Below are 288358 nucleotides of genomic sequence, written 5' to 3' on the forward strand. Positions count from 1 at the left end.
GTGGGGTTTTGGTAAGTTTTAAAATGAGCCAAATCTTGGTTTAAATAAAGTAATGAATTGAAATAATGCACTTGGGGTGCCTTCACACCTGTAAATCGATTCAGTTGTTCCGAAACAGGGATTAAAAATGTTACATTGTTGCATTTGTTCTTGGTGAGGTTCGCTTTCACACTGCAAAGTTTCTAATCGGACCAAAAGAGCTAAAACAAGTCACATGTGAGTAAACTCTCCTAACATTGGTCAGAGTGTCAGGGTTTATTTTGTTTATTTCCCGCTCAGCTGTTAGGAGAGGTGGTGGTTTGGTGGTGTTTGACAAGGTGTGCCCGACGTGTCTGAAGAGTGAGGAGAGATGCGGTGGGGAGGGGTGAGAAGGGTACACGACGTAGCCTATTTGAGGACCGGGAGGGATATGCTAGATTACCGGGAAATTATCTTCCATAAAACACTGAGTGACCGCGCTCAGATCGTATCACTTTCTCACGGCAATCAAACCGCTCCAGAGTTTGTTTCATTCGAGCCGAGACCACCTCATTCAAGCGATCTCGGAGCGATTGATTTGGTGCAGATCTGAGAGCGATTGGTCATTTCCCATATGCCAAATGAACCGCGCTTACTGGGCAAACGAGACAGGCTCCGAAACAAAAGTGTAGGTGTGAAAGCACCCTTAGTCCTGGTTCACTTAGCATTTGTGCTGTTTTTCCTCAAAGAGCAAACCTAAAGGTACAAAAATCTTACATGATGAATATTTTGCAACTGAACTCATCAAACATCTGAAACAATTCTGTGTGCTGAAGTTAATGTGTGCATCGTATGTGTGTACATATCAGTGGAGAACTCGTGAATAGTTTACAAAATGTGTAAAAGACTAGTGACATGAAGAACCAGGTATGTTTGGTCATGGCCATTTTTATGTTCGATATTGGTATGATCTTTTGATATTGTGTGTTATTTTTGCTTTGTTTGGTTTACAAACCAACATTTTTGGGTTGGAGCAAAAATGTGCAGGGCAACAGCCCTCCAGGAATCGAGTCTGAGACGAATGATTCAGAACTTCAGATTTAGTTGCCTATGGGAGATGTGCCTAGGAATAATAAACGGCAGAAAACGGTCAAACTACTTCCTCTACAAACATGTTCATGACTATACACAAAAAGTAGAATAATGTACAAAGAAAATGTCAGTTTGCAACATGAAGCAGCATAACAAGCTGTTTTAAACATCTGAAAATCAATGGAAGTGAGTGAGACTGGACGTTTTGAGCCAAAACGATTCCAATGGCTGCGTTGACCTTATTCTTTGTACATGAAGACAAATAAACCTTTCCAAAGCAAATCAAATAGCTTTTATTGTCCTATCACCAGCAGGACATGTGCTATGATGAGTAAAGAGCTTAGGTGGAGGCTCCAGACAAAATATAATGACATAATAGACTTGGGTGGTGTCGTGTCATAGCTGGGGGCATGGCCTGGAAGAGGGGGGGCAGGTAAACGGTTCTTTCAATTTTAGATATGAATAGTGGTAACCCTTGTCACCCTCTAGTTTGGATGTTCTAGGTATGTGTTCAACCGAAACAGAGTTTAAATGGTGCACACCAAGGTTCTGGATAGCCCCATTCAAATAAACAACAGAGCAATTGGACCAGAAATCTACTCAAGACTGCCAAGTGAACACACCCTGGGATAAATGGCCTCATTTAGCAGGTAATCCAGGTAATGAACATACCTGACAAACTGGCTGAAGGCTTTATAGTTGGTCAGAGTCCTATAATCTTCCTCGGTGAAAATATGGTCGATGTCCTCCATTCCCCAGGTATCCAAAAGCTGAGAGGAACTTTTTGGTTCCTAAAAAAATCAATTCAGAATTCACTAACAGATCTTGAAGGATGTTTCCATTCAACAATTGTAGTTAGTGCTGTACTCTTGAGTTTTTTTACTTAATAAATTGATCTGTTAGGTTGCCAATACAGGAAGTACTAATCTTCAATCTTACAAATACTCTTGTATTGACATTTTATTTTACATTCGTAAGGAATGTTTTGGTCTCAAAGCCTTCCTCAGTAAATTTGTGTCTGTTTCCTGACGAATAAAAGTTCAAAACAAGACTATTCGTAGGAGTGCAGATTACTACTTCCTGTATTTGTGTCAATAATTTAATTAAAATCTCATATGAACTCACAGAATCGTCATCATCCTCGTCTTCCTCTTCCTCCGGTTCCCTCCGTTTGGAGGCAGCAGAGTTTCTCTCTGCGGCAGAACTGTTTCGCTTCTTATCCTTCGCTGTGCTGGCTCTCTTCTTCTTTTTTCTGCCTGGTGTGTAGTCACTACCTTCACTTTCCGAGCGGTCCTCCTCACCATCGTCCAGATCTGGGCCTTCACCTGGTTCTGGAGAACTGATGCCAATTTCCTGAAGACACATGGGAGACATTCCTGATAAGTTTTGGATGTTAGTGATAAAGAAATGAACCTATCAATACACCGTGCATAAGATTTCAAGTCAACATTTATATATACCTCTTTGTCCACCATTTAAAGTTTTTCAGGTTTTTCATGTTTTATATGGCAGGGGGCGCCATTACAGAGTACAGCATCTCATTATCCAAAAACGAGATGATGATCTGTTTTATTCATGACTTATCTATGCACATGTAAGCTAACTTGATCAAACATTTAACAGCAGCATGTACCGCCTAGCATTACCAAATGAAATGTCAAATCCACGAAGAGCCATGAAAGCGCTGTGATCCAAAATATTGGCACTTTTTTCTTTTAATATCATTTTTATATTACTTAATACACCATGCTGCCAACCTCAACTTTCGGTATTGACCCGTTTATATGCTTGATTTGTAAAATAAATGCACATCATATGGTGTTTGTTGCACAATATGCGGGTTATAGTGAGGTTTATTTTTATTTTTTTTTATTTTTGTATTGTTTTTTTCTATTTGTTCTGTTATTTTTTCTTTTACTTTTGTTTATAAATCAAAAATCTGATAAATAAATCTTATAAAAAAATACATTATATTTAAAAACAATTACATCAAATAACATTATGTCAGAACTAGTAAATAATTTCTATTTTATATATTTTTTTAAATTGTAAAATTTGGCACTGGCTGAAAATTCTTTGAAATAACGCTGGCAGAAAAAAAATGCTGGGCGGTTTGTTTTTAAAGCATTAAAATGACGCAATAGTGCTAGTAAAAACATTTATAATGTTACACATAATTGTGTGAACCTTACATTTACAACTATTATTGAAAGAAAAGGCCAGCTTCAAACAAATATGTTAAACAGAATTGTTTTTAAAAGGTAAATGTTTAAGCAACCTGATTTCTGTAGGATCATGTGACAATAAGGGTGCTTTCACACCTGCCTTATTTAGTTCGGTTGAATTGCATTAGAGTTTGTTTTCCCTCTTGGTGCGGTTCGTTTGGGCAGGTGTGAAAGCAGCAATCATACTTGAGTGCACACTAAAAGCAGACCAAACAAGCGTACCGAGACCTGCTTGAAGAGGTGGTCTCGGTATGCTTTCAAACGAACCCTGGAGCGTTTCGTTTTTGGTGACAATATGATCCGTACTAAAACAGACCCAACCGCAAAAAGTACTGAGCCTTTTGGACTAATCCAGCTGCCGTAGGCCGATGCGCTGTGCATTATGGGATATGGAGGAAAAATATTTGTTGACAGCACTTTACCAACAGAGAGAGCGAGGGGAAAACATTACCTGATGGATCATTAGTAATATTTCCACAAGATGACCATGTTGCAGTTTAGCTAAATGAATTCACACCTCCTCCTGAAGTGACGTGCGATGCATTAAAACATTGTTTTCCAGTCACGGCCGCGCTTCATTCTCGAAATGGATAGTTTGTCTAAAGTGATGTATGCTAACTATATAGTAGACTATGAGCAGAGATTTAATCTGTCAGCGCAGTCGTCCCTCTATAGTAAAAAGCAACATTTTGTGTCTGCCGGTTTGTTTACTTGCGGGAGTTCATTGGCATTTTCCCGCAGGTAAATTCTGACCAATCGATAAGCAGTTTAGGAACTATGTTCAACAACATCTGGCCAATGAGTGATGTGGACTGTGATGATGAGTGCATTTTGGTTCTTTTCAACTGGTTGTGTGAAAACGTGTGGTGTGAAAACGACCCAAAGATGGCAGAAAAAGCAGCAACGTATCATTTACTGCCCTTGGTTCGGACTAAATTAAGCGAACTACAGATTTGAAAGCACCCTAAGGGTGTACTCATAGTAGGATATCTGAACCATGCCCAAGCACGCTTGGTTGTTTGACAAGTGTGAGTGTGGTTCAGTTCGCTGGCCCTGGCCTGGTTGGATGAGGTGTGCTAGAGCGTGGTCTGCTGGTAGTGTGAGTGCAAAGAGCGCCTAAAGCCGAACGCGTATGTTCAGATGCAGCTTTTCCATGGTCACAGACTCCTCACCATGGCTAACGCGCCCCTCTCAAAAAAATTTAACTACTCACGCAATGACAGGAAGCACAAGCTCTGGTTGGCTTGGTAAAGCTGCGGAGTGTGGGAAGAGGTGAGAGCCACATGAGCCAGATGGAGCGAGTGCTTACAAGTGTCGAGGCTCTGGAAGGAGCTCTAGATGGAAAGTTTAGTTTTGTGTTTACCTTATGATTACAGTTGTTGCACGTCCGCTGATTTCTGCCTCAAAATGAGCAAGTTTGAGCCACTTGTATATTAAGGTAGCGTTAAGAAAAAACAAAACACCAGCGAAGAAACTCGACACAAAGGAACATAAACACACAGAAGTATAAATGCACAGCTACGCACATTGCAGGTGCCGTGGGTCAAGCCGATCACTTCTGCTTCAAGCGCACGTATATGATCCCATATCCCTCGGCGTGGCTGACGCGCACATCAAAACATGCAATTACACGTCGCAATGACTTGTAGCGCAAGCTCTGTGATTGGTCATCTTGGTAGTGCTAACGAGTGTGGACAGGGGTGAGAGCCGCGTGGACCTGTTGGAGCAGGTGTATACAAGTGTCGAATCCCGTGAAACTTTTGTTTTGCGGTTAACCCTTTACGTTCACCGGTTCCTGCCTCTGAATAAGCGAGTTTGAGCCACTTGTACATTAAGGAAGCATTCAGAAAAAAAAAAAAAAAGAAAAAAAAATCGACACAGAAGAACATAAAAACCTACTGCCAGCTAGAGTATCAGAACTGTTATCGCAGAGCAGCACAAACAGTGCGCAGAAGTGTAAAAGCCCAGCAAAACACAAGGCACGCACCATGAATCACGCCAATCACTCAGTGCATAAGTATAAATCAGCTTTGAGTGCTTTTATATGGACTTATGAATCATTTTTACTTTTCAATGAACGCAAACTGTCACAGTTTATTAAATATGCAAGCCTCTCGCTGCACGTCAGCTGCCACCTTCAGCAAACTTCCTAACGCATGATGACTTTATGAAAGTTTATGAGCAACAAAAGTGGTGGATCTGTCCAGCAAAAGATTTGACTGTGTCACCGCACTACAAACAACTTAAAATAATACCACTAAAGCAATCTCCACTGTACTGAGCGAAAGCGCTTCTCTTCCTAACCGTCCCATCAATGATTTAAGTGTGCTCAGGCTCGAAGGGTAAAATGCAATGTGAGTGCTGGCCGTCAGGGGAGAGGGGACAATCATGTACCGGCACAGTTCAATGCAACTGTGCCTAGTGTGAGTACACCCTAAAAGACTGGCAAAATCATGATAAAAATTCAGCTTTCAAAACGCAGAAATAAATTATATTTTGACATTAAATAATGATAATAATTCGATAATAGAAATAAATCAGAGAATATTGAATAATAAATTACCATTTATAAAGAATGATGCACTGTTGGATTGTAGGACTCCAAAGCTACAGCAGAGACCTAGCATTATTAAATGTACAGTTTTTATATGACATAATAGTCATGTTATTCAACTTATCATGTATGAATAGTGAACGCTTGCTTCCTGTATATCAGGGGTGCCTAAACTAGGTCCTGGAGGGCCGGTGTCCTGCAGAGTTTAGTTCCAACTCTTTCTAGGCGTACTAGAAACTTCCAAGAAGGTGTGTTGAAGAAAGTTGGAGGTAATTTATGCAGGACACCAACCCTCCATAACCGAGTTTGGGCCCCACGGCTGTATATCATTAATTACTGTTGACATTTTCCATGGCCAGTATGGAAAATTAGGTGGTTTTCGGCTTTCTGGCATGAAAGCATCATATTGGAAATCAAATGAAAGTGAAAGTAAAATGTGCTACGGTAAATACCCCTTAAAGTCAACATAAACGTTACTCATGACAGCACATTTAGCATGTAATTTTGGTTCATTTAAGTTGAGATAAACATTTATAACTATGCCTACAATGTACATAGTTGAAAAGCAGCAATACAGAAATTATAATGGCTAATGATACTCAAACATTGAGCAATTTTAGGGCAGGATACCAATATATAAAAAACAAATACTTATAGTTTTACTGTATTAATTATTTAGTGAAACGAGAGGCTTTTTAGTGAACAATTCTATTTAGGGCAGTGCAATTTGGGCAAAAATTTTAATTGTGATTTTTTTTTACATGTTACGATTTCGATTTGCGAATTAATCTTTAATTTAATTTTAATTTCACAGCCCTAATTCTATGTGATGAATATTTGCAATTTCTCGCACACAAGTTATTTTTTTAGTACATTTATAAAGCAATCAACTTTATACTTAATTAATTTCACAATAATTATTGTTCCAATGCAGCTTTACAAAAGATTTTATAACAGCATAATCAAAATAATTCAACAATCTTTAGTCTTCACTGTTTACTACTGAGCATGTCCTTTAATATAGCCAAATACAAAACAATCAACTTTCCATTAACATCAAGCCATAAATGCATGATTATTATAAGAATTAACGCAATTCATTACTATAAAGTTTTCAAATAAGAACACAATGCCACACTGTACACACTACACAATCAATATTATCAAAATATTAAACTATCCCAACATTGGAATAAATCTGCTCTGTTTTGCAGCTTTTAAGCTAAAAGTCAAGGTCAAAGCAGTATAAAGTTATCTGATCTACTGAGCCTAGCAACGGCTGAGCGCTTCCAGCAATATTCTACTAATAACTGTTATTGCCCATTGTGACTGTCTATGACAGCTTCCCAGTTCTCAAGCAAACAAGCTTTTAACATTACAAAAACTGCTACAATAAAATTATGAGCTACAAATAGACCAGTCACGATGTCTATTTTTTGTAGTATGATATATTGCACCAAAATATACTGCGAGAAACCATATTATTTTCATTTTTAAGACCATATTATGCAAGATTGACAATATAATAGCATCATAACGCAAGTGCACTCTTCCAAAGAACATATAATATTTCATTCTTAAGAATATTTCATTTAATTAAGGCCATTTAAAAATATATATAATTAGGCATTGGAATCAGTATGAGAAAAGGCATATCCTAAATAAATAATAATAAATGTTAACAAAAAAGTCGGGGTAAAAAGTAACAGAGGCTGCGATATCTGCCGCCAGATCTATTTTAAGTTGTCAGGCACCCACATGAAAATATGATATAGTCATTTATAGTAAATACTATAGAGTTTTTTTACCATACTGACACCTCCAATAGAGTTCGAGAGGTTGTGCAATCAGCTAAAATAGTTTTTAATGTATGAGTGATATATATATATATATATATATATATATATATATATATATATATATATATATATATATATATATATATATATATATATATATGCATCACCAAAAATGATTGAGGTCATGTCCAGGTGTTGTGCGATAAGTTGATATTGCTTATTGTGGCAGGCCTAGATATAAACACAATTAAAATCACACATCAGTTTTAGTATTTTAAACAAAAACAAGCATCCAATTTATTTTAGCGATTTATATGATAGACTTCATGGCTGTGTTTCAACAAAAGCACTCAGTATTTTGAACAGGACGGCTGTAGATATCATTAATGAAGCAATCGGGTGAAAAAAAAATACTGAAATGATGTACCTTTTGATATTAACAGCCATTAGGACACGTTATCCCATTTGAAACACCAGCTAAATTGCTCTGTTTCTCATTAAGACACTGTGGGGGAGGTTTCTAATCCATAACATAAGGACAACAAATACTGCATTCTCCAAGGATATTATTGCGCACAAACAATATCCACACACACACTCGCAGAAAAGGCCATTACCTCTCTGCGGGAGCGATTTCTCTTGCTGCCTTTGCTCTCGCGGCTACTTTTTTTGGCTTTCTTCTTCTTTTTCACCTTTGGGGCATCATTCTCTGACAACTCCTCTTCGAGGTCGTCCTCTTCTGTGGATCAAACACACAACAAATCAATTTTCCATTATCAATGAGTGAATGATTTTCCATTTGCTTTTTACGGACATCTGCACAAGTACGATTGGATGAGTACTGATAAAAATATTTGAAAAGATTTTGTACTGAGTAAGATCTAGGCATGGACTGGTATATGATTCAGATGGTATGATAACCTCGTATAAAAATAACACGGTATTGTGATTACTACTCTAAAATATATTCTTTTTTAAATGTCTGGGTAAATAACAAAACTGTTTTCCCCTTGAACACAATTTATTTTATTTTGAGAAACATTTAAAATATTTTGGAATAGTAAACGTCAGGCTAAATAATTTTAATACATCATTAGCGATGTTTCCATCAACCTATTTTAATGCGCAATTTGCATATGTGCAGAAAAGATCGGGTGATGGAAACGCCATAATGTGCATATATTTAAAAAAACGTATGTGTATAACCGAGTACGATAAACTTTTTATTCGATAAGAAAAATGCAACTACAATGGAAACACTTTTACCGAACCACATTGTAAAACAGCTGAAAAGTTGTTTTGGTTATTCTAAAAAGCCAAAACTATTTCAGTATTAGTGTTATGATATTATTAATTGACGTTACCACATGTTTACTGCGTCATGGCATTTGTCTTCTGAGGCGCAAGTCATTTATTAAATGAAGAAAAGATTTATGCAGCTTCTTCTGCTGAAAATTTTGTTTTTACTCTTGATATCTGGCACCAGTTAATCAGGAAGTGACGATTTTGTTCTCTTAGACTCATTGGATGGAAATGCTGCTTAATTTGTAAGTCTTTTTGTGATATTCCAGTTTTACCCATAAATTTAATTTGCATCTTTGGATGGAAATGAAGCCAGTAGGGTTGCATGGTTTACTAGTACTTCAGTAGCACCGTATGGCTCCAAAATACTGCCAGTGCCACTGTAGTCTGTAAACGGTAGTATCGTCATTAATGATATCGTCAGTTAATGTTGCGTGTGAAAAAAAAAGTCACTAAAATGCTTACATATCTATGCCGGCAAATAATCAATAGACCATTTTACTTTAAATTGAACTGTCTGCATACAGGTCGTAGTTTGCTGCAGTCATGACAGATCATATGGCGTAAACAAAGATTTATTTATTTTAATATTACTATAGCAATAACAACAGAAGAGTCACAGTTTATGCAAATAAAACAAAGTTGTGAAATTAAGACATTTTCAATAATAAAGAAATTATTAATTAAATGTAAGTATTATGAAATATAGTACTTCTAACAATTTGCTGTATTTCATAAATTTGAGTTATGAATTAGTACAACATTGCTATACTACTTGATATCGTTATACTTCAACTGGTATAGTATTGTGGCCTGAATTTATGGCATCGTGACAACCCTAATAGCTAGTAACTTCTGCTGTCTTCATTAATTTCAAAAACAGATTTCTTTACAATTTAAAACAGCGTCTTTGGATGTCTGCTGGAGATACTGTTGTCATAAAAAACTAAAAAAAAACGTAATAAATAAAAAAAATCTTACATATACAGTAGGAACGCACGCAGACAATTTAGGCAGCTTTGAAACCTTGACTTTTCCAAACCGCGGTATCCCTTGAAAACAGTTATCATTCCATGCCTAGAAAGATCGATTTAATATTTCAGACTAATGTTTAGTTGAATATTTAGTCTGTATGAGCCCTACAAAAACTCAAATTTAAAAACTTTTATTGATTTTCATTATTTTGACGAGGAATTTAACATTAAATTCTGTAATTAGGCAAAGAGCTGCTCGGATTAATCCAATAAATCATTAAATGCTCTTCGTTGGCCTTTACGTTTAATCTAATAAAAGCACAGCGATAGATTAACCATCTACAAATCTATTACAATCATTGATCAGGACTGGGTAAAAATAATCTGAGGCTCTATATTTTCATACAAGCTGTCAAAATTAATTGAATGACAGATGTATTGAATGACTGAGGGGGGAGAGAGAGAGAAAATAACAGGCATTCACTATAACATAACATTTTAATCAGATAATAAATATTATTTTTGATAACAGGACTGCAAATACTGAATTTAATAATAGAAAATAGAAGTCATTATGGACTTGATTTTACCATCTCTGTTTAGGGAAGTCTCAAAGCACTGTTGTCATTATCGTGCATTATTATCCTGTCAATCCTTGACTAGGTTTTCCCATGGATGACAGTAATCGGATAAGATCTTAATGGACTTGCCTCATATTTCATTATGAAAAACAATATACTGGGTTTTCTCCAGGTATATAGAAGTAAAAGAAATATAGAAGTCACTTTGAGTTGACTAACTGCATTAAATATACTATGAACTTGCACACAATACATTTGTGTTATAAATATCCTTCCTGTAGCTGTTAAATTTAACCTTTCTTCCATTTTTAAATGAACAAGAACGAGTATTTTGGCTTCATTCTGTAAACTGAAAACCGGGCAAAGCCCCCCTTTAACCATTTCCCTCAAAAACTGGCGTCACATCCGATTCCTGCACACACTGATGTGCAAAATCAAAATATTAAGCTTAAAAGTCGGCATTTATAGACATATACTAGGTAAATTTGCGCATATTTTGCGTCAACTGTACAGGCCGACAGCGCGCGAACAGTCAGACACTGAAAATCCTCACGCGTCAAACTAGCAGCACGCGACTGTTACCGGTAGGCCGCGAAGCCGGTACAACAACAATACATCAAATATTATTATAAAACCATTCCTACTGCTCAACAATCACACCAAGACGCTCAAATTATACTACTGTGTCGTATCTGACAAATATGAGAGGATATTATTTGACTGTGAAGGTAAAAATAACAGGTAAGTCGACGGCTAGCCGCGCAGAAAAAAACCCGGCAACACAAAGCGCTGACTTAAAAACGTCAAGAGGGTGATAAAATTATATGATATCCAAAAATATAAGGTGACTTCTTCATTAAAATGACAATTCTAGTTCAATACGTGTGATATAAAATGAAATATCTAGAATCAACCCCAGTTGTTGTTTAGTTAGCCGACTAGCCATCGAATAAATGAAGTTTCACGTCAATAAACTCCAAACGACAACATAAAATGCGTCACAACTAATCGGTTTATGTCATATTTCATCCATAAACTCAATAAATGACAGCAAAACGGACCATCCGAGTGAAGTTGACCCACATACGTAAATGTAAATATTTTACCTTGCATCACAGACCGATGTTCAAAATCGTCTCTATCGTCCTCACTGCCGGACATATTGTTGATTACACCAGCCAGAGGGGATCGTGAACACTTGTATGCCGATTTTCACCTCCTCTGGTGCCTTCCTGAAGCCGGGGGAGGCAGAAAATAAAAGAACAATACAAACGGAAGTTAATAGTCACGGTAGCATGCTGATCATAGTGGTCACTCCATGCCAAAAATAAATTCGAAAAGCATGCGAATGTATATAATACTGCTGGATAAACTTCATTTTGGTTTAATGCAAATGAAAAACCATCATAAAACTTTTAAAATACGCGGTTAAAAGAAGTTATGGCCATTGAATTGGCAATTGGGGCATGCTGTGAGTGAGGCATTAGCTAAGCAGGCTAGGGACGCTAACCTGCAAAGTCTCTATAACTTTTAAGGTGTTTTAATTTTAACACGCATTAAAATGTCACAAATAGTACGAATCATAAAACAACATTAGCATAATTGACGTAGTACAGTGTAAGAAAGTGTACTCACACAACTTGACCTGTTCCTTTTTTCAAAAAATATAAAAAATAATGCAATAAAATATGTCCCCACGTTGCTTTGGCTCCTTCTCATCAACACTTAAATGCAAAGTGTGATCTTCCTGTTTCTAATGAGTAAGTAGTGAAAGTATATCCAGATATTTTTTTTTCCTCAGCTGTAGGATGCACACAACGTCGCAGTTTCTCCTTCTGCCACTTACACCCTTTGCATAGACACAAAGAGATCAGGGGCCAGACATCCCATAATAATCTCCCTCCCCATATTCACACATACACATACATACAGACATTCACCCCTCCCCCCACCGCATAGTTACCTTGCAACATACAGACCATAATAACCCCCTAACAACCGAAGGCAGACCCTCTCTTCCCCATTCCACCGTGCCCTTAGCAACAGTTGCCATGGCGACAGCCACCCCCCCTCCCACCCCTGCGAACATCCCATAATAATAAACATAGTCACTGACATCCCACAATAACCATAACTCCGAAAAAAGAATGAACGGGAACTGAGCCGGAAGAGAGAGAGAGGGAAAAAAAAAAGTCGATTAGCAACTCCTCGCCAGCCCGCTTCCTTATTACAGCACATGTACAGTAGACATTTTTGAGCGTATAAAATGGCACCTATAATCAAAACCTAAAGTTAGTGCACTTTACACCAATGGTAGTTTACCGCACAACTATTCTGTACAACAAGCACAACTTCGGTTTGGCCCTCAAAAAATGGGCCTGAATGGCAGGAAATGGGTCTGGTTCAAGGTTCAAGACCTCTCAAGTTCAAATGTCACATTGATAATGCAGCTCTAAAAGGCCTCAAAATAAAATGGCCACCTGTCTTCAACTGATAGGACAATGTTTTGCTTGGCATTTTCTAATTTCTCCTCATCTTGGGTTAAGAAAGCCATAGGCCTTTCCCATTGTCATCCTGTATCACCTGGATTTCTCTGAAAGTAAATTGACGCACATATCGAGTCCATCACATATGCATGAACACATGTACATGTGTAGAAAAAAAAAATGTAATTTGTTGGGGGGGGGGGGGGGGGGGGGGATGGGGAGTGGTAGGCACCATATAGCATAATTACATATCAAAGAAATATAGAGATGGTCGTCATGACAACCCACTCAGGCGCACCCCTCCTCCACACTCTAAAGCACCAAATATTCAGTAATAATGTCTCAGCCAAAAGAAAACACAGACCATAATATTCTTCCTGTGCTGGCAGTTGTCATGGCGATATGCAAGAAAGAGGTGTTTCTGTGTGTGTCTTTTGGGGTGGGGTGGGGTGGAGGGGGGTGTTGGTGTAAGGGAGGGGTTTCAGATTACCATGCATGCTAAAATGAATACCATAATACTCGTTTTAGGCTTTCTGCTAGTTCCCTCCTCCCCCCGCAGCATCACCCCACCAAACGTGACTCCATAACTGGACGAAAAAGCCACATATGGACACCATCAGAGATGTCTACTGATAAAAAAAACTCATAAGGATGTTGGATATGGTCAAAAAACCAACAGGCCGCATATTCAGCGGCTGAGCTGGATTGTTCCTCAAATCACCAACTTGGCTTGTGCAACTATAGTCTTTTAATACACTGATAAATTGTTGCTTAGTAGTATTTCAAGGGGTTCCTGTTCATTATTAGGCTACACTAAATTAAGAATGTTCATTAATATGCACAAATCATCTGAAAACAATGGAATCTTCCTGTTTCGTGAGGTAGAAATGAAAACATCAGTCTCTCACAGGTGAATCTTCAATCACATGCAGCAAAATAAAACCTCCCAAAGACAGAAATTAACAATCGTGAGTGTGAAATTCATTCTCTTTCCTCCCCCCTTCAACCCCGGCCCCCACCCCTCCCCCTCCCTAATGGCCCAGACATCCCATAATATGCCTGACGACTACCCCCCCCTCCCTTTTTTTTTAATCTCTGACTGAACCCCACACTAAATCATGCAAAACTGCTCATATAGAGATTTTTGCTCTCTTGTGTTAGCCACTGAAGCTTTGCAGGTTCAGATTTGTTATGCCGACTAAATGTCCTTCATTTGCCTTTTGTTTTGTGTACAGTGTACATCTACGCACAATGTCCTTTGTAAATATGCAGAAAAGGGAAATAATCGGTTCTATAAGGCATACATTGTGGACATTATGAATATGACACATTTACCAAGTCATGATTGTGCTTTTTTCCCTTTTTTTTCTTCTTATTTTTCTTCTTTTTCTCCCCCCCCCCCCTTCATATTATGCAGCATTGCGATAAATACATTTTAACACATCAACCTATTGTACCTCAGTGCGCAAACAATGGATGCAAATCATAATGCATTAGTTTGAAGGCCCCTATTGTTGTGCACCAAATGAACTGAGATGCACATTTTACTTTATGTAGGTGTGAAAGTAAATAAAAAACGGTTCATCCTGATTTCAAAATAAATAAATAAATCAGTGATTATGCATAAGTAAGTGCAAGAGATAATGTTATTTTCCCCCTACTGTAAACATGTGAAATCAGGTCAAGTGTAGATATAATGTTTATAGGTGCACTGGGTTTGCATTTTCCTCATAGATCAAATGAAAACAAAGATAGACACTCAATTCAGGTCAAGGAAATTTGACCACATCTCCCCAAGTTTATCTTCCTTGCACTGCCTGCCTGTTAAGTTCTGTGCGGATTATGAAACATTACTCCTTACCTATAATGCTTTAAATAATCTAGCTCCTATTTATCCAACTAACCTTCTGTCTTGCAACAATCCAACCTGCTCTTTAGGATCTCCAAACTCAGGGCTTCTGGTCCACTAAAGGAGGCAGAGCCTTCTCATATATGGCTCCTAAAGTCTGGAATAGCCTTCCTGATAATGTCTGAGGCTCAGACACACTCTCAGTTGAAGACTAGAATTAAGTTAACATAATTCCTTTATGTTTCCCAGAGATGGGTTGCAGCTGGAAGGGCATCCGCTGCTGAAAACTTGCTGGATATGTTGGCGGTTTATTCCGCTGTGGCGACCTCGGATTAATAAAGGGACTAAGCTGACACGAAAATGAATGAATTCCTTTATGTTGACCCAGCACAAATCAACCCAGCAGTTTTTACAGTGTAGTTCCCACTGGATCAAATTGTGTTAATAAGGGTTAAATTTTACCCTATCGCCACCATTTTATCCTCCTTACACTGGCTGCCTGTGAAGTTTCATATTGATTGTAAAATATTGCTTCTTACATATAAAGCTTTAATTAATCGAGCTCCTGTTTATAACCAACCTTCTGTCTCGCAACAATCCAACCCGCTCTTTAGGATCTCAAAACTCAGTGTTTCTGGTAGTACCAAGAAAAGCAAAATCCACTAAAGGAGGTCGAGCCTTCTCATATATGGCTCCTAAAGTCTGGAATAGCCTTCCTGATAATATCCGAGGCTCAGACACACTCTCAGTTCTAAACTAGAACTAAGAACTAGAGTTAACTTAGTTCTTTTATATTGACCCAACACAAATCGATTGTATGAATCCAGCAGTTTTTACAGTGTAGTTTCCACTGGATCAAATTGTGTTAATAAGGGTTAAATTGACCACATCACCCCAATATAATCTTCCTTACACTGATTGCCTGTTAAGTTCCATATTGTTTATGAAATATTGCTTCTTACCTATAAAGCTTTAAATAATCTAGCTTCTGTTTATTTAACCAACCTTCCGTCTTGCTACAATCCAACCTGCTGTTTAAGATTTCAAAACTCAGAGCTTCTGCTAGTACACAGAATAGAAAAGTCCACTAAAAGAGGGCGAGGCTTCTCGTACATGGTTCCTAAACTCTGGCATGGCCTTCCTGATAAAGTGCGAGGCTCAAACACACTTCAAAACAAGATTAAAGACCTATATTTTTAGTTTAGCATGACACTGAATTGACATTGACATGACACTGAATTGATATTGTAAATATAGGTAATTAATTAGAAGATTAAAATATTTTTTCCACAGAATATGCACAACTGCTTTTGTGTTTGGAGTCAGAAGCATCCCAGTAACCTTTACTCATAAATTTTACTCACTTCGTACAACAACAATGACTAAACGCACTTGACTTGTCTATTCTTAATGCTTTTAAACTTAAAACATCATTTAAGTAACTTTAAAGGATCTCCTCTTTTACAGATTTTATGCTTTATGAATTACACTCTTTGGTCACTTATTTAGATACAAATATTCAGACACGGTTTAGTACAATTTATTGTAATCAGACAATTAATTAGAGGCAATTCAACACATTTATGTATTTAGATGTGTTCAAGTAAATATGGTGATGGTAAAGTTCAAACCCCACTGAAATAGGGAAGAAAAGTGATTTTGAAGGAATAGTTCACCCAAAAATTTCCTCACTATTTACTCACACTCATGTGGTTCTAATTTTGTATAATTTATTTTTTCTGCTGTACACATAGCAAGATATTGTGAAGAATGTTGGAAAAAAACATCCATAGTAGGAACAAAATAAAATATGATAATTTAAAATAATAATAATAAAAATAAAAAAAAAATCCCAAAATCTTTTAATATATCTAATATAAAAGAAGAAAGAATCTCTGATGGGTTTGGACGATGAGTAAATGATGACAGAATAATTTTTTTTTGGTGTACTGTGCCTTTAAGTGACTTTAAATGTGTCCTGTTTTTTGGTGCAATTCACTCTGTTCTGTATATTTCAGAAACTGCTAATCTACTGGTGTTATCTTATCATAAAATAGAGGATCTTCTGTGGATGAAATTGTCTTGTTGATGCCAACCAGATTGGTTCAAGATGGCAAAAAAAAAAAAAAGGCAACAGAAACTCATCCTTCATCCAACCAAGGTCTGGGATAGAGCATCTCTAAACACAAATCAAACCTTGAAGCAGATGAGCTACAGCAGCAGAAGAAGAGCAAACACTTCTCACAGATGAGAACAGCAAACTGAAGTGACATGTCAGTGGACAATGGAAAAGGGTTGTCTGGTGTAATGGGTCTTGATTTCTGCTGCAACGTTGAGACGGTAGGGTCAGAATTTGGTGTAAACAACAAAACAACTGCCAAAAAAACTGTTATGCTCTCACGTCAATCTCTGAGGAATGTTTGAATCACCCTGTTGAATAAATGCCACAATGTGATGTAGTAATGAAGGCAAAGGGGTATAAAGCACAATACTAGCATCAATCGTAAAGTAGACAGCAAAGTAATAAATGTCAGATGAGTGTTGTAGGGGTTATTTTAAACAAAAGTGTAGCTTCTTCTAACATGCAAGTCTAAAGATTAGTTAGGACACATGTAGGGTGTATATTTAAGTAGAAACACAATCCATAATTTATCTAGATAAAAGCAGACAGCAGTAAAAATATCACAATTTCCTTGTATGTAAACTGAAAAACTGCTCAAAAGCAGGAAGTCTATGAGAAGACTGCAGAATTGTGTATTCATTTGAGTGGCTAGAGTTTTTGTGGTGATGAATGTAGTCTCGGTAATGAGAGAATCAATAATGTGCTGATATTGACCTCTAGTGGTTGACTCTGGAAGTCTGGCAAAAGAATATGGCGCCTACTAGTGGCTAGAAGTGAAATTAACATCCATCAGATACAAACCAATCTGAAATGTATGTCTAAAAATGGTAGAATTATTTATTTATTTAATTTGTGGAAAACGACAGTTGATATTTGTTTACAATATAGATTAAGAATTACATTGTCAATGAAAAAGATACAAGAGAGAAGAAAAACATTAATAAAGAACATGATATAAACTTGATAGTAAGGCATTTAAGAATATATAACAGTGCATTAATTAAAGTCTTTACAAAATTAAATAGTTCTGGTTTCTTATTTTTAGATAATGACATGTATATAATGACTAAATTCTTGCAAAAAAAAAACAGGAAAATATGGTTTGGTATTAGTAAATTTGCAATTGTGGATTTGGAATTTACAAAGAAAATAAATTTAATTTATAACAAAAAAAGCATTTCTGTTAGTAAAGGCAGATTCATAATAACAAAAAAGTAATTTCTTTAAAAGTTACAGAAACATCTTGTTGTATATCATCATTAATAAATGAGCCAATATGTTTCCAAAATTGTTTAAAATGGTAGAATTACACATGTTCTATATACACTGTACAACATATATGTCAATTAACCTTTTTTTATTTGTCTTGTGTTTACATTCACTAAGTTTGCCAGTTGTTTACTCCTTTGGCATTGTGTTATGTGACCTTTATGTTTATGTTAAAAATGGAACTCTGCAGCTCAACAAAGTAATTTTTATTGCCATTACACCAATATGTTTTATAAGAAGAATAAAGTACAGGCAATTTATATGACCAACCCAGAAAATAGACTATATTGTTTCTAACTATACTAACAATATTAACAAAAAACTTTAAACATCTAATACTGCGATTGAAAAGCATAAATCAACAGAAAACACTCCTTAATCACAAACGACATTTTTACAGAACGTTTACATTTCATGTGGAAAATTTTGGGGGCACTTTATAATTTTGAAACTAATGATTACTTTTGTCGATCAAACGTGCCATTAAAGATATTTATAACTAAACAGTGAATTTCTAATTCGTATAATTGTTGTTTTCAAGTTCACATGAATACAACAGAAGGTAATGTGGACTTGAATGAATTACACTAACTGGCCACTTTATTAGGTACACACGTCCAACTGCTCTTTAACACAAATTTCTAATCAGCCAATCACGTGGCAGCAACTCAATGCAACCATGTTATTTAAGTAAAAGGTGATTAAAGTGACTTTGAACGTGGCATGTTTGTTGGCGCCAGACGGGCTGGTCGGAGTATTTCAGAAATTGCTGATCAGTAACTCAAATAACCACTCGTTACAACCGAGGTATGCAGAAGAGCATCTCTGAAAACACAACACGTCCAACCTTGAGGCAGATGGGCTACAGCAGCAGAAGATCACACCGGGTGCCACTCCTGTCACACCTGAGGCTACAAGTGACGCTCACCAAAATTGGACAATAGGAAAAACATTGCCTGCTCTGATGAGTCTCCATTTTTCTGCTGCAACATTCGTATGGTAGGGTCAGAATTTGGCATCAACAACATGAAAGCATGGATCCATCCTGCCTTGTATCAATGATTCAGGCTGAAGATGGTGGTGTAATGGTGTGGGGGATATTTTCTTGTGACACTTTGGGCCCATTAGTATCAACTGAGCATCATGTAAATGCCACAGCCTACCTGAGTATTGTCGCTGACCATGTCCATCTCTTTAAGACCACAGTGTACCCATCTCCTGATGGCTACTTCCAGCAGGATATCGTACCATGTCATAAAGCGTGAAACATCTCAGACTGGTTTCTTAAACATGACAATGAGGTCACTGTACTCAAATGGCCTCCACAGTCACCAGGCCTCAATCCAATAGAGCACCTTTGGAATGTGGTGGAATGGGAGATTTGCATCATGGATGTGCATCCAACAAATCTGCAGCAACTGTGTGATGCCATCATGTCAATATGACCAAAATCTCTGAGGAATATTTCCAGTTCAATCCATGCCACGAAGGATTAAGGCAGCTCTAAAGGCATAAGCGGGTCCTAACCTGGTACTAGTAAGGTGTACCTAATAAAGTGGCTAGTGTGTGTAAGTTACTCAAAAATATTAGTTTTAAAACATAAAAGCAGTCTGTATTCAAAATAGTTACCTCAGCTCTTCGGTTTTACAGTGTTTACTGACAGAATCAAGCAGCTTTACATGAGTGACAGGGGTGTTTCTCTGAACTGCACACTGCTGTGTTTTTTTGAAGTACGACTGCAAAAGAAATGTGACAGTCTGTGACTCTACAGTGACCCGTCTGCTAAAGTGAATTTGACACATGCTGAAAAAAAAGCCATGACTAGAACGGACCACACATTTGTTTATTCAGCTCGGCTCTGATGTCAACAATGAAATATCTTTCCTTTAAGAAAGCCATTTCAAAAGAGACGTAAAGACATTGTTGCTCTTATTCGTTTTGAATACTGTTGGCAGGTTATACACTGGCTAAGTTAATATAAAAATGTTAGATTGTAATTGTAATTTATATTTAATAATAATAATAATAATAATACATTTTATTTATAGGCGCCTTTCTAGCATCTCAAGGACACCGTACAATCAACAAGAGCCTAAAACATCAAGAGAAATAATAAAATATACACAACAATAGTGCAGATAAAATGAAGTATTAAAAGCCATCTTAAATAAGTGGGTTTTGAGTTTTGATTTGAATAGTGTGAGGGAGTCAATGTTTCTGATGGCAGGTGGTAATGAGTTCCAAAGCCGCGGAGCAGAGCGGCTAAATGCTCTGTTGCCCATAGTTGAAAGACGAGAAGAGGGAACAGACAAGTGGAGGGAGGAAGAAGATCGCAGAGTGCGAGAAGGAACAGAGATGTGGATGAGGGCAGACAAATATGGAGGGGCGAGATTGCGGATGGCTTTGAATGTTAACATCAAGATTTTAAAGTCAATTCGAAAATGAACAGGTCATTTAAATTGGTATACGTTACACTGTAAAAAAAAAAAAAGCCACACAATTCAGGTCATCACAACACAACTCAATTAGTTAACAAATTTAAGTGGATTGAACATAAAACAACCCCAACAAAAAAATCTCAAGAATCGTGTTGATTCAGCTCTTTTAAAAAATAGTTTGAACAAGCTGCAAAAATCTTTTATTTTGTGTAAAGCAATTACTATCAGAATTACAAAAAATCATTCGGGCAATAAATTGACTCAGGTTTCTTTCCAATGAAAGATGTGTACTCTCAATAACTCCTCTCAAAACACTCTTTCTTTCACTTTTCTTTCACAAACAACGGAGCAGGGGAGAAATAGCGAATATATCTAAACATATCAACACGTGTAAACTGTACATAAATTTGTGCGTTATTAATAAATTATATTAAATAAAATTTGAGCTCTTTCGATATCTTTAGTTTCAAGCTTAAACATGTCCTAGATAAAACCTACTGATTTGAAGGGTAGCGTATAAAGATTTAAAAAGACAATAAATTATTTAGCACTTTCATCCTTAAATAGGGTCTTTTAATACGTCGTCAAATGAATTATAGAATTTTTTTTTTGGTGTTTAAATGAATGTTACACTGAGTGACATTTTAGAGGCATCATGGTAAAATTGCATGATAGTCATTTTTTTTATTACTGATTAAAAATAAAATACAAGTACTATTAATAATATAAAAAAACTACTAATAACTAAAAAATAATATATGAATAAAATTAACTGAGCACATTCGAAGGAACAAAATATGTTTTTTAAATGATAATATTGATATTATTTAAATATTAATATTGTTTTGATGCTTAAAACCCATTTTCATGGGTTTTCATGGGTCCGTTTTACTTTATTTTAAGCATTTTTAACAAGAACAAACATTGGCTCATACTTTACACGAACAAAAGACAATATAAAAGAAAACAACAAAGAAAAGTGACAAAAAACACACACACACACACACACACACACACATCATAGTCACAAAACATGCAATTAAAACTAGAGAGGGTGTATAGTTTAAACCTCAGAGGGGTCAGTGGATTGCTCTTGAGATATAGATTTGTCAAATAAATCAAGAAATTGTCCTCAAATAGCCAAAATTTTTCTCGTGGAGCTAGTCCTTAAAATTCTGAGTCTCTCTATCTGAATGACAGACATCATATCAGAAATCCAGTTCTGGAATGAGGGGGGGGGGGGGGGGGGGGTAACAGTGATTTCCAATTATTAAGCAATAATCTTTTAACCACCACCAGGCCTTGCATTAAATAGTCTTGCACTGTTTGAGGGAAAATCCAAAGATAGCAAGTTTGGCATCTGGCAGAAAAAGTGTACTATAAGCCTTGGAGTACCAGTCAAATATGTTGGTCCAGAATCTGCTCAGTAGGGGACAGAGCCAAAAGGCATGAGCAACCGTGTCCTCTGCTATTTTGCATCTATCGCACATTGGTGAGACAGAAGGAAAGATTTTATGGAGCTTGGCTTTAGTATAGTGTACACGATGTATGACCTTGAATTAAACCAGTTGGTGTCTGCTGTTGACTGAGCATGACTGTATTGAAGTCAAACAATTGTCCCATGTGTCTGCAGAGAGTTCGATTCCCAAATTTTTTTCCCCAGGCAACTTTAAGTGAAGTTTTTAAACTAATTTCGAGAGGAGCAAGTGATATAATTGACTGCGGCTGGCCACCTATCTACACTCATTAGTTAACCAATCAGATCTATCCTAACTCACTATAAGTAGCCTAGCTAGATTTACTCCCTTATCTTCGTTTTCCGAAGAAACCCCCCATCCACCCCCTTTCTCCTCCTTTTCTCCTTTACAAAAAAAAGGGAGCTCTTGAGAACCACCTGATCTCGTACTCCCCTCACTTGTTCTATGGACCTGGCGGGAGCCCTGGGCTCAACTATCTCCGAGCTCAGGGTTCTCTCCCGGGACAGCATGCCAAACCTGCTTACAGTTGTCAAGCAATATCTAAGTGTGAACTCTTGAAATCTCATGGAGGATATTGTGACACAACTTTCAAATAAACACAGAAATTTATAAATAAGATGTCTGGAATCGGGGGGGGGGGGGGGGGGGGGGGGGTGGGGGGGGGGGTGTTGTAAAGATATCGTAAAACACGTGATTTTTTGGACAGAGTTCGAAATTGGGAATTTTGGACTTCACAAAATGCCTTGGTTTACAATCATTTAATACCATTTATATTGTTTATAATATATTAATAATATAATAGTAATATATCATTAAACACGCTTAAAAAAACTTCTGCAATTTGTCTTGAAGGTTTTTCATTCTTCTCTTCTGAACTCATCAACCAACAAGATAACATAAGTGAAATCAAGTTACAGCTGGTTCTTTAGATCATTCTCATTTTAAAGATGTGACATTATTCCAATAGTATCTGGATGCAGCCTTTATGATGCAAGCTGAGATTGCATCACTCAGCGATGCAATGTCAGGCACAATGCACTCAAATGGAACATGTGACGTCACTGTGATGGGTGGGGTTCGGTGAGCCCATTAAAAAGCATTGGATGCAGCTCAGACTGCATCTGCACCAGGTCTGCATCCAGACCCATCTCTGTTATTCTGCAGTCTTAGTTATCTATAGTGGTTAGCAACAGTTACTTCACAGCAAGAAGATTGCTGGTTCAAGCCCTGGCTGGGTTATTTACGTGTTTCTGTGTGGAGTTTGCATGTTCTCCTTGTGTTGGTGTGGGTTTCCTCCGGTTTCCATCACAGCCCGAAGACATGCGCTATTGGGGAATTAAATAAACTAAAATGGCTGTAGTGTTTGTGTGTAAATGCGAGAGTGTATAGGTGTTTCCCAGAACTGGATTGCAGCTGGAAGGGCATCCAGTGCATAAAACATATGCTGGAATAGTTGGCGGTTCATTCCGCTGTAGTGACCGCTGATAAACAAAGGGACTAAGCCGAAGAAAAACTATTGGATGAACGTGATACATGTAAAAGAGTGAAGTTGGTGTAATTGTATCTGGCTAAGATGTTTGTAGTCTGTTGTCCTCATAACCACCTTCTGTATCTCAGTCTGAACGTATGTAGTGTCAAGATCAGCGTGACCCAATTCTCAGAAAAAATAATCTTATTAAAATAAACAGCGTAATCACAGATTATCTTTCGCTCACCTTTCTGCATCAGTCTCGTAAACACAGTCTAACGTTTCGTATTCACTTTAACAATATACATATTTCCGCACAAAATCAGCAATTCAGCATTTTTACTTTTCAAATGCGTACATTTCAAACATATATTATTACAGTTTACTTCTTAGTAGAATATGGTAGATTGAAAATCCAATAGTTTAATTAAGTCAACAACAATGTGTTTTGTCTTTTGTAATGATCTTGGTTTGTGTGTAAAAAAATGTAATTTGAATGTGACTATCCACAAGGAATTTACAACATTGTAAAAAGAAATTGCTACATTTATTAACCGAAAAATATTTATGAATAATTTTCCACAATGTTGACATCAGCAGAGAATGAAATGCTGTTTTCGAGACACAGCCACTAGAAAATCAACGGATGTTTACCAAAACAAAAATGTCTTATAGTTTGAAAAAATAAAAAGCATATGAAGTATTAAGAAAAGTGAACAGTCAATTTTGATTTTACCGTTTTTTTAAACACTCAAGTAAAATGTTTTTATTTCAAATAATTTTTATAATAAAAACTAAATATTTATAAAGTTTCACAAAGTAATTTATTCATTCATTTTCCTTCGGCTTAGTCCCTTTATTAATCCGGGGTCGCCACAGCGGAATGATCCGCCAACCCATCTCTGGGAAACATCAACACACACACACACACACACACTACGGACAATTTAGCCTCGGCTCAGTTGGCGTTTCTGTGTGGAGTTTGCATGTTCTCCCTGCCTTCGCGTGGGTTTCCCCCTGGTGCTCCGGTTTCCCCCACAGTCCAAAGACATGCGGTGCAGGTGAATTGGGTAGGCTAAATTGTCCGTAGAGTATGAGCGTGTGTGTGAATGTGTGTGTGGATGTTTCCCAGTGATGGGTTGCGGCTGGAAGGGCATCCGTTGTGTAAAAACTTGCTGGATAAGTTGGCGGTTCATTCCGCTGTGGCGACCCCGGATTAATAAAGGGACTAAGCCGACAAGAAAATGAATGAATGAATGAATGAATATCTGATTTTGTCATTCAGACCATTTTTCAACCAAACCTTTATTTGTCCCACAACTACTCATGTTTAAGAAACAATTTGATATTTTAGAAATTTATGACAGCATATAGTGACATTATACAGTATATAGTTAAAGTTTAAATTATTAGCCCTTTGTGAATTTTTCTATATTTTTGAAAATATTTTTCACATTTTTTTTCACAGTATTTCCAATAATATTTTTTTTTCTTCAGGAGAAAGTCTTATTTGTTTTATTTCAGCTAGAATAAAAGCAGTTTATATATAAAGCATTTTAAGGTCAATTCTATTTATTTTGGATTGTCTACAGGACAAACTATTGTTATACAATGACTTGCCTTATTAATCTAAGTTAGGCCATTAAATTGCACTTTAAGCTGAATACTAGTATCTTGAAAAATATCTAGTCAAATATTATGTCCTGTCATCATGGCAAAAATAAAAGAAATAAGTTATTAAAACCAACACAGGCTCATTCTGAAAACATAGCCCTACTGTATATACATTTCTGGAGATTGCGAATTATGTAGCCAGAAGTAAGTATGGCTATATTTCGTCTTTAAAATGAACACTAGGGGGCGATATGATGCCGTTCCTTTTCTCGCTTACCAGCTGACCACTTACCTCAGTATAGACGGCTTTCCCGCTGTTACCAGTTTGTCCAATAGCTCGCGCATACATCGCAGTCTTGAAACACAGAGAAGGGTTGACTGCGCCGACGGGGTTCAAGTCCAGTGAAGAACGCTTCCAGAAAGCAGGTAAGACATAAACAAAAGCCAAAAATAAAATAAACAAGTAAATAACATTTTGATAATGTAAGTAAAAGCTGAAAACATTGTAAAAATCAGGCGAGGGCTTTTCTTTTTCTGGATTGCTTTTCAAAACACTGTCGGTTGGGCTTAGGAAAGTGGGTCGGCAAGTCAATTTGAGATCTCAAAAGGCGTACACAGCGGCCTCTGGTGGATTCGCATAAACAAAAAACTGCAAAAAAACATATCTCCTGGGATGTTTTGGTGCTCTCCAGAAATGTATATAGGGGTACGTTTTCAGAATGAGCCTGGGTTGATTCAAACTATAATGTTTAGAAATGTATAAAAATGAAAATTTAACTGGAGGGCTAATAATTCTGAACTGTATGTATACATTTTTTTTATTGCAAAAAAACATCCTGTAAAATAACACATTTTAAAAATACACCAAAAACACAAAGTTCTGCAACCTAAAATCCTCATTCCACCAACAATATGTTTCAACATTTTCAGCATTCGCCACTAATGCAGGCACATTCAGCATCTTTTAAACCCAGTTCCTCCATGCATCTATTTTTACCAGCCGTCATGCACAGAGGAGCATTGCAGCACCCTGTGTTTGTTGTCTCCCCTCCTCTTCCCGGGTCCCTTGTTCCCGCTTATTAATCAGTCGCCTTGACCTACTCATCCTCCTGTTTCTCTCCCCTCTAATTCTCAGCATCTTCCTCTGACTCATCTTTTCATCCCCTCCCCCTTCTGTTTCTCCTCTCATCTCGCTCTCATTCTGCTTTCCTCCCACCCTCGCTCTGTTTTCCTCTCTCTTCCGCAGTTTCACACTTCCAGGCTTGCCTCTCGCAAGGCTACACGCACTGACGGCAGGTAAGAAGCCTTTTTATTTGACATCTATTTAGGCAGCTCATTTCCATCATCTGCCATGGGGTCATTGAGGTCATTATGCTAATTATTCTGTATACGGACTTGATTTGTGAATGTTCCAGTTAGAAAAGGAAGACATCGACTCGTGCGTGAGGTGTCACTTCTTATGTTGGGATGCTGGATTTGATTTTGGGTGGCGTTTTTTTTTTTTTTTTGGTGTCCGCTGGTAGGCTAAGGGGTCGGGCAGATGGATATCGCACTATGTGTTTGCAACACTCTTTCTGTATTGCCTCTCAGAGTGTGTGTGTGTGTGTGTGTTGTCAGTGTGTGTCCAATCTGTTCTAATTCGTGATGTAAGAGTGGGTCAATTTACAGAATTGCTCATGATACATACAGTTTTGACTAATTTAACCAAAGTTTAATCGAAATATTACATTTTTTACCCCTAAATGAACACAAATATGATTAAAAATGCAACTATTTATACAGGAAAAGATAAGAAACAAGGAAAAAATCGCGAGTCGTACGGAGTTATTTGTATATTAGTCACGTGACGCGCGCGAAAAAAAACACAGAAACGAATCGCTCGTGAACAACCCACTACATACTACTCGCTTCGATGCTCCATTTCAGAAAGCTCTTCTTTTCGCCAAAGGCATGTTAAAATATTTATCTTGTTCTTGCCCCATCACGCCACTTTCTGCGCTATATGCACCCCACCCGTCCGCCCCCTCCTCCCCTTATATCTGCTGCAGTACCACACACACTCTCTCTCACACACACACATTGGCAAATTAGCCTCATCCGGATTTAGATGCTCGATCATAACCTGAGCACCTGCGGGCAAACATTCCACTGTGTCATCCCGAATAAGGGCCCTCCTCCTCGGCCGCTTTCGGTGCTGGTGGTCGCCCGTTGCATTAACAAGGTGACACGTGCGCGCGCCCATGTCGGTTGTAGCATATTTAGGATGCATTTCGCATGTTCTGCTTTTCCATTGGCTGCCAGCTCAGGCATCTCCATGTCGATGCTTGAGCAGTTTCTCCCACTGCTCTACAAAAGACGGGACTGAATGTTCCAGAAAAACACAGCCGTTTTAAAAAGGCACCATCAGATTGATTGACATCTCCTGACGCGTTTGCAGAGATGCTGAAGTCCAAAAAAAGATGGCGGTCACTTCGTGTATGTTTGTGGGGTTATTTTGTAGAATTAAAGTGCATATTTTAAATATTATATAATATTCACAGTCTAGCCATTTTCCCCATACTATTTTTCCAGTCACACGCAATTCTTTATAAACCGTTTGCTATGACTTTGCCTCAATAAACTGCTAATTTGCTGCTTATTAATAGCTAGTAGTTGGTTTTAAGTACTAGGTAGGATTAGGGATATGTAAAAAAGATCAACACAGAACAGAATATGTGCTTTATAAGTACTAATAAACAATTATTAAACCACTAATAGTGAGAATTGGTGCTTAAACTACTTATTTTTTATTGAATAGCAAATGGTAATAATAATTCCTGTGAATTGTCTAGTCAAGCTGTCAAAATCCCGAAGCCTAAGGGTGTGTTCACACTGCAAGTTTGGTTTAATTAAAGTTTGGTACACACCAAGGTGATGGTCACCTGTAGTCATTGTCCTAATGACTACGTTACATGGACATCAGTCATTGATAGGGCTGGGTGATTTTAAAACGAAAATCTTGATTAATTGAACGTCTTAAATCGATTACAATTAATGAACGATTATTTTATTTATTTCCTAATTGTATTTTTTGTCTTCATAGTTTTATATGCCATCTTAAAGAATCTCTGGCGCAGCTTCCAATCATCGTCAGTGTAGTGCAAAGTCAAGAATGAGTCCATCGTCCTACTGGTCCAGAGATCAGATGTGGCTGCAAAGTGGCTGCAGAAATCAGCCACAGCCTTTAACAGAGTGGGGTCACGTGACACATTAAGTTATATTGTTATATTGAAAAGTTATATTGATTATAGGTTCTGAATGTTGACTTCGATTTCTTTTCGATTAATCGCCCAGTGATCAAATGATTTGCCTTAATCGAAAAAAATATAATGATGATGTTTACATGAGTTGCTTTTTGAATGTTCCTTTTATACATGTTATATATCATTATACAGCAATTAATGTCATTGCCTCAGCCCGCTATCCATGTTTCCTCTGGAGTTTCATGTAATTTCGGGTGTTTTGTTTTTAATTTGTTGACTTTAACTGCACTTTGGCACTTTCACTTTCATCTGGAACATTTCATGTATGTCCGCCCTGACAAACAAGATATTAGATGTGTGGAACTGCTGGAAGAGTGTAGTTTTTTTTTTTTTTTTGAAACCTTTATTGTATAATAAGACAGTAGAGAGTATTGACAGGAAAGCATGGGGAGCAGAGAGAGGGGAAGGCCGTGAGGCAGGATTCAAACTCAGGTCGCCGTGAGCACCGGTGTGTCGACCCACTAACTAACCACTGCACCACTGGCGCCGACGAAAAGTGTAGTTTTAAAGGAATTTGATACCATATGCCGAATAGGGAAACAACCTCTGCATTTCATGATGTGTGTGTCTGTGTTCCTTAACTGCCTCGGTAGGTGCAGAGAAGTGTCAAACAGTTGTCTGTGTATAGACAAAATGCGGTGATAGTTTGATTGTGTTGTTTACATGTTTGTACTGCACTTCAATAACGACAGCGAGAGCATCTAAGTTCACTATGGCGCACCTGACAACAACGATCTGGCCCTGAGAGCACCAAAATTTGCGACATTACTCATATTTAAAGGGGCCGTTGCAGCATATCAGCAAATCACCAACATTCCCGCATACAAATGTGCTTTCTCGTGTGAAAATGTTGCGCGCCTTTTGTCAAATTCATTTAATACAGAAGATCCAGTTGTTTGCATGTGCTGTGGCTTTGCTCTTATCCAATATGTTAATATGTCTGAAATATTCTGAAGCAGCAATATTGTTTTGTACTCTCATTAGTTAGCATAAGATTCCCGTTTAAAAACAAACATATATAACATTTAATGCACATCAGAAACTCGCCAGTAAATTTTTTTTATTTAAGACCCTGTCAGAAAACATTGTGAACAATTAAAAATCCGGCAACAGCAATATTAAAAACCCTTGGGAACAACAGTGGTCAGAACCAAAGTTCACAGGGCTGTGTTCAGTGGACTTCTCTCAAGTGGTGGACCTTTACAATCTGCCATACTATGGCTACAACAGGCACACTGATATTACAGACGTTTCATTTTTCGTCCATCACAATGTATCAGCAGAAGAGTCAAGCTTCAAATAATACAAACTCTTTCGCCATTTTTGAGTGACATGCTAATGGTCTAATCGGATTCAATGATGTATGCTAAGCTAAGCTAAAAGTGCTCCCGCCAAACCTGTTAAATGTCTGAATGGATTAAAAAATTATAAAACTGAACTGTTTAACTTTAGGGGAGCTGTAAAGGAACTTATTTTTTAAAAAGTGGAGTGTTACTTTAAAATAAATGCCATAAACAGTGTCTAAACAACACACTGACATTGAGAAAAGTAGAGGTTTAGCTTATCGTTTGTCTGTTTTTGCTCTTGTCTTTAAGGATGTCTGTTGTAAGCATCATTGCCAGGGAAATCCTGGACTCTCGGGGAAACCCTACAGTGGAGGTGGACCTGAGAACCGATAAAGGTGAATCAATAAAGTCTCTCTACTCAGCAGAATAGCATAAGCCGACATGCTAATCCATGCAAAACAATATGTGGAATATACAGTTGAAGTCAAAATGATTAGCCCTCCTGTGATTTTTGTTTTCTTTTTCAAATATCTCCCAAATAATGTTTAACAGAACAGGGATTTTTTTTACAGTATGACTAATAATATTTATTATTCTGGAGAAAATCTTTTAAAATTTATTTCGGCTAGAATAAAAGCAGTTTTTTAATGCTAATAAATCAGACTATAGGAGTCATCTAAAAATGAATTCCTCCACAAATGTCCATTAAATATAACAAGTTCTTCTTAAAAGCATAATGGAAAAAAGGTAAATAATAATTAATTCATTTATATTTGGTAATAATAAATGTTTAATGTGTTTTCAGGTCTGTTCAGGGCTGCGGTGCCCAGCGGAGCATCCACAGGCATCTACGAGGCTCTAGAACTCCGAGACGGAGACAAGAGCCGCTATAATGGCAAAGGTCAGCATTCAAAGACTACTCAGGGATTGGATAAAACTAAAAAAGATCTCTTTTTTTTGACACCTTGTACTATTAGTATTTAATTTGATCCGTCTTGACCCATGTTTTAAGGTGTACTGAAGGCTGTCGGACACATTAATGACACTCTCGGGCCAGCCATCATTGCATCTGTAAGTGAAATAAAGCACATTTTAGTATAAATAATCAAACAATCAGAACTCAGCCAGCACCAGAAGGATTATAAACTGCGATCTGCTCTTTTTTGCTTAATTCTGGAAAAGATTACCTGAGCTAAACAGATTAATTTCTATGAAATTAAAATAAAAAAGGAACAAATAATCCACAGGTTTCATAGGCACTTGAAGACAAAATTAGTTTTAAAATATTTCCCAAGTGCTGTTTAATGTAGAATCGGTGAAGTCGTGACGTATGTAATACATGCGGTACAGGTGAATTGGTTAGGCGAAATTGTCCGTAGTGTATGAGTGTGAATGGGTGTGTATGGATGTTTCCCCAGAGATGGGTTGCAACTGGAAGGGCATCCGCTGCGTGAAACATATGCTGGATAAGTTGGCGGTTCATTCCGCTGTGGTGATCCCGGATTAATAAAGGGACGAAGTCGAAAAGAAAATAAATGAATGGATGATGACAGTAAATAATGTTTTACTATTTATTTTTCAAGATACTAGTATTAAAGTGACATTTAAAGGCGTTCATATGCTAATTAGGTTAACTATGCAAGTAATTAGACAACAATTTATTCTGTAGCCAATCAAAAAAAAAAAAAGATTAGGGCGGCTTACAATATTGAGCCAAAAAATGAAAAAGGTTGCTCTGTTAAACATCACTTGGGAAATATTTGAAAAAAATAGAATTAAAAATTTTATCTAAACTTCAAGATAATATATATATATATATATATATATATATATATGTGTGTGTGTATATATATGTATATGTATATATATATGTATATGTATATATATATATATATATATATATATATATATATATGTATATGTATATATATATATATATATATATATATATATATATATATATATGTATATATATATATATATATATATGTATATATATATATATATATATATATATATATATATATATATATATATATATATATATATATATATGTATATATATATATATATATGTATATATATATATATATATATATATATATATATATATATATATATATATATATATATATATATATATATATATATATATATAAATGATAATTGTAACATTATTAAAGGTGCAGTATGTAAGTTTGACACCCAGTGGTTGAACTAGCACATGGTCCAAAACACGTTCACTCGGCTCCTCCTCTGACTGACGGCTTGACGCAAGCGCAGGTTGCCAGATTGACGACAACAAGAGCCTGACTATCAAGACTGATTTAAATCGGGTTCAAACTAAAAGCAACATCATGCGATAGAAGGAATATTCTCCATATTACAAAGAGTTTTTACTCTTACCAACACCTGAAATTTATATTTTAAAAATGGCTTCTAATTATTGCAGCTGAGCAACAGAAAACTGACAGTGATCACCTCAGGTACACCTCATGTGCTTTATTCAGTGTTAAATGCTAATAATATGAGTTTGAATGCCATTTCACATGGCATTTATTGCCATACCACTGAAAGCAGCAGCAGATAGTTCACCTCAGATCTTGAAAATAAGATAAACTGTTTGACATTAAACTTTAGAACTGTGACTGAGTGTAAACCAACACAAATCAGTGATTCAGGATCTACATTTAATAATTTTAATAAGGTTTAATATGTAATAATTCGATTATAAACATTAGCATTTTGCTGGAGTGCAGTGAATGCACTATTCTGTGCTTCTGAATGGCTGTATTTACATTTCTGCCGTGTTTCGTTTGGTGCAAACAGCCGAATTGCTTATCACTGCAATTCTCGTCAATGTAGTATGTTGTTAGGACACGGGTTACAGTGTAACCTGCTCACCTAATATTTACGTTCGCATTTCGGTCGCGGATGCACACTATCAGAGCCTTTACGACTAAGTGAATGAATCACGCTGTTTTCCACCAAAGCAACCCGAGGTACTGAAATATAATTTGCTAAACTGGCAGTGGGAGGGTTAAATGACCCAATCAAAGGCGAACGTTCTGGCACGGAAAACACATTTTCAAAGAAGAATATGGTATTTTGATGCTTTTGAATAGTCATAAACTTACATACAGCACATTTAAGGTTTAATTACGTTTATTTACGTCAGCAGACTGTGAAATAAAGGAAACTGTATAGGAAACAGACTTGTATTTACATCCGCAATATTTAGTTAAAATGGACTTATCTATAGCTACATTTGTTATTTAATTCATTTTCATTATGATTTATATTATTTTACAGCCTCTTGTGTTTTTCTCATCCCATGCAGTTTCTTCCTCCAGATGTTTTCCCCGCTTCTTTCCCAATAATTTTCAATCTGATTTTTATTTCACAGTTTAAATCTAAATAATTGTTAATCGAATTATTTGTTATTTGTTTGTTTGTTTGTTTTACAGATCAGATTCCGATCAGACGGGATCAGAATCAGATCCCACCCCTGCACTTTTTAAACCATGTTTTCTTTTCATATTTAAACCCCGTTTACTTATAACAGGAGCTTTTAGAACAGCTGCTTCAAATCTACCAATGGCAGAGACACAAAATCTCCTATTATCCAGGTCTCGATTTTCATTATGATTATACACATTTCATTCTTTCGTTCTTATCATGTCCTTTTTGATTTCCTAATCTTCACTCTACAATGCGAAAGCTAAAGAGCCTAAACATACTTCAATAGTCTTTGAATAATTGATGATTGTTTTTTTCTGATTGACAAAACTCATTTGACAGCAGCAGGGTTAATGAATTCATATTTTAACATGCATCAATCAAGCGCTGTATTATTATTATTACTAACCTGGAGAGTTTTATATCTTCATGATGTGAACTTTAGGAGATAAGTGTGGTGGATCAGGAGAAACTGGACAACATGATGATCGAAATGGACGGCACAGAGAACAAATGTGAGTCCAATATAAAAAATAAATAATATTTTTAAGGTTTACAGTAGTTTAAAGGCTGTGTGAAATCTAAATTTACTGTAAATCAATTACAGAAAAATACCGTATTTACATTTACAGCACCATTTATTTTGCTGTATTTACAGAACGCTATGCATATCTTTACTGTAAAATATACAGCAATAGAACACAATAGGTATACTTTATAGAAACAGAGAACATTAAATGGGTTCCCATCATTTTCTGTTTCGATACCTATTGTGTTCACCTGTGCCTTGTTTAATTCATCTGTTTAAAGTTAATCTGCTGAAAATAATAGTTTGTTCTGGTAATCTTTAATCAAAGTCTGACCAATCGCATTTGGATTTCCACAAAATGCTAATTATAAAATGATATTTCCAAATCAGTGATTTACGTATGTGCTTATTCATCTGCATGCTTAGCGCTGTACTTCAGTAAATTATTAAAATATTCGATGACCTAGAATGACAAAAAAAATAAAAAAAATATGCCCATATAAATAATTTGTCATATCAGCCATACAGGCCATAATAACACACTAAAAAGTAACTTTTTGACTGAAAATGATACCCTGCATTCAAATATGCCACCTTTCACATTCCTTATTATACACTCACATTCATTACTATACAAAGAAACTCAGGGGATTAAGTGCTATAGGTTTTTTTTTATAGAGAGAGGAGTGTTTCTACAGGTGGTTTGCTTCACAGTGGTGAGTGGGGTTGACAAACCACCTGTAAAAACAATGCCAACCTGATTTCAACCGGTAGGACATGTTTCTGGATTGACATCTATGTTGATCCTGGAACAACATTCCAATCAGCCAATCAGAATTAAGGGATACGTTTACAGTTAATGTTAAGTTTAGGCTTACAGTTAGGTTTATGCGCTTCCACATGATTATTATCCAACTATTATTCCCCTCTAATTAGTGCGCTGTATTTAAAGTCCATGTAATCATAACGATCCTCCGGCTGTATGTGTGTGTGCAGTCTGCGAAATCCAGAACAGGTGCGTGTGAGGGTTGCATGACTGGATCTGTAGTCCATATAATGGCAGATTTTTTGTTCTACCTCAATCTGGGTGTTTACCAGCCTTTTATAAGGACTTGATTGCTGATGTGACACACGGGGAGAACATGCAAACTCAGAAATGCCTACTGGCCCAGCCGGGACTCGAACCAGTGACCTTCTTGCCGTGAGGCGACAGTGCTAACCACTGAGCCACCTTGTCGCCCCTTAGTTTCATTTAAAAACAAAAATAACCCAACAATGGGTTTTATACATATAAATGAGTTGATAAAATTTAAAAATACATATTAATTTATTTTTATTCAATGCTACATCCTCTTTTTTTTTTTTAATTGTTTGTGAAAATGACTTGCAATTTCTAAACGAACATTGTTTTTGTACACTATTTTAGAAGGGTTTGTTCACCCAAAAATGTAAATACTGCTATTAATTACTCACCCTCATGTCATATCCATATATAACTACTGTATAATTTCTCTCCATCCATAATGTCTGCAGCCCAGTTTGGTGCTAACGCCATCCTTGGAGTGTCTCTTGCCATCTGCAAGGCCGGTGCGGCAGAAAAAGGCGCCCCCCTGTACCGTCATATTGCTGATCTGGCAGGAAACACAGAACTAGTGCTGCCAGTTCCTGTAAGAAAACTCATTACTCTGTTCCATGACTTCAGTGCACGAGACAATAATTCAGCACTGTTGGTATTTTCTCTTGATGATTTGTGGAAATGAACTGACTAAGCACATCCTCCCTGTCATCTGTCAGGCGTTTAATGTGATCAACGGAGGCTCACACGCTGGAAACAAACTGGCCATGCAGGAGTTCATGGTTCTTCCTGTGGGTGCGGAGTCTTTTCGTGATGCGCTGCGGGTCGGAGCTGAACTTTACCAGACCTTGAAAGGTGTCATCAAGGAGAAATATGGCCAGGATGCCACCAATGTCGGGGATGAGGGAGGTTTCGCGCCAAATATCCTGGAGAACAGTGAAGGTGGGGTGTGAAATGATTTATGCTGCTGTTGTAGTTGTTAAATAAGGAATATGTTTTACAAGAAAATATGCTTTCAGTCATACATGGTTAACAAGTTCTTGTAAAATCTACCTGACAAAAGTCTTGTCGTCAATCCCAGTTGTAAGAGCAACAAATAATAGCTTGACTTCTAGTTGATCATTTGGAAAAGTGGCGGAGGTCGATTTTTCTGAGGAATCATCTGTTGAACTGCATCCCAATCATCACTAAAACTGCAGAAGACCTACTGGAATCCACATGGACCCAAGAGTCTTACAGAAATCAGTCAAGTTTGTTAAGGGAGAAATCATGGTTTGGGGTTTCATTCAGTAGGGAGGCGTGCGAGAGATCTGCAGATTGGATGGCAACATCAACAGCCTGAGGTATCAAGACATTTGTGCTGCCCATTACATTACAAACTACAGGAGAGGGCAAGTTATTCAGCAGGATAGCACCTCTCATACTTCAGCCTCCACATCAAAGCTCCTGAAAGCAAAGAAAGTCAAGGTGCTCCAGGATTGGCCAGCCCAGTCAAAAGAAATAAACATTATTGAACAAGTCTGGGGTAAGATGAAGGAGGAAGCATTGAAGATGAATCCAAAGAATCTTGATAAACTCTGGGAGTTCTGCAGGAGCACTTTCTTTTGCCATTCCTTTATTAATAAGTTGTTTGAGTCATTGCAGAGATGTATGGATGCAGTCCTCCAAGCTCATGGGAGTCAGACACAATATTATCTCTGTTTCCACTGTGGCATGACTTTATACTCTACACTGTACATTATTTCTGTTCAGTGACAAGACTTTTGTCTAAGCAAAGTCAGACCTTACTGTCCTAATTAAATAATTAGCAATCAAGGCATGATCACATTTTATTTTGGTAAAATAAGTGTAATCTAGAGGCCTTTGCCTTTCATATAAACCACTTCTGATACCAAATGATCAACTAGAAGTCAAGTTGTTATTTGTTGTTCCTAAAACTTGGATAGGCGACAAGACATTTTTATCAGGTAGTGTACAGCAACTTACTGGCAGAAGTTTGTTAGTAACTTAAAGATACTGTATATACAATTAAAGCACCATTTATTTAGCTTTATATGTTTCTACAGGGCACTATCTTTACTGTAAAATATACAGTAATAGGACACAATGGGTATACTTTATAGAAACAGAGAACATTAGCTGGGTTTCCATCAGTCTGTTTCAATACCTATTGTGTTGACCTGTGCCTTGTATAATTCCTCATGTATTCTGTGTACTTGTGGCTCTCTGCTTGAGTCCTCTTTTGATATTGTTTCAGCTTCATCATTTCAGTTTTACCTGTCTCATGTACTTTTCTGTATATAAAAATTACACAGAAATAATTAAAATATACAGTAATTCTCACGATGCAACTTTACAATGCACTAACATACTGTCCTACAGTAAAACACAGATAATATTACAGTTAAATACCATGTAATTTCCAAAAATAGTTAGCAGTGTAATTCAATGCTACATGCTCTTTTCTTGTAACGGTAAAGACCTGCAATTTTTAGATGAACATTGTTTTAAAAGGGTTAGTTCACCCCAAAATGTAAATTCTGTTATTAATTACTTACCCTCATTTAATTTTAATTTCCCATAAACTTTTCATATATCTTTGAAACACAAGTTAAACTATTTTTAGATGAAATCCTGGAGCTCTCTCATCCTCCATAGACGGCAATATGAACATATGAAGTCCAGAAAAGCAACCAAAACAATCTATTTGTCTTCAGTTGTTCAACTGTAATCTTATGAAGTTCCACAAACGCTTTAATTCATTTTCGTTCGACTTAGTCCAGGGGTCACCAATCTCGGTCCCGGAGGGTTTAGCTCTAACTTGCCTCAACACACCTGCCTGGATGTTTCAAGTATACCTAGTTAGACCTTGATTAGCTTGTGCAGGTGTGTTTGATTAGAGTTGGAGCTATAATCTGCAGGACACCGGCCCTCCAGGAACAAGTTTGGTGATCCCTGACTTAGTCCCTTATTTAGGGGTCACCACAGCAGAATGAACCGCCAACTATTCCAGCATGTTTTACGCAGGAGATGCCCTTCCATGCAAAAAAAAAAAAAAAACCCAGATAGGGTTTTGCTATTTTGGTGAAACCTTTTGCATGGAATTGCTCTATCACAATGACATCGTGTGAGTGTACTCAAAGAGGCCATGATGTTTCATAAAGCTGACATACAGTATGTTCGCAGTTTGTGACATCACCAACTACTGACCTAACATGCAGAGTACAGTGATCTTAGATATTTTCACTGTAAACAGGGATCATTTTTACAACGCTATTTTGTTCTGTTGTCTCCTCACAGCGCTCGAGTTGATAAAGACAGCCATAGACAAGGCCGGATTCACAGATAAAGTTGTGATCGGGATGGATGTAGCAGCGTCTGAGTTTTACCGTGAAGGGAAGTACGACCTTGACTTCAAGTCGCCTCCAAATGCAGACAGACACATCAGCAGCGACGAGCTTCTAGAGATCTACCAGACGTTCATCAACGACTTTCCGGGTAAATTGTAAACGCAGTAAAACGTATAGACTTTGACATTCAAGTATTTACGTTATTACGGTCGTGAATTGCATTATGGGATGGTGATCTCTTTCATGGTGAAAATTCGACTCTAACTTTTAACAAAGTGACTTTTATTGACCTTTTAGTAAGAAATAATAAATATAAATAGAGAAATAAGTCTGTAAAGGAACAGAAAATGTACTGGCAGTTTTCGTAGCGTAATAAACAACACCAACACAGAAAATATATGACTTTAAACTATAAAAAATGTTCATAAAAGTCACTTTTTCAAACTTTTCAAGATTAAAAGTTGTCGGAAGAAAGATCGAAGTACCATAATGCAGTTCAAAAGCGTAATTAAAACGATGTTTGATTTGTGGCAGAACTTGTTTCAGTAAAGTACAGTAAATAATATTACTGTCCAATGTTTGACAATCAAAATGCCAGATAATAAAAATAGTTCACTGCATGTATTTGTTTATCATTCATTAATGGATAAGTCTGAAGCGCACCGTCAATTTAATCTGTCAATTTATACAGGGCTAGTAGTCATTTAGTCAACAGATACACATTCGGGTATCAGTTCAATACTTGATATCGGCTGATAACCTGAGCTCAGTTATCGGAATCGGTATCGGGAAGGGTCAACAGATATTGGAACCAGTGCTGAGGGTAATGCATTACAAGTAACACGAGTTGTGTAATACCAAAGTCCCTTTGAGGCAAGTCATTTCACATGGCGGCCATCTTCGAAACGCGAAGTATCTCGGTCAGTATGTTCAGACATTCTATTTAAAATGGAAACATCAATTTCTCCAAAAACTGCTTGCCAAACTTACGATTACATTACATATAAGTAATCACCAATAAAATTAAACAACAACTGTCTCTTTAGTTTCATTTCTAAACATCCAAATCACAATATATCTGCAAAAACTCACGTCTGGTCCGAGCCCCTCCCCCAAAGTATCATCAGTCTATTGCAAAGACAGGCTTTATTCACCATATAGCGATCGCTGATTGGCTCATGTACTAGTAGTAGTAGGCGGGGCTTTATTCACCATATTGACAGTTACACTTTTCCCTATACAAATAGATACGAGTGACGCATGTCTTGTGTATTCTATAGTCTTTATTAATACTATGACTTTTCTCAGTAATTCTGCAGTCACACTCACAATAGAGTTAGAGCGTGCGAAATTCTGTTTTATGGTGCTGCGAAAAGGGGCGGGATTAAACAAGATGTTTAGACTTAAAAAAGCGAGCGATTGCTCCATATTTTAAATTTCTGTCTAGAGAGGTCATGTTTTGATCCTCGATTGGTCTCACGCTGTCAAGTGATGCGATTTCGCAGGTCAGAGTTCACCAAGCTTGAACTTTGCAATGCAGCGAACTGCGAAACTTGCCGCAGGAGCTTGCGTTTCGGTCTGACGCATTCGCGTGCGTTTGAATGGAAGACTATGGGAAGAATAGTTCAGTGTGACCGCAGCTTAACGAGTGACGTAGCGCATTGCTCAGTATGTTACTTTTTAGTTTATTAATTAGCTTTAAAAAAGTGATTGCTGAATTAAAAAGAGCGTCATCACAATAAATCCCGCACTCGTTTTTTTCGAAAGTTCTCAATCTGAACACATGGACTGTGAGTTGTTCATGGACACATCACTAATTAAAACAAAAAGTACACATTGCTTTAAACTTTCATTAATCTGTATATATAGCTATAGCTCTGGGCTCAGGAAGTTTTCAGAAAAAAGTTATTTAAAAGTAAGCAAACACATTACTTACTATAAAAAGTAACTAAGTAATCCAACTAGTTACTTTTTTGGGAGTAACTCAATATTGTAATGCATTACTATCATAAGTAACTTTCCCTAACACCGATCGGAACATCCCTACTGTACATACCAGCAATTTTGACCAAGTTTGGTTTTGTCAAAATTGACAGTGGTGTCCATCGAGGACCCGTTTGATCAGGATGACTGGCCCGCTTGGACTAACATGACAGGCTCGGTGGGGATCCAGATCGTTGGCGACGACCTGACTGTCACAAACCCAAAGAGGATAGAGAAGGCAGCAGAGGACCGTGCGTGCAACTGCCTGCTGCTGAAGGTCAACCAAATCGGCTCTGTCACAGAGGCCATCCAAGCGTGAGTGGCTGAAAACTACAACCAGGCAATCACAGTTTAGTATCAGCATTATCTCACTTTTTAATGGTGTTTCCTTCAGATGTAAGCTGGCTCAGGCTAACGGATGGGGTGTGATGGTCAGCCACCGCTCCGGAGAAACAGAAGACACTTTTATCGCTGATCTAGTGGTGGGACTCTGCACTGGACAGGTACACATTTCACCATTTATACTGTTAGGAGATATTGCTTGCTTTATTAAAGGTCCCATGAAGTGCTTTGAAATGTGCAAAAAGGGTGTGACAGTGTAGCTCCTCCCCTTTTTTAAAAGCTACCAATAGCGATTTGTTTTATTACAGCTCTGCCAGTGAGAGTGGTTGAGTGGGCGGGGCATGTCAGATACTAGAACGAATTTGATGGTTCAATATTTGATGAGAAACTGAAGTATGAGGTGATGTGAAGTGACATACTGCAAGCTTTACATGTTTAAATCGGTTTTATATCTCCTAAATGCAAATTTTGGAGCACACCAACATATAGATGTCCTTAAAACAAACTAAATCTAACATCTATTTTTACATTTTTTTTTTTCCATGGGACCCTTAATTGCGTGTTTGTTTCATCGAAATGTGCAAAGGAAATGATTTGGTTTGAGTTGCAGTACAACTGTGAACTTTTTCACTCTTTATCTTTCAGATAAAGACAGGAGCTCCATGTAGATCTGAGCGTCTCGCCAAATACAACCAACTAATGAGGTAAGAGAGCTTTCAAGGATGCTAACATTGTTAGCAATACAAAGGAAATATTTAGCAGGAATTTTAATGTTGGGTGACACGGTGGTGCAGTGGTTATCGCCTTAGAGCAAGAAGGTTGCTGGTTCGAGCCTCGGCTGGGTCAGTTGGCATTTCTGTGTGGAGTTTGCGTGTTCTCCCCATGTTGGCATGGGTTTCCTCCGGGTGCTCCAGTTTCCCTCACAGTCCAAAGACATGCACTATAGGTGAATTGGGTAGGCTAAATTGTCTGTAGTGTGTGAGTGAGTGTGTGTGGATGTTTCCCGGTGATGTGTTGCGGTTGGAATGGCAACCGCTGCCCAAACATATGTTGGATAAGCTGGCAGTTCATTCCGCTGCGGCGACCCCTGATTAATAAAAGGAATGAGCTGGAAATGAAAATGAATGAATGAATGAAATTTAATGTACAATGAAGATAGAAAAAATAAAATGAAAAGTTGCTAAATTCTGTCTTACGGCTCTGCGAAAAGGGGCGGGATTAAACAAGATGATCAGACATTTAAAAAGCGAGCGATTGCTCCATATTTTAAATTCCTGTCCAGAGAGGTCATGTTTTGATCCTCGATTGGCCTCAAGCAGTCAAGTGATGCAATTTTGCAGGTCAGAGTTCACCAAGCTTGAACTTTGCACCGCGGCAACCTGTGAAACTTGACGCATGACCCTGCGTTTCCGGTCTGACGCATTCGCGTGTGTATGAATGGAAGTCTATGGGAGAAAAAGCCCAGTGTGACCGCAGCTTTATAGCAACCTTACAGACTCCTCCTGCTCCTCACAATTTCTGTTTGTTATCATAACACTGTCAAAGCTGACTGCTGTAGGGGCGTCGTTAAGTATGTTATCCACGCCAAATACCTAAATCTAATCTGAGGTTGTAACTGAAAACAAACAGGATGTACATTTTCAGATTTTAATTTTAGATTACAAGGACAAACAACTTTTTTTTTTTTTTTTTTTTTAAAAAGTCATTTGATTTTGTTATTTGTTATCAGCAGTTTCAGAATTAGTGTAAGTTATAGTGTTTATTACCTCCAGAACTGTCAAGAGCGTCTGTGCTCGGCGTCTCATGCCTTCAAATGCCACTGCGCATTCACTGCACTTCGGCATTTGTCTTCTGAGGCACAAGTAATTTATCAAATAAAGAAAAGCTTCACGCAGCTTCTCCTACCACAGCAAATTCCATTTTCATTGTTGATAGTTGGTGCTAGTTAATCAGGAAGTGACGATTTTGACTCATTAAACGGAAACGCTGCTTTATTCGCATGTCTTTAATGCGATATTCCACTTTTGCGCTTAAATTTAATTTGCATCTTTAGATGAAAACATAGCTATTGTCTTTTATTGATTGTTTTGCTATTTCAAAAATCACACCTTTCACTGTACCATAGATATATAAACTAGATATCGCATACAGACTTTGAGCATGCGTTATACCGCCGCCATATTGGTACAGTGCTCCTAGGACAAAAGTCCTTCACCAGCAATGAGTCAAGACTAAAATCAATGTGAAGATGATGGACTTTTGCACTGCGAACAGGTGTAGTGACGAGCAAACAAAGCATAAACATAGACATTTCATCTGTATGATTTCGTTTTGTATGTTATGAACTTTTGTGTTCAACTAGTAACGTTATTGATGATGATGATAATACTAAAATTATGTAACTGAAAACAAACAGGAAGTACATTTTCAGATTTTAATTTTAGATTACAAGGGCAAACTACTTTCCCCCCCCCCCCCCCCCCCTAATGACCTGCACAGATGAATTGTTCACCACAGAACTAGCAATGTGAGTTAAGAAAACCAATATGGTTAGTTTTGATTTCATGTGTACTTAAAATGTAAAAGCCTTTGGTTTTAATGGCGCGTCAGTCTTTTAACAGAACATGACTCGCACAATGACTGTTGCACTTAGACCATCTGTAAAACAGCAGCGTCCGTAAAAAGAAGCAATAATTACATTGATGAGCGCTGTTGATTAGAGACTTCCAGCTCTTTCTCTGTCACGTCCCATATAATTAATCCACGTCCATCTCCGTCTGTTTTCTCTGCCTTCCAGGATTGAAGAGGAACTGGCCGATCAGGCTCGATTCGCCGGGCACAACTTCAGAAACCCCAGCGCTCTGTGATATCGACATCAACACACTGAAAAAAAAAAAATCACACAACTGACAAACAGAGTATGTACTGCACTGAAGCGACCGACTACCCTTGACCATCCCTTAAATCATTCAAAAACGCATCAAAACAGCACTATTTGCACTGATATACAAAACAGCGACACTTGAAATACGTATTTAAACAGAACTGGACTGCGGACAGGCTTGGATAGACCAAATATTATGCACAGGGGGATCCTGGACAGACCAAACATGATTATGCACAAGAGAAAGACCTGACAAGGAAAATAAGGGTGGACATGCATGCGTACGATTTAGAAAACAGACCTTGAGATTAACTAGATGGATTTGAATTTAGACGGAATAAAGGTTTATTTTAATCAGGTGCAATCTATCAATTTAAGCTTAAGATTTAGATGTGGAAAATATATGTACAGTAAGAATATTGCAACATAATTATGAGATGAATCCAATGTAATTTTTATGGTTCATTGCATGAGAACTAGGCAAAAAAATTCATCGATTTTTGAAAAAAAGAGAGGATTTAAAATGAAGTAGTTAGAGGAATGTTTATGAGGTGCAGGATTCTGCCACATGGAATAGATTTTGAGGTGTTCAGATTTGTGGTTGAGATTGTTAAACATGTAAGGCTTTACTCTAAAGAAGAGTTTACGGAGTTCGCCCAGGGCATTAGATGCTTTTTAATCAAACTTTCTCTTTCTTATGCTGTTATTTGTGTTCATCTTTGACCCAAAAGCATGCTGAGGAAAAACTGTTATTCCAACAAAATAAAATAAAATAAAATAAAACAAAATAAAATAAAATAAAATAAAAAAGAAATATTTATTAAAAAAATAAAATATGCAAATAAAATAAAAATTGACTTAAATATAAAGTGTTTTACTCATTTCAGTACAATAAAAAGTTAAATAATGTGTAGAATGTTTATTTCCATAAAAATTGCTTCATTATTTAATACATCAAAAAGTCTTTATATATTTTTCTCACAGAGTCAAAAACATGTCATAATAAATGATGTTATTGTTGTCTGAAGCATCATAGATCAAGACAGCCCCCAAAAAATAAATAAATAATAATAATATAAATATAATAATAAAATAAAGATATATAGAATAAAAAAAAGAGAATGAAGCAAAATGTAAGCTCACACATCACTTCTAATACTTGTGTGTATATATAACATATAACATATAAATTTTCATACATCTGCCTGATTTTCTCATGCAATGACTCTTAAAATGTACTTTGACCTTTTCTTTTACCCTGGATCTTCATTTCAAAGGGGAAGTGGATCATTTTTCGCCACTTTATATTAAAACAATTGAGCCATTATTAGGTATGATTGTAAGCAAGCTCATAAGCATATCTAGAACTTTGAGGGTATTTATTTTGAATACATTTATTATTGTTATCCTTATTATTATTATTATTAGCTTGCTCAACCAATGGTGTGTTTGGGGGCGTGTCTACCTGTCCGGGTAGATGCAAAAATGATGCACTTCTCCTGCAAAATGACTGATCTGAGTCCAGTTCTTTAGGAAGAAAGACATAACGACCACAATGACAGATCTGATTCAACAACTCGCACACAAACACACTCACTCACATTTGTGTAGCAACGTTCCACCAACGCACACGACTCTGTGTTTCTTCCTTTTCTCGTTGTTTGATTCGTCTCTTTCCCTTTGTGTGGTTATGACTCGGCTTGTTCCCCCTTTCCTGAACTCCTTTTCCTCCCTGATGACTTCTCTTTTCATCATTTTGTGGGATTATTGTGGCGAAAGAAAGATGGAGGGTGAAAAAAACATGACGAATCTGTCAAAGAATAGTGTTAAGGAATATTAAATCTGTCATTACTTTCGTCAGCATCCGGTCTCCATGTGTCTTTTCTTCTCTTCTTTAAAAGTAAAGGACGGATATATTGGTTCTCAACATCAAGACTGGGCTGAGAAACGCGATCGTATCGCATCAAATTTAAGTCAATAACAATGATAAGCTCTGGACTTTTTTACTCTATAATGATCTAAGAGCCAGTCATACAGCAGAAATGTGCAACAATGAAAATCTAAAAGTGTTTTGGTATTAGAGATGCACCGAAATTATCGGCCACTGATAATAAATTATGCTATTTAATGGACTCTCTCATTTGTCATTATTGGGATACTCCTTTAAATCTGGAAGCGATAATATCTGATATCGATGTGCACATTGAGAAACAGGGAAATCGATGGTTCACAGGAATCGTTCATAACGAAGATTCATTCACAAACGAATCGCTCTCGCTGGTAAAATTAGAAGTGAAATCGGGAGAGGGGATGTGTTTAGGACATGGAGTAGATCAAATTGAACGATATTAACGATAAACGATATCAAATTGCAATAATTTTATGTCAACAACAATGATAAGCTCTGCAATTTTTTTACTCTATAATGATCTAAGAGCCAGTCATACAGCAGAAATGTGCAACAATGAAAATCTAGAAGTGTTTTGGTATTAGAGATGCACCGAAATTATCGGCCACTGATAATAGATTATGCTATTTAATGGACTCTCTCATTTGTCATTATTGGGGTACTCTTTTTAAATCTGGAAGTGTTAATATCTGATATCGATGTGCACATTGAGATGCAGGGATATCGATGGTTCACAGGAATCGTTCATAACGAAGATTCATTCACAAACGAATCGCTCTCTCTGTTAGAATTAGAAGTGAAAGCGGGAGAGGGGATGTGTTTCAGGACATGGAGTAGATCAAATTGAACGATATTAACGATAAACGATATCATATCCAATTGCAACAAATTAATGTCAACAACAATGATAACCCTGCTAAAAAATCCAGCTTAAACCAGCCTAGGCTGGTTGGCTATTTTTAGCTGGTCTTAGCTGGTCAGGCTGGAAAATGACCAGCTAAAACCAGCTTGACCAGGCTGGTTTAAGCTGGACATAGCTGGTTTTGGCTGGGCTCCCAGCCTGCTAGGCTGGTCAAGCTGGTTTTAGCTGGTCATCTCCCAGGCTGTCCAGCTAAGACCAGGCTGGAAATGGCTGGAAACCAGCCTGGAAGCGGCCAAAACCCCTCTAAAACCAGCCTGGTTGACCAGCTAAAACCAGCCAACCAGCCTAGGCTGGTTTAAGCTGGATTTTTCAGCAGGGAAGCTCTGCAATTTTTTACTGTATGGTGATCTAAGAGCCAGTCATACAGCAGAAATGTGCAACAATGAAAATCTAGAAGTGTTTTGGTATTAGAGATGCACTGATTTATCGGCCACTGATAATAGATTATGATATTTAATGAACTCTCTCATTTGTCAGTATTGGGGTACTCTTTTTAAATCTGAAAGCGTTAATATCTGATATCGATGTGCACATTAAGACGCAGGGATATCGATGGTTCACAGGAATCGTTCATAACGAAGATTCATTCACAAACGAATCGCTTTTGCTAGTAAAATTAGAAGTGAAAGCGGGAGAGGGGATGTGTTTCAGGACATGGAGTAGATCAAATTGAACGATATTAACGATAAACGATATCATATCCAATCACGATAACATTTTTGTCGATAACAATAAGCTCTGGACTTTATTACTTTATAATGATCTAAGAGCCAATCACACAGCAGAAATGTACACCAATGAGAATCGAAGTGTTTTGATATTAGAGATGCACCGAATTATCGGCCACTGAAAATAGATTATGATTTTTAATGGACCTTTTCATTTTTGTGGCTTCAGTCATTGTTGGGATACTCTATTAAATCTGGAAGCATTAACAACTGATATGAAAATGTATATCGTTATTGTTTTATATGGAAAATAATTAATTGAGATTGCATTTTTGCCATATTGCCCAGCCCCAATTAAACCTTTGAGAGTTTCTTTATTCTGTTGAACACTAATGAATGAAATTTCGAAAAAAGATTAAAACCTGTAACCATTGACTATTTGCACGTTAATAGACGCATGAACATTGAGTTTACTCACTTCATTCGCGCGTCAAATTCTCTTCACAATAGACGCGGATTGATGTCATGGCCAGGGTTTCTGTCTGCCCGCTGACTCTAGCTGCATTGCTAAATGGCTAAAATGGGTTTTATTAAGAGAGTAGCTGTGCTTTAGGAAGGCTGAAAAACAGTGTAGATTGGTTCGGGGCCATGCCCAGTTTGATGAACTGTTGTCCAGTTTCTGCAGGGGGATTTCCTCTCGGGACACCAACAACAGGCGCTATGTCATAATCACTCCCCTACAAGAGAAAGCATTGTTCACCACAAAACTAGCAATGCGAGCTAACAAAATCAATATGGCTAGTTTTGATTTCATGTGTACTTTAAAGTGCATCAGTGTAAATGACACCAAAGTCTCTGAAAAAAAAAATCAGAAAAGCAATCTTCACACACCGACATGACAGGACAAAGAGGTTTTTAATCATCTACTGAGGTAGTCATCTCTACAGAGGATAAAGTGCTTTTTGAAAGTCACTACAAATTCAGTTAAGCGTTCACTTTGTAAGGTAATCAGTGTAAAGCGTGTTAGATTTCAAGTAAGTGTGCTCTGTAAGTGCATAGACCCCACACAGCGGTGCAGCAGCGAGGAAATAACAAGCATGCCCAAGCTCTCTTGTAACACATTCGAAGTAGGGAGTTAATTTTCCAGTCCGATAATCCAGCTTGAGCATTTAACAAGCAAACAGTAACAAGAGCACAAACAAACATTCAGACCTGCTGGAATGACAACATGAAGCTGGTTTATACTGGTTGGGCAGTGCAGTGGTTTCAGAGCGTCTGGTTGAGCATCTCTACGAGCGGGCATTGATGATGTCGACAAACTCTGGTTTAAGGGAAGCCCCTCCAACCAGGAAGCCATCAACGTCAGCCTGGGCCGCCAGCTCTTTGCAGTTTCCCCCAGTAACAGAGCCTGGGAAACGAGAAGAGATGAACATGATTGGTGAGTGAGCGGCAACGCAACATGACATCAATTTTATGGCCACACTTTACAGTAAGGTTTCATTAGTTAAGATTCACTAACATAAACAATACTTGTACAGCATTTCTTTATCATAGTTCAACGTTTACTATTGCTTTATTAACATCCAACAACATTAATGCATCGTGTGTTAACATGAACTAACAACGTATAACTGTATTTTCACTAACATGAACTGTAATAAATGTATTGTTCATTGTTTGATGATTGAAATGCATCAACAAACATTAATTAACACAACCCATATTGTAAAGCATCACCAGTTTTATCGTGTAGTAATAATAATGAAATCTCCATATTGAAGTATTTTACATTTTAAAAATGTCCTAATTTTGTTTTAGAGTATCTTAAAGGAGGTTTATACTCAGCCGAGATCAAAAAACACTTGCACAAAGCAGTTTTTTTTTTTTTTTTTACGTTTTAATAAATTCAGATTTTTCAGGCTCAAGGAGGTTGGTTGGTTTTAATTGGTTGGGTGGGGGGGTGGGGGAGGTTCTAAGGGCCCATGCATTTTGGGGGCCCCCAGAGATGTTATTACCGCTCCCTCCTCTTCATTAACTTACGCCCACCCCACCATCGAATGCTAAAACCAGGGGTCACCAATCTCGGTCCTGGAGGGCCGGTGTCCCTGCAGGTGTTAGCTAAAACTTACCTCAACACACCTGCCTGGATGTTTCAAGTATACCTAGTAAGAGCTTGATTAGCATGTCCAGGTGTGTTTGATTAGGGTTGGAGCTAAAATCTGCAGGACACCGGCCCTCCAGGAACACCTCCCTCCTGACCCCTGGCTAAAACAATCCACCCCCACTCTTTACTTGCGTTCGTGACCCCTTCCAGTGGCGGCCAGCGGCACCCCTAGCTATGGCAACTTGGCTAACCTGCTCCAGAGCTGGTTTGATTCTGGGCTAGAGATTGCAAACCCAAACTTGACCAATCAGCTGTGTGTATTACTGTATATACACTCAGTGGCCACTTTGGATGTTTGGATTGAGATCTGGTGACTGTGGAGGCCATTTGTGTACGGTGAACTCATTGTCATGTTCAAGAAACCAGTCTGAGATGATTCACGCTTTATGACATGGTGAGTTATCCTACTGGAAGTAGTCATCAGAAGATGGGTACACTGTGGTCATAAGGGGTTGGACATGGTCAGCAACAATACTCAGGTAGGCTGTGTTGTTGACGCGATGCTCAAATGGTAGATCGTGTAGACCGGGTCTTCATGCCTAATTGCATTGAGTTGCAATTATTTTCAGGCTAATAATTCTGACTTCAACTATACATTTAGCTTGTTTTGACACATTTCTAAAAAAAAATGTGGCAGGGAAATAATTAGTTTGATGTGGCTTGAGAAGAAAAATGGGAAATCCTTAGTGTTGATCGCTAAAAAGTCATGCAAAATAAAAATAAAAATATTTAAAAAGTTAAGGAGTCATGTGGACAAACTACATAATTTAAATTAAGTAATTTTAGCGTGCCAAAGTCAAATTTGGCATATAAAATATATTTTCCCAACAACAAAACTGTGGCTAGTGAAAATGGTGAGTGGCTAGTAATAGCCACAGTGGCTGGTGATCAAAAAAGATAATGTCAAGCCCTGCCATCTTCTTGACATGACAAAAAGCAAACTCTTCCAGAAGTCATGCTAGAGTGTTTGAGGGCGAATGTAGGAGTTGTACACAGCACAGACTGGCATTATGCACATTTGTCACACATTAGTTTGTGCAGGATGATTGAAATTACTGATGACTCATCTCAGGCAGCTCCGAATGGCGTCTATATATGGTCAAATAATTGCTCCATTTACCTTGCACTTTGATCATGAAATCTTTGCAGACTTTTTAGATTTAACAGCAGCTATATTTCATGCATTACATGAAAACTGATATCTGAAAAATCTTAACCTTTTAAGGCCCAAGGTGTTTTTTTACATGCATTTTTTTATTTCTCTTTGCTATTTGGGCTTATTGGAACCTAATGAGAATAAACACCTAAGTATCATCTTTTGATATGATGTACTTTTAGAAAAAAAATGATGTCCATATATGTGGACTCGTGGTCCGAATTTACACAAAACATGTTTTCCTGAATGTTTATTAATACATATTTAACATAGACATTTTGTGTTAACTTGCTTCGACTATCAGAGAGTAAAACAATTTTTTTCCCCATCTTGGACAGATAAAAATAGGATTTGGGAAATTTCATATGCTGCAAAACAGTTGCAGGATGACACTATGTCTGTAACAAAATATAAAACATTCAAAGTATTTTAAACAGCCACTTAAGAGCTAAAATGTACGGTGCACGTGGCCACTAAGCCCTAGGGGGTTAATACATCATTTACGGACATCATCATAGACGTTCTGCAAAATGATGATGCAGGATGAGTAATTTATTTTTTTGATCGAACAGACGGGGGATGACGTGAACACTGCAGACTCACCTCCGTAGATGATGCGCACAGAGTCAGCAACTGCATCCGACACGTTCGCTCTCAGCCATCCTCTCAGCTTCTCGTGCACCTCCTGCGCCTGCAGCACACAAACCACAAACCTTCAAGACTGCCACTGAAGTCATTGGTTACTTGCATGCTGCTATTTTGGTGCAAGATTACCAAATAGAATACACAATTGTTAATGGTATGACAAATAAAGCCCTCGAACTTTGAAAGGTGTATCTATAAAATGTAAAAGTTTATTAGAAAATGGTTAGTTCACCAAAATAATTCTGCCATTGTTTATTAACTCATGTGTATCCAAACCTTTAAAGCAGTGTTTCCCAACCCTGTTCCTGAAAGAACACCAAAAGTACATGTTTTAGGCCTCTTCCTAATCAAACACACCAGAATCAACACAGCAAAGCATTAGAAGAGACTCCAAAACCTCAAATGAATGAGTCAGATTAGGGATACATCCAAAATATGTAGTGTTGTTGTGCCTTAAGGAACAGGGTTGGGAAACACTGCTATAAAGTATGTGTGTGAGGCATGAGAAACCAGTGAGGTTTGCTGTTTTGCATAACCATATGATTATTTGATGTATTGGTATTGTAAAACGTATTATAGTACGAGTGTGTTTGTGTGTGGTTATCTGGACCTTCGATGGAGTCAGAAACCACTTTGATTTAATTAAAAAGATTTTAATTTGTTTTCCAAACTGCATGTCCATGAATGAAGAGGTGTAAGAAAGTATTACAAGCTATCAACAATGTATTTGGAGGTAACTACAATGAAACACAATGTAAATTGGTGTATAAATGCACCCCCTGAAAAAGATGTATGATGGCAGTAATCTTTATTTTGTGTTATTTATTTATTTTATATAATATTATACATTTTTATTGCCTCATCTGTCAGGAGTTAAATAGTTGGGGAAGGGGTTGTTCTGCAAAATAAAATAAAAAATCATAAATTACAATTAAAAAAAAAAAAAAAAAAAAAAACATGATTGACAAAACAAGGTTGAGTAAATGTTGTTTTAGTGGAGAACTATCCATTAAGTTGTATAATTTCTCTTGCTTTGCTGCATACAAATTTAAAACTTATAAAATTACAGCAATATAATGTCATAACAGCGAATCAATAACGTGATTATGATTCATCAAACAAACATTCACCTGTTCAGGAGAGGCAGTTTTGCCAGTGCCAATAGCCCATACTGGTTCATACGCCAAGACCACACGAGTCCAGTCCTTCACATTGTCTATAAAATCCACAAATTCATCATGAGATTTAGGATTTATGGGTGTCATGCATATCATCCCGAACAGGGTTTTAGAACTAATATGCTTTTCTTAACTGATCAGTTTACACAGAGCATTGAAAGTCACCTTTGCATATTTGTGAACAAATTCAACATTTTAAAGCAATAGTCCCCCCCCCCACCCCAAAAAAAAAAAAACTGTCATCATTTACTTGTATTTGAGTTTCTTTATTTTGTTGAACACAAAAGAAGACATTTTGAAAAATGTTGCAAAACATTAACTATTGACTTCAGTGGTGTTTGTTTTTGGAAATCAATGGTTCCCAGTTTCTGACATTTTTCAAAATATTTTCTTTTGTGTTCAACAGAATAAATTATCTCAAAGGTCTGGAACCACTTTAGGGTGAACAAATGTTATTTTTGGTTGAACTATCCCTGTAAAACAATATGATATAATATAATATAATATAATATAATATAATATAATATAATATAATATAATATAATATAATATAATATAATATAATATTTTATTTTATGGTTTACACACAGATTTGTACACCACCTTTGGATATTTGCAGACAAGTAAGGCATTTTAAAGGGTTAGTTCACCCAAAAATGACAATTCTGTCATTAATTACTTGTTCAAAACCTGTTTGAGTATGTTTTTTTCTGTAGAACACAAAAGACGATATTTTGAAAAACATTTCCATTGAACATTAACATAAACCACAGTAACCATTAACCATTGACTTCAATAGTGTTTGTTTTAGGAAATTAATGGTTACCAGTTTCTGACATTCTTCAAAATATCTTCTTTTGTTTTCAACAGAATAGAGAAACAAAGGTTTGGGCTCACTTTAGGGTGAATAAATGTTTATGTTTGGTTGAACAACCCCTTTAAAACAATATAATATAATATAATATAATATAATATAATATAATATAATATAATATAACTTAATATAATATAATATAATATAATATAATATAATATAATATAATATAATATAATATAATATAATAAAATATAATATAATATGATATAATATAACTTAATATAATATAATACAATATAATATAATATAACTTAATATAATATAATATAACTTAATATAATATAATATAATATAATATAATATAATATAATATAATATAATATAATATAACTTAATATAATATAATATAATATAATATAATATAATATAATATAATATAATATAATATAATAAAATATAATATAATATAATATAATAAAATATAATATAATATAATATAATAAAATATAATATAATATGATATAATATAACTTAATATAATATAATACAATATAATATAATATAACTTAATATAATATAATATAACTTAATATAATATAATATAATATAATATAATATAATATAATATAATATAATATAATATAATACAATATAATACAAGCAATGGCACTGGTATATTAAACCACGTTTAGTAGTTTCAACATCTCTCGATCACAATATTTCTGATGAAACAGGACTACTAAAATAGGAGTATTTTTATGCCTAAAATAAATAAATAAATAAATAAATAAAGACAATCAATCCGCAATGTTAAATCACAATAAATCAGCGTATACTAAAAAACCTGCGATGACTTTGGTCTGCTCAAACACCACGTCCTCGGTGGTTCCAGCCTCTCTCTCCTCCAGTTTCTCCCCAATGCAGGCGATCACGCCCAAATCGCTCTCCAGGCAATGGGCCACCTTCTGACCAATCAGCTACAAAGGACACAACAGCCAATCAGAGTGAGCCAAGGCTGAATGCAGAGCAGCACAGATCTGCATAAACGTGATGCCTGAACTCCAATATATACAGAAAAGCAAAGACAAAAGGTTCTAGATAATATAAAAACCTCATCGCTCTCCCCAAAAACATGACGCCTCTCAGAATGGCCCAAAATCACCCAGTCGATGCCGCAGTCTTTAATCATCGCTGGGCTGGAGTGCAAAACAAAAGGAGAGAATGAGAAATATGAGCATTGGCAGTGATGAACGATTGCTCATAAAAGCTATCATTGAGCACATATATACCTGATCTCCCCGGTGAAGGCTCCTTTGGGCACCTTATAGCAGTTTTGAGCAGCCACACCAATCCTCTGGTCCAGTTTAGACCTGGCGTAATCCAGATAGATGGACGGTGCTCCACAAACTACATCTAAAAATGAAGATAAAGCCAGTGTTTTGTTGATGTACGATTGTTAAATGGCTTGTTTAAAGGAGAAATGAAACATCTGTCTTCATTTACTCTGTGTTTATGTGAAATATGTGTGTATATTTTTGTTTTAGTGCATTGGATCAGATATTCCTCCTAAAGATGAATGAGATATTTAATGCACAACTTTATCTTTAAGCATATGCAACAGATGTGGGGTATATATATATATATATATATATATATATATATATATATATATATATATATATATATATATATATATATATATATATATATATATATATATATATATATATATATATATGTGTGTGTGTGTGTGTGTGTGTGTGTGTGTGTGTGTGTGTATATATATATATATATATATATATATATATATATGAGAGAGGACATGTTGTATATATAATGTGTGTATAGAGCAAATATCATTTGGCTAACCCAATGCTAACTAATAAAGTGTATTTAATAGGGATTTTATGCATTAAGGAACAAATATGGATTTTTCTATGAAAAATATTACATGCCTTTGATTAAATGAAATAATATAGACCATTTCAATGTGGTTATGTCATTGGCCCATGAACATTATCTGCTTATCAAACAATTTCATTACCAAGAGGCAATTCAATCCTAACTTAATGCTAAAACAGATCTCATAACATTATCAATATACGACCCTTTTGGATTCTCGAAGCTATAGAAATGAAGGATGTAAAATAGCAAATACACTGTTTTTGTTTACATTCCCCAAAATGGTCAAAAAGATACATCTAGTTTATATGTAAATACTGTTTATCGACCATTTTTGTGTTTTATTTTATATTATATCCACAGGTAAAACTGGAATAAATAGTTAGCATTTTTTTGTATTTTTTAATGCATTTCTGAGACAAATAATGGATAATGCAAGTTTAATTATTTAGCTACAGCTGTGTGTGGCTAAAAATGTGTGTACTTTTTACATTTTACAGACAAGACAAATATGGATGGGACTGAAAAATATGGAATCAGAGAGAGAGAAAAAGAAACTAACTAACTAACTAACTAACTAACTAACTAACTAACTAACTAAATGAATAATAAAAAAAATTATATTAATATATATATATATATATATATATATATATATATATATATATATATATATATATATATATATATTAATATAATTTTTTTTTTATTGTTGAATCCCTCTTCTAAATGCCTAAAATCTATATTACTTTTACGGCATGTTAGACAGATACATAACATATATCAATATTGACTATTTATGTCATTAAAACAAAATCAAATACGACAAACAATAACAAAAATAAATGACAAAAGTGTTGTCATAATATATATGAGCAATTCCAGCATTATGGATGTGACATCTGCAGTAAAATCTCAAAACATAAATTCGCATATATCGCAAATATCAATCTGTAAACATGTTTTGTACTTTAAATCTGGAAAATAATCATGCGTCATGGATGTGGCAAAAAGTCCTGGTTTACAGTAGACAATATACTTTGCAGAAATTCTGTGAATTGAACTGCACAACCTAAAATAAACATTGATTATCAAAATGATGAGAGTCGGCTCTCTGTAAAACAAAAATGATTGGTTTAATTTTATTTAATATTTTCACATTTATGAGGAAAAAGTGTCGTTACGGATGTGAAATTGCCACTTGTCTGACTTAAATCAAATAGAATAGTTTGAAAACATTGACAGATTCATTTTTGAGTATTTCTAGAGTACTGTAAAATACTTGCTTACACACAAAAAACCCCAGAAACGGTTTCCGTATTTTGGTGAAAACTGACATTTCATATATATATATATATATATAATGAATCCTTCTGGAAGCCTAATATCCATATACTTATGTAAAACATAAATGTGAAAAAATGTATTAATATAAGACAAATACACAATGTATATCAATATAGACTATTTTTTGTCATTTACATTGTTAATATTTACCTTCTCTAATTTCTAATCACTTGGCAAACAACAGTTTATGCACATAGATCAAATATAAGAGGAAAAACATTATTTAGATAATTATTTAATTAGTTATTGGCATATATATGTACAAGGTGGGAATTAAATAAAGGCAGCACACCGAAATTAAAAATCAATTACGTTTACGTTATGCCAGAATGTGACATTGATAGCATGAACTAAGAACATTAATAGGTATATAAAAAGAGCAGACAAGTTTTTTATACAAGTTTTAAGTCTAAGTCATTCAAGTCTACGTGAGTCTCCATCCATTTAAAGTGTCACGTGACCCCATTAAACAAAGTGGCGTCCAAACTATTCAAAACGCAACGGAATAATCGTGGTAATTGAACAAAATAATGTACTTTTTGCTATATATGCTCTGAGGTAAACAACACAGCATCAAACAAACGCCATGGACCTGTTTCATCGTTGAGACTGGCCGTGTTCAAGGTCATTATGAGCTCGCCCAGAGACTCTTTATCGCCGTTCATTTTCCAGTTTCCTCCGACGAAGAATTTCCTTGAGGACATTTTTGCAGGACAAACCAAACGGACCAAACACACTACTGAATGCGATAATATCACTCCCGTGACCGTGAGGAGACTTAACAAATCCTACTACGGAGTAGGCTTTATCTTGAATATTCAGGAGGCGGCCATTTGACATTGGAAGGCTGCATGACACGTCAGGAGAATCAAATTAATATTCATGAGGTAGGTATGGCCACACTTTGAAAGCGCCGTCAACGTCATCTAATTAACATTCAACTTATTCGAGGATAAATTATCTCCTTAGTGTTTAGTTGATGATAATAATAGTATTAATACGTATAGCTGCAAGTAAAGGGCAAAGTTCATAAATGTAGCAATTAATAAAGATTTTTCAAGATGATTGTAGTCAAAATGGCAGAAAATTCATGGGAAGATGCAATGGTTTTTATTTGTTGACCGTCAGGTGGCGCTGTTACCAAATTGATGTGGTGTGGGCAGTGTGAAGTGGCAATGACACGTCAAGTTAGGTGTGTATTAAAGCTTTGCAAATATACAGACTTGAGGCATTCATATTTGGTGAATGTATTACCTGAGTATCGTTGCTGACCATGTCCATCCCTTTATGACCACAGTGTACCCATCTTCTGAAGGCTCCAGCAGGATAATGCACCATGTTATAAAGCGTGAATCATCTCAGAATGGTTTCTTAAATGTGACGAGTTCACTATACTCAAATAGCCTCCCCAGTCACCAGATCTCAATCCAATAGAGCACCTTTGGGGTGTGTTGGAATGAGAGATGTGCAGCCGACAAATCTGCAGCAACTGCGTGATGCTATCATGTCAATATGGACCAAAATTACTGAGGAATTTTCCAGTACCTTGTTGAATCTGTGACACGAGGTTTAAGGCAGTTCTGATTACAAAAGAGGGCCCAACCCGATACAAATAAGGTGTACCTAATAAAGTGGCCGGTGAGTGTACTATGTGACTGATAGCATATTATTTATTTCAGCCCAATGGAGTTTATTTTGTAATGCAATATTTGTGTTTTGCACCAGTTTATAAATGTCATGAATTATTTTACAGGCAATGAAAGGCCGTACACCACAGGCTTCATCAAGAGGATCTGCAGACACTTATTGGTCATCTTGTCTTCGGGTTCCAGCTGACGTTTCTTTGGCAAAAGCTCTATTGAAGTGGATTAAGAGTAAGTCTCATGTCTTCCTTCTTAAGTGAAAGAAAAAACAACTGCCTGATCTACTTTCCCAAGGTGACTGAGATTGCAGTCGGTGGTAATATACTTAAAGGAATTAGGTTTCACCGCAGAACTAAAAGCGTCCGACTTGAGACTCGGATTGTAAATTGACATGAGCGCAAATTCTGACCTGGATAACTAAACCGTCTTAGTCACTTCGTCTGGGCTGATTTTTATTGGTGATTTTATTATGCTATTTAACTTACATTTCACACATTAGATTTTCTTTTCAATAATATGAATCCATGCCACGAAGGATTAAGGTAGTTCTAAAAGCAAAAGAGGGTCCAAGCCAGTACTAATAAGGTGTACCTTATAAAAAGGCCGGTAAGTGTTCTATGGGACTAACATCATATTATTTATCAAGTGAAAGTGAGTTTTTGTCTTGTTTCTTGTCCAAATATCTAAAAATACTTAAATCAAGAAGCATTTTCTAGACAAGTAAAGACATATTGTCTTGTTTTCAGAAATAATAAGCCAAAGTTAGGTGAGTTTTTCCTTAAAACAAGCTTAATAATCTGCTAATAGAGTAAATAAAATAGTCTTGTTGGAAATAAGATTATTTTGCTTGCCCCATTTGCATATTATTCAGCTTTTTAAGGTAAAACTCACAGAATTTTGACTTATTATTTCTAAAAACAAGAGAACATGTCTTTACTTGTCTAGAAAATGCTTCTTTTTAAGTATATTTAGATATTTGGACTACAAGACAAAAACTAAGTAAGAAATCATTTTTACAGTGTTCACACTGTCCTAGATTCTGACAGTGCCTGATGCAAGTTTGTCTGCATGAAATTTGCATAATAAAATGATTGATTCAACCGATAAATATAGATGCATACTGTAAACCAACATTGTTATAAATGATGCCGATAGTAGGGCTGCACAATAGTTATCGCAATGTGTCTGTTCAAGATATACAATGTTAAGTTGGGACTACAGTTGACCAGAAACCACAGGTTAAAACTGCAGAACTGAACCATAATATATTGAAAGTTTTTCATTTGTAGGCTTTTTTATTAATTCCTGTAACTGTGTGAGGATTTTAAGATAGTTTAAAGTGTTCAGGCACAAAAAATTATACGGTTTATAACTAATAAAGATTTTCCCAGAGATGGGTTGCGGCTGGAAGGGCATCCACTGCGTAAAAACATGCTGGATAAGTTGGCAGTTCATTCCGCTGTGGCGACCCCGGATAAATAAAGGGACTTATCAAATAATTATATCAAAAATATTCACTGTTATGTTACATTTAATTATTAAATTAATGTACCTAAATACTGTTAGACTCCCCAGAGAGCACAAATTATATCACTTGATTTTTGCTCCACTGTATTTTATTAATGACTGTGGTTTGTTTATTATATGTACAGTTGAAATTAATAATTTTGACCTTAAAATGGTTCTTAAAAAATTAAAAACTGCTTTTATTCTAGCTAAAATAAAACAAATAAGACTTTCTCCAGAAGAAAAAATATTATCAGACAGACTGTGAAAATGTCCTTGCTCTGTTAAACATCGTTTGGAAAATATTTAAAAAACAAAACAAAAAAAAAAAAATTCAAAGAGGGCTAATAATTCAACTGTGTATAATAAACAATATAAAATATAAAATAATATATAGACTTGCACGTTTCACTCCCCTTCAACATCATCCAGATCAATCTAAATGAATGACTTTCCATATAGATAAATTGTATTCATATTGCAATATAGATCACAGAGAAAAAAAAACATCAATATTGTGCAGCCCTAGCTGACAGTCGTCATAAAATGGCTTAAAAACACCCATTTTCACAGCTCAGAGCTTTACAGACACACACTGCACACACACTAAAGTATTGTTTAATGCAGAACACTATGTTTATTAGAAAGGTATTCAAGTAACCACTGCAATATTTAAGAGGAACTGTCTGGCATGTAAAAGTCCTACAATAGGAGGAAAGAAGTAAATACATTTTAAAATTTGCTCTTTTATCATATCGTGCCATTTTGAAGGGGGAAAGATTGTTAGAAATGAAAACAAAATATAGCCACCAACATCAGATCTCAGACAGTCAGTGTGGTTTGTTGGAAAAAAAGTAACTGTACAATTTCTTCTGCATTCTAGCATCGCGTCTAATAAATAAAAATATGCAAACTTTCACCTAAAAAAATATTGTATGCTATTTTGTTCATTCTTAAATGATCAATTAGTTATTTAGTTATTTTTTTAAGCTGTCAGAAACACTATAAATTCAAGTCACCGTATTGTTGTCACAAGAGTGTCGCGTTTTTTTGATAACATTAATGCAAACTTCCTGTTAGTTGCAACTTACATGTTTACAATTAAATAATCCATTTATATATTCTAATAACAGCCAGTCTTCCGGAGATCCCCACACATTCAGCTGGACCTTTGTGTGCTTCTTTGTTGCTTAGACCGTTTTTTCTTCCTCTTTCTCGACCTTCTCCTTATCCTTTCTTTCTTGTTCTTGTCTTATGACAGGATCCGGCTCAGTTCCAGATCTTCAAGAAGCTGTCCCATGAGCCAGTGCACACACACATGCCATCTCCTGGTACACCGGTGCAGCTCACCCTGTTGTCATGGCCAGAAAGCACACCTAGAGAGAGAGAGGAAAAACAGTATGTAAGAAGATCCTAGTTCCTAATGCGCATGTATTTGAGTTTTAATGAAACCGAAGTAGCTACAGATCTTTACATTAGATCGGTGTTTCTCAACCACGTTCCTGGAGGACCACCAGCACTGCTTGTTTTGTCTGGCACACCCGTTACTGGTCTTTCAGTCTCTGCTAATGAGCTGATGATCTGAATATGGTGTGTTTGGTTAAGGGGACATGGAAATGTGCAGAGCTGGTGGTCCTCCAGGAACGTGGTTGAGAAACCCTAGATTACGTACCGTGAAAATACTAATTTATTTATTTATTGCACGATAGATTGTTTCTCAGTAATGCAACGTTGAGAGAAAAATACATAGCAAGACTTTTGAGATGTGGGGAAAGTAGAGGCAAATTTTTGTCAACCAATGAAATTAGTCAAAAATCAGCTACTGTCTAAGTGGGTGTATTTGCATGCAGCGATCTGATTGGCTGACGCTTCGTCTGCGCTTGAAAAGTTGAGAAATTTCTAACTTCTGTAGCAAAACACCACTGAAGAGGTGCCGACGGATCCACAATGCAGTTCGGCAATGCCTGACAACGCCCATTCACCCCCCCCCTGGGTGACGACCTACTGCAATCACAGGCCTGTGTAGGTCTACAGCACAGAGAATACAACCACCCTCTGAGCGAGCTGAGAGAGGATCACGTGAGCTCTACTGGTGCTCTTATTGGCTGTCGCTCAACAAAGTCACTCTTCATTTGCATAAAGTTAAAGGATTCCCAAGCTCGACACGACTCGCTGCTCGCCAACGCTTGCTGTCGCTCATTTTTACGGGGTTCGCCGGAAGTCGCTCACCCTCCGCTGAAATAACCGGGTGCTTGTCGCTTTGCCGCTGCGAGTCGCTCGTAGTGTGAATAAAGCAGGTCGCACACCAGAAGCGCCGCTCGGTGGTGCGCCGCGCAGCACCACACAGCGCCATGTATTTTAGAATTCTAAACATAGGTTTCTATCAGGATACACACAAAGGCGCCGCAAGTCGGCGGCTGTCGGCGGCGCCCGGCCACGGCTCAGGACGCAATTCATTTTTCAGCCGCGCCACAGAGCGCCATCTGATTAGTTTCATGTTAAATATCATTCGAATGTGCGCGTCTGGTGTGTGATACTTTAAACTGTCATGTTTGCGCTGTGTCGCGGCGCCGAGCAGCGCTTCTAGTGTGGGACCTGCTATACTTTAAACTGTCATGTACGCGCCGTGTTGCGCGGCGCTTCTGGTGTACGACCTGCTTAAGACTTTAAACAGAAGTCTTTTCTTCATTATTGTGTTATATAGCTGAGTAAAGCCACCATCACACTAGTGTTTGAGCATGCGAAAGTCTGTCGTACGGAGCTGCAAAAAGGGGCGGGATTAAGCAAGATGATTAGACATCAAAAAAGCAAACGTTTGCTCCATATTTGAAATCTCTGTCCAGAGAGGTCATGTTTTGATCTTCGATTGGTTGCACACAGTCATGTTATGCAATTTCGCAGGTCAGAGTTCACCAAGCTTGAACTTTGCAATGCAGTGAACTGTGAAACTTGTCGCACAAGCTTGTGTTTCTGGTTTGGCGCATTCGCTTGTGTATGAACGGAAGTCTATGGGGCAAAAAATGCAGCGTGATCGTGGCTTAAAGCTGCTTTTTAAAAAATATTTACTTTTTATATTAATAATAATAATAATAATAATAATAATAATAATAATAATAATAATAATAATTCCTTACATTTATATAGCGCTTTTCTGGACACTCAAAATGCTTTACACATTGGGGGGAATTTCCTCATCCACCACCATTGTGCAGCATCCACCTGGATGACACAACGGCAGCCATATTGTGCCAGACAGCACACCACACACCAGCTGATTGATATATGGTATAGGGGTGGTTAGGAGGCCACTGGACAAATTTGGCCAGAATGCCAGGGTTTAACCCCTACTCTTTTTCAAAGGGCATCCTGAGATTTTTAACAAAGACAGAGAGTCAGGACCTCAGTTTAACATCATAAGAAGTATAGAGTCCCTATCAATATCCTGGGGCGTTAGGACCCACACAGACTGCAGGTTGAGCGCCCCCTGTGGGTCTCACTAACACAACTTCCGGCAGCAACCTAGCTTTCCCATGTGGTCTCCCATCCAGGTACTGACCGGGCACAGTGGGCGACCATGTGACAGTTGCCGAGAGCTAGCTGCCGGCAATGCTAATATTAAGGCAGGGTTTGATTGGTGGTTTGTTACTGGTGGATCTCATGCGAGTGACATGTTAATCCCGCCCCCCTTGAAGTAGTAAACCTCAATCAAAGGAAAGATACTGTTAAAAAGGGAGGGGATGTTGTTTGAATTAAATGTTTAATTGTATAATACAATAAACACATCAATAGTCCAGTTAAAAATCAATAAGAATTGTACATATTGATTTTATTTATCTAATTGATTGATTGATTAAGCTGTGGAACAGAAGGTTAAAACATTCTGATTTAATATTATGAAGTCAAAAAGGATATAAAAACCCTTTGTGGATTAATTGGTGTCAGTAATATCTATAATATGCCTTTGAAAATAAATAGAGGCCTGATTAGAAGCCTGTTTCTGACACAGAATTAAAATTGAGACATTATCTTTTATTTGACTTATTTCTTTGTACAGTTCTAGTTTTTTTTCTTCTCAATTTATAAAAAACATTTACAATTTCAGTATTTAAATGAATAATTGGAAGAAAAGCATCTACATCTCTACATTTCTAAGGTGACAATTTTTGGATGATTAAAAATATCTGCCATTAAATATAAGTCTCATGCTCAGACTTCATGGCCATGGACCATGGGTCCGAAATGTCAGATGGATACAATTTTGGAAACACCAAAGTTTTAAAGTCATCATCTCATTGGTTGAATTCTATAGGGTTTCCAAGACAAGTGTGTGCATGATGCATGATGGCAAACCTCTTTGAATGTATTAAGAAATCCATCATGTTTACAGCTGTGACAATCATCATAATACATTGTGGGTTCTTGAAAGTATGTGTAGTGCATCATTGTTAGATTTCAAGACACCAGTACTGCTATTCAACAAAATTAACTTGATTGGTTGCTTTACATGTCAGTCATAAAGCATCTGGGTGGTTTCATATAGCCATCATTGACATGAAACTATCTTGATGACGCCAAGTGATTTGATTTCCTTCGAAAGGGTCTTTATTAAACTTTCAACTCACCAACTTTCTCGCCCTTTAGTGAGTCCCAAATATTGCAGTTGAAGTCATCATAACCAGCAAAGATGAGGCGTCCAGACACGGAGAGAGCCACTGATGTAACTCCACTGTTCAGGGCTGAATCCTGGTAGCAGATCACTTCTTGATCGGCGCGAATATCGTACATCTTGCATGTGCAGTCATCCGAGCCAGTGATGAACGCAGTGGCAGAGGGTAAGAACTGCAGAAAGAGGAAGATTTAGACTTGTAAGCTTTGCTGGGCACACAGACTTTTAATTTTCAGTCAGCTAGCACAATTGCTTACGCTTCAGTTACAAAATTTCTTTAAAAATCAATGATCTTCACCCCCTGATTGTTATACATATAAAGGGGGTCTCAGACCGGACAAGAAGCACTGCATTAAATTCCACTTTTGACACAGTCATCAAAATTTGGTCATTTATTTTACTCCAGTGTTTTCAATGGAGTGATGGTGCTAGCGTTTACACGTCTTTCATCTTGTTTCACGGTTGAACAGCTAAATGAATGCTTATTAAATGAAAAGAACCTTATTAAATTAAAAATAGTCACAGAAACTTTTCATTGGAAGTTCATCGCTGGCTGAAAAACACTAGCTGTGCATAGAGCCCATTGTAAAAACTCAAATCTTGGAAACTGTTGGAAAGTTAATGTCATCATTATCGTTACTAGATTTACATCCACCCTTTTTAATGCAAATTTTGAAATATCAACATTAAAAAATGCTTAATGGAGATGTCAAGATGTGCATGCATTTTAAAAATGCACGTAAAATAGGATACACTTTCAGGATAAACTTTTTATTTGATAATGATAATAAGAAATGCGCATAAACCAGGACGGAAACACTCATTAACTGAATAAAGTCCAGCATGCGTATCGAAATTTGTTTTTACAGATCATGTGATAACAAAATGGCCACCACGAGACAGCATCTGTGGCGCGATTACATTGTAAGACATCTTAAAGGTTGTTTTGGTCATTCTAAAATACCTCAGCCAAAGTCTGTCATCAAAGTGGTTCAGTATTATCACCTCCAAAAAGAAAATCTCCAAAAGCCACACACATTCATTGCGTTCTATCATTGTAAGTCATTTCAAGAGTTCGCGCTTAGATATTACTTGGTAATATTAGTAGGTTTGGCATGCTGTCCCAGGAGAAAACCTTGAGATCTGAGATAATTAAGCATGTCAGGGGATATGAAATCAGGTAGTTCTTGATAGCTCTCCCTAGTAAAGAAGGATGGATGGGGGACAGGGGTGCTTTCAAGAAGTGGCCAGGCCACCCCTGTGAAAACTCTGGCCACAGTATGATTTTGCTGTTGACATTATTAATTCAAATGTACTTGCGTAAATTCACAATATTTCAATAAATAAATAGCAGCCACTAAAATATTGTGGATTGATTGGTGCCACTGATGTAGCTGATTCACCCCTACCTCCCCCCATCATCGTTGACAGCACGCACACACCTTCAATAGAAAGCAATGGCAATTTGTTATTTACCTTAAGGTACATCAATAGAAGAAGCTGTATCAATAATAATAATGATGTGGCTCAAAAATAAATATGAATTAATTATATTATTAGAGTCTGTATAGTCAGTGTGTGTGTATATAGTAATGCCTTTTCTTCATTTGTTTGTTTTATTAATTCATTTATTATTCTTCATTAATTATAGACATGACATACTCTATGCTGTACAATAAAAGTATGCGAAATTAACTGATTATTTATTTATATATATATATATATATATATATATATATATATATATATATATATATATATATATATATATATATATATATATATATATATGTGTGTGTGTGTGTGTGTGTATGTATATGACAGGTGTTTTAAACTAAAATAGATTTTTTTATTTATTGAATTTAAATTTATTGATTTTTTTAAAAGATTAATAGAGTTTTTAAAGAGTAATAAATTAAATGAATTAAGACCACATTATTTTATTTACCCGAAACAAAAATATAACATCACACTGAATTATTTTTGTGTGTGTGTGTGTGTGTGTGTGTGTGTGTGTGTGTGTGTGTGTGTGTGTGTGTGTGTGTGTGTGTGTGTGTGTGTGCGCCACTGCAAGACTTGGTGCGGCCTCTTCTTGCCACCCCTAAACATTTTCTGGGGGCACCACTGTGGGGGGACTCTTCAAAACGAAGATAAGGGAGTAATACTAGTTGGGAGATTTATTGTGAGTCGGGAATGATCCGATTGGAATGCTAATGATTACATATGGGAGACCAGCCGTGATCATATCACATGCTCCTCTCGAAACTTCACTTATTATAAAGGAAAAAAAGGCCCACAGTGGCTTCTCCTACCTAAGCAAATTTTATTTAATGTTTTGATATTTGGTGCCAGTTAATCAGGAAGTGAAAATTTAGTTCTCTTTGACTCATTGGATGGAAACAGTGCTTTATTCGTAAATGTTTTATGTGATATTTTGATTTTGCGTCAAAATTTTAATCGGTATCTTTGGATGGAAACATAGAAAGGAACCAGAAACCAGAAAAGAAACCAAAAATGTATTTAAAAAAATCATATGAAGCTCCGAAAACCCTTTTTTGCTCTAGAAAACTTGTAAAAAAAGACTTTTTTTTGCCAATGCCAAGCATATGCATCATATCACTATGGGTAATACACCACATGGTCATTAGTGCAGCACGCAAATATTGTATAGCTGGTAGTAAATGAAACATGCAAGAAAGGACATGGATGGACAAAATCCTTTTTACTGATTATTTGGTGCACAAATTGTTCTTGGAGCTTCATTTGATTACAGTTGAACCACTGAAGAAAACACTTAAAATTTGACAATGTTTTTGATTCCTTTTCTGGACTTTTCTGAACCATTACTGTATATGTAGAAGGAGAAAGCTCTCGGATTTCATCTAAAATACGTTCATTTGTGTTCCTTAATGACAACACATGGCCATTAGTGCTACAAAATTGCTCTTGGAGCTCCATATAACTACTAATGAACCACTGAAGACCCATACTGTGCTGCAACCCTTCAGCGTTTTCTGAAATATTTGGCGTTAAACTTACTGAGATGGCATTGATGTCACTTGTGTGACCCTGGAAGGTCTGCTTGCACTGGCCATCTCTGATGTCCCACAGCTTGGCCAGAGAGTCGCAAGCTCCAGAAATGAACATGTTGTTGTCGGGGGACAGAGACAGACACATGCAGTCGCCAATGTGGTTCAGGAAAACCGTCTTTTGCTTTCCAGTCTCCAAATCCCACAGTGCACTGGAAAACAAATGTGAAGAAATTGAAGGAATTAGAGCACAAGGCATGTTTTCTGATTGGTTGCCAAGCTATGACGTTTTGGTCCATTGACATCCTTATTTACAGCATTATTAACTTTAATCCACACTTTTCGTTAGGAGCCACAGGCATTCATTTTGTTTTGCATGTATTTGTTTTTTTCACTCTTTATAAATTCATTTTCCTTCGGCTTAGCCTCTATTTCAGAGGTCGCCAAATGTTTTACGTCCTTCCAGTCGCAACCAATTACTGGGGAAAAACTCCTTCACCACTTTTAGTTTATCCAATTCACTTGTAGCGCATGTCTTTGGACTGTGGGGGAAACTGGAGCACCCGGAGGAAACCCACTCCAACACAGGGAGAAAATGCAAACTCCATACAGAAATTCCAACTGGCCCAGCCAAGACTTAAACCAGCGACCTTCTTGTTGTGAGGCGACAGTGCTAACCACTGAGCCACCGTGCCCCCCTAACTCCTTAGTGATATTAAGCAAAAGTCAAAATGCTTGCCATACTAAACAATAATTGGCTAAGAAAGACTTTTTACTTCAGTAATTAAAATAAAATGGCTGATTTTTCATTGATTTTAGGTTTCATTTTATTAGAAAATCCTGTCATTTGGAGGGAAAGTTCAATCAAAAAATTAAAATATTGTCATCATTTACTTAAAATTGCATCTTCCGTGCAATCCAAGTGAATGGGACTGAAATATTCAAGCTTTAAAATAGATTTTGTTATAGCATAATAGCTTTCTGTACACGTCAAACGAAAATAAAAAAAATTGTTGGTTAAGATCATTAAGTGTTAGGTCCCTATCATACACCTGGCGCAGTGTGGCGCAAGGCGTGACGCAGTAGTCTTTTGGTAGTTTCAGCTTGGCGCCAGAGTCGTTTTGAGGCGTTGTGCTACGCTGTTTAAATAGCAAATGCATTAGTGCTCATTTGTGCGCCCATAGGCATTCTGGTCTAAAAAGGAAGGCGTTCTGAGGCGCACTGCTGGCGCGTTGCTATTTTAAGAAACTATGATAGATTTTTCATTAGACCAAAACTAACCCGGTCTAAACTCCGGCTCAGAGTTGCGCCTCGCTTACACACTGCTTAATACGCACAAGAGAGCAATAGGCAAATATCTTTACATATGAAAAAATGTAAATATTAAGGATATATATATATAGGATATAATAAGAATAGATATAGGATATAAATATAAAGGATTAAAATATTACAAAACATATTATTTTCTAGCCTACATAAATATGAAAAATCACTGCTTTTATGTCTTCTTCATCTCGGGAGGCTTTTTCAGTTCATTCATAACAATTTGCTTTTGTATACTGTTATTATTATTAGCAGTATTATTTATTATATCCATATTTATATTTGTTTTATTAAAAACAAGCTTAGATTTGCCCACCTGTCAGGTTTTAGACCATATGGGGCACAGCATGTGTTTTAGGATATAACTCAGGTTTTTGAGCACATTTTGCTATTATTATTCATTTATTCGTTTGCTGGAAATTAGAACTGAATTTAGAAATAGTTTTGAAACGAATATTTGTGCTTAACAAACAAAATTAATTATATATAAGCTAATTGATGTCTGTGCGTAAAGGTTTCCCTATCCAAGAGCGAAAGTGAAAGTAGATCCATTATCTCTCATTCTCACGCGGTAGATGCTCTGTTTAACAGTTTTCTGTTAAAAAACTGTCAACTGTTAACTGTTTGCTAGTGAAATGCTCATTTTTTCCACTTAGACTTACTTTGCGTCCTGTAAATAGTGAATGCGCTCTGGTGGCGCGACGCAGCTGACTCTTAAAGGGAATGGGAGATGAGACTCTAATTGGTTTATTCTTAAAACACACCTATAACTCATTAAGAAAATGAACTCAACCCTTTTAGACCATGCGCCGAAGCGCAAGGCAGATTTCCCGTCCTTAAATTAGCAAAAACGCGTCCTGACATGCCCTGAAAGCATTTGCGCCCTGCGTTTTGCACTTTGCGCATGGACTGTCAAAATAGAGCCCTTAGTCATTAAGCATCATCCAGGAACAGAAGTACTTTAGATCCAACATATTTTTTAGATAAAATCCACAAGCTCTCTTAAGGCTGATTTATACTTCTGCATATGTTCTGGCGCAGCCTGGTTGCATAGCCCTTGCTGTGGCTATTGCAGACGCTGACGCACCTCTTCGAAATTGTAACTACCTGTCGCAATGACGTGTATCGCAAGCTCTGTAATTAGTCAGCTTAATAGCGCTGATGAGTGTGGGTGGGACCTAAAGCTGCACGAAACCGTTGGAGCGAGTGTTTCCCGCCTCAAAATGAGTAAGTTTAAGCCACTTCTACACTAAGGTAGCGTTCAGAAAAACACAATACACCAGCGTAGAAACTCGACACAGAGGAACATAAAAACCTCACTGCCAGCTAGCGGTTTGGAAGTGTTCCTGCAGAGCAACTCAAACAGTGCACAGAAGTATAAATGCATGGCATTGCCGTGGGTCAGGCCCGGATTGGCTAATCGGGAGGACCGGGAGAATTCCCGGTGGGCCGGTCCGTTTTTTGGCCGCGAGGGCCGGTGTCCCTAGTTCCAGAATCTATTGCTCTCAGCAGTCACACTTTTTAAAAATAATTTATTTATTTACTTGACCACAGCCTTCTTATTTATTATTTTACCGCAGCTCTGCTCTTTTTATCTATTTTCTCGTAGCCTCGTGAGCAGGATGCAGCCTGCAGGTTAATGATGATATAACTAGATAAGTCACCATTCATCATACAGTTGTTGTGGTACAGTGGTTAGTACGCTAATTTATGACGCGGCCAACCTGGGTTCGGTCCTTGTCTAAGTAACATTTTTTTTTTTTCATTTTTATTGTCAAGACATAATACTGTAAGGGTTGTTGCACATTTGAAGTTCTAAAAGAGCTTTTTTCTCAAAAAAGACGTGATAGTGTAATTAGAAACTGAATTGGAAATAACCTTTTTTAATATAGTCAGTGGTGAACTGAGGTGGGCCGGTCTGAGGCTTGAAACTCCAGGGCTGAAAAAGAGTCCCCCTCCGGCCCTGCCGTGGGTCACGCCAATCACTTGACGCAGAAATATAAATCAGGCTTTATTCTCCATTTGGAGCAATGGTCCAGAAAATAAATCAAAAACATTATCTATGTGTCTTCAGTGTTTCAAATGGAATCATAGAAAGCTCCAACAACAATTTTGTGCACCAAAAATTCAGTAAAAACGACTTTATCTATGTCCTGTCTTGAATGTTTCGTTTCCTACAGGCAATACAATGTTTGCATGTTGTGCTAATGGCCAAATGTTGTATTACCCACAGTTATATGATGCATATGCCTGTGCACACAAGGAAGAGAAAACATTGGCGAAAAAAGTTTTTGGCGCACAAAAGTGTTTTTGGAGCTTCGTATGATTACATTTGAAGACATTTTTGGTTTATTTTCTGGACTTTGAATGTCTCTATACCATTGCTGTCAATGGAGAGCTCTTGGATTCCATCTAAAATATGTTAATTTCTGCTCCGAAGATGAAGTGATGAAGTGGTTGCGAACTATTTATATGGACTGGATTTAAACAAATAAATTAAGTTGAGCATTACTAAATTTAATTTGTTTGTTTAAATTCAGCCCATATCCCTGCATAAAAATCCAGCTTAAACCAGCCTAGGCTGGTTGGGTGGTTTTAGCTGGTTTCCAGCCATTTCCAGCCTGGTCTTAGCTGGTCAGGCTGGGAGATGACCAGCTAAAACCAGCTTGATCAGCCTAGCCAGGCTAGGAGTCCAGCCAAAACCAGCTATGTCCAGCTTTGACCAGGCTGGTCAAGCTGGCTTTAGCTGGATTTAGCTGGTCATTTTCCAGCCTGACCATCTAAGACCAGACTTGAAATGACTGGAAACCAGCCTGGAAATGGCTGGAAAACCAGCCTAGGCTGGTTTAAGCTGGATTTTTCAGCAGGGATAACTTGTGTGCAACCCCTTACCTTTAAAAATGTGAGTAAAATCCAATGGATCATGTCTTTCAGCGTTCTCTATTTTAGCAGATTGTAACAAAACCATTGATTTAAACGTAAAAGATAGTCACAAACCATGTGGTGTCACCGGAAGAGGTGACGATCTCAGTGTCACTTATGAAACGGCAACAGGACAAGTAACCTACGAATAATAGAGAGACACAACATGGCAGATACTTGCAGACAAGTATGCGAGAAAGTAAAGTCTCTTGTTTGATCTTCAGGTGTGTTCTGTACCTGTGTGAGCATCCAGCTCTTTCACAGTCTTGATTACGGGTGTCTTCAAGTTGTAGACGGTACACATGTTATCCAGTCCGCCGCTGGCCACGAGATTTCCAGAAGGAGCGTATGAACAGGTCATCACCCATGAGGACTTCAGGGGAACAGCATTGACCTGATGAAAGAAGCAAAAAAAAAATGGTGAATTTTATTGAACTTTTTCATTTGTGCATCATCAAATGTAATCGCAAAACTAATTAAAACTGGTAATAATATCATGCAGCATTCCAGTTACGCTCTTATTGACTCTACATACTATATAACTGCAGGCTAACTATGTTTATATATAATTATATTTAATTATTAATTATTTATTATTTGCTAAAAATATTTATTTATATGTATTTATATTTATTGTTAATAATTGATTATTATTTGCTAGTTAATAGTTAATATTATTAGGAACTAATAAAGTTATGGTAACTAATAACCTTGACTTTTCTAGTTTTGAATACAATGCAATAATGTGTGCTTTTTGTAAAGCTGCTTTGAAACAATAATTATTGTGAAAAGCGCTATATAAATAAACTTGAATTGAATTGAAGAGACAGAAATAAGTATTTTCACAACTGATTATATTCTGTAAAAAGCTATTTCTTTACTTTAAAAAAGTGAGTAAATCCATTGCTTTTAAAGCGATTAGAGCACGTCATGATTTTGTAAAGTATAATGCGATCAACATCTGTGTTGATCCTGGAGCATTTTGTTGGAAAATGTGATCCATAGCTATTCCCTACCGCTAAACCCAACCATAACTGCAAATTATTCCACAAATCAGATCAATAGTTGGAAAACAATCATGTAGAAGTGCATAAACCAAACCATAAGCCTGAACGTAACATAAACAGTAAACATTTCCCTTAATTCTCAATGGAATGTTGTTTCGGGATCAACATAGATGTCAATCCAGGAACATGTCCTACTTGGTGAAGTCAAGTTGGCTGCAATTAGTTGCCTTAAAAATATTATATGAATAAACTACACTCCAAAAATTATGTTTGTTGTTTGTTCAAACTACTTATTTAAAATGAGCTAAACAGCAGGGTTCTTTGAGACAACTTAATTGTTTTGTGTTCAATCCACTTACATTTCTAAAAACTAATAGGTTAACTTGATTCCATCGTGTTGTCCCAAAACAAATCGATGAACCCAACATTTTTCACAGCGTATGTTGATAACGCTAAATATTAAGTTAGGCTGACCTAATTGTAAGAGATTTATAATAGATATACTCACATTAAAAAAAAAAAATTAAGGCAACGATTTTATTCACTTTTTAAAAGTAAGTTATCACGTTTTAGTGTTCAAACCTCTCCTTTAAAATAAAAATATTTATACAGTATATTTAGTTAATAATTTCTTTAATACCTAATTTCACACAGGACATTACACTAAAAAGTGATCGGCTTAAAATGTGAGTAAACTCATTGCCTTCAAATGACTAAGTACACTCAAAAAACTCTTTGCTGCTTGTTTAAACTTCTTATTTAAAATGTGTTAAATCAATACAATTCTTGAGTGTTTTGAGAAGACAACTTAATTGTTTTATGTTCAATCTACTTACATTTGTAAAAACTATTAAGTTAACTTAATTCCATCGTGTTGTCCCAACACAAATCGATTGTGTGGAACCCAGCATTTTTTTACAGTGCATGTTGATAATTCTAAATATTAAGTTAGGTTAACTTAATTGTAACAGAAATATAATAGATTTACTCACATTTTTAAAAAATTAAGTTGACTTGTCCTTTTTAAGGCAAGGATTTTATTCACTTTTTTAAAGTAAGTTATCACGTTTTAGTGTTCAAACCTCTGCTTTAAAATAAAAATATATGTATTTAGATGATAATTTCTTTAATACCTAATTTTATACAGGACATTACACTGTAAAAAGTGATCGGCTTAAAACGTGAGTAAACTCATTGCCATTAAATGACTAAGTACACTCAAAAAAATCTTTGCTGCCTGTTTAAACTTTTTATTTAAAATGTGCTAAATCAATACAATTGTTGAGTGTTTTGGGAGGACAACTCAATTGTTTTTTGTTCAATCCACTTACATTTGTAAAAACAATTAAGTTAACTTAATTCCATCATGTTGTCCCAACACAAATCGATGAAGCCAGCATTTTTTACAGTGCATGTTGATAATTCTAAATATTAAGTTAGGTTAACTTAATTGTAACAGATTAATAATAGATTTACCCACATTTAAAAAAATTAAGTCTACGTGTCCTTTTTAAGGCAAAAAATTTATTCACTTTTTTAAAGTAAGTTATCACGTTTTAGTGTTCAAACCTCTGCTTTAAAAATAAAAATATATGTATTTAGATGATAATTTCTTTAATACCTAATTTTATACAGGACATTACACTGTAAAAAGTGATCGGCTTAAAACGTGAGTAAACTCATTGCCTTCAAATGACTAAGTAGACTCAAAAAATCTTTGATGCTTGTTTAAACTTCTTTTTTAAAATGCGTTAAATCAATACAATTCTTGAGTGTTTGGGGAGGAAAACTCAATTGTTTTATGTTCAATCCACTTACATTTGTAAAAACAATTAAGTTAACTTAATTTGTGTTGGGACAACATAAAGGAATTGAGTGGAACCCAGCATTTTTTACAGTGTAAATGAACAACATGCATTACTGCAACATGCTTACTTATAAAAACTAAGTTAGTTAAGTCAACCTAACAGTTCTCAATTACAACAGAAATACTTAAATGTTTTTAAGTAAAATCAACATTTTCAAGGCAATGGGTTTACTCACTTTTTATGCTGTATATGATATAATGCAAAAATATATGTCCTGCAAGAGCTACAGCTGACTTAGCTTGTTACAGTTTGATGTACATTGTAAAAAATGCTGGGTTCAGCACAATTCCCAACACAAATCAATTAGGTTATCATAAATGTTTTTACAAATACAAGTGGACTGAACATAAAACATTTAAGTTGTCCCCAAAAACCTCAGTAATTGTATTTTTTTAGCTTATTTTAAATAAGTGGTTTGAACAAGCAGCAAAAAATAATAATTTTTTTGAGCGTAGACTGTAAAAAACTGCTGTTTACAACATGAAGGAATTAAGGTTTTTTTAAGGGGATTTTTACCAATTTAAGTTAATTGAACATAAAGCATTTAAGCTGTCCCCCCAAAAAACTCAGTACTTGTGTTGTTTTAGCTTATCTTAAATAAGTCGTTGAACAAGCAGCAAAAAAAAAATAAACTAGAGTAGACTGTAAAAAATGCTGTTTACAACATGAAGAAATTAAGTTTTCTTATTAGATTTTTACACATTTAGGTTAATTGAACATAAGGCATTTAAGTTGTCCCTCAAAAAACTCAGTAATTGTGTTGTTTTAGTTTATTTTAAATAAGTCAATTGAACAAGCAGCAATAAAGCAATTGTTTGTGCACAGCCCACGATATTTATAGACAGCTAATCTATATAATATACAATAACTTAAAATGATTGCTAATCTTTTCTTAATGGATATTTCAAAAGTTCGGCCTTAGCTGATGATTGAATATGGAGCTTGTTTGGCATACTGTCCCGGGAGAAAGCCCTGAACTCGTGAGATCCTCGAGCACGGGGTTCCCTCCCATTGCAGGGTGAGAGGGGAGTCCGAGTTCAGGTAGGTCATGAGAACTCCCCCTGCTTGATAATGATGGAAGTAGATTAATGCTATGAAGTGTCTATGCTGTCAATTTAGATTTGTCAATTTACTTATGTTACATGTTTTTTTTTGTTGTTTTTTTTACCGGAGAGCCCGGTGAAAACCCATGCAAACACAAGGAGAATATGCAAATTCCGCACAGAAATGCCGACCTGGCCAGGAAGTGTCCGAGCTGGTGACATTCTTGCTGTGCGGCCGTGGTGCTAACCACTAGGCCTCCGTGCTGCCCTGACTAGGAAATGGGAGGAGTAGGGGTGGAAGGGAGGATTCTTCAAGACGAAGATGGCTGAAGTAAGATACTCTGGTTATTTATAGTGGTTAAGGAGTCGTCTGATTGGTGAATCAGTGTTAGCTAATGTGCACCAGGTGCTATCATTCATAAGCACGTGCTCCTCTCGAAATTTCACAAAACTTCACTTAAATCACCTTATTTCCAGAGTGAGCATCCCAGATGAGAAGTTTGCCATCCTGTGATGCACTGACCATTAGTCTAAAAAAAATAGGGAAGAAAGAGTGGTAAAGACAACAAGAAAATATATTATTCTGAACACCGGACATAAGATTTTTGTATCAAATTGCTTATTTTTCTACAATGCTTTTAATCTTTCTGTGTCCCAGACACGTTGAGTACAGCTTCTTGAACACAGCAAGGCTTAAAGCCTGTTTCAGGCCTCTGACCCTGATAATTGATCTAACTAAGAATTAGCTAATTCAAGGTGACCACAAGGTTTAGCTGATTTCTGTGTGAGAGCTATTAACCTGGTTGAGCAGATCACGTGACAACAAAGGGCAACATATATTTAACTTTCTGACATGTTTATCTATTTTTTTTACCAAGCCCTCAATACAGTATGAAAATCATCATACCTTGTGAAAATCAATACCTTTACTCACTTTTAGTCAAAGTAGTAGGTTAGGGGAAGGCTGCATAACATTTCAAAGACTGAAATGTGATTTGATTTCAGGCTGTATGTCAAATAAAGTCATTATTTCAAAGGGGTATGATGACTTTCTATAGTCTATAGTTTAGCATGTCTCGAATGTAACTGGATTTGGTTCGGAATGATGCTTTCACCTGTTGTCTGTACACCAATGCATGGCGTAGATTTTGGCCAGGTGACCTTTGAGGGTCTTTCTGGTCTTGAGTTGGACCCGAGGGGCTGGAGCCACTCCAGCAGCGGCTGCCGCCATGTCTGTGTCATGGGCTGCTTTGCGAGCCGCCTAGAAATGGAAGCCAATAGTTTGTTACATTAGCAAATCGTTCACATTTAATGATTTATTTTTAATCTGTGTTCCTGTGTCAAATTTAAGTGTGGAAAGAGCCAGATTTACTAAAGAGTGCTAAAAAGCACTGATGTAGGTGCAAGTGATCTACAGACAAAGCACACACTTATAAAGAAAAACAGCTCATTAGGGTATCAGTTAGGTTGCAAGCAAGCCGGACCAACGGTTAAAACATGGTGTTAAATAATAGAGCAGATACTAGTAAAATGACCTCAGTAGATCATGTTGTTTGACTTCAAATACGTTCAGAACAATTTTGTGTCTGAAAGTGAAACTCCTACAAATTCATATGCAATAAGGTCAACTGCAGAAATCCTAAGTTATTAGTGGTTTTTAATCATTCGCTGCATGCATTTCATCAATCCTGACAGTAGATATAAATACAAGACTAAACACCAATCTCACCTCAATCTGTGTCTTCAGGCCTTCAGCCTCCTTTTTCATCTGTTCCATTTCACCCATGGCTGCTGTTGATCGGGGTGTTTAATAGCACAAGCTAAAAGCAAAAAAACAAAACAAAAAAAAAACGAAAATTAATACGAGTAATATAGTCATATCCTAGTTGAAAATGGCTATATATGCAATAAAATAAATCTGAACTAGGCCTTGAGGCTATTACATCACCTGTATTGATCTAATAATAATACGTATAAAACTTAATAGAGATCAAGTATTGATGACTATATTGAAATCTGACTTTGTTTCAATGTTAAAAAAACTCACTGTACAGTAATTAAGCTGAGTGTAAAATCTCACTAAGCAAGACAGAAATAGTGGAATGATATGTGTCATTTAAAAACTGTAGAGATTAATCTGATTTGGAAGAGTTTGCTAATATTTTATAGGAAATGCTAAGCAGAAAATGCTTTACAGCTCAGGCGTTAATTAGATGTACTATTCAAACATTGACATCTGCACCAAGCAGCTTAAAAGGCATCAAGGAAAACTCCCAAATGAGTCCTTCAAAACTGAACCAGTCCCGTTGAAGCCTCCTGTTCACATTAAAATACTGAATACATATGCAATTTCAAATAAAAAAGCTAAATTGTATTTGCATCAGACTAATGGTAATTTAAAATCCTCAATATGGAAGCAATCAAGCCTTCCCGTTAACAGTAATGTGCAAAAAAGCAGGCAGATCTGCAACAATGCAATCTGCATCTAATGCAATGGTAATCAACTTAACCTGAGATCTGCTTAAATATCAAAGGTTTAAAAAGTTATATGGAGATACTCGACCGCCGTATGAATTTACCTCGAGAAAACTACGAGAAATTGTCAAGCTGGAAATCCTAATTAACTTAAATGACTGTTAAATAGAGACTAGTCTTCTGTAGAAACCATGATCTTGCATTGTGTAGCTGACGATCGATTGATCATATGATATAATAGCTACAAGATCATGATGAGTTCAGCTCTTGATGAGAGCACAGTTGTTTTATTGATGCCGAGGAGGGCTAGAAGAAAGGTCTAAGCCCCTGCAGGAGCTCCCAGGGGGGTGGTTTATCAAATCTCCTGTCATCCGATTACCGACTGCTCTTTGCGACGAGATCAGTTGGTACCCGGGGTTCGGAGATCAAAGACAAAACGCAATGAAAAGAGGAAGAAATGACCTTTTTTGAGTGTATACCTTCTGCGATGTTTGATTTATGTGATCGATTTTACAAGAATGTTCGTCTGGATGCTATGAATCTCATGACTTTTAAGCTTAAGAGCAGCTGTAGCATTAGTTTAATCCTACAAATTGGTCAAGTTTACAAGTTGCGACCTCATGATCTGTTTAGAACCAAACATCCAGAGGAATGCATTAGTATAAAAGCCAAAATATTATTGACATATATTTAAGTGCAAAGTAGTATTACTTACTACATGTTTAAGGTCAATGAGGATTAAGTTTAGGGCTAGTTGAATGCAATTATATGCATAGTTAATTGCGATTACTGTAGTAAATGTGTATCAAGGACCAAATTTGATTCTGAAAATCTTCAGTGCATTCTCGAAATACCAATTGAAATCAATAAAAATAAACAAAATTCCAAATTACCATTACTTGATAGGTTGTTTCAGGTAATTCTCCAAAGATTAAACTAGGATCACTACAAGTTATATTCTTAAAATGCTTTTTTTTTTTTTATTTAACACATTTTACTAAGCATTTTGCATCTGTTTGTCACATTCTAAGAGTTTTTGTGCATTATACTTTCATACAAAGTTACTAAAAAGGCATGGAAATGTCTTAAAGAGATAGTACACCCAATGGTTTTAAGCCTTCATGGGTTTTTTTCTTTCATTGAACACAAAACTAGACATTATGTAGAATGCTGGTATGCATTGACTTCCGTAATAGGAAACATAAAAGACTCTAGAAGTCAATGGCTAGCAGCATTCCTCCAAATACCTCAACAGAAGAAAAAAACAAAGTCTAATTGGTTCCGACCAATCAGAAAAGTGAGAAGGAATTTTCACTTTTGGGTAAACTATCCTCTTTAAGCCCAAGTTTTATAGATTTGTTCGCCAGTTCAGATCACTGCACGACCTAATAAAAGACGACGAACAAACTCACCTCACTACCAACAAAGGCTTCTTGTCTTCTCTATTACTCCAAGTCTCTCTCTCTTTCTCTCAGTCTCTTTTCTGCTTAGTCCACAAAACAGCTCTTCAATCGTATCTCTCTGTGCCTCCCACAGGTTCCCCAACAGACAGGATGCAACTTACCTGTGGAAAAACTCTCTCGTCTCTTCCCCCGTCTCTGCAAGAGGAACAGATGAGGATTGGAGGGGATGAAGGAGATCAGGGATGAAAGGATAAGCCAAAAGATGGGCAGAGAAAGGGTAAGAGAGAGAAAGAGAGAGGGGAAAGGGGGAGGGCAGGGAACAGGTAAACCGATTGCGATGGAAAATCAGGTTATGGAGTCGAAAGACGAAGCAAAAGTGAGCGCAGAAAGTGATGAATCCGGGATTATGCATGAGAGAAGTTGGATCATTGGTTAAAAACGCAACAAACTTGATTGAGCTACACCAATGGAAACCCAAGCAAAAGGCTTTAAAATAGTGACTGTGTTTTTAACTGTGTAAAATATTGGGTTTCACACAATTGCTTCATGTTCTTCCAACACAAATCCATTAAGTTAACTTAATTGTTTTAAGTGGATTCAACATAAAACAATCAGGTTGTCCCAAAAAAGCCTCAAGAATTGTATTAATTTGGCTCATTTTTAATAAGTTGTATGAAAAAAGTATAAAAAATCTGTGATTTTCAATGAATTTATACCACTTTTATCATGTAGGCGCTTTAGGCAAGCATTAAGGATAGTTTACCAATTATATTTCCAACCCAATGTTGCAGAATTTTAAATGGAAACCATTTAATTTTATTCATTTGATTTAGTTTAACCGTGTATCTGTTGGAAGTAAAGCAAGTAAGGTAAATTGGGTAAACACGAATACGTCAGATTCACAAACATCTTAGGAGTGTCGTAAAGTTCTCCGTATTGATTCTACAATCATTTTGCATCCTGTTTAAAGCATAATAGACTAGTTGTTATCTCATTAGAGCAGTTTAATAACCGATCTGCCATTTGTGTAAGGGTCATTGGTGTAGGTTTGGTAAAGGCTCAATAGGAGGGGGCTTGTTCTTTGGCTTTGAATTGGTTTGTCAGAGCTAATGAGTTGAGCTCGCCTAATCAGTTTCTAAGTGGATATCCGGGAATCTGCAATCCTGTTAAGGAATTAGAGCAGGTGAATCCGTGGAGCAGACGTCACGGGGGACACAAAGAGCAACAGAGGAAGAAAGTGAGGAAAGTTATTATTATGATAACTCCTCCTGATGGCTTACACTTCCGATCAGAATAGAGAGGAGTAATGATGGTGATCATTTGTTTGTGGTTTATTCACTGTATGCTCTCTAAAAGTGAAAGTGTGTTTTTACAGCAGTGTTTTAGAAGAAATGAGTTGCCAAAAAGAAAGTCCCCTAAAATGGTTCCTATGTAGGTTCCTAGCTGCAAACTCAAACCATTATACACATTTCCACTGCAGAAAATGAGGTTCTGGCTTGAAGAAACGCTATAATCCTATTGGGCAATGTAATCATGCAAATGTGTCAAACTGTGCATTTAATCTAATTTTAAAGGGGCAGTCCACCCAAAAATCTTAGTTCTGTCAACATCTACTAATCCTCAACTTGTTCCGAACCTTTTTGAGTTGCTTTCTTTCTTTTTAACACAAAGGAAGATACACCACCTGACAAAAGTCTTGTTGCCAATTCACATTTTAGGAAAAACAAATAATAAGTTGACTTCTAGTTGATCATTTGGTATCAGAAGTGGTTAATATGAAAGGCAAAGGCCTCTAGATTATGCTTATTTTACCAAAATAAAATATGATCATGCCTTGATTGTTAATTAGTTCATTAGGACAATAAGGTCTGACTTTGCTGAGACAAAGGTCTTGTCACAGAAATAATGTACAGTATAGAATATAAAGTCATGGTGCAGTGGAAACAGAGATAATAATTGTGTCTGACTCCCATGAGCTTGGAGGACTGCATCCATACATCTCTGCAATGACTCAAATCGCTTATTAATAAAGTCATCTGGAATGGCAAAGAAAGCGTCCCTGCAGGACTCCCAGAGTTCATCAAGATTCTTTGGATTCATCTTCAATGCCTCCTCCTTCATTTTACCCCAGGCATGCTCAATAATGTTCATTTCTGGCGTCTGGGCTGGCCAATTCTTGAGCAGCTTGACCTTCTTTGCTTTCAGGAGCTTTGATGTGGAGGCCTAAGTATGAGAAGGAGCGCTATCCTGCTGGAGAATTCACCCTCTCCTGTGGTTTGTAATGTAATGGGCAGCACAAATGTCTTGATACCTCAGGCTGTTGATGTTGCCATCCACTCTGCAGATCTCTCGCACACCCTCATACTGAATGTAACCCCAAACCATCATTGTTCCTGCACCAAATATGACTGATTTCTGTGAGAATCTTGAGTCCATGTGGATTCCAGTAGGTCTTCTGCAGTATTAGTGATGATTGGGATGCAGTTCAACAGATGATTCCTCAGACAAATCTACCTTCTGCCACGTTTCCAAATGATCAACTAGAAGTCAAGTTATTATTTGTTGCTCTTACAACTGGGATCGACAACAAGACTTTTGTCAGGTAGTGTACACTAAAGAATGTAAAAAAGACATCCACTGACTTTCATATTATTTATTGTCCCTATGTAGATGTTTTCCTCTCAACATTCTTCAGAATATCTTGTTTAGTGTTCAAACGAGGAAACAATTAGGATGAGCAAATGTTGAGGAAAATATCCTTTTTGGGTGAGCTATCCCTTTAAGACCCATTGGTATATCATACAGGAACAGATTTACTAAAAAGAGCAAGCGTAGAGACGCAGAAAAGTTAGATGTGGAAACTTCTGCATGTACACTCAACGGCCACTTTATTAGGTACACCTTACTAGTACCAGGTTGGACAACATTTTGCCTTCAGAACTGCCTTAATCCTTCGTGGCATAGATTCAACAAGGTACTGGAAATATTCTTCAGAGATTTCGGTCCATATTGACATTATAGCATCACGCAGTTGCTGCAGATTTGTTGATATCCCAAGGGTGCTTTATTGGATTGAGATCTGGTGACTGTGGAGGCCATTTGAGTACAGTAAACTCATTGTCTGAGATGGTTTGTGCTTGACATGGCGCGTTATCCTGCTGGAAGTAGCCATCAGAGGATGGGTACACTGTGATCATAAAGAGATGGAGAAGGTCAGCAACGATACTTAGGTCGGCTGTGGCGTTGACACAATGCTCAAGTGGAACTAAGGAGCCCAAAGTATACCAAGAAATTATCCCCCACACCATTACACCACCACCACCAGCCTGAACTGTTGCTGCAAGGCAGGATGGATTCATACTTTCACGTTGTTGACGCCAAATTCTGACCCGACCATCCAGTTGGACAAGTGTACCTAATAAAGTGGCCAGTGAGTGTATAATAAAGGACGCCACTCCTTTTCATTTACATAGTGTAAACAAAATGGGCTTTATAATATGCTTTTTAGGCAAACAGTGAACTGAATTCACAGAATCACCTTATGTGATTCATTTAAATAATCTCCTCCCATATAATTTGCAATTTGCATATCCCACAAATGCATGTGCAGCTGCTAAAGTCATTGTGCAAATCTTTTCACTTTCTTTTCATTAAATCTGCTCTATGTTTTATTTATTTTAGGAATTTAAGCATGCATGTCCTGAATAGTCCTGACAGTGTCTTAAAGGTATTTTCGATAAACTGACCTAACAACAACAGATATTGTAGCATTCTCTGAAGAGTTAATGGATCTAATGTGCAAGGTAAACATGCCAAGAAGAGCTTATTGTCTGAAGGCGTGTTGTAGGTAACTGCCAGTCTGCACAGGGCCATCTTCCTTTAAAATCCTCCTAACAGGTTGGCTCAAGTTCATCTGAGGGAGTGTTAAAACATACCATATACACTTTTATTGTATTTCTACGTTAATTTACTGGAAGCACTGTTGCCAGCAAGTTACCGCTACCGTCTCTTTACAGTAACTTACCTGTGAATATGTTTTACAATAGCAGGGTTGTACCGCATTTTCATTTAACAGAAAAATAAGCTTACCGCAACTTTTTTTATGGAAAAATTACTTTTACAGCATATTAACTTTACAGTTTGACAGTTTCACAGTACTTTTACTGTCATGTATTTACATTTTACTCTACAGTTTATTTACAGAGCAAAACCTTTATTTTTAGTATTTACTTTTGGATTTACTAACTTCATTTTTGTCTTCAACTACAGTAGCAGAACTTGATTACTTTGATAACAGTAGAATACCTCAAATTCCTAATATGCAGTAAGCTACTGTAAAAGTTTTAAAATTACCCACAATGCAGTGCATATTACAGTTATGAACTGTACAGAATGGATGTGGCAATTTACTGGCTGTTTTTGCAGTTACTAACTGTAAAATTGCAACAAAGTCTAGCAGTGAACTACAATAATAATGGGTTACAGATGTGAACAAATTTCAAATAAACCGGACCTAAATTGTCCTGCAATGGACAGTGATTAATACCTCATATCATGCAGCTTAGAGGAGAACAATAAATAAATAAAGAGATTCATATTCTCAAATGAGTTTAATTTTAGGTTAGCTAAAAATCTTAATTAAAAATACACTTTCATGGTGATAGATAGATAGATAGATAGATAGATAGATAGATAGATAGATAGATAGATAGATAGATAGATAGATAGAGAGATGGATGGATGGATGGATGGATGGATGGATGGATGGATGGATGGATGGATGGATGGATGGATGGATGGATGGATGGATGGATGGATGGATGGATGGATGGATAGATGGATGGATGGATAGATGGATAGATAGAAATGGACGGACGGACAGATATTATATTAAATTCATGACTGCAAAATAATAAACAAATAGAATCTGAGGATGTGAAAAATGTGTTTCAAGTCTGTTTGTTGAATTCAATAAATTATTTTCTATTTAAAAATGTCCAGTTCAGTTCATTACAATTTTTGAGTCAACATTTCTCCTCACCATTTCTTTTTTCAGTGTAGTCATGGATGACCCCTGTAAATGCAATGATGTAAACTGTAAGGCCTCGTAACTGTAACTGCAGCCTGATTGAGGCCACTTGAGAGATTTACCAGCTTTAATTAGTGGCCTTCCTGTGCTTCCTGATCACACGCTAATTTGCTGAAAGGCATGAACTCAAGACGCTCACAGAAACTGTGTCAGGGATGCTGAAGATTGGCACAAGTGTGCACCTCAGGGAATTGCAGTATCTATATACTGGACATTAATTATACACATTTTTTGGCCCTGAAATAATTGACAGTACATTTAGTGCAGTTAGGAGACCTGATGTTATCATGAAACCCCATGCTAACCATCAAATTTCTGAATCTCTGACTACTCGGTCACACAACCAATAAAGGCCTCTACTGCTTTTTCACTGTCAGAAATTAAAGGTGAGTCAGAAAACAAACCTTTACTATTAGTATTCGCGTAGTTTGTTGTCAATTCAAAAGCTTGACCATTGCTGATTTATCAAAAACATTATTTTATACACCTAAATACAAACTCAGTGGCAACCAGCATCACACACAAAGACATACGCGTGTTCTTGCATATGTTTGTTGGATTTGATAATGTGTTATTACTCAAGAAACTGGCGTCGACGAGCTGAAGGCGTGGATGTAATGGACAGAGAGACCTCTAGTGGAGAGTCGAGGAATTGACGCTACCGCCTTTGTTGACATTTTGTGCATTTTTATTTGCATTTGGGGCTTGTACAGTATTTTCTTCGAACTGGCTATACATACAGTGTTGATTCGGTTGATTAATTGATGTTGTTTGTTGCAAAAAAAAAGTTTCTCGTCCTTAAAGTGAAGGACTTCCTGATTTTGACATTATTATTTTTATTGACACGTCAATATGCGTTAGGCCTAATGACATGTAACGTGTCTGAGGTGAAACCAAACTGTGAAAACATGACATGTTAAATCCCCCTGAAATCAATTTGTTTAGTGTTAATGTCTATGTTTTAGTCTTAAGGTCATCTATAGGCTGTAGTGTAGCAACATCAGTGGTGGCCAACCCTGTTCCTGGAGATCTACCTTCCTGCAGATTTCAGTTGCTACCCATATCAAACACACCTGAACCAATTAATTAATACCTGAACACCACGTGATAATTACAGGCAGGTGTGTTTGATATGGATTGCAACTGAAATCTGCAGGAAGGTGGCTCTCCAGGAACAGGGTTGGCCACCACTGAGCTACATAATAAATGTGCCATTGAAAGATATGTTAAACTTGCAGTTTACCTCTGCTGATAATAAAACAGGTTTGTTGGAAATATGTGCTTCTTCAGCTTTAATTTTTGTCAAACTGAAAAATGTTAAACCATAGACTGTAAAAAATTAAACATACTTGACAACACTTTCTAGGTAAAATGAACACTGCAGGGCAGTATAGCACCAACAACTCGTGTTCCTTTTCACACTAATGATATTCAAAGGGATTTTTTATCGACACATAAGGATTATTTTAGTGCCGTTTCACAAAACAACTATGTTTAAGATTTACATTAGCTATCTATCAGCGACACTGTGGCTCAGTGGTTAGCACTGTCACCTCAGCAAGAAGGTTGCTGGTTCATGTGCTATAGGTGAATTGAATAAACTAAACTGGCCGTAGTGTATGTGTGTGAATGAGTGTGTATGGATGTTTCCCATTACTGGGTTACAGTCTGAAGGGCATCCGCTATGTAAAACATATGCTGGATAAGTTGGCGGTTCATTCTGCTGTGGTAACCCCTAATAAAAAAAGGGACTAAGCTGACGGGAAATGAACGAATGATCTATCATCTCCATATTGAGAATTTTTTGTAAGCACAATACCAAACAGATGCCACAAAACAACCTAACCATGTTTATAATTTAAATGAGCTTTCTATCTCCAAATGGACAACTTCTCTGATGTGGTCAATTTTGCCAACATGAATCAACAACGTTTTACGACAAACTTCAGCTTCTCGTGAGATTTTCTGACCAATCAAATGTTCTTTATTATCTCAATATTGCTTAGTAGTAAGGTAGTAAAACATGGGTAGTAAAAATACCAAGCACAGCATAGACGATCACTAGTATTGATAAGAAAAGGCATTATCGTTCGAAGGAAAATACACCTGATCATACATTATACTGATAAAAATCTCAATACAGAAAACACATCAGTCTGTTGAATAGTCATTCGTCTTATCTGCATGTCTTACAGTGAGTCAGAACCATTTGAATATGGAGTAAATGTCAACTGCTGCCATAAAGTCTCATTAGACTCCATAAAACACTGCTAAAACCAAATCAATGGACAGGCCTTTATTTTAAACACAGCTTTATTTATTCTTCTGAGCAGTTTTAATTTAAAATGAAACAATATTACAGATTTGTTTTTCTACATGGCTCAGTGGTTAGCACTGTCGCCTCGCAACAACAATGTTACTCGTTCGAGCCCAGGCTGAGTCAGTTGGCGTTTCTTGGTGGAGTTTGAATGTTATTGTTGGTGTGAGTTTCCTCCGGGTGCTCTGGTTTACCCCACAGTCCAAAGACATGTGGTACAGATGAATAGGCTAAATTGGCCCTAGCACCAGCCCTCCAGGACCGAGGACCGAGTTTGGACACCCCTGACTTAGTCCCTGCTTTTTTATCAGATTTTGCCACAGAGGAATGCACCATCAATTACTTTAGGCATATGTTTTACTGGTATATGTTTTAGTGCATGAACTCCCAGTGCTGGGAAACACCCACACGCTCTCATTCATACACACACACAGAACAGCTGGGGCTCGAACCAGTGACCACCTTACTGTAAGGAGACTGTACCACCCTGATTTAAAAATTCAGTTTACCAAAATCTTGTCAGGTATATTTAGAATATCAATCATGTGATTACATAATTAAAAACACTATTTAAAGTATGTTTGAAATCAGAATTTACAAGGTTTATTTAGCTTGCACTCATTGTTTGTATTAAATTGGACAGTTATCCACAATTAAAAAATGATTTGTTCTAATAATCTTTAATCAAAACCTGAATATTTCGCACACTGGAATAGCAGTCCTTCTGTGAAGATGTCATTTTGATGACTATAGATGATATGTTGCCACATATATGCTCCAACCATTAGTTTGCTGTAAGTGAAAGATGAGAGGAGTGCAGAAATATAACCCCGCCCCTATCTAATATTCACTTACATTTGGAAGTGCATCATAACATTCATTCGTTTTCCTTCAGCTTAGTCTCTACTTCAGAGGCCGTCACAGCGGAATGAACCGACAACTATTCCAGCATTTGTTTTACGCAGTGGATGCCCTCCCAGCGGGGCGAGGCAGTCCAAACACATGAATTTAATAAACTAAATTGGCCGTAGTGTATGTGTGCGTGTGAATGCAAGAGTGAATAGGTGTTTCCCAGTGCTGGGTTGTGACTGGAAGGGCATCCGCTGCGTAAAACACATGCTCGATAAGTTGGCAGTTCATTCCCCTGTGGCGACACCTGACTAATAAAGGGACTAAGCTGAAAAGAAAATGACTGATGACTGATTCTGGAAAATAATGTTTAATTCCTTACACAATTGTTTTGCTTTATAAAACATGGATGTGTTGTCAAGAGCCACATTTATTCATTTAGTTTGGACTGTGTATGTTTATTATTCACCCTCAGAGTGCTGGCAGCTATTGATCTGCATTGTATTACTGAGGAGATAGCAAGAAATCTTCCTCAATGTTCTACTGAAGAATAAAAAAATTGAACAGCACAAGGGTGTTAAGACTAACTGCAAATTTGGGGGAAGTAATCTGACACGAATGCTGAATATTTGATCTATAGGTAGGCAGGCCTGTAGGCAGGGGGGGTTCGGGTGGTTTGCAAGACCCCAGCCTTACTGAAAAAGGTCCAGAATTTGTCCCATATATCAGCTCATTCATCCTATTTTGACTGCTGTTCCATAATAAATTGTGAGAACCCATCGAAAAATGCTTTAAGATCAAGCAGAATCCTGTGTTGGCTGTCCGTTCCCTTTCTGAAGTCACACCATGCCAAATTCGGCATCCCAAATTCTGATTGAGGAAAGTTTTGTATACATAATTCTTTATTCTGAATCTTTAGTAAATGCTTTTTTGGTATATTAAAAAGTATGGTTACGATGACCATCCGACAAGATAATCTAGTAAAAAATAGTACATTAAAATTCAGTATTTAAACCTTATAACTTAATAGAAAATGGGGCGATTGCAGAAAGTCACACTTTTTAAGAAAAGAAGAACAACCCCTTTCACCAGAATGGCCTGGCTGGCGTTATATGACAGATTACAATATTGAAACTACAAAGGTTTAGCATCTTAAAATATAACTTTAAATCAAATGTAGTCAGGTAATAATAATTTTCATCCAATTTAGATAGTTTAAAGGTGTACAGGTAAAAAATAGCATAAGCTTGGCGTTAACCTAAACATTTACGGTTGATATTGATGAGACAACTAATCCAATGTCTTCTATACAAGCCTATAACTTTACTCCAATGCATTTTAAATAATAGCAATGCTGCATGGTCAAAAATGTGATAACGTCACGTTTTGCTTTGCTTTGTTTCATTTTAGAAAGAAGAACAAGAAAGTTCAAGTGCATAAAACTAGCTGTATGATTTTAATCAAAAATCGGGTCCACTGAGCAATGTTTACTTCCAACGCAAACACACGGAGAAGAGCGCATAGTGACGCGGTAAAGCACGTCCGCAGCTCTCCATCCCCGTTCAGCCCGCAGCAGGAAGTGTGCTGAATACACCGAGAAAAAGACGGTGGAGCCGCCCGCTGAAGAGAAAAAGAGTTCAAAAATAACAATGGCGAGCGACTGAACATACCATTTTCTCCTGCGCAATCTAAAAGAGCATAACCCCCCATTCCTGATCATTGTGCACGTCTGTAAGTCGGGTAAGTGGTTGCAGCTTGAAGGTGTTTGTTTAATTGCACACAATGGCCACATTCATTGAATCAGAGCTCGCGAGCCTCCGGATCTTTGTGTCGCTAGGCAAGCTAGCCGACTAGCATTGACCTTACCGCTAAATAGAAACCGTTTTACAGTTTATACCTGACATTTGTCGATTTAATCGCGTTTATATCGGTGTATTTTAATCCAAAGGACATTTATTCCAAATGTAGGTCACCAAAACTGTTTGTTTTCTTCGAGATGGTCGTGTTTTGCGCTCGCTAGTATCGTGAGGGGAGGCTAGCGCGTTAGCTGCGGGGGGGTTTGTCGCTGTCAGACAGACCGACACGTTAAAATAATCGATGCCATCGCCTACGAGAGCTGGATGTTTTTCATGCTTTCAAACCAACACACGAGGGTGACCAAAAATTAGCGGGACTTTTCATCCTAAAGCGTTTGGAGCGTCGAAAATAATCGTTTTTTTCTTCGTTTTCTCGCGCTCGGTCTGGCTGCAATAGCCCACCAGCTAATATTTGCACACAGCGACTCGCATCCTGTGAAAACATACGGGTCTGGATGTACATTTCGCTCTTTCTTGCAACAGCACACACATGCATTTTGACTAGAATTGCACGTACATAGAGCCCGAATGGATGTACAATATATTTTTGGTCCTGTTTCGGTGTTTTCGACGCCTAATATGGTGAGTCTATGGAGGGAAAATGACACGGAATGTCGGGTCTCTGCATCTGCTTTTGTCCGGATAAAAAGCGGGTGTGGAGCTTTAGGCCAAGGTCATAGCGAAGCGTTAATTGTTTACATTTGATAGAAAACCAGGTTTGCATATAGATTATGAAGATTATTACGTTGTTATTGGGGTGCCACGGACATGTTAGGCCCATCATGTAACTTAACGTTATCATTTCTTTGTCAGCTGCGCCATTGAGCAAATACAATGTAATGCCAAATTTATAATTTAGCAGAAGAAACAAATAACCAAGCTGATTATTTGTGTTTTTAATATGCTTACAGGTTTTTTATGTATATATTCGAGTGTTTAAGTTGCACTAATACTTATTAAAAATGATCAAAGTTAAGAGCTAATTAATGATTCGTTGATCTGAGTTTTAGTTTTCTTAAAACCCGTCATGTCTACACAATTCCCATTGTGATTATTTAAAATTGTGATTTCCACTAATGTAGAAGTCGTGGACATTATTATAAACATAAACTTCACGGATGTGGTGAATATACAAGTTATTAGACAACTAATTGCTCTTCACTTCAGTGTATTTCATCTTAAACAATTTTTAATAATGTTTAATGGACTGGTTTGACATTAATTCAAGGTAAAAACAGTAAACATGCTGTAATGAGCAGTGTTTACACTCACACACTTGCTTACCTTCTCACATGGCCTCCATATAGTCTTTCTGTTTGATTTTTTTTTTTAAGTGTGCCGAATTATTTCAGACATCTGCAGAATTTTTTTGCTATTTCTGCTTAGAATTTTGTAAAATAAACTGCAGATTTATGTGGAATGATTTTTTTGGAGTTTCATTGCTAAAAACTTAATAAATTAAATTAAAAGAAGAATAGCTTTTTATTACCTTATTTAGTGTTTCCAATGTTTATACCTTATTTAATGTTTCCAATGCAAATCCAATTAAATCCACTTATTTGGTAAACAAAGCCTCTCATAAAAAGTCTCTCATATATCTACTGAAATACAGAAAATATTACTTTTACAAACTGTATTGTAAATAAATCATTTGAACATTTTCATATCAGTTAGTAATATTACTGAAATAAATTTCAAACCTGAATAAATATAAATGTACACACATTTACAGAAGTAAATTAATAGACTCAATGGTGGGCTAAAAATCTCGGATTACATGCAGACTTCGTGTGGTAAGGTAAAGACGTGAACATCTGTATAGTAATATATACCTAATAATGATTTATTATCATCACTAAAGTCTATAGTATAATAAGTAAACTGACTTCAAGTTAGATGGTTATTTGACTTTCAAAATAACACCTTTTAATATATACGTTTATAGTTTTAAATATTTTTTGTTGGTGTTATAATGACACAATTTTCATAGAAAATATGCAAGTGAATGTTACCATCTGATACCATCACTGCACAGTGTTATTTCCAGTGTTCCAGCTGGACCAGTTAGCATTTCTGTGTGGAGTTTGAATATTCCCCCGTTGTTCGCGTGGGTTTCCTCCACAGTCTGTATAACACCCCATTCACATGGTGTATCAGCGTCGATGCCCTAAATGGGTGACGTCAGACATTGCTGAACTGCATTGTGGATACGTCTGCGCTGCTTCAGTAGCATTGCTTGCTGCAGAAGTTGGGACTTTCTCAACTTTTGAGAACAAGTGTCAGCCAGTCAGATTGCTGTATGCAATTACACTAGCTCAGACAGTATCTGATTGCTGACTAATTTCATTGGCTGACGCTGCTATGACGATCGTGTCAGCCCAACTTCAGACACGCCCTCTGTCAAGCGTTGACGCTGAATCCTCGTGTGAATCAGGCATAAGTTAATTTTATGAACTACATTGGCTGTAGCGTACAAGTGTGTGTGAATGCGAGTGGATGAGTGTTTCCCAATACTGGGTTGCGGCTTGAAGGGCACCCACTGCGTAAAACATACTGGAAGAGTTGGCGGTTTATTCCACTGTGGCAACCCCTAATAAAAAAAGAGACTAAGGCAAATATGCAAGTGACCGCTACCATCTGATACCATCACTTTTTGCGTTCTTTTCTGTGACGGGTCCTAGTACTGATTTTATTGACCTTAAAATGAGCAAACTTAGTGGAGGTAGTGTGTTTTGCAAATGATTTTATTCCCTAAAAAGTGGGACCCATCTGGCACTTTGCAGTGTGGATCTTGAAGTGTTGATGGAGCTAAAGCATCCAGATGGTCTTGAGTCAGAGACCACTGGTCAGGTTATATACCCTGAGGGTATGCGACGCTAACTCGGATCACAGATGCTGTGAGATGTATGCCTAGATTCGTTCCACAAACAGCAGACCTCACTGCGCATGAATGATGATCACATCATGAACACTTCATATGATCTGTCTTGCAACTTGTAGCTCAAAATGCACTATGGATTAAAACTGGTCATTTTGGTCACTGGTGTTCTGGTTTTTGAATAAACTAAAGTGGACGTAGAGCATGAGCAAGTGTGTTAATGAGTGTGAATGGGTGTTTCCCAGTATTGGGTTGCAGCTGGAAAGGCATCTGCTGCATTAAACATGTCAGAATAGTTGGTGGTTCATTTCACTGTGGCGTCCCCTGATAAATAAGGGACCAAGCATAAGTAAAATAAATGAATGCACCATCCATGCACATAAATCCACTGGAAAAACTGGTACAACTTTCATTTGGTAATCTTTAATCAAAATCTGAATGCTTGATTTCGCTCAGGAATTGCAGTCCTTCTCTGATGACATCAGTTTGACTGCTAGTGGAAGAAGAGGAGCTGTACAAGAATAAAAACCCACCACTCATTATGGAAATACATCATCATACAGAAATAAAGACCTGCAGAAATGTTCAGTTTACACTGACTTTAAAGAAGATATGGTGGAGGATATGGTGCACATGGAAAAAAGATTACGTTATATGCAAATGATGTCAAGATTATGGAAACTTTAGTTTAAATGGCAAAAACTTGTATGTTATTTTCATCTCATCACTTTTTAAATAAAAAATATTTCAAGTGATGTTAAATCAGTAATTAGAGTAAAGAAATTCTTGATTACATACTGCTGATAATCAGGAATTAAATTTTCATCCAATTATATTATAATTATTGATTTGAAATAACGAGATATTTAAAGCTGTTTCACACCACCTATTTTAATGGAGATTTTTGAAGTATTGGTTTAGGTTCCCAAGATGTGGTTCCGATTTTGTGGCTCGTGTGCGCCTAGTTGGGCCTGATAAGAAAGCGTTGGTTAATAAAGATTGAAATACAGTTATTACCAATTAACTACCAACCAATCAGTACTGTAGTATTAAAAACATTTATTTCACACTAACATTTGGGCATTGTTGAGCAATATGTATTATAAGCATCAGGTTGAGAGTATAAACACAATGGCCAATCAGTGGTGTTTCTAAACCTCAACAACGCTAAAATGTTTGTGAGAAATTGACAGCTGTAAAATTCCCTATTAAAGGGTTGATTCGCAAAATATAAGCGTTATTACCCTCATATCATTTCAAACCTCTGAGATCTCCATTCATTTTCAGAATTCAAAAGATATTTTAGGTGATATCTGAGAGCCATGTCTTCTATAAACGGCAATGGTCCTGACCAGGCATGGCATGGTATAAGATTCTGATGGTTTCCTAACCTTAGATAAAATATCACGGTATTGTGATTACTGCTTTAAGATAAACAGTTTTTAAATCTCTGGCGGTAAAAATATAAACATTTTTTCCTTTTAAACACAATATTTATTATTTTAAGAAACATTTAAAATATTTTGGAACAGTAAACATGTCAGGCTAAATCATTCAAATGAATAATTGACTTCTGCTGTCTTTTATTTAATTTAAAACCTCATCTTTGGATACGTTTTCTGCTGGAGATACTGTTGCTCTTAAAAAAAAAAAATCGTACACATAAATAAGGAACAGTATTGCAGAAAATTTTGGCGGTTTTAAAACCATGACTTTTTTTCAAACCGCGGTATACCTTGAAAGGGTTATCGTCCCATGCCTAGTTCTGACTCATTTAATCTCTAGAAAAATGCCAAAAAACATCTTGAAAACATGCTTCAGGTTTTCATTCAGAATATTATGAAGCTATAAGAATGCTTTTTTGTACGCATAAAACAAAAATAACATTCTTTTCGAACCAGTGAAGGCATGAATTCCTCAATGCATATCATATAACTCAGATGACATTACTGGACAAACCTGCAGATCACTCATCACAAAACATCTTACATGTTTTTATTTTTATTTTGTTTTTTTAATCTGAAATACCTAAACCAAAGTCTATCATCAAATGAGTTGCATATATTATCTTCTAATTACAGTCTAAATACATCAGAATACGAAATAGGAAAACCCCAAGGTGCAAAAAATATAGACCTATATACTAAAAAGACCAGCAGAAGCTTATCTTAGTGCTGCAGCTACCATTTTCCCCACTGATATAGGTGGAAGTTTTATTTTTCTCTTCAGCTCATTGGATTGAAACGATGCTTCATTAGCAAATGCTTTATGCGATATACTGAATTTGCGCATTGATTAAATCCACAGCTTTGAATGGAAACATGGCTTATGTAAGACACATACAAGGATGTTGTATTTTGTTGGACAGTGTATTCTGTAGTTGCAATAAAATATATGTGACTCAAAGTACTATGTTAAAAACATAAACAAGACAGGTCTGAACCTTCTTTTAATGCCAGATCGCTTCACTGACATCAGTCACACATTGTCTGAATATTGGGTTATTTTTGAGCTGCCTCTATTGAAGTTTCTGTACTGAAAGTAAAATAATGCCGTTCAGCAGGCTTGAGAGAAGCCAAAAAATAAACCAGTTGAGCTCTCTAGTGTTTCAGTTGTCTGATGGCCATTGTGTGTGGTCAAGGAGCACTGTTTCTTTCATTGCAGTTGTGTGGTGGTAAGATGAATTTCTCCCTAGTGGGCACTAATAGATGTGAACTTGTGGTCATGCATTTTATTTGGTTTTCTTCAGCAAATTCAGCTTCAATAATCCAGTGTGATTTTTTTTTATTTTTTTTATTTTGTGTTGCCAAATTTCATAAACCGTTTTATTGAGCTTCAAGCTACAAATGTAGTTGTGGATCTAGTTGGTTTTTGTATTTAGATAGGAACTGAAGCTGCCAATGTAACCAAATTTCACTCACTTTAGTGATGCCAATGGCAGTGGGTTAACTTGAAGTGATTTTATATGCAGTACTGGCACTTGGTGACCCTTAAAAAGCAACAGAAAATAAGAATCTTGCTCATGCTTTGTAAAAACCATTTGATTGTGTTAGCAATCAAAAAGCTTGATTTTTTTTAAAAATGCTTTTAAGAGGTATTGATTGTCAGAGTTATAATCGAGTTCAGTGGTTCGCACAAATATTAAATGTGCAATTGAAAGGAAAACAAATCTTGGTCTGTTGTAGTGCCAAAATCCCAATGTGTGGTTTTAAATGAAAAAGCTCCTTAAGCCACTGCAGGATTGTTCAAATAAATGTGGTGCATATTAATAGTTTCTTGCATTTTCAGATGAAAGAGTTAACAAAATTGGCTTAGTTATATAGAGTTTATATATATTTAGTTGTATAAACAGCAATGCACTGTTGCACATTTGATTAATTTATGTATACTAAATGTTGTATTGCGATACTTGGTTTTGTTAAGCAGGTTTCATGAAAAATGCATGATATTTGGTTGTGGTGTTGTTGCAAATTACTGTCTGTTCAATAGCCAAAGAAGCATTTTTAATGATGCTCAATAAAAATTGTCAGGGGTTGCAATGGCAAAGTGATCAAACAGCGATTAGTGAATATCTGTAAATCAAATATACCTGGAGATATTTTGATCCAAATATCTTGTTTACAAAAATGCTTTGGCTGATAGATGGTTTTAGTCGTGTGTAAACGTTCATCAACTTTGAGATGACCTGACTATCCTAAAACAGAGATTATTTATTCTGCAGCTGTTTAGCTACTTCAGAATGTGTTTACTGGGTTTCAGTGTTTGTTTTTAATGACTGCGTTTCTGAAATTTTAGGGCAGGGGTCACCAATCTCAGTCCTGGAAGGCCTGTGTCCCTGCAGGGTTTAGCTCCAACTTGCTTCAACACACCTGCCTGGATGTTTCTAGTATACCTAGTAAGACCTTGATTAGCTTGTTCAGGTGTGTTTGATTAGAGTTGGAGATGAACTCTGTTGGGCACCGGCTCTCCAGGAACAAGTTTGGTGACCCGTGTTTTAGGGGGCTGCAAGTTCTACCTGAGAAAATCAGGAAGTAGCCAACTCCTGCACAATTTACTTGATATGCTTTGTTAAAAAAACATCTCATTGTATTATTGATAGTTAGACTGATAATTAGACTTAACTTAGCTTGCGATGCGTACTGACAACTTGAATTGTAAAACTGACCTTTTTATTTTCCTGAATTATGTTCACTCTTTTATAGCATGCACTGTACTTGTAATTTGCTTGTCCTTGGTAAAACATTACTTATGCTGATGTTGTGGCAGTGTAAACAGACTGCAGAGTTATCAGCATACCCGTTTACATTTGACGTCAAATGATTGATGTGCAGGTACAAAAAGCTGGCTTATTTTCAGCTACTTTGGACCTGTGCGTCTTCTGTGGGACCTAAATGTGAGATTAGACATGCCAAAGCTACTTCTCTTAATGTCGTCCTATCACAGTGAATGTTTATTTATTATTACCCTTAATGAACGTTAAAACAAACTGTTTTGCTTGTTAAGCTGTTACTATCATTTATGCTTTCGTTAAACTCATGGTCCACTAGATGGCATGTTTAGTAAGATGGTGGATATGTATTTGTTAAATAAAATTAACGTTGGTCTTTTATTGTATCTTTTCAGCTGTCCTCTGATGCCCCACATCTGTCCAGACCCTCTCTGAACTGCTGTGATCGAGTGGAATTGAAAGGCTGATTGGAGAGAATATCTGTCACCCAGGTAAAATGGCTGATACTACAGAAGCAGAGAGCTGAACATCACACATTGCCCCCTTTTCTTCTTTGTTCGAGGATCATTTTATGTGGACATTTCTCCCTTCCATTTCAATTTTCTCACCATGGCTATGCATGATATGAATCGAGCCAAGGGTTTTCCTTGCAAAGAATGCGACATCATTTGCCCAAGTACACCTAGTCTACTGGAGCACATGAAAGCACACTATCATCAAGAAGAGAATGGCAGATTTGAATGCGAGCAGTGTGGACGTATTTTTAAGCATGCCAGTAGCTTGGCTTCTCACAAAAAAACTCATGAAATGGGTTCTTTCCAGTGTCCGGTCTGCACCCGAACTTTGCCCAATGCTGTGGCGCTGAAAAACCACCTCCGCATCCACACCCTGTCTCCAAGTGCCCAAGCTGAAGAGGAGAATGAGGACAATGTTGATGAAGACAGGGATTATAATCTAGCACAAGATCTGTCTGACGCAGCTTTCAGGAGTCACATAAACAACAGTGGAATGATGCCTGGTCATGACCATGACAAACTGAAACCTCCAGGATCTGAAGATGCCTGGGACAGACCTTTTAAATGCGACCAGTGTGACAGAACATATCGTCATCATGGCAGCTTGGTTAACCATAAGAAGTCTCATCAAGAGGGTACATATAAGTGCAGTGTCTGTTACAAGCAGTTCAGTAATCTTGCCGCTCTTAATGCTCATGAACGCACTCATTCTAAATTTAAGCCCCCTGGAATGTCCATGGGGGTCCTTGTGAATGAAGCACCATCTGACCCTCGCCCCCTTGGTTCCCATAATGATGACATGGCACCCAGCTATTGCCATCTTTGCCAATTGGCTTTGCCTAATAAGAATGACTTTCAAGAGCACCTTTTGTTACACAATGCTGCATCGTCTTCATTGGGACTAACACGTAGTTTCCCAGGCATAGTGCCTCATAATCTAAGTTCTGTTCGATCCCCAGCAGTGAATCCTTATACACCTGCTCTTGGTGACTCCCTTCCATTGCCCCCATTACCTGATAAGCGTTATGACCCAATGCTAGGCCCTGCAATCAATAATGCCATATATACCTGTGCATATTGTGGAACGGGACAACCTGACTTGGATAGTCTCAAAATTCATTACCTTACGCATGACCCTCACACGACAGCACATGCCCACGATACCCCTTCTATTATAAATTCTGTTGGACTAGCTTCAAACTCTCAACCGTCAATATCTACATCAAATGGTGAGACAAGGTCTCAGGGGCAGTCTTCATCTCTTGATGATGCTGATCGCAGATTTAAGTGCAACGAATGTGGGAAAACCTACCGACATGCCGGGAGTCTAGTTAATCATAAACGCTCGCATCAAACTGGCAATTATCAGTGCACAGTTTGCTGTAAGCAGTATTCACACTTAGCAGCCCTACATAGCCACCTTCGCAGTCACAAAACCCGGCCAAATTCGCAGTCGATGGGTACAGAGGGAGATTGGCTTTCCTCTGAGCCACTGACAGGGCTAGACTCTCAACAGGGCTTTGTACATTCTCAGAGTCAGGAGAGTGGTGCAACAACCCCAATTTCAATGCCCGGTAATCTTGGTGACGCAGCACACTTTGTCCCAGATGGTTCCCATAACAGTGGCCTGGATTCACTGGAATTCCATGACCGATTTGACGGTTCCCTTGCTCAAAGCAGTTCTGGTCATTCCCCTCTTCCCCAAAACCACCGTCAAACAAATAACGTCAACCAAGGGAGTATGACCAATGGTTACATGGGTAACATGAGCTTCCATAGTCCTGGTGGTGCTTCTCTGCCACCTGGTAGCGCTAACCTCAAAGAAAGTTCTCGTCACAGACGTGGTCATGACCAGATGTCATTTGCAGGTGCACAAAACAACTCGCAGGGCAACAATAAGAGAATGAATAACAAAAATGATGATGATGATGATGGAGAGGTTTATCAGTGCACGGTCTGCGGAAATCATTATGCCAGTCTAAGGGCACTTCGTAGCCACCTACGAAGCCATGGGGTTAACCAGGGGGCAGGGCCCTCCTCTGCCCTCCCTTCAGTTGGTGACCAAGACTGGAGGAGGCGACAAGAGGGTAGTACAGCCAGTCTTTCGATCTGTAGCACCTGTGGCCAGAGCTTCAGCAGAAAGCAGGACTTGCTGAATCACCAGCTAGTCCATGGACCTGCTCGGCCAGATGGATCTACACAGGGCTTGGGTGGCAGTAGCTCTAATTCTAATGGCAAAATGGATGGAAGGAACCACATTTGCGTTGACTGTGGCATGTTCTTTGCAGATCGCCATCACCTGATCACTCACCTGTGTCCAGGCAAGGCGAGATCGGGGGCATTGAACAAGGGTATGAATGGAGCTAAAGGGATGACGGGTGGTGCTGGTACCAGTGGCAGCGGAGGCCCTGTAAACCCTCAGCAGATGTCAGGCTCTGTTGATCGGCCCCACAGGTGCGACCAGTGTGGAAGGAGTTACAGACACCCCTGCTCCCTGCTCAACCATAAGAAATCTCACAAGACTGGGGTCTTCCGCTGCCTTGTCTGCCAAAAACGCTACTACAACCTACTGGCTCTCAAGAACCACCAGAGGACTCATTTTGACTTAAAGAGGTTAGCCAGCATTGCATGTGCCCTATTATACTCTAACTGTTTAGATCTCTTTGCATACTTTGAATGCTTATGTATTATCATGAGTTCCCCACTCATGTGATTACTCAGGTCATCACTGAATGAATAGATTTTAATGAAATGTTGAGTGTCCAGGCAGTGTGCAATGGTGATTTTTTTTTTTTTCTTTTCATTAGAGATGACGAGGGCAACAAACATAACTCATACTGATATGCACACATACACACAGTCGAGTCTGAAATTCATAATGTCTGTACCCCATATGAGCATTGTGTAGTCATCTTTGTATATGTAAGGGGATCGTCCCTCTTTCTGTTTCTTTCTTTTTATGGAAGTGTGTTTAAGCTTTCTTATCTGTTTGTTTTTGTGTGTTTTATCTGTTCACAGACACAAGTGTGAGGAGTGTGGGAAGGCCTTCAAGATTCAGAAGCAGTTAATAAATCATCTACGCCTGCACGAAGAGCACAGAGCAAAGACTGGAGAGCGAGACCAAAGAGTTCAAAGCATGTCTCATCCCAATGGAGCCCACTATGAAGGAGGCCCTTCGCAGCTACAAGCTATGAGGATGGGTGAACCCAAAATGCAGAATCCTCCCATGAACCCCAATTATGGTCAACCTCAAGATTTCAAAAAACCATACGCGGGGGCGAGGGCACAGCAGATTGATGATGGCAGCGGTCGCCGCCCCTTTGCTTGCGATCAGTGTGGACGTACTTACCGTCATGCTGGCAGTCTGGCCAATCATAAGAACCTTCATAAGATCGGCGAATACCACTGCAATGTGTGCAATTCCACTTATCCAAATCGACTGGCAATGAAGAATCACCTTCGAATGCATTTCGCTCTCAAGAAATTTACCTGCACTGAATGTGGAAGGGGCTTCAGGAACCAGAGGCAGCTTGAAACGCACACCAGCAACCAGCTCTGCAAAGATATTCCTGTTCCTCTTCCTGGTACTAGCATTCAGACTGCTCCTCCTCCCCCAGAATATGAATGCGATGGGTGCTCTCAAGTCTTTCACGCAACCACAGATCTGGCCTCGCATAACTGCAGTGCCCAGCTTCCTTCATCTTCTGCCTCTCTCAACAGCTCTAATATGAGCATGGATGCAGGTGACCTGGGATCTCCAGAGCGTGAAGAACGTCCCTTTGCCTGTGACCTTTGCGGCTGCTCATACAAGCATGCTAGCAGTCTGCTCAACCACAAAAATACACACAAAATTGGCAACTTCAACTGCTCCTATTGTGACAAGCCGTACACCAACTACATGGCCCTCCGCAACCACATGCGTATCCACACGCAGAAGAAGCGGCATATCTGCACAACCTGTGGAAAGGCTTTCCGACTGGCCCGCTTCCTTCGGAACCACCAGAGAGTCCACGAGGAGGGACACACCCGATTTGGCTGCCCCACCTGTGGGAAGAGCTTCCAGGGGCGTTCTGGGCTGGCCAGGCACCGCTGCGGTGACAACCAGGTAGGCAAGGAGGGCATGAGGAAGGACACTTCAAGCACAAGAGAGGGAGAGGATTACCGGTTCACGTGAGTTTACGTCTGTTGTTCGTGATTTTTGAAGTGAACTAGTAAAGATCACAGGTTTCTACATGTCTATTACAGGTATATGATCTCCAATCCGGCTTCCTCGGGACCATACGCGTGCCGGAATTTGGATTTTTCTGAAGTTTGGACAGTATGATTAGTGGAGACCAGATAAGTTACCCCCCTTTGCTTTCAGTTAGCAATTTGCACTAGATTGTTCGGATGTCTTGGTAAAATAGGTCAATTTTGATGTACTTACTAGGTAGATGTGTGTATTGTACTAAAGATAGACAAACAATTGATTGCTCCTTAATTGATTTGATTGAAAACATATTGGAATGTATGGTGAAATTTACTGTTGTTACCATTTGAACATTCAGTTGCCATTAATACTCTAGTTTTATATCAGCTGTAGTGCTTCCAGGAACACATACTTATCTGGACTCAACAGCACTCAACCACTGGACTTTAATCAGTTTGTTTAATGCATGTTCTGTGCCATTTTATTTACCATCATCAAAATATGCTTAATTTGCTATCAAGACAATAAATATCAAAGAAGGAATATTTAAAGGAATGTTACGACTTCCTACTAACACACAACTTCCATACTAACAAACTACTTGATTGGAACAAAAGTTCCTAGTGAGGTTCACAAAAACATACTGCTTTTGTTCATACTGCTTGGTGTTTTGGAAATAAGTTCACAACACTTCTATAATGCTGTTTTCCAACCAGAATTCAGGTCAAATCCAAAAACCGTATTTTCTGCACAATTATGCAAGCATTTTGAAAGGCTTTGTGTACTTTACCTATACTTAATAACATTTTATTTACCATTTTGACGAGCTGAATCTTTAAATACCTTGAGACTGAAAACAAATCATGATTTGTAGTCCACTGACAAGGTTTCTCCTGTAGACTGTTGCACATTGTTTATATTATGATTCTATAAATTATATAATTCATTGTACCACTGCCTTAATTTTACACAATTAGTTGAAACTTCAAGTTATAATTCATGGTCACTTTATTACAGGCAATGCTATCCAAGTTATCCTGTCCAAGATTATATTTTTTAGTTTGGCAGCTGGATTCAAGATCATATACCTGTATTTGTGTATCCATCAATGTAATTACCATAGAAGTCAGCTATACATTGTTAGCTTGCTTTCAGACTAATCTAGGTTACTAACTATTGAGGGGTTGAGAAGACAATGAGCAGGTGAGATTTACTTTGTCTCTCTTTCTGTTTTCACAGATGTGACCAGTGTGGTCGTTCTTATCGGCATGCTAGCTCACTTCTTAATCACAAAAACACCCACACCGTCGGCATCTACCACTGCGCTGTGTGCCTCAAGACCTACTCCAATCTGCTCGCACTCAAGAATCACCGTCGCATTCATTCTGAAACTCGGCGGCACCGCTGCCCAGAGTGCGGCAAAGCTTTCCGCGTCTCTTCCCAATTACAAAATCACCGCCGTATCCACCTAAAGGAGCGGGAGATTGGCTGCACTCTGTGCCAGCGGACATTTCTTAGCAAGGCTAGTTTCCGACTCCACCTGGAAATGCAACATGGCCGCGCCCCAAAAACATCGCAGCAGCCTGGGGTTTCGTCCAGTGGCTCTGATTTGAGTTGGGGCTCTGGGCTTGACCTTACGCTGATGCAAGCACAGGGACTTGATCCTAACGGCCTCCGAAAGCTTAACCATGGTCCCAGTGGCAGCAGCTCATCTGGACTTCATCATCAGCTGGCGTCACAGCAGAGACGCAGTGAGCTGGGGTGCAAGTCGCATGTCTGTGATCAGTGCGGCCGCGGTTACCGTCATGCCAGCTCACTTCTGAATCACAAGAACAGCCACAAGATGGGCACCTATTTCTGCAACTCCTGCCAGAAAGAATTCTCCAATCTGATGGCACTCAAAAATCACAGACGTATCCACACAGAGCCCAAGCGTTACCAGTGCCCGGACTGTGGCAAGGCATTCCGTGTCTCCACTCAACTTATCTGCCACCGCCGCATCCACACCAAGGAGAAGCCTTTCTCGTGTCAGCACTGTGATAAGCGCTTCTCCAGCAGATCCAACTTAAGACACCATCAGAAGGTCCACTGGAACAGTTCAACACCTTCCTCTAGTCTCAATGTGGGCACCACCAATTACTTGGGCATGCCCTCGGGGCCCTTTTTATAGTGCCGGAGAATTGCTAAAGCAGAACTTGTGGTTTGTAATGGAGATTCATGCCAAGGCTTTTGGAGGTGCCAAAACCCCCATTCCTTTCACTCATCTTCGTCTCTAGTGCTTGAGGTGTGGCTGTGAGGCTTTTGTCGAACAGATTGTTGTTTAGGTTAAGAGAACTGTCCCTGCATGTACCGTGAAACATTGGACTTGTTACATCACATGATGACTGTTAGTTTTAGGTCACATTTTCCCCACCCTTACCCTCGTCCTAAACACCACAGGTGACCTTACTTGCATTTTCACAGTTCCCTTTTGGGGTTGGGGACACCGAGGGCCACTGCCTTCAATTCTGATACCAGCCTTTGGAAGAAGTTCAAACTAGCTGGCATCTTGTTTTAATTCTTGAAAACGAATTGCTTTCGGGGTGAGGCATTTCCACGTATGTGTATAAAACAGCACATTTCCCACTATGGTACTGTTAGATCAGTATTGTTTTTGTGAGGTTACATAAAAAGCGACTTTGGGTCGAAGATGGACACGCAACTTCCCGTTCTGGGTTATTGCTAAATGCAAAACAAAGAATTTAAAAAGCATACATTTCATCCCATGCCTAGCTACCCTTTTGATGACAACCTTGAAAGCATTCACAACTTTCAATCCTAGACAATACAAAGAAAATATGTTGACTGTCCGATGAGTTCCGAGACGCGTCCAGCAACTTGTATGTTTAACAAGTAGAAGTAACTATGTTTAACAGTGTATAGAGCGTAATTGAGACGTCTTCAGTTATTGGAGGCAACACTTTTCTGTGTTGTGTAGGACTTTCAAAGTTTTTTTTTCTTTTGTTTTGTATTCCTCCCCTGTTCTTTTCATGTTCTAACTTTTCTAACTTGTGTGTACCATGCAGCACGAAGATGAGCTTCACAACATTATTATTCAGCAGCAGATGACAGCATTGCGCTTACTGGGTTCATTTCTTAGTGGCATCATTCGTTCGTTCTCCCTTTAATTTGATGATGTTGCTCAGAACCCATATTTTAAAAACTGCAACTAACTTGCTAGTGTATAGAAATGGTAGGTTGTGCTATGAAAAAAAAAATGGGAGAAAAACGAAAGGGGGAAAAATGTATATTGATAGGCTTGTAATGGCATTTGGTTTTACCTTGTATTGTATTGTACCTCTGACTGTATTATTTACAGGAAAACTTTTATAAAAGATCACTGTAGTATGCATTTTATTTATATTAACACTTGTAACTGAAAACGCTAGTTTTAGAGCTCCCAGTTTTAGGATTTCTTGTTTCGACCCCTCCATTCTCCAGAGGCTGTCGGACACAGAGTCAGGAATGGCAGGACTCCTAAAAAAAAAACACTTGTTATAGTGACTGTAATCTCCTCTTTCGTTGCCATTATTTGTTATGCTTTTAAACGAACGTTCTGTCCCTTGTGCAATAAACAGGGAACTGTAATAATGTGTGTTTTTAATTGCAGTATAATGAGTGTAAACATATCACTGTATTATTATTGCCTTTCTCACGTGATGTTGTGACTGTCCCCCAAACCTCCCCATACTCATGTCAAGATTGGATGTGCCTATTTCACTTTTTAAGAATGATTTTGTGATCATTACAATCAGCAAGGCAATCTTATTTTAACCTCCTCGGTTACACCATGTTAACTCTTGTATTTATTTATTTTGGCTTTCTTTTTTTTTAATTGCATTGGTCTTTTTTTTTGAGCTTGTTGATAATACATGGGAGCACTGGTGCTAAGTCAATGTATTTTGAAATGGTATCTGCGAAGATCAGAGCATGGGAAGATTATATATTTATGTACCTGTGCCCTTGCAAATATTACGCAATTGGATAATTCAAAAAATGAAATTCTTCCCATGCTACTTTGACAAAGATTCCAAATATAAATTATAAAATAATTAAACTTTAGATTTTTCCCCCCCTTCTTGTTTATATATAAATAAGCTGTATGTATATAAACATACATATATATTGTTTATATATATATCTGCACATGCACACATACATATATAAATATATGTGACTGTATACTTTTTTTAAACGACATTTTGATAATTCATTTCCTAACAGAACATGTTTGAATTATAACCTCGTTGCTCTCAAACAATAAAAATAAATAGCTGGAACAATAATGTAACATTCACTTCAAATTCATGTGTGATTTTAAAGTTTGCCACTCATGGTTGGTGTTCTCGAAGAGTCTGCATCCACCAATTTCAATGCCATGGTGTTGTTTGTTGAAGTTTGATTATTATGAACGTTTCTATTCATGGATTGTAGGTTGTTTAATGCAGGAGTTCTTAAACTTTTCAGGACACCACCCCCAAAATAACAACGCCAGTGACTCACGGCTATCCTTTATAAACCTTACAAACGCAAAAACACCTCACACACACCAATAGGCCCAAGTCAAGTTCTTTGTTTAGTTTTAGAGAATGCCACTTGGAGGGCTGGGTGATTTGACCTAAAATCAAAACCGTGATTAATTGAACGTTTTAACTTGATTTCGATTAACGAACGATTGTTTTATGTTTATTTATTTTGTCCTCATACTTAACTGACAAGTTTTGTACAGTAAATATGCAGTTTTCTTTGGCACAAGCTGCTCTTGTTGTATCTCAGTATTGAAGTTGTCCATGCTCAACATGTCAGCAGAATAACGTAATGTAATGGAGCGGGATCACGTGACTCCACACACGGTAGGAAAGGTAATTTGAAAAAATCGACCCAACAAAATTACATCGATTATAGGTTTTGAGTGTCGATTTCGATTACTTTTTGATTAATCGCCCAGCCCAACTCTGCATATTTAATTTCGATGTATGTGAGTGCTATAAAAGTGGCAGCAAGTTTACCCTGGTGCCATGAAATCAACCTGCTGCATCGGACCCCTTGCTGTGTCTTTAATGTAATGAGATCCCGGAGGTCGCAATCCACTGGAAAAAATGTGTTGTTTATTACTATTAACTTCTATTTTTATCTGCTCAATCCAACTGTTTCATAAACATAAACTACCCCCCCCCCCCCATTATCCAGCGAACCCCACTTTGGAAACTACTGGTTCAATGCACCTGACAAAAGGTAGCAGGTTAAGTTAACTCTGACCAGCAAGTTTTCAAACAAAGCTAAAACATATTCGCTAATGTTAATGGATGGAACTACCATCATCTTTTCTCAAATTATAAAACCTGCTTTTTGTTCAAAGTTTAAACCATTATTAAGTCCAGTTTTTATACACTAATGTATAGTAAAATATTTTTAAACTACAATATTAAGTGCACATCTAGTACTTATGTTATTGATAAATCTTTTTTTCTTTGCTCGGTGGTTTTCTTTTTACGTTTGGAGAAATTTATTGTTTGGACTACATTATACGGCTAGTTCACCCGCCTGAAAATTTACTTTTACTCACTCTCAAGTGGTTCCAGACATTTTGGAGGCTTTTTCTTCTGCTAGACAAAGATTATAATTTAAAGAATGCTGGAAAATGGTAGCCATTGGTAGCGATAGTATGAAAGCAAAATCGTTTCAAAATGTATTATTTTCTGTTCAACTGAAGAAAGAAAAAACATTGAACTTCTGTAACCACTTGAGGGTAAGAAAAGTGCAAGTACATTTTCTAATCACTTTAAGTCCTGGTTCAATGTGGTACTTGAATCATTTTGAGCCACCATGGCACTATAATATGAGGCTGGATTAGCTGGGTGTTCCAGTGTAGTTTGCAACAATCTTTGATTTTTGGCAACATGAAGGCAGTTTGATTTAAATCACTCTTTGTTGCCATGTATTATGGAGCAGCTGAGCTACCTTCATGGTACCTAAAACCAATTATCAGTGCAGATTAAACCGAAACTCAACTAGCTAGCCAGCTAATCTGGCTTCACTGTACAGGCCCTAGCTCTTATGTCCTTGTGGATAGCAGATGTTTTATATAAACGTGCAAAAACGAAAGCAAAATGAATTATTTTATTATCTGAGAACATCAAAATCAGCAATGTTCTTTTCCCTTTAAAAAACTAAATATAGCAGATGTATGTAGCAGATAATTGAGTATAATTAAATGCAGAAATAAACTGATATGACTATGTATGGGAATCCGTGACGAATCGTGCAGCGACCACTACAGGCTGACCAAGGAATTGCTGCTTGTTTCCGTGACGTCAGCTTGAACAAAGCGCGCCATTCTGTACCTCAGCACAGCAGACGCATAGGCCTACCTGCCTCTACCTGGTAACGTTTATGTTTATACAAAAGTCATGTGTTAGTTTGCTATTTTAAATGTGAAAATGCAAGTATAACATTAACCTACATCGAAAATTTCATTGTTAAATGATAAGTGAAACTTGTTATACTCACCTTCATGTCCTTTCAAACGAACAATTTTTGAGGCATCAATATTCAGCATCATTTGGAGATAACGTCTTTCAAACTTATCAAATGACACAAAACATCATAGTTATATATTTGACAATACAATTTGAGCATTGTATTCAAGATATAGTCTTAAGTTTAGTGACTAAAATAATGTCGTTATTCACTTTCAAGAGTTGTTTGTCCGGAAATGACGCGTTAACGTCACTGACGCCAGATAGTAAAAATGCAAATGCCTTATTGCAGGGTTGTTAAAACTCAATTCCTGGAGGGCCGAAGCCCTGCACAGTTTAGTTCCAACCCTGCTCCAACACACTTACCTGTAGGTTTCAAACAAGCCTGAAGCACTCAATTAGTTTGATCAGGTGTGTTTAATTAGGGTTGGAACTAAACTGTGCAGAGCTGCGGCCCTTTTGGAACTAAGTTTGACACTTGTGCCTTATTGTGAACAAAATCAGAGAAGTTTCCTTTAAATTAATCCGCAGATTCTACCCAGTAAGTTGCTATTTAAAAAGATTTAAACCGGATATTGACATAATGTGCGCTTTCTGTAATTTACAAACTGAAACAACTACATTTATTTTGGTACTGAACCTACACAAAAATATTTTGGGGTTTTGCATATTTGTGATTGAGTTTATATAATCCAATTTTTCTTTGTTTTGGTAAAATTAGTTATTTGGTTTTATTGATACAGACAATAATACCAAGAAAGCATTCTACTTCATATATCTTTTACCTGCTAAATATCACATCCATAAAGGCAAATTCTCCAATAATAACCCGCTTTTTTAGGTATTCGTAAAAAATTGAAATAATACTTTGAAAGACTTTCCTGTTCGGGCAACACTAAGGCTAGGAAAACATTATCTTGTCATTCCCTATTTAAAATTCCCCTGTATCATCAGTACTTCATTTTGAATTACTTACACTCTTAACATTTTATTTTTATTTTAAGCTTTACTTTATATGTATTTCTTATTTAACTTATTGAATTATTTTTCTTTACCGTTTTATCCCCCTGGCATCCTCTATGTTCCCTCTCTAGTTCACAATTTTTCATTATACTGTAATAATTGCTGACCATTTACTGTAAAAAAAAAAAAAAACAACTTGAGGTAAAAATGATTGTTTATTAATAGTATAAAATATTTTTTTCTATTTATATAGACGACATTTGAAATACACAGTCAGGGTGTTTATTTGTGGATCTTTTGAAGCACCTTCATAGTAAGGCCTAAAAGGTAGTAAGCTAGGCACTTTTAATAACAAATATTCATATTTTTCTTCAGCATTTTCTTTTCCAGTACAAATATCTGAACATTATTATATCATTATATGTTTAGTGAGGTATAAAAACTCGTTTAAACTAAGATGAAGATCTATTGAAAGATTTGAGCTTGTTTTAATCATAACCTTGCTATATTGAATAGATTCAAGGAAAACAAGAATTATTGTCTGTTGCATCTTGATTGAAGAATATTAAGATATTTACAAACAAAATCACTGAGAAAGAATGTAACATTTATTTTGCTTGGTTATCTTAACGCGGTGGCGCAGTAGGTAGTGCTGTCTTCTCACAGCAAGAAGGTCGCTGGTTCAAGCCTCGGCTCAGTTGGCGTTTCTGAGTGGCGTTTGCATGTTCTCCCTGCGTTCGCGTGGGTTTCCTCCGGGTGCTCCAGTCTCCTCCACAGTCTAAAGACATGCGGTGCTTGGGTAGGCTAAATTGTCCATAGTGTATGTGTGAGTGAATGAGTGTGTATGGATGTTTCCCAGAGATGGGTTGCAGCTGGAAGGGCATCCGCTGTTTAAAACGTGTTGGATAAGTTGGCGGATCATTCCGCTGTGGCGACCCCGGATTAATAAAGGGACTAAGCCGAAAAAAAAAAATGAATGAATGAATCTTAATAGGTTAAAAAACTGAACAGTCGTCAGTAGTTTGGGATTCAAGTTTGCATTTACTTAAAAATGGATCTCAAGCCTCTTAAATTTACTTACATAAAATCTGCAGAAATTCCTGGTTTAAACGTGTCTGATTCTTAGGTGCTGGGTGCAGAACTGTCTGAATGGATGAAAGATTGACTGGAGGTCTTGAAGCGTCCACTAGATGGTGAAAGATCCTTTAGGTAAGACTGAATTTTGCAGTCTACACATATTTTATTCCTTTAGTTTAAAAGCCGTATTGGTCCCACTTTATATTAAGTGTCCTTAACTACTATGTACTTACATCAAAAAAATAAATACAATGTATTTACTGTGTTTATAATGTATTTGAGAACACTTGTGGTACTTTTAAGTTGGGATAGAGGTTGGGTTGTGGACAGGTTTGGTGGCGTGGGTAGGTTTAAGGGTGGGTTAAGGTGTAAGGGATGGTCAACAGTGTATTTACAAATGTAATTACAAAAGTTAATTACAGATGTAATTACATACATGTATTTAATCAAGCATAAGTACACAGTAAATACATGTATTTACACAATAAGTACATTGTAGCAAACTATTAGTTTCTGTGTAAGTACATATTAGTTAAGGCCACTTAATATAAAGTGGGACCGCAGTATTTACTGTGAGAGACTAGTTTCAGTGCATACAGTTTTGTGGTTTGGTGCCGTAGAACTAAATGTACACTAGTATGCACTAGTGTATGAATTTCATAAGCTTATTATGTCATTCGTAATCATGCCTGAAAACCTTGCTCCCATCCACTACACATGGATGCTGCAACAGTTGAGTGCACCAACATTCAATTTCCAGTTAAATACGTGCATCATCTGGGCATTTAAAGTGTACCCTTTCATTCTGGAATGGCGTCTCTATTGAAAGCATTTCAAAGAGTGTGAAGATGAAATTGCATGCATCACTCACGGTGTTTCTACACCTATGGAAGCTATGCATAATTCATGTTTGGACCGAATTGAGAGCGATACCTCCAAACCCCAGCATAAAAGATTAACATACAAAGCATGTAGCTCAAACAGCGCACAGTGGCTGAATTATTTTTAAATGAAACTTTACAGCCTGTTGCTTAGCAACTGGAAAACCAGCCCTTCATACCTGCCAAGTTTGGCAAGTTTTCACTGAAAGGACTAAATTAATTAATTTAGAGTAATGTTAAGCACTTGTTGGTCTTGCACAACTCCCAGGGCATCTTCTGGCGCAATCAATAACAGCGTAATTGAGCAAAACCCCATTATCTTTCTAAATAACTTTATCTACTTTGCACACAGGGGTCTGGGGTGAACGTGGCTGACTTAATAGTTAATTGAAAGCGTGTCCAATGCTTTACAGTGGATGAAACATCTTTAGCACTGTTCGGATGGATTTAGTTTACTAAATGACAGCTGATTATTTAGCATTTTCACTAAACCAATGGATCTTGTTGTTCTAAATGTGCACAATTCACAATTTAGTTTGTGTAAAATGTAGAAAAGAGGATTAAACATGATGCTGCTAGCACGACTGACCAATTTTCAGGATCAAAATCTATTGATTTAATTGAGGGTTTATGTTGGATGCCAACAGGCAGTACACTACCTGTCAAAAGTCTTGTCGCCTATCCAAGTTTTAGGAACAACAAATAATAACTTGACTTCTAGTTGATCATTTGGAATCAGAAGGGGTTTAAAAGAAAGGCAAAGGCCTCTAGATTACGCTTATTTTACCAAAATAAAAAAAATGATCATGCCTTGATTTTTTGTTATTTCATTAGGACAGTAAGGTCTGACTTTGCTGAGACAAAAGTCTTGTCACCTAACAGAAATAATGTCCAGTATAGAGTATAAAGTCATGCCACAGTGGAAACAGAGTTAATATTGTGTCTGACTCCCATGAGCTTGGAGGACAGCATCCATACATCTCTGCAATGACTCAAATCACTTATTAATAAAGTCATCTGGAATGGCAAAGAAAGCGTTCCTGCAGGACTCCCAGAGTTCATCAAGATTCTTTGGATTTATTTTCAATGCCTCCACCTTCATCTTACCCCAGACATGCTCAATAATGTTCATGTCTGGTGACTGGGCTGGCCAATCCTGGAGCACCTTGACCTTCTTTGATTGACATACTTTGATGTGGAGGCCTAAGTATGAGAAGGAGCGCTATCCTGCTAAAGAATTCGCCCTCTCCTGTGGTTTGTAATGTAATGGGTAGCACAAATGTCTTGATACCTCAGCCTGTTGATGTTGCCATCCACTCTGCAGATCCCTTGCACTCCCCCATTCTGAATGTAACCCCAAACCATGATATTTCCTTCACTAAACTTGACTGATTTCTGTGAGAATCTTGGGTCTTTGCAGGTTCCAGTAGGTCTTTTGCAGTATTTGTGATGATTGGGATGCACTTCAACAGATGATTCATCAGAAAAATCTACTTTCTGACACTTTCCCAAATGATCAACTAGAAGTCAAGCTATTATTTGTTGCTCTTAAAACTTGGATCAACAAGATTTTGTCATATACTTGAAACACCAGCTGCTTTTATTTCTCCCAAAAAGTTGGCAGTAACATCTAAATCCATGATGACGCTGCACCGGGCAATGCGGTGTGAAAACTAGCTCAGTGCATTTGCTTGGTGAAAGGAGTAAAAGTAGGGAAGACAACTACAGCCGTTGTACACTGGACAATCGTTTTTCTTTATTTTTTGTTTCAGTTCATAATATCTGTTTGTTGGGGTTTTTCTTTTTTCATTTTTCATTTCAACTTAAAATTTTGACACACTTATAAAAGACAGCATCTGCATAGAGTTCTCATCTTAAAGATCCATGGAGAAAAGAGGGAGAGAGAAAGAGAGAGAGAGAGAGAGAGAGAGAGAGATTGTGAGAGAAGGGAGGAAGATAGCAAAGGGTTTAGGGGAGGAGAGGGATACTGGTACGCCACACTAACCAAACAGAACAGCAAACAGTATTACAAGAGAGAAAGTGGGGGGAGAGAGGGACAGTTAGGTTGTTTGTTTGTATCTTTTTCCTTTTTTTACAATACAGTACACACATACACACACAGAAAATAAAAGACAGAAGTTGCAATTCCAGTCAAAGTTGCAGAAATCGATTTGATTTCTTCCTTCGCATCCTCGGTGCCCTTCTCATTGCGGTTTCTGCCCTGAATGCACTTTATATAGCGGGCGAGAAGACGTGTGGCGACACATAAAGCGGCGGCTGTTCTCGAGTCCCACAATAACATTGAAGTCGGCGTTCTTCAGTGCTTTCAAATGCATGTGTGAGAAAGCCCTTTTCTTTGTATTGCACAGATGAGTGTTTGCGTTGAGCGTTATTATTTATTTTTTTACTGTACTTTGAAAGAAACTTCCACTCTTCAAATAGAGCTCATCCTTAGAGCTTTCTGTTTCAGCCCTGCTACAGTCTAGGATTTCCGATTGTGAATATAACACGAAATGCACAAAAAATGCTGCTAATTGTACTAAATTTGGCATTGCCAATGAGGTGGAGCTTTGCAGGAGAAGCGGTGCCTGGAAGCTACAGATAGTGTGCATTTGACCTGTAGACCTATTGATGGTGTACATGGAGGGAAGCACTTTTTTTTTCCCCCAGAGTTAACCCGCTGATGGCTCTCTGAGGTAACACGACGTATTATATTGAATCTGATGGAAAAGCATTGTTCCACTTTTCTTGGTTCTAGAGCACCCTTGACATCACTGAAAGCGTAAGATGCTGCTTTTAGGACAAGCGGGCAAAGAACGAGAAAATCAATCAACCTCCCAACTTTGACCGGAACTATTTTAGTAGTTTTATACATGGACATGCAAGTCATTTTTTTTCCTCTCTTTGAAATATTTACAATAATTACAAGACAAAGATTCAGTTCAGATTGACAAAATCGCGAGCATTCATAAGTACTACTAATATAACACAACTTCTCGGGATTCTTTAAAATCATCGTAGTTATATAATTCATCACATTTGATAATGGTATAATTCAATTATGTCATCCTCATCCAGTCGTCTTCCCGTTCTAATTAGAGTAGTGTTTTCATCACATCATTACTCGGCGAATGATGGTCATTTTGCTGAAATCACAGTTTGAGCACCATCTCCGCAAACCGTTTTCCTCGTTCTAAATCTAACACTGAAACAAGAATACTGGTATAAATTTTAATGGGAATATACATCAAAGGAATGACACAAAAGGGGATGAAATTAAGGAGGATCATGGCTGGGGCTGTTGAGAAACATCACCATCGCAGGTCTTGGGTGCCCATTAGTCGAGAAGTCGTATCCGTTAACCTAAAAGTCTTTGAGAGCTGTTCGTCAGACAGCTAAAGCGTAGCGAGCTTTGCGATCTACCAACATAATCTCATGGCAATTTGTACGTTTTTGATTTAGTGGGTAATTCGGATAATCTCATTATCTGCCAATGAAAGTTGGGTTTAGGGGCGGAGTCAGGTACCACGCCTCCTTTTTAAAATTGTACGTTTTCGTACAACTGAACTCGAATTTGTACGAATTAGCCACTAAACTGACAAAACGTAAAATACGCATGTTTCCTCGTGAGATTAGGTTGGATCTACAAAGCAGGCTACGCAGTTGCAGACGGCTTCGAAGAACGTGTTGCGTGTCCAAACGGATTGGGTCTTTTTCTTCACCTGCAGTGACGGGGCACTCAACAACCCCAACCAAAAAGACTATTATGCAGTTAAGCTCTAAAAGGTACATAGTTTTTTTTTCTTCATATATAAGTAGTTTGTAATTTTCACTCATTTACAAAATGCCTTCTCAATGTGCTGTGTTATGCCAGTGCTGTCTGGTCATATCAGTGTCTGTGTGACGAACATCCAAAAACAGTGTTGACAAAATAAAATAAGACAACTGAGAAAACTTTCATCCAGATCTGTGCCCGTGTTAGTATACAGGTTTTTTTTTTCTTCTTTTTATTATTATTGTTTCATTTTCTTTTAACCAGAGCTGATCTAATGTCTACGTCTAATGTATTGCCAGCACAGAGGAAGCAATGCAAGTGAGTTGAACAAGGGCCATAAACATAAACAGCATCATCGAGGGTACAAAGATCGAAAGAAAACCAACATACAGTACACACAACATTTGTTGGGGATATTTTGTACGTAGCTGTTTTTGGAGAAAGTGCTTTAAAACGAACAAGCTCGTGTAGTACACATTATACATATTGTTCAGAAGGAATATAAATAAATAAATAAATAAACCTTTATATCAAGAACCTTGTCGCTGAAAGCAGTGGAAATGAAAACATAGTAAATGCATACACAAGATAGTTCACGAGATTTACGGCCGGGGAGGACTACACAATACAGTCGACTGTAACATTGTGCTCTGTACTCGCATAATGCTTTGGCTTTTTAGTCTTATTACTTTTCTTAACATTTGAATGAAGTCGGCACAAAACTGGAGCGCATATCATAGACCTGCAGACCAGAGAAGCCCCGGTTGGCGTTGCGGATGCGACCGAGGGCTCCGACAGCAGACGAGCACACACACACTCACAACCACACACACACACACACACGCGCACACACAAATGCTCATGCTCACATATACAGCAACGTGTACGTAAAAAAGGAAAAAATGCAGAAGGGACAGGGCACGCATACATGGCCTTTTGAGTTGCACAATTCGACACAATTCGCAGCACACGACTCACAATAAAGAATAGTCTTACGAAAGAATTCACGTATCATCACCAGTTAAGCACAACAATCAAGTTCGGGAAACATCGGGGGGAAGGGCGAAATGAACAAGATGCGCAAAAATGATTCCGGAGGGTGAGGAGGGCAGGGGGGAAGGGGGATATACATCGTTTTACACTATGACCGTGTTTTGGGAACAAAATACCCGACAACAAACTGTGCACATCCACAGGGAACACACTCATGGGGACCACGGTAAAACTCCAGCATCGTCAGGGTCATGATGAACTATTAAATGAAGTCATTCCCCCCCCATCCAACCCTTAAAGAGTCACCATAAATGAACCAACAAACGAGTCAACGTAGTAACAAAACGGAAAACGGTACAACTCAAAAAGATGCGGTGGCATAAGACGTCGTTTTCTTTGATTGTAAAGTGCACACATGATCGAGAGCCATGCAAACTAACAAAGCGAAAGTTGCATGCGTTAACAAATAAGGGCCTTCCAGCTATATCGTCTACTAAAAACAACACCGACATACATATTTACCTCATTTTTACCATACATGTAAGTGATTCGACACTAAATACACAGAAGTTTCAAAGAAAACATGCTGGACGTTACTGGAATGATTAAAGCAAAATAGTCCCGGCCCTCTGCCTCAGGCTTTGTAAAAAGTGTACAGTATTTATCCCCAAAATCATTCCTGTTCCCTACTGCTTCGCTTTGGGTAGGTATAGGGGTATAGCGGGACGGAGTCGAGGGGGGGCTCCTGTTATCTATTCCGTGGAAAAATGAAGTCCTTATTGAGAAAAGGAGTGCACTTATGGAGTTGGTACATGTTCTGTAACGTCATGAACATGAGGGTAAGGTCTTTCTAAGAGTGTGACGAATCGGAATCAAGCCAAGAGGGATTCTGTATCAACAAAAGCCAAAATAATAAAATAAACAGAGCTAAAGTTTGGTTTTAATTTTAGCCCTTGAATTTAAAACAAGCTGACCAAGCTGGCACTTTCTATCCGCGAAAGAAAATGAACTATTTAATTTGCTTTTCCAAAAATAAACTAAAAAGTAAATCAATCTTTGGACGAAATCGAAGCGTTTTACTTTAAGCTAGCATCAACTTGACAAAATGCCGTCACTCAGGGTGTTTAGAGAAGTACGTCTAATCTTCACTGCATATTAAGTGTCCTGACCAACCGTACGAGGTGCATCTACAAGTAAATGTTTAGTCAACATCTGCGTTGACCACTACCGTTTCAGATATGTATAATCTAACAATAAGGGTCTTAGTGTTTCTCACGTTCCAGTATTTCCTTTTATTGGTCTCTCTACGTTAACTAGCACCAAGGTGAAAAACGTCACGCAAACTCGCAGATCAATCCTTCGAAACCAAAACGGCCCTGTTCAAGCTGTTCATGTTTAATAGTTAAAATATAAAACAAGGCAAATAAACAAAAAGCGCAAAACTAAATGAAAAAAAACAGAACAAGGAAACTCCTTTCAGCAGACCTAACCACCTTCCAATAAAAATAATATTTAGGCTAGGCGTTGCTTCAAGTATTGATCAAAATGTTCCCGTGAAATCTTCGCCATAGACAAATACAATTTGTCTCTTGATCAATCCCTAGATTTCCGTAAATAAATTCAAAAAGCAGGGGCGAATCACTATCAAAACTGCATAGTTCAACAGTTTGCGCAATGCCACTCTATCGATCCCAGCGTAGCTTTCTAAACGTGTTGAAATGAAATGTTCGTTCCTTTCTACAGTACATCAAAAGAAAATCACTGTCAAGTACAAACTTGCCGAAACATGTCCTCTCAGAATTCGCAATGATGTGTGCTTCTTTTTTTCTTCTTCGTCGTTTACGTTTGCCCACAGTAAAACTACTACGACAGAAATTCGGCTATGAGGTTGACGGTGCTTTTAAACTACAGCACTCCATCGGCAATGAGCTAATAATGCAATAATGAGAGGTTTTCGTCTGAATGCAAGCAACCACTCGGAACTTTAGGCCATTGAAATCGGACTAGCACTAGTATCTAAAACATCTATGCAGTCAGTTGGTTAGTATTCATAATGCTAGTATGGTTTGCCAAACACCATGTTCTGCCGAAACGTAAAAACAATTTAGCAGTTGCTGGCACTGTCCTGGAGGCCCCCCCAAAAACGAAAGCAACGCTAAAAGAAAAAGAAAATAAATAAAAACAAAATTGATTTTTATTCCTTTACAGGTAGTAGTAACCCATGTGCCGCTTGTATGTTCAATACATTTACATGTACAGTTTGTAAATATTATGTTTATTTGAACCCACTTTTTGTATATATATATATATTTAAATCATCTAGTACGTAACATCTCCTTTATTTATTGATTTATTTATTTTCTCGATTGGTTGATTTTTGAATTTTTAACCCTACCCAACCCCCGTTTTTATGACAGTTTCCTTATCTCGTGTTTAAGTGGATAAAACACTCAGCTTTCCAAGTGTTTGACTCTCTTCATGTCGTTTAGAAGCCCAGGGTTCCTCCGATACTGGACGCCAAAACCACTCCCAAAATTACACAGCAGATGATGATCATGATCTTCTTCTGCAGAGGGCGAAAAGAGAAAAGGGAGATGTGTAAATAAACAGATCAACAATCATTTGTTTAGTTCATTCAGCTTCTCTATTACTTGAACGACACAGTCGGCTAATTTAAGTAGCATCACCTCATCTTAACCACATTTTGAATCATTAAATGAAACCATTAACAATTAAACCTTTACCAAAGTAAATCATTAAATTAATTAAAAGTTAATTAAATTATTGATGAAAGGAGCCACTCTGGGACGCTGGCCCTTTGAATGCTGAATATGTTAAAGCACCGACTGCATTTGAGAAGAAGGTGATTAGGTATTGCATAACTGTAAAGGCTAAATACAGTACTAACATCTTAGTAAACTGGAATATGTGAAAGAAATGATGTGTGTATATGGGTCATAAATTAACAATATTAAATGGAAATATTTGCCAGCTATCTTAATTCTTTTTAATTTTTTACCTACTTTTTTATCAACAAACAAAATATAAATTATACAATTAGAAAACAGGTTTTTATTACATGATAGTGCTTCGATATTATAGATTATTGCTTCTGATACTGTAGTAACGATTATTATTAATGTTGATCAGCATAATGCATATAAAAATGTTTCTGTTTGGGGAAACAGAAAGCCATTTGGTACATATTGACTTTATTCTGCAATGCAGAAGTATGTTCGTTTTCGCGATTGTTTTAGAACTTCCGATTCAGTCGCCTTTGGGAGAAATGACCAGGAATAATAAATGGCAGAAAACAGTCAAATTACTTGCTCTACAAACAAATGTGTTCATGACTACACATACAAAGGAGTATAATAAAATAAAAAAAAAGATCAGTTTGCTACATCAAGCAGCAAAACAAGCTGTTTTTAAAGTCTAAAAATGGAGGTCAATGTAACTCATGTTCATTCATATAGTGCTTTTACAATGTAGATTGTGTCAAAGTAGCTTAACATAGAAGTTCCTATAATATAGAAGTTAAGTAACATAGAAGTTCTAGTAATGATTAAAGTCAGACGTCTCGAGCCAAAATAGCTGCGTCATTTCGTACATCAAGAATAAGGTACAGAGTGAGAAAATGCAAGTGTAATTTTCACCACTAGAGGGCGCATATTCACAACAAACAAAGTCATAGTTTGAGGACTCAATGACTGAGGGTCGAGTCATGGGAGTTGTGGTCTTTATACATCCTGTAAGACTCATGTTCAAATCATGTTCGTTGATGAATTAATCATTTTTAAAATGGTAGAATAAAGCAGAGTAAGACTGAAAGCCATCAAAGTGTAACTAGGGTTGCCACAGTACTGGAATTCGGTACCAATCAATATTGAAATTTTAAATACGTCCATTTCCTGTGAACATTTGAGTGCTGTTGAGCATTTGCAAGGTCACGTCGATCAGCTGGTTTGTCTATAAGCTGACATTCGAGCGATCCACTGATGAATCGTGACTTTGAAACACCCAAGTTTCCCTGTCTCTGTGGTTACCCTCAGTAAACAGAGGTGAGTCTGGCGAACTGATGACCTTCACGGCCAATCACAGTAATTTCTGTTGAGCATGTGAACAGTGGCAAATCAGTGATGTTTAAAAATGCACTCACCAGCACTTAAATGTTAGCAGGAAATGGATGTTTTTAAAATTACAGTATCGATTCGTACCGATATTTTTTTTTTAATTTGCTGCAAATAACTGCAGATCTATCAATCGTTCCAAAGTCTAATCCTGATTTTCTAATTTTAATGAAAAGATCTTACATATTTTGTCTTTAATTTCGACAACTAAAGCTAGTGCTTGAGCTTGGGACATTAGAATTTGAGCTTGCGAAATTCTGTTGTACATCAGTGCGAAAAAGGGGTGGGATAAAACAAGATGAATATACTTTTATAAAGCGTGTGATTGGTCCATACTTTAATTTTCTGAACAGAAAGGCCACATTTTGATCTTCTATTGGTCTCACGCAATCACATGATGACATTTCGCAGGACAGAGTTCACCAAGCTTGAAACATGCAAAACCTTTTGTTTGAACTTGGTTTTTATGGTCTGCTGTATTCCCACGTTCACGAATGGGAATCAATAGGGTAGAAAGTGTTGCGTGACATAATTTTGCTGATGATTTGCAACCCATTGGCTGCGTCCGAAACCGCCTACTACTCAGTAGGTACTGCATTTGAATTTAAACGTACTACTCGGCCGCTAGAAAAGTACATTCTATACAGTATGAACGTGAAAAGTATGAATGGAATTCGGGCGTACTACATCTGCCATTTTGACAGTCACGTCACGTACTTGCGTCATTTCCGTCGCTTTACTTCCATTCATGAATTCGCTCGCGGGGCATCATGGGATAGCGCAGCATGCATGGGATGCGCACTTCAGAATCTCGCCGGAAGTAGTAAATCATCCGGGTGCTTCTCGCATGCTGTTTTTCGAATTCTATGAATTCGGACATGCTACTCGGCTCGCATACTGATTTAAACATACAGTATAGTATGGAAGTATGTGGTTTCGGACGCAGCCATTGTGTTCTTATTTGTACTTAAATCATCACCAAATCCTGTCATAAATTATTTTATCTTCTTAAATTACTATCCCTAATTGATTTTTATTATTTACTGCAAATTACTGCAGATCTATCAATCATTCCCAGGTCAAATCCTGATTTTTTGAAACTCGTGTAAATCTGTGAATGCAAAGATTTACCAAGCATTTCGCTAGTAGAGAACTATTGCAGACATCAACTATGCAGACATCAGCTTCATTTTTGCAGATGATTTGCAACCCCTTGTGTTTAAAGTTGCACTTACATGATCACTGAAGGCTGCCATAAATGATTTAATCTTCGTAAACTACTATTATCATTTGATTCGATTATTAGTCACAAAAAAATGCAGAACTATCAATCATTTCCAAGTCTAATCCTAGTTTTCGGAAGCTCTTGTGTATCTGTAAATGTAAAGGTTTCACCCAGCAATTTCGCTATTCGAAAACGATTATGCGGTTCGTATAGGGCGACTGCTTCAGATCTGCAGTTTGACTCATCAGAAAGCAATGGAGTAGGTGGAGTCTGCGGTCTTTCGACCACCACTGCAATGGCCGACAGCCAGCTAAACTGCAGCACTAACGTCTGGGAGTGAACAGCATCTGCTTGAATGTAGTTTTTCACTCAATGGTTTAAGAGTAATTTCTGAATGCATTGTGCGTGACAGCCGAGCCTGTGTTCTCCAGCAAGGTGCAGAGAGCATGAATCATTGTGCATAAAGGGCAAGATGTTGAAAGACTTCAGGTGGAACAGCTGATGATGTTTTTTACCTTGCGTGCCTGACTCTGGTATTTGACAGCCTTCTTGGTGTCAGAAACCGCTCTCTCTACATAGTCCACAGAGTGTTCCACGTTATACTCAATTCTGTCAATCATCTCTCCCTGTGAATGACAAAAAAAGGCACATCAAACAATCGTCGTGTTTGCAAACACTTGCATTTGCAATCACTGTATATGCAACGCGTGAAATACAGGATTCTGTTAGTTTGATAGTGCTTAAATGTTTGTTTTTTTGTGTTGCCTGAAGTCAAACCCCACAAACAATGATGCTCAAGTGCAGTGTTTTCCCAGCACTGTTCCTGAAGGCACACCAACAGTACACATTTTCAACCTCTTTCTAATCAAACACACCAGACTCAGCAGAACATTAGAAAAGACTCCCAAAGCTGGCTCATTATAGTTGTTAAACGTTATCCTTAGACCTCCCAAGTCTCCCGGAAGTTCCTGGAGTCTCCCACAAATGCATAGAGACTCCCGGATGCCCGCAAACAAGTGATAGTCTTCGGGAAATCTTGCGACTCCCTCCCGGTACTCAAATAAGTTGCGCACCCTTCTCACCCCTCACCACCGGAACCCCTCCTTGCTCTTCAGACATGTTGCACACACACCCCCACCCCCCCGCGCACTTTTCACATACATTTTTTTCCCCCGATGATGCAATCGTCCATCGCGATGTTTCACATTAGACATCGTATGATGTCAAATTGGTCGACAAACGACAATCGACAGACCGGAAGTCATTCATTTCCTATGGAGAGTAGTCCGGGAGCTGCTTGGAGTTCTGATTATCTCCGTATGTGGAAAATTCGAATCTGAATTGAGCTGCGGATCCGTTTAAATATTTGAACTCCTGCGACTAGACTGTATGCGACCGGCCGACCGGATGTGATGTATTCCAGTGTTGTCCAAGCAGGTCCGTGTGCGCGAGATGAGAAATAGTAGTTTATTTGGTTATCTTTTGAATCAGAAAATGTCTATATTAAAAAAAAAAACATTTCTGTTCATAAATGTAAGTAATAAAGTAATAAAAATATTATGTTATGTTGTCTCCACATTCCCTCCAATATTTTTAGTGGTCTACGAGTTTCTAGCATTCATTTATTCATTCAACCATGGTGAACGTACTGAGAATAAATTCTCTTGCCTTTGCACTTCTTTATTTCGGACACTGCGACAACAGCTTCTCTCCCATGGTGCACGTCAGAACTGAAAATTCTGTGCGACTGCCCCAAGGGGGCGTAATCCGACAGTCGTGTCCAAATGTCGTGTGCAGTGGAAAGGCGGCTTCATAAGGGAGACATTCAAAATATGTACAGTCGGTGTGCCTCCAGGAACAGGTTGGGAAACACTGCTTTAGTGCATCTCCTTTTACCCTTGAGCAAAGGCTCTTAACCCCAGGTTGATCCGTGGGGCCTGTCCTTGTATTTTAACACGATGGCATTCTATAGCAATGTCATGTAAACCATTTCCGCTGTCCTTGGCTGTGTGGCAATAAATAAATGGCTCTCCTTGAGTTACATTTTAGAGTGTGCATCATGTTTGGGCACAAAGAATTTGACACGCTGTTAAATGTTTAAATGTTCTCAATTTCTGTTTAACGAAGAGAAGATTTTCTTTAACACATTTCTAATCATAATAGTTTTAATAACTCATCTCCAATAACTGATTTCTTTTATCTTTGCTATGATGACAGTAAATAATATTTGACTAGATATTTTTCAAGATACTTGTATTCAGCTTAAAATGACATTTAAAAGTTTAACTAGGTTAATAAGGCAGGTTAGGGTATTTAGGCAAGTAATTGAATAACAATGTTTGTTCTTTAGGCAATCAAAAAAAAACAAAAAAACATTGCTTAAGGGGGCTAATAATATTGACCTTAAAATGTTTAAAAAAATAATTAAATCTGCTTTTATTCTAGCCGAAATAAAACAAATTAGACTTTCTCCAGAAGAAAAAATATTATAGGAAATACTTTTAAAATTTTCTTGATCTATTAAACATAATTTGGTAAATATTTGAAAAAGAAAAAACAATTCACAGTAGGGCGAATAATTCTGACATCAGCTGTGTAAAGTTTATTTGGCCTTTTTGCTGGAATGGAATTGAAATGTTGCATTTGAAATGAATCAGAAATAATAATTAACTACTAATTATTGTAGTTTTAAAATCCTTTACTATGTTAATATCTTTCAAACTACTGGGTTTTGCCCATTTTTCAGCCAGACGCCTTTAAAATATTACAAAATTTTGTATTTTCATTCATTCATTCATTCATGCTTTCGGCTTTGTCTCTTTATTCATCAGGGGTCGCCACAGTGGAATGACCCATCATCTTATCCAGCATATGTTTTACACCTGCCCTTCCAGCTGCAACCCAGTACTGGGAAACATCACACTCATTCACACACATACGCTACAGCCAATTTAGTTTATTCAATTCACCTATAGCGCATGTCTTTGGACTAACCACTGAGCCACTTTGTCACCCTAAATGTTGTATGTTCATTTATTATTTGATATATAATTAATGCATTAAGGATCAGAATTAGAATTGTGTTTTATTTTTATGTAAATATGTTTTGCTGAATGATAATAAAATATAATCATACCAATATTTTCACATTTAATTTTCACCACAGTTACAAACCAGTTTGTATATAAAATCTATACAATTTTTTTATGTGAACAACAACATAGATAAAAAAATATATATGTTTGACCTATAATAAAACTATAATAACATAACAAAAAAATCGGAATGTTTAATCAAACTTAAAATGAAATCATCACTAATTCATACTATTTAAATACTGTAATAGTATACATTCATTCATTCATTCCTTTTCCTTAGGCGTAGTCTCTAATTAATCAGGGATCATCAAAATGGAATCAACCGCCAACTTATCCAGCATATGTTTTACACAGCGGATGCTCTTCCAGCTGCAACCCAGCACTGGGAAACACACTCATTCACACACATACACTATGGCCAATTTAGTCATTCAATTCACCTCTAGCGCATGTGTTTGGACTATGGGGGAAACCGGAGCACCGGAAGGAAACCCACGCCAACACGGGGAGAACATCCAAACTCCATACAGAAATGTCAACTGACCCAGTTGGGACTAGAACCAGTGACCTTGTTACTGTGAGGTGATAGTGTACTACCCACTGAGCCACCCCTAAATTTTGTACGTTTGTTTATTATTTTATATATTTTAATACATTAAGGGTCAGGGTGTTATATTTACATAGATATGTTGCAGAGTGACAATAAAATGTAATCGCACCAATATTTTCACATTTAATTTTCACCACAGTTACAAACCAGTTTGTATATAAAATCACTTTGTAATATAATGTGATATTACCAACAATTACCTTCCGAATATATATATATATATATATATATATATATATATATATATATATATATATATATATATATATATATATATATATATATATATATATAAATTGACCTATAAAATTTAATTATCATCACATAACAAAAAAAATAATCGTAAATTTTAATAAAAACTATTCTTATTTATTCATTCATTTTTACTTTGGCTAGTCTCTATATCAGAGGTTGCCACAGTGAAATGAACCACCAACTATTCCAGCATATGTTTTACGCAGCAGATGCCCTTCCAGCTACAACCCAGTATTGGAAAACACCCATAAACACTCATTTACACTCATATCCTACAAACATTTTAGTTTATTCTATTCACTTTATTCTTATTTAAAATTAAATAATTCCTAATTCCAAACTATTTCAATACTGAAGTAATATAAAAAATAAAATAACATAGTTTACTACTAGTAGTACACATCTGTCTTTTTACCCCTACGCAAAAAACCCAATTAGTGCCTTAGCACACATTAAAGTAGTATTTTCTTCCTGGGTGTCTGCCAGACTTGATCAAATGAACATGTAATTTTCTGTGTCGTATTTTCAGATGTACCTGACTCTCCACCAGCATGGCCATGTCCACAAACATATCGTGCAGCTCACGGATGCTGTTCTCCAACTTAATGATCTCAGTGTGTCGGGTCTCAATCTCATTTAGTGCCTGCTTGGTCATCTGGGAGTCCATTTTGATCTGTCGCACAGAGAAAATGTTTTAGTATTTTGAAAACAGTGAAATAAAATGACTAAACTTTTATGAAAGCAAACAGTTTTCAAGTGTATTATGAGCTCAGTCTATATTCATGCACAAGTAATTGACAAAAACATCAACAAAACGGCATATGTGTTCACAGTGTGTCTTTACAAAGTGACATCGCCAACTACTGGCCTGGCACGCAAAATACAGCATTTTTAGTTGATTTCACAGACCGAGGTTGTTTTCACAGTGTTCTTGTCTGTATGTGTGACTTTTCGAAAATTATTTATTAGCACGATCATTGTGGTTAAAGTACCCTTAGTTTGGACAAGTTTGGCATTGGTCAAACTTACATCATCAGTGAAGATTGCAAGCTTCCCACTCTCCAACATGTCTTCCAGCTCCTCATTGGTAGTTGTTCTGCCAGCTAATTAAAGATATTAGGAGAACAGGGTGTCAACATCAGGCATACACTGGGTTACTTTGAATAGCTTTGTGTTTCTGTAGTAGATCAACGGGTTTAATATGGTGCACTGGTATTTTTTAAAGTCCTTACCAGTAAAATGTGCACTGTTTTCTCAGTTTAGTCACCCTCAAGTTTCTCCAATCTCATTCATTCATTCATTCATTTTCCCTAAGCCTAGTCCCTTTGTTATTAGGGGTCACCACAGCGGAATGAACCGCCAACTTTTCCAATTTAGGTGAATATCCAATTCACCTATGCGCATGTCTGTGGACTTTGGGGGAAACCGGAGCACCCGGAGAAATCCCACACCAACACGGGGAGAAAATGCAAACTCCACACAGAAATGTCAACTGGCCCAGCCAGGACTCGAACCAGCAACCTTTTTGCTGTGGGGCGACAGTGCTAACCACCGAGCCACCATGCCACCCAACACAACAGAATGCTGTTAAACCAAACAGTTGATGCTAGCCATTGACTTCCATAGTATTTTTTTCATCCCCAACAAAACCTTTATAATCGTGACATTAGACATGAATGCGAAGGAGATTTTATGCATGCTTATAGCAACTGTCATAACAACTTAGCTATGTGGTTATAAATGTAAAGATGACATTGTTTCTTATGACAACTTGACATAAATACATCACAACCTGTTATTTTTGTCGTGACAACTTCTGCTCAGTGAGAGGCTAATGGCCGATCTGAATCTCCAAACTTATAAATATTTAAAATAGGCAATATCAAACAAACAAACTGCATTGATGCAATCTAAATAACTACATTTTTTCCTAAAAAAAGCCTTAAAAGCACCTTATGTTGCCAAACTGTTGAAATATATTTGTCAAACTGTAGTGAGTTTATTGATCTGCTGTCACTCTATGTGGGCGGAGTAACACACAAGGGTGAAGAGGCTGCATGACTGCTGTTATTGCAGAATATCATACGGCTCTCAGCCAATCAGACTCGAGAACCAGACAGAACTGTTGTATAAAAACAAATACATCACAAGCAGACCTTACAATTGTCATGACAACTTGACAATTATACCAAGACTAGAAAACTTGTCATAAATCTGTCATAAACATGACCGTCATGAAGCATTATAAATATGCAATGAATTTTATAACAGCGTTATTAATATTTTTCGACGTCAACTACAGTGATACAAGCTGAATTTGTCATTAAATTGTCACTAAATATTAATGACGCTCTTAAAAATTATTTGACAGCATAATTTGCACTTTTAATGACTGAAAAAGTGATCGGAAAAATACTCATGACCCTCATGTTTATAACAAATTGATGACGAGTTATGTTGACTTGGTATAATTGTCAAGTTGTCATGACAATTGTAAGGACTGCTTGAGATGTATTTGTTTTTATACAACAGTTCTGTCTGGTTCTCGAGTCTGATTGGCTGATAGCCGTGTGATGTTCTGCAATAACAGCAGTCCTGCAGCCTCTTCACCCTTGTTTGTTACTCCGCTCACATAGAGTGACAGCAGATCAATAAACTCACTACAGTTTGACAAATATATTGCAGCTGTTGGGCTACATAATGTACTTTTGAGGCTTTTTTTAGGTGAAAATGTAGTTATTTAGATTGCATCTATGCAGTTTGTTTATAAGGATAGTGCCTATTTTAAATATTTATAACTTTGGAGATTCAGATCGTCGGCGGTTGACGTTTCACTACAAGATGGCGACAGAGACCTCATAATAAGTTTTTAGGGAAGAAAAACTCAGCGTACATTTCAAATTACAGCTTATCAAATCATTATAGGGCAGGTAAGGGACTTTCTAAGTCGATCTCTCTCTTTTGCATGTTGCAGTGCTGTATCTATACCATAGTAATCTGCTAGTTTTTGCTTTGCTTTGGATTTTTTGGTATTAATTATTGTGATATCTCGATTACAACAGAGAAATACTGGAAAATCTCTGTAGACTGATGGCATTTCATGCTGTTCAGCCTTTTAATCTTAAAATGTGAGCAAAATCACCTGTTTTTGTAATCATACTCGATATTACGCTAGAGAATCATTCAAATACTAGCTCTAAAGTGATGTTAGTAAAGTAGCTACGGTTTTTGCTGTTCTGACATCAGATGCAGATGTGAAAGAACGCCGGAAGACAGTAGTTCCTCGTACAAAAGGATCTCGGATCTGTTTGATTTTCTTTTGTATATACACGATTATGTTGTCGAACTGTTGTATAAACGCAATATTTCGCGAGTACTCAAGGCACTCAAGCCAACGCAAGCCAACGCACACCTCCCACAAATGCTGATATACAGCCATTTCGCAATGCTACTCATGTGATATTGCTCATATATCATAACAAACAATGACATATTTGCATTTAAAATGTCATAACTGAGCCAATGTCACTTAATAAGTTGTCACATGCATGCATAAAATCTCACTCACATTCATGTCATGGTTATAAAGGTTTAATGACAGTCACTCCTTCAAGTTAAGTGTTATGGTCAATGGCTACCATCAACTTATTAACATTCTTCAAAATATCTTTTGTGTTCAACAACAAAAAAGAAAGATAAAATTCAGTTGGATCTCCTTGAGGAGAGTAAATAGTGAGTAAATGTTTATTTCTATTTTCGGACATTTGTAATTGGCATGTAAAATGCACGTTCCAGAAATGTGGAGGAAGATTTTCTCTCTTCTTTTCTTTTTTTTTGCGTGTGGGTGTGTATGTGCAAGCAGAACTCACTAATTTCCAGTTGTCTCTGAATACGGTCCTTGCAGCGGTCCCTGTATTTGGACTGCGTGGTGTTGTACTCTGTCATCACCTCCACAAACTTGCGTGACAGCGTGGAATGCTGTGGGATAAAAGGTGGAGTTGTGGAGGCATCAGAGACGTGAAAATGTAGGATGTGAATAGACATGCTGAAAGTAGGCTGTTATAGAGTCGAAGTCAGAATTATTATCCCTCATGAATAGTCAGCCCCCTGTATATATATTCCCGAAAAACTGAAAGATTTTTTCAACACATTTTCAAACATAATAGTTTTAATAACTCATTTCTAATAACTGATTTATTTTATCTTTGCCATGATGACAGTACATAATATTTGACTAGATATTCTTCAAGATACTAGTATTCAGCTTAAAGTGACATTTAAAGGCATAACTCCTTCAGTCATTATGTTCTAAGTTTTTGAAAAATGTAATGTTTTCACAGCTCTTGATAAATGAGACCAAATTATAATAATACATATTCATCACCCTTGAAGTAGATATTTTGAAGTAGATAGCCTTCAATCTTAATCTTTAGCTATTATAAAAAGGGGAGTTGTCGAGATCTACCTGAGCTCGAGGCTCCCCTCTCTACCTCCAAACGGGAGGGAGCCCAGGGCTCAAAAACCTTCGAGCTCAGGGCTCTATCCCGGGACAGCATGCCAAACTTGCTTATAATCAATCATCAGCTAAGTGTGAACTCTTGAAATGGACATGAGGTCAGAACAGTTGTATTATACCAACATAAAATACAAAATAAGCATAGATGATTGCTGGTTTAATCTTCAAAATTATTTATTTTTAATTCCAAACATTAACATTGTAACATTTTTACTTTAATTTTGAGGTTTTTGTTGTATATACTGCATAACAAACTTTATCTTCATCTTCCTCGTCATGCCACATAAGGACATATTTTCATCTGCTATACATACTTCAAGATCTGTATATTCTGCATATGAAATGGTTTCAGCAGTGAATTAGGTCATCGATACAGTTTTTTTAAATTTAAAAAAGTTCAGTCAGCATTACTGGAGATTTCAGTTTAGTAACAGATTTCTGAAAAAATCCTGATCTAAAGCTTGCAATCATACAAAAGATTTTAAACTTTAATTAGAAAGTGCAATCTGTATTTTTTTTAACATACGATCTATGAAATATTGTCAAACGTATCAATAAATCTGAGTAAAAACTTTGTAAATGTGGCCTGGAGTGAAGTGATGCCATGCTACTTTTCAGTGTAGTGGATTTTTTTTTCAAATTGCAATATGCAGAGCCTCACTGCCATTTGATTAAATGACAATCGTCCACTTTCATGGACTGCAGGCTTGATGAAATGCTCAGGAACCACAAAAAATATGGGGTGACATCATGTGATGTCCATTGTAATGGACACAGGGTCTGAAGGGATTAAGGGGGCTAATAATATTGACCTTAAAATGCTTTTAAAAATATTAAGAACTGTTTTTATTCTAGCCGAAATAAAACAAAAAAGACTTTCTCCAGAAAAAAAAAAATATTATTGGAAATACTGTGAAAATTTCCTTGATCTCTTTAACATCATTTGGAAAACTTTTGAAAAGGAAAACAAAAATCACAGAAGGATGAATAATTTTGACTTTAACTCTATATAATATATATGTTATGGTCCATGACTGATCTTTGTGAAATCGGGCTCTGCTTTTGCTGCAATTATGTGAGAGATAATGACACTTATTCTGTTTCTGGACAGCAGATGGCACTAAGGAGGGTGTTTGACCGAGATGCTCAGTGGGAGGGCAGAGGTCACAGGAAGTGTGTCTGTCTCTGAACACACTGGACAGCCTGAAGGTCAGATTTGTCACTGTTTTGCTGAATATCGCTTCCATTTTAGAGAAGCTAAACATGAAAACATAAGAGCTTGAACATCCCACTGAACACTTCTCAAGTAAAAGATTCATAGCCCTCTTATTATTATTATGTTCTTATTATCTTGTATTATTTTGTACGTGCTAGTTATCTAGTAGTTTTTTTTGTATGTTAGAGTCAGTTTGAGTAGGTTTTATTTTTAGACTGTTTAGTTTTAGTGTTTTGTGATTTTTAATTGGTTTTTAATGTCTGAATAGATTTATTAAATGTACATTTGAGTTTCAAGTTGAACTAAATACAAGTATTTGTCTATTGTTTTATGTTTTTACTTTCATGTTTTATACACGTGATCTAATGAATTATTTTTCATTAAATGTTTAGGTAATATGATTATTATACAGAAATTATTACAAATTATATATATATATATATATATATATATATATATATATATTTATATATATATTTATATATATATATATATATATATATATATATATATATATATATATATATATATATATATATATAATTGCTTTACTAATGCCCAGGGATGCAACGATTAACCAAATTCGTCAAGATTAATTAATTGTAAAGGCTTCTCAACACCGCGTTTCTGCATGAAACAAAACTGCTGCAATTAAACAAAGTTATGCCAACTGTGCGCTGATTAAAAGTTCTCACCTTGTACACTGAGGCTTATATGCACGCATGCTGGATTAACTATAGCTGAGGCTATTAACTAAGGGGCTGTTTACGTATCATGTCTTTTGGGCGCTCAAGTATGTTATTTTCAATAACATAGAGGCACGTGGCTTGCACGTGTATATTAGGAGTGGTGCACGTGCTTTCCAGGCACACCTAGTTGAAAACATCTCAACTTTAGTTTGTTTAATCCAACGCACATTGGATTCACTATAGCAGCGGGCCATACACACATCGCATCATTTACGCCCGCGAGTTGATTATTTCCAATGTAATAAATGCCAATATGCGTTGCGCTTTTGCCTTAAAGACGCACCGAGTAGAAAACATCTCACGCTGTAGCGGTAAGAGTTGTCCGTGACTTTCAGTGCAAGGTATGTTAGACAAATTTTTACAAATGATTAAAATGATTATGTATTTATGAACGCAGATGATAACAACAGTTCATTTAAATGCTAAGCTAATATAAAGCTTAAATTAACATTAGATGAGATAACCGTGAAACCGTTATTATTCTTCAGACTATATAATCGTACAACCAAAATCTATAATAGTTGCATCTATAATTGTTACGCAGTTCAAAACTCAACATGTGAATGGGTTTAAATGTAGAAGAAGTCTACTTAAGCAATGCACTGCTTTTGTTGTGCTTTGAAATACAACATTTGAATGTTTGTAAAAAAAAAAAAAAAAAGCCACATTGTACAATGCACTGATGTTATGTAGTTTCAAAATACAACATATTAACATTTTAATGCAGAAAAATACTACATGGGTCTCTTAAGGAGCAAAAATACAACATATGGGCTCTTATATGCTGTTGTGTCATCAGTGACATTGCAAGTCAAATCTCTCCGGCCCCTCATTTAGAATGCTTTTCATGAACTGCCCCCCATGACAAACTAATTGAATAGCCCTGCATTAGACCAATACTATTTTTTAATTTATTCTTATTTTGATGTATTTATTCATTCATTCATTGTTTTGTCATTTATTTTTAATGAAAATTTTATTATTTTTATAAGTTTATTTATTTATAAGTTTAATTATCAAAAGTTGGACTATTGGACTATTGTTTGTTTCTTTTATTATTATTATTTTGTGCAGTATAATTTGGTTACTGCACAGCAATAAACAACACTTTAAAATATAAGGTGTTTTCATGTGGTTTTCTAAACTAGTAGTGTTTTGAAATGAATGAATAGGTAATAATCAAGATAACCAAGAAACCGTGATTATTCCTCATACTATAATCGTACAACCAAATTCTGTAATCATTGCATCCCTACAAATGCCAAATAAAATATGCTATAATTTGATTATTTTGACTGTTCGTAAGTTGTTGGAATAAATTTAATTATTTAACTATTTATAACAAATTAATATGTTTGACATTAAAATAAAAACAGCTTATAACCCACATACACAATGTGAAATTGATTTAAAAAGTGATTATTATTGGGATGTAGAATAAACTAATGTGGAAAAAAGATTAAGTAATGAAAGCAAAACTAAGCTGATGATACTAAATTGTTGAATTTTCGACTATTTATTAAGTTCATTATTCACATTACTATTTGACTGAACCGACTTAGTAGCAATCTTTATCACTAGGAGAATAGAGATCATCAAATTTAGCTTAATTTCTCGTGGTTTCTTTTCATACCTGTGTCTTGCGGATCCGCAAATCTGCAGATGATCTGTTCAACCCTTCCTCTTGCTCGATACTTTGTTCGATAGCTGCGCAACACAGAAACAAATTGCATTTCATTCATTGTTCTAGTAAAAAAGGTCTGTGGTAAGTCTATACACTGTCTTCCTTTAACACACACAAAGATTGACATTTCACAGCTGTCCAAACCTGGTTACCAGGTTACAACAGTTACTGAGGTGCCACAGCATCTACAACACCATCAAATGCGTCGATGACACTGACGTAATTGGCAGACTGAGCTGTTACAATGAAAGTGCATGCACTAGGTGTCAGACAAAAGTGCTCCCAGAGTAATAACAAGTCCCTTAATCTCTGAAGGACAATAGATCTCACTGTCCACTTCAGCAGACAATGGGATTCAGTTCTGATGGAGCCGAGCGCACCATGTGTTGCTGATGAAGTTGCCATCAGAAGGACCATCACTGTGGCTTATTTTAATGGAGTTTTAAAGAACAACGCAATAAATGGGTAGTACTTTTAGAATAATTGTCCATGTTGTAAAGCAAAATGTTGTAAAGCATTTATTAATCATAGTTCAACATTTACTAATGCATTATTAACATCCTATGTTGTGCTTGTTAACATTAGCTAATGCACCGTGGGTTAACATGAACTAACATAACTTAAATAAGGTTAAAGGCGCAGTAGGTGATCTTCCACAATGCTAAAAGCTTAGCATAAACCTCTGAATCACAGTCCCTCCCCTGCCGTCGAGAGCCACGCCTCCTGAAACACGAGCACAGCCAAAGAACCCTCTCTCATGTGTTAAAAGCGACTATCCGCTTGTTAAGTGTGACGTCACGCGAAGCGGCTTCCGGGTCCAAACGCTCTATTCAACTGAATGGGGAGACTCATGAAATGGTAATAATAACGTTTACAAAGCGATTTAATGCTTTCAAAAATCACGATCGCAATATATATGTCCATGCCTAATATCCGATGGCCAGAAAGTGATAAATTTTTTTAGAAATTGTTAAATTTTTGGTATTTGTTATGCAGCAAGCCCAGAGATTGTTGTGTACACTATGATTTTATATAAAATTAACTTTAATGTGTGGTAGGAATAAAACGTGATCATAAACGAACGATTTCTCCACTCAAATGAATGCCGGCTTGGACCCGGAAACAGTATTACATACGTCACAAACACATCACCACTTAACAAGCGGATAGTGCTTGTCTGAGGGCGTGTAAGCCAAACTGACATCATATTTCAGATCGAATATTTAGAGCTGCATGGTAAACTATAAAGGGAGAGACAAGGCGAAATAGCTGTGTTTTGTTGTGCAACTAATAAAAAAAACTACATTATTGATGCTGTAAAAGGTCCCTTATAAAACTGAAAATAGTCTTATCAATCTTTCATCTGAAGATTTTAGTGGCTGAACAACACTTCTGTGAAGATATAACCCATTTGTAACAACAACATCTAACGTTACATCAGCTTTGCGTGAAGCTAGACAGTGTTAAAACAGAACATTACCTGTCTAAGAGAAACCCTTCAGACATTGTGTCATCCTTTCCTCCAGCGTGCAAAGGTAACTCCAATATCGATTCAGGTTTTTAAAAAGTTTTGAATTAGCAGGTTTTTATCGATTGCACGTGTGCTCTCTCTCCCTCTCTCGTGAACGCGTGGCGGTCGTTGGAGCTGCGTACAAACGTCTGCGCAGTTGTTCAAATCTGCATTTGCTGACAAACAGTTTGGCCTGCTTATCGGAATTATGAGAGATGTGGGCCCGACTATTTTATTGGATGAACATTTTTTAGTTTTATGCCTTACTCAAAATATAAAAATACATATGAATACATTTCGATCGTTTAATTTAATCATTACTATTGGAATGTGAAGAGACTCAACCAGCACAACACAAAATGCTTCTGAAGACAATCACCTGCTGCACATTTAACTATCAATAACAAAGATGAATAAATACCATAGTAAATGTATTACTAATTGTTTGTACATTACCTAACATTAAGTAATGGACGATTATTTTAAACTGTTGCCAAAAATGTTTTAAGGTTTCGATATTTTATTTTGATTCAATCAATTTTATCTGATTAAGTGCATTTTAAAAACATAAAGAAATTGCTCAAAAAAGGAAACTCTTGGTCGCTGTTTAATTAAACAATTTAAGGCATTAATATTTTTTTACAGCATATGTTCAATCATACAATGATTGATAATCTCAGTATATTATGATAAAATAATTTCTTTGGTATGTTTCGTGTAACCCAACCCAGTCTGAGCTGGGATCAAACTGGCAATTCTTTGCATGGGAGTAGTTGCTCTATCAAGGAGGCTAAAGACCATGGCCTCTAGCATCTATCACTAGAGCACCTTTAGAGGTCAGAGAAGTGACGTTTGCCAGCATAGCACTTCGCTTGCTGGGCTTCATTACGCTCACCACCCAAACTTTACTTCCATCCCACACGAGCCCCCACATGTAACCCACTGCTCCTATTGCACCCAGCCCGGTCTGAGCTGGGATCGAACCGACAATTCTTTGCATGGGAGTTGGTTGCTCTATCAAGGAGGCTAAACACCATGGCCTCTAGGGTCTGTTGGTAGAGCTTTTGTAGAAGTCAGAGGAGGGAGGTTTACCTGCGATTGTATCCAATTTAAATAATATGTATTTCCAATCAATTGTGTAGTGATTGTAAGAGATTATTCACATAACATTTATGGTTCAGGTGGTAAAATCATTTAAAGTAAATTATGATTATTTGAGTCATATTATACGAGTTGTCATGTGGATCAAAATCATTTTACGTTAAGATGTTGTAAATTTGCTGCCATAAATATACCAAAACTTAATTTCTGAATAGTAATGTGCATCGCACTTCATTTAGGCAGATTTAAAGGTCCCGTGAGGGCTCTTTATTCGATGTTTGACCTAATTTCAACTGAAACAAGAGGGCAGGACATTAAGTAGCCCCTCCCCTTATTCAAAAACAGCCAATAGCATTTTGTTTTTATCACATCTCTGCCAGTGAGAGTGGTTGAGCTCAAGCACGTCAAATGAAATGCAAATTAGAAGTTTCTTGAGAAGGGGGCAGGGCATGTCAGACACTAGAGAGCAGGTGATTGGACAGAAGATTTGATGAGAAACTGAATTACGAGGTGACGTATGAGGTGAAAAAAATTATTGATCCATTTGGAAGTGACAAACTACCAGACATTTATATCAGCTCATGTCTTCTAAATGCAAATGTTGTCACGGTTCTGGAGCAAACTAATTTCACAGGACCCTGAAAGGTGATTTAATGTGCTCATTGTTTTAGTTACTGAAAAATATTTATCTCGTTTTTCCAGCTTTGTCTTTCTCTGAGTGAGTTGATATGGTGAACACTTCATACGAGATTAGTCAAACCCCCGACTTGTTCATAATTTTCTATTGCTCAACTCCCTTCACCTCGGGTGGCTGCCATTTGAATCAAAGATTGCATCTAAATGAGCTGTGCCTACGTGATGATGAGGGTTTCGGGAGCTTTTATAGATCTCGACTTCATGTGTACTTGCAAATAGACCTCAACTTTTCTCATTTTCCCCACACTAAACATAGAATCAAAGAAATATAAGAAAATATTCTAAGAATTCTAATATATAATGCTTAATGCCAGTGGATGCCATCAAAGCAAGATGAATGGGGGTCATACCTTAAATAACGAGAAATAGTTTTCTCTGATCTGTATCTTAAATAATAATATTAATAATTAAAATAATAGATGGTATAAATATACATTTGACCACCTGCATATCTGTTCAAACCATTATCGGGGTTCATGCATAATCAAGACAATCAGTCAGGGCAAGAATTATTCAACAGTCTGACACTGGCAGATCTAGAGCACTCATTGTAAGTGTTCGCAAGACATTTTTCTTGTAAAACAGCTGTTTGTATTTACATATAGCCTTAAAGTACAGTCAAATTTGATGCAACTTGTAGAATTTGACCAAGAGTAAGCTCTAAAATAGCTAATCAGAGGTTACTGTATTTCAGAATACACTAAATATCCCTCAAAACATTCAACTTAAATACATTTTATTAGTAAACTAGGCATAATTTAAATAAATACATATATTTGATTCACTGAAGCATGTATTATACAAACTAACATTACCAAAATTACCAATTTACCAATGAATAAATCTCACCCTGTTCTTAATGCTTTACATAAATTTGTGTAAGTCAAAATGAACATAAAGATCCACTAGTGGTTTTTCAAAACAATTATAAAGAATTTGAAAAGTGCTGGTAAAATAAGGATTTCCTTGTATACCTTTTAATTTAGAGCGCACTTTATTGGCTGTCTTCTTAATGTCAGCTGTGAGGTCCTCCAACTCCTGCTTAGTCTCTGCAGAACAAAACACAAGCAAATACAAATGAGAAAAAGCTTAAATGCATAACATTTTCAGTGTTATTGAATGGTTGTGAATTATATAGGGTAAAAAGTAGAGATGCTCCAATCAGATTTTTATCAGTACAGAGTACTGATACCTTGTCATGGTGATAGGTCGATACCGAGTACTGATTCTGATGCTTCAAGCTTTATATACTGTAAGTGTACTATTGCATAAAGCACCTTTTGCACCTAAGTTTAAAACTGAGGTGGAGCTTCTCCTAACCAATGAGAACATAAATTAAGGATGTTGCATATAGTCCCTTAAACATGTCTCTTATAGCCATTTAGTGTGGACACGTCATCATGATCAGAAGCATCATTACAAAAAATAATACACAAAACAGATCAAATCATTTTGTTAGATGAAAAATGCACACCTATAAATCCATTACTTCCTTACTAAAACGTAATAGGTCTATTCTGTTTATTGCAATAAGTGTATTACAAGAAGTGTTTCAAGAAATTTTTAACTTGCAACAGGGTGAAAAACATAAAAAATGTCCTCTTAAGCAATCGGTTCATGAGATCGGCCAGATCAGCGAGTACCGATTGAGTCATGAAGTGTGATTATCGGCAGATACCGATCTTCAGCTGATTGATTGGAGCATCACTAGTAAAAATTCATAGATTGATAGATAAATATATAGATAGATGGATGTATAAATAATAGTTATAATGATAGATAGATAGATAGATAGATAGATAGATAGATAGATAGATAGATAGATAGATAGATAGATAGATAGATAGATAGATAGATAGATAGATAGATAGATAGATAGATAGATAGATAGATAGATAGATAGATAGATGGACGGACGGACGGACGGACGGACGGACGGACGGACGGACGGACAGACAGATAGATAGATAGATAATTGGATGGATGGATGGATGGATGGATTGATAAATGGATGGTTGCATGGATGGATGGATGGATTGATTGATTGATAAATGGATGGTTGGATGAATGGATGGATGGATGGTTGGGTGGGTCAATGGATGGATGGATGGGTGAATGGATAGATAGATAGATAGATAGATAGATAGATAGATAGATAGATAGATAGATAGATAGATAGATAGATAGATAGATAGATAGATAGATAGATAGATAGATAGATAGATAGATAGATAGATAGATAGATAGATAGATAATTGGATGGATGGATGGATGGATGGATGGATGGATGGATGGATGGATGGATAGATAGATGGATGGATGGATGGATGGATGGATGGATAAATGGATGGTTGCATGGATGCTTGGATGGATGGGTGGATGGATGGTTGGGTGGGTCAATGGATGGATGGATTGATAAATGGATGGTTGATGGATGGATGGATGGATGGATGGATGGATGGATTGATGGTTGGGTGGGTCAATGGATGGTTGGATGGATGGATGGATGGATGGATGGTTGGGTGGGTTAATGGATGGATGAATGGATGGATAGATAGATAGATAGATAGATAGATAGATAGATAGATAGATAGATAGATAGATAGATAGATAGATAGATAGATAGATAGATAGATAGATAGATAGATGGATGGATGGATGGATGGATGGATGGATGGATGGATGGTTGGGTTGGTCAATGGATGGATGAATGGATGGATTGATTGATAAATGGGTGGTTGGATGGATGGTTGGGTGGGTTAATGGATGGATGGATGGATGGATGGATGGATGGATGGATAGATAGATAGATAGATAGATAGATAGATAGATAGATAGATAGATAGATAGATAGATAGATAGATAGATAGATAGATGGATGGATGGATGGATGGATGGATGGATGGATTTATGGATGGATGGATGGATGGATGGATGGATGGATGGATGGATGGATGGATAAATGGATGGTTGCATGGATGCTTGGATGGATGGGTGGATGGATGGTTGGGTGGGTCAATGGATGGATGGATTGATAAATGGATGGTTGATGGATGGATGGATGGATTGATGGTTGGGTGGGTCAATGGATGGTTGGATGGATGGATGGATGGATGGATGGTTGGGTGGGTCAATGGATGGATGGGTAAATAGATAGATAGATAGATAGATAGATAGATATATAGATAGATAGATAGATAGATAGATAGATAGATAGATAGATAGATAGATGGATGGATGGATGGATGGATGGATGGATGGATGGATGGATGGATGGATGGATGGTTGGGTTGGTCAATGGATAGATGAATGGATGGATTGATTGATAAATGGGTGGTTGGATGGATGGATGGTTGGGTGGGTTAATGGATGGATGGATGGATGGATGGATGGATGGATGGATGGATGGATAGATAGATAGATAGATAGATAGATAGATAGATAGATAGATAGATAGATAGATAGATAGATGGATGGATGGATGGATGGATGGATGGATGGATGGATGGATGGATGGATGGATGGATGGATGGATAGAGATAAATTATAGATGGATAGATAGATAAATGATAGCTAGATGAACAGATAAATAATAGATGGCTGGATGTATAAATGATGGATGGGTGGATTTTAAATTAGTATTATTAACAAAAACAAAACCTCTCCATCTCCAAAGTTAAAAAATGCAGCTTATTTCTTATAAAGAGTTTTATATGATATATTCATGCATTTCACTTGATGTAAAATGTCATAAAATGTGTTATTTTAAAAACTGCAGCTAGTCTATATTACAGACACCATGAATAGATGCAGAAATAAATGTGCTTCAAGTCTTCTTTTGCCACAAGATCTTCTCAACTAAACTTTTTCACATGAAAGTTCACAAAAATATAGATCCAGATCCAGATTTTTTTGCAGTGCACTGTAATTGAGTTTTCAAGACTTTATCCTTTAGAAATATCGCAGGCCACATAACGTTCTGCTTCTTTAAAAGAGAAAGACGAGCCTGTGTCTGGGTAAACGCTGGATGTGTATAGAGACTGCAGGCTGCAGTCATATGTTGATTGATAGTTACTGCAGTGCCATTCACTCCCTGGACACCACCTCAGCCTTTTCAACTCCCACCTACACACTCTCTCCTCTCCTCTGACTAATCCAATCCCTCGCTGCTCTCTCTTCTCTCCAGCCACTGAGTTTGATGACCATGACATTTCTTCCTCTGCCACTATTAATGCCAATATCACTTCATCACCAGGGACTATTTGTGCTTTTCATAAAGGGAGTAATGCATTTACAAATGTATGCAGATATTCCTTATAATATGCTTATATAAAATGAGATTTATATGACTTACATACAATTAAGCCTGAAATTATTCACACCCCTGGCAAATTTTACTTCTTCAATATTACTTCTATTCAACTAGAATATTTTTTGTTTTGTTTTTTTTGACCGAAAATGACACATCACTTTAAAATATTTAGTTTCTCTGGATTTACAGGTATGTGTTACATTTTTTTTTTACTTTTTATTCTATAAATATCTGAGGAAGTTTTTTCCAAATTTGTTATTAAAATTGTTGATAAAAAGTTGTTATTCTATTGTAAACTAAACTAAATTATTCAAAACTATTTTGTTACATAGATATTTCAATGTTTTTATGTAACATTTATCACATACACACACTCACCGGCCACTTTATTAGGTACAGCTGTCCAATTGCTCGTTAACGCAAATTTCTAATCAGCCAATCACATGGCAGCAACTCAATGCATTTAGGCATGTAGACATGGTCAAGACGATCTGCTGCAGTTCAAACTGAGCATCAGATAGGGTAAAAAAGGAATTTAAGTGACTTTAAACAGGGCATGGTTCTTGGTGCTAGAAGGGCTGGTCTGAGTATTTCAGAAACTGCTGACCTACTGGGATTTTCATGCACAACCATCTCTAGGGTTTACAGAGAATGGGCCAAAAAAGAAAAAAATATCCAGGGAGCGGCAGTTCTGTGGGCGCAAATGCTTTGTTGTTGCCAGAGGTCAGAGGAGAATGGCCAGACTGGTTCCAGCTGATAGAAAGGCAACAGTAGATATGCAGAAGGGCATCTCTGAACGCACAACATGTCCAACCTTGAGGCGGATAGGCTACAACAGCAGAAGACCACACCGGGTGCCACTCCTGTCAGCTAAGAACAGGAAACTGACAATTGAGGCTCACCAAAATTAGACTATAGAAGATTGGAAAAACCTGCTGGTCTTGCCTGGTCTGATGAGTCTTGATTTCTGCTGCGACAATCGGATGGTCGGGTCAGAATTTGGCATCAACAACATGTAAGCATGGATCCATCCTACCTTGTATCAACAGTTCAGGTTGGAGGTGTTGGTGTAATGGTATGGGGGATATTTTTTGGGACACTTTGGGACCATTAGTACCAATTGAGCATCGTGTCAACAACACAGCCTACCTGAGTATTGTTGCTGACCATGTCCATCCCTTTATAACCACAGTGTACCCATCTTCTGATGGCTACTTCTAGCAAGATAACGCACCATGTCATAAGGTGCAAATCATCTCAGACTGGTTTCTTGAACATAACAATGAGTTCACTGTACTCAAAAGGCCTCCACAGTCACCAGATCTCAATCCAATAGCGCACCTTTATGATGTGGTGGATCGGGAGACTCGCATCATGGATGTGCAGCTGACAAATCTGCAGCAACTGCATGGACCAAAATCATTTCCACTACCTTGTTGAATCTATGCCATGAAGGATTCAGGCAGTTCTGAAGGCAGAAGGGGGTGTAACCTGGTACTACTAGTACCTAATAAAGTGGCCAGCAAATGCAAAAATTATAGGGATATTGATTGGAGTTGACTTAAACTTTAATTGGCTAAATCTTTGAAACCTAATTCAGTTAATAAATTAAATTAACATAAAACATTTGTTGTCATGACTTTTTGTCACACATTTTTTTTACAGTGTAGTTTTTGTTTTTACTTCTATGGAAGTCAATTGTTATAGATTTTCAGCTTTCTTCAAAATATTTTCTAACAGAAGAAAGAAACTCATCAAGGTTTGGAACCACTTGAGCGACAGTAAACTGTTTAATGTGAACTATCCCTTTAAAAAGCAGCGCTGTCCTGTGAAATAAAATGCTGTGTTTAGCCGCTTGTGTCTGTTAAAGTGCTGTCGTCAGGGTGTGGCCAGTTCTCCTGTCCATCGATTGAACAAAAGTGTAATGTATCTCCTGTCACTGACTTTGCATCATAATATTTGCACACCGCTACACCATTGTTGTCCTTACAGACGGCTAAATGCTCTTTCCTGCTCTATGAAAACAAGCCATCATCTCATGTCAGCCTTTTTTTTTTCCTTTTGTGCTAATGTGGTCAAGAGATCGATTTGACCGAGGGGGGATGTTTCTTGTCACACCCACTGTTTAACATGACAACCAACACTTTAATAGCTCTTGAACGTGATTTTATTTGCATTGGTTAGCGGTCGCCGCATATTTGCTAGCAGCAGATTGTTGCAAAAACACGAGGTTTAGGATTTCTGCAAAATTGCATTGGACTGTCATTTACACAAGCCTAGTAAATCTAATAATCTAGCATGATAGCCCATTATAGATTTCGTGTTAATAATTTACTTACGTTTTTTTTGCTTCAGAAATTATGCAAAAGCTGACCTTTTTTATCAGCTAATGTATCATTTAAATCCAATATGAATCAATTGAAGATTGATGATGGATAAACGAACTGCATGAACCTGAAATTCCTGTAGCATATGGTGTTTGTTGATGTCTTCTTTAAGATTATGTAATTTCTGCATGGCTTGTTTGTTATTTTTGGTAACATATCACCGCCTACTGAAAAATGCAGTTAGCTAAGCATTCAGACTAATACATTTCACACTTACAGCAATGCTTTCATGTTGGTTTCAGAAAACTTAACATGCAAAACAAACCATCCAGACAGCAAAAAACACTTGATGGCCACAGAAATTAAGACAATAATCCCAAAATCGTCTTCAGTTCACATCCAGGAGCATTTGTAACTCATATAAGGGCACATATACTTCATCTCTAACTATCAAATGTAAACATATTTCTTGTAAATTATTGTATTTATTCAGTTAGAGTAGTAAGACTCTAAGGTTAAAACCAATCAAATTAAATCAATTAACAAAATCTTTTTTAATGCCTAATTTAATTATTATTTTACTAGAGTCATGCAAAATCACTGAATCATTCAGAAACTAAAAGTTAAGTGAGTTTAAACTGCATTTTAATATGAAACTAAAATCCCTAGGTGTTTTATATTGCTAGATTTAGTCTAAAACTACCCTTACAATAATATTCAGTAATAGAAATTCAATTGTAGTACATCCGCCATGTTGTTGCTTTTATACCATGTCCTACCTATTTGGCCTATATGACCTAAAGTTATTGTTATCATGTTAAAACGAGTTTGTGTCCTAACCATCTGCGACAACGAGGCACAAAATTTCGATTTTAGAAACTGCTTGTAATTCCGAGACATCGCTACACAAAACAACATCATAACCTACTATGACAATTATCTCCTCAGGTATTGATTATGTGCTTTATTCGGTGTTAAATGCTACCAATGTTAGTTTGACCACCATTTTTAATACGAAACTGAAATCCCCAGTAGGTGTTTTATATTGCTAGTACTAGATTTGGTCTGAAACTTACCTTTACAGTAATTTTTAAAAAGTGTTTTTCTATTATGAGAAATATAAATACGATTAAAATATAGTATATCTGCCGTGTTGTCACTGTTATAACATGTCTTAACTACATGCGATGTGGCGCTGTGACGTGATAAAAGGTAATGTTTCCATGTTAAACAAGTTTTAACGTGCAAAATTTCTATTTTAGAAACTGCTTCTATTTCCGAGACATCACAACAAAACAACACTATAAACTACTATGACACTTATACCTCAGGTACTGATTATGGGCTTTATTCAGTCTTAAATGCTGAGTTTGAACACCATTTTACATATTAGAAGGAGATTTGGTAATAAAGCTAAATAACTAGCTAACAGTTTGAAAAGTCAGCGACTACGTGCAAACCAACAACATCAGCCACTGAGCTCATGCACTTTTAATAATGTTAAATAAGTTAAATCTGTATTAATTAGGTTATAACCCTTACTATTTTCAAATCCAAGGGTTTTGTTTGATATTAAAGTATCTGTCAAATCGTCACCTTAGAATTGTAAGATTCTATCTGACATTTTTGACAAAATTGAGTTATTGACATATTCATATTAAATGACAACTTATTTACATTATGGGATGTTTTTATATGAGTTGTTTACATTTTAAGATTTGTTAATAAAAAAAACAAATGTTACACACATACTGTTTGCTGTCGAATGCAAAAACTTTGAAGCTCAATATCTCAACATCATTCAGAACGCAGATAAAACCTTATGAATCCAAGGTGACCAAATGGTAGCAGATCATGCAGGTGCTCATTTTATGAAAGATTCAGATATACTCTGCTCATGTTTGGGTATTTTTTTATTTAGATTTTTTTATTTATTTTTTGGCTAACAATGTAGGCGTACTAAGATAAAAGGATGGTCTTAATGAGCGAGTCATTGATTCACTCATTCAACCAATTAAACTGAAACAGCTGATTCATTCAGGAGCCTATTTGGCTGACTGGAATCACTGACTCACCCAGTTCGTTCATTATTGCTGAATCATTTAGGGTTAAAATGCTGCTGTTATTCAGATACACAGTAGTTAATGAAAAGGAGACAAATAGTCCACATTTTTACAATATAGTGTCACTTCATATGACCATGAAGTCTATAATTCCAATCAAACAAAAACAATAAACAAGGAGTCAAACAAAAACTATCTCTTTGCGAATGCCTAATTTAATTATGGTTTTATTAGATTCATTCAAAACCGCTGAATCATTCAGAAACTAAAAAATGAAATTGAACTTTTATAATGAAACTGAAATCTCTGGTATGTTGTAAACTCACTTTGCTGCATCTGAAATTGTATAATGCTTAGTAAGAACTAGATTTGGTCTAAAACCACCATTTGGAACCATCATTTAATATGATTAATATTAAAATATTGTCATATTTTAACAAACCACACATCAATGTAAAACTTATTTATTCAGCTTTCAGATGCTGTATACAGTAAATCTCTTTTTGTTCCTAAATTGCCACATATGACGTTAATATTAGGTTAGATTTAGGTCATGACATCAGGTGAACAAAATTCAATGGCTAGCCAGCATCTAAAGATGTTATTTTGATGTCTAATAACAACGTCAAATGACGTTGATATTTGGTTAATTTTAGTTGTTGTAAAGTGACCAAAATCCAACGTCGATCCAGCATCTTAAACCAACGTCATATTGACATCAAATACTGGCATTTATTCATCAGGTATGGCAACTAAAATTCAACGTCATAATGTCCACAAAATGTCAAGCTGTAACATCATTATATTTTATTTGATTTTAGGTTGTGTTAGAAAGTGACCAAAATCCAACGTCATGCCAACGTCTTAAACCAACATAATATTGACGTCAAATACTGACATTTATTCGTTGGGTACGGCAACCACAATCTGACGTCTGATAGACATCATAGTTGTAACGTCCATACAACTTTTAAAGCTATAACATCATTAGATGTTGATATTTGGTTAGACGTTGGACATTTACGTCAATCTAATAATGAGTTCTGGCTTCAACCCAATTTTCATTTCCAAACAAAATGGAACGTCTCCACGACATTGAGGTGCAACGTCAATATGACGTCATGTTGATGTCCTGTGCATGCTTGGGACATTGTTGAACATAAGATTTGTCGGTGTATAAATATAATAGCCATTCAACAAAGTATAAAATAGAGATTAAAAGTAAGTTTGGTTTAAGTAGATGGACTTTTTAACTTAAAACTAGAACAAATGGTCACCCTTTCTTAAACTCTGAGGATTGGTTGGATAGAAATACTTTCTGTCAAATTCATCACCTCTCAGCTAAAGTGAACTACACACAGCTCATTTTTACTTTCTAACGTCACTCACCTGCAGGGCAACATAAAGAACTTATAAGGCCAGGAGTTCAGTCGGCGCTGTATTTCTGATGGCTAATTTAGTCATTTAATTTGATTGGGTGAAATGCATTAATGAACCAGGGCAGAGCGGTAACAATTAGTCACCCGTAGAGCTGTAGAGAGGTTACAATTTCTGCTCAAGGTCACATCTGACTGCAAAAGAAAGAGATTTGCTCGTCTTTGGATTTTTTTTCCACAAATGTAACACCAGAAAGCAGCCCAGGAACTAGAATATACAGTGCTCAGCATAGTGCTGTCAAGTCTGTCATTCAAATGAATGTTTTCTACTCTATTAAAATAGTTGGGTTAAAAATAATCCAACATATAACCCAACTATAGGTTATTATAGCATCTTTCCAACTATGGGTTATTTTATCCCAATGCATTGGGTTGTAGAATTTAACCCAATGCTTTGAATTATTTTGATTAAATGTTATTTTGTCCATTCTGGTATTACTATTGCTACTATTACTTGCTTTTTTCCATTACATTTTAGTTCCAGACACTTTTGTTAAGATAAATCAAGAATCACAAACAATAAAGAAACAAAGAACAAAGTGCAGACAGTTATAAACTGTGCAAGCAGAAAATCCTGTGTCGATTGCGCTCAATATGAAGCTCTGTGTGCTGTAGAGACTGTCCAGCAGCTGCCGCAGTGTCCACAATGTACAATACATTTTAACCACATTCAAACGCTTTTAAAAAGTGGTCTTGGATGGTAAATTGTATATAAAACATAACACAGAGAGGTAATTTGATAAAAAATAACAACAATATTATTGCGTTATAGCTTAAATAAAATTTATAACGCAAAAACAACATTAAGCAAAAATAATAATACAGCTGTTTTGTGTCAGTTAAATCAGTTGACTGTTGAAATTAATTTTTTTAACCCAACTGGTTGAGTTATTAAATAAATAACCAAATAAAGGTTAAAAATAACCCAACAAAACACCAAATATTTACCTCAACTAGTTGAGTTATTATAAATAATCTAATAAAGGTTAAAAATAACCCAACAAAACACCAAATATTTACCTCAACTAGTTGAGTTATTATAAATAATCTAATAAAGGTTTAAAATAACCCAACAAAGCATCAAATATTTACCTTAACTAGTCGAGTTATTATAAATAATCTAATAAATGTTAAAAATAACCCAACAAAGCATCAAATATTTACCTTAACTAGTCGAGTTATTATAAATAACCTAATAAATGTTAAAAATAACCCAACAAAACACCAAATATTTACCTCAACTAGTTAAGTTATTATAAATAATCTAATAAAGGTTTAAAATAACCCAACAAAGCACTAAATATTTACCTCAACTAGTTAAGTTATTAATAAATAATCTAATAAATGTTAAAAATAACCCAACGAAGCACTAAATATTTACCTCAACTAGTTAAGTTATTAATAAATAATCTAATAAATGTTAAAAATAACCCAACAAAACACCAAATATTTACCTCAACTAGTTGAGTTATTATAAATAATCTAATAAAGGTTAAAAATAACCCAACAAAACACCAAATATTTACCTCAACTAGTCGAGTTATTATAAATAATCTAATAAAGGTTAAAAATAACCCACAAAGCACCAAATTTGTTTAACTCAACCACTGGGTTAAATAAATAACTCAACGTTTTTTAGAGTGTATAGGAAGCTTTACAATATTATATTCATGCATATACATTAGATTAGTCAGTACTGAAGCCAAATCTTAATCTAACAAAATAACTTATGATAACAGTCCAAAATGAGTACACCCAAGCTTATATGTTAAGGGAAAATATTAAATACAACATTTTTAAAAAGCAAAACTAAAAATTTTTTTTAACAATTTTGTTGTTTGTAATTTTTGCCCAATATTTTGCATGAATTTAAATGTCAAATATTTCTATTTCTAAAGATGTTCGGTGACTAAAATGTTATTTTTTATAACTATATCCATTTAATTAATCTCTTTTGTTCAAATGCACCAACATATACGACCTATATTCACTGAGAAATGGATACAAATATTAATTTTCAAAATGGGGCGTACTCAATTCTGCTGAGCACTAGTCAAAATGACAGTATAAAATTGATGAAATGCTTTGGTTTTAGGGTGGAAGTCTTCAAATGGGGGACTAGCATAGAAGTTGCGCATTAGCATCTAGATGCGCTGACCCAGAAATGTTAGCGAGATCACAATAACGCTGTATCACTTGAGGGCGAGGGGGATGGTAACACGGTTCTGGTGAAGGATCTAAGCAGCGAACACCATAGTTAGCTTGATCCCGAGTTGACGTGACCCATGAACTTGACAGTGACTGAGATCATATTCCCGTCAGTGTGTTCTGAGTAATATATTTCAGATAAAAGCCATTTGCTAAACAGAAAATGACAGCGCTGTGCCTGTGTTTTTCTTTTGGTACATGTGCTCCTGTATTCAAGGTCTGTCTTCAGAAAGAAAAACGAGCTCAGTGTAAACCTTACATTCTTCAATCCATTATATACAGTAGAAATGTGCAAGCTCAATAAATAACAAACACACACACACACACACACACACACACACACACACACACACGACACACTCCTACTGATGTAGAATGATACAAGGAGAACAACTGAGGTTAGACATTTAAAGATGTAAATGAAAATGATATCAGTTCTTATACTCGCTCTCATGTCATTCAGTCCTGTATGATTCTACTATTATAGTTAGCAATAAGGTGAGTAAAATATTAGGACAAAAACTATAGTCTTTACTTGAAACAAAATGTTCACTAAGAAGTCATATTTTAGTCTTTTTATCTTGAGAGTCATCTATTTTTCTATCCATCCATCCAGATATATAGATGGATATGCAGATACTGTATGTAGATATAGATGGATATCCAGATATATAGATATACAGAGATATAGATATCCAGGTATATAAATATACATACTGTAGATACCCAGATATATAGATATAGATAGATACCCAGATATATAAATATACATAGATACCCAGATATATAGATATCCAGATATAGATATAGATAGATTTCCAGATGTATAGATATTGATATCCTGATATACAGATATAGATATCCAGAGATATAGATAGATATCCAGATATATAAATATATAGATACCTAGATATATAGATTTAGTTATATATATATATAGTTATAATTATAGTTATATAAATAAATGGATTTAGATTTTCAAAAATATAGATATAGATAGATTTCCAAATAGATATCAAGAGAATCATCATAGATAAAGATACTGTAGATATCCAGATTTATAAATATACATAGATACCAGATTTATAGATATAGATAGATATCCAGAGATATACATAATTAGAATCCAGATATACTGCAAAAATATACATAGTTAACCAGATATATATATATATATATATAGATGGCTATCCAGATATATACAGTATATATAGATAGATATCCAGCTATATAGCTATAGCTAGTGATCCAAATATATCAAAATATCCAGATTCATTAATATAGATAGATATTCAAATTTATAGATACAGTAGATATCCAGATATATAGATAGATATGCAGATATAGATATATATTGAGATATATAGTTATAGATAGATATTAAGATATATAAATATTGATAGATATTGAGATATATATCCAGTTCTATCTATATAGATATCCAGATATATAATTATGAATAGATATTCAGATATGTAAATAAAGATGTATGTATATATATATATATATATATATATATATATATATATATATATATATATATATATATATATATATATATATATACATACATACATACATACATACATATATATATAGATATATAGATATATATACATATATATATATATATATATATATATATATATATATATATATAGATAGATAGATAGATAGATAGATAGATAGATAGATAGATAGATAGATAGATAGATAGATAGATAGATAGAAATAGATATAGATATCCAGATATATAGAAATAGATATTCAGATATGTAGAATATAGATAGATATCCAGATATAGACCGATATCTAGATGTGTAGATATATAATGTAAATGTAAAATAAAAGTACAAACTTACTCAAATTATAAAAACTTCCCATTTGACAAGAAATAACACTGAAGCTGAATGTCTACATCACTTTGCAAAAAATAAATAGATGGTGATTTATACAACCAAAAAGGACAGCGACTATCATAAAGTATAACAACAGTAGTGCATATATGACCACTGAAATTATTCTTTATGGTCAATTTTGGAATATAAGAGCATAAATCACTTCCTGTTGTTTGAAATAGTCTTGCTAACATGACATGAGAGTTGAGTAAATAATGACAATATTTTCATTTCGGGTGTACTATTTCCGTAAGAGATACTTTATTAAATCTGTTCTCCAGCCTTCTCGGGTTTCTGCTTCACACTGACACAGACATCGAGACAGACACTCAACTTCCACAGGTTCCCTTCATCCTTCATGCAGCGTGGTGAAAAACAAAGACAGAGGGGGGAAAGCAAAAGAAAAGAGAACAGAAAAAAAAGCAGAAAATAATGTTCATGCATGCAACAACAGAAACAGAAACCATGCATTGAAACCAAAGTGAATCACATGCAGCCTAAGAGCAGAAGAAGCTAAACCAAAGCTGTCAGACACAATGAGACGTCATCTATTATTAAAGATTCGTCTATGGCTGCTGAGTCATTCGTAGGCTGTGGATTTCTTGAACTGAGCTGGCCAGAATTCGGCATGTATACAGTTTGATGGAGATGGAGTTCGGGGTAAAAATGATTCGTATTCAGAATGAGAATGAATGAATAGCCACTATAACAATAACTATGCTTAAGCTACAATTTAACACTAGAATTAATGTTAAATTTTTTACAATATTAAAGCACAGTTATTGTCATCAAATTGTATTCTAGCTATCACAATTTAAAATCTAGGGCTAGTTGTGGTAAAATTTGACATATTTAGTGAAAAATGGGATATTTAAGTTGACTGAACCGAAATTTTAAGGCAGCATAAACACTTAAAATCCAGTATAGTGGTTCAGTGGTGCTTTTCTGGTGTTTCTGCAGGTAAAATGCCGCATTTTGCTACCAATTTTTTTTTGTTAGTACATATTTTGGACCAAAATTCCTGAGGAATATTTCCAGTACCTTGTTGAATCTATGCTAAGAATGATTGAGGCGGTTCTGTATGGGGTCCAACCCGGTACTAGTAAGGTGTACCTAATAAAGTGGCCAGTAATTGTAAATAGATGTTCAGATATAGATATCAAGATGTAGGTACATATCCAGATATATAGATATAGACAGATATCCAGATATATAGATATAGATAGATATGCAGATACATAGATATAGATAGATATCGAGATATATAGATTAATAGATATCCACATATATAGATATAGATGGATATATCCAGATATATAAATATAGATAGATATATAGATATAGATATCCACATATATAGATGCATATATCCAGATATATAAATATAGATAGATATCCACATATATAGATATAGACGGATATATAGATAGATGTCCAGATAATGCGATAAAGATGGATATCCATATATATAGATACAGACTAATATTCAGATATATAGATATAGATAGATATCTACATATATAGATATAGACGGATGTATAGATAGACGTCCAGATATATAGATATAGACGGATGTATAGATAGACGTCCAGATATATAAATATAGACGGATGTATAGATAGACGTCCAGATATATAGATATAGCTGGATATCCACATATATAGATATAGACGGATATCCAGATATATAGAAATAGATAGATGCCCACATATATAGATATAGACGGATATATACAGTAGATAGATGTCCAGATATATAGACATAGCTAGATATCCACATATATAGATATAGACGGACATATCCAGTAGATAAATGTCCAGATATATAGACATAGCTAGATATCCACATATATAGATCTAGACGGATATATCCAGTAGATAAATGTCCAGATATATAGACATAGCTAGATATCCACATATATAGATCTAGACGGATATATCCAGTAGATAAATGTCCAGATATATAGACATAGCTAGATATCCACATATATAGATATAGACGGATATATCCAGATGTATAAATATAGATAGATATATAGATACAGATAGATATCCACATATATAGACGCATACATCCAGATATATAGATATAGACTGATATATAGATAGATATCCACATTTATAGATACAGACGGATGTATAGATAGATGTCCAGATATATAGATATAGCTAGAGATCCACGTATATAGATATAGACGGATATATGCAGATACATAAATATAGATAGATATCCAGATAGATGTCCAGATATATAGATATAGCTAGAGATCCACATATGTCCAGATATGTCCAAATATCCAGATATATATAGACATATGTAGATATAGACGAATATCTAGATATATAGACATAAATAGATATCCAGATGTGTAGATGTAGATAGATGTCCATACATATAGACGACTATTCAGATATGTAGATATGAACAGATATATAGATAGATATTCATATATATAGATGGATATCCAGATATATAGCTATAGATAGATGCCTATATATATATATATATATATATATATATATATATATATATATATATATATATATATATATATATATATATATATAGATATGGACAAATATACACACATATATATATCAATATATAGCTACATATCTAGAAACAGATAAAAGTCCATATATATATATATATATATATATATATATATATATATATATATATATATATATATATATATATATATATATATATAGTATCTATAGTATCTAGTATCATATATATATAGTATCTAGTGCAGCTAAATTTGATGAAACTCAAATCCACTGTGGAATGTGCATTTCTAAGAGACAGAACTTGTAATATTATTAATAGTACATGTTCAGCACTTCTAAAAGAAAACTGAAACGTTAGTCTGAAGCTCTTTGATTATATTAGACTAGTAGGTGGTGACATATGAGTCACACTGTAGCCATGTTTACACCGTCAGGCCAACAGTGAGCGTGCCAGGGTCCAGGACTTCATCAGACCTCGTCTGGGCTTCCTTGAGGCCAGTAGACAGGGTTATTCGTCCTGCTAGCTTGTTACATAGTGAACCAGCTGGGGCTTGAGGAGTGGTCACGAACAAGGGTGTCATTTGCCTCGGTCATAAAAGGGCTTTCATGTTTTTATTATAGGATATCAGCTAACATTAGCATTTAAAAAAATGTTAAAGGCGCAGCATGTATGATTTTCCTTTATAAAATATCCTAAAATCACTAGAACAGTGTTATATATTTGGCTGACTTGGCATTATCTCAAATTATTTAAAAAGTAGTCAGAGATATAAGCAGTCTTAACTTGTGAGATGTGTTCATGATGTTACACTCTCTGTGGGCAAATCTGCGGAATTCTGCGGAAAATCTGCGGAATTCTGCGTGCGCAGATTCCGTGTGGGCCTACTGATAAGGGAAGTTTATTCATAAACTAATTTCAAGAGGATCATGTGACTATGATTGAACACGGCTGGTTCTGGATTAGCATGCATGATCCACCAATCAGGCCATTCCTAACCAACTATAAAGAGCCAGGGTTTTTCACTACAGTCATCTTCAATTTTGAAGAATCCCCCTTACACCCCTACCTCTTCACCTTTCCCTCCATAGGGCGGCACGTTGGCCCAGTGGTTAGCACTGTTGCCAGGTTTTACAGGCTGGTGGTCGTTTCTGAGCGTAGTTTGCATGTTCTACCCATGCTCGCGTGGGTTATCGGGTCCTCCGGTTTCCTCCCACATTCCAAAAACATGCATGAAAAGTGAATTGATTAATCTAAATTTTGCACTACAGTCAATCTCTCACCCTGCAGCATATCTTTTCATAGCATTCAATTTTTAGTCACCAGTTTATATCAAGGGGGAGTTGTCGAGATCTACCTGAGCTCAAGGGTCCCCTCTCGCCCTGCAAACGGGAGGGAACCCAGGGCTCAAGGACCTTTTGGGCTCAGGGCTCTTTCCCGGGACAGCATGCCAAACTTGCTTATAATCAATCATCAGCTAAGTGTGAACTCTTGAAAACAGTGTTGCTTCTTCTCCAATTGATCCTGAGTGGAGGAACCAGAAGCGGTGGACTGTGTCATAATAAAAGCTCTGCTGCTTTTGTTTTGCTTTGTGTTTTTGTTGTTTGCCGGGTTTCATCATTATGGGATGTTTACACCGACATGCTTTGTGTGAGTAAATCACATATACTCACACTTGAACCTTTTAAGCTCACTTGCTTCATTCAAATTACTCAAGTTTCCTTGCAAAATGGCTGACATGGATTTTGTTGAAAGGGTAGCTTTGCTTTATGTAATATGGACGGCGGAAACTGTCATATGGACTTGTTTGGCGCTGTGTTGAGGTCCATCAGATCCTTCAGAGGCGCACAGTAGCTTGGTAAGTTTCAAAACTCCTCCAGGAGTTGAGCCTGGATGACGGCCGCTACTAGAGCAAACTCCTGATTGGATCACGTGGCAGGAATTTTCGCAAGAGTTCAGATTTTAAAAACTCCAGTGCACAGAACAGCATTATAAAAAAACCTGCAAATATATTTATACTGATAAAACAGTGTTGCTCAGGAGTGGAAGAACCAGAAGCGGTGGACTGTATCATAGTAAAAGCTCTGCTGCTTTCGTTTTGCTTGCCGGCTTTCATCCTTATGGGGCATTTACACCGGATGCACCTTTTGCGAGTAAATCACGATATTCCTGAATATTTTAAGTTTACCAGCTTCATTTGCGCAAGAAGTTCGCTTCATATATCAAGTACATCAAGTTTTGTTGCAGAAAAATTGCCATAAGATCTTTCAGAGGCGCACCTAGCTTGATGAGTTTCACCAACTCCTCCAGGAGCTGCGCCTGGATGACGGGCGCTAATAGAGCAAGCTCCTGATTGGATCACGAGGCAGGAATTTTCGCAAAAGTTCAGATTTTTAAACTCAAAAGCACAGAGCAGCATTATAAAAAAAACTTGTAAAAAAATGTATTTAGTCAGATAAAACGGTGTTGCTTCTTCTCCACTTGATCGAAAGCTGTGTTTTTCTCTGAATTTGCTGGGAGTCATTTTTGAACAGGAGTAACAGGGAAAGTAACCGGCGATATTGAGTTTGAAATTCAAGTAACGTAAATTAACCTCTTGAACTGTTACAAAACCAAATACGTCGATTTGAAGTGCTAACAAATAAAATTGGTAGTATTGTGGCACTTTTGGTCACTTTATTATTATAAGGTACAATTCTCGCTATTAATAAATCAATTACATTTGACATTTGCTTTAATAAACTCCTAATAAGCTGCTTATAATTAGTCATTATGTTAGTAGTTAGGTTTAGTTGTGATTTACTCAAGTAAATAAACTGAATTAATGAATAAAAATCTTCGATATTCCTTGTGGGCCTACTAATAACTTGAACTAAACTCTGTTTGCTGCACATGTACGTTTACTAAAGAGCTGACAGACGATACTGGACCGGCTCATAGACATTTGTTGAAGATTGTTGCTGGGGAAAGATGAGGTGAGCAGGATTTTTAGCAACATTTGTGAAGAAACGGCCTCTGCGATGTGGGCCGGTTGCTCTATGAGGTGTGTGGGTTTGGTCTAACTAACTCTTGGAGCGCGGTGCTGGTGGCAGTGCCTGTTTTGTGGAGTGGGTGGCGCAAGTGCAGGGTATTGGAGAAAGGCTTGAATAGGCTCACCAATGAGCTCATATATCTTACCACACAGCTGCAGCCGAGTCATGGGGCTGGTTCGATAAATCCCTGATTGAACTGGCACCTCTCACTATACCCTTTCCGCATTGTGCCTGAATATGTACGCATAACAGCCTTGGTTTGTAGGGATTTGTGCATGTGCTAAAGGGGCAGTTCACGCAAACATTCACACTATTTTTACACGGATGCTATGTTGATTAGGGCTGAACAATATATGGTTTGAGCATCTAGATTGCAATGTGTGTATCAGCAATAGTCCCATCCACAACCAGAGACCTTCTTGCTGTTAGGCGACAATGCTAAGCACTGAGCCACCATGCTGCCATGTGCAAAATAATAAAATATACAATGATCAATTATAATTTGCAAAAGGGAATTGTGGGTGAACTGTTCCTTTAAGGCCGAACAGTACAGCAGACAATGCAAATATATCCAGTGCATTGCTTTTAATGTGGAAACCGTGGGTGGAGGTGAGTGCTAATGCAAAAATTTGTCATCTTGCCCTGATATAGATATGCATTTCACAAGCGTGTGTCTGCATGGTGTTTATTTATGTGCGTGAATGGATGAATCCTAGAGGAAGACATGGGGGAGGTAAAACATGTCAAATTCGCACTTCTTTTTTTATTATTACATGCCTGAACGTCTCACTGATGAGGTCTCACATACAGTACATTACCGCTCTGCAAAAGGCATCATATACAGTTGATGTTAAAATAATTAGCCCTCCTTTTTTCCAATTATTTCACAAATGACATTTAACAAAGCAGGGAATTTTTTGCAGAAATTACCTATAATATATTTTAACCTAGTTAATTTTGACCTAGTTAAGCCTTTAAATGTCACTTTAAAGTGAAAGTGAAGCACTTAGTCAAGTTTACATTATTTTGTACATTGATTTCCACTTTAATAAATTTATATAACAAACGAAAGGTATTTAAAAAAAATAGAAAAGTATAAATATTTTATATTGGACACAATTTTGATGCTTGTATTTGCACCAGTTCCAAATAACTATAACAAACTCGATTTATGTAACCATGTGGAAGAAACCGGCATGTTTTACTATAGCTTTTAGCGCAAGGGCAAACTATTAAAAAAAAATCTTTATTTTATGTATTTTTTTCAACTGATGGGGTGGTGGAAAAAAAGATAAAATAACAGCCGTAAATTATAGACATTTACTGTAAAATAACGGATGGTGAATTACAGAATAATTTTACCAGAAATTTTTATTTAAGGAAATGTATGTATCTTAACCTCTGTTATTTTACAGTAAATTTCTATAATTTTTAACGTCCATTATTTTACGATAAATTTCTATAACTTATCGTCCTTTATTTTACGGTACATTTCTGTAATTTAACGTTGGTTATTTTACAGTAAATTTCTGTAATTTAATGTCCATTATTTTACCGTAATTTTTTGTAATTTAGCGTCTGATATTTTCCAAATGTTTCTGTAATTTAGCATCTGTTATTTTATAGTAAATTTCTGTAATTTAACGTCCGTTATTTTACCATAAATTTCTGTAATTTAACATATGTTATTTTACTGTAAAGTTCTGTAATTTAACGTCCGTTATTTTACGGTAAATTTCTATAACTTACCGACCATTATTTTACGATAAATTTCTATAACTTAACGTCCATTATTTTACGTTAAATTTCTATAACTTACCATCCATTATTTTACGATAAATTTCTATAACTTAACGTACATTATTTTAAGATAAATTTCTATAACTTAATGTCCATTATTTTCTGATAAATTTCTATAACTTATTTTCCATTATTTTACGGTAAATTTCTGTCATTTAATGTCTGGTATTTTACAGTAAATATCTATAGTTTAATGGCCGTTATATAATAACATTTTTTTTTTCGGTGCTTTGCCATCCTGGAATGATGCTGTGTCTGATGTCACGGGGTTGGTTCCATTCCCTCAGCTGAACAGATACAATGGATGTAAAGGAATGAACACGGAGACTGAAAAGCATAATTTAACCCAATGTTGTGAGCGTGGAACTGGTGCAAATACAAGCATCAAAGTTGTGTCTAATATAAAATATTTATACTTTTCTATTTTTTTTTTTAAATGCCTTTCGTTTGTTATAGAAATTTATTTAAGTGGAAACCAATTTACAAAATAATGTAACTTGACTGAGTGCTTCACTTCCGCTTTAAGCTGAATACTAGTATTTTGATATATCTAGTAAAATATCTATTAAAATATTGTTTTGTCATCATGGCAAATCTAAAAAAACAGTTATTAGAAATGAGTTACTATGTTTAAAATTCTTCTCTCCGTTAAACAGAAATTGGGGGCAAAAATTTAGAGGGGGGCTAATAATTCTGACTTAGCTGTATATTAAGCAGAATTGTTGTTATGAAGCAGACTGATATGAATGTGAATAAGTGTAACTCACTTTCATCAGGGTTTGGTGCTGCTAGGATGGCACTGTGCTGCTTCTTCACCTGTTCCACATCCTCTGACAGCTTTTCAATACAGCCGCGGATCTCCTCCACCTGTCAGCAAAACAACACGTGTTAATAATGGCCAGCATCAATACTGTGACATTTGCAGATCAGATCTAAGAGGGGACTATAATATGGAGCATTTGTGTTTTTAATATTGTAATGCATTATTATGATGAAAGTGTATAATAATCTTTTTTTAATGACAATAAAATGTTTGAAATGTTTATTATAAAACACATTATGGTGCTCTGTGTAATTAAAACAATTTATTAAATGACTACAATAACTATTTAATTATAGTAATGGATCTTTATGGAAATGTCTTTTTTTAATTAATGAAATGTATTTTTATTTTATAAAACACATTAATGTGCTTGACAATAACAACTATTTTATTATAATTATAAATAATAAAGACACGTTATTGTGTTCTGTGTAGGAATGGCATGATAACCAGTTTTGGAAAAGTCAAGGTATTAAAACCGCCAAAGTGTTTTGTTATACCATTGTATAAGTATATGTCCTATAACAATATATATATATATATATATATATATATATATATATATATATATATATATATATATATATATATATATATATATATATATATATATATATATAATATAATATATAGCACTAAAAATTTACAACATCAACAAAAAACATAATCCATATTTCCTTTGGCAAATTGACTGAACTTTTGAAAACCTCAGCTGCACTGACCTAAAATTCTATTTCAGTGATACAAAACACATTTAAGTCACAGTTGAGTTAACATAACATTACTTATCAGTTTTCTGGAGAACTACTCTGTAACAAAACCCTGTAAGTTGTGTCAACTGAAAAACTTTGTCTGCAGAACCGAACTGCTTGAAGTTGAGTGAACAAAAAAACAACCCTTATTTTCTTTTTTTTTATGTACTTATCATTTTTTTCACCTTTAATTGATATTACAGTAGCGAGTATAGATAGGAAAGTGGCAAGAGGAGAGAGAGGAATGATTGTTATAGAACCTTGAGGCGGGAAACAAACTCAGGTCACTAAGAGATCACGTGGAAAAGCTATTTTCATTTGAGTTTTTGGATTTATTATTAATTTATGTGAGTAAAATCTTATTATTAATTGTAAACTTATATTTACATTATGGAAAAATTAGAACATCACTCAGAAATGCTATTTTTCAATTGATTTACTGTATTTATTATGGATTTATATTACTAAAACCTCAGTATTAATTGTTAACTATATTTACAGCAATGGAAAACATAAAGAGATTACTTAAAAATTATATTTTTAAACTGATTTACAGGATTTATTGTGGATTTATGTGATTCAAATATTTATTAATTGTAAATTTCTATTTAAAGCTATGAAAAAAATTAAGAGATCACTTGGAAATGCTATTTTTCAATTGATTTACTGGATTTATTATGGATTTATATTGCTGAAATCAGGGCGACGCAGTGGCGCAGTAGGTAGTGCTGTCACTTCACAGCAAGAAGGTCGCTGGTTCAAGCCCTGGACGGGTCAGTTGGCATTTCGGTGTGGAGTTTGCATGTTCTCCTCGTGTTGGTGTGGGTTTCCTCCGAGTGCTCCGGTTTCCCCCACAGTCCAAAGACATGCGCTATTGGTAAATTGGGTAAGCTAAATTGCCTATAGTGTATGTGTGTGAAAAAGTGTGTATGGTGGTTTCCCAGTGTGGGGTTGCGACTGGAAGGGCATCTGCTGCGTAAAACCTATGCTGGATAAGTTGGCAGTTCATTCCGCTGTGGCGACCACTGATAAATAAAAGGACTAAGGCGAAGGAAAATGAATGAATTAATAAAAACACATGTAAATATTTCATAACAATAGTTTTTTTGTTCATTATTATTATTTTTAATGGAATGCACTGCTCACTTTGTTCAGTTTTTGGCCTGATATTCAGATGAGTCAGTTATTTCACAGACAATCATTTGGTATTTTAGACCAAATAGCGTCTATTTTAGTTTCAATGTCTGATTCCATCCTGTTGAAGAATATCAAGCATTTGATATTTTGTTGTTTATCATGTTTGGAATGACTTGACTGTCCAGTATTTTAATGCTTAGTCATTTACGATTTGATGCCCAGTTTTTTTCTATAACCGTTTGCTAAGTTAGAAAGACTTTGATAGCTCTAGGCTTTTAAAACCTGTGTATATAATGAAATAAACTGAAAAATAGACTTGATTTTTAATGACCACGTTTAGATGGACATCAGTAATTAAATTATTTGCCTTAATCTTAATAGGTGTTTACATGAGTTGCTTTTTAAATGTTCCTTTATAAGCCTGTTATCGCACATAATTCGATTAACGCCATTGTGTCACCACGCTATCGGCATATCCTTCGGAGTTTCATGTCATTTCAGGTGTTTCATTTTTAATTTGTCGACTTTAACTGCAGTTTGGCACTTTCACTTTCATTCAGGAACATTTCACGCATGCCCCTATCAAAAACTAATTTGATACCGCACGCCGTATGGGAAAAAAAAAAACTGGTTTGTTGTCCTTTACTGACTCTGTGGGTGCAGATAATAGTGTCAAACAGTTGTGTGTGTGTGGACTATCCTGTTACAAAACATGTGTTTCCATCACGCGTCTAAAATTGCCGTACTCCACATGTCCTGATTCCATTTCTGTTTATTTCAATTATTTCGGCCACGATTTTATCATCTGAGACAAATTTGGGAAATCCTAAAAGATTCCTGAAATCCTAGGCTAAAATCTTTGGGATCAAGTTTTCCTTCCAATAAAGTTCTGGCAGAGTCAGAAGATTTCACACACTTTCCTGCAGTGCGACAACAGCTGGGATGAGCATCAATCCAAGAACCAATAGGAGCGCCGAATTTAATGACGCAATCCATGCGACAATTCAAATGACCACGGGGAAATGTCAAAACACGTGACATGCCGTGTGCAAAATCACCGCTACAGATTGTTTAGGTTTCCTGTGAGGAATCATTTCAGAACGCTGGATAGTGAAAATGTCACGGGTGGCTGACATCAAACTCCAAGGGAGTTTTCTTCCATGTTTGGTGCATCTTTATTTTCATTCAGTCTGACATTAGACGGCAGAGATCTTACAGGGATCCAAGTTCGTGCAGTCTGACATGCTACAATCGTTCAGGATTATAAAAAAAATCGCACAGTGTGAGCTGGCCTTTAGTCGGACAAAATAAATCAAATATTGCTGTTTACATGGTAGACTCTGAATTAGAGTACTGTCTTAATCGCATTAAAATTGGATTATTGGTGTCCATGTAAACATACTCAAAGTTTCAGTAATTTTCTCTTGCTTTAAAGACGACAGGACACAAGATCACAGCATAACCTGATGACCAAAAATAAATTAAATAAAAAATTACCTGTTCGAAAAATTCATCCATAAAGTGGTCTCGGTCGACATGAACGACTTCCTCGTCATCGTCACTGTCCTTAGCCTGTGACAAACACACAAAAAATACAACTTGTTAATTTTAATGCAAGCAACAAAAATAAAGAAGTTTTTTCCAATGTTCAATAACCAATAATAATACTGATAATGTTGTCCAAGCAAACTTCTTGAAAGTGAACAGCAGTAAGTTTTCCGAGATAATACAGTCTTTAAACTTTGAAAATTCCAAGTGTTTGTGTGTGTGTGAATGTGTTTTTGTGACATATCAGGACACAAATTTGTATAATGATATGGATATGACACAGTTATTACAAGACAGTGTTGGATTATTAGGACATTGCTGATGTACTATAAAAAAAGAGTCATAACAACAAACATTTTTGAACTTATTTTAATATGTGAATCAGGTTTTAAGGAGTTGCACAAAGTTTGACTTCATAAGTTTGATTCAACTTAAAAAATGGCAGGATTTGTTGTTTCTGAAAAAGCTTATAAATCACACTGGATGAGTTTTATTTACAATTGAAGTCAGAATTATAAGTCCCCCTGCTTATTTTTCCCCCAATTTTTGTTTAACGGAGAGTTTTTTCAGCACATTTCTAAACATGATAGTTTTAATAACTCATCTCTAATAACTTTTTTATTTTTTCTTTGCCATTATAACATTTAAAGGCTTAAGGTTAATAAGCTTAACTAGGCAGGTTAGGGTAATTAGGAAAGTTATTGTATAATGATGGTTTGTCCTTTAGACTATCGGAAAAAAAATTTGCCTAAAGGGGCTAATAATTATGTCCTTAAAATGGTGTTTAAATAATTAAAAACTGCTTTTATTCTAGCCGAAATAAAACAAATAAGACTTTCTCCAGAAGAAAAAATATTTTCAGACATACTGTGAAAATTTCCTGAATCTGTTAAACATCATTTGGGAAATATTTTAAAAAGAAAAATCAAAGGGAGGCTAATAATTCTGACTTCAACTGTAGATCGAAAATACATTTTGTACAGTCAAAAAAACAATCGAAACCTATGTAAAGTGCCCACAATTCACAAAACAAACCTTTGTGTGTTTGTAAAATAAATACAAATGTTAGGCAACATAACTGTACAGTAAATGTGGGAAAAGATTGTGTATGAATATATTATCATAAAATAATTGACCCTTAGACTCATATTACTCATTTACTCATAATACTTTTACTCATATTACCAATAGGGAATGAAACAACATCAGCGAAGATAACAATGTGAGAAATGCAAATTTGCTGAATGTGACCATGAGCCCTAGTGAACATTTTTTATTTTTTTAATTAAGAATCTGAATGCAAAGTAAATAAGATTTCACTGCATTTCAGAAAAAAAATGAACAATTTACTAGCGAGAAAACAGTTAAGCAGCATCTGCAGCAAGGGGATAAAGAATGAGCCTCTTCCAATCGTCCTTAACTTTCAGTTTCTCTTTCTCTCTTTCGTGGATAAGGAAATGGTGACATCCATTAGCCTACATATTTAATTTGGTTTATTAAGTGCATTTGTCTCAAAACAATTTTTTAAATTCAGTTCTAATTTTCAGCAAAAGAATAAATGAACAATAATAACGAAGTGTGCTCAAAAAAGAGTTATATCCAAATACACATGCAATGCCCCATACAATCCAAAACCTGACAAGTGGACAAATCTAAACTTGTTTTAATAAAACAAATATACATATAATAAATAATATGGCTAATAATAATAATATTATACAAAAGCATATTGGCATGAATAAACAAACAAAAAGCCCCCCGAGGTGAAGACATGAAGGAAGTGTTTTTTGTATATTTATGTAAAAAATAATACGTTTTGTAATATTTATTACTTTAATTCTTTTTCATATGTAAAGATATTTGTGTATTGCTGTACATCCTGTGTGTTTTAAGCAATGTGTAAGCAAGGCGCACAACTAACGCGCTCTGCGCTGGACTTTAGAATTGGACTTAGACCTTTGGACTTTTTTTGGTCTATTGCGCAGTCTAATTTAGTTCCTCAAAATAGCAACACGCCAACAATGCGCCTCAACATGCCTCTTTTCTAGACCGAAACACACATGAGTCTACAAAGTGGCACACATTTATTTGCTATTTAAACAACGTGGTGGAAAACAGGAAAATGAAGGTTGCGTTGGTCTGAAAATAGCAACACGTTGGGGCAAACATGTATTGCGCCTTATTGCGCCGGGTGTATGATAGGGCCCTTAAGAATTGTGCTGTTTCAGCTCATTTGTAAAAAGTAGTTTGAACAAGCAGCAAACTATATTTTTGGAGTGTAGGATAATAACCCCAAAACACTAGATATCGATTATAAATATTGATATTCCTCAGCAGTTAATCTCCAAAAGAACAACCGTATTGAACACATCCAGGCAGCGTCTCCATTTTCTCATATAGGATAAAGTAGGGCAGCCTAATAAACTAATGCAAATCACATGTTTTGAGATGAGCACACGGTGCCACATTTAAATGATACTTTGATTGTGTTCACATATTGGTATGAGAATTGGGGATAGCTGGAGGGCGATCTCAGATTAGCTTGTACGGTCAATCCACACTGAGCGGAATAGGACGTTCTCCTGTGAGTCTCGCCATAAACACCACCACCCCCACCCTTTTTCCAACCTCAGTGCCCGGACTGGGAACTAATAGCTCTTCATTTCAAGCAAACGGCTTCCCGACCAATGAAACGGCCATTTCTAAAAAGAAAATAGCGATTTATTGCGACAGTCAGGGGGCTGAGCTGGAATCCGGTTTACTGGAACACATGATTTAGGATTCCATAGACACTCATTAATATTCAGCAGCTAAAGTCGTGACTATTTTGATTAATATCCTTGAAACCGCTTCTCAAATAAACTAATAAAATAAGTAGGATGAGATTTGACTTTGTTCATTGGGAATTGATTGGACGGTTGTTGGTTGCTATTGGTGGATCTCATGTGATTGACAGGTCGGGCCCGCCTTTAAGTCACTAGATGCCATCAGAGAATAAATCACTAAAGAGAAACGATTTAAAAAAATAAAATGAAAAGATACTTAATTGAAAATAAGAATCATAAGATTATTGACATTCATTCATTCATTTTCTTTTTGGCTTAGTCCCTTAATTAATCGCCACGGCGGAATGAACCGCCAACTTATCCAACATATGTTTTACGCAGCCGATTTCCAAGACTGGGAAACATCTATACACACTCATTCACACACATACACCATGGACAATTTAGCTTACCCAATTCATACCACATGTTTTTGGACTTGTGGGAGAAACCGGAGCACCCGGAGGAAACCCACGCAAACACAGGGAAAACATGCAAACTCCACACAGAAATGCCAACTGACCCAGAAGGGGCTTGAACCAGCGACCTTCTTGCAGTGAGGTGATTGTGCTACCCACTGGGCCACCGTGCTGCCATTTACTACTATATAATTTTTATTATGCCATGAAAGTACAATAGTCTTGTAATAAGCCCCAGTAATAGCCCTATAATGTGTTAGTGTTAATCAGGATTTTCCCCAATATTTATTTATAATAATTTTATATTTATATTGAACTATATAGGGCAACATGGTGGCTTACTGGTTAGCACTGTTGACAGCAAGAAGGTTGCTGGTTCGAGTCCCGGCTTGGCCTGTTGGCATTTCTTTGTGGAGTTTGCATGTTCTCCCCGTATTGGTGTGGGTATTCTCCGATTGCTTTAGTTTCTGCCACAAACACATGTGCTATAGGTGAATTGAATAAGCTAAATTAATCGTAGTGTATGAGTGTGAATGCGAGAGTGTATGGGTGTTTCCCAGTAATCGGTTGCAGCTGGAAAGGCATCCGCTGCGTAAAACATATGCTGAATAAGTTGGCGGTTCATTCTGCTGTGACGACTCTAGAATAATAAAGGGACTAAGCGAAAAGAAAATGAATGAAATTTGTGGAGATTAATTGAATAAAAAGATTCTAAATAATGGCAGCACGGTGGTGCAATGGGTTAGCACAATCACCTCACAGCAAGAAGGTCACTGGTTTGAGTCCCGGCTGGGTCAGTTGGCATTTTTGTTTGGAGTTTGCATGTTCTCCCTGTGTTTGCATGGGTTTCTTCCGGCTGCTCGGGTTTCCCCCACAGTGCAAAGACATGGGCTATACGTGAATTGAATAAGCTAAATTCGCCATAGTGTATGTGAGTGTGTGCAAGAGTGTGTTGGTGTTTCCCAGTGTTGGGTTGTGGCTGGAAGGGCATCCGCTGCGTAAAACATCTGATGGATAAGTTGGCGGTTCATTCCGCTGTGGCGACCACAGATTAAAAAAGGGACTAAGCCAAAAAAAAAATGAATGAATGATTCTAAATAATTACATCTTTCTGGATTACTGAAATACTTCAGAAATTACGGTTTACAAACAGGTTTCCCACAATACTTACATTTACATAAAACAATGTGGGCGCAAATGCCTTGTTAATGCCAGAAGTCAGTGGAGAATGGCCAGACTGGTTCCAGCTGATAGAAAGCCAACAGTTACTTAAATAACCACTGTAACTTAAATTACAACTGAGGTATGCAGAAGAGCGTCTCTAAACTCACAACACACCAAGCATGAATCATCTCAGACTGCTTTCTTGAGCATGAAAATGAGTTCACTGTACTCAAATGGCCTCCACAGTCACCAGATCTCAATCCAATAGCGCACCTTTGGGATGTGGTGGAACGGGGGATTCGCATCATGGATGTGCAGCCGACAAATCTGCAGCAACTGCATGATGCTATCATGCCAACATGTACCTTGTTGAATCTATGTCATGAAGGATTAAGGGAGTTCTAAAGGCAAAAGGGGGTCCAACCCGGTACTAGTAAGGTGTACCTAATAAAGTGGCCGGTGAGTGTACATTTAATAACCAAATATAAATATTTGTTTTCTCAAATACATGAATGCATCTGTGAGTTTATATATACATAATCAATATTCACAGTACACACTCCTCTATTTTCATTTAGGTCAAAACAAACTTTTATTTTGGATGATACATTTTTGGCCAGCACTAATAATATATATAATTCATTCATATTTTAAAATGGCACCTGGTAAGTATATTTCTATATAAAATGTTTAATAAAATAGCATACACTATTGCTGATTTGCTTGCATTTATTTCCAAGACTACACACAGGTGATTGACTGCTTATTTCCTGAGCTGAACGTTTTTAATCGTACACATTTCCACAGCAGTGCTACGCTACACATAACTGTCTGCCAGTCGAGTGATAGATGCGTTCGCCTGCCTATCTGTAACTAACGTCATTTAATTCATGCACAGGCTATTTTCACTCTCCTGTCATCAGATAATGTCAATAAAGTCCCCCCCCCCCTGCACGAGTATCTGATATATGCTTTTAGCTTACTGACAATTGCTTATTGATTCGGTATTTTAGAAACCGGTTTCTGTTGAAGCCAGCCGATTCAGTGCGCTTTTCGGATTGCATGTGGAAGAGTAGCAGAAAAGCGGCCTGTGTGTTGTGTGTCATCAGCCGTGCTAATGTTTACTCGTCTGCTTCTCTTCTTATCAGGCCGCTCCCTGCCCTCCCTGCCCCCCTCAGCATCTGCTTTCATGGGGAGTGGCTTTTACCGCTGGTCCCCTGCACGCTTCCTCTACACTACTGCAGTATCTGCCGCTAATGACCTTCACCAAAAAAAAAAAAAAAATGAATATAGCAACAGATATTAGGAGTAGACATACAGTTGAAGTCGGAATTATTAGCTCCCCTGTATATATCTAACTTTAATTTCTGTTTAACAGAATGATTTTTTGACACATTTCTAAACATAGTAGTTTTAATACCTCATTTCTAATAGCCGATTTATTTTATCTTTGCCATGATGACAGTAGATATGTAATGTTTTTCAAGAGACTAGTACTCAGCTTAAAGTGCAGTTTAAAGGCTTAACAATTTAAAGGAAATACTGGGATAAAATCCTTGCTCTGTTAGACATAATTTGGGAGATATTTGAAAAAGAAATAAAATACAGGAGGGCAAACAATTTTGACTCTAACCCCTTCACCCGATCACACCAGTGTGATAAGCTTTGGCTTGTCCCTGAAGCGTACTATCACACCGGTGTGATTAGAAGGTTTAGAGTGCACGCCATAAACTGCTAAAATTCCAATTTTACTGTGCGCATTGAGGCATCTGATTGTGCGCCTTTCAAACAAATAACATTTATTTTCAGTTTCAGACATTCAAATACACATAATTACAAGCAAAATATGACATTTATGGTTTGTAAAATACAAAATAAATCAAATAAACATCATTTGGGAACTATTTGAAAGTGAAAAAAATTACAGGAGGGCTAATTCTTTTGTCTTTAACTCTTTCACCCATTCACACTAGTATGACCTGCCTTGGCTAGTCCCTGAAGCGTATGATCACACCAGTGTGATTAGAATTCAATTCTGACTGCACATGCTGAGGCACAGAGAGAGGTGCGCAGTTCTTGTTTTAAATCACAATTTATCTGTGTTTTCAAACAAATAACATTCAGTTTAGGTTTTAGACATTCAAATAAACAAATACAAGCAAAATATACCATTTGAGGTTTGTAAAATACAAAATAAATCAAATAAAACTGTGGAAATACTGGGATAGGAAATACTGTGAAGAAAAATCCTTGCTCTTTTAAGCATAATTTGGGAAATATTTTAAAAAGAAAAAAGTTAAAGGCTAATAATTTGGTCTTTAACTTTTACCCATTTACACCAGTGTGATCAGCATTAGCTAGTCCCTGAAGCGTACAATCACACCGGTGTGATTAGAATTCAAACTGACTGCATGCACTGAGGCACAGAGAGAGGTGCGCAGCGCTTGCTATAAATCACAATTTATCCATGTTTTTAGACAAATAACATTTATTTTAGGTTACAGACATTCAAATACACATAATTACAAGCAAATTATATCATTTAAGGTTTGTAAAATACATGCAGATGTCTATGGAGACGGCAATTTATTTTTCAATATAACTGGACAATTTGCTTTGTTCACATTAGATACACACAGTTTGTACTAGACTTTTTTTCTCAGATAAACAGTTACTTACCTTCATGTATATCGTAAGAAAATTATGAATACCCATGACAAATCAAGCAGCTAAGATCTCTTTTGCGATTGTAGATAGAAGAGCATCCTTAACGAAACGTGATACACAACGAAAAGTATCCTCAGCTGTATCCCATTTAGACTTCACCGCACTGCAGGAGAGGGTGAAGTCTAGATGGCATACAGCTGAGGATACTTACGTTAGTATTGCAGAATTTTTGTGACACTGTACAACAAATAATTTTTTTTTATATTAACATGAAGGTTTAGGGTTGATGTAGGGGTAGACGCTAATAATATACAATTATTGCGTAATTTAAATACTAATAAAAGTATTATTAATAGGGATGTAACGGTATTGTAAATACCGTCATACCGCAATATTAATTTTTTTCGATATTACCGAAGTCGCATGACTCGGTAAAACTATAGGTCTTCTGAGAAAATTTGCTTAGGCGAATGAAGCGAACGGGAGGTAGCGAAAACTACAATACCCATCAGCCCATGCTTGACCATCATCCCTTGCGGTCTGTTGTCGCTACAGATCCAGTAATGCGGAAATGGAGTGTGCTGCTAGAAGCGGGGATGAAAAGAGCTGGAAAACTCTAAGGCCCCGTTTACACTAATGCGTTTTAGTTTGAAAACGCATAAGTTTTGCTACGGTTACGCCAACCGTCCACACTACGCCGGAGTTCTCGAGCGCCGAAAACGGAGCGTTTCGAAATGTGTGGATAATGTCTCAGTGTGGATAATGGAAAACGGAGACATCTGAAAACGGAGGCGGGGCTGCAGACGTTCGCCTCTCTGATTGGGGCTTTTCCTGAATATTAAGTAGCCTAACACGCACAGTTCAGTCCTCTCCTTGTAAGTTCAGACTTCGCAAGTTTGATAAAGGCTGCAGTCTCTTCTTCTCAGTTTGATATGGAAAAGCAGACTATACCGAGGACACGGGTAAATCTTCAAAGGGAACAGTGTACTTTATAACTTCATTCACATCACCCTGGCTTCGTTGTTTCACTTTATCAACAATAAAATGTAAACATGATTTAAGGAACTGCCTATTTTCATTTTAATATTAGCAACTTAGACAGCAGACATGTTGAGGCGTCGTGCTGCATAAGATGAGCGTCATCTTCACTGTGTGGATATTTATAACAAAACGGAGCCGATAACAACTGCCTCCTTTCAATTTCAGTGAAAATACGAAACACAGCCTCTCTTTTGCTGAGTATCAGTTTTAATAATCGATAATGGCCATTTTAAAAGTATAACATACAATAAGTTTATACATTATAGGAAATAAAGGCAAGCGATCAGTCAATATACAGAATGTACGTGGTTACATTAATCATTAACTTATCTTTGCGCTCATCTTTGCGCTCAGCCAAAACACGTTACCTGAGAACAAGTAATAGATTCCAATGACCAAAGTCAGGGAATATGTCGTCAGATAAAGACAACAAGATAAATGAAATATCCCGTTTAATAAATATAGTGAGATTAGATCCAGCGGGAGATGCTTGATGAGAAGTCCGACTAGCAGAGCTCTCATCTGGGTAGATAGGCTGAGTGTGATTAAATGTTGAATGTGGTGAGTTTTCAACAATACTAAATTGAAACTTTATTGTTTTTACATGGTTTAATAATTTTTTGTTATTAAAATTGAAGTTCCTGTTTCAAAGCTTACAGATAGATGGCTTACAGATTTGTATGTCATTGACACTTTTGGCACTTTTTTGGAGTATTTTCATAAGTTTTGTTTTTTCCTGTAAATGATTCAATAAATACCGTACCGTGACATTCATACCGAGGTATTACCGTACCGTGAAATTCTGATACCGTTACATCCCTAATTATTAATATAAATAGTATAAATACTTCTTGTTTATTTCCAATCGCAGCTCTATCCCTTCTAGCAACGACGGGTGCACCCATTACTCATCATCTAACGAATATGATCATTATTAAGCGGTTTAAAAGACAAAATATATGTACAATCACATAATTGGGAATCAGAGTATCAGAAATGTCACAATATAACTTAATAATATAGTGATTAGTAATTCGTAATTGATCAGAACAAGAGAAGTTGACAGAAGCCTAATCAGGAGAGGATTTCTGAATATAAGAGCTGAATTGTGCCACTGAAGCCTCCTACTAGTGTGGTTGGCGTGTGGGGGATGATGGAAAGACACATTCGCTGTCTACAAAGCTGGAGAGTGCAGATAAGGTTTGGGGGAAGAGTTTGGAGACGATAAATCTCCTACAATGTTAGACAAGGTTCACAGCGGGACAGCAATAAACAATTCATATCTCCTTTCATCTCTTTTGTCGTTGACTGACATGAAGGGATTCACTGCGAAATCGAGGGGAGACACTTTATGGGATTGTTTCCGGGATGTATGTGGTGGTGGTTGTACCTGATTTTAATATGTTAGCCTGGAAATGTGTAGAGCGAATTGAAGTTTTTGCTTGTAATTAGGTAGCAAAGGATTCATTTGCTGTAAGGATTAGAGATGCCATTAATAGTTACTGCACTACCACCTACTTCATTTCGATGTCTTTTTAATATCTTCTAATTTATTACACTTTTTAAGTCTTTAATTCTCACCGAGATTACATTTATTTCATAAAAATGTGGTAAAAGCTGTAATTCTGTGAAATATTATTTTGCTGAATTTCAGCCTTCATTTAGATAAGATGATTTGCTTTTCGGATTTCTTCTTTATAAATTTTGAAAACATTGCCGATTAATACTTTTTTTTTATTGTTTATTTAAGTATACTGTAAAAACTATAAAAAAGCCTATATGTTCAATAAAAATTCATTCATCAATGCATAGTGATTCCTTACCTATTCTTTAGCGATTATTCTTCATTTTTCGATTATTATTTAGCAATTCTGAATTGATTTTTAAAAGGCCAGAATCGATTCTTTATTCAAATTAAATTTTGACAGTGCGAATCTGTGTGGACACAAGTTAGAAACAGAATTCTAAATTGAATCAATTCTGATTCTAAATTGATTCTGAAATGATTCTGACTGAGCGAGCTAGAAACCGGAAAAAAAAGTATCAAATTCACTTAATTTGGGCAAGCTTACAACTTTTAAAGCTGTGGCACAAAAATATAAGTTCATAATATCTAAACTTCAAATATAGATTATAAATTACTAACAAAGATTTTTCTTTGTTAAAAGGCTTTATAATGCTCTTTTTGGAATAAAAAAAAACAAAAACATTTTTTTCTGGCCTTTCAAAGTTACCCTCAGAGCTTGAAAATTCATGCTGAATTTAACTTTACAAACAAAATAAATAGTACTGTACTGTAATAGTGCTGTCATAAAATTTACCAATCATAAACAAAACCATAGGAACTCAATTTCTGGTTAAAATGTAGAGTTGGAAAGATGTATTGGCACAGCCGAAAAAATTATTAAATGATCATAAAGTATCGAAAAGTATACATTTACATTATTGAATCCTGGCTCCCAGAATTGGAATCGGATTAAACTGTGAAATCCCTAAAGATTTCCACCCCTAATATATATATATATACAGTTGAAGTCTTGAAAGGTCTTGAAGAATTATTCGCCCCCTTTGATTTTTTTTTCTTTTTTAAAATATTTCTCAAATGATGTTTAACAGAGCAATGAAATTTTCACAGTATGTCTGATAATTTTTTTTCTTCTGGAGAAAGTATTTATTTATTTAACTTATTTGTTTTATTTTGGCTAGAATAAAAGCTGTTTTTTTTTAAACACCATTTTAAGGTCAAAATTATTAGCCCATTTAAGCTGTATTTTGTTTCGATTGCCTACAGAACAAACCATCTTTATACAATAACTTGCCTAACTACCCTAACCTGCCCAGCTAACCTAGTTAACCTAGTTAAGCCTCTAAAGGTCACTTTAAGCAGTATAGGAAGATTATAAATATTTCATTAGAAATGAGTTAATAAAACTATTATGTTTAGAAATGTGTTGAAGAAATCTGCTCTCCATTAAACAGAAATTTGAAAAAAAATAAACAGGGGAGCTTATAATTCAGGGTGGCTAATAATTAATTGTTATACCAATTCCTTGTTGTGGTGATCGGTCGATACAGAGTACTTATTATGATGCTTTAAGCTTTATAATGCATTAAGCACATGTTCCCCTTTAAGTATGATCTCCTTAAGAAAAGTATGATCCCCTTAAGAAAAGATCTCGCTTTACCGAAGAGAATAAATTCAGGCTACTGCATATAATACCTTAATCAAGTCTCTTACAACCATTTAGGTGTGAACATGTCATGGCCAGAAGCAGCTTTATAGAAAATAATTCATCCATTCATTTTACTTTGACTTATTCCCTTATTTAGCAGGGGTCGCCACAGCAGAATGAATCGCCAAAAAAAATAATAAACACAGATATAAAAGTTGCCAAGAAAAATTACAAACAATGCAATTTGGAAACATTGCAAATAAATATGTGGGAGATTTGCGAAGCTACAGGGAGACGTCATAGTGTTGGATTATACATAGGGGTGATCGCTCCGCTTGCATTACAGAAGCTCAAAACACTAGAAATACAATGGCTGCACTTGCACTTGTGTCTTCATCTGCATCTGCGATCGGTTCATGAGATCTGCCAGATTGGTGAGTACCATTGTGATTATCGGCCAATACTGATCTTCGGCCAACCGATCAGAGCATCCATCTATACAGTTGAAGTCAGAATTAGTAGCCCTCTTTTTATTTTTTATTTATTTATTTTTTTTTATATTTCATAAATGATGTTTAACAGAGCAAGGAAATTTTCACAGTATGTCTGATAATATTTTTTCTTCTGGAGATAGTCTTATTTGTTTTATTTCGGCTAGAATAAAAGCAGTTGTTAATTTTTAAACACCATTTTAAGGACAAAATTATTAGCCCCTTTAAGCTATTTGTTTTTCTTAATAGTCTACAGAACAAAAGATGGTTATAGAATAACTTGCCTAGTAATCCTTTTCTGCCTATAGCCGAATTAACCTAGTTAAGCCTTTAAATGTCACTTTAAGCTGTATAGAAGTGTCTTGAAAAATATCTAGTCAAATATTATTTACTGTCATCATGGTGAAGATAAAATAAATCAGATATTAGAGATGAGTTATTAAAATTATTATGATTAGAAATGTGCTGAAAAAATCTTCTTTCCGTTAAACTGAAATTGGGGAAAAAATAAAGAGGGGAGCTATTAATTCTGACATCAACTGTATATTATTATTACTATTATTATTATTATTATTATTATTATTATTATTATTATCATTATTATAATATTATGATGTAAATGTATATTTTTGTACATTTCATTATTTTTAGCTGTACTATGGATAGCCCGCTGACAGCTGTTGCGTTTTGGCCATTCTTTTGCATCTCATGCTGCTTTTGGGACAGTACACAAGCTGCTGTGTCAACTTAAAATAGTTCAGCTTTCAAAAAAATGCATCTTTAGATAAAACGTGTTTCACTGTCTAGCCAAGCAGGACGAAAGCCGTATCAGAGTCATTCTTCATCCTAAATGTCATAGTCATCTTATGTTCTTGCATTCTAGATTTACAGCCATTTTAAGAGTTCACACTTAGCTGATGATTGATTATAAAGCTTGTTTGGCATGCTGTCCCAGTGGAGAGGGGAGTTTGAGCTCAGGTAGATCTCGAGAACTCCCCTGCTGTATTAGCTAATGAACAGATAGAGATTACTTACTAGGAGCATGCCTATGGTGCCGATTTGGATTAGTCAATTAAGTTAAGTTGCGTGTTTTTTGATGGTGGGAGGAAACCGGGGAACCCGGGGGTAACTTACGTGAGCACAGGGAGAACGTGTAAACTCCGCACAGAAACATCAGCTGGCTTGATAAGGACTAGAACTAGTGACGTTCTTGCTGTGAGGCAACAGTGTTAACCACTGGGCCAACGTGCCACCCATCTAGGAAAGGAGGAGGAGTAGGGGTGGAAGGCGAGATTCTTCAAAATGAAGATTGCTGTCATATGGGTATTTATAGTGGCTTAGGAATCGTCCGATTGGTGAATCATAAATTGAATAATGCGGGACTAGCTGTGATCAATCATAAGCATGTGATCTATAAATTAGCAGTTTTCTGTATTTTGTGATTGATGTTTTGTTATTTAAAATCTTTTCCCTGTTTATTTATGCTTTTGAATTGCATTATGGGAGCTTAATATTTCTTATAATCAACTTTTAACCTTAAAAAGTTCGAAATCATTACCATTTTTAATACTTTAAAGTGATGTATTGTCTGGGTTGGTGTTGTAAATTACGTTGCAAAAACCTGGTAATAAACTGCCAGCAGATTTTCTGTTCATTTCCAGAATTATTTCTCTCTATATTATTTCCTGTACATTAAATTATTTAAAACTATGTCAATGTCAATAAAAGTCACTTTGTTAAACTGTAAAATAACTTGTCATCTGTTAAATTTCCAACCTCAAAAGTTGACAGAGCAGAGATCAACATCCCATAATACAATTCACAACCGTAAATAAACGGAAAAATCATAAAATATGGAAACCATTAAGTAACAGATTTTTTTTTTAACAGTGCATAGAAGTCAATCCATGGACGAGCACACACAGACACAAAAAATCCCAATTGTCCTTTGTGGTTCATTGTAGGTTGTAGGACACATATACATCCTTCATGTGCAATCCAAATATAGAAATGCAGTATTATATATAGATGCACAGAGAACCTTGATAGTGTTCTGTCTGATATTGTACATCGGCTTCTTTTCATTTTTAAAAAAGAGCACCGCTGTATGCTTGGGGATATGTCACATCTACTCACTGCCAGCCGTGTGACAGATTCCCTGCAAAAACTACGGCATAAGCAACCCAAGGTCATTACAGTCTATTTGGGTACACAGCAAATGACTGAGACTGGCTTTAAGTAAGTTATATGATACAGCACGGGTCGCTGTTATAAAATAAACCCGACAGGGTGATCAGCGTCTGGACTTGCGCCACCCAAAGAGAGATTGTTTCGCGATAACGACCGTCCGATTGCACATTAGCTGCTTGTTATATGGCAACTTAACAAAGAAATAAATACAAGGACATGAAATGTTTATTTGAGGTATAATTGTTTTAGTTAATCTTGTACGTGTACAAGCTAAGGCCTTGGCAGACTGTATAACAGCAATGCAACGCTGAAATTACATTTTCTTTTGCTGTGTTTTTTTTTTAAATATAGTATATATTATAACTAATAAACCTTAATGTAAAGTGGTACCAGAAACTGTATGTGATTATGCATCATGTATACTATGCATAGTATGCAAAATTGCATGCTTAATTAAATGGGTTACTTGCTTTTTTTGTCATTTCTGTGTATTCTTTTTAAATTATTTTCAATTAATGCATATTTGGCGGAGCAGTGGCGCAGTAGGTAGTGCTGTTGCCTCACAGCAAGAAGGTCGCTGGTTCGAGCCTCGGCTCAGTTGGCGTTTCTGTGTGGAGTTTGCATGTTCTCCCTGCCTTCGCGTGGGTTTCCTCCGGGTGCTCCGGTTTCCCCCACAGCACAGTCCGGTACAGGTGAATTGGGTAAGCTAAATTGCCCGTAGTGTATGAGTGTGTGTGAATGTGTGTGTGGATGTTTCCCAGAGATGGGTTGCTGCTGGAAGGGCATCCGCTGCGTAAAAACTTGCCTGATGAGTTGGCGGTTCATTCCGCTGTGGCGACCCCGGATTAATAAAGGGACTAAGCCGACAAGAGAATGAATAATGCATGCTTACTAGTTTTTTTATATAAAATGTCATACCACGAAATCTATGTTGGCGTCAGTGTAACCTGACTAGCTTCTATCAATTAAAGAGGATTATTTCTGCACTAAACTCCATAGTTTTTGCATCTCCGTCAACAAAAGAAGATTCTGGAAGCACATTCTCCTCTTAAAAGTGTCTATTTTAACCCTAATTATGTGTAATTACACAGTTTAGCATGTTTTATCCCTGCTGTCCCCAACAGATCTGCAGATCTCCCAGTTAAATGAGCAAAAGAAAAGAACAAAGGACATAAGAAACAGTCGAAACCCTCAATCATTAGCATTAAGGGTAATATTCATAAGTCAAACAGAGAAAACACGCTGGGCTTTCATTCGAGGGAATGAATGAAAGCTATAAGAATGAACACATTGTATGACGATCAGCATGTGCACCATACAAAAACATGCTCCGGCATCATCTGTCTCTCGCTGGAGAGAAGTGGCTAATTACATGCTGACGTTTCAGCACATGGAGACAAACTGCTGTACATGAGTCATTCGGAGTAATATAGCCCTGTCTAAAGACGTTTGTCGAGTCAAAGATAAGCTAACCAGTTTTCCTTTTGATGGGAACCCATAGTGATAATATTCAGATCGCTTTCTTAGACTGGGCGTTAGCATTTACATTCATGCTTCTAGCAGATATTTGTATCTGAGCCAAGTCTTAGTACAGCTGAAGACAAAATATTAGGCCTCATGTGAATTTGTACTTCTTTTTCAAATATTTTCCAAGTTCTCTTTAATTGCACATCGAAAGCGGCAACACGTTACTTTTAAAAATAAAAGTTTTATTCGTTAGTTAATTTTTTCTGCCTTTGCCATGATGACAGATAATATTTTACAAGATATAGTATTCCATTTAAAGTGTTATTTAAAGGTTAATTAATTAGCTTATTAACATTAACAAGGTTAATTAGGCAAGTTAGGTATATTAGGAAAGTTATTGGACAACTGTGTTTAGTTCTGTAGCCATTCAGTCATTCATTTATTCTTTTTCCTTCGGCTTAGTTCCTTTATTCCTCAGGAATCGCCACAGAGGAATTAACCACCAACTATTCTTCCATATTTTTTAAGAAGCAAATGCCCTTCCAGCCCCAACTCAGTACTGGGAAACACCCATACACTCGCATTCACACACCACGGCCAATTTAGTTTATTTAAGGGTGCTTTCACATTTGTAGTTCGCTTCATTTGGTCCGGACCAAGGGTAATAAATGATACATTGTTGCATCTTCTGCCGTCTTTGGGTCGTTTTCACACCACACTGCTGGCTTTGGTCCGAACCAGTTGAAACGAACCAAAATGCAGTCATCTGACAAAATCCACATCTCTCACTGGCCAGATGTTGTTGAACATAGTTCCTAAACTGCTCACTGATTGGTCAGAATTCACGTGCGGGAAAATGCCAGTGAACTCCCGCAGGTAAACAAAACCTTTTACTCTGGAGGGACGACTGCGCTGGCTGATTGTATCCCTGCTTTAGACAAACTATAAATTATGAAAATGAAGTGCGGCTGCGGCTGGAAAACAATGTTTTAATGCATCGCTCGTCACTTCAGGAGGAGGCGTGAATTAATTAAGCTAAACTGCGACATGGTCATCTTGCGGAAATATTACCAACGATCCATCAGGTAATGTTTTCCCCTCTCTCCCTCTCTGTTGGTAAAGCGCTGTCAACAAATATTTTTCCTCCATATCCCATAATGCACAGCGCATCGGCCTACGGTAGTTGAATTAGTCCAAAACGCGCAGTACTTTTTGCGGTTGGGTCTGTTTTAGTTCGTATCATATTCTCACCACAAACGAACCACTCCAGGGTTCGTTTTGAAAGCGTACCGAGACCACCTCTTCAAGCAGGTCTCGGTAGGCTTATTTGGTCCGCTTTTGGTGCGCACTCGAGTACGATTGCTGCATTCTCACCTGCCCAAACGAACCGCACCAAAAGGGGAAACAAACTCTAATGCGATTCAATCAAACTAAATAAGGCAGGTGTGAAAGCACCCTAATTTACCAATAGTGCATGAAATAATTACCACACAGAAATGCCAACTGGCCAAGCTGGGACTCGAACCAGCGACCTTCTTGCTGTGAACCACTGTGCCTCTGTTCTGTAGCCAATCAAAAAAAAAGGTATTTGTTAACAATATTGACCTTAGCAGTCCATGACATCTGTTTTGTCGCTACCAATTGAGCTACAAGAGCATTTGCTTCTTTTTAAACAAACAATTATCCTCTAAAGGTGAATTTTGAACTATACCAGGACGTTGGACATCGGCTGAAGATCTAATGCTTAAGGCACACAAAATCGGAAAATCGGTTTCGAGGTCATCATCTGACTGGTTGAACTTGATGATTTACATGCCATTCTGTTAGCATGATGCAAGCCATTGAAATGAATGGGTTTCATGGCTCATATTTTCAGCCATTTTTCTCTTTCGGTTGCTATTTTTGGCTGAAAATTTTCAGCAGCTGAAAATTTGAAGCATCAACAAACTGGTAACACTGGAAAAGCCGTCCATACAGAGGTAAGCGGTCAGCTGGTAGTGCGAAAAGGAACAGAAGCTGACGGCGGCATCATACCTCCCCTTAGCGTTCATTTTAAAGATAATTTACACTACATAATTCGCACTCTCTTGAAATGTAGACAGGGGCACGTATCCACAATGGGCCTGTGTTGCAACCATAATATTTACTTAAACTTCACTGTAAAATTAAGTTAAGTTTAAATAGAATTATTAGAGTATTTATTACAAAAATGCAACTTCAAAATCGCATGTTTAATTAAAAGTCACTTGCTGTTTTTTGTCATTTCTGTGTATTTTCAAAAATTATTTTCTATTAATGGTGTTTTTTTGTTTTGTTTTTGGCTTACTGTTTATAATATTACCTGTTTCATCAGCTGGAAATTTGCAGCATTCATAACTTTAATATCTTAAAAATCAATCATAATCTTAAGGGACCCATATAATCAAAGTAAAGCATGTCTATTAGCTCACGGCAAGACTCACCGTTGCAGCTTTTAAGGGTAAAGAACTGACGGACACACATCACTGACTGACATTTCGAGCAACCAATCATAGTTTGTTTTGTTCAGTGTGAGATGAGTCAGATTAGACACATCTACCAATCATTAAATGCAACACTGTTTAACCATCATCCAAAACAAGAACAGATATGCAGTGGGAAAACGACAAACATCCCAAACACAACATATGCAGTCAACTAGCAATGCTGCTTACATCTTAGATTACAAATGCATTTTAACATTTGTAAAAAAGGGAAACAAGATAGCATTTAGGCTTTCTGTGTATTTTCTAGGGCTTATACCACAATGATTTCTGAATCAGATTGTGAGAAATCCCAGCGGCACACGGTTGCCCTATTTCACCAGGAACCTCAGGAGGTTGTTAGCTCAGGTAATTGACTCACCTACATAGGGATCTGAGATGAACAGCTTACATTTATGCATTTGGCAGATGCTTTTATTCAAAGCCAGTTATATTACTTTCACGGGTTTATGCCTTTCTTAGGAATCAGACCCATGAGCTTGACTTTTTGAGCCACTCAAAGTATGAACACAGATCCTGCTCTGATATTTACTTTTAAATTATGCAAGAGTTCGCCTTTCAGGCTGTCAACATAAAGTGAAATTTGCTGACTTTGTCACAGTTAGTTATCATCTTTCTCGCCAAACTGAGTCTAAAGCATGCTACAAAAATATACAGTTGAAATCAGAATTATTAGCCCTCCTGTATATACACTCACTGGCCACTTTATTGGGTACACCTTACTAGTACCAGGTTGGATGCCCTTTTGCCTTCCTAACTGCCTGAATCCTTTGTGGCATAGATTCAACAAGGTACTGCAAATATTCCTCAGAGATTTTGGTCCATACTGACATGATAGCGTCATGCAGTTGTTGCTGATTTGTCGGCTGCACATCCATGCTGCCAATCTCCCACTCCACCACATCCCAAACGTGCTCTAATGGATTGAGATCTGGTGACTGTGGAGGCCATTTGAGTACAGTGAACTCATTGTCATGTTCAAGAAACCAGTCTGAGATTATTTGCGCTTTATGACATGGTACGATATCCTACTGGAAGTAGCCATTAGAAGATGGGTACACTGTGGTCATAAAGGGATGGACATGGTCAGCAACAATACTTAGGTCGGCTGTGGTGTTGACATCATGCTCAATTGGTAGTAATGGGCCCAAAGTGTGCCAAGAAAATATCCCCCACACCATTATACCATCAGCCTGAAGTGTTGATACAAGGCAGTATGGGTCCCTGCTTTCATGTTGACGCCGAATACTGACCCGACCATCCGAATGTCGCATCACAAATCGAGACTCATCAGACCAGGCAACGTTTTTCCAATCTTCTATTGTACAGTTTTGGTGAGCCTGTGTGAATTGTAGCCTCAGTTTCCTGTTTTTAGCTGACAGGAGTGGCATCCAGTGTGGTCTTCTGCTGCTATAGCCCATCTGTGTCAAGGTTATTTGAGTTACTGTTGCTTTTCTATCAGCTGGAACCAGTCTGGCCATTCTCCTCTGACCTCTGGCATCAACAAGGCATTTGCACCCACAGAACTGCCGCTCACTGCATATTTTTTTCTTTTTCAGATAATTCTCTGTAAACCCTAGCGATGGTTGTACGTGAAAATCCCAGTAGATCAGCAGTTTCTGAAATACTCAGACCAACCCGTCTGGCGCCAACAACCATGACACGATCAAAGTCACTTAAATCACCTTTCTTTCCCATTCTGATGCTCAGTTCGAACTGCAGCAGATCGTCTTGTTTATGTCTACATGTCTGCATTGAGTTGCTGCCATGTGATTGGCTGATTAGAAATATGCATTAACGAGCAGTTGGACAGGTGTACCTAATAAAGCGGCTGGTGGGTGCATTTATTCCTCAATTTCTGTTTTTTTTTCAATACGTTTCCTAACAATAACTTTTTAAGAACTTATTTCTAATAACTCTACTATTAATCTTTACTAAAAATACAATTTTTCAGCTTAAAGTGACATTTAAAGACTTACCTAGGTTAAGTAGGTAATTAGTTAAATCATTGTGTAATGATGGTTTGTTCTGTACACAATCAGGGAAAAAATATTGCTTAAGGGGGCTAATAATTTTGACCTTAAATATATATTTTTTTAATTAAAAACTGCTTTTATTCTAGCCAAAATAAATGAAATAAGACTTTCTCCAGAAGAAAAAATATTATAGGAATTACTGTGAAAATTTCCATGCTCTGTTAAACATAATTTGGAAAATATTTGAAAAGATAAATTAATTTTCACCTCAACTGTATATCATTCTACACAAAACATGATGTTATTTACACATTTGCTTATTTGCTGTTTTTTTTGTAGTATTTATTTTGCAAACCAGCTGTACCTTAACTAGACAGGAGGCCATTTTGTTTTAGTGGTTTTATTGGCGGTGTTAAAGACTGGTGGGTGGTGTGCAGCAGAGAGGACGTGACATTGTCCCTGCAATAAAACTGTCCTCGCAGTATACTGCAGGCGTAGTCGGACCCACGCAGTGATTGGAATACAAACACACATGCAAACACCATTTGGCCATTTATTCGTCTTGCTGTACTTTTGTGCATTGTTTTAATGTGTCACCAAATATAACATTTCAACCTTAATGGTCGATTTAATCATTAGGCACACAGTAGTGCTGCATGCAGATAATATAAAAGCTTCAGCAATGATATTGAAATTTCACATTCCAAAAAAGCTTCAATGGCAGGCTTTTAATGTTTTTAAAATATTTAATTTATTGTTTAATTTATTGTTATTATTATTATTATTGTATTTATGTCTTAATAAACATAAATAATAATAATAAAAATAATATATAATAATCAATAATATTGATAATTATAATAATAATAACTATTATTATTCATATTTAATATTAGTAAAATTCTTAAATATATAAAATATTAATAATAATGATTATTATTATTGCTATTATTATTATTATTATTATTATTATTATTGGTATTTGTGTATTTAGGCATTTTAATAATTATAATAATATTAAGACCTAAGTACAAAAATACCAATAATAAATAATGTAAATGCATTTAAATTTGAGATAATTTTTTTACATTCATGGTTTTACTTATAAAAACCATGTATAAAAAAAACTAAAATAATTTACTTTTCTAAAATATATATGCTTAATAGATAAGTATCTATTAAGTAATATTATTTAATATTATAAAAATACCTAAATACATAATACCAATAATAATAATAAAAATAATAATAATATTAATTAAATATAAAAATACTTGTTATTTAATTTTCATGTAGTATTGTTATTATAATTTTTTTATTTGCATGATTATTAATATTGTTGTTGTTATTGTTATTATTATCAATGTTTTTGTATTTAGGTATTTTAATAATAATAATATTAATAATAATAATGCATAATAATACATAATAATAATTGTACCTAAAATGAATGAACCACCAACTATTTCAGCATATGCTTTATGCAGCGGATGCCCTTCCAGCCGCAACTCAGTACTGGAAAACACCCATACACACTCATTCACACACACACACACACACACACATACACACACACACACACACACACACACTCATACGACCAATTTAGTTTATTCAATTCACCTATAGAGCATGTGTTTGGAATGTCAAGGAAAATGGAGTACCAGGAGGAAACCCACGCAAATGCAAGGAGAACATGCAAACTCCATACAGAAATGTCAACTGACCCAGCTGGGACTTGAACCAGCGTCCTTCTTGCTGTGAGGTGACAGTGCTAACTATAACATTATAAATAATATTACTTTTTTTAAACACATACTTATTTTTAACATTGACTTAATTCAAAACGACATGAAACTGAAAGTAACACACACACATGTTGATGTACGTACGTTTGCAGGTATATAAATATGAAAGAGAAGAACAATTTACTAAATGTCAGGGAAGTATATGAATAAAGTGCCTAAAAAATGAAGGTATCACTAATTTTAATTAGATTATTCTTAAATAAATAGTCGTGCCTCAATCGCTTGTGTTCGTAAGTATATAAGCTCTCACAGAGTTGCTGAAGTGGTGCTTTCCACAGAATGAACGTGTGTCAGTTTCAGTTTCCGTTTTTCATACTTTGATTTATTTACCCACACTGAGATTGGAAAAAAGCCCTTGGCAGGGTTGGAGCAATCGTGAGTGTGCTTAGGATGCGAAAGCATGAGTGTAGGAGTGTGTGTGTGTGTGTGAGGAGTAAGTGTGCAGCTGTAGGGGGAGGGTCAGAAGGGGGATGGGGAGAGAAGAGACACAGACCTCCACCGGGAGAGCAGGGGGGAGGGGACGCCACATTCAGGCCCAATAAGTTATCACCGGAAAAGGACGTTTAAATAAAAAGCGTCCCGTTCCAAGCAGGTGATGAGGACTCCATTTTTTAGGGTAAGTGGTTGCAAATAATTTAATTGGGCTGAATTTAACTTGTTGGTTTAAATTCAGCCAATATAATTTTTTTTGCAATCATTTAACTTTAAATTAATTTAGTAAATCCAATGAATCGTTTTTTTTTTTTTTTCAGTGAAGGGCTCTCGGAAACGTTTGACTGAATCTGTGCCGGTTATAATGCGGTAAAAGAAATCAGGTGCAGAACACAGAGATGTCATAATCCTGCATCCCTGCCGTTGGCCCATCTGCGCGGAGCATGGCCACTGGCCCACAGGCATCACAAGTCCTTATACAGCGTTACACTGTAACCTCCTTTAGCCTCATAATACTGCATTTCTTTCTGTTGACAAACACGAGGAACGCTGAGAAGTGCTGGAAAATGCAATTATGTTTCCAAAGTGGAAGTAAATCGCATTCCCGCTCTAACCCTCAGATTCTTTTGACGTAATGGTGCATTCTGGGATGGGAAACATTTAAGGGACTACATTACATTTTAGATCATGTCTGACAACACTGAATGATGTGGGTTTTGTCATGAGAATGAGAGCGAAGCATGAAAATACAACAACAAAAAAATCTTTGCACATGATTGATGCTGCTCAATCACATTGCATGCACTGTGCTACAAATATATATATATATATATATATATATATGGGTCATTTGGCATTTCTGTGTGGAGTTAGCATGTTCTCCCCGTTTTGATGTCAGTTTCCTCTAGGTGCTCCAGTTTTCCCCATAGTCCAAAGACATGCGCTATAGGTGAATAGAATAAACTTAATTGGATGGAGTGTGTGTGTGTGTGTGTTCGTGTGTGAGAGAGAGTGTATGGGTGTTTCCCAGTACTGGGATGCAGCTGGAACGGCATCCAGTGTGTAAAACATATGCTGGAATAGTTGGTGGTTCATTCCGCTGTGGCCACCCCTGATAAATAAAGGGATTAAGCCGAAGGAAAATGAATGAATGAATAACTCAACAAATGACTTCTGCTGCCTGTTCAATCTATTTAATTAAAATGAGCCAAAACAACACATTTCTTTTGTTTTTTAACTTAAGTTGATTAAACATAAAACGATTAGGTTGTTAACTTAATCAATTTGTGCTGGGACAATATGAAGGAATTGTGTGGAACCCAGCATTTTTTACAGTGAACATGTACACTTCCAAAATTATAGACTGTAAAAAATTCTTTCATATTGTCCCAACACAAATTGATTAAGTTCACTTAATAGTTTTTGCAAACTTAAGTGGATTGAACAAAACAATTAAGTTGTCCCAAAAGCCCTCAAAATTCTGTTGATTTAGCTCATATTAAATAAGTAATTTAAACCAACCTAGGCTCATTCCGATTATGTATCTCTGTATATATTTCTGGAGAGCACCAAATATGTTCCAGGACCTATGTTTTTAGCGGTTTTTGTTTTCGCAAATCCTCCAGAGGCCGTTGTGTACGCTTTTTCAGATCTCAAATTTCTCTTGAGAGTGCCATTTGCGCCTGCTCTTCTCGCATAAATCCATCAGAGGCTGCTGTCGACTGATTGACTGACTGTTTAACTGACCCACCCTTATCCTTCCCAAAACCCAACCGATAGTGTTTTCAAAAGCACCGATTGATTCGCTCACCGCTCACTGCCTTCCCTAAACCCAAACCATAGTGTTTTCAAAAGCAATCCAGAAAAATAAAAGCCCCCCTGATTTTTTACCACATTCTCATCCTGTTATTTACTTGTTTATTTTGTTTTTTGGATTCTGTTTTTGTCTAACGCTCTTTCTGCAACCATTTTTCACTGGACTCAAACCCTGTTATCATGATCAACTACTCTCTGTGAATCAAGTCTGCCGACACATGCAGCAAGCTACTGGTCAAAATGGTAACAGCAGGAAAGCAGTCCATACCGAGTTAACTGGTCAGCTGGTAAATGCGAACAGAAACGGCGTCATACCGCCCAATAGCGTTTGTTTTAAAGACGAAATGCAGCCATACGGTCCTCTGGCTACATAATTCACGATTTGCAGAAACGTATATTGGGCTATGTTTTCAGAATGAGCCCATGTTGATTTTAAACAAGCAGCAAAAATCATTTTTGAGTGTAAAAGCTATGAGATTTTGTGATGATTATAGGCATGATTGTTGCTATTGAATCACATTGCAAGTGCCATGTGATTTTGCCTCCAAATTCCATTTATCCACATTTCATTAAATAATCTACTTAATTAAGCCAATGTCTAGCAACACCAAGTGATTCCAATTTCAAAGGCCATTTGAGGGAAAGGTTATGGCTGCAAAAGTACACACACACACACACACACACACACACACACACACACACACACACACACACACACACACAAAACCAGTCAATACCCTTGTGGATAAAAGATGGAAGATGCATTATAGTGTGCTTTTTGTGTTGTCTTTAGTGGTGCATGACATCCTCTCCTTTCCACCCAAGGGACAGGGTTATCCCCAGTTCAATTGTGCCATAAACTGAGGCTAATAACAAGAAACGTAATAGACAGATGATGAGCCCTTTGTCAGAGAGCTGAAAGCATAGACATGTTGATTTGAGGAACATATATATGCTCTTACAAATCAATCGAAGCAGATGTGAACGAGCTTAAATCAAAGGTCACGATGCAAAAATGCATCAAGAATTCAAAAGCAAGAGACTATAAAAGACTTTTCTGAGATTATTTAACTATATATACAGTTAAAGTATGTTTGTATATTAAGTATATTTGAGAGTATGAGAGATAACTTGTGAATGCATTATAAAGAAATGAAAAGATTATTATTATTAAATCACATTATGTGATGTATATTACAACATATTGTCTTGTAATATTGTAATATTATTCTTAGCATAGTAATATAAGTATATTTCTTGCAAAATTCTGCTGAGTTTATGTAAATATATCAAAGCAATACATATCATTCATTAAATTATGTCAATGCAATTTATAATTACATTTTATATTTCAAATGTGTGACAAATTTGATGATTAATAAGAGCTTGCATGGCAAAAACTATACTAGCAATAATCATAAAAACACTATAAAAGCAAAAATACTTATAATAGCAAAAATAGCACAACTGATGGCTGTAATAGCAAAAGTAGCAAATATAATGGCTATAACAGCAACAATAGCAGCTACAATAGCAAAAATAGCAGCTATGATAGCAAACATAGCAAATATAATGGCTATAGCAGCAATAATAGAACCTATAATAGCAAAATTAGCAAATATAATAGCTACAATAGCAGAAAGAGCAGCTATATTAGCAAAATTAGCAAATATAATAGCTACAATAGCAGAAATAGCAGCTATAATAGCAAAATTGGCAAATATAATAGCTATGATAGCAAAAATAGCAGCTATGATAGCACAAATAGCAAATAGAATAGATACAATAGCAAAAATAGCAGCTATAATAGCAAATATAATAGCTACAATAGCAAAACAGCAACTATAATAACACAAATAGCAAATATAACAGCGAAAAATAGCAGCTATAATAGCACAAACAGCAAATATAATAGCTATAACAGCAAAAATAGCACCTATAATAGCAAAAATGGAAAATATAATAGCTATAATAGCAAAATAACAGCTATAATAACACAAATAGCAAATTAAATAGCTATAACAGCAAAAATAGCAGCTATAATAGCAAAATAGCAATTATAATAGCTATGATGGCAAAAATAGCAGTTATAATAGCAAATATAATAGTTATAATAGCAAAATAGCAGCTTTATTAGAAAAAAGGGAGAATAAAATAGCTATAATAGCAAATATACTAGCTACGATATCAGAAATAGCAGCTATAATAGCAAAAAAAGCTAATATAATAGTTATAATAGCCACAATAGCAGCTATAATAGCACAGAAAGCAAATATAATAGCTTTAATAGCATAAATAGCTGTTATAATAGCAAATATTATGGCAAAATAGGCAAATGTAATAGCAAAAGTAGCACATATAATAGCTACAATAGCAAAAAAGCAGCTAAAAAAGCACAATATGCAAATATAATAGCTACAATAGCAAAAATAGCAGCTATAATAGCAAATATAATTGCAAAAATGGCAAATATAATAGCAAAATAGCAACTATAATAGTTATGAGAGCAAAAATAGCAGCTATATTAGCAAAATAGCAAATATAATAGCTACAACAGCAAACAAAATCATTAACAGAACATGGATTTTCTAATGTTTTAATAATGAAACAAATCATGAAGATATTTTGTAACTGGAATTCATGGCAATCAAATCCAAAAATAAGATTGATGAATGTGCTGACAGCTCCAAAGAAATGCAGACGCTTCTTAAAAACGTCACATCACATCTGAAACGCCTTTGACCCCTTACCAGTTTCTGATAAAAACCACTTCCAGTATCCCACTGGAATCTCCACTTGTCTTTTCGCATTAGTCTGTAATGACTCAGGTATGAACAAGTATCTGCTATAAATGACAGCAAGCCACTGGAGAATGGACAACAAACTTGCTTACTCATTCACAGCCCGCAGTCAATTTAAAAGCTTAAATCCTTCCAGCAACTTTGAAAATCAAGGCAGATCTTGCCAATCTATTGAAATATGCCAAGGCAGTGTTTTGTCCGCATGACTATTGAAGGTATTGAAATCAGCGCTGGTCAAAAAAAGAGTAAGTGTGACTCAGTCTTAATGAAATCTAAAGAGCAGGGTTGATGTTGATGCTTGATGCTGCATAAATTATTATCCTGTAATATTATTTCATTAATAATGTATGTGTATGTATGATGATCTAAAGATGTAAAATGAGAGAATCAGTGCTTAAATAATGAACTAAAAATGACTAAGCAAAATATGAGTCAAAAGGTCATAAGTTCACTAGTTCATCAACAATTAATACTGAAATCCTATGCTTTCTTTTTTGTTGAGACCTTACCTTTTTTGTAGATTTAACCCCCTCCCCTTTATTTTTTATTTCTTTATTTATCTATTTCTTTATTTATGTCTATTTATTTATTTTATTTGTTCTTATTTTATTTCTGTTTTATTCTTATTTTGTTTCTTTTTAATTTAATTTAATTTCTTATTTTATTAATGAATCTTTTATTAATACATAATTTTTTATCTATTTATTTATTCTTAATTTTTTATTTATTTATTTTATTGTTTTTATTTATTCTTATTTCATTTAATTATTTTTATTTATTCCTATTTTATTTATTTATATATTTCTATTTTATTAATATATTTTTATTCTTATTTTTATTATTCTTATTTTATTAATAAATACATTTTTATCTATCTATTAATTAATTTATTTATGCTTATGTATTTATTTTTTATTTATTCTTATTTAATTCTTATTTATTTATTTATTCTTAATTAATTTATTGATTTATTCCTATTTTATTAATTAGTTTATTTATTTTTTATTATTCTTATTTTATTCATATTTTTATAATTAATTAATTAATTAATTAATTTTTATATATTTATTCTTATTTGTTTTATTTATATATTTATTCTTATTTTATTTATTCTTTTATTTATTTAATTATTTATTTTTTTATTTATTCTTAATTTTTTCTTTATTTAATTTTCTTTAAATATTCCCTATTTTATTTATTTATTTATTCTTATTTCACTCATTTATTCTTTTTAATTTATTTTTAAGCCTTATTTTTAATTATTTTTTATTTATTCTTATTTTAATAATAATTGTCATTTATTTATTTATTTGTTTATTCTTATTTTATTTATTTATTCTTTTGTTTATTTGTTTTTTATTTATTTTTATTTATTTATTTTATTTATTCTTAATTAATTAATTTATTCTTATTTCATTTGTTTTATTTTGTTTTTTATTCTTATTTTAAGTATTTATTCTTATTTCATGTATTTATTCAAACATTATTTATTTATTTATGTATTTATTTTTTATATGTGGGGTAAATTGTGTAGGGCAATGATAAGTGTGATGTCTTGATATAATTAATAGTGATGATAGTGATGTTTTGCACAATTATATTCAATTATTACTATGGATGTTTCAAGACAGCAGATTGTACTATTTTTCCACATGTGTCATGTAATAAAAAAAGAATAACACTTTTTTATTTTTCTTAATGCTAGTCATGTCAGTATTTTAAAAAGCCTTCTACAGCTCCTTTTAAGCCAAATAGAAAAAAAAAATTAAGGAAACGGATCAATGAGAGAATGGATCAATACTAATGACGTTATTGACGGGACCTCCCTCTTTAAATTCTTCAGTAATTACTAAGACTGTTAATAATGGAGCAACCATACGCAACACTACAAACAACAGCAGCAAATGCAATTACTCCAGTGGGCGCCCACCCATATGTTAAAACAGATTAAAGCAACAGAACATCCGGAAAATAGCATTCAAAATCAGTCACTCAATTTTTGCTTCAAACCCATATGACTGACTTTCTTCCGGCGAACACAAAGGGAATTTTATAGATTGTGCTGATGTGGATCCATATGGTAGCCTTGTGTGAGGAACAGACTGAAACTGAATGAAATATTTATGCTTTCGGTTTGAAAGCAAGTCAACAAATGAATTATAACAGCATGGAAATGTGCAACCAGCACAACAGTACACACAAAAAGAGCAAGTGATCAGAACAAGAAATACTGTAAAAATTTACTTTGCTTTAAAAAAGTGAGTAAAACCATTGCACCAAAATCCAATAATTAAAATATTATTCAGTCCGTTAGTTTTAAGAATATCTATAAGCTACTGTGCTTGTGAAGCCAAACCTTGTAAAGTTTGTCACTTCCTCCTAAATGGATCAACAATTTTTTTCACATCGCCTCTTACTTCAGGTTCTCATCAAATCTTCTGCCCAATCAAATGCTCTCTAGTATCTGACATGCCCCGCCCCCTTCAAGACACTTCTCATTTGCTTTTCATTTAATGTGCTTGAGCTCGACCACTCTCATTGGCAGAGCTATAATAAATCGAAAAGCTATTGGCTGTTTTTTAAAAGAGGAGGAGCTATTCTAGGTTTCATTTTTCAGTTGAGATTGTGTCAAACATCAAGTAAAAATTGCACATTTCAAAGCACTTCACGGGACCTTAAAAACCGCACCGTATTACTTTTTTGGTACTCTGCAAAAACCTAGCACAGCAAAAGTGTACCAAACGGCAGAGCTAGATGCGCAACTGAACACTATTGGTTTGCAGAGATACGTCACTCGCTCGTAGACAAGCCAGAATGACAGTAAAAGAACCAACATGTTTTAAATACACAGCCGAGAAATTAAACCGTAATAATATATACATGTAATAACGAGCCATGGTGGACCTGAGCTCAAACAAATCTTGTTGTCGTCTTGATGAACAGCAAAGAAGCCAAGAATAAGAGCGGAATCTGTCCTGTGCCCCGCAGTTTTTCACAAGCCATCTAAAGCGTGATCGGTTTAGCTTTCTCGTTTGTTCTCACCGCACGTCTATATTTGAAATAACAAACTTCTTGAGCTGATGATAACAGTGAGATTGTCATTATTGAAGTGCTTCTTAAATCCGATCCTTTTGGAAACGAACAAACGCCAGAGTGACGCGCGAACAATCAAAAGAGAAGCTGGAAAAAACAAAGGAGCAAATGATTCTTTCAGCAACCTAAAACATGAACTAACTGCCATGTTTAACTATTATCATCACCTTTTGGACTATTATGAACTGGGAATGATGGAATTAACCAGAGGTTACATTTGCTGCTGAAGATAAAGATACAGATGAGAGGTTTGCACTGACTCTGGGCTATATGTTGCATGTTGTTTTGAAGCCAATTAAGGACTAAATGTCTGCTGTGTGTAGTTTTTCTGTAATTGGTATGATATCAGAGACTGTAAGGATCTGTTTGTGTTCATATATGTTGCATTTATTTATTTATTTTATGTAATCGCAGATGTTACAGTAGACTATTTCTACTGTAGAAATACAGTAGAAATACGTGGTGAATTTACATGGGTAAATACATACTGTATTTATAAGGTATAATTCACTCAAAAATATAATTTTTGTCTTCATATAATTCTGTATTCGTGGCCGGGAAATCACATGTAACGTGTGCTGCTGACCGTGAGCTGTTACCACAGAGAGGGTGGGCGCGTGCCCTACTTTATGATAGACGTGCGCGAAGTATGAACAGAAAATTAAACCGCAAGCATGCACATCATTTAAAAAATCACATCGCATTTTAGAGTTATGATTGCGACAAGCATTTGATATGTTTTTTTCTTTCATAGCGAACACACAGCGGTGCATGAAAATAAATGTTTACAGTGTCAGTATAACTACTTTAGCCTATATAATGTTGATTTTACCTGTGAATAAAATGGTCTAATAATGTTGTCAATGACAGATCGCAAGCATAAGCCTATATCTCAAACATAAATCAACATCAGAATTATTATAAGCAGATTAAAATTGTTTATAGAAACCAGTAGACCTGCATATTATATTATTATTGTTCTTTTACCATATGTTTGAGAAAAAAACAATAATAATTGGCAACTCATATTAACCTTTATTATACATCTACAGTATCATGGGAAAATCGTTATCTTTAAGCAAATAAATCGCGATTCTCATTTTAGCCAGAATTGTCCAGCTCTACTTAATTGGTTTGTTGCAATCGGTTTCCTCAAACGTTTTGAGTTGCATTACCTTTTTTTTTTTTTTTTTTTACAGTGTACTAATTTAATTTATATAAAAACGTGTGGTTTTTAAGGAAAACGAGCCCCTAAACCCCTCCTTCAAACATACCTCCAATTGGAGGATGAGTAAATCGTACTAAATGAGACCGTTCAAATTAATATTAATCATCTATTACATTAAAAAGTTACAAACTGGCATGGTTTCACATAGGCTACACTCTCAGGATTTAGTATGGTAATGTATATGGCAATGTTGATGTATTTGGTCTTGGTGGTATAGATCTGCTACGCTGCTGCTGCTGCTGCTTTGATCATTATGGCAGAGCAAGTACCGAGACTTGCTACTGCCAGTATATGCACAGACACGCTGCTGCTGCAAACATAATCCATATGTAACCCCCCGTAGCAGATCTAAACACAGGTGGAGCTGGGGTGGAGGAGGGTCTCCGAAAGCTTTAAATGACGTGGAGCCTTTAAACTGACGAGGAGCAAGCTCATTGGCAGGAGCAATCTCCTGCACCATGTGGGTAATGATGCAGTAGCAGATTAGGTCAACCTATCAGCCTGCGCACGCAGAAATAGCAGAATTTCACGTGTATTTCACTCAGTTTAGTATAATATGATGCAAATCGTAAGAGACTGATCTAACAAATGCATCAAATTTTGCCATTGACCTAACAAATACACTGTAAAAAATGCAGTGTTCCACACAACTTGTCCATGCAATCCCAACACAAATCAATTAAGTTGACTTAACAAATTGCAAGCTTTGAACGTAAAACAATTAAGATTTTCAGCTTATTTTAAATAAGTAGTTTGAACAAGCAGCAAAAATCTATTTAATTTGAGTGTATTTGGCATGAAATTATATTGCTTTGACTTAACAAATTGTCAGTGGATTGAACGCAAAACAATTGAGTTGCGCCAAAAGATGAAAATAATTTGTTTTTTCAGCTTATTTTAAATAAGTAGTTTAAACAAGCAGCAAAAGTCTATGTAATTTGAGTGTATATGGCATGAAATTGTGTTGCCTTGATGCCATAAATGATAATAAATGATGCCAGATTATTATTTTTTTGGACCATTTGTGTCAGAGAAACTATAAAAGAACATGTCAAACTACAAAAAGTAATTTCTTTTGTTAATAAAGTACCCTGATGGTGTGTCCTGTACTGCTTTTCTCAATCTACAGCAGGTTTTATTTGAATCGTACACTCTCAGTCTGAGAAGATGCATACATAAATCATCTTTCTATCGCATTGTTCTTCTCACAAACATAGTGTGACCAATGTGGCCCCATTTGCAAACAAATGACCCAAAAGAGTCATCGGCCTGACTCTGAATTGGTCAACAATGAGTTTGAATCAGCTTAAGGACTCAGTGAATAAATCAGCAACAATTTGAATGCACATTCATATGTTATCGCTTCTGATTAAATTATTATTCATTACTAGCTGATCTCTTAATGGAATCATTAAGGAATATGTACGGAAATTGTGAACTGTTCTTATTACTAATCAAATAAAACCAGCAGAAACTAGTCTAAAGTAGCTATTTCCAGTGGTCAGTGAATATGATGGCCTGCAGGGGTCGCTGTGCAACTCTGATATCCTCAGCATGCTTCATATTTGTGTTGGAAATGATTAAACATAAACATGTAAAAAGGAAACGCATTATTCTGACCTCTTTGTATTAAAATATGAATGTTAACATAATATCATATAATAAACGACTAAAAATGGGTAAAACAGTGGCATATTGGTCAGTTATAACTGTATTATGGAGCTATGCTGTTTTTTTTAATATAATATTTGTTTTTCTAAATATGCCTGACAGGATGTTTTGGCATATACAGTTGAAGCCAGAATTATTAGCTCCCCTTTTAATTTTTTTCTTTTTTAAATATTTTCCAAATGATGTTTAACAGAGCAAGGAAATTTTCACAGTATGTATGATAATATTTTTTCTTCTGGAGAAAGTCTTATTTGTTTTATTTTGGCTTGAATAAAAGCAGTTTTTAATTTTTTAAACACCATTTTAAGGTCAATATTATTAGCTTTTTTAAGCTATATTTTGTTTCGATAGTCTACAGAACAAATATCGGTATACAATACGAACATCTGGAAATATACAATATACACAGCGGAATGAACCGCCAACTTATCCAGCATATGTTTTATGCAGCCTTTGCAGCTGCAACCCATCACTGGGAAACACCCACACATACTCATTCACACACATACACTATAGACAGTTTAGCTTGCCCAATTCACCTTTAGACTGTGGAGAAAACCGGAGCACCCGGAGGAAACCCACATGAATACGGGGAGAACATGCAGTCGAGGCTCGAACCAGCGACCTTCTTGCTGTGATGCGACAGCACTATCCACTGCGCCGCCCAAATCATGTTATAGTTATTATTATTTTTGCTCATTCTGCCTATGGATTGCTTGGCCCCGTTATTGCTGCTTGCAGCTATATTTATTGCTATTGTCATTATTAATTATATATTTAATTATTTAAACACTAATCTATTGAAAAAATTTAAAATAACAATAATGTTCGAAAATATAATTAAATTTGGATCTTTCTAATGCTTTAAACACCCTTTTTGATGTATGACACACTAATGCTAGCAGATAGACATCAGATCATTCAAGCTGTGGATGGATGGTGGATAAAAACTAAGGATAATTACACCGCCATATAAATACATGCTAGTTATGCAAAGAAGGATTAACATCATATCAGAAACCTTGCTTTACTTTAATATGAGAAGCTTAATCTGAAGTTTAAGTAAAAAAAAAAAACAGATGACATGCTCATTTGCATATAGCTATAGGCCGCGAGCAGACACACGTCTGCTAAATCTGATTTACAAAGAATCCATAAGCCCCTCAACTAGACCAGGACACTAAACTGGTCTAACTTTCACACACACTGCTCGTCTATATCAGTTACCACAGTTTAAAAAATCAAAAATATGCTCCGGTTTTCCCCACGGGCCAAAAACATGTGCTATAGGTGAACTGAATGGACTAAAAGGGCCGTATGTACAGTTAAAGTGAATTATTAGCCCCCCTTTAACTTTTTTTTTTCTTTTTTAAATATTTCCCAAATGATGTTTAACCAGGGGCGGACTGTAGCCACATCAGCCCACATTATCACACCCACACAGCCCCACCCTCGGACACGCATATTCACTACTTTTATTGGTGTATATGGTAAAATAATATAAGCAGTACCATATGTAATAGATGTTTAATAGATATTTATTTTGTGTTTGGACTTGTGTCTGAAACCGGGACGAAACCCACACGAACATGCAAACTCTACACAGAAACACCAATGACCCAGCCGAGGCTCGAACCATTGACCTTTTTGCTGTGAGCGCTACCCATTGTGCTGTCCCCTTTTGAAACTATTTCAGTTCATTTTATGCATTTGGCAGCATCTGATTTTAGAGCAATTTTTAAGTTTCTCTGAGCTTTTTGGCACCGCCTTTCCTTTTTTTACGGTCCATCTCTGACAATTAGCTTGTGTTGCACCTAATGTTTGTTTGACATTCTTGCCAGATTTTGATTATGTCCGCGTAATCTCTGATTGGGTCGGCCCATCTCGAAACCAGCTGGCCATTGCCGATTGGGCCAATGCTTCACATTTATTATCATCATTATTATCATCATCATAATATTCACATCTTGCAAGAAACAAAAACTGCCTGTATGTAAAAGCAATACTTATAAAAATATTTAATAAAAAATAGCATACCGGCCCACATTTAAAAAATGGTCCAGCCCTTCTGGCATTTGCCAGATGGCCAGTCCGCCCTTGTGTATAACAGAGCAAGGAAATTTTCACAGTATGTCTGATAATATTTTTTCTTCTGGAGAAAGTCTAATTGGTTTTATTTCGGCTAGAATAAAATCAGTTATTAATTTTTAAACACTATTTTAAGGTCAATATTATTAGCCCCTTTAAGCTATATTTTTCGGTAGTCTACAGAACAAACCATCGTTATACAATAACTAGCCTAATTACCCTCACCTGCCTAGTTCACCTAATTAACCTAGTTAATCCTTTAAATGTCACTTTAAGGTGTATAGAAGTGTCTTGAAAAATATCTAGTCAAGTATTATTTACTGTCATCATGGCAAAGATAAAATAAATCAGCTATTAGAGATTAGTTATTAAATCTATTATGTTTAGAAATGTGCTGAATGTGTGTGAATGTGAGAGTGTATAGTGGTTTCCTAGTACTAGGTTGTAGCTGGAAAGCCATCGGCTTTGTAAAACATATGCTAGAATAATTGGCGGTTCATTCCGCTGTGGCGACCCCTGATAAACTGAATGAAACTGCCCCTTTTAGACTTTGGTGATCAGCTACCACAGTTAAAGGTCACAAACGAATCCACACACACACAAACACTGTAGTTTTATAAGTGGAAGCATGTCTTCAGTAATCTCTGAACATCCTCTCTCTTGCACGATCTACCTGCTGAGCCTTTTATATGCAAAACCAAATCAGTTTTAGCTCCAGTCCAAGTGTCAGTGCTCAAAATTCATTTTAGGATATTAGCAAGCAGTTTTACCAAATTCCAGCGCATCAGCAAATCTACCCCGGCGCTCAATTAGTGCAATAACCTCACAACCGATTTGATTACACCTTCATTTATCTTCTAACAAAACGTCTTTATGATGCGTCTCATTTATCCTCCATCTGCTGATATGGTACCTGTGGCTGCTGATCCCCCCACTACCTCCTCTTCCAATTCCACCTAATCTGAGATTTTGGGAAAATTCCACCTCGGTCTCTATCCCTGCTGCAGTTTCATTCCCGCAGCGCTTCATTCTTCCCTCGTCCCCACTGACACAGCCACATCCGTGACCTATCCTGACCCGACTGTTGCATCTGTTGTTGGGCTGCGGCCAGCTTCACATATGTGCTCGTATTTTCCACTCTCTCTCTCTCCGCCACTTATTATCTACCTGTTCCGGCCCCGTCGGCTGACAAGACACCTACTGAGTTCACTTTCCCCATGAGCTCAGCTCTTGCTGCAGTCAGCTGTAGCATTGCTCGCTGCTTATCATTCTGATACTTTCTCTGTGTGTGTCGCGTCGGCTACCGGGGTTCCCTGCCTCTATTCCATCTGTCCAGAGAATTAATCCCCCACACGCTCAAAATTTCCAGCATCTAACAGGTTTTCAGCTTTGAAGGAAATCACTAATCAATCTGTTTTAATGAGGATCTATTATGCCTGTTATTTTACAAGATGTAAAATAAGTCTCTGATAGTGTCCACAGAATGTCTGTGGTAATTCTCAGCTCGAAATACCACACAAATAATAATGTTTTCATCTACCCTTTTAGGCTTTGATCCTAATTGTGACATTTTGGTGACTGTCGCTTTAAATTCAAATGAGATTGTGCTCTTTTTGAAAGAGGGCGGAGCTACAAATATGTTGCATATGTGTCAGCATAGGGGCAGATTCAAAAACCAGAGTAACCTTTTATGCTAATGAGGGAGAGATCATCACTAATGGGCGGGGCTTTCCCCCTCTGATGACACGTACAAAAGAAGTAAGTCAACCGAAGTGTTTCTTCAGATAGTTTTTATAAAAGTGTGATTACAAGAAATAAAATGAATGCATATTTACCATTAGAAGCTGGCTATATTCACACACTTTTTCCACACAGCTATTTAAACCTCTTATGAAAGTGACTTTTGCGTAATAGGTCCCCTTTAAAACATTATATTTAGGGGTAAATAAGGCCAAAGTGATTTAGGCAATACTTCTGTAGACAAAAAAAAAACATATATATTGACAATCTGTCTTATACAGCACTCACTTTCTGTCTCCATTTAGCAAGTGTGCTCACTCAAGAAACCTTTTAAGTTCATTAGATTAAGTACTATGCTTCCTCTGGTCCGTTGAGGACCTGATTGAGGTGCGTCTGTGCTAGTCAAATCTCTAAATAAACTGCAGCATAACATGACTCGTTTTGGTCACACTTTATTTTAATGTACAATTCACGCTACTAACAAACCATTTTCTAATTAAACTACTAATTAGCTGCTTAATAATTGTTAGTAGGTAATAGCTGGGTTTAGGGATGTCAAATAAGAGCATACTTGATGAATGGTAATTAAAAGGTAATATCTTAATAGGCAGGTATAAATGCAGTAGTAAATGGTATGAATTGTTGCTTAAACTACCGTGTTACATTGAAATTTACATAAATCTACTGATAATGTGCAATTTACGCTATTAACAGACCAATAACCAACACTTTTTGCTTAATAAACTTCTAATTAGTAGTGATGTGACGTTGTGCGCCGAGGCTTCGAACCATGTATCAAAAAAACGATACATCTCGCAGTGAAGCAGTGTACTGGAGCTTGATTCGTTTTGCCATCATCACGTGATCAGTGATGTCCGAAGCTTCATTTTCGCTTATACCCACTTGACTGCTTCGAATTTTGATTCAAAGGTTTAAACACCCTCATAGTAAAGTGTATAGCAAAAGATTAGGCGTCGATTACATACATTTGTACTGTTTCAAAGCACTGCACCTGTCTCACACCAGTAATTAAACTAAAATACAATAGTAATTTTTAATAAAAAGGTTTTGAACCATACTAAAGTGTATTAGCGTATTTTTTTTACAACTATCTTTAAAGGAAACCAGTATTGTGTTTAACAGAGACTATCTGGCGAGTGCGCCTCTGAAGCATCATTTACATAGCCTCCTCCTAGAGCACTTGCCTCCCATACAGGAATCGCTGGTTCGATCCCCGCATGGAGCAGGACTTATTGTATTATGATAAACTTTTGAATACCTTGGATTTTACTACAGTCATCAGTTGTGTAATGTAATATATCTTGTGTAAAAACTACAGTAATTGAGTAGTTTGTGTATATTGCTGTTGTTGTATTACTACATGAATGAGTTGGTCAGTTGTGAACATTTGACATTATGGCAACACAGTGCTTTCCCACACTTTAACCAGAAGAGGTCCTCACCGAGCTCTGATTTAGAAAGCTTCGAGTAACGAACCTTTTTCCGATACAATTGAGTCGAGCGCTTCACTGGTTCAGAAAGCTTCATTTCACCATCACTACTAATTAGCAGGTGATAGTTGGGCTTAGGGATTGGATTAGGGATGTCAAATAAGATCATACTATATAAGTGCTAATAAGCAGGTAATAGTTTAGTAATAAGCAGGTAATAATCCAGAACTAATTATGCAAATTGTTACTTAAACTAAAGTGTTACATTGTTATTTATATAAATCTACTGATAATGTAAAATTTACGCTATTAACAGACCATTAAGTAAGACTTTTAGCTCAATAAACTACTAATTAGCAGGTAGACGTTGGGTTTAGGTATTGGATTAGCGATGCAAAATAAGATCATACTATATAAGTGCTGGGCGACACGGTGGCACAGTAGGTAGTGATGTCACCTCACAGCAAGAAGGTCGCTGGTTCGAGCCTCGGCTGGGTCAGTTGGTGTTTCTGTGTGGAGTTTGCATGTTCTCCCCCGGTTTGCGTGGGTTTCCTCCGGGTGCTCCGGTTTCCCCCACAAGTCCAAAGACATGCACTATAGGTGAATTCGGTAAGCAGAAATACAGACATACAAGTCTGTAGTGTATGTGTGTGAATAAAAGTGTATGGTTGTTTCCCAAGAATGGGTTGCAGCTGGAAGAGCATCCTCTGCGTAAAACATGTGCTGGATAAGTTGGCGGTTCATTCCACTGTGTCGACCCCAGATTAACAAAGGGACTAAGCCGAAAAGAAAATGAATGAATCAATATATAAGTGCTATTAAACTATTACTATTTCAATAATCGGCAGATAATAAGCCAGTGGTAAATAGTGTGAATTGTTACTTAAAAGTTACTTAAAAATTGTTACTTAATTGTTACTTTAAAGTGTCACATTGTTTTTATGTAAATCTACTGATATGCTGTAGCAAAGATGGCTTGGACATAAACACAGGTGCAAACATCAAAAAGAGGTCATATCTGCATTGTTTTTCTTTATTTTATATTCAAATAATTTCTTAATTTTTTTTCAAAATGTATCATATATGTCTAATACAAAATGGCTTTTATTTAATTTTTTAAATGCTTTTATTTATTTATTTATATTATTATTTTTTTATTTATTTGCAGCACAATAACTGGAAGAAATGCAGTTTCTGAAATTGATTTTACTTTAATGGACATTCAGTCTATAGTCAGATTAGTGCGGCTGATTATATTGTCTTCTATTAGCACTTGTTTAGTATCACTTAACACAATGTGTCTGACCTCTCCTTTTCTGGACAAATCTGGGCAAGATACAGTGTGTGATGTCACATAATCTTTGCCTTCCTGGCGCTTCTGAGTAAATTAAATATTAGGTTGCCAGTTTCAGGTCAGATCACACCTGCGTTTCTATCAGGATATCCAGTGCGATCTGACGAGGAAACGTAACGTGTTTTGTGTATTGTCAGAAAATGTATACAATTTCATCCGATTTAATTAATATGGAAACACCTCCAAACACATAAGCCTTCCTTTTATTTGAGGATTAGCTAATCATACTAGAATGCACCAATGAGAATGCTAAACTGAATACGAATTAGCCACTAAATCGCATGATATCGCTTCATTTTAATTGTAAAACATAGTCAGAAAAAAACGTATCACTCAACAACAGCCAATGTCTGCAAGCCAGGCTCATTGCGGAAACGTACCCATGTCTACATTCCCGGGGACAGTGAAATACATGACCAGAGGTACTTCTGCTCGAAGTTTTTGTTTTTGCAAATCCACCAGAGGTCGCTGTGTACACTTTTTGATAATTTCAAATTTGTCTTGCGCGTCCTCTTCTCGTATAAGCTAAGGTTTTCTCTCATCAAAACACACGTGCGGCTGATGATGTGTGAATAAAAGTGACTTGATTTGATTTGATTTGATTTATAAATCCAGCAGAGGGTGCAATATACAATTCAGCTGACCAGGCCAGCTTGCTGTCAACAAATTGACCCACCCACCCACGTCCATAAACCCAACCGATAGTGTTTGCAGCAGCAATCCAGAATAAGAAAAGCCGTCGAGGCCGCGTGATTTCACCACGTTTTCAGCCTGTTGTTTATTTATTTGATTTGATTTATTTTGCTTTTGGTTTGTCATATGCAACGGGCTACTGGGTAAACTAGTAACACCAGAAAGTCTATCCACATGGAGGTAATGGGTCAGCTGGTAGCACAAAAAGAAACAGAAGCCGTGGGCGGGCACCAGGGGTAATTTTAGGATTTTGATTTTAGGGGGGCTCAGCTCCTTATGAGGCTTTTATATATATATATATATATATATATATATATATATATATATATATATATATATATATATATATATATATATATATATATATATATATATATATATATATATTATTATTAAGTCTAATATTACATTTATTAATACATTTATTAGTAATACACTTAAAATGTTTGTCTAATATAGAAGGGTTTTACGCTAAACTAGCAGTATTCCACTGTATTCTGTAGATAGGCAAAGCCATTTGAGTTCTGAATGAGCCAAATAGGCTCAAAAAAAGGAAAAACCACTTTCTATATTCAAGTATATTTTTGTTTCCATGTATTAAATAAATAAACTGCTGCTTTTCTAATTAAATGGCATAAATATAAATATATATTTTTCAACGTACAGGCTAACACACGTCATGATCAGGATTATATGGTCGCTCCTTTTGAAATACAAATAAACAAATGTTAAAAAAACATTTTTTCGCAAGACGAAACAGTCGTGGGGATGAGCTGAACACCAAGGAAGCCCGATTGCTCCTCCATGACTTTGGGGTACAAATGAAACAAGTGTATCTGTAGCAAAAAATAAGCAAATATTATATAAAAATATCGATTAAGACACACTTGTTCTCTTGCTCTGCACAGCTGAGGTTTGATCAAATGAAAAACAAAAGCTGGGGAGGAGCCGAATTCTGCCGCCGTTTTCATATCAAATTTAAAGGAGACCGACAGGATCATTTAGTTACTTATCGCAAAAGTTTTAGGAGGCTGAGTAGAAAAATAGGGAGGCTACAGCCTCCCTAAAATAGACCTAGCAACGCCTATGATTTGTGCTCTCCAAAAATGTAGACAGGGGTACATATCCACAATGAGCCTGTGTTGCATGTCTTCCAACACCAATATTAATTGGGGTCTTAATTAGTTAGTTCTTATTTATGTGCATACAATTTTCAAGCTGTTCTGCTTTCTTGTTTGATGCGCTCAACATCAAATAAATATATGCTAGCAACATTCTTGCTCATTCATTAGGCAACTATAACTGAAATTTACAAAACATTCCTGCAAGCCATGTCCTAAATTCAACTGATTGAGAAAAGTTCAACAGTGCGGTCATATGATTAAACATGAGGTTTTGATATTCAGCTTAGCATTTAATATTCTCTATGCATTAATATTTCAAACATGGAGCCCAAACTAACAAGCTTCGACATCCAGGAATATCTTGTTACCAATTCTGACTTATTCCGGCTTTTAGCAGGAGTCTGGCGAAAAGTGTCTACACGACAGGCTGACATGTTCCTCATCTGACTTCTTTCTGAAGTTATCATTCGCTCAGAAATGCTGTCTTCATTTATTTGAGCCTCGCTTTTTTTGGCTTTGGAACATAAAACCAGCACTGACAAATGCCTCATTATGTTTTGCCAATTTATTTTAGAAGTCTTAAACATGAGTTCACCCCTGAAGCCTGTTAGCTGAGAGGCAGGAAAAGACAGAGAGAAAGGCTGAGAGACACAGACGTTCAACCTTGCCCCTCTCAAGGACATTACAGGGCACAGTGAAGCACAGTAATGTGTTGTGCATCTTCAGAATCAGCTTTTTGATCCAAATAAAACACTTTTTAATTACATTTATTGCCTGCTTGCTCTGTACCGCTTCCAAATGCTGACATAAAATGTGTCTGCTTTTCAAAAGACGCAGTCATCATGTGAAAATACTTCCTTGCTGTAAATTTTTCGGATATAGAACTATCAGTTTAGTGTTACGCATAATATTGGATCGCAGATCTCAAAATATTATGCATCTCGTACAGGGGTGCATTTACGAAAACCATCGTTAGCCAACTAAGGTCGCAAGTTCGGTTGTTACAAAACGTAGTTTGTTGATTTGCCGTTTCCCAAATCCGTCTTTCCAATGAACTTGTATGTTTGCAACTACACCTCTGGAGCTGTAGTTAGAAACATAGTTCCTGGTTGTGTTCTATTCAGTGATTCCCCCTATGCCCTATTCATTTAGAACATTCTAACATTAAAAAAAAGCGTTAAGGTCATCTCTCTTAGATGTAATTTGCTTTCAAAGTATTTTTACAGTTCAGTTTTAGCGATCTTCATCTTTACAATTGCGGTGCCTTCACAGTGCACTTTGAAAACATTGATGTCATTTTGAACACAGCCGTGGCTGATGATGAAAGCTTTAGGTGACCTATTATTTAAAAGCGGAATTTACATTACATCTCCAAAGCTTGTGAAAACAAAAAACATAGCATACGCTAATGCTTTTAATTTATAGTAGGTTATTTATTAAGTATCTGTACTGTATATGACACAAGCCTGTTGGTTAGAACAGTGGTTCTCAAACTGTGGTACGTGTACCACTAGTGCTACGCAGGCTTCCTTCTAGTGGTATGTGGAGGAATTAAATGTCAAATGTAAATGCTACATATATTTAAAAATCTTTCAAAAATTATTTTATATATGAATATGAGGACATATAGCCTATTTTTATGAGGTCCAGGCAACATTTGTAGGTGTTGATAAATAGGCTACTACATGTTAATACTTTACATTTAAGTACAGATTTTTGTTCCTAGCTTTTAAAAACAGTAACCTGTCATTTTTAACGTTTAAAAGCAAATTTTAATATAAATGTTTGGTGTGTTATAAACGTGTTTGGTTTGTTTTTGTTATTTTTATTTATTTATTTTTTAAATATAGTGTTAATATTCAACTATTTATAATGTTTAAAGTGGCTGACAAAAATAAATAGGAATTTAAACAATAAAACAGTAGGAATTAATCTGCCTATTTTTGGAAATGTACAGAGTTGTAGCTGCTTTCCTGGGCCTACTAGGCTACTCTATTTCAATGCTGCTCATTATGGTGGTACTTGAAGAGACAATTTTTTTTCCGAGGTGGTAATTGATGAAAAGAGTTTGATAACTACTGGGTTACAACATTTCTGCAGTGGTTTACATGTGTCAAATTAAGTAAGTAGACTTTTCAAAAAATAAAAACTAAATAAACAATATCCTACTTAATAATAATAATAATAATAATAATCATCATCATCATCATTATTATTAATGTTACTGTTATTAAAGTATTAATTGATTTTTTTTTCATTTCCTAATAAATATAAAGTTTAATTTCTTAATTAATAGCCTCATTGTTTATTTCTTTATATGATTTATATATGAGACCAGCATGCGTGTTAGCTTTTTGTAAGTGATTTTATGTTTTGGAATAGAATATTAAATATGTGACATATACATATATTTCAATTAATATGGAAAATGAGTGCATGTCTTTATCAAAACTGATAATGGATTTTATTTTAAATGCGCGTGCGTGTAAAACAATATAGTTTGCACAAAGAAATTATGGGGTTCTTCTCTAAAGAAGTTGTTGCTCCGCCCCAGTTAGAGCTTTATTATAGGCGTTTTACGATATAACTAACGTGATTTAAACGGATCTGCGATAAAGAAACTTTTGTTTTTGAACTTTTGGTTTTGGGAAACATCCATAACTACGTCGTTCTTTCCCCAAACGATGCATCGTACTATGATAGTTCAGTCACGAGGTGCATCGTTGTTTAGGAAACTCACCACAGATCCATATTAGATGTTTGCATCAGAAACATATATTAGTGGAGATGCCGTCATAAAAATCCCTTTTAATGCTTTTTACTTAAAATTAGTTGAAACAGCACAATTATTAGGTTTTTTTGGCAACAACTTAATTGTTTTATGTCCAATCCACTTGAACTTGTAAAAATGAACTTAATAGATTTGTGTTGAGCCAACATGAAGGATTTGTGTAGAACCCAGCATTTTTGTAGGGTAGTTTTATAGTGTAATATAGTTATAAGGTTATAATTAATATATGTTGATACCTGACAAACCCAATAAACATGGCAACAAAAATGATCAAAGAAGGCATGACTTTTTGCGACAGAGCAGGCTGGATGGGGAACGTTTGCCTCTTATATATTTTTGGCTATATTTCAGCTATAACATTTATTGAAACATCAAAACGCTCATAAAAACATCTATATTTATGCTAATATCTGTTTTAATTGTTATATATATATATATATATATATATATATATATATATATATATATATATATATATATATATATATATATAGTTGAAGTCAGAATTATTAGCCACCCTGAATTAATTGCCACCCTGTTTAGTTTTTTCCCCAATTTCTGTTTAATTGAGAGAAGATTTTTTTTCAACACATTCTAAACATAATAGTTATAACAACTCATCTCTAATAACTGTTTTATTTTATCTTTACCATAAGGACAGTAAATAATATTTTACTAGATCTTTTTCAAGACACTTCTATATATCTTGAAGTGACATTTAAAGGCTTAATAATAAGGTTAACTAGGCAGGTTAGGGTAATTAGGCAAGTTATTGTATAACGATGGTTTGTTCTTGAGACCATCGAAAAAAAAAATTAGCTTAAAGGGGCTATTAATTTAGTCCCTAAAATGTTTTTAAAAATAAAAATAAAAACTGCTTTTATTCTAGCCAAAAGAAAACAAATAAAGCTTTCTCCAGAAGAACAAATATTATCAGACAAATTGTGAAAATTTCCTTGCTCTATTTAACATCGTTTAGAAAATATTCAAAAAAGATATATATATATATATATATATATATATATATATATATATATATATATATATATATATATATATATATATACATATAATTAAATATATACTTAATGCAATAGTGCCATTTTCTCCTGCATGACTCCATAGCTTTATTATGTACACCTAATGATTTGCCATTGATATTCCGTTCAATCCTCTGTGGGTCTCTTTTTGGCCGCTATCACTGCAATCGTAAGAAATTAAGTATACTAATTATGTGAACGGCGCAGTTGAGGTGACATCTTCGTTGGAGTAGCCGATTAAAGTCATAAATCTTCAGTGTTTGATGTGAAATTTTTATCCCAGGTTTGCTTTGGCCACTGTGGAACAATGCTGCATCTCCACCTCGCTTCCACGACAAGCCTGCAATTACGCCATTCAATCTCACTCATTCATTTAATGTCAGATCCCTTCCCCTACACACAAACGAAACCCAATCCAGAAAGGGGGGCAAGGTCAATGAATTCTGTCTGATTTATCCTTGCTCGTCTCCGCTATGCACAGACACGCTCGCCCTGCGCACGCCCACAGTCCAAGCAACCCGTACGCTTCCCTCACCGCGCGACCAATACGTCACAGTGATGTTGACGATTACATAAAATGTGATTATTGCCCAATCATGTCGCATCAGATTCGCGTTGAGCTATTAACACCTTTAGAAGCAAGACTAATGATGGATGTGTGTTTTAAAGCGCAGGCGGCGGAGGATACAGCGAGCGTGCTCGGCTTTGGGGAGGATATGGTGCACGCGCATCACGTATAATTGCGAATTCTGTAAATCCAATTATCTGTAGATTACATTTCTACATTGCGTCTGATAAGCCACGGCTGATATCAGATGCTCCGCTTCTCCGAGGGGAATAAGGGAAGTCTTGGACGGATTCCGGTCCGAGTTTTGCACTAATGACTTTGAGTTGATGAAGATGGCTTGAGTTGTGAAGTTATCTATTTATTTATACAAACATGTTAATGCACTACTTATCTGTCTTATAACCCCCCAAGCGCACCACGCGCGCGCGCGCACACTGATGAGTGCAGTGCACTGGGTTCAGGCGTTTCCTTTACGATATTTCATTGATCTCTGGCGACGGAAAATTCGTGGAGGTTGGGCGACGCATTAAAGCCTCAAGGCCCACCTTCGATATTATGGAAAAATAAATAAATAAATAAATGATTAAGCCGCTATACCGTCGCGACTACAAATAGAAATAATTTGGCGGCCATGTTGCATTGCTTTAGCTCAATTGAGCGATACAAGCAACAATATTACATCCTTTCATGCCTAATATAGGGGCTAAGAACGGAACAATGCGTGCTGCAATAATCGCACATCACACCCAGCGATTAAAATGCGTCCGATGAAGATGTACATGCATCGGGGATGCAGCTTTAGCTGGAGATACTCAAAATTCCCTGGTGCAGAAGGCAAATTTAAGGTGTACCAAAGGAGAACCAGTGTTATATCCGTTTTAAAATAAAATAAAATAAAACATAAAGATCTGTATTAATTATTGATCATGCGGTGATCATAGAATTAGATATTGGGATGGTGCGTGTCAGTGTATGGATACTGGCTAACTATCCGCAGCAGCAGTAGATAGATCACACTCCTGGGCGACATGTATCAAAGGTGGTCTGTTTGTATGCATGTTAATGTAGGGGGGCTCATTTCGCAAATTACGCCATATAACCAGATTTGATCGATAAATCGATCCATCGCACATGGAAGGGTGCGGGAGTGAGAGCGGCTATTAAACACGTAGTATATCCGCGATTTGATTGAGTAACTGCATCAAGAAGAAAGGAGAAATAAGGAGTATGAGGATGTGAGATCGCGGGAAAATTCCGTGCACATCCCCGTAAATGCTGAACCGTGAGCGAGCAGCAGTGAGATGTCAGCTGCTGACGCCCGGTTGCGGTGAGGAGACGGAGAATATGGGAGGAGATGAGCGATAAAAGCAGCAGACTTACACTTCGTAGTTCCTGCGTGCGATCCTTCATTTTTCCCCGCCGTGCTGGCCAAAAATATCTCTTGAGATGTCCGCTGCGTTCGTGTTTTTATGCTTGGCAAATGTCTGGCTCCTGTTTTAATTTCCCACAGATGTAGCAGGTGATTTGGGGGGAAAAAAAAGGCCGCCCTGTTTCTTCTGTCTCCTCTCTGCGCTATTTCACGCCTTTTCCCCCTTTTCCCTGTTCCTGGTTGTGTGATGGTGGTGGTGTGTCCTCCGTGGCGGTGCAGTGATGCCCCGCAGCGCGCTCTGACTCCAGCACACGAATGCGATTCCGAACGCGGTACTGATGCTGCAAAAAAAAAAGAGAGGTGGGGGGAGGGGAGCGATGCAGAGGGCTGGGGATCTTCTGCGCACGCGCATCCGTCTCACTTTACCTGCTGCCCCTCCCCCATCCCGCTCGCTTGCTGTACTGTGCGTCTCCGCAGCGCGTAACTGGCCCACGTTCCCCATCATAACTAGGGAACTGTAGTTTGTTTTAGGCGGAATCAAAGAGCAGGAGACTCCTTTAGGCCTGATGAAATAATCGATGCGGGATTATTTCAGGCTAATGCGGGGGAATAAAACAGATGGGGCAAACTGAAATACACATACTCTTGTAGTAATTATTATATTATATTATGCTATGATATGTTATGTTATGTTATGTTATATTATTTTATTTTATATTATTTTAAATTATATAATATTACATTATATTATAATAGTTTATGTTATATTAACATTATATTTTATTATGATAAATAATATTATATAATGTTATATTATGTTATATTATATTAAGTTATATTATATTATATTATATTATTTTACGTTATATTATGTTATATTATATTATATTAAGTTATATTATATTATATTAAGTTATATTATATTATGTTATATTATATTATATTAAGTTATATTATATTATATTATATTATATTATATTATATTATATTATATTATTTTATGTTATATTATATTACATTATATTATATTAAGTTATATTATATTATATTACATTATATTATATTAAGTTATATTATATTATATTATATTATATTGTATTATGTTATATTATATTATATTATATTATGTTATATTATATTATATTATATTATATTATATTATATTATATTAAGTTATATTATATTATTTTATGTTATATTATGTTATATTATATTATATTATGTTATATTATATTATATTAAGTTATATTATATTATATTATATTATATTATATTATATTATATTATATTAAGTTATATTATATTATTTTATGTTATATTATATTACATTATATTATATTAAGTTATATTATATTATATTTTTATATTATATTATATTACATTATATTATATTAAGTTATATTATATTATATTATATTGTATTATGTTATATTATATTATATTATGTTATATTATATTATATTATATTAAGTTATATTATATTATATTATATTATTTTATGTTATATTATATTATATTATATTATATTATATTATATTATATTATATTATATTATATTATATTATATTAAGTTATATTATATTATGTTATATTATATTAAGTTATATTATATTATGTTATGTTATATTATATTACATTATATTATATTAAGTTATATTATATTATATTTTTTATGTTATATTATATTATATTACATTATATTATATTAAGTTATATTATATTATATTATGTTATATTATATTATATTATATTATATTATATTAAGTTATATTATATTATATTATATTAAGTTATATTATATTATGTTATATTATATTAAGTTATATTATATTATTTTATGTTATATTATATTACATTATATTATATTAAGTTATATTATATTATATTTTTTATGTTATATTATATTATATTACATTATATTATATTAAGTTATATTATATTATATTATATTATATTATATTGTATTATGTTATATTATATTATATTATGTTATATTATATTATATTATATTAAGTTATATTATATTATATTATATTATATTATACTATATTATATTATTTTATGTTATATTATATTATATTATATTATATTAAGTTATATTATATTATGTTATATTATATTAAGTTATATTATATTGTATTATGTTATGTTATATTATATTATATTAAAGTGTCATTATATTGTGTTATATTATATTTTATCTTATTATTTTATATTATATTAAATTATATTATACTAAATTATGTTATATTGTATTATATTATATTATTAGACTTATAAATTATAAATTTATAAAATAAAAATATTGACCTGACCATCTCCTTGCCTAAACCCAACCGACAGTGTTTTCAAAAGCACTGATTCCCAACTTGATTTTAAGTTGACCAAAGTAATTCAATAAATTCAAAACAATATTTCACATTTAAGTCCATGTATATTTTTTTTCTTGGGCAGGATAAATGTTTTTGATTAATATTAAAATAAGTTTTTCATTCGCAACCACGTCAATATGACGGTAATTGATAAATTTAGCTTTAATAAATTACACATAAAAATGCTGTGTTTTACACAATCGATTTGTGTTGCAACATGAAGGAATTTAGTTAATTTAGTAGTTTTTACTAATTTAATTGAATTAAACATAAAACAATTAAGTTGTCCCCAAAAAACTGAGGAATTGGATTGTTTTAGCTCAATTTAAATAAGGAGCAAACATAATTTATTTTAATCATACAGTAATTCATTAGGTTACTAAAAGAAAATTATATGTAAGATTACAAAAAGAGACTAAAGTACGAAAGTAAAATATATTTATTGTCTTTTTATTAACCAATATTTTTACTTTGTGCAAATGTTTTTTTTTCATGACCACAATAAATATTTGTGATTTGGATTAAATTACATTTTAGTTAGAATCCAATCCAATTGAATTATACTTTGAGAAAAACTTTGAAAGTTGATTCAGAGTGTATTGTTTTCAATGTACAATTAAATTAACTTTAACATGTTGTTTGTGTTCAAATGTTTCTGCAAAAAGAGCTTTATGCAGAATACATACACACAATTTTATTTTACTGCAGATTTAATGGCCCTGAAGATGTTTTATTTATAAAGGCTTTTCATTAATAAACCTCCCTCAACATCAGTGTACATGACTTTTAAAATCATATCTGCTTTTTTAAGTTATAGGGATGTTTTGGCCTAAAACTATTAACCTGAACACAGTTGAAGGAGACTTTCTGTGCGAAGTTTGTGCTTTTCGAGAGGGGGCGCTGTTTGGCTCAGAAAAGGAAAAACGTATTTTGTTTTTTAGCCTGCTTTAAAAGCTGTATCATTGTATGTATAATGTCAATTCATATAAAGTCTATTAAATTTGGTCATATCAATAATAGTTAGATTTTACATATTATTATTATTGTTATTATTATTATTATTGTTGTTATTATTAATAATATTATTTTATATTATTATTATTAATATTATTATTATTTATTGGTCATCTTCATTTTTAATTCAAAAAGTGTCTGGGAGCACTTTCTTCATGATGTTGGAGTCTTTTGGCATGAATTTAATATTTTTATGATGAAAATAATTTTTCCAATAAAAAAAATAGGGTATGATTTTTTGAAAACAATTTTTACAAAGAAATTGGTTGTAAATTTCACAAACATTTACAAAAAAAATGTCAAGTAATACACTGGGTTAAATTTGGAGCTTTGAAGTGGAAAGTAGTGCGCCATCCAATAATCGTCATTTTACAATTAAGTTAGAAAAAATTATTTATGCACAGTAATCAGTGTTTTTTTCTCAACTTATATCTTTTTCTAGAGTCATTTTTACCTAATTTGCTGCCCTTTTTGTGACATTAATTGTCATAATATTTATTAAAAGTTTCATTATTATTACATTTTGCCAAAGACTTCATAGCGCCCATAATAAGTTAAAGAAAACGACTAAAATATGAACACCAAAGAGACAGAAAAAGTCAAGAAAGTTTTTTTTTATTCTATGAGTTTTGAAAGCATTATTATACAGTTTTAAAACAAATTACCAAAGGAAAATCAAGATGAAAGTTCTTAATTTGTCTACTGAAATATGTGTTGTGCAGTTTGAGGAAAATGGGGAAATATATGTGGTTTAAAATAACTAACTGCAATGTAAACATTGCAAATATCTTTAATTGTATATTCATTAATAAAAAGCCTGTTATCAGTTTGTTTTATTTCATTTGTTTAAATATATGTAAATATATTTGGGGTTAATAATTGTCATTGTCACAATCATTTTTGGATCCTTGTTTACTTTCCTTCTCTTTATAAAAATGTATAATATTATACTAAAATGTGTGATATTTCTACATTTTTGTAAAATTCTATAAAGCTGAGGAAGAAAAAAAGGCTGATATCAGTATTTTACATTGGCTTTATATTCTACACTACCTGACAAAAGTTTTGTTGTCGATCCCAGTTGCAAGAGCAACAAATAATAACTTGACTTCTAGTTGATCATTTGGAAAAGTGGCAGAAGGTCGATTTTTCTGATGAATCATCTGTTGAACTGCATCCCAATCATCACCTATTGCAAACCGCATAGACCCAAGATTCTCACAAAAAACAGTCAAGTTTGGTTAAAAGAAAAGTCATGGTTTGGGTTTAAATTCAGTATGAGGGTGTGCGAGAGATCTGCAGAGTGGATGGCAACATCAACAGCCTGAGGTATCAAGACATTTGTGCTGCCCATTACATTACAAACCACAGGCGAGGGCAAGTTCTTCAGCAGGATAGCGCTCCTTCTCATACTTCAGCCTCCACATCAAAGTCCCTGAAAGCAAATAAGGTCAAGGGGCTCCAGGATTGGCCAGCCCAGTCACCAGACATAAACATTATTGAGCATGTTTGGGGTAAGATTGAGGAAGCATTGAAGATAAATCAAAAGTCCCTGCAAGAACTCTTTCTTTGGCATTCCAGATGACTTTATTAATATGCGATTTGAGTCATTGCCGAGATAGAATTAATTAAATTATTTTAAAAAAAGTCACGATCATATTTTATTTCGGTAAAATAGGCGTAATCTAGAGGCCTTTGCATTTCATGTAAGACACTTCTGATTCCAACTGATCAACTAGAAGTGAAGTTATTATTAGTTGTTCCTAAAACTTGGATAGGCGACAAGACTTTTGTCAGGAAGTGTAATGACATTTAATTATTAAAGGAAGGACATATCTCTTTTTGAATCGGTTTTAAAGAAAACAGGCCTCTCCGTGCCAAAGGGATTGTAATAGTTAAGAACACCATCACCACCTGGGGTAGGAGCGTATATTTCACAGAAAGACCCTTGAAGGCTTGGGCCGCACGTTGCACTGTAGGAGATCATGAGTGAGCCATGCTTGAACCCAAACCGCTTCGGCACATTGACGCCTTTTTCTGGGACAACAGCACCTTTTCCCAGTAGGTCATCATCAAACCCGTTGTCACGATCCCACACCTGAAATTGCAAGCTCCTGTAGGAAGAACATAGATATGATATGAAGTGCAACAGATATTATTCGGATTCAAAGTTTACCTGCATTTTCAGGGGTGCACATAACATCTTATTTGTTACTCAGTTTTTGTTTTTCGCGAATTCTCCAGAGGCCGCTGTGTACGCTTTTTCAGATCTCAAATTTCTCTCACGAGTGCCATTCACACCTGCACTTCTTGCTTAAATCCACCAGAGGCCGCTGTCGACTGACTGACTAACTGACTGACTCAACCACCTTCTTCCCTAAACCCAACCAATAGTGTTTTAAAAGACATCGATTGACCAGCACCCACCCACTTTCCTAAACCAATGCAGTAAAAGAAAAGCCTTCACCTGATTTTTAGATTTCTATGTTTAAAAATCTACGTTTTTAGATATTACTACATTCTCACCCTATTATTTACTTATTTATTTCATTTTTTGGCTTTTATTTTTGCCTTACCCACTTTCTGGAACTGTTCTTCGCCGGACTTGAACCCCGTCATCGTAATCAACAGCCAATGTATGCTGCGTGCCACTGGACAATCTGATAACAGTGGGAAAGGCGTCCATACTGAGGTAAGCGGTTTTGTTAGCACAAAAAAGGAACGGGGTTATACCAAACCGTATCGTTCGTTTTAAAGACAAAATTCAGCCATATGTACTTCTGGCTACATAATTTGCGCTCTCCAGAAATGTATATAGGGCTACATTTTCAAAATGAGCCTATGTTGGTTGTTTGTACCTCAAGTATACTTGGCTTGATTGTCTGTCTCACACCCGAGTTCAATTGACCATCTCAAGTTTGAGCTTTGGTCTTTAAAAATGTTTTGTTTTTAAAATGCTGACACTTACCGGCACATATAGTATATGAGTGTATTTATTATGAATGTTTCCATTATTTTACATGAAAACTAACAACGTTTTACACATTTGTAAGAGTTATCGTACCAAAGATGCATGTGGAAATTAGTGCTGTGCCGATAAACGATATTATATCGAATCACAATAAAATTTACGTAAATAATGATTAGCCTTGTTTTTTTTTTTACTCTATATTGATTTAAGAGCCAATCACACAGCAGAAATGTGCAACAATGGGAATCTAAAAAAATATTGATATTAGAGATGCACCGAACTTTTGGCCATCAAAAATGTATCAGCCGAAAATATGTTATGCAGTTTAATGGACCCTCTAATTTTTGTGGCTTCAGTCACTGTTGGGATACTCTTTTGAATCTGGAAGCATTAACAGCTTATATCGGAATATATATTGTTATCGTTCAATATGGAAAACCATTATCGAGATGGCATTTTTGCCCTAGGGGAAATGACTGATTTTGCAGTACCTTGGGTAGCAAGGTTTCCAAATGCCAACAGTGCTGGTACGCAAAATCGATTCTCTAGTGCCGTAGCTGGGGTCTTATTTATAAATGTGGTGTATGCACAAAACCAGTAAAAACTTAACTATTTTATATTTTGTCCTTTTAGTGGCTAATACATACGAATTTGAGGACATTAGATTTTTAAAAGGAGGCGAGGCACCAAACCCCGCCCCTAAACCCAACCGTCATTGGTGGATGAGTAAATCGGACTAAATTGTACGAATGAGACTGTATGAATTGCCGTGAGGTAGTGTTGCACAAAACAGGCGTGGAAACATGCGTACGCCACTTCCCATGCAAAAGTTTTGATCCATAAAAACCAAACATGACGGGTGAATGTGAGCAGCTGTAAGTAAACCCTAAGTATACATATTTGACTTAAATAGTAAATTAATCGAACCACTTTAAAGCATTACATGAGCTATATACATTAGTACAATAATTGAATTTTATCCTGGCGTATGTTTCCTTTTACACTGTAAAAAGTGATTTGTTAAGTTTACTTAATTGAATTAAGGCAATGAATTTGCACACTTCAGTTAAGTAATTTTAACTTAATAAGATCAAGTCTTGTTTACTAATGAAGTAGAAGTAATTATTACTTAGGTTAAGTCACATTAACTTAGGTCATTTAAACTTCATTAATTAAGTTACTTCGGCTTAGTTTCTTATTTATTAGAGGTTGCCACAGCGGAATGAACTGCCAACTTAGGTATATGCTTTACAATGCAGATGCCCTTCCAGCTGCAACCCATTACTGGAAAACACCTATACACTCTTGCATTCACACACACTCAAAGACTACAGCCAATTTACTTATACATAACGCACACGTCTTTGGACTATGGGGAAACTGTAGCACCCAAAACATGGGGAGAAAATGCAAACTCCACACAGAAATGTCAACTGGTCCAGCCGGGACTCAAACCGCCAACCTTCTTGCTGTGAGGCGACAGTGCTAATCACTAAACCACCATGTCGCCCATCATTTATGTTTAATTAACTTAATTGAAACTGTGATCTGAGGAAATGGTGCTAGTAAAGTTGTCGTGGAAGGTGTCTCATTTTTTGGTTTAGTGCCTGATTTATCAGGGGTTACCACAGATGAAGGAGCCACCAATTACTCTGGCACTTTCATTTATGTGGTAGATGGGTTTTTTTTTAGGACGGTTTCAATGCAAAGTTTTATAAATGAGATCATTATAATATTGTGCATCAGTTATGTCCACCCCTGAAGGCTAAAATCTGAAGGCTACAATTAATTAACAACAACTCACGCTTTTTTAGTCAGATCCACAGTCCCGAACTCTGCGCGAAAGTTCCACTGAGGAAAGTTGTTGTTCCAGATCACAGGGGTCTGCGCCGTGTGGCTGCCGTAGAAGACTTTAACATAACCGTCTGTTTTAGAGAAGACGTCTCCCCATAATCCTGCAGCACTCACCACGGTGACGGTCAATGTGGCGACTCCTGGTTTGTTCGGACAGCAGTTGCTATTAACATTTACATGCCCGTTGCATTTGCATGCGCAATTGCGCTCACGCTTTCCCACTTTGCAGTTGCGAGGACATGCAGTTGATATGGCGTATTTGGTGATGTATTTGCTGATAGCTTGTTGTAGACTGCTTCTTCTAGCGGAGTCGTTTCTCACGAGCATATGCAACGAGCTTAAAGTGTAGGACACCACTCCTGGGATTTTCTTAAGTGAGCCCAGCCATTTGCCGTAACCACTGACGTTGCTCGGAGTGAATAGGATGTCCTGCTGCTCACCGTTGCCCCCGAGTATATCAGTGACCCGGTCAGAAAAGGTGGCGCTGAAGCTGTTGGCTCTTTCCAGTTGCTTTTGTTTGGATTTGCAGTAGGCTGTTTGCCCACTAACCTTCACGCCCTTAATTATGGCGGATGCCTCCGCCGATAAGCAGTTGCTCACGTCGTTGGCCGATAGACCTTTCATGGAAACCTGGCAGGTCCTTACAGCAGTGGTGGACTTCACACGGCCACCCAGATCGACTCTCCGCAAGAAGTGGGTCCCGTAGATTGAGATGAAGTGGTTGTACGCACTTTCTGATGTACTGTCGAACTTTGCAGGAAGTGAACTTATGGAGCCGGCGAATTCTTTGGTTAGAGGAGGACGAGCATGAAGACGAAATCTGATGAATTAAGAGAAAAAAAAAAATGTTATTTGGAAAACATTGCATGGAATATGGAAGACGCTTGTATCTTTAAACGGTCACAAACACCAAAAAAAAATAAACTGTTGACAGTCATATATGTGTCCCTCGCTGCTATAAAAACTATTAAGACACATATATTTCAACACTCGTGTTTTTTTTTTATTCATTTTTATCATTTGTTTTTATTTTACTTGTTTCTTTTATTCTTGTTTATGTAAAGCACTTTGAATTGCCACTGTGTATGAAATGTGCTATATAAATAAACTTGCCTTGCCTTGCCTTGTTGTTTAAAGGTACAGTTTATATGTCTGACTGTTTGTATTAAATGACAAAATTGCATGACAAATAGTAAATAAATAAACTGTGTATGGAAAGCACCGTCAATGCACTGTGGTATCGAATTGAACCGAATCGATGGCATGATAGTCGTAACCGAACCGAACCGTGAGACCAGTGTAGCTTCACAGCTCTACCCAACATATGTGGTTATTTTCTATGTATATCACTTTTGAAACATGGTGTAAATCCCAAAAATACAGACTTTACTCTATGTCAACCAACCTTACAATCTTAATACAAGTAATACAACCTTATTGTAAAGTCAAAACACCAGGACTTACGAATAATAACGGCAGGAAAAGGTGTGACTTGTGTAGGAGAACTTGTCTTTAGACGCGTGGCTCCTGGCGAAGCGAGCTGATTTAGAATGAGTGCCACCCACAGCGACACCAGCCACCATCGGGACACTCAAACCAACCTTCCAGCTCAGACTGGCAGCACTGGTGGTGTCCTCCATAACGGAGCTGGCCGATTCGTACACTTTGGCGGAGAGACTTCGGCGGCACTGCACCTTGATCCGCCAGTCGATCACAGAAACGGGCAACTTCTGCTTCTGGTTGAGCAGCTTGTTGTCACAGGCAGTGCAGTTGCCGTGATCTCCGCCGCTCATGTAGTTGCGCACATCCACCACAAACGCTCCGGTGGTCTTCATCTGCACGATGTTGAAGCCTTCGCCTACTAGATTGTGCCCTGGGACGAAGGGAAGCTTCTCGCACTCGGTGCTGGCGACCGATTCACAACCGAAGGCAAAGGGAAGGGAGAAGAGCAACAGAAGGAGAGCCATTCTGAAAGAGTTGAACAAGATTAATTACCACCAATCTGTGATTCTGACATTTATAGAACTACAGCGGTTATCAATGCACCATTTTAAGACTCTTATATTAGTTTATACGGCTCTACATAACCTCACAACATCTTACATTGCTGGCTGTTTGTCAAGACCAGGGGAGTCCAAACTTCATCCTGGAGGGCTGGTGTCTGGCAGCTTTTAGCTCCAACTTGCCTCAACACACCTGCATGGATGTTTCTAGAAAGCCTGGTAAAAGCTTAATTAGCTAGCCCAGGTGTTTATGATTGGGGTTGGAACTAAATTTTGTAGGACACCGGCCCTCCAGGACCGAGTTTGGACACTTCTGGTCAAGACATACACCAAGCCGATTTTAAATATAATGCAACACAGGCTCATTCTGAAAATGTACCCCGTATACGTTTCTGGAGATCACAAATTATGTAGACAGAAGTACGTATGGCTGCATTTTGTCTTTAAAACGAACATTACCGTTCCTTTTCGTGAATAGCAGCTGACCGCTTACTTCGGTGTGGACGGCTTTCCAGCTGTTACCAGTTTGCTCAGTAGCTCACCACGTACGTAGGTGAATTTCAGACACAGAGAGGAGTTGACCACGATGACAGGGTTCGAGTCTGGTGAAGAATGGTTTCAGAAAACAAAAGTCATAATATAAATTAAACAAGTAAATAATAATTGTTTTTTACAGTGAAAATGTCCTCACGCTACTCTGTAAAAAATGCTGGGCTCTACACAATTTCTTCATGTTGTCCCAACTCAAATCTATTAAGCTAACTATAAATTTAGTGGATTAAACATAAAACAACCAAGTTGTCCCTCAAAACACTTAAGAATTGTGTTGTTTCTACTCATTTTTAATAGTTTGAACAAGCAGCAAAATATATATTTTGGAATGTATTTGGATAAAAAGAGAAGTAATTGCCCACTTAAAATACACTGTAAAAAAAGTAATATGACAAAAAGTCATGACAACAAAGGTTTTTATGCTACTTGAGCTAATTTTAACCAAATTTAACTGAAATATTTTATTTAAAGTTTAACTTAATACACTGTAAAAATGCAGGGTTCCACAGAATTAATTCACAATGTCCCAACACAAATCGCTTAAGTTAAATTAACATTTATAACAAATTTATTTGAATTGAACTTAAAACAATGAAGTTGTCCCAATGAAATCTCAAGAATTGTGTTGTTTCAGCTCATTTTAAATGAGTAGTTCAAACAAGTTAAAAAATTTATATATTTTAGTGTAATTTTTGTCAGTTTGACTGATGACTTTTATGCAGCAAGAATAGTTTATTTTTAAATGAAAAATGTCTGTAAAATGTCTGTAAAAACATGCTCTGTTCCACACAATTCCTTTACGTCATCCCATCACAAATCTATTATTGTACAGTATCTTTACAAATTTAAGTGCATTAACAATAATAATAATAATTATTATTATAATAATATAATATAATAATACTGCAGTAATACATTAACACGGGAATACAGACTATTTTCCATAGGTTTCAAATATAAAAATAGTATAAATTTGTCAAATACTATCTCATAAATGATTGCATACATACACTGTTATTGATAATTGTAAATTGCACAGTATTTAACTGTATTATGAACTGTGTTTTACTGTAGGGCAGTTATGTGGTGTGTTGCTGTATTTTAAAGTTGCATTATGAAAATCACTGTATATTTTACAGTAATGATTTACATACAATTTTTCACAAATACATTTACAGCAAGATAAATGGTGCTGTTAATGTAAATGCAGTATTTTGCTGTAATTAATTTACAGTCAGTTACTGTAGATTTTACAGGAAATTGCTAACAGTGTAAACTGTTAATTGTTTTGTTTTGATATGCAGATTTATATTATTAATTAATCTTAAGCATGTGCGGGGTTGAAAGGTTGTGCCCGTAGTCAAATTAAAACAAGTAAAAGTTCATTAAAAACTCCTACTAATTATATACACACAATTCCTACAGAAATTCAACTCAGTTAAACAATCATTTTAAGTACATTTCTGATTTTCTAATTCCTGACATGTTAAGAAATCAACACATATTAGCTCATAGATTGTAAAATTCCTCTAATACAAAATATAAAAACCAACAAATGAAGAATGCAATTAATATTTACCTAGTTGAGACGTTTCTCAGAACCGCTTGGTAGAAGAAGTGAGACGATTCAGTTAAATAACCACATAAAAAGAGCAAACTCAGAAACACCAGTTTTGTTGCGTTCACACTCTCCTCCCACCACGCTAACACAAACACACTTCACTTTTTTAATGAAATAGTTTGTAACATCTAAATAATTCTTTAATGTCTCATTTTTTATGCAGCCAACATTTCTAGTCAAGAACAGAGACATTCACACTCTTTCATCTTGTTTTCCATTATAAATATCTAAGGATTCATAAATCATACATTTAATTAGGAAGCAAATAGGCCATGAAAAACGTTATGTTGTCTACCAAGAAACCCCCCACAGATATATAGAAACACACTTATGGTTTAAGAGGACTCTCAATAGGTTTAATGTATTTTATACAGTAAAAACACAGTTATTATATGGCCTTACCACACTCCTACCCCTAAACTTAAGCTTCACAGGAAACCTGCAGCAAATTTTGAATGTCAAAAAACCCTGTTTAGTATTATTTTTAAGCGTTTTGAATTACGAGGACACAATGCATGTCCTCATAAACCACCTTAAAGGGATAGTTCACCCTAAAATGAAAACTCTGTCAGCATTTACTCTCCCTTTACTTGTTTCAAACCTGTTTGAGTTTCTTTTTTCTTTTAAACACAGGCGAGGGTGTTTTAAAGAAAGCAGGAAACCTGTAACCATTTATTCAATTCAATTAATCTTTGTTTATATAGCGCTATTACAATGTAGATTGTGTCAAAGCAGCTTAACATAGAAGTCCTAGTTAATTGAGGTTCTAGTAAATTAAAACTGTGTCAGTCCAGTTTTCAAAGTTGAAGTTCAGTTTAGTTTAGTTCAGTGTGGTTTAATGTTCACTGCTGAAAGTCCAAACATGGCTGGGATAAGAATCAGGACCTCCAAGTCCGAGAGCATGGTTCTCCATCGGAAAAAGGTGGTTTGCCATCTCCATGTTGAAGGAAAGTCTTTACCCCAGGTGGAGGAGTTTAAGTATCTCAGGGTTTTGCTGACGAGTGAGGGAAGGATGGACCATGAGATTGACAGGCGGATTGGTGCAGCAGCAACGGTAATGTAGTCAATGTTCTGGTCCGTTGTGGTAAAAAAGGAGCTAAGCCGAAAGGCAAAGCTCTCGATTTCCTGGTCAATCTACATTCCTACTCTCACCTATGGTCATGAGTTTTGGGTCATGACCGAAAGAATAAGATCTCACATACAAGCAGCCGAAATGAGTTTCCTTCCAAGAGTGGCAGGGCGCACTCTTATAGATAGGGTGAGGAGCTCTGACACCCGTGAGGAGCTCGGAGTAGAGCTGCTGCTCCTCCACATCGAGAGAAGTCAGCTGAGGTGGCTCTGGCATCTGTTTCAGATGCCTCCTTGACGCCTACCTAGGCAGGTGTTCCAGGCATGTCCCACCGGGAGGAGGCCTCAGGGAAGACCTAGGACATGCTGGAGGGACTATGTCTCTCGGTTGGCCTGGGAATGCCTCGGGTTTCCCACCGGAGGAGCTGGAGGAAGTGTCTGGGGAGAGGGAAGTCTGGGGTTATCTCCTAAGACTGCTGCCCCCGCGACCCGGCCCCGGAAAAGCGGCAGAAAATGAGTGAATGAAAGTCCAAACACTGAACAGCAAATCCATCGATGCACAGCTAGACAAGTCCCAAACCAAGAAACCAATTGACGAAAGTGAAGGACAAAAACAGAAACAAAAAAAAAACAAGGCTCAGTTGGGCACAACCATTTTTTCACTGGCCAAACTTGTGCAGAGCTGCAGTCTAGGCGCTGGAGGCTGGAGAACGCTGGACATCCACCGTGGAGAAGCTGTAGGTGCGAGAAGGTCATTTGTCGGGTTAAGGCTGACACACAGGATCAATGCGGAGTCTTACTGTCACTAGGGTCTTTTAGGAATCAATCTCATGCTCTCCACACCTCCATGACAGCCACAGCATCTGCTCAGGATACGGCCTGATCCAGGATTATGGAGCCCTTTAGAAGTCCTCTATGGTTGGCATCATCTCTTCGGATGTATTAACCATGAGGTCCTGGATGATTAGCATCATCTTTTCACATTGACTTCCACAGTGTTTCTCAATGGTTACAGGTCTTCAGCTTTCTTCAAAATATCTTCTTTTGTGTTCAACAAAACACTGTTACTCTTTAATCACCTGTTCCTGTTTGCATTGCACATTGAGTGATGGAAACACAGCTATTGCTACCTACCAAAGCTAACTATCCAACACTATCTCATACCACCAAACCTGTTATATTTAAATAGTCAGCAATGACGTGTTGTACTCAATGTGAGTCACTGGCAAAATAGAGTCAACCTAAACTAAAGAACATCATTTTACAGTATATGAGATGAAATAGGGATGCCAATTTTGACAGCTAAAAACAACATCTTTAAAAAAAAAAAAAAAGACTGGCAGCTCTTACATTTTCCATTGAACACAAACATTGAACATTTGTCATCGAAATAGGCAACTGCAAAACCAATTGCATGATTTCCCAGAAAGTTTTCTGTGCAGGATTTTTTCTTCATTCCTGCAAAAAGCTATTTCGTGTCTCATTTGATTGGGTGGACTAGCTGTCAATCCCTTATGTAGACTCGTTGCCGCTGATAGAAACGGTTTAGAAATGCACTAAAAAAATGGCATCCTAGCTGTACGGTAGCACTGTTTTAAAATGAGGTAGGCTGTGTTTCTCATGGCAATGATGTGCACTTACTGCAAATGAATGGTGACATCTAGTCTTCTCCTGGAGGAGCTCACACCGCAGGGTCATACCAATCAAGATTTGATATCAGCCTTGATTCAGTCTTCTCTCCGTCTGCTGTATTTAAAGCATTAAATTGCAGACTGTTGACCTTCGCACCGGCTGCGATTGGCATCTCTGCGTCAGTGCCCGATTGGCTCTTATCTTCCTTGGATGAAAATTCCTATCAAGCCAATTGGAAAGGGTCAGTCTCGGTGATCTGTGCTCTTAAGAGGAATGACCCAAACACTTATATGACTTCATTCATACATGGAGCACCCAGTAAATGCTTAAGTTTACTAGTAAATCGTGATTTTTTGTGTGTGGATAGAGTCATTCTTTTAAATAATTGGGCTTTGCATTTATTTCACGTCTCACAAAGTCTTTTATTATACAGTGTTTTTTGGGTTTTTAACCTCTTAACATTATTTGAAGCAAGTATTCAACATATCAGCATTAAAAAAAGGGGTGAATAAGTGACTAAACACTTTTAGAGGGAAAGAGAAGTTCTTCACACTCTCATCTGCAGTGTCTGCAGAAAAAGTGTGTAAACCGCTGTGCTTCTTCAAAGATAACATCAAGGCATTCGAGAACCATTTGTTCAGTTCCTATTTTGACATTTATATAATCCTTCATTCATTTTCTTTTCGGCTTAATTTCTTTATTAATCTGGGGTCGCCACAGCCGATTGAACTGCCAACTTATCCAGCTCATGTTTTACGCAGCGGATGCCCTTCCAGGTGCAACCTATCTCTGGGAAAATATATATATAATCTTATTTATCTAACTACAATGTTCATATGGCCTATCATAATAGTACTATCTACAAGTTTATCTGAAAATCTCAGTTAATGCACTTTTGTTTTACTAATACATTATTTCAAAGCAGCAGATTATTAAACATAAAAATAGCTATCAGTTATGCAGACTACATTGTTGCATTTGCGTTTTAATGCTCCTCTTATAATACTTTTCTTTTTCATTATGTTTCTTGCTATTTAAAATAATTTCAAGAGTTCGCCCTCAGCTGATGATTGATAATGAAGCGTGTTCTGCATGCTGTCCCGGGAGAGAGCCCTGAGCTCAGGAGAGCCTCAAGCCCGAGTTCAGGTAGGTCTCTAGAACTCCCCCTTTTTGATAATGTTGGAAGTAGATTATGAATGCTATGGAGTGTCTATGCTGTCAATTTAGATTTGTCAATTTACTTATGTTACATGTTTTTGGCCTGTTGTAGGAAACCGGAGAGCCCGGCGAAAACCCATGCAAACACGGGGAGAACATGCAAACACCGCACAGAAATGCTGACTTGGCCAGGTGGTGTCTGAGCCAGTTGCAAAATGTTGTTAACAATTAGGCCTCCGTGCTGCCCTGACAAGGAAATGGGAGGAGTAGGGGTGGAAGGGGGAATTCTTCAAGACGAATATGGCTGAGGTAAGATACTCTGGTTATTTATAGTGGTTAAGGAGTTGTCTGATTGGTGAATCAGTGTTAGCTAATGTGGACCAGCTGCTATCAATCATAAGCACGTGCTCCTCTCGAAATTAGTTTATAAATAAACTTGACAATATTTTTTATACTTATTTAAGGAGTTAAATTGTTATTGCAATCTTGGGACATTTCATTATATACAGTTAGGCCTGAAAAATGCATCATTTTAGCATCAATATCGCAATGTTCGTATTCACAATACACATCACAGGATTGGATTGTCTATTAAAGATTAAAAGATAAAGATATACACTAGCTGACGAAACTCTTGTTGCCTATCCAAGTTTTAGTGACAACAAATAATAAATTGACATCTAGTTGATCATTTGGTATCAGAAGTGGTTTATATGAAAGGCAAAGCTCTCTAGATTACGCTTATTTAACCAAATTAAAACATGATCATGCCTTGATTTTTAATTATTTCATTAGGACAATAAGGTCTGACTTTGCTAAGACATAAGTCTTGTCACTTAACAGAAATAATGTCCAGTATAGAATATAAAGGCATGGTGCAGCTGAAAAAGAATGAATATTGTGTACGACTCCATGAGCTTGGAGGACTGCATCCATACATCTCTGCAATGACTCAAATCACTTATTAGTAAAGTCATCTGGAATGGCAAAGCAAGCGTTCCTGTAGGACTGCCAGAGTTCATCAGGATTTTTTTGATTAATGTTCAATCACTCCTCCTTCATCTTACCCCAGACATGCTCAATAATGTTTATGTCAGGTGACTGGGCTGGCCAATCCAGGAGCACCTTGACCTTTTTTGCTTTCAGAAACTTTGATATAAAGGCTGAAGCATGAGAAGGAGCGCTATCCTGCTGAAGAATTCACCCTCTCCTGTGACTTGTAATGTAACAGGCAGCACAAATGTCTTGATATCTCAGGCTGTTGATGTTGCCATCCACTCTGCAGATCTCTCAAACACTCCCATACTGAATAAAACTCCAAACCATGATTTTTCCTTCACCAAACTTGACTGATTTCTGTGAGAATCTTGGGTCCATGCTAGTTCTAGTAGTTCTTCTGCAGTATTAGTGATGATTGAGATGCAGTTTAACAGATGATTCATCAGAAACATTGACCTTCTGCCACTTTTCCAAATGATCAACTTGAAGTCAAGCTATTATTTTTTGCTCTTACAACTGGGATTGACTATTGTCAAGTAGTGTATATATTTTCAAGATTTACACAATAATGACCAGGCTATTTTGTGTTTGATTTATTCAATTTCTGTACCTGAATGCTAGAAAACCATAAAGCACTGTTTCTTTCATTTTTATTTTTGTACTATCATTTATTGTAATTTAAACTTACTATACAGAATTAATGAAGGCTTTCCAAAATCAATCAAATCAAATCATCTGGTGAAATGATATCATATCTCAATACATATTGCAGCAGATCAGAATATTGCAGATTATCGCAGCCCTATATACAGTATGCATATAGTAAACATGAATGGATGTATAACCCAATTATCAGTTAATAAAAGCAATAATTAGCACTACTCAACCTTGGCCAACATTCAAGGTCTGTTAAAAACTCTATATCAAAAAGGGCCAACAAAATCTAATTGTGTAAATCCACAACATATTTCTGTAGTCTTTATAATAAACCACATAGCATTGCTTTGGTTCTGTGAATGCTCTTCATTGACATGGTGCTGTTTTACATTTGATGCCTTCAGGAACTTTCAAAGATGAGCAAAATCGATGTGCATTGGATTTGCTTATTGACATCTTAAACTCTGGCTAAAATGAATACAGACTTTAGGCAGTGTCCTTATACATGGACGTCAAGGGTATATAGGCAAGTAGGATGTAATATGACACAGCAGTTTTAATTTTTTATTGTTTGAATGAAAAATATGTCATTATTTACTCATCGTCCACTTGTTCAATAGTTTTTTTTTGGGGGGGGGGGGGGGGTGTTGGCACACAAAAGTGTTCTTAGAGCTTCATATGATTACAGTCAAAGGGCCCTATCATACACCCGGCGCAATGTGGCGCAAGGCGCAGCGCAATAGTCTTTTACTACTTTAAGCTTGGCGCAAGGGTCATTTTGAGGCATTGCGCCAAGCTGTTTAAATACCAAATGCATTTGCGCTCAAATGTGCGCCCAAAGGCGTTCTGGTCTAAAAAAGCAGGCGTGTTTTGGCGCGTTGCTATTTTGAGAAACTGTAAATAGTCTGATCTTTAGACCAGAACAAAGTCGGTCTATTGTCCTATAATAAGGATATATATAGGATATAAATATAAATGATTAAAATATTAAAAAACATATTAATTTATAGCCTACATGAATTTAAAAACCACTGCCTTCATACTTTCTTCATCTCGGGAGGCTTTTTCAGTTCATTCAATTTGCTTTCGTATAATGTTATTATTATTAGCAGTATTATTTATTATATCCATATTTATATTTGTTTTATTAAAAACAAGCTTAGATTTGTCCACCTGTCAGGTTTAAGACCATATGGGGCATAGCAGGTGTATTTGGAAATAACTCAGTATTTTGACCAAACTTTGTTATTATTAATCATTTATTCGTTTGCTGGAAATTAGAACTGAATTTAGAAACAGTTTTGAAACAAATCTTTGTGCTCAACAAACGAAATTAATTATTTATTGGCTAATTGATGTCTGTGCGGTAAGGTTTGAACCGCATGAACCGTCAAAATAGAGCCCAAAGTCTCTTTAAGGCAAGTCAATTTCCTTTGAAACACCTCTCGGCCAGTATGCCAGCTGACGTTCTGTTTAAATGGGGAAATACCAAATTCTTTAAGATTGCCAAGATGTGCCAAGCTTATGATTGAACAAATGGTATGTTACCATATTTTAAAGTTGCATTGTGAAAATTGCTGTATATTTTATGGTAAAAGTATAAATTTCTGTAAATAGAGCGTGATAAATGGCACTGTAAATGTAAATACAGTATTACTGCTGTAATTGATTTGCAGCAAGTTACTGGCAAACGGCTGTCAGTAAGTTACCATACATTCTACAGGACATTGTTACCAGTGTACTCTAGAATGCATAAGAGCATTGTGAGTTATATAAGTTGGCTTTTATGTCACAAGAATAATTTAATAGACTCTTGTAATTTGCCTAAACCTTTCCTAACTTTATTAATTATTATTTTGGGATCAAGCGGTATTTATAAAGGCAGAAATTGGCTGTTTATTAAGAATACAGAGACATTTATTGGTAAAAACTGAGCTCCAAATGGATTCGAGAGAGAACAGAGATCCATTTTGAAAATTTGAATAGTTTTTCTGTGGTGGATGAAACGGTCAGAAATAAAGTTATGATTTAAGTCCTTTTAAGGCAAGTCATTTCACTTGGTGGACTCACTTTCTTTGAAACACCTCTCGGGCAGAATGATCAGGCATTCTGTTTGAATGGGCAAACATCAAATTCTCCAAAATTGTTTGCCAAGCTTAACATTAAACTTTAGGAACCACCAACACAATTAAACAACAACTGTCTCTTTAGTTTCATTTCTAAACGTTCAAATCACACAAAATCTGAAGAAACTCCGAGCCCCTCCCCCAGAGAATCCTCAGTCTATAGCGATCGATGATTGGCTCTTGTACTAGAAGGTGGGGCTTCATTCAACATATTGATCGTTACACAAAACTATACAAGTGACGTATTTTCTAGTCTTTGTTACAGTGAAGTCGCATACACTGATTTGACAATGATTTGGTTCCTTTTCTGGACTAGAAACCATGTGGAGGATGAGGAAGCTCTCCAATTTCATCTACATGAACATGAAAGAAGGTCTCTGACTGGAACGACATAATGCTTAATGATTAATAACAGAGTTTTTAGATGAACTAATCCTTTAATGTTGGACAGGGGTCATCATAGGCACTCTAAGCGGTCTTTAACTGCACAGCCCCATATACAGTAGAGTGTGATGAAGTGTGTGTTGTGACACATTCCTCCCACAACTGTCACTGAAGTTTTGTGTGACTTGTGCCACAGTAGGGAAAGCCTTCATTAGTCTCATGCTTCGCTGAGGCTCTTGACACTTTGAGTTTTTTCTGTCTTAATATCTCCTTTTGGCAAATTCTCCATTGACCAGAAGCAACACCCAATCCTTGACATGTTAGAGTTACTCTAACCTAATCATCTTACCATAACAATTTCAGCCCTACATCTAAAAAAACGATTTATTGGATTTCTTTAAATTTTATTTAAGGTAACTGATTGCAAATTATTTCTATGGGCTGAATTAAAAAAATAATAATAAAAAATCCAATGAAGCACTTTTAAAGAAAAGACTATAGAACACACAAGGCGTGTCACTCGTATAATTTCGAATGAGGAAAAGTGCAACAGTCAATATTGGAGCAATCATCGATCGCTATAGGGGTATTACCAACCTACGTTACACGGGATCAAACGCGCACAGTGGTTTCAAAAAAAGACAGTTTCAATAGCAAACATGTCATGTTGTGTGGTAGGATGCAAAATTCGAAAAATACAATTACCGTACACCACACTGCTTTTAATGCCAACCGCAGACTGGCTAACAGCCATCATAAGAGCTGAATGGAGTGAAGACCTAATTAAAAATGTTGGACTCTGCAGTTTTCATGTTATACCAGGTGAGTTCACGCTATGCTGAATCATACACATTACACGTTTTTCATTGCAGCAATGATTTCAGCAAAAACAGTTAAATATGGTGAATTAAACTGCGAACACTGAATGCTTACAATGAAATGTAAAAATGTAAGTTCACATACCCTGCCGTACAGGTGCAGTCCGCTGTCAGAATGCAGCTGCTTTGCTTGTTGATGATTACCCAGGCCTTGTACAGCTCCATCTTCTTTCCTTGTCTTTGTTTAGGCAGAACCTCGGTTTTTAGCACTACATAGTGTTGAATGTGGTCATCATTGAACATTATTTCTTGCACATGACCACAGAACAAAACTGTAGGCATCCAAAGACTTGTAGGCCTTTAACTTCTCTCTTGTAAAAACACTTGGGCCCCGTTTACACTGCCAGTTAAATGTCACCCAATTCCGAATTTTTGCTCATATGTGACACAGATGGGATCTGTTCAATGACCATGTAAACACGAAAAAAACGCATGCATCCGGATATTCAGAGATCGGCTTCAGGCCTCCTTCATATGTAGAAATAAATCAGATATAGATCGGATATGTGACAATGCGACTGTCCTGTAAACAGGCAGATCAGATTTATTGAGGCATTTCGTTCTGTATATCTTTAAACTTGCGACAATGTGGTGCTTCTCCGTGGTTTAATGACGTAGAAGGAAGAGCATGTGTGGAAATGCCGACGCGGTAAACAACCTCAGAGGAAACACAGAGGAAGAAAGACCTGAGATCTCTCTCGTACCCACAAATTCCTCTGAATGGTGGAGGACATCATTAAAGCATATAAACCATAAGCGCAAGCTGTGATGACGGCCCTTTCCCATCTCCGCCTCAAAATCATTTTCAAGTTGGGCGGACTTTGGTGTGTAACTTTTGCTTTTTGTCGCTGTTAATACACGCACTGCAGGCTACACTTAGAATAATTTTACTCTCTCCAACACCAGTGCGCACAAAGGCTACATCTTTAACTACACACACACACATTAGGGCCATACCATTACAAAAACTGCGTGGGGGTAAATCTGGACTGAACCATTCACTGCTAATACTATACTTTGCATATTTCGCAGAGCTAAAAACAAGCCAATTTCTTCCATCGTGGCTAGTTACAGATACCAGGTAGTAATCGGCCCGAGCTCGGCTGCCCTTCGGCACCTCTGGCTCCGACTCGGCATCGGCGAGTGTTTTCCTTCGGCTTAGTCCCTTATTGATCAGAATGCTCAGTGTACTCTAGAATGCTCATTCCACAGTGGAATGAACCGCCAACTCATCCAGCATAGGTTTTACGCAGCAGATGGTCTTCTATTCGCAACACAGTACTGGGAAACACCCATACACTCTCACATTCACTCACACACACATATACACATATACACTATGGCCAATTTTGTTAAGGCCAATTCACCTACCCTGCATGTCTTTGGACTGTAAAGGAAACTGGAGAACATGCAAACTCCAAACAGAAATGTCCACTGGCCCAGACGGGACTCGAACCAGCGACCTTCTTGCTGTGAGGCCACAGTGCTAACCACTGAGCCACCGTGCCACCCATAATTCAGTTCATATTACAGTTAAATACTGTGTAATTTACAAGTCTAGATTTTTAAAGGATTTTTTAATCACAACTATACAAAATACTAAATTACCAAATTATTAGTGCCGGATATGAGAAGTCAGAAGTGATTTCCGCTTAGAGAACATTGCAGATTGATTATGTACCTGATGTTTACATGTTTTTTGTAGGACAAGGAACACCGAGTGCACATCTTTAGCTTGCTGACTCCCCCAGAGAGACTGAAACTCACTGCTCTGGTGGCTTATTATTTTTATTTTCATCCTCAGGTAGATGTTCTGAAGGGATAATGTAGGTCAGCAGAGACCAAACGCTTCAAGGAATATTTCATTTATTTATTTATTTGCGTTTTATTCTAGATATCATGATATATTTTTTATAAATTCAACCCTTTTCTTTTTTTCACAACAGTAATTTGCAGAAGCTACAAACATGAGCCAGCAGCAACTAGGTCTGATAATAAAACTGATTTGAGAAGCCAATCAATAGCTTGTGTAGGCTTAAATCAGATTAGGGTATTAAATAATTAAAGATAAAACAATGGATTAAGTTAAACGGAAATTAATTAAGTTAGAAATTAAGTCTTAAATCTTTTAGCCAAATTGTTTTTCAGACATTTGTTATTGTATCTTCAAGAGCGCTGGTTATACTGCCATTTATAATAGCACTGAAACTAAACTCACTGTCCACTTTATTAGGTACACCCGTCCATCTGCTTGTTAACGCAATTTTCTAATCACCCAATCACACGGCAGCAATTCAATGCATTTAGTCAGGTGGACATGGTCAAGACGATCTGCTGCAGTTCAAACCGAGCAACAAATGCCTTGTTGATACCCAGGTCAGAGGAGAATGGCCAGATTGGTTCGAGCTGATAGAAAGGCAACAGTAACTCAAATAACCACACGTTATAACTGAGGTCTGCAGAAGAGCATCTTTGAATGCGCAACACGTCCAACCTTGAGGCAGATGGGCTACAGCAGCAGAAGACCACACCGGGTACCACACCTGTCAGCTAAGATCAGGAAACTGAGGCTACAATTCACACAGGTGCACCGAAACTAGACAATAGAAGATTAAAGAAACGTTGCCTGCTCTGATGAGTCTCCATTTCTGCTGATATATTCCAATGATCAGGTCAGAATTCGGCGTCAACAACATGAAAGCATGGATCCATCTTGCCTTGTATCAACAGTTGAGGCTGGTGGTAGTGGTGGTGTATTGGTATGGGGGATATTTTCTTGACACACTTTGGGCCCATAAGTACCAATTGAGCATCGTGTCAACGCCACAGCCGACCTGAGTATTTTTGCTGACCATGTCCATCTTTTTATGACCACAGTGTACCCATCTCCTAATGGCTACTTCCAGCAAGATCACGCGCCATGTCATAAAGCGTGAATCATCTAAACTGATCTCTTGAACATGGCAATGAGTTCACTGTACTCAAATGGCCTCCACAGTCACCAGATCTCAATCCATTAGAGCACCTTTGGGATGTGGTGGATCGGGAGATTCCCATCATGGATGTGAATCCGACAAATCTGCTGCAACTGCATGATGCAATCATGTCAATATGAAGCAAAATCTCTAAGGAATATTTCCAGTACCTTGTTGAATCTATGCCATGAAGGATTAAGGCAGCTCTGATTACCCACGGTACTAGTGGCCGCTGAGTGTATATTGCAATAATTTATTCTGAAGCTCATTTTCCCAAGAACCACTTTCTATTCAGTGGCTGATTGTTTTTTGTTACTTTTAATTTTGTTCCTCCAAGCAGCTATCAAAACAACCCTGATACCCCTGACACCCACTTTAAATTAGTTACACTCAGGCTTCTTTGTAAACTTTGTTAATGGCATGAATAGCAGTTTGCATTACTGGACCAATGCACATTCGAAATATATGACTTATACCTTGGGTTACCAGTGGCACGAAGCATGGGATCTTGGTTTAGTCCCGATTGTGATCTAGGCCAGGAACACTTGCTGTGGAATGTGGGTTAACCCATTTACACCAACAGCGTAGCCGAGAACGACCCAGATGTTACATCAGTTGTGAAGTCCTTCAGTTTGACAGGCCTGGAAACAAACTTTACTATGAGCAATGAACAAATGTGGTAACACACACACACACACATGTTTGTTTTGTGAATTGTGGGGACATTACATGGGTTTCCATTGTTTTTATACTGTACAAATTGTATTTTGTACTGCCCTAAGCCCACCCTACCCCTAAATCCACCTCACAGGAAGTACCAAAAATAGAAATGAAGACATCAACATGTGTATAAAATGAAATAAACTTGCCTTGCAGTATCATGCATTGGAGAAAACATACGATCATTTTTCAGTGCAGCTAAACGGCAAGTACAAAAAGTTCACATATTAAGGCAATTTGGCTTTTAGGCTGTACTCACACTATTTACAGTTGCTTCGAACCGGGCCAAAGCACGCTTGTGCCCCCTCCCGTCTCCCCCGACAGCCCGCACTCACATTACAATCGGGCCTAGGCACACTTACGTCATCGATGATGCACTGGTCAGAAGCCCTCTCGCTGAGCACAGTGGAGATTTCTTCAGTTAATAATATTGCTTTAGTCGTTTGCGATGCGGGGACACGCAGTCAGATATTTCGCCAAACAGATCAGCCACTTTTGACGCTCATAAGCAATCATGAAGCCCTCGTACTGCAGGAATTAGGAGGTTTGCTGAAGGTGCAGCTGTCGTGCAGTGAGGGGTTTAAACTACGGCAGTTTGCGTTCACTGAACACAAGCCGGAGCAAGCTGAACTGCTGCTCTAGGCAGAAGACGATCACGCCGCCCTCAACCCCAATGTGAAAACGAAAGTGAGGTGTCACGGACCTCTTATCTGCCGCCCTATGCGCGGATATAACTAAGGACGCGCGGGTGCTGAGGGAGGTGTCGCGGACATAACTGAGGACGCGGGTGGTAGGGGAGGTGTCACGGATGCTGCCCTCTCTATACTGCCGCCCTAGGCAGCCGCCTAGATCGCCTCTATGGATGCGCCGGCCCTGACTGAACAGTAAGAATGATTAATAAACACATATGAAACAGTCCCTTAAAAGTCACGTCTCGCTTTCAGTTTTGGGCTTTGGTGCGTTTTGCACTCACACACAAGCGTACCCCGCCAAAGCCCAAGTGAACCGCGCTCAGGCACACCTCTTTCAGCCGGGTCAGGGCCGGCCAAGTGAACCGTGCCGGAGCCCGATTCAGCGCACTCACACTTCTCAAATGATCCAGGAAACGGGCCTGGCACGGTTCGGATAGCATAGTGTGATCAAGCCCTTAGAATGAGTGCTTATGAAAATACTAATGTCACAATATGAAAATACTAATGTCACAATACCCAATCAGATTAATCCTAACTGACTATAAGTAGCCTAGCTAGATCTACTCCCTTATCTTCGTTTTCCGAAGAAACCCCCCATCCACCCCTTCTCCTTTCTTCCTTTACCACAGGAGAGCTCTCGAGAACCACCTGATCTCGTACTCCCGTCACATGTTCTATGAACCTGGCGGGAGCCCTGGGTTCAACTATCTCCGAGCTCAGGGTCCTCTCCCGGGACAGCATGCCAAACCTGCTAACAGTTGTCAAACAATATCTAAGTGTGAACTCTTGAAATAGTTGTGAAGAAAGATTTGCTTTGTCATTGAACCTGAGAAAAACGTCGAAAACCACCATAATGACGTAGTCTCCATGCTATAATAATAATAATAATGATAGAACTATTTTTAACTGTGGGGACATATCTTTACAAGTACGATTTGACTGTATTATTTGTGTCCCCTTTAAAAAATTGCTTATAGAAAATTTTATTTTTATTGCCCCCCTACTGTTAAATCAGATTTGCGGCCATGCAGATGTAGTCATTTAAAAAATAATATACAAAAACTATTTTACTGATGTAATTAGTAATGAATTGGCCATGCAGTTGGTAGCGCTGTCGCCTCACAACAAGGAGGTCGCTGGTTCGAGCCCCGGCTGGGTCAGTAAGCATTTCTAGGTGGAGTTTGCGTCAGGCCCGGATTGGCTAATCGGGAGGACCGGGAGAATTCCCGGTGGGCCGGTCCGTTTTTTGGCCGCGAGGGCCGGTGTCCTTAGCTCCAGAATCTGTTGCTCTCAGCAGTCACACTTTTTTAATTTATTTACTTACTTGACCACAGCCTTTTTATTCATTATTTTATTGCAACTCTTCTCTTTTTATCTATTTTAATGATGATAAAACTTAGTTGTGTCTCCTCACTGTACACAGCTGTTGTGGTCCAGCGGTTAGCATGTTAGGATAAGACTCCGCAGATCCGGGTTCGATCCTCGTTAGGGTAATTTATTGTTTTCATTTTTATTGTTAAGACATATAATACTGTTAGGGTTGTTGAACATTTGAAGTTCTAAAGCAGTTGTTTTCTCAAAAAAAGACGTGATAGTGTAATTAGCAACTGAATTGGAAATGACCTTATTTTAATGTAGTCAGTCGTGAACTGAGGTGGGCCGGTCTGAGGCTTGAAACTCCAGGGCTGAAAAGGAGTCCCACTCCGGCCCTGGTTTGCGTGTTGGCGTGGGTTTTCTCCAGGTGCTCCGGTTTCCCCCACAGTCTAAAGACATGTGCTGTAGGTGAATTGGGTAAGCTATATTGTCCATAGTGTATGTATGTTTCCTGGTTCTGCAGGTTGGGGGTTGAGCTAACAACCCACCTCATAAAAAACTAGATGTTACAAAACACCAAAATGTTGCAGCTGAATATCAACTTTGATATAAATGGCCCTGGGAATAACAACGTATGTAAGTGATTAGTAATAAATTACTTTTTGGTCGTAAGTTACCCAACTCTGCTCATCACACAAACCCACCACAGAAATGGACTACTTTTTGATGACTCTGTATTGTTTTCCACAGAACAAATGATAACATGACGTGCCGCGGTTGAGCAAATGATGACAGATGTTTCATTTTTGGCTGAACTATTTCTTTTTGCACACTGCTGAATTGATTGCAGGGCTGTGTTGAGCGCACTGCTGCAGGAGGGCTTGTTGTTTTGCATTCTGTGCTGCAATTTATGACCCGCGTACAGGTCACCGAGTGCAGCGGCAGTGATGGGAGAAACTTGCAGTCTATCTTAAATGCCTGCCAAGCTGCATCTCAGTGCTATACGGCAGTGCCCTAACCGGCAAGAGGCGACACATAAGACCCCAGGGGTGAAACAAATGAGATTGTGTTTCTTTTTCCATTAATAAAAGGTGATATAAATGTATTTGATTCTATATTATTTGATCCCGGTGTTGTTTGTGTTTCATTCATTTCAAATGAATGAATGAGTCATCATTTACTCTTGCTGTACCAAACCCTCAACATACTTTCTTTCTTTTGAACAATAGGATTTATAACTGATTAGTAAATGCAGTGAAATTAGTTGTATTTTGTCTTCTCTCAGTAGTACAGCAGTGCTCAAACAGCCATAAAAGCCACTTTCAGACCAATCGGCTTTTATTTGAATTCTCCTGACCAACATAAACACCCCCTGATACAAAATTAGAGACTTTTCTGTTTAAATGACTGGATCTCACCTGCAAAACTCCAAAAAAAAAAAACTGTTATTTTTTTTGACTAAACAAATTTTAATAGTTGAATAAACTTTAATGGGATTGTTGACTCAAAAATGAAAAGTTGTGTGTGTGTGTGTGCGTGCGTGCGTGCGTGCGTGTGTGTGTGTGTGTGTATATATATAGTGTGGAAAAAGTTAAGCGCTATGAATACTTACCGGATGCACTGTGTGTGTGTGTGTGTAGATATATAGATATATATTTACACACACACACACACACACACACACACACACACACACACACACACACACAGTGCATCCGGTAAGTATTCATAGCGCTTAACTTTTTCCACACTTTTTTTTTACAGCCTTATTCCAAAATGGATTAAATTTGTTTATTTTCTATATTATATATAATATATTATATATAATATATATATATATATATATATATATATATATATATATATATATATATATATATATATATATATATATATATATATATTATATGCTATTATATATTATATATTATATTATATTAAGATACACATTAGCAAAAAAAACAAAAAAACTAATCCAAGTATCGATTAAAAAACAGGAGTTCTTAATTATACTACAACATCATTGTTGTTTTTGTTGTAAATCTCATAAATGTATTTACATATGGTAAAAAAAAAAACATGTGACTCTTTGACATTTGACAGAAATTGTACCTTAATTGTTTTATGGGAGCAGCGTTATGATTTGCAAAGCACGATGTTACGGTAAAAATCTATTCTACAGTTGTTTACATGGCGTGTATTGCAGTATATGAGTCATTTCTGTCATGATATCACAATAATGCGATGTGACATCATGATTTTCCAGCCTCACCATAGTAGCTCAGCCTCTCACAGTGGAGCACCGCTTGCTTATGAATATTAATAAACGAGTCGTTCGACGCTGAATGATTGGCTGCGGAGGTGTTATGCTGCTGGCGAATTTGTGAATTCTACTACGGGGAGGGCTTTGGCTTATGCGTATTAATTAGGTGGCGTAAATACCTGCGTAATGTTACGAAGCGGTATTAATATTAATGGCATACGCTTTCCTTATAAACGATTGTTTATTTTGCGCATGTATGAAGGGCAGGTCCCGTCACTGGTCATTAATTCACCGCTGCAGTCTGATCCCTAAGTGGATGAATGTGTTTTTGTCTCCTAGAAAACAAGTACATTAAACATAAGCTATAATGTGACAAATAAACAACAAATAGCCTATCTTTTTTTTCCCTCAAATCCGGTACAGCGCACCACACCACTTTTGTTTACATGTCATCGATTTTTAATGTCACCCTCCAGAACTGAAATAGGCAGAATTAGCTAAATATTTCTGATATTATACTAAATAAGGCTGCTATTATTATTTTTTATTTTATTTTATGCAAAGTAGATTAAAATTTAATTTAATTTATTATTATTTATTTATTATTTTATTTAATTTATTAATTTGGGCTAATTAGCTGTACCTAAAATGCATGATTTTGAGAGACAGCAGTTAAAACGTTGTGTTATTTGTTACAGTTGTCATACTGCACCCCCTGGTGTTTGAAAACTGGATCTGTTTATTGATCTCCTTAAAATAATTGCAGAGGAGAGACAGTTACAACACTTTTTGCATTTCCTTCAGTTTCTCAGAGACAGTGTCTTGTGAAAATAAATAAAATGTATTATTATTCTTATTATTTTATTATTATTATTATTAATATTACTATTAATAAATCAAGCAACAACTAATTATCAGGATTAAAAAACTTAAGATTATTTTATTAAAAATTTTGACCGAACCTTTACTAAACTACTTCTTTGAACTTTGAAATGAATTAATCAAACAATTGTTTAATTTTTTTTTTTCAAATTAAATTACATTGAAACAGTAATAAAATTACAATTGTACATTGTTAATATGGCAAGCTTTTAAATAAATTTTGTAATTGGGGACCCAACCCTGATTAAACCCCATGTTGCAACCGTCACCACGCTCCCCTACACGAGACATTTGCAGGGCAGTGCTGGATGTGTCAAAGCTAAATAGGGTGAAGTAATCAATATTTATTTCTTTCTATAAATTTTCTGAATATTCGCACCGAAAACATTTTTAAATGACATTTTTAAAAATACGTAACCCACCGGTCCTACTGTACCCAACCCGGTCGGAGCTGGGATCGAACTGGCGATTGCATGGGAGTCAGTTGCTTTAACAAGGAGGCTAAAGACCATGACATTTTGCGTCTGTTGCTAGAGCACCTTTAGAGGTCAGAGGTGCACAGCACTTCGCTAGCTGGCCTCCGTTACACTCACCCACCTAAACCTCACTCCCATCCCGGACGAGCCCCCACAAGTGACTCACCGGTCCTACTGCACCCAACCTGACCTGAGCTGGGATCAAACCGGTGATTCTTTGTATGGGAGTCGGTTGCTCTAACAAGGAGGGTTAAAGACGGCCTCTAGCATCTGTGACAAGAGCTACTTTTAGAGGTCAGAGGACTGAGCTTTACCTGCACAGCACTTCGCTAGCTTTCCTCCATTACAAATATATCAATAAATCTCTGATACTGCAATTATTTGATGTTTATTAAAAATAAACAAACAATCCCAAAACCACACATATGAATATGTATCCTAAGAAATAACTGTACAGTTGTTTTGTGTTGTTAGTCACGCAATAATAGACACTTGTATAGTTATCAGGAAGAAAATTGTAATGTTGGTAGCACCCGACTCTCATGCGGAAGGTAACTGGTTCGATCCCAGCTCGGAGTGTGTTGGGTCGTGAAAGACCGGCGGGGGCTACACTCGGTTGACAGTACAAGAAAAATGAGTAAAGCAACAGAATAAATAAGAGCACTGAATTATAGAAAATTGTATCCTTGATGCAGGAACATTTATCCTTAAAAGCTCACTCGTATAAACATCTAAACCAAAATAGACAAGAATAAATGCACAAAGAAGATGAGTAATTGAACAATTACGTTCAGTAGATCGTTCATTCATTTTCCTTCGGCTTAGTTCCTTTATATATCAGGGGTCGCCACGGCGCAATGAACCGCCAACTTATCCAGCATATGTTTTACGCAGTATTGGGAAACATCCATACACACACATATGGACAATTTAGCTCATTCAATTCACCCATATCGCTTGTCTGGACTGTGGGTTAACCCGGAGAAAACCCACGCAAACATGCGGAGAACATGCAAACTCCACACAGAAATGCCAGCTGACCCAGCCGGGACTCGAATTAGTGACCTTCTTGCTGTGAGGCGACAGTGCTAACCACTAATCCACTGTGTCACAGACGTTCAGTAGTTATGATCTTCAAAGTTATTTCAAACAGTCAGGGTACAGAGGGTGCAATTTTGAACTGCTGAAAATAATGTCTGTTTGCCGTGATATACAAGTAAACATGAAGAGTTTAATAACACTGTGTTTCTGTGAGTCCCGCTGTCTTCTTCCTCTGTAGGAACAGGAACCGGGGCTGTGGTATATTTAACCACAGAGTTTTTTTCCTGCAGTTTTACAACCTTAGAAACTACATTTGATTTTTATCTTTGTTTGAAAAGAGTTGCACATATGAAGTCAGAATTATTAGCCCCCTTTTGATTTTTTTTCTTTATTAAATATTTCCCAAAATGATGTTTAATAGAGCAATAAAATTTTCACAGTATGTCTGATAATATTTCTTCTTCTGGAGAAAGGCTAATTTCTTTTATTTTGGCTAGAATAAAAGCAGTTTTTAATTTTTTAAACACCATTTTAAGGACAAAATTATTAGCCCCTTTACGCTATATATTTTTTCGATTATCTACAATATAGTAATTCGATAGTAATTACCCTTTACTGCCTAGTTAACCTAATCAACATAGTTAAGCTGTTGAAATTGGGAAAAAATAAACAGGGGGGCTAATAATTCAGACTTCAACTGTATATGAAAGGGCACTTTTATTTTGAATTACATGTAGAGCGCAGTCATATTTGTAGCCTTTAATTTTTCAGAATTTTTCAGTAATTCAATTTAATTAATCTTTAGTTCTATAGCGCTTTTACTATGTAGTTTGTGGTGAAGCAGCTTAACATAGAAGTTCTAAAGTGAAACTGAGTCAGTGCAGTTTTCAGAGTTGAAGTTCAGTTTAGTTCAGTTCATTGTGAGTTAATTTTCACTGCTGAAAGTGCAAACACTGAAAAGCAAATCCATCGATGTGCAGCTCAAATCCCAAGCAAGCCAGTGGCGACAGTGGCGAGCAACAAACTTCACCAATTGATGAAAGTGAAGAAAACAAAAAACTCGAGAGAAATCAGGCTCAGTTGGGCAGGACCATCTCTACTCTGGCCAAACTTGTTGTGTAGAGCCGCAGTCTAGGCGCCGGAGGCTGGAGAACGGCTGACGTCCAGAGGTTGAGTGGGTTACTGGCGGGTGGCCCAGGATCACAGGAAAGTTAATTTACTAATATACACAGGAATAGCAGGAAAGTTCGTGTTTTACATTAAAACAAGCAAACAATTATATAATGATTCACTTTTAAAGACTATATTTATGAATCAAAGAAATCGAATTAATATCTGGCCACTATGCATCAAACTGCTAGGTTTTAGAAAATTTTCAGGAAGAAGCTCGAGAAAAATCAAAAAGTGAATGATGATTCATGATGCTTGCAGATGATTTATATGTCCTTTTATTGATTTAAACGATAATAACTTTGCCAAAGAATTTGCACAATGGAACCAATGTTGATCCTACCAAATCCCAAAATCAATTTGTGTGTGTTCAAAATTTACATTCCACTAGAAAATGTCCCACCACAATGGAGTGTTAAATAAAGGCGGCAACACCAAGGCTCCAAAAATACAAATTAATTAAATTAAAAAGGCTGACACGGAGCATGTAACGATTCGAGCCACCCGGCTCTTCATCAGACATCAGACTTTTTGCGGTTTTGGCTAAGCACCCAGTTAAGAGGGATGTGCGTGCTTTTGTACAGTTTTTTCCACCATAATGGAGGAAAACCAAAAATTTTAGTCATAACAATTGGTCCAGTGGTCTGAAAATAGACTTGATGACTGGATCTGACTGAAAATATTTGGTAAATTTGGGTATTATGATTTAGGTGGTTTGTGCATTACAAGCATGCATATTATTTTACTTAATTGAATAAGTGTAGCTCAGATGATGGTTTGTTATTGTATATGAATTTTTGGTGTAAAGGGAGGATATTGATATTGCGGTGTTTATTGTATCATTAGGCTATAAATATATTCCTGTGTTCATGATGGCAGAGGCAGATCCTGGAAAATAATAAGCATGTCATTCGGCTCTTCTGATTATCCGTGCTTGTCATTTTGGTTCTGAAGTGCTTGGGCGCAAAATTGCTTGCGGATGTATTTACGTAGAGTTTCTGTTAGACATAAAATCCTTATGAGGGTGTTTTTAAGGGTGGAAAACTCCCTCAATAGCCTCTCAATTTTTTTGACAATCAGAAAGTAGGGACTGTCTGAAACATGTTAAGCTACAGTATATTATATGGACAATTGCAATCCTCAAAACCTTTCTACCCCTCAAACTGGGTGTGCATTTACTGTTTGTCATTGCCAAGTATCTGTTTTGGTCACTTTACATTTAAAAATAATAATAAAATTAATAGTTAGTAAATGTAATGCATATTTCTCTGTGCTAAGAAAATCTCAGTACTGTAGTTTAATCTCTTATAGTGTAGGTGTAGATACTGTTAATCACAATTATTCACAACTTTAAAAAGAAAATCTAACAATAAAAGTGTTTTTGGCTTTTGGTATTGTAACTTACCCACAATAAAAAGGTGAAATGATTATATGTTTAGGATTAGTAAACTTAATTTGCATCAACTCAATTTGTCAGATTTTGTATCAAACTGTCAAATTAGTCCCTTTATTATTCTGGGGTCACCACAGCGGAATGAAGCGCCAACTTATCCAGCATATGTTTTACGCAGCGGATGCCCTTCCAGGTGCAACTTATCATTGTGAAACATCCATACACACACATACACTACGGACAATTTAGCCTACCCAATTCACCTATGGCACATGTTTTTGGACTTGTTGGGGAAACCGGAGCACCCAGAGGAAACCCACGTGAACACGGTGAGAATATGCAAACTCCACACAGAAATGCCAACTAATCCAGCCAGGGCTCGAACCAGCAAACTTCTTGCTGTGAGGCTATTAATATTAATATTAATATTTTATCTTCCTAGATCTTTAAATATTTTGAATATTCGTTTTGAGTATTGTTGTGTATAAAAATAATATACAAGAGACATGAGTATTCTGGTCTGTTTTGGTCTCTTGATCGCCATCGTGTCCTGTTTTTGAATCGTTCAGACGTCTTTCTTGTTATGTTCATACTTTAACTGAAATGTATAGAGCTTGTTCGAGTGGACTGAGACTTATCTTTTTGGAAACGTTATTGTTTGGTGCACATTAACCTTCGGTTGCCAGTGTTTACACTTAAGGTGTTCACAATTATTCAATTGAGGCTCACTAAAAGGCTCTCGACAGAGTTCATTTGAATCGAACCAAACCTGCAAAGTGTGAACACACTTTTAATATAGCTCAGCCAACACCATATGCCAACCTGCCCAGAAACAAATATTTTTATAATTTGACATTTTATGTCTATTTAAAGGAATTTTTGGGAGTGAAGTCCCTTAGCTGTCCTAACCAAAAAAGTGACTATGACAAAAATCAGATGCTATATGATCAAAAACATGATGGTTTCATAAACGTATAAAGAATCATATTCATAGATCTTTAAATATACATAAAAAACAAGTTAGGAATGTATTGTTGTGTATAAATACAATAAACAAGAGTATTTTGTCCTGTTTATGGTCACATCTTTTGTGCGCCATTTTGAGCTCCTATTGGTTCGCTTAGACATCTTTCTTGTCACGTTCATGCCTAAACAGAGCTTGTTCAAGTGGACTCTTTTGGACTTTTTTTGGTGTGTGTTTTTTGTGTTTTGTGCACATTAAGCTTCGGTTGCCAGTGTTCACACTTTAGGTGTTCACAATTCTGCAAATGAGGCTCACTAAAAGTTCAGTCTTGACAGAGTTAATTTTAATCAAATCAAACCCGAGTGTGAACACACTTTTAATATAGCTTAGCTAACACCATATGCCAACTTGCCAAGAAACAAATATATTTATAACTTGAGATTTTATGTCTATTTAAATGATTTTTGGGGAGTAAAGTCTCTTATTTGTCAAAACCACAAAGCACCAATATTGTAACTATGAGGACAAAAATCAGATGCTATATGATCAAAAACATGATGGTTTTATAAACATATAAAGCATCATATTCACAGATCTTTAAATGAAGTTATGAATATATTTTCTTGAGTATTGTTGTGTATAAATATAATATACAGGAGTATTTTGTCCTGTTTATGGTCACATCTTTTGTGTGCCTTTTTGAGCTCCTATTGGTTCGCTTAGACATCTTTCTTGTCACGTTCATGCCAAAACAGAGCTTGTTCAAGTGGACTCAGACTTTGGTGTGTGTTTTGTGCACATTAAGCTTCAGTTGCCAGTGTTCACACTTTAGGTGTTCACAATTCTGCAAATGAAGCTCAGTAAAATATCAGTCTCAAGGTTAATTTAAATCAAACCAAACCTGCCAAGTGTGAACACACTTTTAATATAGCTCATCCAACACCATATACCAACTTGCCAAGAAACAAATATATTTATAACTTGACATTTTATGTCTATTTAAAGGAATTTTGGGGGGTAAAGTCCCTTATTTGTCCAAACCAAAAAAGACCAACATTGAGACTATGATGACAAAAATCAGATGGTATATGATCAAAAACATGATGGTTTCATAAACGTATAAAGCATCATATTCACAGATCTTTGAATGAACATAAAAATACCAAGTTATGAATATATTTGCTTGAGTATTGTTGTGTGTAAATATAATATACAGGAGTATTTTGTCCTGTTTATGGTCACATCTTTTGTGCGCCATTTTGAGCTCCTATTGGTTCGCTTAGACATCTTTCTTGTCACGTTCATGCCTAAACAGAGCTTGTTTAAGTGGACTCAGACTTTGGTGTGTGTTTTGTGTTTGGTGCACATTAAGCTTCAGTTGCCAGTGTTCACACTTTAGGTGTTCACAATTCTGCAAATGAAGCTCAGTAAAATATCAGTCTCAAGGTTAATTTAAATCAAACCAAACCTGCCAAGTGTGAACACACTTTTAATATAGCTCCTCCAACACCATATGCCAACTTGCCAGGAAACAAATATATTTATAACTTGACATTTTATGTCTATTTAAAGATCTGGGAAGATCTTGATTTTGAAGATTAAACCATTATTTCACTCATATTGGCATCTTATTTTCTCAAAAGTTGTTTGAAACATTAATGTTGACACTATTTGATGCTTTTTATGTTTATGAAATCATCTTGTCTTTGACCCATATACCATTGCATAATGTTGTTTGTTAAAAGTTCTACTGCAGTCAAACCCCTTTCTCTGATTTCTGGGTGTGGTCAGTTTGATAAATAAATACATAAATAATCTTAACTGCACGTATGGTCGTTTTAAACAATCCATTTAAATGTTTCAAATGCACCCAACGCTATATTTATCTTAACATATACACGCTGCAGCTCAATATCAACGCGCCACACGACACACCACACATTTGAATCTGTAATCTACCATGATACTCGCCCCGCCTTCCTCTTAGATCATGCAGCGGCCGTTTTACCACATTCAAAGTAGAAGAGCGCGCGAAAAACTGTTTGTTATCAGAGGCAGTCATTTGGAAGGGGTATTTTAAATAACACCCTTAACAAAAACAGGATATTATAAAATAGAAATAATAGCTACTATTACACAGTAAAACAAAAGTGTGTTGAACAAATGGGGTCAGTTACGCGCCATTAATTTGAAAGCTACAACATGTCAGTTACTCAAACATTCAAACAGCTGCGCTGAACGACGGTTATTGACCGTTAAGGAAAATATTCGCTTGTTGTTTGCTAATGTTTTACTATAGGTTAGGTCCGCAAGACGCTTTCATATTTAGGGCAAAATGGCGCGAGGGAAGATGTGCTTGCAGTCTATTCAGACTCCCAATGCGACTTTTTGAGGTGCACTACGGTACAGCAGACTGAGGGGTGTATACATCCACGACGTGTTTCAGGCGAGAAAGGGGTGACTGTTCGTTTCTAAGCAGTTGTTCTGGGGGGACTTCTGCATGTTTAACACTATTTTGGGAGGTGGGAAGAGGAAGAATGAAAGAGGTCTTCCAACGGAGCGGTCGTAAACATGAACGGTGCCCTGTACATTTCGTTTTTCCAAGGTCAGCTGGAGTCCGCACTGGAGCAGGTAGTGCAGCTCGCCGTTCAGGAAATCACCAAGACTGTTGGGGCCACTTTGAATTCAATGCTATTGGAAACGGCCACCAAAGAGCAGGAAAATCAGCGTTTGAGGGCGACCCTGCAGTCTCGGGAGCAAGCATACGGCGGTAACGGGAAAAGCAATGCGGCTAAAGGGAAAACAAACACGAATGATGGAACAAAGCAACACACCCCCAGTCGGAGCCCTGAATGTGGCGTTCAGTCTGAGACGCTCAGGCGTGAACAGAAAGAGCGAGCAGTTGGTAAGGTTATTTGAGTGTAAGGTGTGCTTAATATTGAATCCTGTAGGATGAATCTTTCATTGAAGCGCCCATCTTCGCGATACAGGTCTGCCTCGATGGCTTGCTGCGCAGTGACGAGGTTTCTAAAAACAAGGGTAAACACCATTTTGAACGGAAGGAGGAAGTCATAATAAACTTAGACCCATGCATTTCGGTTTCATGATTGGTGGTTCAACGCACATTTGTTTCAGAAGCATGGCACTAATGACCCTGCAGTAAACCCCGACTATGGGAAAATCCAGTTTTAGATAGTATTGGATGTTTTTTATGTGGTTGACCAGTCATCATGTTCTCAAAACCCAAATTAAGCTGTTTTTCTGATGGTCTTAGATGGTCCATCACCTTGCACCAAGTTATGACCTTAGACTTGTAAGAAAGGCATGCAGGGATTTCAGGCATTTCAGAGAAATTTAAGGCCCTTAAAAAGTCTTAAATGCTGTTTTACATTGTCTTACATTTTGTATAGTTTTGCATTATACAACTTCTAGATGTATGACAAAGTTTGCCTTAATTTAATCTGCCAATTATGTAGTGCTGTGTGTGGTTTTTAAATTATATATATTTAATTTATTTAAATTATTATATATATATATAATTAAATGCATCACTGCATTGAAGAGAAAAAAAAACTAACAAATGTTAGGAAAGAGAGAAAAATATATTTACAAAGCCTCAATCATTAAGAAAAAGATTATCATAAGCTTTAAGAAATGCATTATTCTTAATAAATTTAAGAGATTCAACGATTAATACATTTTAGCATGGAAAATATTAAGTCTAGGTATTGTCTTAGGAACTAATTTTTGTGTATAAAATGTACAATGTAACACAAAAACGTTAATAATAAGATCAAGAACATGATCAGTACCTGAAAAGTACAGAAATAAATCTTTTGTAGGCAAATTTAAGCTGTGCAGTTTATGAAATCCCTAAAATCCTGCTAGATTTGACATCACATTGCTTTGTGTACTGTTGTAACTAAGACAACACTGTTATTCCTGCTTTTCTTTAGGCACCACCTACTTTACTGTAAGTTGTCCCCAATTTTACTGGTTGAAACCTAAAGTGGCGATGAGGTCTTAAAATATATGAAAAGGGTCTTTTAAGGTATTGAATTTCACTCTCGAATTCCTGTATATACCCTGATTATACTAGTTAGTTACAATTATGAGCAGCTAATCACATTTCAGTGATTTTATTTGCAAGTATAACTAATTATTGTACTAAATTTGAGTTTGTAATTAAGCTTAATTCAATTCAGTTAATCTTTTGTATCTATAGTGCTTTTACAGTGTAGATTGTGTGAGAAATAGAGAACAATAGCCCAAAATATTTCCACTACACCAGAGGAAGTGTGCAATTTTGCATAATCGTGCTGCAGAAAAACAAGACATTGTCTCAGGCAGAATGTTATGTCTTTTGTTGAAGAGAATCATCTGATTGAAGGAAGTTTTTGATGTCTTGCCTGTGAAATGAATCTTAGTCAGCAGTATTCAGGCCTGTTGAGGCATGTATACAGAGACAGTTTGATGTTTGAGTATGGCTGACTTGTTATGACTGCAGCCAGTGGCTGGTTGGGGTGATGACGCTACTGTCGTTGAGCTGCTCCTTAGCGCTGCTTTTCATACTGCGGTGACGGTAGCCATGGGGAGGGTGCCTTTGCATTACATTTTAGCCAATGATGGTGGCTGGAGGAAGCCACACCTACCAAACCCTGCGGAGGGTATCTATGGTTGGGGTTTGAGGGGGGGGGGGAGTATCTTGGGAGCTTTCATCCTACATAAGCAGATACTGCAGCCAAATAACAAAGGAGACCAGTGATCCGCTTTACACGTCAACATGGCTTGGAAATGCATGCAAAGTCTTTCTTTTTCAGATATGAACTTCATGGTTTTGTTTAGATACACCAATAGAGTCTAAGGAATTGTATTTGCGCAGTGTTGAATGGGTTAATCTCTATTTAATCCTGCAGTGTTCTTGAAGGTAACATCTGGGCTGAAGAGTAAGGATGTCCTACTGACCTAGAGCCAGCGGGAGAGTTTCAGGTCATTTGAGACCACTGTTGCATTGCCACTGTTGATGGCTTGCAAACAAAAAAAACCTCCCCCTAATGTATCACATTCACTACAACACTAGATTTTGGGTTAACCAAATTTCCTTGAGCTCTGCTTGACCTAGTCCTTGTATGACGTGTATTCTGTGACGTCTTTCTTAAAAAACGCAAATCAGCACAACATTCAAAATTGCAACGCTGCAGTCCTGCAGATTTAACGTTTGTATTGTTTTTTATGCAGCTGAAGGGGTGGTCACACTACACCTTTTGTTCTGTTGACTTCCATTCATACACACGTGAATGCAGAAGAGTGCAATTGCAAGCTCATGTGAAAAAATTCCACATTTCGTTGCATTCCTGTGTGGTGAGCTGTGAATTGTTATCACGTGAAGCTGTGTGACCAATAGAGGATAGACACATCATTGCATGACCTTTAAGCTAGGTTAAACACATGCATTAAAAAGCATCATAGAAAAGTCAATTTTTTTATTTTTAGTTTTGCATTTAATATGAATAAAATTGAGTTATTATGTACAATTTATGTTTGTAAAAAGAACATGATGCCGTTGAACAAATTTTGCAGACTTAAAATTTGGATTACGTGCTGTCGTTTTCCCTTTAGTTTATTCATTTAATCACATTTACAGCTTCTTGCAAATTTTCTGTAGATGAACATATACTGTATATGTAAATTATATTAAATTTAACATAATTTCCTGTTAAATTTTAATTCCTTTAATTTTTCCCCCACAATTTAAGATTAGGAGAAATTATATTTTTATAATAACACATTTCTAAAAACAATAGTTTTAATAACTAATATGTAATAACTGATTTCTTTTATCTTTGCCATGATGTCAGTATATAATATTTGACTAGATATTTTTCAAGACACTTGTATTTAGCTTAAAGTGACATTTAAAGGCTTTACTATGTTAATTAGGCAAGTCATTGTATTATGATGGTTTGTTTTGTTGACAATTGAAAAATATATTACTTAAGGGGGCTAATAATATTGACCTTAAAACAGCTTTTATTCTAGCCAAAATAAAACAAATAATACTTTCTCCAGAAGAAAAAATATTATAAGAAATACTGTGAAAAAATTCCTTGGTCTGTTAAACATCATTTGGGAAATGACGAAAACTTCATAGTAGAGCAAATCATTTTGACTTCAATTATGTAGTCAATTGTAGATATTATGTAGCCATGTGCTGGTATAAGTTCTAACTTCTGACAGTTTGATAATCTTGGATAAAAATATCACAGTATTGTGATCAATGCTCTAAAATAAGTTATTTTTAAATGTCTGGGTAAAAAAAAAAGACTCATTTTTTTCTCATTTTTTCTCGTTTTATTTTAGGAAACATTTTTAATAGGGATGCTCCAAACTAGATTTTCGAAGCCGATACAGAGTACCAGTTCCTTGTCATGATGATCGGCCTAAAGTTCTTTGTCATGAAGATCGGCCTATATTGAGTACCAATTATGATGCTTTAAGCTGTATAATGCACAAAGCACGAATTCTACAGTTTTACAACCTTAAAGGGCTCCACAGACTATTAAAATAAAATGTCCTATTGTTGCACAAACGTGTGAGCATTTTAGTGACTTTTGCACATGCAACATCATATGTTGTAGATAAACCAGTAAAGATGACACTAGCATTTACAAACTAAAGAGGCATCGGCAGTCATTTGGAACTATAGTATCGCGATACTACAATAGTCCCGGTAAACCATGCAACCCTAGCTGATATCGATCTTCGGTCGATCGATTGGAGCATCCCTAATTTATAACATTTTGGCTAAATAATTCTGGTCTCTTCGTTGTTTTCACAAAATACAGATTTCTATACAACACTTTTAGAAAACACATTAAATACCCTTACTTATACCTTAGGAACGGTATTACAGAAAATGTTAGCCATTTTAAAACCTTGACTTTTCCAAACCGCGGTAAACCTTGAAACCGGTTATCGTCCCCAGTCTAATATTTCGTATAGATATTTTTGTGGTTGTACCGGTTAAAATGTTGGTCTGCCAGAAAGAAACCAATTTATTTTTTTTATTTTTTTGAGCATTGGAAATGAAATCAAATAGATTTTTAATGCACTTTTTAATGCTCGTCAATGATTCATTAATGCACATTACTCCATGAAAATAAAAGCTCCTGAAACTACTCTTTTTTTTTTTGATGGATGTGATGAAGCGCCTTTCAGCCTCTCCTCTGTATGATTCATGATCTATTCAATTGCCAGAGGACAGTCAAGTTATGCCCTACAATTCTTTTCATTGAATATCCCATTTCACTCTGCAGTTCATCATTTTACTAAAGTAAAATGGGTCATGAATGTCATTTCATGTTGTCTAGACAGTACTGCGCATTTTAAGCATTAGTGTCAGTTAGGGTGGAAAATAGCCAAGAGTTTATTAAAAAAATCTTATCACACATTTTTTATTATTAACTGCTGCAGGAATCATATATCATAATTGTTTGCAGTATGTATATCCCAATAAAACCTATATATATGCATTTGCAGATGCTTTTTTAAATATTTCCCAAATTATGTTTAACTGAGCAAGTAAGAATCAGTGTTAAAAAAAAACCTCTTTCAGTTAAACAAATATACAGGGGGCTAATAATTTTGGAGGGCTAATAATTCTGACTTCAAATGTATATGTATGTGACACTTGGTAATATAACATGCACAATTTGCTCTAAAGTAAAGCATTTGGTGGAGTTTTTAGATTTGGCTCAAAATGGGCTCCATACAGTCAGTGAGGAATGGAGTGGACTGCATGCTGTGCATTTTAAAGGCCTCGCTGCTGCAGGGAGGTACATTTTATACAAGGTACAAGATTGCGTCTAACTCAAAATTCAGACCTGCAGTACTTGCTTCCCATTTGATTTCATGCCAAAGACTGGCACAAGCTGAAGTGCTGAGGAAATTACTGAGGGATTAGCTACGATTCCTCCTCTCCCCAGATTTTGGATTCTAAACATTTAAACTTGAAGGCATTGTTTAGACATAAATAAATAAAAATTAAAAAAAGCTTTCTTCACCCTCTGGCCAGTATCTTAGGTGCATTGTTAGGTGTTGCACAGGTTCAATTATGTTTGCCTTTATTTTTTTTCAAAGTGCCTTTAGCTATGTTTCCATTCACCTATATCTATTCACATTTTGGAGTCTATATATTAGTTGAAGTCAGAGTTATTAGCCCCCTGTTTATTTTTTTCCCAACTTCTGTTCGGTAATTTGGCAAATCATTGTATAATGATGGTTTAATCTGTCGACAATCAAAAAAGAACAAAGGGGCCTAATAATATTGACCGTAAAATGTTTTTTTAAAAGTTTAAAACTGCTTTTTATTCTTGCCGAAATAAAACAAATGAGACTTTCTCCAGAAGAAAAAATATTATAGTAAATACTGTGAAAAAATCCTTAATTTGGGAACTATTTAAAGAGAAAAAAAAACACAGGAAGGAGTGCTAAGATTAAAAATACATTTTGAAAATGTGCATAAACTTGTATGAGGACAACCGAGTAAAATAAACATTTTTATCTGATAAGAAAAAGTGGACAAACTATGATGGAAACACTTTTTCTGAATGAAGTCCAGCTACACATCAAAAATTGCATGTAATTTTTGTTTTACTGATCATGTGATGACAAAAAAAAAAGACTCAACTGGATGGCATTTTGCATTGCATTATAGATGGCATTAATGTTGTTTTGGTCATTCTAAAATCTTTCAGTTAGTGTCTGTCGTCTGTTATAACCTTCCACACTGTAAAATATCTCTTGGGTGTTTCAATATTTTGGAATTCACAAGTGTTTTCCACTTATTTAAGGTTGTGTAATGATCTCTGTCGACTTTTGACGTTGAAAATTCAACTGTACAGTCTAACAAAGTAATTTTTTATTGGCATTTTAGTAGTTTGAATTAATGTATACAAAATAATATATAGAGATAGAGAAATAAGTTTGTAAAATAACAGAAAATGTACTGGCTGTTTATTACAGTTTTGTAGCGTAATATACAACTCCAGCCCTAGACAATATATCACTTTCAACTATTAATGTTAATAAAAATCACTTTTTCAAAATTTTCAATGTTAAAAATTGTTAGAAAGAACAAGGTTCCATAATGCAATTCGAAAGCATAAATAAATAGGTAAAAATAAAAACATCAATCACAAAATACAGGAAGCCGCTATTTTACGAATATTTAGAATGCACTTCGAAAAGCCACCGCTCTTTCATGGTTTCATTTTTGTCCTTCATGCACAAGTTATTTATTACATAAGAAAAATAGTTCCACAGTGGCTTCTCAAAATTTGACATTTGTAAAAATTTGACATCAATTTGTTGTTTGTCTCATTGGATATGATGCTTTATTCACAAAAACACTATTTCAGTTTTACGCATAAGTGTAATTCGCATCTTTAGAATAAAAAAAAAAACTTTTGGCTTGAATTTATTTGATCACTGAAAAATGTTGTCTGAGCTAAAAAAAAACCTTAACAGAAACTCCTTTTATTTTTTTCTGGAAATATTATTTATGTACCATGCAATAATCTATTATCATCGTAAAAAGGAACTCAATTCAATCTTCATAGTCCACAAACCCCATTTTGAAAATCGCTTATTTGATAATCATAAGTATTAAAACATTAATATTGCATTGTCACTGTGGTTCAGTGGTTAGCACTGTCGCCTCATAGCAAGTAGGTCTCTGGTTCAAGTCCCGGCTGGGCCAGTTGGCATTTCTGTGTGGAGTTTGTATGTTCTCTCTTGGTTTCCTCTAGTTTCCCCCACAGTTCAAGCACATGCACCATAGGTGAATTAAATAAATTAAATTGGCCGCAGTATATGAGTGTGAATTCATGTGAATGTGAGAGTGTATGGGTGTTTCGCAGTACTGGGTTGTGGCTGGAAGGGCATCCGCTGCGTGAAAAATGCTGGGATAATTGGCGGTTCATTCCACTGTGGCGACCCCTGATAAATAAGGGACTAAGCTGAAGGAAAATGAATGGATGAATGTTGCAATATAGGCCAGGCTTAAAATATACACTGTAACAGCAGCACCTGCTCCATCTCTCCATCAAGAGGAACACATCCATAGTGGCATTTTTCTTCGATTGCTTCACATCTTGACATAGCGTAATTGAGGCTTTAAATCTGAACTTTTCTCGCTGAAAGTAAAGAGCGAAGCAAATTGGTGTGATTCTCATAAATGTCATCCAGCCGTCTTATTTTGTGCAGTTTGCCACAGCAGTGCAGAAAAAGAGATTAGAGCTCCTCCAGGCAATAACCACCTGTTTTTGTCACAAGAAATAGACAGATGGCTTTTTTCACGGAGTAAATGTATCATAATGTTCGCTGTTTTGTCTCCATTTCAAGGTCAGTTGAAATCCGTCATGGAGCACGTGCTGGAATTCGCAGTTCGTGAGCTGACCAAAATTGTGGAGGACAGTTTCGACGACCTGCTCTTGGAGTTCACCAAGAAAGAGCGGGAAAACCACACCTTGAAAGAACAGCTACAGGACAAGAAAGTAGTGGAGGACAATAAGGCTGTTACTGTGGAAACGGAAGATCAGGATAATGACTCTGCTTCTCCGAGCAGTTCCAAAGTGGAAAAGCAAGAGTCGAAAAGCCTCCAGGACCAATCGCCCAAAAAAGAGTGGGAAAAGGAGCAGACTGAATCCACCAACGGTACAAACAGTCTTCTCTAATGTTCGATATTAAGAATGTACGTAAACTACAGTTTAAGAGTTAAAGGTCGGGAAGTTTTGAAGAGTTTTTTTTCACAGGTGCAGCATTTTAGTTAAACATGCTGTAAAATAGTAATATAGCTTCTTTTAAAAAGTGCTGGGCAATGATTATTTGCATCCAAAATAAAAGTTTGTGAAGTCTGTGAAAAAATCACACCTGAGCAATTCACGTGACTTCATTCTTCATATGAGAGGCATCTTTAAGCTGGCCTCACCAAAAAAGCCTTTTATATCAAGTATTAAATACATTTCAGTAGTTCAGCACTTTTTCCTTGTGTCATTCCATCGTTATTACACAACCACTCCATGTAATACAACCACTTATAACGTGCAAATAATCATTGCCCAGCTCAAATTTTAAATAATTACAATTTACTTGACATAATTACTTGACATAACTGCTTTCTTTTGTCATCTAAATAAATGTAATGTATTCCTGGGATGCAAAGCTGAAATTTCAGCATCATTTACTGTCACGTGATCCTTTAGAAATCATTCTAATATGCTATGTAGTAGTAATAGCAGTCATTAGTGTCACTTTTAATCAATTTAATACACCCTTGCTGAATAAAATTATTTTCACAAAGAAAAGAAAAACCTCTGGATTCAAGTTAGATAAAATTGCTCCTGATCAAATATGTCTGCTGGGAATGTTGTTATTTCATTTATTCATAAATAGCATTTGCTGTCTGCTTCTGTTTTCCCTGGCAATTACTTTTACTACTTTAAAGGGAAAAATTATTAAGTGATACATTGTTTGAACTGCTGAGTTCCAGTTAAAATTTAGTTTGAAGTTTTTTTTTTTTTTCTGTTTGTTCCACCCTGAGACTATTACGATTAGTTTTTCGACAATTAAAAAGTGTTAAAGTCTGTAAATTCTCCAAAGACTGTGACCATGTGTTTTTTTTAAAGAGTAAACCTTTCAGTCTCAACATTGTTTGTGTGGACTTTAATGAGAGTTCTACTTTGAGCCTTTATTTGTGTTTTATTTTGGTTTATTTTGTGTTTGGCTGGTCTTGCAAATACCCTCAGAACAAATATTTTATATTTTTTGTACTCCATTTGGTTGATTTATATCTACCTGGCGCCCAGATAAAAATATTCAGGGATAAAACTTCTTATTCAGTCAGTTTCTTTAAAATTGGAGTACACCAGCGCCACAACTACCTACACTAAAAGAATAATGAAAATCAAGTCGCTGTCCCAGTGGCGTTTATATAGTGTACCTCCACATCTTTCAGTCAAATTGCTTTGATTTTAAAGATTCAACTGGCTTTTTTTATATGGCTTTTTTTACCAGCAACCTAAATAGCCTCAGAATTAAGTTCATAATGTTTCTATGTTTTGATGGGATTTTAGGCTGGACATAGAGGTGTTCTCTGTTATTTGATAGTGATTCTGTGAGTTGCAGCTATCATGAGCAGTAAAAATATACACAAACATCTTTTAAATCAAATCCAATTCACTGCCAGTTTGTCTTTGACAGAAATCACTTCCGGTAGGCTTTTATGAGAAGGTGCTTGCAATTTGCGTTGGAAGCATGTATGTGCTTAAAATAGTCTAATGACAATGACTTAATTTGAATATGTGAAAGAGAAATTGCTAAGATGGGGACTTTTCAGCCTTTTAAAACAGTATGAAACTTAATTTCCACTTTTATTGGTGTGTTGTATTGGCAAGCATGGGTTTATTGTTCCACAGACGGGGGAAAAACGCTTTATTTCTTCCCATCTGTTCTTTGAGTTTCATTCAGAATTCTATTTTTAGGCTATTATGTAAAAACAAAGCAGAACTGGCCAACAATTTGTCCCAAGACTGCTAATATTAAACAGTCTTTAAGTTTTGTATTCTGTCAGATAATGCCTGGTAGACCTCTGTGCTGAAATATTCTCTTGTTTTTGAGCTATTCATTTATTTCAACTTGAAATCAATTTGCTAATATTTCAGGAGAACTAATAATTCTGACTTTAACTGTACTATTTGTTTCCATCAGAACCAGACAAGCAAACGGTCATTGCAGTGGCTCAGGACTGGGTGCCTATCCTAGATAAAGTCTTTGGGCAGAAGTGGTGCAGTGACCTCTGGCAAATCAAAGAGGTCACCACTAGTAAGGAGCAGCACACCGGCCTGAGCTCGGGCCCCATGACTGACATGGACAGTCTTATTCGGGAGACGCTCATGCCATCTTGCCTGGCCACTCAAAGGAGGCTGGAGCTTGAGGTGGGGCAGCCGCCTTGGTTGCAGGCAGACGATATGGAGGTTCTGTCTTTATCCTCTGAAGCCCAAGGCGTTCCTGTCGTCAGCTCCACAGGTAGGCTGTGCTATGTTGATGATCAAATAACGGGTCACACCAGTTTTCATGTGTTGTCACATCATAAGAATGCCCCCCTGGCGGGCAAAACATTAGTATCTCTCACGGACCGCCAAGTCACAGGCTGAGTAATTTCTCTTTTTTTCAGCCAAAATGCTGGATATTTGTTGTACAATATGGTTTAACATTAATAACCGGCAAGGAGACACACCTAATTTGTGCTTCTACAGAATTTCTTCAGAGACAGAACATCAAGAAAGGAGACATTTACGGATTTGTGCCGAATGGTAGCATCGGTGACCCAACAATAGCAATCCATGGTACCTGTCAGTTTTTTTTTTTATACACTTTCTATTCTTATTTGCAGGTCAATCAGTGCAATTAAAGAGTAAATTGAAATGCATAGTATAAATAGCAAAAGAGATTTCCCTACCATCAAATATCCATAAGAAATCGACGGCAAATATAAGAGCAGACACTTACGTGCTATAACGCCATCACCAATGACTACATCGCTGAGAAATATCCAGAAGATAACGTAAGTTATAAGAATGGGAGCTCTGACAGAGATATGAGTGTTTTAAATGACTGAAAAATGGATGTGGGTGCAGTACATGGATCTCAAGTGCCCACAATTTGCAGTTTGTGGGCATATCTCGGGTCTGTTGAAATGTGATCCAAATATTCATAGCTTAAAACAGATAGAAATATGATCAGATTGTGCTGCATTTCTGTGGAGATCCCAGTGTAGGTGCCATTACAGTCTTGGCACAGTTCACGTGACTTAAAAATTATCAATTGGGCAGGATCAGGCCGTCTGTCAGGCCAGTTTGTTTGTTGTGTTCCACATGTTACCTCTTGTTGAATTAGGGCGCACTCACACTATGCTATCCGAACCATGCCCAGGTGCCTTTACCGGATCGTTTGAGAAGTGTGAGTCCTCTGAATCGGACTGAGGTGTGGTTCAGTTGGCCGGGCCTGCCCCGGTTGAAAAAGGTGTGCCAGAGCGCGGTTCACTCGGGCTCAGGCGCAGTGCACTTGTAGTGTGAGTGCAAAGCCCATCTGAGCCAGAAACTGAAGACGAGGCGTGACTTTCAAGGGACTGTTTCATATGGATTTATGAATCATTCCTTCTGTTCAATGAACACAAACTGTCGCAGTTTACTAAAGAGGCAAACCCCTCACTGCACGACAGGTGCACCTTCAGCAAACCTCCTAATACCTGCAGAATGAATACTTTGATTATTTATATTTTATTTATTAAAAGTGGCCAATCTTTTCGGCGAAATATTTGAATGCATAATAAATGACTAAAATGATATAACTAAAGAAATCTCCACTGTGCTGAGCGAGAACGCTTCTCTTATGTTAAACTGAACAGCGTAGCATCAATGACGTAAGCGTGCTCGGGCTCAGATGCAATGTGAGTGCCGGCCGTCAGGTGGAGAAGGGAAGGGGGACAAGCGTGCTTTGGCAAGGTTCAAGGCAACTGTACATAGTGTAAGCACGCCCCTAGTGTCACAACTTGGCCTGATTAAGCACGTGTCAGACATTGGCAAAAGAGTACTTTAATTGGTTGTTTGGCATCGAATCAGAGCGTGAGATCAAAAACGTGTGAAGTGATGTAACCAAATAAACCGTTCAAGTCAAGGGGAAACGCAAAGAAACAATTGTATTGTAGTTTTGATGCTTTTGTCAAATATTTGCAACCGGTCAATCTACGTTCATACTCTCACCTATGGTCATGAGCTTTGTGTCATGACTGAAAGGACAAGATTTTGGATATACGAGGCAAAAATGAGTTTCATTCGCAGGGTGGCAGGGTGCACCCTCATAGATAGGGTGAGGAGCTCTGTCACCCGGGAGGAGTGCTCCTCCACATCGAGAGAAGTCTGCTGAGGTGAGTCGGGCATCTGTTTCGGATGCCTCCTAGACGCCTACCTAGGAAGATATTCCAGTCATGTCCCATCGGCAGAAGGCCAAGGGAAGACTCAGGACACGCTGATGGGACTATATCTCTCAGCTGGCCTGGGAACACCTCTGGATCTCCCTGGGGGAGCTGGAGTAAGTATCTGGGGAGAGGAAAGTCTAGGGTTCTCTCCTAAGACTGCTGCCCCTGCGACCCGGCCCCATGAAAGCGGATGAAAATGAATGATTTGCACAAGCAAATCTTTTCGTGATGAGTGACAAGTACTGTAAAAGTGGTACTGAACACTTTTTTGTAAGTGTGCATCACTAGTTCTAGTTTTCCTTTGTGGAATTTTGGTCGGCTGCCTTCTGTTTCATATGTTCACACACAGCTTTTTGGTCCTGATGCAGCTGATCTTGCACATTAGCTTGTTGTGTCCTAGGCTTAATACATCTAAAATTTGAACGCATATCAATGTTTCCTTCTTTTTTTTTTTTTTTTTTGCATAGGTGATGACTCTCAAATCAGATCCCCTTCAATGTTGCAAAGACTCCTGACACTCCCTTCCCAGTTGCTTGAGGATGACGATGAGTCAATGGATGCTGCTCCAAGTGTAGAAGCGTCCACGGAACCAGCCGATTCACAAAGCAGCAAAGGCCCAAAGAGTAACCAGAAGAGAAAGGAAGAAGAGAATGAAGATGAGGAGGACGACGAAGATGACGACGAGGCCACGAACAGATGCGAGTCCTCGAAACACAAAGGTAGGAGGAAATCCCATGCTTGCAAAGAGTGCGGGCGAAAGTTCAGTCGAGCACATCTTCTCAGAGCTCACCGGCAAACACATGAGGAGACGCCTAACCAGTGCCCACAATGCGGAAAGAGCTTCTCCCAGTCATCGAGACTCCAGGCTCACTTACGAACGCACACGGACAAAATCATGTAATCGGGGAATTTAGGAAATGAATTGAAAAAGGGAATGTTTGTTGTAATTTGGTCGAGACGGTAAATTTCATTTCAAGTTCTGCTAAAGAAAATGCAAAGCTTGTAGCCTTTTTTTGTTAGTTTGAAGGTACTCTGAGGATCTTCAGATGCTTTTTACCTTCATTTCAGTTCCCTAATTTTAGGGATTCAAATATCAACTGAAGAAACAACAAATGTCAGTAACGACAAGCTGTGTACGCATTGTAAATATCAAAGTAGGGCTGTACAGATCATCAGAATAAGAATCGAAGACTTTTTTTCATTAAGTGTGATTTTTCTTTTTCGTAACACAAGGTTTCAAAGACCTGTGTAAATATTTCAAACATAATATGAAGCTGTTGTGTAACAGAAGAGGAGCGCAGTTGTTACGTCTCTTGTAGCATGCTGGTGTTGTTTTTTCGTTTAACAAAGTTTTGAATGTGATCGAACAAACCAGAGTTAGTGTAACGCGTCTCCTGCGATCAAATCGACCATCTTTTTTGACTTTGAACTCAACATGAAATACCTCTTACGTTTTGATGTCATACTGGATTTTTTGGATATTTTTCATCAACCTGTCACAATGGATGGAAGATGGCGTACAGATTTTTAAAATGCACAATAGTCAACATTGCATGACGTGCACAACCAAGGAGCAGTTTGCAAGCAGGATGAAGAGAAAAGTTCATTTGAAAGAGACTTCAAGTTCCTAATCCTTCACCATATTCACAAAGAGGATCTGACTTTTCTGGTATCCTCGACTAGAGTAGCGTCTTCCTGTACTGATTACGTGTAGTGTTTGCTCTACATCTTGAACTTGGAGTAATGCTCAGTTGTTGATATGTTGTTTTTTTCCAGTGTCAATGGCATATATCTGAATATGGAGTCTTCCATATGGAAGTAGTTACCATTTCTAAAATGGCGGATGGTCCCTATATGTACACCTTATATCGACGGGAACGGTAACAGCGGATTCCCACTTGTTATGCACATTCCCGATCTCGACCCTGAAGTTTTTACAATATCCCTGCCAGTAATAAGCATGATGGGGAAAAAGTACAAGATGTTGCTCTCACTTTTTGGATCAATACCTCATCGGTGGGATCATATCTTTTGGGACTTCTGCAATATTAGAAGTTAAGATCCGAATCAAAAAAGTTTACAAAATGGAACGGGACCGGCTTTTGGCCTACACATTATTTGACTGTGCATTTAAAAATGTGGCTTATTTTTTTTTTCGTTTTATGCTATCTTTTGTCCCCATAGGAAGGTACCAAGAACTTGCAACCCAAAGATTACAATGAAGGGAAACCTTTTTTCGACCACATGTACTTTTTTATTATTATTATTATTACTATTATGGGCCATTACATGTTACATCATGACTCTTAAGCTTTTTTTGTACTGAGTATCTTCATTAGTAGATTATAATGAAGTATGTCATCTTTTGCTAGTGCCTAGATTTAACCGTTCTATAAGCCGATTAGCTCATAGTTTAGCACCCTACCTTTTGTTTGGATACTAATTACTTTATACTTGTGCTTAGTGCTCAGTTCTAGATTTTCTTTAACTGCGTAGTCAGTGATGATTTCCTTGTAATTACAAATGTTAATAAAAAAAATAAAAAAAACGTATAGATGAGCATAGAAACGACAGCCAAAAAAATTTAACAAATGTTTTCTTTCGTGGCCAGAATGACATTGAGTAAATGACAACTGGTTAGATTAGTAAAGTCTAAATTACTCTAGAGTTGTTGGAACTCAACAGGGACTGGTTATATTAGTTAAGCCCAAAGTATTCTTCTGTTTTTTTACGCGTACGTGAGGTAGATTTATAAATCCCAATAGCTGTGTTTTCATTGTTACTCCTCAAATTGCATTAAAACTTGGACGACACTTCATCTTTTAACCATAATAACTGTAATAATAATAACGGCTAGTTCTGTAGCTTTGAAATACATAAAAAAAAATCCATCATTATGACTTAAGACGAGAGAAAATAAACTAAAATGTTTTAGTTTTGTGTAAATATGGTATATGCACACAGACTTTTAATTTCAACCTGCCAGCCTCAGGGCTTCTGGTCAACTGCCATTCCATTATACAATTGCCATGTTTAAGGTTTGATTTCTTTAAAAGTCATTGATCTTCACTGCCTGATAGATATATGATATAAAGTGGGCCTCAGACTGGACAAGAAACACTGCATTAAAATCCATCTCCCCCTGGCATGTCTTTAAAATATTTTACCCCAATATTTTCAAGAGTTTCTGCTCTCGTCTGCTGATTTTGATTAGTCTCTTTCTTCTCGTTTTACACTTGAACAACTAAATGAATGCTTAAGTCTATTAAACTGAATGTATTGTAATTATATTATTACAAGATTGATGCTGTAAAAGGAGCCTTATGAAATTAAAAATAGTCAGAATAAACTTTCACTGAAAGTTTATCATTGGCTGAATAACACTATCTGTGCATAGAGCCCATAGATAACGTAAACAAAGCTCTAGAAGAAGCTGTTTACACTTTTTATCTTAAAAGCAAGTACACTTTTTTTGTTATGGTTATGCCTGGGTAGCCAGTTAAGTTTCAGTTTGATCACTCTTTGTTGTCATGGAGCAGCTGAGCTTTCTTGATGGTAGCTAAAGTCCAGAATTGGTGCAAACTGAACTGAAACTTAACTGGCTAGCCAGCTAATCTGCCGTCATGGTACAGACCCTTGCTGTTCACACTACTCCGGCATCTTCGACCCATGAAAATGGAGCATTTTGAAAATGCAGAAGACTCCATTTTAGTTTCGAAATGACGGCGATCATTTCAGTATAGATGCAAACTTTTGATAATCGAAGTTTGGCTATCCACAGTCACTCACTGACTGGTATTCTGGACTTGCGTATCATTCCCTGATTGATCAGGTGCTTTTAATATGATCGTTACAAAAGCAGTTCAGTTTTGACACCTTTCGGGTCAAATTAAGTGAAAAACTAATTGCTTATGTGCTGTATGGATAGAAAAATCCTACTGGAGGCTCACCATACTGTGCTTGGGGCAATTTGCATCACACACACACTGTATGCATACCCTAACGCATTGTTTCCTAACCACATTCCTGGAGGACCACCGCCACTGCAACTTTTGGATGTCTCTTATGTCAGGTCTTTCCGACTCTGCTAATGAGCTGAAGATCTGAATCAGGTGTGTTTGGTTTAGAACTTTAGAACTTTGGTTCGAAATCGCCTACTACTCAGTAGGTACTGCATTTGAATTTAAATGTATTACTCGACCCTTTAAAAATGTACGTTCTGTACAGTATAAATGTGAGTAGGTTGAATGACCGCCGATGTACTACATCCATCATTTTGTCATAATTAAGTAACCTACCCCCCGTCAACTGAGTCGCTCCCATTCATGAATTCTCTTGCGACGCATCATGGGATAGCTAAGCATCCATCAGATTCACACTTCAGAATCTCGCCGGAAGTAGTAGGTCATCTGTGTACTTCTCACATATCGTTTTTAAATTCTATGAAATCGGACATACTACTTTGCTCGCATACTATTTTTAGCGTACTATATAGTATGGAAGTATGCAATTTCAGACGCAGCCTGGAAAATTTTGTCCTCCTCCAGGAATGTGGTTGAGAAACACTGCCCAGACATGCATATAAAAACCGAAATATACTTTGGGCTTGAGGGCATTTTCACACCTGTAGATTCTTTGCTTTGTTCCAAAGTAGATTTACTTGGATCATTTTCTCAAGGCGACATGTCTATATAGGCCAACATTAGGCAATAAAGTCACATGCGAGTAAACTTCCTTGCCTTTGGTCATAGAGACTCATCTGAACTAAAGGAAGTAAAGATCTGCAGATTTATGGTGGTTTTCTTTGCTTTTTTTTTTTTTTTTTAAATGTGGTTTAAGTAGTTCTAAAATATTAGTCCGGCCAAATTTCACATGGTCTTTTTAAACTTTAGGATAATGCATGAGTTATTCTGATAGATATTAGCAAAACTAGTTGCAGTTAATATACATAACCCATCATAAATCAGGATAGAGCATGGGTGGTTAGGTTTTATGGTTTTCTCACCACTCCATAGATTGGATTCAAGTAGGGCAAGTGACCACGGAGCAATTGTTTGGTGCAGATCTGAACACGATTGCCTTCTTTTATGCCTAAACAAACAAGCTTTTTAAAATGCACCAGGAAATGCTCTAAAAGAACAAGGTGTAGAGTTTGGTGTGTTGGCATGTACACTACCTGACAAAAGTCTTGTCGTCAATCCCAGTTGTAAGAGCAACAAATAATAATAACTTGACTTCTGAACCGCATCCCAATCATTACGAATACTACAGAAGACCTACTGGAACTAGCATGGACCCGAGATTCTCACAGAAATCAGTCAAGTTTGGTGAAGGAAAAAAATCATGGTTTGGGGTTACATTCAGTATGGGGTGTGCGAGAGATCTGCAGAGTGGATGGCAACATCAACAACCTGAGGCATCAAGACATTTGTGCTGACCATTACATGACAAACCACAGCAGAGGGCGAAATCTTCAGCAGGATAGCGCTCCTTCTCACACTTCAGCCTCCACATCAAAGTTCCTAAAAGCAAAGAAGGTCAACGTGCTCCAGGACTCACCAGCCCAGTCACCAGACATGAACATTATTGATCATATCTGGGGTAAGACGACAGAGGAATTGAAGATAAATCCAAAAAAGCTTGACGAACTCTGGAAGTCCTGCAAGATTGATTTGATTTTGAACTAAATGATCGACAAGAAGTTAAGTTATTATTTGTTGTTCCTAAAACTTGGATAGGCGACACAACTTTTGTCAGGTAGTGTATTCTAAGTCACAATAAGCAATTTAAATGAGTATTGAAGGACTTGAATTTTGCCTTTGACAGCCCCTTGTAGGCTCATCTATTTAAGAGCACCGATTAAAGTAAATTAGCATGCGAATCCATTTTGGGGCGTAGCTATTTATTCAGTTAGTATTGGCGAATGTGTGGTGTGGTTTCTTGTAAAAACGACATTGCAACTCTGTGCTGTATGTAGTGCCTGAAATTGTGTGTGCATTTGCGTCTGCAGTCGGTCATGATGGAACTTAACTGACTGGTGTTGATATCAGAAATTCATTGTTTTTTTTTATGAAGCAAAGCAAACAGAAGCCAAACAATCTGTAAAATGAGTTTGTGATGCAGTCCTTCATTCACCCACAGATCTGCATAATTCCTACAAACTTACTTGAAAATGTAGATGTTTTTAATGTTATGCATGATGATGACTTTTATCCTTTTTTTTTATAAATCTATTTGTGTATTGAAAATAACACTAGCTCTTATACCAGACCAATTGGATCATCTCTTTTTCCATGGATCATGGTCAGTAGTTTTAAGTTACTGCATAGTCGCTTTGAATTGATCTTAAGAGTTCAGCATTTGACCGGTAAATGCTTAGTATTAATTTTCTTTTCCCATTTGATTTTTCTCTTCAGTATATATTTTGCACTGTTACTCCAAACATCCATACCTCAGTTTTGTCGGTTGTCTGAAAGCATTACTTTGAAATCAGATGGGTTTTTTTGTTTTATCAGTTCATTATCTCAGGACTTGTTCATGTGATTTTAGCATATTTGGGTTTACATTCAGCAATTTTTGTCTAAATTTACAGGTCTAAATTAAAAAAGGGGGGATTGTCAAACTGATATGTGTGACTTTTCGAAAGTGCACAGCTAATTATGAACCACGTACATGGGAATTAAATGCTAAATCTTGTCAGTGTTGCACAACATTTCGGTCAGTGATGGTTACAAAAGGGAAGTTGTGTATATTTGTATTTTTGATTGGATGATTTTGTGAATGCCTGTTTTTTGAAACAACATTTGATTTCAATTTTTTCCCCCCCAAAAAAGGTGATTTTTTTTTTTTTAATCACTGAAATGTCTTTTAATGTGACTGGAAGTAGTTGTACATTTGAATTATGGCAATACATTAAAAGGTGGGAAAATGCAACTGTTACATTGTTCATTTTTATTTTAATTATTGAAACGGTCTGCTACATTAGGATTGGTCGTTTGTCTATATCTTTTCAATTCAATTCAAGATATAATTTGTTTATTGTCATGTGCACAGTAAGGAAACCCGTTTCCCTGTGCAATGAAATTCTTACTTTTCCGTCCACAGTGAAGTCATACACACAACATACACATCATACAGGACATACACACACACACACATATATATATATATATATATATATATATATATATATATATATATATATATATATATATAAACAAGTATACATACAAACAAGTGACAGAAGTATAATTATGAAATGTAAATATATAAATATCTATGAATGTAAACAATATAGAATACTGATTGTAGATTATTAATGAAAACATATGTAAACAGCGTATTGTGGTTCTTAAAATTGTGCGTATGCAAAAAGTGCCTATATATGCAGTGTATTTCTGAGCTGGACAATAGCAAGAATCTTTAAGGAATAGTTTTCCTAAAAGATTGCTTCACATTTCAGGGCTCATTTTACAACTCCCCTAGAGTAAACAGTCGAGTTTTACTATTTCTGAATCCATTCAACCAATCTCCATGTCTGGCGGGAGCACTTTTAGCTTAGCTTAGCATAAGTCATCGAATCGGATTGGACCCTTAGCATCTCACTCAAATAATTCAAAGTTTTTCTGATAATTTTCCTATAAAAAGCTTGACTCTTCTGAAGTTACATTGTGTGCTAAGACCAATGGTCTATGAAAAGTTGTTTTCTAATCAGAAAAATACTTTGAATGAGAGTAAAGTTGCTTGCCATATCGACTTTAAAATCAGTAGAGTCCAGATTTAAACAGGAAAACTATTGAAACTTTTAAAAAAATTGTGAGATGCTAATGTCTAATGTCTAATTCGATTAAATGATTTATGCTAAGCTAAAAGTGCTTCTGTTAGACCCCGAGATCAGCTGAATGGATTCAAAAACGGTTTCAAGCTATTTTAGGCTTTACTCTTTTGTTGGTACATTGTGTGCTCAGACCACTGGTCTATGAAAAGAAGGTGTTTTCTAATTTGTTAATTCGCCTGTTGTTTCCATGGTGCAGAAAAACTCCTTGAAAGAGAGTAATGTTCCTTGTCATAACGACTTTAAACATAGCAACTTTTCATTTTTTTGTCTGTTTCAGTTTCATTTTTTGGCTCAGTACATGATTTAACAACAGTAGAGTGCAGATTTCAATTAAAATACTTTTGAAACGTTTTTTTTTTATTATTATTATTGTGAGATGCTAATGGTCTAATCCGATTCAATGATTTATGCTAAGCTAAGCTAAAAGTGCTTCTGTCAGACCCGGAGGTCAACTGAATGGAAACTCCAACAGTTTTAAGCTTTACTCTTCTGTGCTTACATTTGTGTGCTTAGACCTCTGGTCTATGAAAAGTTGTTTTCTAATTTGTCAATGTGCCTGTTGTTGTCATGGTGCAGAAAAATTTCTTAAATGAGAGTAACATATCTGGTCATATCGACTTTAAACATAGCAACTTTTCATTTTCTGTCTGTCTCAGTACACGATGTAACAACAGTAGAGTCCAGATTTAAATGCTAATGGTCTAATCCGATTCAATGATTTATGCTAAGCTAAGCTAATAGTGCTTCTGCCAGCCCAGGAGATCAGCTGAATGGATTCAACAACAGAAAAACTCAACGTTTAACCTTAGGGGAGCGGTAAACAGCCTATTTTCAACAACAACAACAACAAAAAAGTAGTTATTTTAAGCATGGATGCACAGATGTGCAAAAGGCAACCAATAAAATGACCCAAAGGGTTTGGCTTTTTAATAAATTCTACAGTAAAGTCCTCCAGCTAGATGCAACTTAAAAAAAAAAAGACTTCCTGTTTTATGCTATTGTGATTTGTCTAAGCAGTAACAGCTGTGTGACGCTTGCAGTTAGATCTCTATCAGTTGTGGAAATTGCTGCACACTGCAGTGTGTGAGGTGCAAAAGACGCCAATATCCAAATGCTCTTTAAAGAAAGGATTGCCCATTTGAACATTAACTTTTACCTGAGATTTTTTTTCCCTGTCAGAAACCAATTTAAAATCTGTGTAGTTTTACTGTTGTAAACACCAAAACGAGCGAGGAGTGAGTAAAGTTTTATAGATGGTGTAAAATCAGCTACTTAAATCTCCCTGTTTTAATGATGATTATTTCTTTCCTCTCAGGTCTTGCTCCCTCTTAATCTTTTGAATTTTTATTTTTTTTTTAGCCCAGTTGGCGGATCACCCAAAACATTTTTGAGTCAAAAGCAATGGGGAAAACACTTGTAAACAGCAACCTACAGTTAGAATCCCTCACCAGCCTGGTAACATCTGTCATCCTTATTTAATTCATTTTATACAACAGTTCTGTCTGGTTCTCAAATCTGATTGGCTGATAGCCGTGCAATATTCTGCAATATCAGAACTCCTACAGCCTCTTTACTCTTTGTGTACTACTCCGCCCACATACAGCCAGCAAAAAGCAGACACTACAGATCTAAAGTTTAAAAGATGCTCGCTCAGCTGTTTAACTGTCAGCTTATGATTTCAATCCGGAAGAAAGTAGTTCCTCATACAAAAGGGTTTTTGAGAATCTCCATGTTTGATTTTGTTTTTATATACACAATTATGCCATCAAACTGCCTCCCACCAGTGCCGATATACAGCCATATCGCACTGCTACTCGTGTGATATTGCTCATATATTATGTTGTCATTATTAACTTAATATTTTGCCTTATTTATGTGTTGTGCATAATCCCATTTGCACAACAGTTCTGTCTGGTTCTCGACTCTGATTGGGTGATAGCCGTGCGACATTATGCAATATCTGAACTCGTGCAGCCTCTTCACTCTTGTGTATTACTCCGCAACAGCAGATCGATAAACTCACTAGTTGGACAAATATTGCAGCTGTTGGACAACATAATGTACTTTTGAGACTTTTTACGAGAGAATGTAGTTGTTTAAAAGTAGTTTCTGCTGTTCTGACATCAGCTGCAGATGTGAATGAATGGCGGAAGAAAGTAGTTCCTCATACAAAAGGATTTTGAGACTCTCTGTAGTTGGTATATTTTTATATTTACGATTATGTCGTTAAACTGTTGTATAAATGCAAAACCAAATGAGTAGCAGTGCGATTTGACTGTATATCGTCACTGGTGGGACATTAACTGTATGCGTTCAGACCGAAAGAGGCGTCAAAGTAGCCGGAAGTCATTCATGCAGCGTGGCGCATCTTCACCAGTGTGGGCGTCAAGGACAGTTGAAATCAAGTCAATTTTATGGTAATGAGCTATGATGGGATTTAGCGGCAAGCAATCGGAATGTAGACGTCCACGCTTGAGAGGATTCCAGAGAACACTGTCACTGTAAACTTTGGTTCCGACAACAAGGATTTGATAATTGCAGTCGTCAGATTATTTGCAATTTTTTCTTACAGGAACATGCATTTAAAAAGTTACTGGCAAGTTACTGACCAATGTGCATTAATTAAAACAAAAAAATAATAATTTAAAAAAAAAAAAATATATATATATATATATATATATATATATATATATATATATATATATATATATATATATATATATATATATTATTATTATTTTTTTTTTTTGGCTGCTTCAAAATATTCCAGACATTTCGACACTCATTGGATAAGTGGAGCGAAGCCACACCACATGCAACTTGATCTTCCGTAGTTAAATAAATTTGTAAAGAAGTGCTCAACATTTTCACGCAAGAAAGCATGTTTGATGCGGGAATGTAACTGATATGATGCTGCAACGACAACTTTAAAAATACGAGATCTATATAACGAATTTTGACGCTCTCACTGCCTGGGTTGAAGGCAGACAGCCTTGTCGCCAGGGCGGCCAGAGCAACTTTTGACGCTTTCACCGCCTTCGGTGTGAACACACAGTAAGGCACTCACGCCTACCACCAGTGCCAATATACAGCAATATCGCACTGCCAATCCTGTGATATTCTTCATTTATAGGCTTTCATGCAATTAATGTATACTTGAATATTTATTATTAAAAGCTAATTTGTGCATATTCCCACTTCAAGGGGCGTAGAAACCTGGGAGGACAGTGGGGATACGTCCCCTTTACTTTTAGAGACGAGACAATTTAGAAACAGGGGATTAAGAATGTAAACCTTTGGAATTCATACAGCTACCCCCCCACACTTTTAAAATGTCCACTACGCCCCTGCCCACTTCATAACACATTTTGTCCTATTTTTAAAACAATTGTATCTGGTTGAAAATCGGTCATCTTGCATATCTAATTTACGCATCTCAATTAATCACATCATTTGTTTATTTTAGATATGTTGTTTACAATTATTGTTTGATAGATTTGCTATATTTACACTCATTAGCTACAATGTGTGTATTTCCACAGCCCCATTGTCCTTCGCAAAGGAATGCGGGTCTCCTCGTTTACATAATCATCGTTTAGTGCTAATCACGCGATATTTATTAATCCACTTCTCTCTGAAGTGCCCGAGCATTTGATGTTTAGCTTTTGTCACGAAGCTTATCCTCAGGGTGATGTATGAAGATAGCATTTAAACGAGGCGAAGAACATCTGGCAGCACAAAACACTGTTATCTTAGTCCGTGCAGATGTTTATTTCATTTCCCCTCAGAGTCCTCCGATAAAAAAAAAACGCGCATTTGTCGGAAGTAAACAAAGTAGGAGCTTAGTAAAAAGCCGAAGCTGCGCGCGCATTTACATTTTTACGACGGAAGTGGAACGGCTGAAACCCGGAGGAAAGCGACAACGGGAGTGAAAACGAAGCGGAATTAGTCAATGAGAGGGAGGAGAGAGAGAAGGAGAAGGAGTGTGTGCGACAGGGAGGCTGCTGGACGCTGGGGCCGAGGTGGACGTGGCGGGTCCGGTAGGGGTTTGATGTGGGTTTTGCTAACGGCGCGTTGACGGCCGAAAAAAAGGCAATGAACAGGTAAAAAGAAAGAGAGAAAGTCGCCGATGCGTCCTTTCAAGCTGTTTTCATCTGTTTTATCTCCTCCTAATAGGTGGTGATGAGAGTGTGCACGAACAGTCGTGCAACTCAACAACACACACGCGCTTCGGTCGCGTTTTTGCATTGTTACGCAAAGGTGAACGAGTCGACGTTTGCGTTTAAAAGTTGCAGCTGGCTCAACTTTCCCACAGCGGATCGCTCAGTTGGCTGATTCAGCTCCGTTCAGCTACAAACAAGATGGCCACTGGCTCGCGCACGCTGAAGCTGTGGCATTTTCACCCTCCTGCCTTTGTATGTTCTTCATCACCACCGCTGGAAACACCGAAGCGCGCCCTGCGTGCCGATGTACCCGCTATTCGACACCCGTTCCGTGCTCGGATCGCGCGTTCGCAGTCCCAGGTCGTCATGGATTAAACTGTTCCGATGTAGGAAAAAAAATGCTAAAGATTTATTGTGTGCAAAACGCCGCCAGATTCAAGAAAGGCAGCAGAAAAGTGCATGATGCGTGGCGAACTAGCGAAGCTGCCTTTGACTAGTTGCTTGTTTTTTTTTTTTTTGGTTCCTTCAGTTAGCTTCGACTAGATTATTTTTTATAATGCACATCTATGCTAAGCATTTATACATGTTTTTATTCAGTATTTTGAATTTCGCCGGCCTAAATTGTGCACTTTCAGACACACAATTACGCGGATGACACGACGCTGTAATTACACCAGCGCGGATCGAGCTCTTTTGTTTTGTTGCTTCATGGATTTACTTGGTTTTTATATACTTTGTGAATATCTTTTGTCATAAACCTGACGTGAACATCTGGTTGGAACGCTTATCTAATGTGTCAGGCTGACTTTGACATCCTGAGGTGTAGATGCTCGTGTCAGATTGAAGGTTTTCATGCATATTCGCTATAAGCGTGTATTAGCGTGCTGCATAGCAAATACACACCATGCGTGTCAATATGTTGTTTTGCATGAATACGTTTGTCACATGCATTCAAGAAACAGCCATTTTGGAATGACGTTTGAAGTGCATGCAAAACATCAAATGGTGTGAATTTGTTTAATTGAGCATTGTTTGGATGCTTTTGACTTGACAATATCCTGCACACGGTTCATTCAAATCATATCAGAATGATTGCGTTTGAATTCAGTGCACGGAAATGCCACATACTGATGTTTGTGATCAAAAGAATTACATGAGAATAAGTTGCAATTATGAATGAACCTAAAGCTATATACGTTATGGATTTAGATCATTTTGGAAAAATGCATTAATGCTAGTGAAAACATGACATTTATGACTGGTTTATAACAAAACTGACATGACAAACTACGTATCCCATCATGCTTTGTGGTGCATGATTAAATACACAGTAAAAGGCGTCAGTTGTGCACATTTTGTGTTTGTTTTTTTCATGATGTGCACAAAAACCTCCACTCATTCAGCTTAAATCTTTACAATCAAGCACTTTCAACTTTCTTTAATCTCAATTCCCCAAATCTACAGATAAAGCACAATCTTTATTGTTTGTAGAGTCATTTTTTTATCACTGGACCGTAGAGTAATTAAAAGAGTATATTGGAACTCTTTGCTGGTGTTGTTTTTCCTTCATCTGTGTGCCTCTGTGATTTTATTTCTGATTTTTTTAGCAGTAATTATAAATAATGTGTTAATACATGCCTATTTCTACTTCATCAGGATATCAAACGTGGGTTCCATTGCAAATTATTGGCAAAGTTATGAATTTTAAATCATCAATAGAAGTCTTTAATCTTGTTCATTGGATTGTTTTGTGTCCTCCCCATCCAGGAGCCAGGGGACTCACGGTTGTTCCTAACCCAGGACAGAGGTTGCCGTGGCAGCAGTGACAATCCCCACTCAGGAACCCCACTTTTATCTCTGAAAGTAAGGTATCGTCCTCATAACGGAAGCTTCGGTCAGACGGTGGACTCGCTTCCACCAGGATGGCGGAGTTGGAGACAGAATGCATCACTTTAGGACTAAATAATTTAGTGTCTGAATGCGGCACTCCTCCACATGACCCTTTACACTCGGATTGTGGCACGCCGACCCTGACCATGCTGTCGTCAGAATGTAGCACCCCCACGCTCAGCTCACTGGCCTCGGAGATTGTGGAGCCCATGGCCATGCTGCCGTGCATCAAAAGCGAGCCGGACCTGGACCCCATACGCACCGTGGATCTGTCAGTGATCCAGCCCCTGAGCACGGCCGAGCTGGGCTCCGATCAGATCAAAATGGAAATCAGCGGCCTCGACTACATTAAATCCGAGCACCACAGCGACCTCAATTCCTTTCACAGCACGGAGCTGGACTCCTATAAGTCACACTATGAACCCAGTCTGGTGTTCGATTACATTAGCCACGTCTCGGACAGCCTGGAGTACATCAAGTCGGAGCATCACTCGGATCTGCACAGCTACTACGCCAGCGAGCTGGGCACCATCAAGACCGAGTACGAGCCCATCTTCATGACCAGCCACATCAAGACCGAAATGAACGGCTTGGAGTCCATCCACATGGCGGAGCTCCGCACGGAGCTCAACAAACTCCGGCCGGAAACCCTCATCGACGGCATCGGGAAGCTGGACTCTGATTTCTCCTCCAACACTCTTTACGAACTTACATCAGTCCATGCGAACAAAGCGCAGGCAGCGCACCACCCAACCAGCACAAAAGGCCACGGGCCGACGCCACGCAAACCTCGTAACCCCACAGGGGAGAAACCATTCTCTTGCACTCAATGTGGGAAGAACTTCAGCACCCTGGGGAACCTGAAAACTCACAAGCGCATCCACACCGGCGAGAGGCCTTACACTTGCTCCCAGTGCGGGAAGAGCTTCGGTCAGGCCGGCAACTTAAAAAGGCACCAGCTCATCCACACGGGGCAAAAACCTTACACCTGCGCGCACTGCCCGAAGGGTTTCACCAAAGCGGACGACCTCCGCTCGCACCAGCGGCTGCACACAGGCGAAAAGCCTTTCAGCTGCGCTGAGTGCGGCAAGAGCTTCAGTCAAACCAAGGAACTCAAAGCCCACCAGTTGAGCCACACGGGAGAGCGGCCCTTCTGCTGTTCGCTCTGCGGCAAGAGCTTCAGCAAAGAGACGAGTTACCGCAATCACCAGCAAATCCACATGGGCGAGAAGCCGTACAGCTGCTCCCAGTGTGGCAAATCTTTCAGCAATTCAGGGGTCCTCAAAACGCACGAGAAGATTCACTCCGGGGAGCGACCGTTCGGCTGCACCCAGTGCGGCAAGCATTTCGGTCGCTTGGGACATCTAAAAGCACACCAGCAGATCCACACGGGCGAGCGGCCGTACACCTGCCAGCAGTGCGGCAAGAATTTCAGCCAATCAGGTCATCTCAAAGCACACGAGCAGATCCACAAACGGGAACGGCCCGATCTTAGCAGTGGCAGCAGTCTCAGTAATGATAGTAGCTAAAAGAAACCTCATTACGTCTCAAAAAGTATTACTCTTGTTTCTTTTTTTTTTTTGTTTTGTTTTTTATAAAAGCTACAATATATATAAATATATTATAAAATATATATGTTTTCATACTTTTTGTCTCCTTTTTCTTACTCTTCTTTTGGGTACAGTCGTGACTGATTTTCTGATCTGAGAGTGTCTATGTTTGGGATCGGTCAGCTTACAGAGAGTCTTTGTATCTTGTCTGATCTGTGTCGTAGTGAGTGCCATTCTCTAGTTTTCTTTCCTTCAGTAAAATACTCAGTGTACACGTTTATTGATAATATGTAATTCTCCAACCATGTACTGGAATGAATTATTAAAGAAACTAATGTTTAAAAACTGATCATCTGCTGTTGTTTTGTTTTATTAAGTTGTGTTTTGATGTGCATATGAAGAGGAAATTCAAATACAAAATGTTTGATTGAACTGTTAAAGGGGTTGTTCACCTGAAAATGAAATACAACAGTTGAACACAAAGAAAGATGTAATAAAAAATATTTGGATAAAAAAAACAGCCAAACTTCCATTGTATTTTTTATTTCTATAGATGTCAATTGCTACTTTCTTTTCTTCAACATTCTTTGGAATATCTAGTTTTCTGTTCAACAGATTTAAGAAATTCATGAAGGTTTAGTACCGCTTGAGTAAATTAAAATTTTTTTATGAACTACCCCTTTTAAATTTCATTCAATAACTACATAGAAAAAACGCAACTAACAGCTGGTGTGTGGCGCACATTTTTTTAAATGATTGATGAGTGTGACGGTTTTAATATTTGAGACTTTCCAATAGTTAAAATGTCATCAGTGAAACCAAGTTTAACAGCACCTGTAGGTTTTGTTTACTTCTATTCCAATAAATGCTGGATTTACAGCCAAAGCACACCAACAATTGTGAAAATGTCATGAAGCATATTTTTACAAGTAACTAAACCATAGCTTTATTTACATTTTTTAAAAAACTGGTATCAGTTCAAATGTTTTCAGATTTTTATATTTACATGTCCTTCTTATGAGTCATAAAGGGTTCAGCACAATTTGTTGACTGTAGCCTTAATCATCTGTGTGGAATTTCTTACACTGAGGTGTTTGCTGGAGAAACACGGAGTGCACATATGCTTTCAATCAGATTTGGTTTTTTTAAAAAAAAGACTTAATCTACAAGTTTAGCAGCCGTAAACAGTCTTTATTTAATATTATAACCAAGATATGGTTGATATTTAATGTTAAATACAAACATTCTGTTTGCATTGATCCCAATATTTAAAGGGATAGTTCACCCAAATCTGAAATCTCTATCATTTACTCAACCTTTATTTTTTCAAACCTATTTGGCTTTTTTGTTCTTAAGATATTTTGAAGAAAGCTGCAAAATGGTACCCATTGATTTCTACACTACCTGACAAAAGTCTTTTTGTCAATCCCAGTTGTAAGACCAACAAATATTAACTTGATTTTTTAGATGAATCGTCTGTTGAACTGCATCCCAGTCATCTCAAATACTGCAGAAGACCTATTGGAACCCGCATGGACCCAAGATTCTCACAGAAATCAGTCAAGTTTGGTTAAGGAAAATTTATGGTTTGGGGTTACATTCAGTATGAGGGCGTGCGAGAGATCTGCAGGGTGGATGACACATCAACAGCCTGAGGTATCAAGACATTTGTGCTGCCCATTACATTACAAACCACAGGAGAGGGCAAATTTTTCAGCAGGAGAGCGCTCCTTCTCATACTTCAGCCTCCACATCAAAGCTCCTGAAAGCAAAGAAGGTGCTCCCTGATTGGCCAGCCCAGTCTCCTGACATGAACATTATTGAGCATGGCTGGGGTAAGATGAAGGAGGAGGCACTGAAGATAAATCCAAAGAAACGTGATGAACTCTTGAGTCCTGCAAGAACGAAGAACACTTTCTTTGCCATTCCAGATGACTTTGAGTCATTGCAGAGATGTGTAGATGCAGTCCTCCAAGCTCATGGGAGTCATGCACAATATTCAATCTTCTTCCACTGCGGCATGACTTCATATTCTATACTGGACATTATTTCCGTTAAGTGACTTTTGTCAAAGCAAAGTCAGACCTTTACTGTCTGTTTACTGTCTGTTACTGTCTCTTTACTTCTGATACCAAATGATAGAGGTCAAGTTATATGTTGTTCCTAAAACTTTGTACAGGCGACAATACTTTTGTAAGGTAGTGTATAGTTTTTGTTTTTCCCGTTATGGAAGTCAGTGTTTACAGGTTTCCAACATTTTTCAAAATAACCTCTTTTGTGTTCGACAGGAAAAGGGAAAGTCATAAAGGTTTGGAAACAATTAGGGGTAAACAGCGAGTAAATTAGCATTTTTAGGTGAACCATCCCATTAACAGTTTAAAATTCAGCCTCCACCATACGTATTAATTAGCAGTTGAGATGTGTATTAATTTTATTGTACTTCTATGGGCCAGTCTGCACCTGTTTTTTCTTTCTCAAGCACTGATTATATTTTAAAGTCCTTTGAGAATCATTGAACTTGTCCAAATAGTTATTATGGATGTTTATCACCTAATTGGAGTCCCAAAAGTCTCCTCTTTCACAAGTCTAAAGTAGGTTAAAGTGAACTTAGCATAAACCAAAGACATTTGGATGTCTTAAAATGTTGCAGATGTTAAAATATGATCCCTATTGTTATTTTACAGGCAGTTGTTATAGTCTGTCCATGCCTTGTAATTATTTGAGCTGCATTAATTAATGCTAAATGGTTTCAAAGTGTAGTTAACATAACAGTGTTATGTATTGCCAGTAGCTTCATGTTTTTTCAAGCATGTGGACTGATAATAGAGAAGCATAAAGGCTTGATTCCCACTGAACTCCCAGCTGTTCCAAGGTAATTAGAGAACTAAATGCATCTGTTGTGTACCAACCTGAATGACTTCAAGCTGTGTTTTGCCTAGCAGGATCTTCTGAGTCAGATCTGTGTTCAAGCTTCTGGCTGCAACATTGGACGCCAAAAAAGATTTAAAGATTGCTTTCTGTGATGTGAGGATTATTAATATGAAATTAGTTATTGACATGGCTTTACTTTTAAAGGGACCTTTCTAAAAAGGTGAAAGAGTTATTGATTTTTTTTTTGTATGATGCCTAATTTTGATATAATTTTCAAATGCATGATTTTTAGATCTAGTGGACAGCAGAGGTCGCTGTCTTCTCGTCATTTGGTCTGCTGGCATCAACATATCTGCTCATGTTTCAAGATGATTATGTAAGTCATTAAATTTTGTACTTGTTTGTCATTTTTTTTAATAATTATAATATTTTTAATTACTTATACACACATTTTCACCCAGAAATTAGAATTTCCTTACCTTTTATTTACATTCAAGTGGTTGCAAATTAGTTTTTAACAGTTTTTTTCAGTCGAACACTAAAGAAGATATTTTGAAGAATGTTGGAATCCGGTAACCATTGACATTTTAAAAAAAGAAATCTACCATGAAGTCAATGGCTACTAGTTTCCACAATTCTTCAGATTAGCCTATATTCTTTTGTATTTAAAATTGTATATAAGTAAGAAATGTAAACATGTTTAAATGCAGTAAAGGTAGCGGTAATGCAGAAATAGTAATAATTTTTTAATTTTAGGGTGAACCATGCCTTTAAACCTATTCAACTGTGTTTGTGTGTGTGTGTGATCCAAAAATTATTTACCCAGCAAATGTTCTTCTGAAGTTTGTTTTAGTTTTTCTTTTGAGTATTTTCTAATAAAAAATAAAACGTGGAACGTTATTTTGGATTTTTTTTTTTTTTTGCAAACATAAAATAATATTCACAGAACGTTGCAAGGTGTTTTTTAATAACTTATACAGGACATACCCTTGTGGATATTTTTGATAATTTTTACCCATAAAAGCATCCCGAAATTTGCAGGGTGGTTATTATTAAAAACCTAAAAATAACTTGTTCCCATGATTGTGTTTAGGTTATTTTTACAACCTAAAATTGATGTTCGCTACAGATTTAATTAATGTGCTTTTCATAGCATGTGCGCTAACAATTCATAACTATAAAATATATTTTGCAGAATTACATCACTGAAATTTGTGAATGCTGCATTTAATCAAATGTCAAAATTGGCCAAAACAAGTAATAACGATGAATAAATAAATAGCAGCAGTTCATTCCGTTACCCTAATTAATAAATAAATTAAAATTACATTTTAATTCGACAAAATGACTGTTTGGAGCATATTGACGTAGTTTCAGCAAAATTACGTCGTGTCACCTGCCTCGGATGAAGTGAAGGTGAGTAAACTAGACTTCACCATAAATTAACAGCAAATTAGCATTTTAAGGGGTAAACGATTACATAAAGAAACAATTATTAAACGTTAAACTGACAAGCGACAAAACTCGCGCGCTTTTGATAAGTTATTGTACAAGTTGTGGATGCTAGTGCTAGCTCTTGATGTAAACAAGACTAATTCGCCAAGCATTACTACTAATATTAATTTATCTAATTAGTTTTAGAGTAACAAAAGGCCAACTAAACAAGTTCGGTGAAAATAAAAGGTAAAACCCATGTTGAACTGAAAGAACCTAAACAAATATGTACATTGAGGAGCGCCACCTGCTGTTTTCACACTGTATTTTCTTGAATAAAAAAGGGGATTACCTCAAACACTTAAGTTAGAATACACTGTAAATGCTGTTTTATTTGGTTTCCAGTTCTGTGCATATACTGCAAATACAAACAGGCATTATTATATCAGATCAATCTGCGACTGTCAGACATGGTTGAAGAGCTGGAGGTGGAAACCACTTTTCCATCTACAACCTCTTCCACGACTGTGATGACTTTTGTTCTCGAGGTGGAACTGGAGGTTGTTTTGACACTGTAGAAGAAACACAATAGTTATTTTAAGTATCATATTTTCTTTTAATTGTAGGATTTAGATCCGAATGACAGGCCTGAAGGTGCAGAAATCAATACTCACGTGGCTTCTCCATCCAGCAGTCTCCTGTACTCTGCGATCTCCATCTCCAGTCTGGCCTTGATGTCCAGAAGCATCTGATAATCATGACGTTGGCGCTCCAGATCAGCTCGGAGCTGCACTATCTGCTCCTCCAGGACAGTGACCTGAAAACACAGAGTATTTCATCAGGTGTGAGTTGATTTGGTCCTGTTCTTCAGCTCTTATATGAGGGTATTGAAGTACAAGGTTATTTTAGTAAGCAAAGACTACAACTAAAACAATTGGTTAAAGAAAACAATTTTTTAAATAAAAAAAAAACTAAATTAAAATAATTATTAGTAAAAATTATTATTATTTTTTATGAACTAATAAGCACTCATTCTGTGGTGGAAAATCAGACCTGCGGCTATTTGGAGAAATACCTGTAGATGCAGATTTACAGACAAACTAAATTAAAATCAGTCACGTTTAAAATCAATCACGCTCATAATTATATACACAAAATAGGTGTTCTATATTTTCTTCATTTTTTTTTCAGCTTAGTCCCTTTGTTAATCAGGGGTCGCCACAACAGAATGAACTGACAACCTATCCAACATATGTTTTACGCAATGGATGCACTTCCAGCTACAACTCATCACCGGAAAAGCAAACCATGCATGTTTAACTAAATATTCACCAGAATCTTTAATATAAAGAAGTTTTCTGAATTATTTATATTTTTTTATTTATTTGTTGCATTTATATTGTTCTGGATTCAGTGTTTGTTTAAATGATTATTTAATTTTATTACTAATAGATTTACACAGTAGAGAATAAGCTGTGCAAACTCTAAACTTTACTTTGGTCTACAACAGACGTGTTTAAGTCCAATAGCTAAAACTTAAACTAAATATTAAAACAACATATGCCAAATAAAAACAAACTAAAACTAACAAAATCATTAATGAAACAAGAAAAACTGAAAAAAAGGCATATTTATTACAAGTGTGTTTACAACTAATTTGTACGTGTAAAATGTAACTAATTTATAATAACTATGGTACGTACAGGTTTAAAGGTGATCAAATAAAGGCAGGGTTTTAAATGTTTGTTTTGGGTCTCTCCACACCCTCACCAGTGTGCAGCTTCCACTTGGATGATGCGATGGCAGCCACAGGACAACGGCGCCAGTGCGCTCACCACACACCAGCTATTGGTGAAGTGGAGAGACAGTGGATGGGGATGATTGGGAGGCCATGATGGGTAAGGGCTGATGGAGGGTATTTGGCCAGGACACATTCTTTACGAGAAGTGCCATGGGATTTTTAATGACCACAGAGTGTCAGGACCACGGTTTAACGTCTCAACCAAAAGATGGTGCTTACTGACAGTATGGTGTCCCCTTTACTATACTGGGGCATTAGGACTTACACAGACCGCAGGTTGAGCGCCTTCTTCTGGCCTCGCTAACATCACTTCCAACAGCAACCTAGTTTTCCCAATGAAGGCAGGATTTTAATGTGTGTGAACTTTTGCTTCACACTCTTAAAAATTATACAACTAAGAAGGGGTTTTCACAATGATGCTATTGAAAAAAAAGTGGTTTCCCAAAGAATCTTTTGAATAAGAACCTATAAAGAACCTTTTACCACAATAAAGAACCTTACCACACGGAAATAACCTATACAAACCTATATGTTTTACCATAGGTTTTTAATATATGTGACTTATGTAAATTGGTTGTTTTTCTATATTATATGTACATATATCAGAGTAAAATAAAAAAAAAAACACAAATCATTTTGTTACACATTTCCATCTTTATACAAGAATTGACCTTGTAAATGTTTCAGCAAAACATGTAAAAATCATAACTTTTCATCTCCTCTCACTTAATTCCATAACATGCTAATTACATGTGATACCGATTTCAAGTGTTTGCACATACATGTTTGTTTTTTTGCAATTTTTTGTTAGTTCTTTTTATTATTGTCTTGATAATAGAAAATACGAGCTAGGCATTATGTATGACAGATGCCAAAGTGAGAAAGGAGCTATACAGAAGACATATCTTGTATGTACATATGGGGCTAATATGTAGATATAAAGAAGCAATACAGGAGACCTAGTATATGGCCTGTATATGCACATATATGCACCTCAATTTTGCCTATATGTGAAATATTTACACACATATGCAGCATATATATTATCATATGTGCATTTATACTGTATAGGTTTAGTATAAGTGCATATATCCTCATATAGGTTTTTTCCATGTGGGTTTTGTGGAATGAAAAGCTTCCATGGCTGTTTAAGGTTCTTAATGGAACCATTTATACCAATAAAAAACCTTTATTTTGAGTGTGTGATGGGTAGGCCCACATGGAATCTGTGCGTGCAGAATTCCGCAGATTTCTAGCCCATCATTAATTCTGGTTATTTACTTGAGTACATGTGTGTAAATCTATATTTATTCAGTTTTTCAATTAATTACAGTAACATTACTGACTAATATTCAAATGTGCATCTGATTTATGTACAATGCAGTTTGTAAAGTAATATTTTCTGTCTTTTAGCAGATATATTATATGGCAAACTTGTTTTGTTTACCAAATAAAGTGCATCTAATTGGATTTGCAATTTAAACATTAAAGTTAAAAAGGTGTTACTTTTTAAATTCACATATTAAGGTTTTAGTTAAGATACTCCCAAAATAATTCCACAGAAATCCGCAGAATTTTACCAAAATTCTCTGCAGAAATAGCAAAAAAAACTTCCGCAGATTCCGTCAGGCCCTGGTAATAGGGTATATGCAGAAGTATGCAGAAGGACTTTTAATTTTTCAGTAATCTGTGTCAAACGCTTCCGGTAAGCTGTATGCAGTTACAAAACAATGCTTTAAGGTCTGTTTCCTTTTCAAATCAGCGATCTTCATGATGTACGATATAAAGTGGTTCTCAGATTGTACAAGAAGCACTGCAATAAATATTTTTTTTTCGCATCATGTCTTTAAAATATGAACATTTATTTTACCCCAATATATTCAATGGGGTTTCTGCGGTATAGTCTGCTGAACCTGCTGTGTGTGCATGTAAACGGCTTTTCATCTCGTTTTACACTTGAACAACTAAATGAACACTGAAGTCTATTTTTCTGATTGTATTTTAATTACATTACAAAATCGATGCTGTAAAAGGAACTGTATAAAATTGATAAACGTCACATTAACCGTTCACCGGGTGTTTATTGGTATGAGAAGAAACTCTAGCTGTGCATATCCTATTTCACTTTAATTTGAATTTTGAAACCTGAGCTTTAATCTGCTAACCTGATGCTGGTAGCCAGAGAGCTTCATCGAGTATCGATTCTTCGTGTCGGACAGCGTGGTCTCCAACGATGCTTTCTAGAAGGCAAAGAACACACAAATTCACAAATCACTTATAAAATACGAACTTAGAAGAGCTGCAAATGAACCATCTCTGACCAAGGCTAGGAGGGACTGGAGTTCGATTTCCAACGCCTGCAGTCTGGATTTGACCGCGTTGATTTCAGAGCGAGATGTTTTCAGGTCTGTGGTGCTGGTGACGACTTCTTGTTTCAGAGACTCTGACTGAAATAGAACATTGAGAGACGTTAATGAGCTGTTTTTACATCATTTGGACAGTTTATTAGGACTTGTGTGTGTTGATGAATCTCACCTTTGTCTTGAACCACTGCTCCAGTTCTCTTTGGTTCTTCGCTGTGACTGCTTCGTAATGTTCACGGATTTCTGCCAGGATTTTTGTGAGATCTTGGTGTGGAGCGGCGTCTACTTCGACGTGGACCTGTCCGCTCATTTGTGCGCGCGCAGCCAAGAGATCCTAAGATTGTGTGAGAGTTCATAACATGTCATATGTCAAGTACTAGACATGTAAGAAAATCACTTTAAAACATATACAGTATATACAGTTGAAGTCAGAATTATTAGCCCCCCTTAATTATTAGCCTCCCTGTTTATTTTTTTCCTCAATTTCTGTTTAAAGAAGAGCAGATTTTTTCAACACATTTCTAAACATAATAGTTTTAATAACTCATTTCTAATAATTGATTTATTTCACTTTGCCATGATGAAAGTAAATAATATTTGACTAGATATTTTTAAGACACTTCTATACAGCTTAAAGGGACATTTAAAGGCTAATTAGGTTAACTAGGCAGGTTAGGGTAATTAGGCAAGTTATTGTATAACGATGGTTTGTTCTGTAGACAATCGAAAACAAGCTTAAAGGGCCTAATAATTTTGACCTTAAAATGGTTCTTATAAAATTAAAAACTGCTTTTATTCTAGCTAAAATAAAACAAATAAGACTTTCTCCGTTATTTTATATTATCATATTATATTAATATTATCAGACAGACTGTGAAAATGTCCTTGCTCTGTTAAACATCATTCATCATTTGGGAGATATTTAAAAAAGAAAAAAAAATCAAAGGGGGTCTAATAATTCTGACTTTAATATATATATTTATATATTTGTTTTAGTCCAACATTGGCTCAAACGTGGGCCAGTCTTTTTACAGCATTTGTTTTTAAAGTGTATAAAACCTCCTTTTCAGATAAATATTGCTTTTAACTGAATTGTTAACTATTTTTATTTCTCATTTTTAATTCAAAATATTGTTTTTGCATATATATATATATATATATATATATATATATATATATATATATATATATATATATATATATATATATATATATATATATAAATGCAAAAACAATATTTTAAATTAAAAATGAGAAATAAAAATAGTTAACAATTATAAACAATTATTTATAAGCTTAGATAAGATTTTGGTTTATTTTCAGAATAATTTAAAAAGTAACAAATTCCCAACTTATTTATGCATCTTTCCTTTTCATACCAATTTATTAGTTTGCCTTATTAACATTATTAATGGAAACTCGCAGTAAAAATTATTGCTGCCTTAAATCTTTTAGCTGAATCAAATGAACTTTTCTAGTCATCTCAACTTACATCAATCAAACTGATTAAAATATAAAGTTTGTACAACTTAAAATTTTTTGTTGAAACATGATTGACTTATTAAAATAAGTTAAAGCAACATAAAATATTTTTTGTCTGGATTTTTTGTCATTACATAGTGTACAGTGATGTTTCCATTTTGAGGCTAATTTGATGAATACAAAACTTAAAATGTCAGCATTAATTGGATATATAAAAGAAGTAATTATTAGGAAAACAATATGATAAAACTACATCTGAAGGATCATTTGACACTGAAGACTGGAGTTAATAATGCTGAAAAGTCTGCTTTAATACATAGAAATTAACTACATTTAAATATATATTCACAAAGAAAGATATAGATTTTGAATTAAGACAGTATTTTAGTAATTGTATTTAGTATTGTTAATTAAATAATGTTACGATAGCTGTTTTAATATTAAGATAGGATTGAGTTGACTCTTGTTAAATAGTTTGACAACAAGCAGGAAATATTCATTGGCCAATAACATCACCACATTGAAATGGTCTATAGCAATATCAGGAGAGACTGATCTAGAAGCTGAAACCTTATCTGACAAATTATTTTCATTTTGCTGGTATAATCATTTATAGTAATATAATTTGTTGTCCTACAGAGTGGCATTGTATGCTGTACCTCCTCATGGTTCTTCTTCAAGAACACCAGCTCCTCCTTCAGGCCTTCAATCTGCATGGTGATGTCCTTTCTGGACATGTTGAGCTCATCCAGCACCCTCTTCAGGCCCACAATGTCCGCTTCCACAGACTGACGCATGACGTGCTCCATTTCAAATCTGTCAGACAGTCCCAATCACAAGGCACAAGTTTAATGAATGAGGACCAACAGCAGCCATTGACATACAAGGTATAGGAACAAAAAATACAAGTAAAGTCATGGCTGTTTGTTCAACACTCTTCAGTAAGTCTTTCTTTGTGTTCAACAGAAGAATGAAACTCAAACAGGTTTGGAACAAGAGAAGGATGAGTAAATGATGGCAGAATATTGGGGTGAACTATGCCTTAAAGCAACCTTTGTACTTTATGAAATTAAATAATGCTGTTTTAACTAGAGTCAATGTCATGTTGCATCTATCCAAAATGCATTGAATCTACTGAAAAACACTCACTTTGTTTTAAAATCATTCATGGCCAGACTGGTGTTGTCGATGCTGAGATGGAGTCCACCCTTCAGATGAATGGCTGCCATGATCTGGAGAAACAAATAAACTAAAATGACTTTGTTTCTCCCCATATTTATAATATTATATAACATAGCCTGCAAAAACACATTTTCTTACTAAGTGCTTTTGGTTTATACTCCAAAATATCTAAAAAAAAAATGTTGAATCAAGATCATATTCTAGAAAAGAAAAAAAAATGTTTTGTTTTCACAAAAAAATTAGTTAAAATTAGTTTTTTCCCCCCATAGAAATGAATAAATTAAATTAAATATATTTCATAGAAATAATTTCATAAATAAAACTTTGACATGACATGAAATATTTTACTGACCCCACTGGCAGAATATTAAGCCTGTTTTAAGGAAAACTCACTTCAGTTTGGCATATTATGTCTGAAAATTAAAAATTGATAATAGTTTTATTTCAAACAGGAAAGATGAACATTTTTCTTAACCCCGCTGGCAGATTATTTAGCTTGTTTAGAGAAAAACTCACTTAATTTTGACATATTATTTCTGAAAATTATAAATATTAAGAGTCTTTTTTCAGACAGGAATGATGAATATTTTACTTAGCCCATGGTAGATTATTTACCTTGTTTTAAAGAAAAACTCACTTAATTTTGACATTACTTCTGAAAATGTATACAAAATAATAGTTTTATTTCAAACAGAAAAGATGACTATTTTACTTACTCCACTGGCAGATTATTCAGCTTTTTTTAAGAGAAAAAAAAACACTTAATTTTGACATTATTTTTGAAAATTAAAGTATTAATAGTCTAATTTCAAACTGGAAACATGAATTATTAAGCCTGTTTTAAGAAAAAAACACACTTAATTTTCACATATTATTTCTGAAAATGTTTAAGTAATAATAGCATTATTTTAAAACAGGAATTTTTGTTTTTATTATTTCTGAAAATCAATAAGTAAATAAGTAAATAATGTAATAATAATGAGATAAATAGTCTTATTTCAAACAGGAATGATGAATATTTCACTTACGCCACCGGCAGATAATTTAGCTTGTTTTAAGGAAAAAACTACTTAATTTTGACTTTTTTTTTTTTTGAAAATTGGAAGTAAAAATTGTTTTATTTCAAACTGGAAGCATCACTATTTCCATGAAAATCTCACTTCATTTTGACTCGTTATTTATAAAAACAAAACATAATTTTTTACTTGTCCACAAAATGCTTCTGGATTTAAGAATTGTGCAATATTTAGACTAGAAACCAGACAAAATCTCTAACAAAGAGAAGTACAATCAATAAAAAAAAAAATTGGCATACCTTGGTCTGCAGATCCTCAATGGTGACATAGTACGCGCTATAGTCGCGAGTCTTCGGGGAGGCTTTGCCATCTAGAAACTGACGGATCTTCAGCTCCAGCTCTGCATTGGCCTTCTCTAGTGCGCGCACCTTAGCCAGGTAAGTGGCCAGACGGTCATTGAGGCTCTGCATGGTGATCTTCTCATTGCCGATGATGCTGCTGTTGTCTGCAGATCCAGACATGCTGAAGCCTCCAGCAGAATGAGTGGCTCTGGAGATGCGGACGTCTGATCCTCCAGCACCGCCATAAACACTGCCGGCCCGCATGCTGCTGACCCGCTGACTGCTGCTGCTGCTGCTCGACATGCGGATGGAGCTGCCGGAGGACATGTAGCTTCGGGTGGAGTAGCTGGAGGCCATGCTGATGGAGGTGATGCTGTGTCTGCTCTGACAGGTCAGTGAATGAGGGACGGAGAACAGCCGAGTGCTTTTATAATGGCAATCTGAATGCTAAGCCAACAATATTTGGAATTCCAGGCAAGTCATGCAATTACTTTTGTTCTGGAACATCTCCAGAAACTATAAAGGTCACACCTTAGGCGAGTGGTAGGATTAAAGACGCTGCTTAACAAATCCGTCTCCTGCTGCTGATTGTCGAGGACTTTGCGCACATTGGTGGCCATGCAAACACTGTTTCTCACAGAAAGTATTAATTGTAAAAATTGGGTATTTGTATTCTTTTTAGTTTAGTTTTTCAGTAAATATATATTTATATGCTGTTGAAACCAAAATTATTAGCCTAACTGTCTAGTTAACCTATAGTTAAGCCTTTAAATGTCACTTTTAGCTGTATAGAAGTGACTCATAAAATGTCTAGTCAAATATTATTTACTGTCATCATGGCAAAGATAAAATAAATCAGTTACTAGAGATGAGTTATTAAAGATATTAAGTTTAAAAATGTGTTGAAGAAATCTCTCCGTTAAACAGAAATTGGGGAAAAAAATAAACAGGGGGCTAATAATTCTGACTTCAACTGTATATTCCAAAATCTGGGTATTTGTATTTTTTTTAGTTCAGTTTTTTCACTAAATATATATGTATATATGCTGTAGTCGACATTTGAAGTGGATCAATAAGTTCTTGAAAGTTGTCTTAAAGCTATTTAACAGCAACCATTCTTGTCTTGGGAAAATGCGGATCATAAAATAATAGAAATATTTTTAAAATGGAGAAGTTAAGACACTGCAGTTGTATCCAAACAATCATTTATTGGCAAATTCTTATACCTAGTACTATACAGTATTTTTATATCTATACATTTTTATATTCTATATATCAGTCTTATGTGTTTAAGGTGGATTTTCCAGCTTATAAACCTCCATATATTTTAGACACACTAAAAGTTTGGGATCAGTTTTCTTTCTTTCTTTATTTTTTTTATTATTCTGTTCATTAAGTTGGCTCTTATTTAAAAAAATGGTTAAATATTTA

The 288358-nt window shown here is 36.4% G+C and overlaps 10 protein-coding genes and 3 long non-coding RNA genes across 38 annotated transcripts in view; 6 read left to right on the forward strand and 7 right to left on the reverse strand.

Annotated features, from left to right (window-relative positions):
- chd4a (chromodomain helicase DNA binding protein 4a) overlaps window positions 1–12395 on the reverse strand; it is a 58881-nt gene extending 46486 nt beyond the window's left edge. For 2 of the 3 annotated variants that reach the window (XM_087294521.1, XM_087294520.1), the window contains exons 1-5: window positions 12121–12325; window positions 11592–11717; window positions 8246–8367; window positions 2176–2403; window positions 1723–1841 (exon numbers count right to left, since the gene is read on the reverse strand). In XM_087294521.1, the coding sequence (XP_087150647.1) occupies window positions 1723–1841; window positions 2176–2403; window positions 8246–8367; window positions 11592–11646 (524 nt within the window). In that variant the 5' untranslated portion in view covers window positions 11647–11717; window positions 12121–12325. Of the gene's footprint in view, window positions 1–1722; window positions 1842–2175; window positions 2404–8245; window positions 8368–11591; window positions 11718–12120 lie in introns of all 3 variants that reach the window. The other variant, NM_001044858.1, reaches the window with a different exon arrangement.
- Window positions 11020–18493, forward strand: LOC147832437 (uncharacterized). The gene is made up of 2 exons (XR_015516421.1): window positions 11020–11226; window positions 16839–18493. It is a non-coding gene; the product is annotated as an uncharacterized LOC147832437 (long non-coding RNA).
- Window positions 18494–26478: 7985 nt separating this feature from the next.
- Window positions 26479–43433, forward strand: eno2 (enolase 2). The gene is made up of 12 exons (NM_001003848.2): window positions 26479–26505; window positions 30107–30192; window positions 30603–30698; window positions 30810–30868; window positions 33702–33771; window positions 35319–35452; window positions 35580–35802; window positions 38161–38358; window positions 40307–40508; window positions 40588–40696; window positions 41181–41239; window positions 43333–43433. The coding sequence occupies exons 2-12, from the start codon at window positions 30108–30110 to the stop codon at window positions 43400–43402; spliced, it is 1305 nt and encodes a 434-aa protein (NP_001003848.1). The 5' UTR covers window positions 26479–26505; window position 30107; the 3' UTR covers window positions 43403–43433.
- Window positions 37028–47266, reverse strand: LOC147832438 (uncharacterized). 2 transcript variants are annotated; one of them, XR_015516404.1, is made up of 3 exons: window positions 45021–47266; window positions 43234–43418; window positions 37028–37154 (listed from the first exon to the last, which is right to left on the reverse strand). It is a non-coding gene; the product is annotated as an uncharacterized LOC147832438 (long non-coding RNA). The 2 variants fall into 2 exon arrangements; XR_015516403.1 differs by lacking the exon at window positions 37028–37154 and having other exon boundaries at window positions 43015–43418; window positions 45021–46681.
- A 558-nt stretch (window positions 47267–47824) lies between these two features.
- tpi1a (triosephosphate isomerase 1a) lies at window positions 47825–56910 on the reverse strand. The gene is given in 7 exon segments (NM_153667.2): window positions 47825–48326; window positions 50842–50929; window positions 52014–52099; window positions 53723–53855; window positions 53990–54074; window positions 54168–54291; window positions 56720–56910. Coding segments are annotated over 7 exon segments (747 nt in total). The 5' UTR covers window positions 56832–56910; the 3' UTR covers window positions 47825–48207.
- Window positions 56911–59888: 2978 nt separating this feature from the next.
- gnb3b (guanine nucleotide binding protein (G protein), beta polypeptide 3b) lies at window positions 59889–79234 on the reverse strand. Of its 6 annotated transcripts, none has more exons than XM_087294284.1 (9): window positions 79177–79234; window positions 76867–76957; window positions 76253–76398; window positions 75604–75667; window positions 71457–71613; window positions 71295–71361; window positions 66982–67183; window positions 63899–64115; window positions 59889–60652 (listed from the first exon to the last, which is right to left on the reverse strand). In XM_087294284.1, exons 2-9 carry the CDS (start codon window positions 76921–76923, stop codon window positions 60546–60548), a joined length of 1017 nt encoding a protein of 338 aa, XP_087150410.1. In that variant the 5' UTR covers window positions 76924–76957; window positions 79177–79234; the 3' UTR covers window positions 59889–60545. The 6 variants fall into 6 exon arrangements, 4 of the variants coding, with proteins under 4 accessions (XP_087150410.1, XP_087150411.1, XP_087150412.1 ...); XM_087294285.1 differs by having other exon boundaries at window positions 77717–79234; NM_213202.1 differs by lacking the exon at window positions 79177–79234 and adding an exon at window positions 79025–79172 and having other exon boundaries at window positions 59891–60652.
- A 9596-nt stretch (window positions 79235–88830) lies between these two features.
- si:dkey-89b17.4 lies at window positions 88831–104563 on the forward strand. 11 transcript variants are annotated; one of them, XM_087295281.1, is made up of 5 exons: window positions 88831–89010; window positions 96628–99360; window positions 99766–100917; window positions 100993–101089; window positions 102176–104563. In XM_087295281.1, the coding sequence occupies exons 2-4, from the start codon at window positions 96842–96844 to the stop codon at window positions 101069–101071; spliced, it is 3750 nt and encodes a 1249-aa protein (XP_087151407.1). In that variant the 5' UTR covers window positions 88831–89010; window positions 96628–96841; the 3' UTR covers window positions 101072–101089; window positions 102176–104563. The 11 variants fall into 11 exon arrangements, with proteins under 11 accessions (XP_087151407.1, XP_087151406.1, XP_087151409.1 ...); XM_087295280.1 differs by having other exon boundaries at window positions 100993–101085; window positions 102174–104563; XM_087295283.1 differs by having other exon boundaries at window positions 99766–100852.
- A 13065-nt stretch (window positions 104564–117628) lies between these two features.
- Window positions 117629–208822, reverse strand: stx1b (syntaxin 1B). The gene is given in 10 exon segments (NM_131523.1): window positions 117629–117709; window positions 121014–121124; window positions 124997–125134; window positions 125491–125564; window positions 128331–128439; window positions 132576–132649; window positions 136908–136982; window positions 158288–158387; window positions 161730–161804; window positions 208793–208822. Coding segments are annotated over 10 exon segments (867 nt in total).
- LOC147832439 (uncharacterized) lies at window positions 128298–130485 on the forward strand. Its single transcript, XR_015516414.1, has 2 exons — window positions 128298–128866; window positions 129051–130485. It is a non-coding gene; the product is annotated as an uncharacterized LOC147832439 (long non-coding RNA).
- Window positions 208823–212761: 3939 nt separating the features above from the next.
- Window positions 212762–224088, reverse strand: prf1.3 (perforin 1.3). 5 transcript variants are annotated; one of them, XM_087294593.1, is made up of 5 exons: window positions 221127–221192; window positions 219489–219597; window positions 218457–218960; window positions 216943–217812; window positions 212762–214281 (listed from the first exon to the last, which is right to left on the reverse strand). In XM_087294593.1, the coding sequence occupies exons 3-5, from the start codon at window positions 218957–218959 to the stop codon at window positions 213987–213989; spliced, it is 1668 nt and encodes a 555-aa protein (XP_087150719.1). In that variant the 5' UTR covers window position 218960; window positions 219489–219597; window positions 221127–221192; the 3' UTR covers window positions 212762–213986. The 5 variants fall into 5 exon arrangements, with proteins under 5 accessions (XP_087150719.1, XP_087150718.1, XP_087150721.1 ...); XM_087294592.1 differs by lacking the exon at window positions 221127–221192 and adding an exon at window positions 223878–224088 and having other exon boundaries at window positions 212766–214281; XM_087294595.1 differs by lacking the exon at window positions 221127–221192 and adding an exon at window positions 223878–224052 and having other exon boundaries at window positions 212766–214281; window positions 219455–219597.
- A 22317-nt stretch (window positions 224089–246405) lies between these two features.
- On the forward strand, window positions 246406–274786 carry si:dkeyp-113d7.10. Of its 4 annotated transcripts, XM_087295311.1 has the most exons (6): window positions 246406–246865; window positions 254365–254676; window positions 256729–257046; window positions 257277–257366; window positions 259465–259716; window positions 272765–274786. In XM_087295311.1, exons 1-6 carry the CDS (start codon window positions 246532–246534, stop codon window positions 272821–272823), a joined length of 1365 nt encoding a protein of 454 aa, XP_087151437.1. In that variant the 5' UTR covers window positions 246406–246531; the 3' UTR covers window positions 272824–274786. The 4 variants fall into 4 exon arrangements, with proteins under 4 accessions (XP_087151437.1, XP_087151438.1, XP_087151435.1 ...); XM_087295312.1 differs by lacking the exon at window positions 257277–257366; XM_087295309.1 differs by lacking the exon at window positions 272765–274786 and having other exon boundaries at window positions 259465–265930.
- si:dkeyp-113d7.1 lies at window positions 272912–274426 on the forward strand. The gene is given in 1 exon segment (NM_214794.3): window positions 272912–274426. A coding segment is annotated over 1 exon segment (1497 nt). The 5' UTR covers window positions 272912–272919; the 3' UTR covers window positions 274417–274426.
- A 4322-nt stretch (window positions 274787–279108) lies between the features above and the next one.
- krt1-19d (keratin, type 1, gene 19d) lies at window positions 279109–287328 on the reverse strand. Its single transcript, XM_087295313.1, has 8 exons — window positions 286886–287328; window positions 285538–285620; window positions 285048–285204; window positions 283079–283240; window positions 282865–282990; window positions 282709–282783; window positions 279417–279559; window positions 279109–279314 (listed from the first exon to the last, which is right to left on the reverse strand). The coding sequence occupies exons 1-8, from the start codon at window positions 287282–287284 to the stop codon at window positions 279188–279190; spliced, it is 1272 nt and encodes a 423-aa protein (XP_087151439.1). The 5' UTR covers window positions 287285–287328; the 3' UTR covers window positions 279109–279187.
- Between the last annotated feature and the right edge of the window lie 1030 nt (window positions 287329–288358).

This window comes from Danio rerio, chromosome 19, assembly GCF_052040795.2.
Source record: "Danio rerio strain M-AB ecotype USA chromosome 19, GRCz13ab, whole genome shotgun sequence".
In the NCBI taxonomy this organism is placed as follows: domain Eukaryota; kingdom Metazoa; phylum Chordata; class Actinopteri; order Cypriniformes; family Danionidae; genus Danio; species Danio rerio.

Bases quoted from the DNA above. Each gene is read 5' to 3' on its own strand.
- si:dkeyp-113d7.10 (XM_087295309.1), top strand. From the start codon at position 246,532: ATGAACGGTGCCCTGTACATTTCGTTTTTCCAAGGTCAGCTGGAGTCC. The intron at 254,677-256,728 runs GTACAAACAGTC...TGTTTCCATCAG, and splicing joins GCAGACTGAATCCACCAACG to AACCAGACAAGCAAACGGTC. The intron at 257,367-259,464 runs GTACCTGTCAGT...TTTTTTGCATAG, and splicing joins CCCAACAATAGCAATCCATG to GTGATGACTCTCAAATCAGA.
- eno2 (NM_001003848.2), top strand. From the start codon at position 30,108: ATGTCTGTTGTAAGCATCATTGCCAGGGAAATCCTGGACTCTCGGGGA. The intron at 30,869-33,701 runs GTAAGTGAAATA...TGTGAACTTTAG, and splicing joins GGCCAGCCATCATTGCATCT to GAGATAAGTGTGGTGGATCA. The intron at 33,772-35,318 runs GTGAGTCCAATA...TAATGTCTGCAG, and splicing joins GGACGGCACAGAGAACAAAT to CCCAGTTTGGTGCTAACGCC.
- si:dkey-89b17.4 (XM_087295278.1), top strand. From the start codon at position 96,842: ATGGCTATGCATGATATGAATCGAGCCAAGGGTTTTCCTTGCAAAGAA. The intron at 99,361-99,765 runs GTTAGCCAGCAT...ATCTGTTCACAG, and splicing joins ACTCATTTTGACTTAAAGAG to ACACAAGTGTGAGGAGTGTG. The intron at 100,918-102,175 runs GTGAGTTTACGT...CTGTTTTCACAG, and splicing joins GGAGAGGATTACCGGTTCAC to ATGTGACCAGTGTGGTCGTT.
- prf1.3 (XM_087294592.1), bottom strand. The intron at 218,961-219,488 runs GTAAGCGGTCAG...CAACTCTTTCAG, and splicing joins GGAAAGCCGTCCACACCGAA to AATGGCTCTCCTTCTGTTGC. The intron at 217,813-218,456 runs GTAAGTCCTGGT...TTAATTCATCAG, and splicing joins TTTTCCTGCCGTTATTATTC to ATTTCGTCTTCATGCTCGTC.
- gnb3b (XM_087294284.1), bottom strand. From the start codon at position 76,923: ATGGGTGAAATGGAACAGATGAAAAAGGAGGCTGAAGGCCTGAAGACA. The intron at 71,614-75,603 runs GTGATTTAAGTG...TTCTTTCATCAG, and splicing joins ATGCTCACTCTGGAAATAAG to GTCAATGCTGTTCCCCTGAA. The intron at 60,653-63,898 runs GTGAGTTGAAAG...CTCTCTCTCTAG, and splicing joins ACTAAAGGGCGAGAAAGTTG to GTGTGCTTTCTGGCCATGAC.
- krt1-19d (XM_087295313.1), bottom strand. From the start codon at position 287,284: ATGGCCTCCAGCTACTCCACCCGAAGCTACATGTCCTCCGGCAGCTCC. The intron at 285,205-285,537 runs GTGAGTGTTTTT...ACTGTCTGACAG, and splicing joins ATGAATGATTTTAAAACAAA to ATTTGAAATGGAGCACGTCA. The intron at 283,241-285,047 runs GTACAGCATACA...ACACAATCTTAG, and splicing joins TGAAGAAGAACCATGAGGAG to GATCTCTTGGCTGCGCGCGC.